The sequence below is a fragment of the Silene latifolia genome, chromosome 8 (genome assembly GCF_048544455.1).
Source record: "Silene latifolia isolate original U9 population chromosome 8, ASM4854445v1, whole genome shotgun sequence".
In the NCBI taxonomy this organism is placed as follows: Eukaryota; Viridiplantae; Streptophyta; class Magnoliopsida; order Caryophyllales; family Caryophyllaceae; genus Silene; species Silene latifolia.
The window spans coordinates 112,272,874-112,544,848 of record NC_133533.1 but is presented as its reverse complement, the minus strand read 5'-3'; the positions used below and the strand labels follow the sequence as shown (position 1 = coordinate 112,544,848).

The 271,975-nt window shown below is 36.8% G+C and overlaps 20 protein-coding genes, 2 long non-coding RNA genes and 2 other non-coding genes across 41 annotated transcripts; 9 read left to right on the top strand and 15 right to left on the bottom strand.

Moving 5' to 3' along the window:
• Nucleotides 1-17,643: 17,643 nt before the first annotated feature.
• LOC141595785 (uncharacterized) lies at nucleotides 17,644-20,036 on the bottom strand. The gene is made up of 3 exons (XM_074415751.1): nucleotides 18,225-20,036; nucleotides 17,968-18,140; nucleotides 17,644-17,866 (listed from the first exon to the last, which is right to left on the bottom strand). The coding sequence occupies exons 1-3, from the start codon at nucleotides 20,034-20,036 to the stop codon at nucleotides 17,644-17,646; spliced, it is 2,208 nt and encodes a 735-aa protein (XP_074271852.1).
• Nucleotides 20,037-42,373: 22,337 nt separating this feature from the next.
• Nucleotides 42,374-45,008, top strand: LOC141597411 (uncharacterized). The gene is made up of 2 exons (XM_074417870.1): nucleotides 42,374-42,513; nucleotides 42,873-45,008. The coding sequence occupies exon 2, from the start codon at nucleotides 42,887-42,889 to the stop codon at nucleotides 44,738-44,740; it is 1,854 nt and encodes a 617-aa protein (XP_074273971.1). The 5' UTR covers nucleotides 42,374-42,513; nucleotides 42,873-42,886; the 3' UTR covers nucleotides 44,741-45,008.
• Nucleotides 45,009-50,878: 5,870 nt separating this feature from the next.
• LOC141597405 (uncharacterized) lies at nucleotides 50,879-57,641 on the bottom strand. 5 transcript variants are annotated; one of them, XR_012522773.1, is made up of 5 exons: nucleotides 57,355-57,641; nucleotides 55,483-56,750; nucleotides 54,616-54,830; nucleotides 53,585-53,736; nucleotides 50,879-51,947 (listed from the first exon to the last, which is right to left on the bottom strand). XR_012522773.1 is itself a non-coding variant. In XM_074417861.1 (2 exons), the coding sequence occupies exons 1-2, from the start codon at nucleotides 53,171-53,173 to the stop codon at nucleotides 51,120-51,122; spliced, it is 861 nt and encodes a 286-aa protein (XP_074273962.1). In that variant the 5' UTR covers nucleotides 53,174-53,576; the 3' UTR covers nucleotides 50,879-51,119. The 5 variants fall into 5 exon arrangements, 1 of the variants encoding a protein (XP_074273962.1); XR_012522772.1 differs by lacking the exon at nucleotides 54,616-54,830; XR_012522775.1 differs by lacking the exons at nucleotides 54,616-54,830; nucleotides 55,483-56,750; nucleotides 57,355-57,641 and adding an exon at nucleotides 55,434-55,447.
• Nucleotides 57,642-63,836: 6,195 nt separating this feature from the next.
• On the top strand, nucleotides 63,837-64,633 carry LOC141595784 (uncharacterized). Its single transcript, XM_074415749.1, has 2 exons — nucleotides 63,837-63,988; nucleotides 64,480-64,633. The coding sequence occupies exons 1-2, from the start codon at nucleotides 63,837-63,839 to the stop codon at nucleotides 64,631-64,633; spliced, it is 306 nt and encodes a 101-aa protein (XP_074271850.1).
• Nucleotides 64,634-68,347: 3,714 nt separating this feature from the next.
• On the bottom strand, nucleotides 68,348-69,004 carry LOC141595783 (uncharacterized). The gene is made up of 2 exons (XM_074415748.1): nucleotides 68,878-69,004; nucleotides 68,348-68,565 (listed from the first exon to the last, which is right to left on the bottom strand). The coding sequence occupies exons 1-2, from the start codon at nucleotides 69,002-69,004 to the stop codon at nucleotides 68,348-68,350; spliced, it is 345 nt and encodes a 114-aa protein (XP_074271849.1).
• Nucleotides 69,005-80,215: 11,211 nt separating this feature from the next.
• Nucleotides 80,216-84,222, bottom strand: LOC141595882 (benzyl alcohol O-benzoyltransferase-like). The gene is made up of 3 exons (XM_074415830.1): nucleotides 83,770-84,222; nucleotides 80,951-81,375; nucleotides 80,216-80,657 (listed from the first exon to the last, which is right to left on the bottom strand). The coding sequence occupies exons 1-3, from the start codon at nucleotides 84,220-84,222 to the stop codon at nucleotides 80,216-80,218; spliced, it is 1,320 nt and encodes a 439-aa protein (XP_074271931.1).
• A 2,728-nt stretch (nucleotides 84,223-86,950) lies between these two features.
• LOC141597403 (phospholipase D alpha 1-like) lies at nucleotides 86,951-91,062 on the bottom strand. 2 transcript variants are annotated; one of them, XM_074417857.1, is made up of 4 exons: nucleotides 90,845-91,062; nucleotides 90,526-90,628; nucleotides 87,738-89,631; nucleotides 86,951-87,588 (listed from the first exon to the last, which is right to left on the bottom strand). In XM_074417857.1, the coding sequence occupies exons 2-4, from the start codon at nucleotides 90,616-90,618 to the stop codon at nucleotides 87,152-87,154; spliced, it is 2,424 nt and encodes an 807-aa protein (XP_074273958.1). In that variant the 5' UTR covers nucleotides 90,619-90,628; nucleotides 90,845-91,062; the 3' UTR covers nucleotides 86,951-87,151. The 2 variants fall into 2 exon arrangements, with proteins under 2 accessions (XP_074273958.1, XP_074273959.1); XM_074417858.1 differs by having other exon boundaries at nucleotides 90,526-90,623; nucleotides 90,845-90,982.
• A 2,454-nt stretch (nucleotides 91,063-93,516) lies between these two features.
• Nucleotides 93,517-101,983, bottom strand: LOC141597404 (uncharacterized). Of its 2 annotated transcripts, XM_074417860.1 has the most exons (10): nucleotides 101,641-101,983; nucleotides 101,082-101,174; nucleotides 99,955-100,067; nucleotides 99,700-99,856; nucleotides 95,889-95,987; nucleotides 95,641-95,769; nucleotides 94,939-95,121; nucleotides 94,304-94,420; nucleotides 94,071-94,199; nucleotides 93,517-93,659 (listed from the first exon to the last, which is right to left on the bottom strand). In XM_074417860.1, exons 6-10 carry the CDS (start codon nucleotides 95,761-95,763, stop codon nucleotides 93,618-93,620), a joined length of 594 nt encoding a protein of 197 aa, XP_074273961.1. In that variant the 5' UTR covers nucleotides 95,764-95,769; nucleotides 95,889-95,987; nucleotides 99,700-99,856; nucleotides 99,955-100,067; nucleotides 101,082-101,174; nucleotides 101,641-101,983; the 3' UTR covers nucleotides 93,517-93,617. The 2 variants fall into 2 exon arrangements, with proteins under 2 accessions (XP_074273961.1, XP_074273960.1); XM_074417859.1 differs by lacking the exon at nucleotides 93,517-93,659 and having other exon boundaries at nucleotides 93,831-94,199.
• A 27,449-nt stretch (nucleotides 101,984-129,432) lies between these two features.
• Nucleotides 129,433-134,174, bottom strand: LOC141597401 (uncharacterized). Of its 11 annotated transcripts, XR_012522771.1 has the most exons (13): nucleotides 133,932-134,174; nucleotides 133,370-133,444; nucleotides 133,191-133,253; nucleotides 133,059-133,085; nucleotides 132,821-132,860; nucleotides 132,482-132,520; nucleotides 132,247-132,334; nucleotides 131,919-131,987; nucleotides 131,669-131,766; nucleotides 131,427-131,567; nucleotides 131,148-131,310; nucleotides 130,541-130,647; nucleotides 129,433-129,665 (listed from the first exon to the last, which is right to left on the bottom strand). It is a non-coding gene; the product is annotated as an uncharacterized LOC141597401 (long non-coding RNA). The 11 variants fall into 11 exon arrangements; XR_012522770.1 differs by having other exon boundaries at nucleotides 133,059-133,253; XR_012522767.1 differs by having other exon boundaries at nucleotides 132,482-132,914.
• A 109-nt stretch (nucleotides 134,175-134,283) lies between these two features.
• LOC141595881 (auxin-binding protein ABP19a-like) lies at nucleotides 134,284-134,940 on the top strand. The gene has a single exon (XM_074415829.1). The coding sequence runs from the start codon at nucleotides 134,299-134,301 to the stop codon at nucleotides 134,938-134,940; it is 642 nt and encodes a 213-aa protein (XP_074271930.1). The 5' UTR covers nucleotides 134,284-134,298.
• Nucleotides 134,941-142,185: 7,245 nt separating this feature from the next.
• Nucleotides 142,186-144,012, top strand: LOC141595880 (uncharacterized). Its single transcript, XR_012522330.1, has 2 exons — nucleotides 142,186-142,319; nucleotides 143,192-144,012. It is a non-coding gene; the product is annotated as an uncharacterized LOC141595880 (long non-coding RNA).
• A 16,509-nt stretch (nucleotides 144,013-160,521) lies between these two features.
• LOC141597400 (SPX domain-containing protein 1) lies at nucleotides 160,522-163,821 on the top strand. The gene is made up of 3 exons (XM_074417855.1): nucleotides 160,522-160,978; nucleotides 161,986-162,115; nucleotides 163,181-163,821. The coding sequence occupies exons 1-3, from the start codon at nucleotides 160,652-160,654 to the stop codon at nucleotides 163,618-163,620; spliced, it is 897 nt and encodes a 298-aa protein (XP_074273956.1). The 5' UTR covers nucleotides 160,522-160,651; the 3' UTR covers nucleotides 163,621-163,821.
• A 1,215-nt stretch (nucleotides 163,822-165,036) lies between these two features.
• LOC141597398 (embryo-specific protein ATS3A-like) lies at nucleotides 165,037-167,138 on the top strand. 2 transcript variants are annotated; one of them, XM_074417854.1, is made up of 3 exons: nucleotides 165,037-165,298; nucleotides 166,322-166,429; nucleotides 166,668-167,138. In XM_074417854.1, exons 1-3 carry the CDS (start codon nucleotides 165,143-165,145, stop codon nucleotides 166,932-166,934), a joined length of 531 nt encoding a protein of 176 aa, XP_074273955.1. In that variant the 5' UTR covers nucleotides 165,037-165,142; the 3' UTR covers nucleotides 166,935-167,138. The 2 variants fall into 2 exon arrangements, with proteins under 2 accessions (XP_074273955.1, XP_074273954.1); XM_074417853.1 differs by lacking the exon at nucleotides 165,037-165,298 and adding an exon at nucleotides 165,785-166,104.
• Nucleotides 167,139-167,616: 478 nt separating this feature from the next.
• Nucleotides 167,617-167,689, bottom strand: TRNAR-CCU (transfer RNA arginine (anticodon CCU)). Its single transcript has one exon. It is a non-coding gene; the product is annotated as a tRNA-Arg (tRNA).
• A 331-nt stretch (nucleotides 167,690-168,020) lies between these two features.
• Nucleotides 168,021-169,898, bottom strand: LOC141597397 (uncharacterized). The gene is made up of 2 exons (XM_074417852.1): nucleotides 169,141-169,898; nucleotides 168,021-168,679 (listed from the first exon to the last, which is right to left on the bottom strand). Exons 1-2 carry the CDS (start codon nucleotides 169,762-169,764, stop codon nucleotides 168,323-168,325), a joined length of 981 nt encoding a protein of 326 aa, XP_074273953.1. The 5' UTR covers nucleotides 169,765-169,898; the 3' UTR covers nucleotides 168,021-168,322.
• Nucleotides 169,899-173,275: 3,377 nt separating this feature from the next.
• LOC141595782 (uncharacterized) lies at nucleotides 173,276-174,775 on the bottom strand. The gene has a single exon (XM_074415747.1). It carries the CDS (start codon nucleotides 174,773-174,775, stop codon nucleotides 173,276-173,278), a length of 1,500 nt encoding a protein of 499 aa, XP_074271848.1.
• A 19,678-nt stretch (nucleotides 174,776-194,453) lies between these two features.
• LOC141597393 (putative sugar phosphate/phosphate translocator At2g25520) lies at nucleotides 194,454-196,148 on the top strand. The gene has a single exon (XM_074417848.1). It carries the CDS (start codon nucleotides 194,710-194,712, stop codon nucleotides 195,754-195,756), a length of 1,047 nt encoding a protein of 348 aa, XP_074273949.1. The 5' UTR covers nucleotides 194,454-194,709; the 3' UTR covers nucleotides 195,757-196,148.
• A 1,707-nt stretch (nucleotides 196,149-197,855) lies between these two features.
• LOC141597392 (protein NRT1/ PTR FAMILY 6.2) lies at nucleotides 197,856-202,651 on the bottom strand. Its single transcript, XM_074417847.1, has 5 exons — nucleotides 202,307-202,651; nucleotides 201,281-201,498; nucleotides 200,176-200,723; nucleotides 199,418-199,767; nucleotides 197,856-198,551 (listed from the first exon to the last, which is right to left on the bottom strand). The coding sequence occupies exons 1-5, from the start codon at nucleotides 202,419-202,421 to the stop codon at nucleotides 197,998-198,000; spliced, it is 1,785 nt and encodes a 594-aa protein (XP_074273948.1). The 5' UTR covers nucleotides 202,422-202,651; the 3' UTR covers nucleotides 197,856-197,997.
• A 24,278-nt stretch (nucleotides 202,652-226,929) lies between these two features.
• Nucleotides 226,930-227,011, bottom strand: TRNAS-AGA (transfer RNA serine (anticodon AGA)). The gene has a single exon. It is a non-coding gene; the product is annotated as a tRNA-Ser (tRNA).
• A 2,344-nt stretch (nucleotides 227,012-229,355) lies between these two features.
• LOC141597396 (13 kDa ribonucleoprotein-associated protein-like) lies at nucleotides 229,356-232,156 on the bottom strand. The gene is made up of 5 exons (XM_074417851.1): nucleotides 232,067-232,156; nucleotides 230,994-231,114; nucleotides 230,749-230,852; nucleotides 229,787-229,918; nucleotides 229,356-229,689 (listed from the first exon to the last, which is right to left on the bottom strand). The coding sequence occupies exons 1-5, from the start codon at nucleotides 232,067-232,069 to the stop codon at nucleotides 229,663-229,665; spliced, it is 387 nt and encodes a 128-aa protein (XP_074273952.1). The 5' UTR covers nucleotides 232,070-232,156; the 3' UTR covers nucleotides 229,356-229,662.
• A 141-nt stretch (nucleotides 232,157-232,297) lies between these two features.
• On the top strand, nucleotides 232,298-237,028 carry LOC141597395 (ribosome biogenesis regulatory protein homolog). The gene is made up of 8 exons (XM_074417850.1): nucleotides 232,298-232,467; nucleotides 233,255-233,405; nucleotides 234,317-234,368; nucleotides 234,462-234,590; nucleotides 234,719-234,836; nucleotides 235,582-235,765; nucleotides 235,865-235,978; nucleotides 236,603-237,028. The coding sequence occupies exons 1-8, from the start codon at nucleotides 232,370-232,372 to the stop codon at nucleotides 236,801-236,803; spliced, it is 1,047 nt and encodes a 348-aa protein (XP_074273951.1). The 5' UTR covers nucleotides 232,298-232,369; the 3' UTR covers nucleotides 236,804-237,028.
• A 3,376-nt stretch (nucleotides 237,029-240,404) lies between these two features.
• LOC141597391 (uncharacterized protein At2g34160) lies at nucleotides 240,405-242,926 on the bottom strand. The gene is made up of 5 exons (XM_074417845.1): nucleotides 242,549-242,926; nucleotides 242,399-242,447; nucleotides 241,248-241,310; nucleotides 240,823-240,887; nucleotides 240,405-240,686 (listed from the first exon to the last, which is right to left on the bottom strand). The coding sequence occupies exons 1-5, from the start codon at nucleotides 242,675-242,677 to the stop codon at nucleotides 240,588-240,590; spliced, it is 405 nt and encodes a 134-aa protein (XP_074273946.1). The 5' UTR covers nucleotides 242,678-242,926; the 3' UTR covers nucleotides 240,405-240,587.
• A 7,064-nt stretch (nucleotides 242,927-249,990) lies between these two features.
• LOC141597394 (F-box/kelch-repeat protein At1g55270-like) lies at nucleotides 249,991-253,625 on the bottom strand. Its single transcript, XM_074417849.1, has 3 exons — nucleotides 253,255-253,625; nucleotides 252,466-252,543; nucleotides 249,991-251,660 (listed from the first exon to the last, which is right to left on the bottom strand). The coding sequence occupies exons 2-3, from the start codon at nucleotides 252,490-252,492 to the stop codon at nucleotides 250,404-250,406; spliced, it is 1,284 nt and encodes a 427-aa protein (XP_074273950.1). The 5' UTR covers nucleotides 252,493-252,543; nucleotides 253,255-253,625; the 3' UTR covers nucleotides 249,991-250,403.
• Nucleotides 253,626-267,429: 13,804 nt separating this feature from the next.
• LOC141597390 (uncharacterized) lies at nucleotides 267,430-271,415 on the top strand. Its single transcript, XM_074417844.1, has 2 exons — nucleotides 267,430-268,325; nucleotides 271,020-271,415. Exons 1-2 carry the CDS (start codon nucleotides 267,654-267,656, stop codon nucleotides 271,176-271,178), a joined length of 831 nt encoding a protein of 276 aa, XP_074273945.1. The 5' UTR covers nucleotides 267,430-267,653; the 3' UTR covers nucleotides 271,179-271,415.
• The last annotated feature ends 560 nt before the right edge of the window (nucleotides 271,416-271,975 follow it).

The following is a 271,975-nucleotide window of genomic DNA, read 5'->3' as shown; positions in this document are numbered from 1 at the left end:
ACTGACGGAATTTCCGTCAGTGGGCCAATAATTATGACGTGTACAGTCACTTAAATTATTGTCTGCTAAAGTGGATATCTGACGGATTTCCCGTCAGTAAAATAGAAATCCTGACGGAAATTCCGTCAGGATTTCTATTTTACTGACGGGAAATCCGTCAGATATCCCTATAAACTGAAACACGCGAACTCTTTCCCCTCACTTTACCAAATTTCCCCCAAATCAATTAAAAATCGTCAACCCTAACCTCCTTAAAACCCGACACCACCACCACCCTCCTCCACTTCCGGCGCCACCACCACCACCACCGACACCACCACGCCGTCGCCGTCACTATAAGGTAATTAACTTTATCTTTTTTCCTCTCTCCTTTATCTTTTTCCTTCTCCTTAATCTTTTTCCTTCTTTTATTATTTTTAATTTTTTTTTGTCCATAGTCGCCGCCGCCACCGACCCCCTGCCGCCGACTGCCGACCCCCTGCCGCCGACCCCCTGCCGCCGACTGCCCCTTCTTTTTCATTTTTTTCCTTTGTCAAGTTAATTAGGTATTTCTCCTTTTAATTTTTTTTAATTAGTTTAATTAATTTAGATTATTAGTTATTGTTTTAATTGTTGTTGAAAAAGGGTTGGTGTTGATGCATGTTGACTTAGGATAGAAGCCAATGTTGTGACGGATGTATGTTGTTAATGTATGTTGTTAATTTAGATTATTAGTTATTTTGTTTTTAATGTATGCATGTTGACTTAAGATAGATATGTAATTTTATTCTTAAAAATTAGATTATTGTTAATTGTTAGTTAGAATAGATATGAATTAGACTAGATATGTAAAATAAAAATTAAATCATGTTAGTTTATGTTAATTGAAAAAATAGTCATTGTTGTATGTTTTGTTTTTAATATTGTTAAAATTATTGTTTATATTGATCTAGTACCCGTTCAAAAATTACTCACTAGGAGTAATTTTTGAATAGTCCCCGTTTTGGGATTGTCTTTGTACGTTTTAAGTCACTTAGGTAGTAAACATGTGCTTGTGATTTGTTAATGAGAAAAGAGTTTGGTGACAATTCCTTTAATGTTCTCTAAATGCATATGTAGAGTAATTATTTATTCTACATTGTGTATTTGGAGAACGGATGGGAATTGCTGCCGAATTTTTTTCCTCATTAATAAATCACAAGTACATGTTTGCTAGTGACTTAAAACGTACATTGATGGGTTTAGGTTGGAGTGATAAGGACCCAATTCAAAGAAATACAATATTTATATTGGTTAAAATGTTAAATTATTGTGTATTACGCTTGATTTTGATTGTTGTTAGGTTATTATCCTTTTTAATGACATATATAAATGTGTAGATACATAATAACATGAAAAGATTAGAACGGCAGTGGATGTATGAAAGATTAGACAAAAAAAAAGAAACCCAAGAAAGCATTTGCAGAGGGGGTGAAAGAGTTCATTAAATTCGCGGAAGGAAGTAATGAGTACACGAATTTAGGTGAAATGAGGTGTCCGTGTAAGAAATGCAAAAACCTAGGTTTTAAAAGGAAAGCAGATGTTCAAATTCATCTTTGGTCGTATGGTTTCGCCGATAATTATTATGTATGGACATATCACGGTGAGAAACTACCTAGTACAAATGCTAGTGAGAATCCTTACCGTGAGTTCGTGGAAAATGCATTGCGTAATACTGTTGACCAAATTTTAGAGGAACGACTTAATCCCGATGACCATAACGATGAAGAAGTGCGTTATGAAACCCCGAACCCCCAAGTTTCTTCGTTCTTTAAAATGTTAGAGCAAGCCGAACAGCCGGTGTTTGAGGGAAGTGATATGAGTTTGTTGCAAGCAGCTGCTAGGTTGTTATCACTCAAATGTGAGAACAACATATCTCTTAGATGCGCTAATGGTTTTGTGTCGTTCGTTGGTGACATAATTCCAAAAGAAAATCAAATGGCGCGCAATTTTAATGAGATTAAAAAAGTTCTGAAGGGACTCCAACTTCCCCATGAAAAGATTAATGCATGTCTCAATGGATGCATGCTTTTCTGGGAGGAAAATTCTAATCTTTAAGAATGTACAAAGTGTCGTGCATCTCGGTATAAAGGTAAAAAGAATTCAAGTGGGAGGCGAATTCCATGTAAACCAATAACTTATTTCCCGCTTGCGCCAAGGTTACAACGACTATATGCAACCAAGCACATAGCAGGTGAGATGAGTTAGCACAACAAAAACTCTCGTTTAAGATAAAGGGGAACAATGGCACATCCAAGTGATTGAGAAGCGTGGAAGCATTTTGATAGAGAGCATCCAGATTTTGCAAGTGAACCCCGGAATGTTAGGCTAGGTTTGTGTACGGATGGATTTCAACCTTTTGGGCAATTTGGGACGAAATACTTTTGTTGGCCCGTGATTGTGACTCCGTACAACTTACCTCCTTGGTTATGCATGAAGAGACAATTTATGTTCTTATCTGTACTAGTTCCCGGTCCTAAGAACCCTAAGTCAAATTTAGATGTTTTCCTCCAACCGTTGATCAAAGAGTTGAAACAACTTTGGGAAACCGGCGTGGACACCTACGATGTCTCTAAGAAACAAAATTTTCAATTAAAGGCTGCATTAATGTGGACGATCAACGATTTCCCGGCATATGGCATGCTTTCTGGTTGGTCAACAAGTGGATATCGTGCCTGTCTTTATTGTCCAGAAAATGATCATAGATCTTTTTGGCTTAAAAATAGCAAAAAAGGTTTGTTGGTTTGATTGTCACCGTGAGTTCTTAAGACCTGATCATCCTTTCCGCGACAATTGTAAGCATTTTCTTAAAAACAGAAAAACTGAGAATCGCATAGCCGCATCGAAACTAACGGGTGATGAAGTGTGGGAATCCGTAAAAGACTTGCCTAAAATAGTTGATGCTTCTGATCAAGAATTGAAAAGATTGAAAGATCAGAATGAAGGTTGGTGGAAACAAAGCATATTCGGGAACTTCCCTCACCGGAAAACGTTTCTGATTCGACACAACTTGGATGTTATGCACATTGAGAAAAATTTTTTTGAACAACTTATCAACACCATCATGGATGTACCAGGTAAAACTAAATTTGACCCTAAGGGTAAAGAAGACTTTAATGAACTTTGCTATAAACGGGCCACATCATCTAGGTTTGTTTTATCAACCGCGGAGAAAAAGGCTCTATGTGACTGGGTTGCTAATTTAAAATTCCCGGATGGTTATGCTTCAGATTTGAGTCGGTGTGTTGACCATAAAAAGATGGTGTTACATTCCATGAAAAGTCATGATTGTCAGGTCTTTATGGAACGACTACTCCCCGTTGCCTTGAAAGAGTTTCTCCCGACAGGTCCTTGGAATGCAATAACTGAGATAAGCCAATTTTTTAGAGACCTGTGTACTTCTACGATTAGAGTTGATTCTATGGAACGTCTGGAGTCAAACATTGCGGAGATAATATGCAAGTTAGAGAAGATATTTCCCCCGTCTTTTTTCAATTCCATGGAGCATTTGCCTCTTCACCTACCTTATGAAGCGAAAGTTGGAGGACCTGTTCAATATCGATGGATGTATCCATTTGAGAGATTTCTTAATCATTTAAAAAAAAGATTGGCAACAAAGCTCGGGTGGAGGGTTCAATATGCAACGCTTTTTTGTTAGAGGAAATTTCAAATTTCTGTTCTTTTTATTTCGAAGATCACATTGACACAAAAGCAAAAGACTTAGATGTTGATGTAAATTCCGATGACCAGTTGAAATTTAAGTTATCTGAGTTATTCAATGATGACATGGGAACTACAACCGGAAAATGTATACAGAGGTACTTAACTGAGAAAGAGTATGAAGAAGCTCATTTTTATGTGCTAAGGAACTGTGGAGATTTTTTAGATACTTATGAAAAGTAAGTTAATACTTCATCATTACTCAATTGTTTGTTAATTATCAAATTAGATCGAATTTATAGGTAATTAATACATAACTAAAACATGTTTCCCTACTTATAGGGAATTTGAGGCAAATATCAAAATCAATTTTCCTGATGTCACATCCTCTGATGATGTTTGGGCATCACATGACAAAAGTTTTCCGAAATGGTTCCGAAATCAAGTAAGTGATGATACATTTTCTTTGAAATTGAACTATACATTTAGATTTCTTATTAGAAATTGAAAAAAATATAACAACTTAATTAACATTTTTTTATTCATAGGTTCATAGATTGAAGGATCGTCTAATAATAGCTTTAGCATTGAGTCCTAGTAACATGGTGAAGTCTTGGAGACGGTATTCCATCAACAGCTATAAGTTTCGAGCTTTTAAGAAGGGAGTTGATGTTTCGAAGTCTACGTTAAGAAATGGGGTTTCTGTGAATTCAATTGAAGGGTTGGACTACTATGGAACCCTAAATGAAGTAATTGAGCTTTCTTATTTTGCCGAGCAAAGGGTTTATAGGGTTATATTGTTTAAATGTGATTGGCTTGATAATTCCCCACAAGGACTTAGTATCCATAAGGTTTATGGACTTGTAGATGTAAACGAGAAAAAGAAACTTCGTGGACATAACCCATTTGTGGCAGCTTTTCAAGTCGATCAAGTTTGTTATGCTACTTATCCAACCATTAAGAAAGGTAATCAAGGTATTCAGTGGTCCGCGGTTTTTAAAACCAAGGCAAGATCACAAGTTGATGCTCCTATTGAAGAAAGTGTCTTTCAAGAAGATGTGGTTGTGAATGATCACTCAATTTCACCGATTTTGTTGGAAGATATAAAGGATGAAGATGTATACGAAGTGACAGTGGAAAGAGGTCAAGGGGAATATGACAGAGACGTCGGAGAAGAAGGAAATGAAGATGAAGTTGAAGAACTTATTAGATACGAAAATGAGGAACCAGAGGAAGAAGTAAGAGTGCTTTTTTCAGAAGATGAACCTGTTTTGATTTGTAGTAGTGATAGTGATAGTGAGGAGGACTAGTTGTAATTGTACAATTATTAAACATTCAATAAAATTTGCCCTCCGTTTTTTATTACTTGTCGTTCTAGCCTATTTGGTTTTTTGTTTTATACATGTCGTTTTAGCTTAACATCAATAGTGTGTTTCAATTTCCAAGGTTTGGTTATAAGAACCTCTCAATTCAGCCAATAAAATGCATTAAAGAAGAGGCAAGTGGTAATTAGTTCACAGTTTTCCATAGTTAGTGTTTGTTTCAATTGTTTATATATACCCTGAAGAAATGGTTGTTTTGAACTAACGATTTTTTCTTTGAACTAACAATTTGAATTGTTTTCATGCAGTGATTATGCCGAACATTTTTCGCCGTTATTTTGGGAGCAATAGTAATGCATCTCAACATAATCGGGAGGATGAGGTGGTTGAGGATGAGGTGGATCCTGAGCCTCCATCACAGAGACAGGAGGAGATGCAGGTGACTCTCTCGTCGGCCCGTGCTCGGCATGATCATTATTGGTAAGTTTATGTTAATTTTTTTTATTTTTAAAACTGAACATTTAGAGTTTTAATTTCAAATATTTATGTGTTTTTCAGGTGGGATGACGAACCAATCAAGAAATATGTTACTTGGTCGTTCACCCGTAACACAGGAGATGAGTACTTCACTAGGTGGGGTGAAGCGAGTAACGCACAGCGTCAGAAGATGTGGAATTACTTTGCGGTAATTATGTTTTTCAATAATAATTTTCTTAAGTTTATAAGAATTTTCATAAGTTTTATATAACTAATTTCACACTTGTTTTTCAAACAGAGTCATGTAAGATCCATCGATCCTGAGTATGATCCTGTGCCTGAGTGGCAGTCGAGGGTAACGAGGCGGATTACCACTTTTATTAATGGACTAAAATATAACAAGAAACCGCCAAAGTGGGTGCCTGTTACTTAGTTGGAGAACCTTAGGAATAGGCCAAATGATCCTACTTTTGCCAAACATTCGAAAATCAACACGGCAAATAGGAAGTCGGGTGGGAAAGATGGGAAAGCATTGGGCACCCACACTCTTGGTCGGAAGAGTTGTTCCGATGCTTTCAAGGAATTGGTAAGTATTGTTTATATTGCTTTTAAAAAGTGGTTAATATATATGATTGACAAATATATACTTGATTTTATTTGTTTCCATACTAATTTCAGGGTCAAGAGGCCACCCCCCACAAGTTGTTCACGAAGACGAAGAAAACTAAGAAGGGCGAGTGGGTTAACCCTCGAGCGGCTGACCTTGAGGTAAGTTTTTGTATTAAATTTAATATTTATTTTTATTACAAAGAACGATAATATCTTTCTTATAAAGATAGGTATATATATATATATATATATATATAACATTTCTGACGATTTTCTCTTTTTTCAGCGTGATTTCCAAGCGGAGATGAGTCAACCATTGCCACCTGGACAGTCTCCCGACGAGATTCAAACGTACTACAAGGTTGTAGGAGGCTTTGACGAGAAGAACCGGATGTTTAGGACCGGAGATAAAGGGGCCGAAATATGGTATGATCTTCCTTCTAACAAAGCTGACCGACGGTCTTTCTCTTATGCTCCTAGCATGATTTCACAGCTTTCCACCCAAATGAATGCTGAGCGAGCCGCTCGAATTGCTCTTGAAACACAAGTTCGTGAACAGGCTGAACAAATGGCGGCAATGCAAAAGGCTTGGGCTAATATGCAAGCATCTCAACCCCCAAACACGTGTTCACAATTTCCTCCACATAGACGGAATGACTTTGGGGGTGGTGATGACGGGTTTAGAGGTAGTGGTAGTTTTATTGAGCCTATAATAAGTTAGAGCCTTTAGGTTAGAACCTTTAATTTGGTTTGTATTGTCGTTTAGTAGTGAGTATGAAAAACATGGTAAGACAATTCTCTTTCGTGTTTAATTTGTAAGACAATGTACGAATTTGACTATCTTTTTATGTAAAACATTTTGCGTTCAATTCTCTTCTGTTGTCTATTGATTCTCGCATTAGCGGTCGACGTGAAAATGGATTCCCGCTTGGCGGTCGACGATTGTATGTGTTTTGCAGGTTTTGGTTATATTTGAAACGATGCAAAAAATGCATCGTGGCTGTATTTAAAACGATGCAAAAAATGCATCGTGGCTGGACAGCAGGCTGTTGTTTCCAGGCCTGGTTTATATTAAAACCGACGGAATTTCCGTCAGTATTTTAAAAAAACTGACGGATTTTCCATCACTAACTATTTTCCCCATTTTTCCAGAAATCACAGAAATAGGCCACGTGTTAGAAAAAACCGACGGAATTTACGTCAGTAATGGTAAAAACTGACGGATTTTTCGTCAGTTATATTCTTTTAATGTGATTTCAGAAAAACACATGGAATGCCACGTGTCAAGTTATACCGACGGAATTTCCGTCAGTAATGGTAAAAACTGACGGATTTTCCGTCACTTTCTAGCTAGTAATAAAGACGGATTTCCCGTCAGTGATCCGTCAGTGTTTTGAAATACCGACGGAAATTGCGTCAGGACAGGTTTTTTACTGACGAAATAAGCTGACCCTGATTCCTGACGGAATTTCCGTCAGGAAAATAAAATACCGACGGAAAAGCCGTCAGTATGGCTTTAATTTTTCCGTCGGTTTCCCGCGTTTTCGTTGTAGTGATTTGTCGATCAAAATCTGATAGACTGGCTCTGGAACAATGGCATTCACCTCACCACAGCAGAGTGAGTTTTGTTCATCAAAGGAGTAGCAGCAATGTCTATTGCCCAAGAACAGGGACTTTCCTGGAACTGGGTCTCATTGAAGATTCACATGCCAAGGGGTGAGCCAAAGACGACTTATTTGTTATCTGTTTGGTAGATGAAAGTCAAATGTTTAGTTTGTTGGTGAAATGGACTCCATCTATTATTGTCATTTGTTGCAGATGTGTAACTTCGGCTTACGACACCTGTAGCATTCACCGTAGCAGTTTTATATAATAATAATAATCTTACTTCGTAGTAAAGAGGGGGTTGAGATGAAGATGATATAGGTAATTATATATGGTTTTCGATTCGAATGATGCCTTCCGCACTCCATTGCCTTCAACGTATCCATAAAGGCGTCAAAGATCCGACCTTTCCTGTTTTTGAGGCTAATCTCCCAGCAATTAGTTATGCCTCTCTGCATGCACTGTTAATACTGCTACTTTTTGCTTTTATTGTTTGATTAGTTTTTCAATTCTTTAGGTCAATTTTTGCCCATCTTAAGTAGCTATATTGTTCTGGTATATTAATCCAAGTTTCTTCATGTCATTCTGTTCCGCGTTAGCCTCTAGCAACCAATCATTGATTGAATGATTAGTTTCTTTCCCATTTGTCTGGTTCACTGTTACACTCTGAAATTCTCAAGCTCTTCTTAAGTGTGTATACTGTGCATTTGTTTCATATGTAGGATTTACTAAGAGACACTCAGAAAACATCATCTCGCCTTCTTCCCGTGGGTATTATAAGCAATACTTGTTTGAAGTCCACGCCATGTTAAATCATCTTCCCTCAAAAGTGCTTAGAATATGCTAGTGGATCTTTAAACGCCATTATTTCTCGCATTGTACAATCAAGTGCTTCAAAAGAAAATTTGTGGTCCATGACTGCCTCATCCCGTATAATTAACGGCGTCTCTCTAAGAAGTAATGCAGATCTGTTGGAACTGTCCTTCCCATGCATTGTCTCACACATATTTTGTCGGTAATTGTACGTATGGAAGAACTCTTGCCGCTGGATGATGAATATGTCGTCAGCTTGTTCTCTTTTCAAGTGGAAGATGGAATTGCTGCAATTAATTCTCCAGAAGTTCGTATGAAATACGGAGTATATGGAATAGAACAGTGTGAGAAATCGGAGATACAAATACCTATATATTTATAGTACACTGCTTATTGCATTATGTCTAGGAGACTACAACCTTGAATCTTATTTATTTGTTTGTGTAGAACACTACAATGTATAATATATTTTATCTTAAAATAAAATTCTAGCTACTAATTAAGAGTAGCTGGAGCATGCACAAATACGGTTATTATAAAACTCAATCTTTTTGTAATTTACTATCTCTTATTATTTTATTAGCTCAAAAATAATTATCTTCAACTAAGTTAATTATTAAAAATAAAAATCGTGTTTTAGAAAAGTTAGAGTCTCTAAAAATGCCTGAAAAAAGTCTCTTTTATATATATATATACTAGATTTAATGCCCGTGTGATGCACGGGCCTCTGGTAATATTTTGTGTATGAAACGCTGGTAGGTACAACGTTATACTTGTAAATTACTACATGTTCCAAATCCCAACTCTGCTCTATTCAAACTCCTTCCATGCAAATTGACTTTAACTACGCCTCATAATATATTTTTTGGTGTGGGGTCTTGAATTATTTTGATTGATTATACCCGTTAATAGTGGGTACAACAGTTCCAATGACACTAATTAGGTATATAATTGGAATTCGCAATAAGGTACACTTCCACTATGTTTACGACTCTTAAACATATTGATAGATAAATCAGTATTATAACTGATCTCAAATTTACTTCGTTATAAACATGTCGATGTGGACAGAAAATCAAACTCACTTGCAAAGTTAAAGTTACAAAAACTTCAGAGAGACGGTATCTCAATAGCGTTATTGAGATACCTCTCACATGATGAGAGTGGGAGTTATTTAAAATCTTATTTCTATGTAATCTCTCCCACTAAATTAACTAAATTAGTGAAAGACGGTCTCTAAAAGACTTATACGAGTATGAAGTTAGAACATGCTAACTAAGTCAATTTTAAATGAGTCCCAAGTATATCTGTTTATGGATACTAATAAATACGGGAGAACTATAGTTTTTTGATCAGTTAGAGATCGATGTAATTGGTCCAAGATCACCCCCTTCCTAACCTTTACCCAAATAGTTGGCCCCCTCCCCCGCGTAATTTGTCCAAGATCAATGTCGACGCGGCTTTCTGCCCCTCCTCCTCCTCCCTTGCTAGCCTTGCGTGTGTGTCCCGTTGTTCTTTGGGTTTGTGGATTAGAGGTTGGTCTTCGAGAGTCTTAACCCATAACCCTTTTATTTCCGAACTACTCGCGATTAGGGAAGGTCTTCTCTATGCGGTTAATAGTCTTGGGAACTTTATCATTAGCTCGGATTGTTTTCTTGCCGTCAAAGCTATTTTGAGTGACTCGGCTCCTTGTGGGCCTTACACTAACATCATTTTGGAGTGCAGGGATCGATTAAAAGTCTCACATTCCGTGAAAATCATCTTTGAGAAGAGGTCCACAAATCGTGTTGCGGATGCCATCTCCAAGTTCTCTTTAAAAGATTCAAGTATTAGTAGTGGCTTGTTTGTATGGAACTCTGTACCATCTTTTGTCTCGGCTGTATACTCGTCGGACTTGTCACACGTTTGTACTCCCCTTTCACCAGACCCCCCCTTCCCTGATTTGTACTCTGGAACTCTTGAACTGTGTTCTTAATTTAATGTTCCTTCCTGCCAAAAAAAAAAGAGATCGAGGTAATTTTATATTGTCTCCGTACCTTATAGGATTAACCAATTGATTTCACGTAAGAATGATAAGGTTTCAAAATTCGAACTCTAAGGTAGGGCTTTGAACATGGAGTCTATTTTTAGTTTAGACACCTTTTATGGTGGTATACTCCGAAAAATATCATAGTAGAATTTGGCACATGAGATATTTCGAAATAGAACCCTAACTGAGGTAGAGCTTTGTTAATACTTCCTTTGTCCGAGTCATTTGTTTACCTATTTTCATTCATTTGTTGACATTTCTATATGAGAACATTTTTTAAGGGTAATTTGATCTTCCACAATCCACATAATTACAAAGGTAAACAAATAACCGGAATAAAGAAAAGAGTACATCTTTTCATAAGTGTCTAGTGTGCATAAATTTACTTTTAATAGTTTTACACATGTATAAACTCATTATAGTAGATAATATATGAATATATAACTATATAAGTATTATGTACTCCCATGTTGGCTTTGCAATTTTTTTTAAATTGGTTGCTTTTATGACATCTTGTATTTCAAGTACACAAGATAACCAATACAAAATTATATTTACGTTTAAAAAATTTAAGTAATCACCTTTCATTGCTTATCAAATATGAAGTATCCTAACTAATTAAATAAGTGGATAAAATAGCTAGTCTTGAAATTCTACTCCAACTCTACCACTAATATCATCTTTGGTAAACTTTACTTCACGAGAGTGTAGGGTATGCAAAAAATTACAAAGAAAAACCAACAATGAACAACTTTCTAAATTCTAACAATAGTGCGACAAATAAAATCATTCATCAACTTTTTCTATCAGGAAAGTCTAACATGGTTAAGGTAATTTAAAACTTTACCTCTAACTAAATTTTCTTTTAACTCTAAATTCATAAAAGATAATGGACGGATTCCGTTCAAAAGTTAATCTATCTGATAAAGTTTGGAAAAATAAAATCAACACGAAAATTATAAAACTTTTCCTGCAAAGTAATTGATCAAGAAAAGAATCATCATAAACACATTTAGATTATATGAATAAACATTGATAATTATGGAAATCGATATACCCCTTGTTTTAAATATGTATTGAACATCAATTTACGGAGTATGTCGGTAAAACGCAGTAGTAATCGCGTCTCTGAACGATTATATGGTTGAAAGTTTTGATTTCTTACCTCGAGAACTGTGCATCTAAGAAAGGAATCCATAACATAAAAGGTGCACAAAATAAACAAATATTTAGTACACATAAAAAACCGCTACAATTGCAACAAATAAACTCCGTATGTACATCAAATCATGAGTTAAGGTCGATAAGGCTTACAACGCCAAATTGTTTTATCAAATTTCCAAAATTGCTTTTGTCATGAACGGACTATGATGAACTAATAATAATAATAATAATAATAATAATAATAATAATAATTAGCATAAACGGTTAACCATTAAAATATACAACCTAAACGTAAATTATTCCATTTCCTATGCATAAAATGAGTAAAAAAAAGGATGTAATACCATTAAAGCCAAGAGTAACACAAATTCTCTTTAATGATCTTGATACAGTACAATTTCCTGCATTAAAAAAATGAAGTATTAGCATAATGATAATGATCTTAATACAATATACAACTTTTTATGCATAAAATAAGAAGAAGAAAAATCTACAAACTACACACAAGAAAATCTCAGAAACCATATATTCTATATATATACACATGCAGAGAAGTTGAGTTATATTCTACTCCTAGTTTCCTGTTACGTATCTACCATTAAACTATTAAAAATTTAAAACCAAGAGTAACACAACTGATGCAATTTAATACTCTGTAGGACTTCGAGTATATACACATGATGATCTTCTAATATATTTATTATTTATTTATTAGTCGAAAGAATTTCATAAAAGTTGGACTCTCTATAATCGCTCAAAAAAAGCTTCCTTTAATAATATAGATAGATAGATAGATATTGATTAATGTGTAACCATATGGCACAAGTTAGCAAATCTTTTACGTACTAGTTTTAGAACTCGTGCACTACACTGGTGGTAGCGAAAAATAATATTGAAAGTCAAAATTTAGGTATAATTTGGATTTAGTAAATAAAAAAATTTTAGAAAATTTTATGTTGTCTACTCATACACTTTTGATAAGTTTATGTTGCTTAATTTTATTCGACGTACTCCGCTTTTTTTTCCCGACTTTTTAACTTATGAGAGATGAAATTGGAAAAGTAGATATAAAGTTATTGTATATTTCCTAACTTGTTTATTAAGCAATATGCATTCGAATTTTACACATTGTTGTACGCTTTTATTATATTACCCCTTTTGTTTGTTCTCCCCTCAATTCTCTACATTCTCTCTCATTTCATCTCCCACCCACCATCGTCTGGACGGCTGGAAGCAGCGTTCACCATCACTAACTGACTACCTTGAGACCCACGAATAGACCCTCCACTGCAGTGGTGATCGCATCTTACACCTCATACCACGACGTCCATCTCAACCCCTATCTCAGCAGCCCCACACAATTAACCACTACCCTTCAATCCATATCCTACGTCCTTCAACATCCTTAAGTCCCTACCTGTCCTTGTCTCCACAATCTCCTAACGTCTCGTACCTCCATTATAACCAATATCCCGGCTCGACCCCATGTGTGACTCCTAACCCTTCTCGTAACCTTATGCGAACACCGTCGTGCATGACCTACTTTCACATACATCAGGTCCACGACGCTTCTACTTCCCCGTGTCTAGCCTACTAGTCTTCAGGTCCACCACCGCAGCTCTGTCTGACCTACTCAATATTATAATACTCAATGTCGATTATCAAGACGACAACCGCAGCTGCGCCTGGCTCACTTATTATTATTTTTCATTTCTCGCCCGTAGCCTTTTCAATATCACAATTTCCTCTCAGACCGCGGTCATAATTCATAATTCATAGTGTAAATTGATTATTACTCCCTTATATAGTTCACTTTTGGAAACTTACTCCCTTATTAATTTTTTTCAAAACTTACTCCCATAAAATATAACTCTTTTCAAATATTGCTCCCATTTAGTGATTTCGGTCAAACAAAAGAGAAATATTTCTCTCCAAAACTTGAAATTTGGTACTTATTTTACTTACATATGACTATATTACCCTTAGTCATATTATATGTTTAATTTAAATCAACACTTCCTCCCAAATTTGTTAAATATCTTTCTCTCTCTCGGTTCAATTGGAGTCTTCAATATAATAAGGCTAAAGACAATATAGTCATAAACACCAAAATTAAAGTTAGTACCAAATTTCAAATTTTGAATGGAATATTTTCATTTTGTTGACTGAAGTCGTTAAATGGGAGCAATATTTGATAACTATGACATTTTATGAGAGTAATTTTCCAAAAAAATTATATAAGAGGGTAAATTTCAAAAAGTGAATTATATAAGGGAGTAGTAATCAATTTACTCTATATAATTCATTGCAACATTCACAATATCAGTTTCAGCCAATAATTCACAATATAAGCTGAGCATAAGGCCGTGGCAATATAATACCATAAGCAAATATTCAGTACAAAGTTCGTCGCAACAACATTAATATAATTCTTTCACCACAATAACGCAATTAAATATTCTCTCTCATCCAAATCAAAGGTAACACTTGCTTTTTGGCACTATTTATAATTGTAGAGAATCTTTGATATTATTCCTAATCTATAAGACGAAATATAGTCATGTGAGATCTTATTTGATTTATCGTCATGAATGATATAAGAATATCAAATTTTTATAATTTTTAATAATGTGTAACTAAAGATAGTCACGTTGCAAAACGTGTCTCGGCAAGTGTGATAAAACAAGTGTTACATTTGGTTTGAATGTGAGGGAGTACTTAGCAAATGTTGGGTAGGTAAAACGCAGGGGCGGCCCGTTACTTTCGGTGGCCCTGTTCAAAATGTAAGACGGAGGCCCCAAGAGGCCAAGACTTATAAATATAATATAAAAAATTCATATTCTCTTATAAAACCAATATAAAATTATTGTTTTTTGGCAAAACATTAAATATAAAATGCAACACTTTGTCATAAGTTACAAAAATGGACAATAAAATAATATCCGACGACATTATTAATCTCGCTTGAATATTGGCCTCCTTGCGTTCTGAGAAGCAAACACATTAACTATATCTTTATATTCCAATTGCTCTAACATGTCATTCTCGATCGCTATCAACGCCAAACCATTGAGCCTTTCTTGTGACATTGTAGTTCGCAAATAAGATTTCAACAATTTGAGTTTCGAAAAACTTCTTTCCGCACTTGCAACAGTTACTGGAATAGTCAACATGACTCTATATGAAATAATCACATTAGGAAAACAACTAAAATTCTTCAAATAGTTTAACACCTCAACCGCTCCCAATTTCTCCTAGGCAAGACCCCCCTCAAAAACTTTAACTCCATGTATAAATCATTTCCATTAATGTCGGGTTGTTCATCTTTCTTAAGGGCATCTTCGAGACCAATGCAACATAATTTTAAGCGCTTGTCTTCCATTGAGAGAAGTCTTTCAGAAGTAAATAAGAAACCAAAGACATTCTCAAACTCTTGATATTTTTCAAACCTCTATTTTAGTGAAGAAATGGCTTGATCAACAATGAATAAAAAATAATGAACCCTAAATGATTCTTCAGCACATTGATTATTAACCATCGATGGGTTATCTTGATTTTCATCAAATTGCCTCTTTCTTCGAATTACTCGTCTTTGAGGAAATACGGGGTTGATATTTATTTCAAGAGCAATCTTTTTAGCTTCTTCAATAGCATTCTCAAGACCAGTTTCTCGGAATTCCTCAAAGAAAGTAACTAAACCCTTCATCTCTTTAATTGCAACATCTATAAACATATCCTTCGATTGCAAACTCTTGCTCACCAAATTAACATGGTACAACATTTCATACCAAATGATTATTGCCACTAAAAACTCAAAATCACCAAGTTCATTCAAAGCAAGAGATTTTGCTTCACTTCTTATTTTGGAATCATTATCTTTTTCGGCTACATCAAGCAAAGCTTCTCGTAGGTCCCCGATTTGGAATCTTATAGCCTTTATACTTTCAATACGACTCTCCCAACGAGTGACTGATAATGGTTTAAGAGTTAACTTTTTACATTATCTGTAAAATTTTCCATCTTTTATTTGAATTCGCAAATATCGTGTAGATGCGTTGAATAATTCCAAAAAAGTCTCTAGCTTTACCACAGGTTTCAGCCATATCACACAATATTAAATTAAGACTATGACAACCACAAGGCATATAATAAGCTCGGGGATTTATATCTATCAATTTCTTTTGAACTCCTTGGTGCTTTCCTTTCATATTTGACCCATTGTCATAACCTTGCCCTCTTACATCATCTATGTCAAGGCCCATATTTTTTAGTTCAACTTGTAGAACATCGAAAAGCCCCTGGCCTGTTGTATCATTGACATTCAAAAAACCCACAAAGGATTCTTCGATGGTAAAAGATTTTGAAGAGGCATCAACATATCTTAATATCATAGTCATTTGTTCTTGATGGCTGCTATCAGGAGTACAATCAAGTATCACGGAGAAATATTTTGCTTGTTTTACTTTTCTTACGGTTTTAGATTTTATTCGAGAGGAAAGCAGAAGTATTAATTCATTTTGAATTCTGTGACCAAGGTAATGAATATGAGTCTCATGACTTGTGATCCTTCGAACATGCTCTTGAATAATAGGATCAAACTCAGCTAACATTTCTATTAGACCCAAAAAGTTCCCATTATTTCCCTCGTACAACCGCTCCTTGTGACCTCGAAATGCTAAATTATGCTTAGCAAGAAACTTCACAATTGAAATTATTCTCAACAAAACTTGATACCAATGCTCCTTTTCTTTTTTAATCTGAGATTGATTTATACTATCAATTGTTTGATTATTCCGAAGTCTCAAACGCAAATCATACCATGTGGTCATATTTTGAATATGCTCTGAACTTGATTCATGTTCTTTAAGCCTACTACTAAGATGTACCCAACTATTGTAACCATTGGTTGCTAATCCACCTCTTCTTGCAGAACCTTTACTAAACACTTTACAACAAAAACAAAAGACTCGATCAAGTTCTTTTGAATAAACAAGCCAATCTCTGTCGCATTTTTCTCCATTTGGTAAAATTCTAGTATAAAAAGTGGATGAGAAATATCTATTGAGGCTATCTCTCGGACCTTGATAAATAGTCATATCTCTTTTAAGGCCCTCCTCGACAACAACATCAACCATCTTAGAATCTAAAGCATCCCAATTTCTAGGATCAAATATATCAAATCCAAATTTTTCCTTATAATCAATATCTTTGTGAGTTTCACTATCACTTAGAATATGATTATTATTGTTACCACTATTGCTTTGAACATTGTTATTTTCAGAATTTTCGTTTAAATCTTCCTCAACAAAGGGTGTCGGATTATCAAAATTTTCATCACAATCCATTGTCTCATTTGTAGGGTTACTATGAGATGGTTTTAAAAAAAAAATTATCAAGATCCCCCTTTTGAGATTGATTCAATTCTTCAATTCTTTTTCTTTTTTTTTTCGCTTTTCATACCCGGATTCGTGTTTTCTAAAACCAGAAGGCATGATTGTATTGAAGATTAACAAATACCAAAATTCTAAAGGCCAAAACAGGCAATCAAATAAGAATTAAGAAACTCTTCAAAGAAGGCAAGATTTATTCACCAGAAATTGAGAAATATCTTGAGGCACAATCACACACCTTCAATCTTCAATAAGTTTAACCTGTAATTAAATCAGTGAAGATAAACAATTATTAATTAAAAAAAAAAACAAGTATTTACAATTAAAAGAGAAAGAAAACAGTACCCAGGGGCGGCCCGTTACTTTCGGTGGCCCTGTTCAAAATGTAAGACGGAGGCCCCAAGAGGCCAAGACTTATAAATATAATATAAAAAATTCATATTCTCTTATAAAACCAATATAAAATTATTGTTTTTTGGCAAAACATTAAATATAAAATGCAACACTTTGTCATAAGTTACAAAAATGGACAATAAAATAATATCCGACGACATTATTAATCTCGCTTGAATATTGGCCTCCTTGCGTTCTGAGAAGCAAACACATTAACTATATCTTTATATTCCAATTGCTCTAACATGTCATTCTCGATCGCTATCAACGCCAAACCATTGAGCCTTTCTTGTGACATTGTAGTTCGCAAATAAGATTTCAACAATTTGAGTTTCGAAAAACTTCTTTCCGCACTTGCAACAGTTACTGGAATAGTCAACATGACTCTATATGAAATAATCACATTAGGAAAACAACTAAAATTCTTCAAATAGTTTAACACCTCAACCGCTCCCAATTTCTCCTAGGCAAGACCCCCCTCAAAAACTTTAACTCCATGTATAAATCATTTCCATTAATGTCGGGTTGTTCATCTTTCTTAAGGGCATCTTCGAGACCAATGCAACATAATTTTAAGCGCTTGTCTTCCATTGAGAGAAGTCTTTCAGAAGTAAATAAGAAACCAAAGACATTCTCAAACTCTTGATATTTTTCAAACCTCTATTTTAGTGAAGAAATGGCTTGATCAACAATGAATAAAAAATAATGAACCCTAAATGATTCTTCAGCACATTGATTATTAACCATCGATGGGTTATCTTGATTTTCATCAAATTGCCTCTTTCTTCGAATTACTCGTCTTTGAGGAAATACGGGGTTGATATTTATTTCAAGAGCAATCTTTTTAGCTTCTTCAATAGCATTCTCAAGACCAGTTTCTCGGAATTCCTCAAAGAAAGTAACTAAACCCTTCATCTCTTTAATTGCAACATCTATAAACATATCCTTCGATTGCAAACTCTTGCTCACCAAATTAACATGGTACAACATTTCATACCAAATGATTATTGCCACTAAAAACTCAAAATCACCAAGTTCATTCAAAGCAAGAGATTTTGCTTCACTTCTTATTTTGGAATCATTATCTTTTTCGGCTACATCAAGCAAAGCTTCTCGTAGGTCCCCGATTTGGAATCTTATAGCCTTTATACTTTCAATACGACTCTCCCAACGAGTGACTGATAATGGTTTAAGAGTTAACTTTTTTACATTATCCTGTAAAATTTTCCATCTTTTATTTGAATTCGCAAATATCGTGTAGATGCGTTGAATAATTCCAAAAAAGTCTCTAGCTTTACCACAGGTTTCAGCCATATCACACAATATTAAATTAAGACTATGACAACCACAAGGCATATAATAAGCTCGGGGATTTATATCTATCAATTTCTTTTGAACTCCTTGGTGCTTTCCTTTCATATTTGACCCATTGTCATAACCTTGCCCTCTTACATCATCTATGTCAAGGCCCATATTTTTTAGTTCAACTTGTAGAACATCGAAAAGCCCCTGGCCTGTTGTATCATTGACATTCAAAAAACCCACAAAGGATTCTTCGATGGTAAAAGATTTTGAAGAGGCATCAACATATCTTAATATCATAGTCATTTGTTCTTGATGGCTGCTATCAGGAGTACAATCAAGTATCACGGAGAAATATTTTGCTTGTTTTACTTTTCTTACGGTTTTAGATTTTATTCGAGAGGAAAGCAGAAGTATTAATTCATTTTGAATTCTGTGACCAAGGTAATGAATATGAGTCTCATGACTTGTGATCCTTCGAACATGCTCTTGAATAATAGGATCAAACTCAGCTAACATTTCTATTAGACCCAAAAAGTTCCCATTATTTCCCTCGTACAACCGCTCCTTGTGACCTCGAAATGCTAAATTATGCTTAGCAAGAAACTTCACAATTGAAATTATTCTCAACAAAACTTGATACCAATGCTCCTTTTCTTTTTTAATCTGAGATTGATTTATACTATCAATTGTTTGATTATTCCGAAGTCTCAAACGCAAATCATACCATGTGGTCATATTTTGAATATGCTCTGAACTTGATTCATGTTCTTTAAGCCTACTACTAAGATGTACCCAACTATTGTAACCATTGGTTGCTAATCCACCTCTTCTTGCAGAACCTTTACTAAACACTTTACAACAAAAACAAAAGACTCGATCAAGTTCTTTTGAATAAACAAGCCAATCTCTGTCGCATTTTTCTCCATTTGGTAAAATTCTAGTATAAAAAGTGGATGAGAAATATCTATTGAGGCTATCTCTCGGACCTTGATAAATAGTCATATCTCTTTTAAGGCCCTCCTCGACAACAACATCAACCATCTTAGAATCTAAAGCATCCCAATTTCTAGGATCAAATATATCAAATCCAAATTTTTCCTTATAATCAATATCTTTGTGAGTTTCACTATCACTTAGAATATGATTATTATTGTTACCACTATTGCTTTGAACATTGTTATTTTCAGAATTTTCGTTTAAATCTTCCTCAACAAAGGGTGTCGGATTATCAAAATTTTCATCACAATCCATTGTCTCATTTGTAGGGTTACTATGAGATGGTTTTAAAAAAAAATTATCAAGATCCCCCTTTTGAGATTGATTCAATTCTTCAATTCTTTTTCTTTTTTTTTCGCTTTTCATACCCGGATTCGTGTTTTCTAAAACCAGAAGGCATGATTGTATTGAAGATTAACAAATACCAAAATTCTAAAGGCCAAAACAGGCAATCAAATAAGAATTAAGAAACTCTTCAAAGAAGGCAAGATTTATTCACCAGAAATTGAGAAATATCTTGAGGCACAATCACACACCTTCAATCTTCAATAAGTTTAACCTGTAATTAAATCAGTGAAGATAAACAATTATTAATTAAAAAAAAAACAAGTATTTACAATTAAAAGAGAAAGAAAACAGTACCGCACTTGAGAATTGAGAAACAAAAAAAAATTTGATTAAAAAAGAACTTACTATGATGATTAGAGGATGTGATGATGTCGACTTTAGACAATGAAGAATTAATTACTTAATTAGCAAATAAAGCTTGATTTTTATTAGGGTTAATTTTTAATTTCAAGTAAGGAATTTGGGAAGAGAAGTGTCGTAGTGGAGAGTATGGAGTATCAGCCATAGGTTTGCCTTTTTCATTTTCTATTCTTTTTTTTTTTTAATGTGTAAAAAAATTACAAGGCTGGACAAAATTTGAGGCCCTTCCACTCTTGGGCCCCTATGCAAAGAACCGCATGGAACTATCATTGGGCCGCCCCTGACAGTACCGCACTTGAGAATTGAGAAACAAAAAAAAATTTGATTAAAAAAGAACTTACTATGATGATCAGAGGATGTGATGATGTCGACTTCAGACAATGAAGAATTAATTACTTAATTAGCAAATAAAGCTTGATTTTTATTAGGGTTAATTTTTAATTTCAGGTAAGGAATTTGGGAAGAGAAGTGTCGTAGTGGAGAGTATGGAGTATCAGCCAAAGGTTTGCCTTTTTCATTTTCTATTCTTTTTTTTTTTTAATGTGTAAAAAAATTACAAGGCTGGACAAAATTTGAGGCCCTTCCACTCTTGGGCCCCTGTGCAAAGAACGCATGGAACTACCATTGGGCCGCCCCTGGTAAAACGTACCTCAACAATAGACCATCTCAGCAAATTCCACAATACAACAATAAAGTTCCGTTACCCAAATTCCGTTCCTGGTTTAACAAATTACGCATAAAACAAATATCGTCGCATACAATATATTATCCATCACGTACGCTACAACGGGATGAGGCTGAAACCCGACTCGGTCCTATGTCGTGGCCCTCGCTGCACCCGAGCCACCCCCAACTTCTATTTTTGTGTAGGGATAATATGATAGATGAACTATATATCTCAACCAAAACCTTAAGGTGATGGTTGTTATTCAACAATTATATTTATTTCCTGTTATAATATTGGATGTTCAATATTTTTCTTTATTATTAAATTTAGAAGACTATAAATAAATGGGGTGGAAGTCTGGAAGATGTCATAAGTACAGAAGACCGTCTTATGGTTATGTTTTGATCCGTTTTACACTATATTTGTGTAGAACTGTGCAAAACCGTTTTATTATCTTGTTTATTTGTTTTCTTCAATTGTTTCAGGTTTTCGGTAATTAATGTCATTATCCATTCAAACTGAATTGATAACAAACTAAACTAAGAGCATGTTTGGTCTAACTTATTGAAAATGAGTTTTTGTTTTTTTCAAAAGCAGAAGCAACAAATTGCTGCTTCTATTTCTATGGGCAAAAGGATGGTTTTTTGGCTTTTAAGAAATTTTGTTTAGCTTTTTAGATAATGATGTGTTTGGCCAAAAAAGTGTTTTTAACTCCAAAAACACTTTTAAAAGCTGGGCCAAACACACACTAACACTAAATGGTCTAGTCTCTTAATAGTTCAAGTTCTCTGTAAACACGCATTCCAAGTCGAGTAATGTAGATTCGTACTCTCAAACTAACCCAACCTAATTTAATTGCGATTCGTTAATCATGTCGGGTTTATATTAATAAACCTCAGCCCCAACTTACCCGGTTAACCCTACTACTTTTGTCTCAGGTTCTTTTTGATCCCCCTGAGCTAAATGAGTCCCAACTCCTAAACTCCTAAGTCCTAACCGTCACTCACACTCGTTAATTTCGGATCGGACTTACGTCGTTTTATTTTATAATTTTATAATAAAGTTGGGAAAAGGGACGAGCACATCTCAAAAGTCAAAACACTACTTAAAAAATTCGAAACCCTAACTTGCCGAATCTAACATATTTCAAAGCGTATTGCTTGTGACGGGCTAATCTCATCACAAGCTGAAGACCTCTTACAAAAAGGGAGAGAGGACAAGGTGGGGCATCCCCCATGTGCTTCCCCACTTGCCTCTCATGGGTATTTTGTGAGAGAAAATGATATCCGTCTTCATGTGACGAATATCGCCGTCTTCAATGAGATTTTGTGAACATATTTTTATTTTTATTTATAATAATTGGAATTGGGGGGAAAATCTTTGCTTTGAGTTCGCGATTTCAAGGTATTTCTTCTGGAATTACTCATTACTATTAATCAATTAATTCTGGATGATTCCTGTAGTTTTGATTGTGCTTTTCAATACTATATTAAAATTATTGTGATGCTTACAATTTAGAGTATCATCAATGATTTTGTGGGTTGAATCCCTAAAGGTAATTTAATTGTTTGTAATAATAATCTCGAATCTGGATCTGTTAGCACCAACCATTGCTTCTAAATTGATTTTCAATACAATTAGCAAAGGTAATTAGTATAAACCCTAATGATTTATTGCTTTAATGTGCGTCTTGTTAATTGAGATGGTTTTAGTGCCTCAAAATCATCATTAATGATAGGAGTTTTATGCTATTATAATGTTCCAATTTTCTGGGTTTGATAAAAATTCAATCTTTTCATAGAAAAATCTGAATACTTGATTATATTGTGCTAGAAAATTCTTAATTGTGTTACCGCAGTTGATATTAATGTGTTTTTCAGTACTCGATTCATTCTGTCGATTTTTTTAATGTGTTTTTCAGTACTCCCGCTGAATTTAAAACTTTAAACCGTCGATTGAAGAATGAGTCAGTATCGGCGTATGTGGGCTATATATATGTTGAATGTGATGCATGTTGATAGATTTTGTTGTTGTTTAGGTTTATTTGATACCATGCGCTTATTCAGCAGTCGAGCAGACCAAAGTCAAACTGCACCTGAGACATATTACGATCATATTCTATGTAACCCTCTCGTTGATGTGCTCTCCATCAGCATAGGTAACCGTCTTGACAATGTGGGCAAGTCAACATTGTGTGAGATATATGGCAAAATTCGTGTTCTCGACACTCATCATGGTTGTGATAATGAACTCTTTAGTTTTTTCAACAAAGATGAAGATAACCCGGAATATGTACATTTTGATGAGCCGTTGTTGCTAACCATCCCGTCCCCAACTCCTGTTATTGGACCATCAAAGGACATTTGCTTGGATGTCCATCTTTTCGACATGAGAGCTAACAACATGGTTGTTGCTTGTGAAAAGATTATTTTGGATAAAAGCAGTGACGAATGCGAAGAATTCCATGACATTGAAATTGAGAGCCAGGAGGATAACATGATCTTTGCTCGCGTACATTATACCATAATCCAGTATGTTGTTGCTGCAACCATTGACGTATTATTCTTTCGTAAAGACACTACTACAAATCCAAGCAACTACAACGCCCCTTTAACAACGTTTATGCACGAAAATCACAATAGACGTTGTAGAATGTATGGCGCGATTTTTACTAAACTTAATTACAACGGGTATGGTTATATAACCGTTGTTATACGTTTTAACAACGGGTTAAATTTGCACAACCGTTGTTAATAATTTGGCGCAAAGTTAGTGTAAAGTAATCACAACGGGTATTTTTAAACCCGTTGTTAAAACTTATTTAACAACGGTTGTTATTTTACAACCTTTGTTAAAACTTATTTAACAACGGTTGTTATTGAACAACCTTGTCAATACTTTCAATACTATAAACCACACAAACACAGATCTGCTACAGCCACAAAACATATACATAACCTAACACAAACACAAACACAGACAAACACAAACACAAACACAGCAAACACACTTTCTCATCGTCTCTTTCTCTCCTTCTCTCTTTCTCATCGTCTCTTACTTTCTCTAATTATCAGGTAAATCTCGCCGTCACTGTTGGTTTCATCGTCTTTCATCGTCATTGTTTTCTTTTTTTAATTATTTCATTTAATTTGCATGTATATATGATGGGTTTTTATCGATCATTATTATGTTATTATTCGCTTAATTAGCTCGTAAAACAAATTAAATAAAATAAAACAAAGAAGAAGCAAAATGATAGAGAGGAATGCATGATAAACTTAATTAATAATTCATTAATATATATATATATATATATATATATATATATATATAAATACATAAATTAAAAAAAGAATTACATTTCTAAAAATGCAATTCTTATATTTTCATAGAGAGTCTTATTCTCTTCTATGATATCCCTCCTCTCCTCCTTAGCTATTTGGAGGTTTCGTTCAAAGAATTGCTATATCGTCATATAGCCGCAACAAAACTTCTCTGTCAAACCATTTCTTTTGGCGTCCTTGAGTGCGGCTTGAGCATCCACAAGATAGCTCCTAAAACTGTCCTCGATGTGGAGCAACCGGCGGATGAAGCTGTTGTTGTGCTCGGTCATAGTAAGAGTTTTAAGGATGTAATCGTTCATTTTGTTGATGAACTTTGGAGTTGTTAGTTTGAAAGATTAATTAGGAGTTGGAGATTGTTTTAGCAGTTAGGGTTTGAAGATAGTGAGATAATGGAATGGTGGTTGAGATAATGTATGTATTTATACTAAGTAATGTGTCCTTTGAGTTGTTTTTTAATTAATATAATATATGCATGTTTAGGAAGTTGTGCCATAATCATCATATCTCTCTGCTTCAAATCTAATGTAAACCCTTCTCATTCCATATATTGTCCATTCATATGCACAGTACAGGAGGGATGGCAGTAATAATGCATGCATCAGAATTATAACGGGCCCCGTAATTATGCATGCATCTAGTAATATTTAATTTAATTTTTTTTTATTTTGTAAAAACAAACAACAACGGTTATGTAGAAACAACCCGTTGTCTTTAGTTATAACAACGGTTCTTTGTAAAGTAACCGTTGTTATAACTTTCCCACCAAAATTGAGTCACACTTTCCACAACGGGTTTTTATACTTAAAACCGTTGTTAATAGTTTTAACAACGGGTTACTTAAGAAAACCAACCGTTGTTAAAACCTTTTACAACGGACGCTTTAACAACGTCCGCTTTTTTATATAACAACGGTTTTTAACCGTTGTTATAGCCTGTATCTGTAGTAGTGAGATGACAAGTTTGATCTCTTTAGTAATGATGTCGATCCTAAAGATAAAGCTAATGCTAATGCTACACACATAGGAGTGTCATATGATAAGCTTGATTGTGTCGATTACGACCAGAGGGATTATGGAGGCGGCGTTGTTGCTAATGTTTTTGGAACTGTTAGAGGTCATAGCGATCTCAAAGCTGCGAATGGTGAAGATTGGCATCCGATTTTACTGTTTAAGAAGTCAGCCTCACAAGGTGTGGAGGTTAAATCAGGTGGTTTCATTCAACTGTCGAGATCGGTTGTGATTCGACCAGGTTACTCTTCATCTTTAGTCATTGAGGTGAACTTGTTTCACTGCGAAGGTGACATCCTGGAATCATTTGCTAGCAACAACTTAGAGTTCAAGCTCCGAAGCGAGGACTGTTTTAAGAAAGACCTTGTTGGAACACATGGGGGGCGCGTTCGGGTTCGAGTGACTTGGAATCAATCATATGTTGAAGAGACTAAGAAAGCAATGGAAGAGAGGCAAGAACCCCCTATACCGAGAGGAATACGTCCAGTTCATTGGCTGGAAATGTTTTCAGTGGTCCTTCATAGGAAGGATTTCAAGCCTTTTAGTTTTTATGGGGACATCAGCGCGTTCGGCGCCTGGAATAGGAATTGGACCTTTTCCAAAGATAAGAACCATCCCCAAATTTGTCCTGAATCTGGTGCACTGCTAAAACTTCAAGACCCCTCTTTTCATGATTTCAATCTAGATGGCTGTTACCTGGCAATTGTGGATATCAGAGATGCTGAAACTGGGGATACAATTAGCATGGGTACTGTGCAATGGGACAGTAAAGTGATTAAGCCATGGCTTGACAAGCGTTTATGCTCTATTGTACGTGGTGAACAGGGTTTTGTTGTGGTGCACTACACGGCTTTCTTTGATGGAATACGTGCTGCTTTGAAAATGGAACTTGGTGGTAAACATTTACCAGGCTATGTTTATGGCAAAATTGTGGCTCGCTATACCACATATGAGTATTCGACCTCATATGATAAGAAGTACTATCAAATTACATTGTTTGACAATGATTCTGAGGATTGTGAGTCACAACAGTCGGCCCTAACATCTGGCTCTTGTTTGCCATTGTTGAAACCTGTTGTGTGTTTGGCCAGAGGTTCCTCCTTGATCGTCGAAGAAAATTTGAGGGTTTCTTCTAAGAGACCTTTTGATGGCGAGTGTCCCCAAGGCGCTAAATTATTACAGGCTAGTGTGGAATTGATTCCTGATAGTGGATCTCATAAACGACTCGGCTCTGAATCGTGTTTCATTGATATCCATGTCGACTGGTATTTATGATGAGAAGACTGCCATTGAGTATTTCGTATCGGACATAGCTTATGTTATTTCGGATCGGACATAGTTTATGCCCCACTATAACAATAAAACCAGAATATTACTAATCGAAAGAGCAAGGAGCACTCTAAATCCAATGCACTCGAGCAACCTATTCAAGAAAATAAATTAACATTCTCAGTGCCAATCTTTACCATTCTCAGTTTTGAGATTACGATGACCTGATAACATCCTTAGCATTAGAGTGCCGCTGTAACGAATTCAAGTCTTGTACTACGATAGAATGATGAATACGAGGAACCCATTAGGCCAATCAGCTAACATAATATGTCGAATCTAAATCTAAATAAGATAATATGTCGGGATTCCTAGAATCTATATCAAAATAAGATAACATGTCGGTATCCCTAAGGCGATTCAAACACGTAATTGAAACAGAATGAGAAACATAAAAGTGAGAAATTATACATTGCTTTAAAAGGAGCTGCAGGAGTAACAACTACAGATGAAGGCCTTGCAATAACACTCATAGGAGGCTGGTTTCTAAACTGGTCTCCAAAACTGTTGTCTAAGGTTAGGGCCTGGTTTTGGAATTGGTCCTGAAACCTGTTCTTTTTACACATATCCTTAGTATGCCCAATCTCTTACAAGTACCACAAATGGTAGGCTTCCATTCATTCCTTTTTTATCCTTAAAATACTAGTTGTTGCACTGCGCCCTATCGGGCGCAGTGCCCCAATTTGGTGAAATGGTCAGCGGGAGTAAGACTAATGCATAGTTTCAAAATAGGATAAGGGAAATCACGCTACCATGATCCACCATTTAAACATTTCATGGGTATAGCATTTACGAATTTTCAACAGCAAAAGGTTAAAAGTAAGACATTCTGTAGTTATTACTATGACAATAATTGGCGGAAAATGCCTCTGAAAATGCAACATACAAAATCAAAACTAAAAGGTTTCTTAAAAAACTTCGTACTATATTCAATTGCTCTTTTTTTTTGGGCGTTTTTGGTAGTATGATACCCAAATAAGACTAAATATCCCATATGAACGGCCATTCCTTTGTCTAAATTCATAGTCATCAGCTCAATATTTGTGACTTTAGACACCTTATGATCGTTGGTTCGAAACATATTACCCGCTTGTCTACCGCAATGAACATGGTACGCTTCCTGTTCAGTCACGCCATTCCTTTCCTGTTGGAAGCCAGTTAGTACAAGTTAATATGTTGTAATTGTTGCCGTGTAATATTTAAAATTCACAGAGGAATTCTAGTGTGTGAAATGCAATTTTGGTTATAAATAAAATTTCATAAACTGATAAAGTAAATAAATAAACTAACATAATTCATCATTTATTTACTGTCTTAGACCATTGCTTAGGGTAAATTAGTACTATCATGTTTAGGAAAAGAGTCAATAAACAATACAATGTCTCTTTAAAAAAAATAATTGTTCTGGAAACATTTAATTTTAAATTAGTATCTACTTGTGGAACATAACCTTATCTATTATTATCTTTACCTTATCCAACCTCATCTCTATGCTTATCTCTTACACAGAATCTAGGTCTATCATCAACATCAAATAATTTAGATGTCAATCAAGTGACCTATACAAAGAGGAAAAAAGAATATAAATAGAAAAAAACTTTAATACATGCCACCATTTCCCATATCCTCACATTTCTAGTGTAGTTATCATGTCAAACAATATTCAGAAAATAAAGGCAATGCAACATGCAATTGATAATATTGTAAAAGAAATTCAAGAGTTGTTTGTTCGACTAAGAATAGTCTTGACTGAAAGCATTATATGGGAGAAACTTAACCAAAACTCAAATTGTGTTATGCTTGTTCAAATTCTTTGTGGAAATACACCAAGTGAACAACTTGACCCAGGCTACGAAGTGCTGCAAAATGTAACTCGCACTGAGTTCTATTCTAGAAAAGGATATCTGGAAGCCTTAAAACAAGAAGTAGTGGATTTTCTATTTAAGCTTGAAAGTGTTATGATATCAAGTGCATTGTGGGATTTGTGTTATGGGGGGGGGGGGGGCACTTCATTTAGGTTCCCAGAAAGTGAACGGTCAAAATTTGAGTTGATAACTATATATTCAGATTACTTAAGGGATCAACATTTTGCATATGAGATGGAGAGAGATATAGATAGGGCGTTGCCTTCATCTTCAGTCGACAGCTGCAACCGAGAGATACGGTAGTTTCCACTTAAAATCAAGGTGTGTAAGTTGCTTTGGTTTCATTTAGAAACATTGGCAGTTTTGAATGCTTTAACTTTGTATTAGTTGATAGTTTATTTTCATATGTAACTGATGTCTTTTAACAATGCATGAAAAGTAGCAAGGGATGAATATTTCCTAGCCTAGGAAGGGGCTTACTGATGTTACCTAACAGTGCATGTAAACTTTTATTTTGCACTATTTTATATAAAAAAAAATTTAAAAACTGGTTGTTTGGCAGACAGTACCAATCTTGTCAGACTATGCTTCAGGTGTCGACTAAACATAATGAATCATCATTTTAGGGAAAATATATGAGACGCAAAAAAAAGTTATATATGATACTTTTGACTCATACCTATCTCATACTTAAAATTGAGCTGTATTAAATAGTAATGTAACAAGAGATGAGTGATAACAAATGCATCTTACCTGGCTTGTTTTGGCGTCAATATTTGAAGAAAGACAAAGCTAGGTAGAGTATAAGTGGGATACAGAGACTGTGAGATACGGAGAATGAATGTTGATTTTCTCACAGAAACCACATACTCGAGCGAATGTTGCTTGATTCTTTGGATAACCAGAGACAGTGATGTTGCCATCAATATAGCTACTTGTTTTTCTCTGAGTCAACACATCCATCGGAGTTGTTTTTCCAACTCTTGTTACACCCACAAGTGCCGTTAATATCCCAGGCCTAAATGCTCCACTCACATCTTGCAGTAACTGTAAGCGATCTTCCCCATAGCCTAGACTTTTTATCTCCTGGTATAATGTCAACAAGTTTATTAGCTGTATCTTCCACAAGCCATATTTTAGAGGAAACCACGCAGATTTAACATTTCTACTTCTACTAAAAGGGAAAACCTGTTTACGATGTGTCTTAGGGAAATTTCTCGTGGTCGAAATACCGACCGTCACTCACCTGATCCTATGGTTGTTCCTCTTACTTGAACGTGGGTTATTTTTATTATTTACCATCCGGAACAAACAAACAACCTAACTGACCATTTGTGGTTTGTTCACTATTGTTGATATTAGTATCATTTTTTTTAAAACTACTCAACAAGTAACAGAAATCAACACAAATAGTAACTGGCCGGAATACATGATTCGCCACGTTAGCATTGGTTCAAATAAATGCGAATCAGATTTATTGTGTTTCCTAAATAACAACTCACAAACAATAAACTTCAGCTGCTCACACATTTCACCTGTCTCACTTTTTTCAGAATCACTTCAATTGTAAAACGTAACTCAAATGGTATAAATTTACAATCATCTGAAGCATTTGTCACTCAGCAAGGGACTCTCATTATCACCATTGCTCAATGATATGGATGGTTGTATAGCAAGGGTGTGGATCAGAATATCAGTTAAATAATGCCGGTGAAATATACATATATTTTGCATTTGTAATTCTCATAGTAAAACAGTTTAGCTATAGTTGAGTGACTCACAGAAGGCGTATCCACGTAGTAATTGATGTGATTGAATGCTAGAGAAAGAGGCTGAAAAAGTAGTTCCATTCCCTTTTGAGGCATTTTGGTATCTACACTTGAATCTTCTTTCTCACTTGGAGTCTCAATATTTACGTTATTAAGTTCTTCAGATGAGGCATTTTTGTTTTGTTTTGGATAAACCATCAAGATCTTGCACTGTGCCTTTTGCATCAATGGAAGCTGTAAAAACAAACATAATTGATCATTTTACTATATAGACTCACATTATTTATGATCCTTAGAAGAAAAGGGACAACATAAAATGAGATGGTATACTATTTAAGTTAGTCAATGAAGCGATATATAAAAGGTTGAAGAAAAAAGAAAAGCCAAGGAGTGTCCCAATGCTTATCCAGAACCAATATTGATGTTCAAAAAAGTCTCGTGACGCAAGTACAACTTTGCCAACGGTTGGTCCTTTGATCCGTAAGTCTGTATTTGGCTGCATTAACACCAAGCAATTAATTTTTAAAAAAATACAGACCGGAAACTGACAATGCATACTAAAGTAAAATAATAATAGATATTCATGCAATAAGACACATGGACAACATCCCAAAATGTTTAGTTTAAATATATTTATTTCTAGTAAGAATGTGATGATTGTCTCCGTAGTGTCAAATGTGCTGCATCATCTAACAGTTACCACATATGCAACTAAACATTCGACTAAAAGATATAACCTTGATGCCATTTTGAATGCTCTACTCAATGCCTAATATGTAACAGAATACTCAAATTCCCTTAATACAATCTGGAATGGGGTATGGTGAATGTTTCACCCATCATGACCTAAAACAGTGCCGATATTTAACAGCATAAAGTAATTGTTCAATGGACTTTTGTTGAAGTGTGTGAAGTACACCATCTTGCTTAGTAGTTCTTTGTTCAAGGGGAAAACAGACAAGTTAAACGTTGATAAAAGTCCATCAACTTAAACATACATGTATGCTTAATATTGTTGGTAAAAAATAAAGGAGCGGCAACACGTTAACCTAGAAGTATAATTTAAAAGTACTACACATAAGCCTTAAACATAATAATAATAATAATAATTTAAACATATCAATAGAGCCGGTTTCAAAAAGACAAAGATCGAGTTTGCAGGGCACTATAATTATATTGGCATCAACCTAGCAGTCAGAATCATAGTAACCCTCGCTGTCAGAGTTGTCTTCAGGCCACATAGTGAAATCTTCTGAAACTGGGTTTGCTTTTTCTAGGCGATGATGACATTCGTATTTCTCTCTTGTAGTCGTATAGTTCTTGCATACACAATACATCTTCACCACCTTTTGGCCCCTTTGAGCCGTGATCAAACCACGTACATTTTCTGTAACTAATTGATTATTATAATCAACAAGTACTTTTGATGTTTCAGTTCCCACAAGGAATAATTCTGCCCACCATTTGCAAACTTCGGCTACACTCCTCTTATCAGCTTTTGAGAGCCTATTAAATACATTAGAGAGCACAACCTCTAAACTAAATGTATGATGGTGCTGTGTATCGCCATCTTGTGGTATAGCCTTCAATACATTCGCTTTAACAAATATCTCTTTGTAGTTGAAGCGACCTTTCTTCCAGTCCTCGTATTTCTCTATAAACTTTTCTCTGTCACCCTCATCTTGGAAGAAAGGGTGTGTGCATGTGAAGGTATTCATGTTAGGGAGGTAGTGTATTTGTGGGTAAATAATATTGTAAGTTTTTTGTATAAAGGCAGGATGATGATGACAGGGTAATTGTAATACACTATATTACCTTTATAGAGGAGAGGAGGGGGCAATATGACGTTTTAACTTACTTGACCTAAAAAATATAAATGAATATTGATGTCTAGTGAACTGCCCTTTCATATATTTATGTCAATAATTTCAGACATTTAAATAGTTGCATCTATGAGAGCATTAATTACAGGCTCTTTATATCTTTAAACGTTTTTAGGGGTTTTGTTTTAGGGATTTTGAATGCAAATTTGTGGTTTGCGGTTTTTTTTTTTAAATTTGAGAAATTTAGCAGTATGGTTACCCGGTTTCGATACAATTAAAGTTTTCTTTATCTCGTACCTTTATACATATCATGTTTGACCATGTTTTTTTTTTTTAAACTCTACAATTTTTTTTGGTTAAAATAGAGCCCAATGCCTAGTATATCCTAAGTGGTCCATCTAGCAGGTAAATTACATGATATTACATATTTCTGAAATCAACTATTTTTAATTTTCAAACAAAGCCCAATGCCTAGTACATAACAAGAAGGTAGTTTTACGGTATCAGGATGCTAAATAATTTCCTTAATTAGAAGCAGATTATCGTTGGAACAATGGCACATGTGCAAGATATGGATCTAATTATCCTAGCAGCTTAGGAAATTTATGCAAACAATACCTGCTATATAATGAAAACTACAACATTTCAAGCTTGAATTATTGATCAATTTATGTTATGAGTTTAGATCAATCATATATAAAAAAAGATGGTAGTTTTACGCTTTCAGGATGCTAAGTAATTACCTTAATTAGAAGCGGATTATCGACGGAACAACGTGACATGTGCAAGATAGGGATCTAATCATCCTTGCAGCTGAGCAAATTTATGCAAACAATACCTGCTATATAATGAAAATCACAACATTTAAAGTTTGATTAAAAATCAATTTTAAAAGTTGTTATAGTATTATTTCTTGTGTAAATGAAAACAACTATTGTTGAAAAGAGTTTTACTGGTGTTGTCACAATATATAATACTCAGGAATCGCTCGTACAAATATACTCCTTACAAAGAATTTCAATACTAATTCATGACTTCGTCACTCGAAAAAAAAAAAACTTCAGTTAAACTATTCACCAATTGATCATTAACAGCAACTTACAAGTTCATACACCAAAAAAACAATCGCTATCAGGACTTCCCAAACCAAGACCTACTTACTATATTACTCCCTCCGCACAAAAGATTTTTTTCTCATTTCTCTAATATATGTGAGAAATAATATACCATCATAATTTATGATATATGGAGTATAATTTTTGACCAAATAATAATCTTACATAAATATATTCTAATAATATATTTAATTGATAATATACCATATCGAATAAAAGTAAAAAGGTTACAGGGAGGTTGAAGAAGAAGAGGGTTAGCAGCAGCAAGCGCAAATGTTTGTGAGTTAAGAACAAATGTTATTCCTGCTTTAGCCATTTAGATTGTTTGTTTTCCGTATCCTCATGAATAGAAACTCTGGACCAACTGACTGACATCTTAGCATTTAAAGGCAAGTTTGAAAAGGAACATTATCAAATCCATGTCAAAGTTCTCTCTTTGACAAACCTGTCTTTGGTTTTCATCTTGTCAAAATCATCGATGGAGAAAACACAACCATCCTGTCAGGACCATTGCACCTCATTAGAGCCCCGTTTGCACAAGCATAATCGAACATATCGGGGAAACCGTAAATCAGAAGATGTTATTATTTTAAATACTTCAGCATAGTTTATCAAAGATACATATTTTGACTGTTGAAACTTATTGTGCCACTGTCTCTCTAATCACCAGCAGCTGAACAACCTTTACCCGAAGTGTACATGGCGACATGAGCGATTTTCTCTGCAAATTTTAGAAATTTGATTTACAAAAATGGAAGCATATCATCACGGCTGCAGGAATAGAATTGCTGACCCATAAAGAGTATAAAAAGATGACAGAAATTAACCTGTGACTTGGCAGTAGAAGGCTCGCCCAAAAGCAGGACGTTGATTTCAACTCTTAATCTAACACCATTGGGTAAAGGCTGCAACCACAAAAAAGCAGATATGACACCAAAGCAGTTAGTGCTATGAAATGAACTACATTGCAGCAATAGCAAAATATTGACCTATGAGATTGCAATATCAAAGTTGTATGACAGTTAGTGTTGTGAATGTTATTCTTAGTTACAGACTTATGGACTGGCTCTTCCGTAGTCTAAATCCTGACTTTAGGGCTGGTTTGTCCTATAAACCTCTTTAATTCTTTTTAAGGAGTATTTAGAAACAGATGGAAAGTGCGTGTCTAAAATGAAAGAAAAATCTTTTTACTTGGTTTTTGGAGCAAGAAAGCTACTGCGAGTGTCTCTGGCTTTACTTCACAAGCTAAAATGTTGTTTCAAAAAAATATTTGCACCAACCATGCCCCCTTATTTTAGATCGTTGAAGACAACATTGAGTAGATGATGCCTACATCTAAATGGGGTTTACAATGGTGGCCTTGGGGAAGAGTCTTGAATATACTTAACCTCAGTAGTGTTAAAAATGACACAAAGTCTAAAGAACTACCAAAGGATAACAAATTCTGATTGTACCTTGAATTCTTAATATATTGACCACCACTCCTAAACTTTATAGCTAGTGAAATAAATCCGGGTAATCAATCCATCCGCTAGCTTGACGACAAGGGGGAACCATTTTCTGTATCCCTCGAACAATTGCTCAAACTATTAAACATGTGTGTGTTATGTCCTTATCATAAAAGAGTCGTAAATTTTTGAAAAAGGTGCTTCTTAAAATAAAGGCCTTAATGTATACACTGAAATCAAACTCAACAAATTAGATCATAATGTATAATATACCAAAGCCCTTATTTATATATTTCAAAATTTCAGCTACAATTGTTCTCGAAGTAATCAGTATCATAGTTTTCACCGCAATGGTGTACAGTTATAAACTCATTACAATGTATAAGGTGTTAATTTACTTTTTAACTCATAAGGAGATGATTATCCAACTTGAAAGGAACCATCGTAATTTAGATTTGAGAAGAAAAATGCACAATCATAACAGAACAGTCTATAAAGTATAAACTCATAGGTGAGAGATTCACCTGCCAAAGGATCAACACCAGCCACCTTGTATTTTTTTCTAGCACAGGAAACAATAATATCCATCAACAATGAGTTCCCGAACAATAATTGTTAGTAACATGTTCTAATGTCTCAATTGTCTTCCCTTAAGAGGCGTGGGCAGTCTTCATAAGGATAGGAGATTTGACGGTATCTAGAAGAGGAGTCGGCAGTCTCTGCAAGTAAGACTCCACAGTCCACACTTTCGACCAGTGATGCCTAACCCCATTTTGCCTACTTTTCACCTGAAACCGATCAACAAAATAACATTGAAATGTATCGAATGACAACTATTTAAAAATAAGAAAAACTTATAAATATTGAATGAAAATAGTAAAATACAAAGTTGGTTTAGATGGCAATCACAATCAGACTACTAAATCTTAATCGTTGTACCCTTTGATGAGCACAACGCCACTTTAACTTAATAGAAAAACTCATAGCAAAAAGGAGATTATGGATTCATTACATGTATATAATTAGCTACTCCCACTTCTCCAATGGATTCATTACGTTTTCTATTTCGGATAATTTAACGGATTCTATTCATCTGCTCTTGATAATAGTAATATGGTATTAACCATCCAAATTGAACCTCTCTTACACCACACTTGCTTTAACTTCTAAGAAATTTATCCAAAAACAAGTATAACATTATAATGAGCAGCTAGACCTTAGGACATTTAACTACTTTCCTAATGCTTTTCCCATGATATTATAAGAAATAACAGGAAAAAAAATTTGCATTTTGAACTTATGATGAAATAATTGCATTTTGGTTGAGAGCAACAGATAGGGACAATACTCGCCTCTAATTTACCGTCAGCATATGTCATCAGACAGTGGGAGCAAAACTTGTGTGAGCAGCATAATGTTAGCATCATCCATGATGGCTTATCATCATAACACATTCTAGATTAATAAGAGATTATCCCCATACAGAGAAAAGGATGTTAAAAGTATCGCTAATAGACAGTTCTTTTTACCTTCAGCCCTGCACAGACGACTCTCCCACTCTCCCTGTAACAACACAAACGGCATCTCGATGGCGTGCAACCTGAAGTCACTACAAGTCTTCTATGAGAAAATGTAGAGCATAAAATTATTTTAATGTACTCTTCATCTGGTAATAGGATTAACGGATTAGTTTCATATAAAATTATAGAAAACCGTTGCCAAAAAATTCTGTGGACTACCATTACCTTGACACCACCTTCTCCCGAAAAAATTTACAGCTTGTAGTCAGCATCAGCAAGAGCCTCTCTGAGTTCACCAACTAAAGACTCATTTCTGATAGCAACTAATTCAGGTTTAAATCTCTTGACCTGAGCATTAAGAAGAGTACTGAACGAAAGTAATTAAGATATAAGCATGAGCATTATTAGCTAGAAAGAGGAAATAATAACATGTGATGATATCATGATAGTCTATATGTTAATAGGCAGATACCTGATCTACTAGAAAAGTAACATTTGAACCAGCAGCAAGAGCCACAGATAGCTGGATATCAAAGTAAAAAAGTGCACACGGGGGCAGCGATTATTTTGAAACAAATATAATACAATAGTTCTGCTCACTCTCCATGACAACTTAACATAAACCAAATTATGAGAAGGAATTTGGCGCACTCACGTGAATCATCTTAGTTATATAAGCAATGCACTGCTATAATATACCCAACTCAATTGCGATAGTATCAACTACTCTAGCAGTGCTATTTGTTAATATTACAAACCAATGTACAAAAGGTAACTGTGAGCATCAGTACAACATCAAAACAAAGAGAGTAAGTAGGTTGATACTATCGCAAACAAACGACACCAACAAGATAAGCACTAAAAGCATTATGAATCATCGCAACTATCAAATAACGGACATAAAACGCAGCACCTCACACCATTCAATCCAAGACATTCATAATTTGAACTATACTACCTCTGTTTCTTTGTAATTGCCTCACTTTCTAAGATTTATGAGGACTATTTTAACTAAATGAGCACTCCCTAAGAAATGGAAAGACTATATTTGATGCTTCATTGATCAAGTTGTATCTACAAAAGCAAACAAAAAAAAACAATCTTAAAAATCAAATCCTGAACCAACAAAATAAGGACTAAATTCCTAAAAACAAGCACCAATAAAACTCACAAATCCACTAAATCATTAAAATAAAAAGAAAAAAGAAAAAACATACACTCGAAGGAGTTCTTGTTTCCGAAGAAATGGCCAAAGTATGAAGTATACTATCCTAAACCAAGGGAAATGTTGTCACCAAAAACACAAATAAACTTAGTACATGGAATGTATAGACTGAAATCGTATACTATTTCCGTCTCAATCATTTGTTTTATCTTTTATATTCACTCCGGGGGGGAATTTTGATCATAGGTGAACAAATGATAGGAACTCAGGAATTAACTATATAAGTGTAGATAACCAAGCTATTCAATGCAGTATCACAAAGCAGTAAGACAAGGTTAACTGTGTCCATGTTTATAATAAAATGGCCACATGATTAACATAGTTACATTAGATTTTATCTTACATGTATTTGCGTAGGCAAAACGCATTGTCGTCCTAATTCATCATCGAAAGTAGCACCTGAAATTTCTTCCACATTCAAAGCTGCCTGACTCTTCTGCAAAAGCTAGCGTTCACTATCCTACGCAACAAAATAATACAAAAATTGCATTCTATTAAAAATACAATCGCAGAAATACTTGAAACGAAAAAAGAACTGATAAAATTAAACGAAAGAAAAATAAGAAAAATTTATCAGCACATAGGTATTGGATTAGGCGAGCAACAGCACAACGTTCACAAAATTGAAGGGTGACAATAAAGCCGTTTAACAATTGTTAAATGAACATTACCATCTATCACAAACATACAAATCAAGAACTAAAGCTACCACTACATCAATTAATAATCTAACATCAAGAACTAGAGCACTTACCGTCACTGAATTGATGCCTGGAATAAGCCGAATACAAACGCCATTAATAAAATCAGAAATTGATACCTGGAATATGCCTAATTCAATACCATTGTGTTGATAAAAACAATCACACATAACCAGTGTTAATGAAGGGAAAAGTACTCCTGCAAAGAGTCTTACCACATTGGAGGCGGTACCTCCAGTAAAACATGCTAGTAAGTCCATCCCCATTGATCATTATTACTACATTAAATTCGCATCAAATTAAAATCTTCAAATTGCACAATAAACAACCTGCAAATGGCAGTCAATTAGTTACAATTTTTTCAACAAAATAGGAAAATTAAATTTTACCCAAATCAAATAACCCAGGAATTAAAATCGCCCCCAATTATCACATGCAATCAATTTAAACCTGAAAAGAAGGCCCAAATCAGTGCATGCAGTCAATTAAAGTAAATTATTCATTTAATTGAAAATCAATAATCCACCATATACAGGAAGTAAATCACAAGGATCAACATGGCAACTTACCTAATGTCACGATTTCTTTGCGGATCGAAAAGCAAATAAATGAAGAAAAAGTTGAAGGGAACTCACCATACAAGAGGATGAAGACGCAGCAAGAGTAATAGAGAGATGCATGGCTGAGAAGAGCTAATTTGGTGACGGGTTAGAGGGAGGGTTAATCTCAGAAAGTCAGATATGAGATTGTACTGACTGAAGTAGCATGCAAATGGCGTAAAAATGCAGAAATGAAATCGCATGAGAGAGAGAGAGAGAGAGAGAGAGAGAGAGAGAGAGAGAGAGAGAGAGAGAGAGAGAAAATGCAGAAGAAAGAAGGGGAAAGCAACGACAATTGTAGAATAAAGTAGAGTCAGGGGCAAAATGGGCATAAACACCAAATTCTACTGTGCTGGGAACAGTAACCACACTTTAGGCTTTTTAAAGGAGTATGGAAATGGGCGCCCATAAATATACGGGGTGAACTCCCTCGCACATTGGATTTATGTACAATCTGACACTTTTGCCCTTTAATTTCAAAACAGCCATGTGTGTGTAACATTCAGTGTACTTGCAGGGCCCACACATCACTTTTGTCAAAATGTGACTTTTGCTAAAATAATGACCACTTTGAAATACTCTATTTTTTTGTCATAAAAAATGGTCAATATTTATCCAACACAAATTCTTGTTTGTGACGGCACATATCCGTCACTCTTGAGTGACGGATACCATTTTACCTCACAAAGTACCCACTTTTTCTCTCTCTGCAACACTATTCATGTGGTCCCCTTTCTCCACTAACCCATTTTGTTACCATTTTAACTCACAAAATATCCGCCACAAATGGTAACCCGTCACAAGGGAGACCAATTGTTTATCCAAAGTAGTCACATTTTTCTCGTCGCATATAAAACGATCTTACAATGGAATTTGCGTACTATAATTTGAGAGTTAGTCTATACAAACGATTAAGAGTTTTACACTAAGGGGGCGTTTGGTTGAGGGTCTATAAGAAAGGGAAAGGGAAACAAAGCTGTTCATTCCCTTTGTTGGTGTTTGTTTGACACAAACAAAGAGAATGCAATTCCCTTCCTTACCTCTCAATCCATCTAATTCCTTACCCCCCAACCCCCCAAGGTATGAGATTTCATTACCCTTCAACCATCTTATTTACCTACCACCACACTTACGACTCCCACCACACCCGTCACCAACAAAACGCCATTGCTACCACCACCACCAAAACTACCACCACAGCCACCCCACATAAACCACCACGACAACACCGCCGCCACAAACCACCATGACCCCACCACCACTATCAAAACCACCACAGCCACCTCACTACCACCACCACGACGCAACCGCCACCACCACCATCACCACAGCCACCATACCTAAACCACCACCAAAAACCACCACCACAACCACCCCCACATACACCACCACCGCAACACCACCTCCATATCCACCATGACACCACCATCACCACAACCACCCCACTGCCATGGCCACGGCCACCACCACCACCACCACCCCGCCTAAACCACCACATGTACACCAAAACAAATCACAAACCATCACACTTCATTTTCTTGATATAACCAAACAACTAGTTAAGTTTTAGGTAATCTGTTACCTTTTCCTCTTACCCTTTCTAATTTCTTTTCCCTTTCCCTTTCTCTAACCAAACGCCCCCTAATATAGTAGTAAAACGGATTTAAACACAAAGCTATTAATGGGTAAAAATGGTTAAAAAAAATCATGTTTTACAATAAATCCCGTTTTACACTTATTTACTTTTCTTTAACACATAACGTTATTGATAGTGCGGGTTATATTTTAATAAGATCTCTAAAGTATACAACAATATTATCGTTTATTCTTTAATTATATATTGGTATGCTATATTTACGGGTTATAAAATTTAACAATTTGACTAATTGGCTTAAATAACTATGACTGAAATTTTCATTTTGTCTCATTAATTAACAATCTGCACTTAATGAAAAAATGGGTCAAATCGAGTCGGGTATGGATCGGGTCAGTTTGGGTGGGATATTTTGGGTTTGTCATACATCCCGGATCGGGTCATTTCGGGTTGGGTCACTTTCGAGTTAATGATTAAAACACTTTAGTTAGTACGACTACTATTTTATAAATTTAACTATGCATTAGTAGACGAGAAAAATGTAACTATTTTGGATAAATATTGACCATTTTTTATAACAAAAAATTAAAGAGTATTTTAAAGTGGTCATTATTTTAGCAAAAATGTACGAATTATACGGGGTACCAAGTTATAATATGGTAAAACTGAACATATTTTTTTTTTTTGAAGTAAACAGATGATAACATAATTGGAAAACGAGAGAATTAGGAAATTGGAATGGGAAATGAAATAAAAACAAAAGTGACGTGTGGGGCCTGCAAGTCTGCAAGTAAACTAAGGTGTTGTTTGACCTTATTTGTGCAAAATAGTTTTTCCATTTTAAAAGGAGTTTATTATAAGTTACTTTTTGAAAAAGTTTTAGTTGTTTGGCCCTGTAAAAGCAGTTTCTTATAGAATTTATATATTTGGCCTAACTATTTCAGCCAGCTTTTTTTTTTTCTTGACTCTTTATGTGAAAAGTAGAAGTAGCAAATACCTACTTTTACTTTTGAGGGCAAATAATTAGTTTTTATCTTTTCAAAAGTAGTTTTAAAACACCATAATCTATAGTGTTTGGCCAAGCTATTGCTTTTTCAGTTAGAAAAACACTTTTAAAATTTGGCCAAATAGCACCTGAATGTTACACGCACATGGCTGTATGGAAATTAAAGTGCAAAAGTGTCAGACTGTGGAGTTCACCCTATGTATTTAAGGGCGCCCTAAAAATTTATCAGGGAATTCCTGGCCCATTTCAACTTCAACACATTAGAAAAAAGATCAAACCAACTCACCGTAGCCATAGCATGATCCAGCTGCCACTGTCTATTTGCATCTCCTCCCTGCCCATTGTCAAAAGTAAACTTATACATTTCAAAGGCCAAATCGCGCAAACCACATTCATCCGTTGTATCACGGAAATTATTCACTTGCCATTGCGGACGTGCCCACCCTTCATCTCTTTAGAATACAAAATCTCATTGAAATCTTCTAAACATAACCATGGACTATCATCTTCCGTTGCAAGTAAACGTAATTGACGCCACGATAAATGTCGATCTTGCACCGCCAACCATCCATAAAACCCAATAAGGCCCGCCATACTCGCCCTCCCACAGTTGCATTGATATCTATATAGTGAACTGTAGCTGAGCACAATGAACAACTAAATCAGAACTCCACAAAATAGCTAAACCACCCGACCGCCCAACACTATCCACAGCAAACCCATCATAGCCATCCAGTCTCCGGTTAAACCACCCCTTATCTAGATGAGTCGTAAACTCGTTACCACAACTCAAATTTGTTAATTTTGGGCCGGACTCTCGTCTTTTTATTGGGCCGTGACAATCTTTGCGAAATCGAGTTGATACGCGGTTTTAAATAAAGTTTAGAAAATGGTCGAGCACATCTCAAAACGCAACTTGAAATTCAAAACCCTAATTTGCCGAATTTATTATTTATAATCATTAGAATAGAATTGGGGGAAAACCTTTGCTTGGCGGTCGCGATTTTTCCAGGTATTACTCTGTACTCTTTTCTATTAATTCTGGATGATTCCTGTTATTTTTATTTATGACTTTGATTGATTGTATTCTATTTTATTTTCAATATAATTGATTTGGTTGTTGTATTAATACCAAAATTAATTTTCAATACAATTATCAAAGGTAAGCTATTCAAACCCTAATGATTAATTGCGTCTTGTTAAGTAAGTGACTAGGTTTTAGTGAATATCGTAACTTTCCAATTTTCTGGGTTTGATAAAAATTCAATCTTTGTTGATAGAAGAATCTCAATTCCTGATTAAAGCTGCACCTGAGATGATTTAGGTTTATTCAATACGATGGCCTGTTGATAGACTTTTTTTGTTGTTTAGGTTTATTCAATACGATGGGCTTATTCAGCACTCGAGAAGACCAAAGTAAAACTACACCTGAGACGATTTACCCTCAAATTCAATGCACCCCTCTCGTTGATGTGCTCTTCATCAGCATAGGTAACCGTCTTGACAATGTGGACAGGTCAACATCGTGTGAAATATATGGCAAAGTTCGTGTTCTCGACACTCGGCATGGTTGTGAGAATGAACTCTTTAGTTTTTTCAACAAAGATGAAGATAACCCGGAATGTGTACATTTTGATGAGCCGTTGTTGCTAACTACCCCGTCCCCAACTCCTGTTATTGGACCATCAAAGGACATTTGCTTGGATGTCCATCTTTTCGACAGGAGAGCTAACAACATGGTTGTTGCTTGTGAAAAGATTATTTTGGATAAAAGAGGTGATGAATGCGAAGAATTCCATGACATTGAAATTGAGAGCCAGGAGGATAACATGATCTTTGCTCGCGTACATTATACCATAATCCAGTATGCTGTTGCTGCAACCATTGACGTATTAATTTTTAGTAAAGATGACAAGTTTGATCTCTTTAGTAATGATGCTGATGCTGTTGCTGTTACTAAAGCTAATGCTACACACATTGAAGAGCCGTCTGATAAGGAGGACTGGGTCAATTATGACGAGAATGATTATGGAGGCGGCGTTGTTGCTAATGTTTTTGGAACTGTTAGAGGTCATAGCGATCTCAAAGCTGCGGATGGTGAAGATTGGCGTCCGATTTTACTGTTTAATAAGTCAGCCTCACAAGGTGTGGAGGTTAAATCAGGTGGTTTCATTCAACTGTCGAGATCGGTTGTGATTCTACCAGCTTACTCTTCATCTTTAGTCATTGAGGTGGACTTGTTTCACTGCGAAGGTGACATCCTGGAATCATTTGCTAGCAACAACTTAGAGTTCAAGCTCCGAAGCCAGGGCTGTTTTAAAAAGGACATTGTTGGAGAACATGGGGGGCGAGTTCGGGTTCGAGTGACTTGGAATAAATCATATATTGAAGAGATTGTGAATGCAATGTTCGATAGGCAATCCGCTAAACCGAGACGAAGAGGTCCAGAACACTGGCTGGAAATGTTTTCAGTGGTGGTTCATAGGAAGGATTTCAAGCCTTTGAGTTTTTATGGGAAGATCAGTGTGCTCGACTGGAAATGGGATTGTATCTTTGACAATGATAAGAAGCACCCTCAAATTTGTCCTGAATCTGGTGCACTGCTAACTCTTAAAGGCACCCATTCTCGTAGTTTCGAAATATTGGGCTACTTCCTGACAGTTGTGGATCTCAGAGATACTGAAACTGGGGATACAATTAGCATGGGTACTGTGCAATGGGACGATATCGTGATTCAGCGATGGCTTGATCAGCGTTTGTGTTCTATTGTGCGTGGTGAAAAGGGTTTTGCTGCAGTGCACTACACGACTTTCTATGATGGAATAATTGCTAATTTGGATATGAAACTTGGTGGTAAACATTTACCAGGCTATGTATATGGCAAAATTGTGGCTCGCTATACCACATATGAGTATTCGACCACATATGATAAGTACTATCAAATTACAGTGTTTGACAGTGATTCTGAGGAATATGAGTCACAACAGTCGGCCCTAACATCTGGGTCCAATTTGCCATTGTTGAAACCTGATGTGTGTTTGGCCAGAGGTTCCTCCTTGATTGTCGAAGCAAATCTGAGGGTTTCTTCTAAACGGCCTTTTGATGGCGATTCTCAACAAGGCACTAAATTCTTGCAGGCCACTGTGGAATTGAATCCTAAATTGAATCCTGACAGTGGATCTCCTAAACGACTCGGATGTGAACAGTGTTTCATTGATGTCCATGTCCGCTGGGATTGAGTAGTATTTTGATGCATCTCAAGTCATAACGAGTCATTTGGATCGGGTTTAGGTTATATGTCATTTTGATTAGTTAACGTTTGGTCATTATGGGTTGCGGTTGTATTGATCTGGTTAATATGTGATTTTCAAGTCATTAATTAAAATAGTAAGGTTTATTTAAGTGGGACTATTACTTGTTAGATGCAACGTCTGTTTCTCTTTGATGTACCATGTATCATATATGAATATATGATATCTAACAAAGTTTGATGCCTTCCATTTTTTATGCCTTCCATTTTTTATGCTAATGAGTTGCAGTGAAATTGAGATTTTCCTTTTGTTAAGGGGTCTGAGTGTCTGACACGTATTTCCGAGCAAGTTTGGACACAAACTCGTTATATCATAGTAGTGTCTGTGCTTCCTAATTTATGAGTAAAGCGTCTTGCTTGTGACGGGCTAATCCCGTCACAAGCTGAAGACCTCTCACCATGTGCTTTCCACTCACCTCTCAATGAGTATTTTGTGAGAAGAAATGATATCCGTCACAAGCTTGTGACGGATATCGCCCGTCTTCAATGAGATTTTGTGATTTATGAGTATGAGCCTTCCGCGTTAGGGAACCAAACAAATTGTTTAATTGTCCAAGTACACTGAAATGTTACAATAGACCATCAATCGTCCTCCCACGTGTCCTACCTGCTCTCCCACTTGTACTTTGTGAAAGGTAACAAACTTGTGACGAAATATTGCTGTCACAAATGAGAATTTGTGGAAAATGTTAAGACAACAGTTTCTCACTTTATGTATCATTTTTTGTAATCTTCTCGTTTTCCACTGTTGTCACGAACCTGTGGTATTTCTAACCGGACAGAGTTACAGCCTCGTCTTGCTTCTTTGCCTCGTGATTCACAAGACGAGAAACAAACAATGCCGGGATGCTTTCCCTCGACATTTGGCTTGTTGCCTAATTATGATACTCCCTCTATTCAACTCCACTTTGCAAGTATTCTTTTTTCGTCCATTCAATTCCACTTTACATGCTTCCTTATTTGGCTAAGAAAATGATCATTTTATCCTTATTGGAAATCTATATTTACAAAGAAATGATATCCATACTCCACACTAATCTCCCCATAAAACTCAATCTTTATATTCTTTTAAGTAATATTTTTAACCTCTACATTCTTTTTTCTTATGTAATTTTAATAGTTTTTTTAATTCGCTCATTAATACCCCGTGCAAAAAGCAAAGGTGCAAAGTAGAGTTGATTGGAGGGAGCATTAGTTTCGTTTTGTTAAGCTTGATTCAAATTGTCATTAGTTATTTGGCTCAAATGCTCACTCTCAAATCTCGGTACCCCCTTTTTGCACTAGTTTGACTATTTCTAGTTCTCTTTAATTAAAAGACGTCCATATTATTATAAAAATAGACCTAAAATATTTCGAGCCCGAAAGAAGTACCATTATGTTAGGCTCTATTTGGCAGTACAAATCAGGTACTTTTTTTCATCAAAGTAACTTTTTTGCAAAAAGTTTCAGGTAGCTTATTTATTTGGAAGCGTTTGGCAAGTAGTATTTTTTAGCAAATAAGCTACCTGAAATGAAATACTACCTAATATAACATTTGACATTTTAGGTACCTGATTATATTTTACATACCATTTTTACCCCTTAACATAAATGATAATAATATTAAACCATGTCCTGTTACGTCTTTGACCACATATCAGCTACCTTTTCAGTTAGTTTGTCAAACAGTTTTAATAAAAATCAGTTACCTTATCAGTTCTTAAATTTCAGCTACATTTTCAGCTATCTTTTCGAGTTTGGGTATCATTTCATTTTTAATCTTTTCGGTTTAGTTTTTCGGTCACAAATGCGCCTTAAACTATTTGACAATAATTCTGAAGAAAGTGATGTGATGTCAAAGCCAGAGATGCCGAAAAACCCAACTCTGCACGATGGTAATATTCGGTACTATACAATTTTATATCACATAAAATTTTATTCCCTAATTATTATATCCGTCACAAGCTTGTGATGAATACCATTTCCTCTCACAAAATACTCATGAGAGGTGAGTGGGGAAGCACATAGAGGTGCCCCACTTTGTCCTCTCTCCCTTTTTGTGAGAGGTCACAAGCTTGTGACAAGATTAGCCCGTCACAAGCAAGACGTTTTGTTATTATATTATAATTAATCTAATTATTTAAACTAAAGGGCATAAACAAAATGAAAATTCGCAAGAAATTAGATTACCTTATAAATAATTGATTCTTAGGCCCTGTTCTTTTGGACTTAAAGTCACTTAATTTAAGTTCGCTTCAGATCCTATAAGTTCAGTTCAGATCCTATAAGTTCAGTTCAGATCCAATAAGTTCAGTTCAGTTCAGATCTTATAAGTTCAGTTCAGTTCAGATTCTATAAGTTCAGTTCAGATGCTATAAGTTCAGTTCAGATCCTACAAGTTCAGTTCAGTTCAGATCCTATAAGTTCAGTTCAGATCATATAAGTTCAGATCCTATAAATTTAGTTCATAAAAGTTATACACGGAGTATTATTTTTAAAAACCGATGCAAAAAAACATTTGATATTAATTATTCGATACATATATACATTATTATTTTTAAAACAAAATTATCACTCCTCTCATTATTTTTTATCGTAATGAATCGTAGTGTAATATATGAACAAACCAATATATATAAAGCGGAAAAATGTTATCATCTTACCTTGTGCTTTAAACTATATTTTCTTATCAATGTTCTCTCTTGACTGCCAACTAATTTCTTGTAAAAAAATTAATTGATTTCAATAAAAATTTACGTTTTTATAATATAACAATAACAACAACAACAACAACAACAATAATAATAATAATAATAATAACTAAGTTAAGTTAAATTAAGTTAATTTAAATTCGGATCCTATAAATTCAGTTTAGTTTAGATTCTATAAGTTCAGTTCAGATCTTATAAGTTCAGTTCAGATCCTATAAGTTCAGTTCAGTTCAGATCCTATAAGTTCAGTTCAGATCCTATAAGTTCAGTTCAGATCCTATAAGTTCAATTCAGTTCAGATCCAATAAGTTCGATTCGATTCGGATCCTATAAGTTCGATTCGAGATCCTATAAGTTGATTCGATTCGATTCGAGATCCTATAAGTTGATTCGATTCAAATCAAACCGTTTGATCAAAAAACAGAGCCTGCGATTGGAAGTAATGCGACCTTGATGGCTTGATCAATACCTCTATGGGTAAACTTGAATAATCGGACTTGGCTAGAGTGGCCCGACTTAAATTTGCCTAATATATATGTGACCTGAAACTCAAATTTACCTTATTAGACCTGGCTCAGATCCGTCTAACCCGTCTTTAATATGGTTGCCCACCATATTACATGTGAACGGTTAATTTGAATTATCTACTTAAACACATTTTAAAATAAAACGCTTAGTGTGATTTCAAAAAAGATGATAAAAAATAAAACGTCCATTGCTTATAGAATTCTTTATATGCAAGTAAATTTCTACAATCCTTATTTGTCAACTTTGTCAATTATTATTAGTACCAGTGTATGCTTTATAAGTTATAACAACTAATGTGATTCAAAGCGTCCCATAACCAAGAAGTGACCCGACCTTAGAAGAGTCGATGCAAAGTGACTTGTTTCATACATTCGACTTGTTATAACGGAAGTAAGAAAGAACAAATAAATAACAATAAAAGTCAAAACGTACATATTTACGTGGTTTACTAACGGTGCGTTAGCTACGTTTACAAGGCAGAAGTGAGGGAGTTTTATTAATATGTAAGGAGTTTTCAGATTAAAGAGTTTATATACTCCCTCCGTCCCGGTCATTTGTTGTACTTTGATTTTTGCACAAAGATCAAGGAAATGAGAGAGGACCAATTACTAAATGACAAGTGGAATGAATTGAGTGTGAATGATCAAATTACTCATTAAATTCATTCTTAAAATAAAAAGGACAACAAATGACTGAGACACCAAAAAATGGAAAAGGACAACAAATGACCGAGACAGAGGGAGTAATACTCTTCAAGTCCTAATACAAAATGGCTTAACAAGACCCAAAATAAATCCTAGCCCAATAACATATTACAGATACATGGCACAAACCCCCGCATAGACGTTTGAGGTGGTAACTAAAAGATTCAAGGCACAAACTCAACACGACTCGTTTTGTCTCATTAACCACTTCTAGTCGTCGTAAATTCCAAATTAAAGGATTGTTCATGAGAAGTCTCGGCCGCTTGAACATAATTCCTCGAAAATAAGTTATCATTGATGGCTTCTTGAAAACTATTTGCTACTTTGATTTCCTTGATATCATTTGATACAAGATATTTTATTGTAATTCAATTAAAAATATAATTCGAGTTGTTTTGTGACCCGTACAATTTTTTGAAGGTATAAAATTCCTATAATACCCTTTATTAATTAATTATTTTAAAATTAATTTTAACTAAAGAAATGAAAATGTTAATGAATTTGGTATTACTCAAATTAAATACAAAAATTTTTCAAATTGAATCTCCACCCTTGAATTCAACACTCTTTGCGAAGGAAGAAAAAACACCACCAGAAAAGAATGCAAGCTCTCTTGAAGGCTACCCATGAAGCTCTCTTGGTGTAGACGAAAACCACTCAAAAATTTGACGACGAATTTCAGTCCTGATTATAATATAACTCTTTAATGACAACAATATTGGATTACTAAAAGACTCCATGGGGTGACAAATTCTTAAAATATATGTAAAGACAAAACTATTAAACTACGTTTAGTTTAGTTTTACTAAAACGGATGTAATGCAGTTTGAAAAATAGCAGCATTCTTCCTCTATTTAACTAACGAACGAAACATTGAAAAGTAACTCGGTAAGAAGTAACTTGGGTCTTTTGCTAAACTAACCATTCTAACAAAACTATTTATCAAATTAGCTATTTTTTAAAACTATTTTCTAAACTAACCATGGCTGCCAATTAAATGTGTTTCCCCTTCATCTACCTCCACAAATCCACACTCAGCAACCTTGTATGACACTCTCGTAAGTCATTACTCATGACACTCATTAAATTGATGCCCGCTCGTACTATATTAGTCTGTTAACGTATAATCGACTGGTAACCTTTAAACGCCAATCAATATCGCCAGAATACGGAATATTTGATAATTTTTGTTGTCAGGAATTACCAGCCAACCTCGGTTATAGGCTAGAAGTTTAAAACTTTCGCAATCCTAATTTTTGAGAGTGGGATGCCGATTGTAAATGAGTATATTTCGGTTGGTAAATATACCTTTCTAGTTTCTAACCATTTTACCTTTCTTACCACACGTTTATCAGTACATGTGGTTTACTACTACTTCCGAGTTCCGAGTGAAATCTATATACCGCACAACACAAATCCAAAGCTATAGCCAAATTTATTCATAATTTTTTTTCTTTTGATCCCTATTCATTAGACACAACTAAATAGAAAAAGGAATCCAAAAATTTGAAGTTAATTTTTCGTGTAGGAATAGAAAGAGTAATATACTGAAGATGTATATATAGGATTAATGGGTCTGGTAAGAATAGGTTGCAGGGAACTTTTCATTTATTTTGCTTTAAAATAGGATATTGTTATTTTTGTAAATAGTTTGGTAATTAATTTTGACAAAATGATTATTTTGACAAAAGACCCAAGTAACTTAGCAAGTTCACTAAAATAAGCTCATGAATCCTTCGGAAGCAGCATCGAGACAGCTCCACAATCAATTTCTACAATTTCACAAAATGTAAGGAATTTCTACAAAATTTAAACCTCCTATATGAAAGGAGTCCTGCAATAAACACTCTTGTACACAAAAGCAATTCACTTCAATCAGTTTCATATGACATGAAACAGGGATCTCGAGTACAACTGGTCCGAAACAATCAATAATGCTAAAAATCGCTAACCAATTAGTTAAATCGAGTAAAATAAATGTATACTTGGTTGATGCTAACCCATTTTCACAGTAGAAGTATTGAATATTTATCTCCATCACAATTCACCATAAGCAAAATTGTTGATGAAAAAAAAAGTGACAATGTTAAACACAGCTCAACGTAAACTAGTGCAAAAACAAATACTCATTCGTACGCGCATCAATGAAAATAGGAAATATGATGAAGGCGATTTCAACACCAACTACTCAGCCAGTCTCATTCCTTCAAAAAAAGAACTTAAATTCCAATTCTAATACTGCAATCCATTTCAAGTTCAATAGAAATCTGCCACCCAGTTTCAAGACTAAGTTAGTGACAAACATATGTTTCTAGGAATTAGGATGCTTATACTACCTTATAATTACATAGTGGTAAACAGATCTTCTCCTCATCAACATGCCCCATCAACCATCAGTGCCACACTTGACCATACCCAACAGTTTATGCACATTTTCATTCGTGATCTGAGTAAAAGTCTCGTATCGTAATCCTCCATCATCCAAATAGACTTGTACCGTAATCTCATCAATTTTCATTACGAATTTTTTATTCTTATCTGATTGACACTCAATCACATGTTTGCTCACTTTCTTCCAGAGATTTAAAAGTGCAGCGAGACTTGGAGATAAGAATATATGACGAAAGGGAAACTCAGATATCTCACGGCCAAGGATAGGATACCTCGGTGGCTCAAACAAGTTAACACAAACAGTAAAGAAATCGGATTTAGATTTTGTTTCTTCTCTGAATAAGTTTATCAGAGCCCACATGAGAGCCTCAAATCCAAACTTCATTTCTCCACTTTGCAAGCCCGATGATGAAAACTCCGCATATGTCCCATCAAACCCAAGTAAATCTGAACCTTCAATGAGTTTTTTACTAGTCCCATCATGTTTACCGAGCTCATGCCACTTTTCTTTGCCTTGAAGAGCGGTCAAATAGTTAGAGTTTTTAACCCCCATGAGCCTATCATTGTTGAACTTAATCCCTATATACTCTCCTTGCATTTCGATGACGTAAACATCTTTACTAGTAGTCACTGTGTTACTAGTAGTAGTAACTGGTATCTCGTAGATATTCTGTGGTGCCTGAGTTGTTTTCTTACCCGTGCAAGCAACAACAATCTTATCTAAAACAGTGAAGAAATTTTTTGTGGGATTCTCTGGATCAACCACAAAAATGATGAGGTTGTCCCCCTCTAATCCAGCTAGATCAGAAGGCGTAATCAGCCCCTATCACAACATTAACAAGGCTATTTGTCAAAAAAAAACATTAACAAGGTTTTTGGTTATATGTGGTAAGAAACAAAATGATGAAATCAGAAAACAACAATACATCAAAAACTGCACTAGAGTATTCCTTTGAAAAAGCGCAAACAGATTTACACAGCTAAGTAATCAATAAAATTGAAATAAAAGTCAAATACGGTAACATGGCCAAATGTAAAATCATAATCACAAACAGGTGAAGAAAACAATCATTACAATAACACCAAAGCTCTTATCTTAGCATCTTTTGAAACCAAAGTTGCATCACTAAGAAGGCTGAACATCCTTTTTTTTTATAAATATTGTGGGAGAAGTTCTTGTTACCCATTTTTATATTGCAAAATCAGTCTTGAGTCTCTCGACACATCAATGATTTCTCTTATAATTATTATCTCGAAAACAATCATTACAATAACACCAAATCACTTTTGCAAGTTTAAATGGGTGGAGACCTTACTTAAAGCTAAGGTCACGGTTGTCTCACAGGTTAGAGTGGCGTTGTAACAAACTCAAGTTTGGGTGGCCGTAATTAACATAGAAAATGGTGGAAGTGAGGAAATGACTGAAGAGTTAGCTACCCCACTAGAAAATTGAGTTGCAATTAGTGACACCCCTTCTTCAAACGCAGGAAAAAAATGACTTGCGGTTTATGATAAAAAGGTCTTAGAGTCCGGAGTTGAATACTAATGCTAAGTCAGGGAGGGGATGGGACCAAATGCAAGTTCCCCCATATCCATATACCATAAATCAAAAGTTATATCCATACCCTCTGATAAGGAGATCTTTTCAACTCTCCTTTAATTCACTATCTCTTCAGCGATCCTCCATTAACCCCAATTCTTACTCAGTTTTCCAACACAGCCATACATAATATGTCGAATCAAAATCTAAATAAGATAACAATGTACGGATTCCTAGAATCTAAATCAAAATTAGATAACAAGTCGGTATCCCTAAGACGTCTTAAACACACAATTGAAACAGAACGAGAAACATAAAAGTGAGAAATTATAAATTGCTCAAAGTTATCATCAATACCAGTCCAAGGAAGAACCTTTACTTTCAGCTATTTACCCAAAACTCGCAAACTGTTGAAATTTTGTAGCTTTCGGTATGGTAGAACATAACAAGAAGAGAGAGAAAAGAGTTAATATTACCTTAGAAGAAGACCCTTTGGAGGAAGACGCCATAGTAGAGTTCAATTTTTTATGGGTTCAATTTAGGGTTTTTATGGGTGTCATTTGGGGGTTTTTATGGGTGTCATTTGGGGGTTTTTCAGGGTGTCATTTGGGGGTTTTTCTGGGGTTCACAAATGACTCAGCTAGAAAGGTCCTGAAATGTTACTATGACATTTTGACCCAGTTATCTAAACAAGTTACGGTAAACACAAATGGGTGCGGTTAGTTGCATAAACGCTATTGTACTACGATGAATACGAGTTAACGCATTGGTTCAAAAACACCAATTAGAAAACATAACATGTCACTCTAGTTAACATAGCTAGTCGGATCCAAAATGACGTCTCAAACAAACAAACAATTGAAACGCAAGGTGAAATATAGGAGAGAAAACATTAAGAGCTAAAAGTTATAATAATATACCGTGTTTTGCTAAATCAATAAAGCCACTTTCCCCATCCTCTTCACCCAAGACAGCCAAACAATAAAGATTTCGTAGCATAAATCATGAGGAAGCCAATGATCCACTTTTTTTTGCTGGAACTAGCGTCAATTCCATACATGATAAATCACCACTGAAGAACAGGAAAAACAAAAAAATGAATACATTATTCAATAAAAAAAAACGACAAGTCAGACAACTCATTTCACAACCAAAGCTTCAGAATCAATGGATTGACCACAAATACAAAGGAATCAAAACTAGATAATGATGTTATCGTTGAAATCCCCCAAATAAATTATGGAACACCGATAATATGTTTTAAAGTTGTGCATAAAGTTCCATGTAAAGTACTTGTAACTAGACTGGGAAGAACGACAGATACCCACTACCATTCTCCATACATCCTCTCCACAACTACGAATTTTAGCCGCACATTGGTGATCGCTCTAAGTAATACTCCGTAAGATTTATATCGACAATCTCCCGCCAAAAACCCATGCCCCCCGAAAGTCCATTACATAAGCAAATTTAATGCATGGCAAATTTAGTGATGAGAGGAATCCCCCCTATACCATTCATGAAGGGCAACGATTGTTTAGGAGTTGAACATTGCCAGCCGCTACTACTTGAATAAAAGGAGTTGAATATCATTACAGTACAATGAGCTTCATTTTCTTTAAATGGTCAATGTTATTCCCGTTCCCAACTAAGACGATTCTTCTTCCTATATAGTATCCTTCTCGTACAAGTTTCTCCCATATAATATCCAAGTGCAAAAAATTGTGTACCAACTTCAAGTACGGCACTAAAAACTTTCTTCGTGACCCCCTTCAATCCATCACTAGCCCCGATCTTCTCTTAAAGACCACTGTTAGACCTTTGTTATAGCTATGTCTGAATATTGTTCTGAATAATTTGCTGTGCTCGAGTGTGCACCCCATGTTAACCCCATGTTCGATTTGGGCTATTTATAGTCTCAGTAAATTTCGCTCCTCCAACTTGCTCTTACCTTCTCTAGTTTCTAATATCGAGCCAATGCACAATATTTCCACCATAGTTTCTGCGCTATCAACTAGCTGTTCACTGTAGGATGTTCATTGTAGGACTGCACAGAAGCATGTGTTTTGATGGCATCACGATTAATGATTTTCCAGCGATAGCATGCTCTATTTCAGTCATTCTCCAACACAACTATCATCAAAAGTCCCAACCTCCCACAAACACCTAGGTGACCATCAAACCAGCAACCATGTCAGCCACCAAATCACCCTAATCGGCCGACAACCTACAGCTACAAGATATAGATTAAGAGAAAATAGTCGTACATAAAGCTCTTGTACTATGATATAATATGTCGGGATATGGTTGATCAGTTTGACGAATTTAATTTTTCATTCCAAATCTAATTACATAAAGCTCTTGTACTATGAGTCTATGATAGAATGATAGAATGATGAATACGAGGAACCCATTAGGCCAATAAGACCAATCAGCTAACTTAATATGTCGATTGTCGAATCTAAATCTAAATAAGATAACATGCCGGGATTCCTAGAATCTAAATCTAAATAAGATAACATGTCGGGATTCCTAAGACGGCTCAAACACACAATTGAAACAAAACAAGAAACATAAAAGTGAGAAATTATACATTGCTCAACGTTATCATCAGTGGAAGCATCTAAGCTACAATCAAAATTAGACGGATCCAAATCTAATACAATCAAACAAGTCAATTAAAGAATCAAAAACTAAAAGCAGAACAAGAAGAGAGAAAGGATCCAATCCAGATGATGTAAATTTGACTTACCCTTGCTTGTACATTACCTGTGCATGTTTCAATTCAGATTAAAAAATACGGAGTATAAATTATTACCTGTGCATGTTTCAGTGAGCAGTATCTACCTCCGTGGAACTACATTGCATTTTCACCAACCATAGCTGAAGTAGGTACTAATTTCAAAATCACGCCTTTATTAGATGGATCCTCTCCCCCACCCCCTCAATGTGTTTGTTGACCCCTTTTTTAGTTGCATCATCGAGATTGTAGCAAAAAGCTCAGCCATAGTATCCCTCCATATTAAGTGTTCCCTTATCGTCATCATAGTAAAAATGCTTACAGCATGAGCAAAATCTATAAGATAAGAATCAACGATAACTTGCCGACACACATCAATCACACTCTCCCTTCCAGGTGGGCCTCGTCTCTTTCCGCAGCACTTGTTGAAATTCCCCCAAACATATTACGTATTCCGTACTTTTTACTAGACTCGGACCCAATGCTATCACCAGCATATTCTCCTCACTACTCCGAATTTCAGCCGCACACATTACTAATCGCGCTAAACAATAAGATTTAAAGGTCCATTGCTTCATTTGGTGTGGACCTTTCAAAATCTTTAGCCATGATCAACGATTCTGTCGAGACAACATTGTTAGAGCAATCCCTCCTATACCATTCATTAAAGGGGCCATGGAATGCACATCCGCTCGCAGTTCCAGTAAAGCTTTTTATTACTCATCACAGGGTGACGAAATACCCGCTATTACTCACTAATACCTCTTCTTCCCTCCTATACTCTGTTCTGAATCACAGTATGATTTTCAACTGATTTCAGGCTCTGTTTCAGTATCTGTAGATCCTCCTGTTGTTTGTATCCTCTTTCATCTCGGGAATCCTTCACAACATATAGCGGAAAAGCGGTGATCTTTCATATTTAACCATCAAATTTCTCAGTACTCCCAGGTATTTACATACTAATATGCTGCATCAACAAACGAGGGTCTGACATCATACATCACCCTGTTCGCAGAGACATCTCTATCCATGGGATTCTAGACCAATCCATCCATACCTGCTGCGTTAATGTCTAATCTATTTCAAAAACGTTCCGCATTCTTGAATAAGCCTTCATCACAGGTATCTCCAGAAAAATTGTGATATTTCATATATAACAATAAAATAAAATGTCTATAGAAATGTTATGCTTGCCTTCATCCCTCACATTAGTAAATCGAGAAGCAAACCACTGTCAACACACTGATCATCTCAATCACTATTTCCCTCCCAATTCAGTATTTACCCGTTTCCGTCATTTGTTTCTCTTTCCTCAAAACCATTGTCTTATGCATGGTAAATCGCCACTGAAAAATCAACGGAACACGGGAAAAAACAGATTAGTATCCCAATTAATAAAAACAACATTTCATTTTATCATAAAAAGACATGAACATGATTCAACTAGCACGATTACTCGAACAAAAAGCTTAAAAACCAAAATAAAACAGCTAAACTCCATAGATTTAGCTCAATTAGCACGACAAATAGCTTAAAAATCAAAATCAAAACGCAAAAACAAAAATAAATCAGCTAAACTCCATAGATTTAGCTCAATTAGCACGATTACTCAAACAGATCTTCATATAAAAATCAAATGGAGCTAATCGAGCAAAATCGAGTAGTATTTCCGCAAAAAAAGCTTGAAAAACAATACTCAACAAAAAAAACAAAGGAATCAATGATTTAAAACAAAAATAAAGGGATCTAAATTCGATTAATCCGTTCACATATAATCTACCATCATTTCAAACTCAGACAAATTTCATCGCCATTTTCAGCGATATATCGAATACGATAAATCATCAATTAATCGCTTTGCATAAAAAATTTACAGTTCTAATTAATGACTTTCAGAAGAAGAAGAATCAATAGAGATGAAAGAGAGGTATCCAGGGAGAGAGATTTTACCTTGGAGTTTACCAGATTAATTGGCCGGAGTTTCGCGAAGAAGAAACGAGTAATAACGGTTTTTTAGGATGTACGGAGTATTGTATTGTGTGTACAGTTTTACCGCTTTTGAATTATTAGGGTTAATATTTTGATGTTATTGTCAATTATGGAAAAATAACTGCGTATTATAAAATAAAACTAATAAAGTACACTGCGCGTAAAGTACGGGGGAAATACTCCTAATCTATGAAATACTCCAAAATCTGAGAAATACTCCTAATCGGCAAATTATATCCTACTCCCATGAGTAGGGAGTAAGATACACCCATGGTAGTTATGGGCAAAAAAATAAAAAATAATAATAAAAAATAAAAATAAACTACCCACTTTATCTCTCACAGTACCTTTTTTTTTCTTTTCTAAATTACTCAATTTATCAAATTTAAAATCCTATTGACTTTATTAAATTCGTAGTTTTCTTTCATCTATTTGTATTCGAGTTTTATCAAATTTACAGTTCATAATCATCAAATTAGACCGATATTCGCTAAACTCAAAGTGAATATAACAGTGTCATAAAATGAATATCACATTACATAACACACGTTCATCAAATTACACTATCATATTCATTTAACTCAACGTGAATATAATAGTATCATAAGATGAATATCACACTAAATACTACATATTCATCAAATTATATTATCATATTCACTAAAATCAAAATGAATATAATAATAACTTATGAATATCACACTTGATAAGACATATTCATCAAAATAAATTATCATATTCACTAAATTCTGAGTGAATATGATAGTGCCATATGATGAATATCACACTCGAAACCACAAATTTAATCATAAATAATGAGAGATAAAACATAAAAACTCGCCAATTTAATTTACGGTATTATACAACTTTTAGGGTTTAATGTAATTTCAACACAAACCCGATAAATTAGAATTTAATTAATCAAAACACGAAGTAATTTTAACACATACCTGATAAGTTAGAATTTAATTAATCAAAACTCGAATCAAGATTACAAAACCACTGTGTTGGATGGAAAATTAAATTTCATGGACGATTTTTTTTTATAGAAGCGGAAGACGTAGTTTGAAACAAGAGAAGAAAGAGTTTATAGAAAGTGATAACTGTTAAGAAGTGGGGACTTCTGTTATTTTTTTTTTTTTTTTTTTTTTTTTTTTTTTTATTTTGGGAGTAGGAAGTACCATACACCTGGGTGTATGGTATAAGAATTGCTCCTAATCTGTTTTTTTAGTAAAAAATCAACTGTTTTTCTGACTTGATATAATTATTATAATTATAATTATAATAATTATTAGGCTAATTTGATAACTTATACCTTGAATAATCCATTTTTTCAAATCTTATACCTAAGATAACTTTTTTTAATATCTTATACCTAAAATCCTAATTTCTTCAATACTTAATACCAAATCTCAAAAAAAACATAAATTGACTATCTTACCCTTTTTAATTCACTAATCACCACACTTTGGCCACCACATTAACCCATCCCCACCATATTAACCCACTAAAACCCCCCACACCCACCACCCACATCACCTCACCAGCCTACCACGCACCACCTACCCCCTCCTGCCACCACCTACCTCACACACCATACCCCATCAGAAATGCCACCGCCTATACCCCACGCACCATTACTCCCCACGGCCACCTCCCTCCACCCGGCAACACCAACACCACTCACCTCATACTGAAAAACGACCCACCGCCTCATACTCTCTCCTCTTTTCTTACACTCCAGCCACCATTACCCACCATCGCGGACCACCACCACCCCTCATCTCTCTTTCTCGCTGCCGCCCTGCCTCCACCACTACCAGGTCTACTACCACAACTCATGCACCATACCACCACAGCCTCTCCTCCCTTGCCGACCACCTTACCCGACACACCTCCTTCTCCTCCCTCTCGAGCCAACCAAACTAGACACCTCCTCACCATACAAACACCAAACTAAAAAAAAACACAAAAAGGCTAGATCTGGGTGAAAGGAGAGAGAAATAGGCGAGAAAGGAGAGAGAAGCGGTGGTTGTCGTTGGTGGCTCGTGGTGGTACCGGCGATGAGAGAAGGTGACTGGAGGTGGTGGTGATGAGGTGATGTGGGGGGTTAGTGGGTTAATATGGTGTGGGGATGGGTTAATGTGGTGGCCAAAGGGTGGTGATGGGTAATAGTAAGGGTAAGATAGTCAATTAATGTTTTTATTTGAGATTTGGTATTAAGTATTGAAAAAATTAAGATTTTAGGTATAAGATATTAAAGAAAGTTATATTAGGTATAAGATTTGAAAAAATGGATTATTCGAGGTATAAGTTATCAAATTAGCCTAATTATTATTATAATTATTTATTGATGCGCGCAGGTTTCATTAAAAGAAAAATAAAAGTTTATATGAAATTGGTGGGGAGCCGAGAGACAATCTGGGCTCCCACACCCTTAGCAATAGAAAAGCTAAGTCTAGGGTAATTTTTTTTCTAAAAATCTTGTTTCAGACGGTTTATTTTAAACTAAAACAATAAGACGGGATTATGTGTCAATTTTATAGTTTAATGTAACCACAATGGTTTAACTAATGCTACCGCTTATTGATAACTTTTTCCCAAAAGTGGTCACATTTAGCTTTAAGATGGTTTCAAAAGCTCGTCTTATTGTTTTAGACTAAAATAGGTCGTCTCAAGTGAGACTTAGGCCATGTTCTTTTGGACTTAAAGTCACTTAATTTAAGTTAACTTCAGATCGTATAAATTCAGTTCACTTCAGTTCAGATCCTATAAGTTCAGTTCAGTTTAGATCCTATAATTTCGATTCGATTCGAGATCCTATAAGTTGATTCGATTCGATTCGAGATCCTATAAGTTCGATTCGAGATCCTATACGTCACTTAATTTAAATTCAATTCGAGATCCTATAAGTTCGATTTAGTTGATTCGAGATCCTATAAGTTCGATTCGAGATCCTATAAGTTCAGTTAAGATCAGATCCTATAAGTTCAGTTTAGTTCAGATCCTATAAGTTCAGTTCAGTTCAGATCTTATAAGTTCAGTTCAGTTCAGATCCTATAAGTTTCAGTCCAAAAGAACAGGGTCTTACTCTTGTCAAGTCTAACTTTACTAAAAATCAAAATATGTGCTAATCTGTTCCAAGACTTCCTCTCACCTGGGTTTTAGACGGTGTTATGGAGCGTGATTATGTTTTTTTTGTTCGAATGATTACCTAGTCCGTCTAATATGCTAAATCTAATTACTAATTCGTGACAAATTAACGAAATTAATGAAATTTATGCAGTAATTATAGGTTTATTTGTTGTTATTGATGCTGGATTTGAAGTTTAAGTGAATTTGAAAACACTTTTTTATGATTTTGGTTTTCAATCTTAGATAACGAAAGAAAAGGGTTGTTGTCTAGTGTTTGGAGTTTACTTAGACTGAAAACGTTAAAAGGATTAGAGGAAAATTTTCATAGTTTACTTTCACTTGTCCACGATCTTTAACGATTAAGCCTACTATTCCAGAGTAATTAGCTTAACCTAAACGTGATCATGAGTCAGACCGGGTCGGGCTTGAGCATCAAAATATGGTCCAATATGAGAGTCAGATTAGGCCGAGCCAAATGGATGGGCCTATTTAACGACTTGAAGCCCAACCCAAGTGGGATTTGTCGGACCATTACAGACGTTTGAGAATCTGTCATTCTCGTAATTGTTGTAGCTCAATTTGTATTTACAAGTACGTTTATTTAAGAGTCAATTATCAATTACTCCCACCAATATTCTACTTTTTTTTCAATTACTCCCACATCATTTTTTTTAACATTACACCCATATTATTTGCTCAGGTCAAAATATGAACCAAAAATCACTTCCAGGTGAAGAAAATTTATAAAGTGATTATTTTACCCCTGTGTGGCTGTGTTTATAACCATGAGTCTTATGTGACTTTCATTTACTTACCCTATTTCATCCTTTAACTCTATTTCCCTAAATTATTCCCTAAATGATTCCTCAATTTTTTTTTTCCTAAATATTCCCCATAATTTCCCGAAAAGGCTACAGTTACACTGATTGTATAGAATCTTCTATACACAGCGAGTAACATTACGCCATGTGGCAATAATGATTGAATATGAGATAGAATATTTTGAAGTTGGATTTTGTACAAATTTGGGAGCCAAAATTCAAAAAATCAACTTTAAAACTTTTCCTAAATTACTATATACCATAATTATTTAGATTGTTTAAGATAATATTTTTTATTAAGCTATATTATTTCTTCCAATGTTGGTTTATCTTCTTCATTGAATTCTTCCTGATACTCTTGATTTAAATCGAAATCATTGTGATTAAAAGTTGACATTATGAAGTTCGAGCACAAAACACACATTACTAGAAAAAAAATCAAGGACTTTTTTTATATGAAAACCCACTTATGAATTTTGGTTTCTTTTGTTTTTTTTTTTTAACGAAAGATAACGTATAATTGTTTGGGTGGAAATTTTTAGAGATATGGTAGATATTTTGTTAAGATTTAATATTATATTTTATTATTTATTATTATAGTAATATAATTATTAATTATGATGCCATTATTAATAAAGATACTAAAATTTTCCTTCTCATCTTTCCCTCAACACAATGATGAATTTTTTTTCCCACCAAACCTCTTCATTTTTTATTTTTTTGGTAAAGATCAAACCTCTTCATAATTCCCTTCATAAATACAAAAAGATTTATATATGTCATATTTCATAATTCCCTTCATAAATACCTAGTGTATAGCACCTTCTGGTCAACAACTAGGTGAATCTATTTTGAGAATAAAGTCTGAAAATCTGGAATGTTGGATTTAATCTTGGATAAAATATTGGAATTATTTTGATAATAAGGTGTTAATTTAGATTATTACCATCAAATAAACCTTTTTTTTTAATATCAAAGAATATTAAAAACTTAAATCACAATTATCAACCTCGATTGCTTAACCGGTTGCAAAATACGTAAACTATTGAACGAGTCGACTAGTCGAGCTCCCGAGCCCAACTAAATACAGTATTAACAGTCCATTACATAACATCGTATGATTCGTATCATTCTTTAGTTACTCTCAAGTCTCAATCGAAAAACCCTAAACCCCCAATTTCACATTTCTGGATCCGAATTTCTCTCAATTAATCAGGTAATCTCTCAATTTTCGTCAATAGTAAATCATTCGAGTACCTATATTTAATTCCATTGTTACTCTGATCAAATTTGCACCCTCTAATTTGTTTGATAGATTGTTTTTTTATTGCTTTTGCGAATTATAATGGTGAATTTGCTGAACATGATCTTTACTAAAATGTGGATAATTGTACTGTGATAATACGTTTAAGAATGTATTAATTGTGAAATAAGTTTATGTGAACTGTATATAGTCCTTGATTCTTGCTTAAAAGATCATTGCTTTCATTATTTGAAGGATTGTATTAATGCATAGTATGATTGGTTTAAGCCGGGTTATCAAATTCGCTCAACTTTCAGCAAACTGTGAATTGTTTGGAGCCTATTATACTAAGGCGTGTAATTAAATACTTCCTCCGATTCTTTGAAATTACCCATTTGATTAAAATATTACTCACAAATCTTAAAAAGTGGGGGCAATTCCAAAGAATCGGATGGAGTATCTATGTTAGCATCATATCCCGAATTGGATGATACGTATACATATTGAGTTAGGTAACCATGGACCATGGTTAATAGGCGAGGGAGTGACTTGCATTAATCAGTTTACTTCAGCTTAAAAGCTGTACTCGCGCTGCCCTAATCATTTGCTGACCTTTATCATTCTTGGTGACGGGCATTTTGATTAAGGTAAACAAATGATTTGGACTGATGAAGTATCGTATTACCCTAAAGAAAATTTTTCGGTATGAGGAAGCTTTTTTTCTTTCCTGTCTTTTGCGATTTAGCAGTTTACTAGAGGATGCAGTAGATACTCGGTTCCTCCTTAGGTTCCTGGTAGTTCCTCTTAGGATGCATTTGCTACTAGAGGATGCTATGTATTTATAGATCGAATTAGGCAAACCTGTGATGGAAGTTGATGTCTAAGCTGAATTTCATTTAATCAGGTAGCTTGAGCTCAGTAGCTGTATACTCTTTTACTAATCTTGTTCAATTTGTGGAAAGCTCGTTTTTGTGTGATTTATCGCTTTACTCCATGATGCAATTGTTCTTCCTAGGGTCATACTAGTTTTCCATTTCCACGTGTTCTTCTCTATTGTAAATTTGTAACTGAACAATTATGTCTTCTTCCCATCCTCTGAACTCTGCTTTTTTAAGGGTCTCTTCTTATTCCCTTTTTGAGGTAGCATACTTGATAAGTTTGTCTATATGACCTGTCATTGTTCCGGCCTGGAGTGGGTTGCCTTGTGAAACCTGATATGTACCTTGCAATGAGATGCAGTTACCATGAAGGTTCGTTCGTCAGTGAAGAAGATGTGTGAGTACTGCAAGACTGTCAAACGCCGCGGCCGTGTCTACATTACTTGCACTGCTAATAAAAAGCACAAGCAGCGACAAGGTTACTCAACATTTGCCTATGATGGCCCCTTAATCAATAGGTATGGAAATCTTGTCTCGTATTTCTCTACAGCACAAATTTAGGTAGTGTAGTGATATGGAAACTCGGGTTTGTTGTGTCGGACATGAGCTCACATATATGTGACTATGTGTCAAACTCAAAATGACTCAATTTTGTAGGATATACTCATTATCAAAACAAAAGAAAGTTGTTGCTTTGAAATATTTGGTGTTCGTGAAAGTAAAATAGAGAAATGTTTGAGAAATAACGCTTTACAGTACAAAACCTCTAGGCTCTACCTCTAATTTTATCCCACAAGCCTCCTTTTTGGCCTCTATAGGAAAACTCTTGAGAGGTAAGGGTGGTGTTCGGATACTTAACCCCTGTCTTTGAATATCATATCAGACATGCTACACTCCCATAACCATGTCAAAATAACATATGAAAAACTGATGATGTGTGTTCAAATAGAACTCGGCACCTGTTTTATGTGATACTAATGAGTAATGACTTGTTTATTGACACAATCAGGCCTATTGATATGATGTCAAGGCCAGAGATGGTGAAAACCCCAACCGTGCACGATGGTTTTATGTCTCTCGTGCCCAAAGTACAACCACCACCTGCGATATTTGGTTTTTGGAAGAACTCTATCTTCTCGCTTTTATTCAAGAAGGGTAATTAGCATCTCGCGCTAGAGAACCAAGGTTTAATTGTCTATGTACACTGAAATGCTTGGACAACAGTAATAGATTTCTGATAACGACACTTTATATGTTATCATTTTTTTTTTTGTAATTTTCTTGTTTTCCTCTGCTGCTAAGGACCTGTGGTGTTCTACCCTGATCGAGTTACAGCCTCGTCTTGCATTCTTGCTCCATTGTTGACTGCAGCACCATGTTGCCTCATAAGACGAGCATCAAATAATGCTTTGATTTTTTAGTCCCATGACTAATTATGATAGTAATGGTACAATTCATTGTTAGTTTTGTTTGGTTAAGCTTGATTCAAATTGTTATTGGTTAAAAAAGCCAAAGAGGAAACAGATCTGCGTATGATTATTTTTGAAGTAGAATTTGAAGGATGCATAAAGTTGCAATCTTTGGCATGGTGTACTAGAAAACCAGTGACTATATGTTTAGGATTTATCCAAACTTTGCGACTCAGGAGTCACGACTATGTTACATTGACTTGGCTACAAGTGTCGGCGGTGAGACACTAGCAAAAACTGCAATCTTGTCAGTTTATAGACTATACATCTGAGGTAGTATCTCTTATTGTTTATTTTCTGAGTTTTATTTTAAAGTTTTTGAGTTCTGATTTAGTATAAAGTTTTTGAGCACATTTACTAAAACATTACACTAAAAAAATATAATATTGCTCAAAAACTATATTTATAAATGGTCATATGCTCAGAAAAAATGTGTATATACTCAAAAACTACAAGGTCTGAGGTACTACCTCAGACGCGTAATCATTTTTCTCCAATCTTGTGCATAAGTTGCAACAAGCTATGTTTTTTTTTTTTTTTTTTTTTTTGCTATGTTTGGTGCTTTGCAAATTCCACATTTTTTTCTTCAAATTCTTTTATTCCATCCTTCCCTTGTTCCGGAGTTTGGCAGTAAACTCCGGAACTTGCCAGTTGCCACCACTGGCTAGGAGCAGTTGTGAGAGTAACTTGTCCTAAGAGAGGAACCAAATTTTTTTTATGGCCAATCAAAATTTACGGATACCTGATATTGAGAGTAAGTCTCCCCTAAGATGAGTTAGTTTCGTTTGAAACAATAAAACAAAGATTTTGAGACCACCTTAGTACCTTACAGCCAAATGTGACCCACTTTCGGAAAAAAATAGTCCTGAAAATACTAGTTGGACCGTTATGGTCACATTTGAATATAAAACGGTCTCAACCCCGTCATACTTTTTCAACAAAAGCGACCCGTTTGAAACAAGAATTTGCAATCAGCATAAATTTACTCTTTATTTTTCCAGTCATTATATTATTAGCAAAAACATTAGGGTCCACTTTGATTTAATTCAGAATATACAGAGTAACATATTTACTTATGTCCATTTTTTTTTTTTTTTTTGTTTGTAAGATGTCTACTTTAGTTCGTAAAGGTTACTAGTTTGATGCAACGTAATCCGGGGAAATGGCAAATAAGCCCCATACGTTTGACACTATGTGCAAATTAGCCCCACAACTTTCGGCAGGTGCAAATTCACTCCATACGTTATACAACATGTGCAATTACGCCTGCTTTTAGAAACTCAGGCCATTTATTCACCGGAAAATATTGACATAGCGCCGGAATGATGACTAGGACTATGACTAAGACTAAATTATATAATTTTAAAGAAAAAAAAAAACTCACTTTCCCCGAATTTGTAATTTGGACGAGCTAATCTCACTTTCCCTAAAATCTTCGCCTCACTTCATCAATGGAGGAACAAATTCAAGCTACAGAAGCTTCTCAATCAATAATCAACTGAAGTGCACTTAATAGTTTCAAGCTACGCAAATTGATTCAAGCTGCTTTAAGCATACCGTGGTTTTACGCTTGAATCACTCAATTGAAATGAGCATATTTGAGCTGTTTGAATCAATTAATCAAACTTCTCGATTAATCACTTCAGTTAATTGAAATGAGCATATTTGAATCAATTGAGAAGTTTGAATCACTTCAGTTTTACGCTTGACTGCTTGAGATGGTCTTATACGAGATTTTATGTTTTCAATCAATTAGTTGATTAATTGCTTGCATTGTTTGTTTTATTGATCTGCAGGAACATCTAATGAAGCGTCAATCAACGAATTTTTCAATCTTCTTATAATCATGAAGTAATTAGATTGAATTAGGTAGTGGTAAATTGGGTTTTTTCGTATTTTTATTTTTTTTAATTATATAATTCAGTCTTAGTCATAGGTCTAATCATCATTCCGGCGCCATTTCGACTCCATGTCAATATTTTCCGGTGAGTAAATAGCCTGAATTTCTAAAAGTGGGCTTAATTGCACATGTTGTACAACGTATGGGGTAAATTTGCACCTGTCGAAAGTTGTGGGGCTAATTTGCACATAGTACCAATTGTGAAATTAATTTATGGTAGTATACTCTTAATATATATATATCTTGCTCGTAGTTGCGGAGTTTGGACTTGTTATTAAAAGAGTGAAAAATTTCATTGTGCGTGAACGAGTAATACCAAAAGAAAAAGTTCAAAAATTCTCGTAAATTTAACCTCTCCAGCGGGGGCGGGGGCGGGCACCCTTGCTAGCCACAAAGTGAAATAGACGAGCTAATGACCAGGATATAGGGAGTACAATATAATTCAATCAGATTCTAGTTTATAAGTCGGGAATCATAACTCAATTTGATTTGACTTTTAACATAAAAAATTATCTAGATATAAATAATTTTTTTATTGAAATTTTACATATAAGATTCATATTAAGTTCTTGCATTTTTGTTATACCAAACCACCAATAGATGAACCATGGATCATAATATTGACCAGATGGTTAGCAAATATTTGTATATACCACGCGGCCCACGGTGATTGACCAAATGATGCGACGAAACAAGAGAAATAAAAAAAAAATGCGAAAATTTGTCGCAAACTAGAATGGTCAATTGTGCATCAAATACAAGAATAGAACAACGAAAATGAAGTTTTTTTACTCATGACGTGATTAACAAAGAGCAATGGGCTTGGTCACGGTCATAATAGTTAATAGGCCAATGACTAAAGAGTTCGGTTCTCAATTCTTTTGAGTCATACGTTTCTGAAATGAATTGAACTGCACTGAATATATCTATACTACTTAATAAAATGAATTGAACAAAACACATATGATATGAATTAGACAAACGTATAAGATATGCATTGATATGAATTAATTTGAAATTAAGTCCGAAAAAACAAAGCTAAATTATACAAAATAATTCACAGCAATTCTCATTGTAATTGGATCCGCCAAAAATGACATTTACCATCCAATAATTCAATGTAGAGAATTTGCTCAAAATCCATCAAATATTCATAAAAATACTTATAAACATCAAATTTCTAATGAGAATTAGCCATACACTTAAATTTTTTCGATATTAACTAATCACAAATCCACGGTAAATAACACTATACAACTGATTGTATATTCTAGTTACTGCAAATCCACCGCAAACACTTTCTTTCTAGTAGTACAAATTATGACACGTAATATAATTCTTCATATATTACCCACCAAACTCAACCAAACAAAAAAGTCAAAACTTTGTACAAAAAATTCACAATCACCAAACATGTTTGATCAAATTAGTTAATCACTTTCCTCACATAATTAATTACCTAATTTCTTTCTTAAAATGTTACAAAATCAAACCAATATGATCATGAATCAATAAGAGTATCCCATACGTTGAATCACACGATCTTTGAGTATCCCTTTGTACAAAGCAACTCTATTTGCTGGCATTTCATTTCGTTGACTTTCTCCACTATTTTTCCTTGACTTGCTATTCAATTGTCTCCTGAACACTTCATTATTTCCTCTTGGATCCACCACATCTTCTGCAAATCTCACCTTTTTCTTCTTCTTTTCTCCCTTTTTTTCACCTACCATAGGTAAAAAAAAATGGAATTAAGAAAAAAAAAACAATTTATCCCATAAAACAGATTAAAACAAGTCAAATAGCACCCTGCGTGGATAAATGAGACAAGTCATTTACTAAAGCCTATGCATTATGATTTTGTCTCAACTGTCATATAAATTAAAGTCGTGTTTAAACATATTTCAAATACTTCCTCTGACTAAACAGATTTTGTAATACAACGTACAAAATCTGTCGAGTCAGAGGGAATAAGTAATTTGTAAAATGATGTATTAATGAGACTGTCTTACACGAGAATTTGTGAAAAGTAACGTACCTGAAGAAAGGCAAGGGCGAAGAGCGGGAATAGGGTTGATTTGAAAGTGGGTGTTTGAAGGAGGAAGACATGAAGGTTTTTGATGTTTAAATGCTAAGAGAATTACGGTACCAGAAAAGGCAGCCATGGCAGTAGCCAAGAAGACACCTTGGGAGCTTAGAAGAGAGGACATTGGAAATTTTGTAGAGAGAGAAGTTAGAGAGGGAAAGTAGAAAGGTGTGTATGTGTGTAGTATGTAGGAACTTGGAAACCTCCAACTAATTCCAGAAGGCAAGAAAAAAAGGGGCAACCCCTATGGAAAAAAATAAAGAGGATAGAGGCCCTTTATTGATTTATAAAACAATATATAAAGATGTATCATGCATGGAGAGGCATTTGAATTGTTTAATCTTACTTTGAATTAGTTAATCTTACGTAAAATGAGCGATGGAGTCAGGATTTAAATTAGAAGAGAACGTTATATGTTATAACTTATATGTATATAGTAGAACACTTTTTTTGGAAAAATATCAAAGAATTCTTAAAACAAATTTTATAATTTTTTACCATTTAAGGGCGGTAAATAACACCAACTATATTCTACTAATCGAGTAGTCTCCCCGCGCTATAAAATGCTTAGGCGTCTTCTATACGTAAACCAAGTCATAAAAGTACTATAAAATAAATTAGATTGTACAAAGTAATTAGAAATGCTACTCCCTTCATTCCGGTCATTGATTGTTCTTTGGTTTTGGCACAAAGACCAAGAAAAGGGGAGAGAGTCAATTACTAAATGACACGTGGACCAAATTTTGTGTGAATGACCAAATTGTTCGTCAAATGCATTTCTAAAATAGAAAGGACAACAAATAACTGAGACACCCAAAATAGAGAAGGACAATAAATGATCGAAACGGAAGGAGAGTACTTTATAATAATAATAATAATAATCCATGTTTTTTTTTTACGGAATTATCTTTAAACCCCCGGCCCTTTTCCATCCTTACATAGTAGAAGTTCTTCTGTTTTGTGTTCAGTAATTCCTTCATCTCGAACATTTATTTACCGTGTCTTTGATCAGTCGAGATCCTCTGTCCCATTATCGTGTCCCATCTTGTATCCCACTATCTCTTCATTCTGTTGGAAATAGAGGCTTTGAGAGCCTTTTTCTTAGTTTCCATTTGTCCCACATTGGTGAGGAAGTGGGTGTTTTATGGGTTTATATAACACCCCTTCCCTTACCTTATCACTAGTGGTCATGGGGAGTCTTTTGTAGAGACTTTGCGAGGTGCTTAATTCAGCTCGCACACGTATGTGCGATGCCGAGCCCGGCCGGATTTGGGATTTGGGATTTGGCAATCGCTGCGGCGGCCGTGCCTATCTTTTTGGGCCGTATCTCGAGTTTTGTTTTTTTGTGTTGTTGAGTTGAATCAGTCAGTCCAACTGACTGTCGACATGAGGGTCATGCTCCACGTTTGTAGCCCTTGACTGCAACATCTTAGGAGTCGGTTTTGCTGCTTCTGTTGCTTCGGTTTGGCTATAAATAAGAGCCCGACTTCTCTATCAAAACACACAGAAAACATAAACTCTCTTCTCTCGTCTTCTCTACTCTCTCATAAATTTCTGGGTATTGCTAATTGATATCGTTCCAGGTCTTACATTCTTGAGTGGGCGAGTTTGTAAGGCGCGATAGTGTAAACCTTGGGGACTACCGGTCGTCTTGCGATCGCCACCACGGTCGCACCGGAGAAATAGTTTTTAAGGCGGCGGTTTCGTCGTGTCACTACCTTTCCTCTGTCGGTAGATATCCGATCTACGGCATTTATTTCGTTACTGCATTCTTATTCCTTTCGTAATTCTTTTCTGCTTCAGAATTTACGAACAACAATTTAAAAACTATTTAATTAAGTGCAGTAGCCATGTCTGTGATTTCGAAAATTGTACGATATTTGAAAATTGAGCAATTAGATGGTCGAATTATAAGCGTTGGTCCCTAAAGCTGTTGATGTTTTTGAGCGGTTGGAAATTGATTATGTTTTGTTTAATGACCCGCCAAAACCTATTGTTCCGTCCGATCTGAGACTACCCCTCCTGCGGCTAAGGCAGTTAAGTCAAATGAAGATGATATTGCTAAATTTGTTAAAGACAACAAAACTGCTAGGTGTCACATACTTAATAACATGATTAACCCGTTGTTCGATTTATTTGCTGATAATAAATCGGCTAAAGTCATTTGGGAGTCCTTATCGAAAAAATATGGGGGTGATGACGCCTGGGAAAAAGAAATATGTTGTGGGTAAGTGGTGCAATTTAAGATAGTGGATGGGAAGTCTATTATGGAACAGGTTCATGTCTATGAAAATTTGTGTGCTGATATTGTTAGCGAGGGCATGAAATTAGACGACCTTTTTGTTGCTAATGTGTTGTTGGAAAACTTCCTTCCCTCCTGGTCTGAGTATAGAAATCAGCTAAAACACAAAAAGAAAGACATGTCCCTTATGGAACTTATCAGTCATATGAGGACCGAAGAGGCAAATCGCCTCAAAGACAACCCTATTCATTTACCGGTCTGTGAATGCATCTATTCTTTGTTGTCAAAGCTAATTTGGTTGAGTCCGGTGGTCCGTCAAATCGCTTTGAAAAGTTCAAGGGTAAGGGTAAGGCCAAGGTTGGTCGGGGTAAGGGTAAAGGAAAGAAGATCGACCTGGGAAGTACACCAAGCCGGTTGCAAAGATTCGAAGCCTAAGGGTCCTTTGGTTTGCTATGTTTGTGGGAAACAAGGGTCACAAAGTCTACCAGGTGCAATCGATAAGAAGACTGCTGAAAGTGAAGCCAATCTTTGTGATTGATGATGTCATTCTTCTTTGTGGTTGTTGAAGCTAATCGGTGGGTAATCTTCTTGAATGGGTCTTGATATCTGGCGCTTCAGGACACCTCTGTCTTTGATAAGGGGTTATTTCTTGAGTTCGAGGAGATAGGCGATGGGGAATGCGTCTACATGGGTAATTCTTCACTGCAAAGATCACGAGCAAAGGCAAGATCTTTCTCAAACTCACCTCGGGAAAACACTTGCCCTTAATAATGTTTTATTTGTACCTACATTGCGTCGAAACCTCGTGTCGGGTGCCTTGTTAAACAAAGGCGGCATGAAACTTGTTTTTGAGGTTGACAAGGTTGTAATGTCGCGCAATGGGGAATTTGTGGGCAAGGGTTATCTGTCTGGGGGTCTTTTTTATCGAACACCGATTCTGTTTTTAATAATATTGCATCTATACGCTTATATCGCCGAGTCTATTGATGTTGGCATGGTAGATTAGGTCATGTGAATATCGACTACATTAAAAAGCTTAGAACCTTGAGTTTAATTCCAAGTTTGTCGAGTCAAGAATCCTCTAAATGTGGTAGCTGTGTTGAGGCTAAATTCACAAAGAAACCTAGTAAACCTGTGACAACTAGGACTACGAGTCTTCTTGAGTTAATTCACACCGACCTAGCTGACTTCAAAAATGTTGCAAGTAGAGGTGGCAAGAATTATTATGTGACTTTTATAGACGACTGTTCGAGGTACACCCGAGTTTATTTGCTTAAGACTAAAGATGAAGCAGAACAATCGTTTATAAACTTTAAAAATGAGGTCGAAAATCAACTCGACGGGGAAGATTAAAAGGGTAAGGTCTGATAGAGGTGGTGAGTATAAATCCAGTTATTTAGCGGACTTTTGTGCTGCAAACGGTTTAATACATGAGACTAGTCCACCCTACTTACCCCAATCCAATGGTGTAGCTGAACGTAAAAATAGAACTTTAAAAGAGATGATGAATGCTATGCTTTTAAGTTCTGGCCTGTCTGACGATATGTGGGGGGAAGCAATACTTTCTGCTTGTCACATTCTTAACCGTGTACCTCATAAGAAAATTGACAAGACACCCTACGAGATTTGGAAGGGCTATCCTCCTAACCTGAGTTATCTTAGAGTGTGGGGGTGTTTGGCTAAAGTGGGTTTACCTGACTTTAGGAGACCTACCGTTGGACCTAAGACCTATGATTGTGTTTTTATAGGTTATGCTCAAAATAGCTCTGCCTATAGATTTATGTCTTTGAGTGACCGTTCTATATCTGAGGCTAGAGATGCCGAATTTTTTGAGCATGTTTTCCCTTTTCAGAAAAATGTTGTTTCATCTACTTCATTACCTGTTGCATCTATTGATATGTCTTCACATGCTAGTTGTAGTAGCACTCCTATTGATCATGCTGTTGAACCTAGGAGAAGTAAAAGACCTAGATGTCCAAAGGATTATAGTGATTATGTTACAACACATTTATCTGAATATGGATCCTCTGTTTGTGCAAGTGATGAGTTTGTTTCAGCGTTTTTAATAGAGGATGACCCAAAAACCTATAGTGAGGCAATGAAATCCATTGATGCTAATTTTTGGAAAGATGCTATTAAAAGTGAACTTGATTCTATTGTTTCTAATCAGACTTGGGAGTTGACTGATTTACCTAAAGGTAGTAAACCCATTACGAGAAAATGGATCTTTAAAAAGAAAATGAGACTTGACGGTACAATAGAAAGGTTCAAAGCTAGATTTGTAGTTAGAGGCTTTACACAAAAGAAGGGCATTGATTACTTTGATACCTATTCTCCTGTGACCAAAATTTCGACTATAAGAACTCTTGTCGCTTTAGCTGCTATTCATAACCTTATTATACATCAGATGGATGTTAAAACTGCTTTCTTGAATGGTGAGCTAAAGGAAGAGATCTATATGTCGCAACCTGAAGGGTTTGTGATTAAGGGTCAAGAGAATAAAGTGTGTAAACTTAACAAGTCACTTTATGGTCTGAAACAAGCACCTAAACAGTGGTATGAGAAATTCAACACTACTTTGATGAGTAATGGCTTTATGATTAACAATTCTGATTCATGTGTTTATTCCAAAGTGATAGAATCTGATTGTGTTATTATATGCCTATATGTGGATGACATGCTTATTTTTGGTAATAATTTAGATGTGATAATTAAAACCAAAGAATTTCTGTCATCACACTTTGAGATGAAGGACTTAGGAGAAGCTGATGTTATCCTAGGGGTTAAGGTTATCCGAAACTCCAATGGAATTTCTTTGAGTCAATCTCATTATGTTGAAAAGGTGTTGAAAAAGTTTAACTGTTTTGATGTTGTGCCTGCTAGAACACCCTATGATTCTAGTGTACATTTGAGTAAAAACTTGGGTAATAGTGTTTCCCAGGAAGAGTATGCTAAGATTCTAGGGAGTGTGATGTTTCTTATGAACTGTACTCGACCAGATATTGCATATGTGGTTAGTAGACTGAGTCGTTATACACATAACCCTGGTAATGAACATTGGAATGCTCTTCGTCGTTTGCTAAAATACCTAAGAGGAACAGTTGATCTGTGTTTGCATTATGGTAAATTTCTCTTTGTGTTAGAAGGATATTGTGATGCAAATTGGGTTGCAGGTAACGATGAGATTTGTTCTACTAGTGGTTATGTCTTCACCATGGGTGGAGGTGCGATATCGTGGAAGTCTTCTAAACAGACTTGTATTGCACGCTCTACCATGGAGTCGGAGTTCATAGCTCTTGAGTTGGCGGGACAAGAAGCGATTGGTGAAAAACCTATTGGCGATGTACCAAAGTATGGGGAGGACGGGCGACACCGGTCTCCATCTTTGTGTGACTCGAAAAGTGCTATTGGCGTTGCAAAGAATAGTGTCTCCAATTCGAAAAAGAGACACATGCGAATAAGGCACGCTGCAGTTAAACAACTCCTTGAGAATGGAGTATTCTTGTGGACTATGTGAAGTCCGAAAGTAATCTTGCGATCCCCTTACTAAGGGTTTGACTAAGAGATTAGTCGTTAATACGTCGAGGGGAATGGGGCTTAGGTCCTTGAGTCAAGGTTGAGATTGACTTGGTCCAAAGTTTTCATTCCTATGGCGTAGTATGATTCATAGCCTTTATGGTGGTGCTTTTGAGACGCACTTGATGAATTATACTCTAGGTTGGACTTATGTCCTTAATGGCTCGTGTGAGAAGTCGATGAGAAGCACTTGAGCCACCTACGTAGGTGTAATGATCCTAAGACTATGAGAAGTCTTGTGGTCACACCTATCAGTACCAAGGTAACGCATAAGCTCTAAAAGAGCGCGTTGCACTCTGAAATCGCGGGACGATCTTAATTTGAAGGTATGATATGTGTAGTGGGGGGTATCGACCGAAGTTTAGCTAGGAATTCAAATCGCAAGATATTCTCTAGTTGTAAGTAAGTTGTTTCCTCATTTCACTAAAGTGTCAATTCAAATCGAAAGATATTGATACCTAATTATCCACCCTTCCTTTACCCAGGAATTCTTCTTTCTCTGGCTCTGGCGCCTCTAGTGGGGGATTGTTGGAAATAGAGGCTTTGAGAGCCTTTTTCTTAGTTTCCATTTGTCCCACATTGGTGAGGAAGTGGGTGTTTTATGGGTTTATATAACACCCCTTCCCTTACCTTATCACTAGTGGTCATGGGGGGTCTTTTGTAGAGACTTTGCGAGGTGCTTAATTCAGCTCGCACACGCGCGCGCGCGTGCCCGTGCCCGAGCCCGGCCCGGCCCGGATCCGGATTCGGGATTCGGGAATCGGCGGGCTGTGCCTATCTTTTTGGGAGTCGGTTTTGCTGCTTCTGTTGCTTCGGTTTGGCTATAAATAAGAGTCCGACTTCTCTATCAAAACACACCGAAAACATAAACTCTCTTCTCTCGTCTTCTCTGCTCTCTCATAAATTTCTGGGTATTGCTAATTGATATCGTTCCAGGTCTTACATTCTTGAGTGGGCGAGTTTGTAAGGCGGCAGTAGTGTAAACCTTGGGGACTACCGGTCAGTGGTGATCGCCACCACGGTCGCATCGGAGAAATAGTTTTTAAGGCAGCGGTTTCGTACCGTGTCACTACCTTTCCTCTGTCGGTATATCTGATCTCTGGCATTTATTTCGTTACTGCATTCTTATTCCTTTCGTAATTCTTTTCTGCTTCAGAATTTACGAACAACACATTCGACACATAGCAATAAATATTAAAAATAAGTATATAGATATTATCTAAGGATGAGGTGTCAGAATATTAAGGCAATGAGACACAAGATGGGACACGATAATGGGACAGAGGATCCGAACAGGTCTTTGATCTAAGACAATTTTATGAATTTTACGGTGTGAACTTTGATTAGTCAAAATCACCTACTCCATATTAGTCTAGTAGCTAGTTTCCTCGTGCTATGGGTGATGATAAGGAATATTCTGTGTACATTTGTATTAAAATCAGGAGATAAACTAACAATACGAAAAGGACATACAAAAAAAAAAGGCGTGGTACGAAGGATTAACGTGAATTAGCATTGGACCAGGGTTGGTGATGAAAGGTTAGTCTACTTAATTAATTATATTTATTCATGTTGGACTAGTGTTTATTTTGTCCTTTATATTAGCTTAGTCTACTTAATTAATTATATTTATTTATGAGAATAGTTTTATTACCCCAATAGTCCTACCGAACTAAAATTCAGATTAAATCGGATAATATACCCCGAAAAAGACTAATGAATAACACAAATTCTTATTTGTGACGGAGGATATCCGTCACAAACAAGAGACGGGTACCATATTGTCTCACAAAAAACCCATAGGGGTGAGAGAAGAGCACATGGGGTGGATGCCCACCTTGTCCCCTCTGCCCATTTCCACTCACAAAATACCCGTCGCAATATCCGACCCGTTACAAGCAAGACTTATTGAAAGAATAATTACGTTTTGTCAAGGATAAAACAATCTTGTAGCTTGAAGGGAAAAAGTTGAGCAAAATGACGTCTGATCAGTAAAAAGTACAAGTACTTCACTTACTTGAGTATAAGGTGTCCAAATTACATTTGATGGGAGATCAAATCGCTTAAAGGTAGATTTTGAGGGATAATCTAATCCCACCCAATAAAAGATAACAAATTTGTTACAACATTTTCCCATTTTTCTTTTTGATTTGCGAGTGCCGGTATAAGATTAGTATAATACGAAGTTTAAATGAAAGACGAAGGGATAATTTGAATATAATTTGCATTGCTTATTATTCATATATAACATCGATCTTAATAATAACCTAGTCCCGATATAAATTGAACGTTGTATTGACTTTTTCAAACTATTTTAGATATTATTCTATGGTATGTTTGACCTAATTTATTAAAATATTTTATTGTTAATCAAGTTTAATTTTTAGAAGTTAGAAACACCAAATTGGTGCTTATACTTAAGGGGTAAAATAATGGTTGTTTAGCGATTTGTTGGTTTTAAAGGATCAAAATACCTTTACGATCAACCGTGGAGGTAAAAGCTGGTCAGAGTATTTTTTTACATAATAAACCGTTTCACAATATAAAACCGTCTTATTCTTGACTTGGATTTATGATTACCCAAATTTAAGTATAGAGAACATTATCTAACTGGCAATAAGTATAAAGTGAGAAGGCAATCTGGCAATGTGACTTTAAAGGCAAGGACATGCGCTTAGTTTTCCATTGTACTCTAAATAATGATGTCTTACTTTGTTAGTCGCACATGTCCCAGATAGATCACCAAAGGTCATGCCATATGTGCCCTTCACTTGTTCACTTTATTCCTCTTTGAATATATTGCACCATTAGTTAATAATACACAGAGAATATTCTTTAGACTGATAATATCTGTTTTAAATTTAAAATAAATCAAACATGATAGATGAAACAACATAAATGCTTAAAGACTAACAGAAAATGATGTTTGTCCCATTTACTCCCATAGTCTCATATATGTAAGTATGTAACTGTGTAAATGCTAGTATATTTAATCTGTTTTTGTCTTAGAACAAATACAACCGTAAAAGATTTAGGACAATGCTAGGGCGACACCGGGTGTTACCGAATTCGGTAACACCCTAATTAAAAAAATAAAAAAAAAATCTAATTAAAATAAATATAACTTTTGATTTGCGCCAATTATAAAGGGTAAAATTGTCATTCACACTTTTTCATCTCGCCTACCAAAATCACACTGAGTGTATTGTTTTTTCACCGATGCACTCCACTGAAATTCGAAGTTTCATATACTCGAAGCCCTAGTTGAAGATCAGAACTCATGGTGCAAAAGTTTGTAATTTGCATTTTCTGAAAACTGTGATGTATAATTGGTTAAGAAGGAAATTGATATGCAAAACATGCCATACATTTTCCTCTCTTTCCTCCAGAAACTATACAAGTACTCCGTATATAACAGACCCACACATGTTAAGAGTTTGACTCCAAGTTCAATAACTTATGTGCCGAACTAATTCGGGAAGGGAACAAAATTGATGTGTTTTTTTTGTTTATTTTATGCAATATTAAGTTCCCATAATACCCTTTTTAAATTTATCAATTTAAAATTTGAGAGTTTGAGGATCAAAGTAAAAATGACAACGAATTTACAATTATGTCCTCGGTGTTACTCAAACTCGGTAACACCCGGTGTCGCCATCTCATTTTCCAAAGATTTATCTTACATTATATTACGTATTATACTTTTTTCGGAGAGAAATATGAATTTATATATCACATATTATAATTAATAATTAATCGGTTTGATTTGTTCGTATGCATACAATCTCGCTGTCGTTAGTGTATTGATTAATTTCTTACCTCTTGCTCAATCTACAAACAAGATTAAGAAAAACAACAATCTGATTTACACAACACAATAATAGTACTACTAATTTCCTATTTTACCTAATCCACAAAGATGTACCTATATTTATAGTAACAGTTTTACACCTCACTCTATAATTTAATTATGCAAAATTACAATTTGTTATAAGACGGTTATGAGTTGAACGATGTCATGAGATTGCTCTAATAAGTGATGTCATTTCTCACTAGAGCCTCCCCATTACAACCACAAGTCCACAACACATGTCGAATCTGATCGTTGACTCATCATATTTCATCAATGGCCATGAATAATCGCAAATTAAGTAATGATTCTCATCGATTTCCCAATCACAATATCCATAAGACCGCCTCAGACTGTGAGACAGTTAATTTATATTTTATTGAGTGATTTTTAATTTTTTATACTAATTAGACCACTTTATGGTCAGATTGTCTTAAACAATAATTACTCCCTCCTATTTCCTTATATCTTCCCCTTTCTTTAGGGCACAAAAATTAAGAAAGGGAAAGTATTGTAAGTTGTGAAATTTATAGGTGAGAGAAAATAATAAAGAATGAATGATGAATAAAGAATAAATAAAGTAATGAGAGTTGTTGATTTTTTAGGAGAGAGAAATTAATAAAAAAATGAATGAAACTTACCAAAAAAGGAAAGAGGGAAGATAATAGAAAATTGGAGAGAGTATTATTTTTTCATTTGTTCCGGTGAATAATTTACATTTTCTTTATTGTGAGGGGAATAAAGTAAATGTAAATTATTGACTAGATGGAGATCATGCTGCATTATTCTGAGCCTTTCCTTGCAAGGCAATGACCAAATCTATAGAAGTTTTGATTTTGGGTGGTTGGTCAAGTCTAGACTTTGGAGTATTATATTCATATAACTCCCTAAAATATTGTTTTCTTATTATTATAAAGGAATATTGGCCGATTAGGATGTAAAAAACGTACTTAAGCTAATCGATTAGTCTTGTAAAAAATCGTTTCATGTACAAAATAATTATTACTCTCCAATCAATTAGTCTTGTAAAAGAGCGTTATATTGTATAGAATATAAGTATCACAATAGTATGTTAGTATGAAATATTATTTGTATTATCAGTAATGTGGAGACCATCTTAAGATTCAAGTTAAGATTGATATAGTATTATTTATATGACCCTTTGGACTCGTAATTGATCCGTTTGACAATAAAACGGGTTATTAAGTCTTACAACGATGCATGCTTACATGAAATAAAAAGTAACTTAGCTTGCTCTTGGAGTGAACAACTACACTTTCACCAGTTAGTAGACTATACGTCTGTACATCCGATGTTTTACAATTGGCGATGTAGTTTCTGAGCATTATAATAAAATTTTCGGGTTTTATTTTAAAGAATATGAATTTTACTATAAAAATTCTAAATCTGTTCACTTAAACATTAACCTCAAAAAATTACAATAAAACTCAAAAACATTGCATATAAACTTAGAATAAACTTGAGTTTAGACGTTAAAAAAAACTAAAATGCAACTTATAAACATTATAAAACTCGGAAAAATACACATAAACTCAATTATATATTAGGTCTGATGTACTACATTCGATATATCTTCCTATTTTCCCACTTTCACAGCTAAATTAAACTTGAAGCAACCCTTCCAACTCCTTAGTAAAAACTTCCATTTCCTTAGGAGGAAGTGAAATAGTCACCATTATTACACGCTCCCCTTCCTTATTGTTATAAGAGATGAAGAAGCTAGCATCGGGTACCGGTCCATTACTAGCCGGACCGCCATAAACGGGTTTTCCCCACCCAAAATCAACGTCAGCAAACCCTAGATGCCTCAAATCGGACACATCATAGGTCCGATACATAATATAATGTGGCCTATCTTTTGTCACCATAAAGTCCATAACCGACCTCATATATTCCTCATTAATTTCCTCTTTTGTCTTCCTTATAAGCTCCATAACAAACCCAATTTGGTTGTCACATATATCACCAACCTTTGCGCATACTGTCGGGAATGCGCAAGCGTTCCCATAGTACCCCTTTGCTAGTGGAGGATCAAACTTATTCCTGGCATTAGAGAATATCTTTAGCTACACATTATTAAAAAAATTATAAAAAATTGATATTTTTATAACATTCATGATGATAAATTAAACAAGATCTCACATGTCTATATTTTGTCTTATAAATTAAGAATAATATCGAAGATTCCCTACGACCATAAATAGTGCCATTTTGGTCAATGTTACCTTTGGATTGGTATGGAGGGAGTATTAGTCATGAGCTCTGATACCATGCATGTTAAATTTATGCAAACGTGTCTGAGCCACACCTAAATAGAGGAAAGAGATCTCTAATACCTGGCATTTACGGAGAAGAGCAAGCGAACTTCATCGTCAGGTTTGAGTCCAAGAGATTTGGTACGACACCGCCACAGAGTTGCACTAAGGAGGTCAAAAGTGGAATATTTCTGAATGTGTGAAGGGACATGGGATCTAAGGGCCGTGAGCTGAACTGAGCCGAACATGAAGCATTGTTGGACTAGGCCAATGTAGTTGTTGACATTGTCATGTTGGTCGTCGTACTCACGATGGTTGAAGGTGACGCGAGGAGGATCTCTCGCGAATAGACGCTCCCTTTCCCACACTGGGAGGGTAGTTGGGCTCGTAAAACCTCTTCCCATTTCGCCCATAACATTCATGAGTTGCATTATACCTGCACCATCGGCTATGGTGTGGTTGTGTCGTACAGCTACTATGAATCCACCACATTTAAGCCGAGTTACCTATCACATGGTGATCAAATATAGTAATTAGTAAATGATAAGTTCTCTTAAACTATTCGTATAATTGAATTCAAGAATTGATGAGTAAATTACATTTGAAAGAAGGGTATATTTTAATATATATATATATATATATATATATATATATAACACCTTCATAAATAGACCTTAGGGGTGTTTGTTTCATACAATATAGCCATAGAGCCATAGAGGTATCATGAGTAAACATGTCAAACGGGTAAGGAAGGTGGGTTACGAGTTCGATCATTTTGAGTTCTTGTAAAATACGAGTTGTGTGTATTTCAAACCTGGAGAATACGGGATTGCACAGGTTTGGGTTATACGAGTTTGTACGGATCCGGGGTTAATAAGGGTTTTAGTTCGGCTTGGAGTTAAAATACAAGTCGTATTAGCACATTTTTACAAATGTTTATTTCCTTTATCTTTAATTATAAATAAATAATTAATATGTTAATTATCAAAGAAATCATGTGTCAAAATTATGCTTAAAAATAAATATAAATACATTATATCTCAAAATTTCTTAACTCAATACATATAGTAATACATATTATTGTGTCTTTCTATGAATATTGTGACTAGATTTAACGTGTCAAACTGCTCTGGATTAGGTATCAACCCGTTTTTACAATTATTTGTATTTATCAGGTTCGGGTAAAAAAAATAATAGGTTATTTCGAATGATTTTAAAGTCGGTTTTTAGATCGGGTCAACCTTTAACCGGTCTAAGTACATGTGAGGTATGCGTACAATTAAGAATGTGTCAAACTCATTCCATGTGTTTATTTGCTAAAAATGTAGGTTTCATACCCGTATGGCCGTATTTATGGATGACATTACAATGGATCACGGATCGTGTCTAGATCCTGGGATCCACATCCAATGAGTCGGATCGATATCACAATATTTTGGATCCACTAGATATGAATATGGATCCGATTCATATGTGTAGAAACGAATCGAGTATGGGTCATATAATCGAGAACAGAATCTAGATTCTACTTTTTGATCCATTTTAATTTTAATTTTTAAAGAAAAATAAAAATTAAGTTAAAGAAATATTTAACTATGTCATTTTTCTAAGTTTTTTTTTTTTTTAAATTAAGCTATGTTTTTTTTTTCTCATTCACACTTTTCTACTAAAAGAAGATTATGTTATCATTATTGTAATTTTATAAGAATTTATTTCGATATTGACATTTTAGCTTCAATATTTGTTTTCTATAGAAGAATAGTATGTTAAGTCACAATAAAACTCGAAAAAAAAATGTTTTAATACTTAAAAAGTGTTTTTTTTTTAATTATCATAAGGATATGGGATAGATCTAGAAACTGTAAAAATCTTGCGGATAATAACTACTCCCTCCGTCCTGATCATTTTTTTACCTTTACTTTTGACATAACGATTAAGGAGACAGGTTATGGGTTCAATCATTTTGAGGTGGGTTGGGTGTATTTAGGGTTTTGACAGGTTTTGGGACGAGTCAAGGTAATAATATGGGTCAGATTAACGTATTTTTACAAGGAACCTTTTTACAAATGATTATTTAATTTAATTTTAATTATAAACGTATAATTATCCTTATTTTTCATAATTATCTAGTTTAATATTGATATTAGTAAATAGTTTTTATTTAATATAGTTACTATCATAGTATACGAAGTATTGATCAGTGTTAAACATAAATGACAAGCAATGACTATATTTATTTGGTAATCATTCGAGTAATCATGTGGCCTGGTGAACTATTTTTAAAAACGGATATAAACATATTTATCATAAAATTTTAAAAGTCAATACATATTGCATACCGTGTATCAATAATATCGATAATTTAATCTATTTTATTGCTTATAATCCTTTTAAAATAGTCGTTAAGTTTATATTATTTTTATATTAATTTTATGTGCTTAAATTACAAAGTTTCAATAAATTTCACTATTTATGGGTCGGGCCGGTCTCAACTCTAAATATGAAGGAAATTATTGACTCAGGTCATGGTCAAGTCCAGGTTGAAAAGAACGGATTATTTTTGGACAGATTTGGGCAAGTTTTTCGGGTCGGGTCAACTTTTTACAAGTCTAGCTAAGTGTATATTCTTTTTAAGAGTTAAGACACATATATGTTAGAAAGGACAAAAATCATATGTCTAGGAAATAACAAGATATTTTTTGTCTTATTTATACAAGTGATGATATACGAGTATATTATTTCACCCGTTTGGAATTTAAGACGGATACCCGTCTTAAGAGAGAATTATTGCTAGAATGCTAGGTGTAAGGGTTTATATGCTAGTTGTTGCATGGTAGTTTATAATAAACAAATAAAGGGATAGTTACTCGTAAGTACCCAAGTTCCCTTTCAAATATTACCTGCAATATGAGCAAAGGAGTGCCAATCATTTCACTAGTACCAGGAATATCATACAACAAATCCTCTAGAGAAAATGGAGGATGAATTTCATCGCCGAAATCCTCTAGACTTGCATTAGCCTCGGCCTCAATGAAAGGCACGCCTTCACCGGTGCAATCGACAACAAGTTTACGGTTTGTGCCTTCCACAAGCCGGCCAGCAAATGGGTAGTATAGCACAAGGGCCTTTGCTAGGGCATCTTTAACCACTTTCACCGTGTCTACTCCGTCCATTGACGGATGGCCCCGGTAAAACATTATGCCTGGCATTTGGAAACGAAGCCCCTCTTGGTCGTCTATGTCTGAGAGCATTTTTAGCCCTCTGGGTGTAGGCTGAGCCGGACATACCATGACTGGCTCAGCTCGTGTTACCTTGAGGACAAGGGGGCTCATTTTTTGTTCCTTTAGAGCCATATCTTTTTAGGAAGTATATATCTTAGATGGTAGGTTTTCATGTTACAAGCTTAGCTTATATATATATATATATACACACGCGCGTGCGAGCGCGTTGATGTATGTGGTGGTGCTGGTGCTGGTGGTGATAAGGGATATACTATGTACTTTCTCTATTAAATCAGAAGATAAACTAACAACATGAAAAGGACTTGCAAATACAAATCAGCAAGTCTCCCTCGCTCGTCACGAGTTTGCGACGGGTCAGTCTCCCTCGTTACGAGTTTGTGACAAGTCAAGTACTATTCATATGGGCAGATAAGACAAAACAGCTTGCTAATCCCTAAGTAATCTGCTTTTGTTTTATCTACTCACATGAGTAGTATTTGACCCATTATAAACCTGCGACGGATATAACCGTCAGGTCCGTCACAAATGAGAATTTGTGAATATAAAAAATGCGTGGTACGAAGGATTAAGGTGAATTAACATTGAACCAGGGTTGGTGGCGGTGGCTTTGTCTACTTAATTAATTATACTTATGTTGAATAGTCTTTATTTGTTTTATTTACGTACGTAATTAAGTATTATTCATGTGGGCCTATGGACAGATAAGACAAAATAGATTAATAGTTCCTCCATTCAACTCCACTCTACCACTATCCTTTTTCACGTTTACCAACGCATATTTTACGCGCTAAATCGCTAAATATCGTTAGCTACGTATTTGCAAAAATTATAAAAGTTAGATATTTTTAATGTACTCGTAAAGACGAATCAAACAAGATCCCACGTGAATATATTTTCACTTCCGTATCGAGAGAAAATCGAAATTGAATACACAATTGTGAATAGTGTACAAAAGTGAAATAGGTAGAGTGGAGTTGAATGGAGGAACTACTTCCTAAATAATCCGCTTTTGTTTTATTTACTCACGTGAGTATTATTTGACTTGTCGCAAATCTGCGACGGATGTGTGTTACAAATGAGAATTTGTGAATAAAAGGTGTGGTACGAAGGATTAAGGTGAATTAACATTGAACTAGGGTTGGTGGTGGTAGCTTAGTCTACTTAATTAATTATATTTATTTATGTTGGCCTAGTCTTTATTTGTCCATTTATATTACTTCGAGGTTAATTCTAACATGGATTACGTAAAATACTCCTAATTGACTAATGAATATACTCGTGGATATATATTTAGATTAACTAATAAGTGGTGGATATATATGAAGGGTATACGACAATGTTGAAAAACGTAGCAAGATAATCAAACAAAAAATAAATTATATATGCGGGATATATTGTAGAATTATGTACAAAATATTTTTCTTTCAAGAATTATTCAATCCATTACATACTCCGGGTTTCACGAATACTCTTGTGAGATACGACTCATAAGAGTACAATCACAAATTTTTATTTCAGACCGCCATATCCGTCTGAAATGGTCAGACGGATACCATTTTCTCTCACAAAAAAACCATTTAGGGTGTGAGTGGGAAAACACATGGGGTGTCCCACCACCCATGTGCTTCTCACTTGTGAGAGGTCTTATTGCGGTCTGAAATAAGGCGATTTGAAGCAAGACGGACTGGAGTACAATTGCTCTCTCCTGTTGGCACCAAAGGAAGAGACTACAAATGGAATACTCGTATTAGTGTACAATCACTGACTTTCAAAGATGATGGAATTCATTAATGGACGGAGTCTTATTGAAATTCTTATAAAATGATCAATTTTGATTTTGTAATGAAAAGTTATGTAAAAGTTATGATCAATCTTAATCAATGACATTCACGTAAGTAATTTCTTATTTGCGGTTTAGTAAAATGATCAAGTCTCATTATTTGGTAGTTATTTCGTTTCTCTTGGTTCATTCCCTTGTTTGTCAAGTTGTTTATTTGCTCAAATAAGCTACCTGAAATGAAATGTTACCTGGAGTAACATTTGAGATTTTAGATACCTTATCCGAATTTATTTCCCTTTTTTACCCTTTCAATTTATAACATTAAATAATTATTATATTCTTTTACGTCATTTTACCAAAATAAGCTACCATTTCAGTTAATTTGCCAAACATTTTTTTTTATATAATCACTTACCTTATTAGCTCCAAATTTCAGTTACCTTTTCAGATTTCAATTAATTTTTCAGTTTTCAGATATCTTTTCAGCTTTCAGCTACCATTTTAACTAGTTTTATCAAACAGAGCTTTAACTGGAGAATATTAATCAAACTCTTACCCTTTATTCCGAATTCCAAAGATCGGATCATATTACATTATCCCCCATGTCCTCCATAGAACATACCCTTGACCAAAACATACCCTTGATACATAATATAATGGGCCTATCTTTGGTCACCATAAGGTCCATACTCCATAATTGACCTCATAGACTCCTCCTCATCACTTTCCTCTTTTGTCTTCCTTATAAGCTCCAAAACATACCCAATTTGTTTTTTTTTTCTTTTTTCTTTTTGTGTTTTAGGAATATTGAAATCAATTAGGTTGAACAAAATGTCTAAATAATCAATTTGTCGTGCGTAAAGCCGTTACCCGATTATATGATACTCTGTACAACTTATTTGTTTAAATACATCTTATTTCTCCCTGGAATTTCACATATTTTTAAAAACGTATATTCCTATTTCCTGTATTCTACTACGAGTATATCGTAAAATGATGTTGCATGACTTTCGTGAATCAGTCAAAATAATTAAGAAATGATGATATCACACACAATAATTTACGGAGTACAATACAATAATCATCAAACAGAAAATCACAAGTTTTACAGAAGCAACTACTACACAGTACACGTTTTGGTGAATACTAGTAAAAAACCGAGCAACTCGGAAGTCACAAATTCGAATCCCCCTCTCATGGTTTTATTTATTATTATTATACTAATCTTGTGCCTCGTCTCACACACATAAAAACTCCCTCTTAGGTAGTGAGAATAGGAGGAAGAGTATCCGATTTCTTACCAAGAATTCTAGCCTTAGTATCAGGGAAAAACTCGGTACCAGGAAGCGCAACAACGTCTCCCTCCTCAGTGATCGAGATTGGATAAGTAAGCAAATGACTAGGAAGATCATGCTCTAAGGTTTCAGAAGAATATAATTCCCAATTCCTTTGAGCAATTTGATTAATTTTCTTAGAACATTCCTCACTTTCCGGGTTAAGGAACGTGTTATCGAGTAATCCCATATGTTCATACCATAATGACATCCTAAACCCATGGATTTGACCTCTTGCTGGTTGATTTAAGTGATTTATTTGGTTTGGTTGGTATGCTCCCATGGCTATTTCCGAGTCTCTTGCTCCGTTCATTGATCTTTCATTTATGTTGGCCGATCCTATGATTATGTACTCATCATCAACTGAAACATGTCCAACAAAATAGTTAGTCTAAAGTACGATGTAGTTACTTTCTGTGCATTTGACCAAATGAGTCAAATGTCATCTGTATAAAAACTTTTATTTTACAGCTGCCAAAAAAAAAAGTAAAAAAAAAAGTAATGAGGTATACCTATCATCAACTTAGCATGGACATAGATCATGAATCTCCGAGCAGCTTGAGCAAGACTATAAGCCGAACCAGGTTCAGGGTGCTCTGTCGGCTCATACTCTCCACTTTTCTTGACCTCACGGTTACCTATACAAAAGAACGACAAGTACTCTTTGGGACTAGCATCAATCCCCTTGGCTCGAAGAGCCAGGGTTATATCAGAGTACATCATTTCCATGGTTCGCCTTTGCCAGTCCAAAATAGCTTGAACTGAACCACTATCAGGAAACCCTTCAGGCCACATTGGGACCACAACATAAACCGTAAACCTCTCACCCTTTTCGATCTTACTAATAATTTTTAATGAGAGCTCCTTAGGTATAAGATGCAGGGCTTCAATATCAGCTGGAATTATACCATCTGGTTTCCAAGCAAATGCGCTACCGAGGAAGTACTGATTTTCAATGTAGATGAACCTCTTGGCCCGTCTTATTGCGTTGATGTACCCATCTTGGATACTTCGGTCAATGATGTTGTCCTTCCCACTTACCAACCCAAATCTAGCGGCCTCTTCTGGGGCATCGGGGAACCCAAAGGCAGCCCCAGCATCAATCGACCTAAAAACTTGCACATTCCAAGTTTCGTCATCATTAGGGAATGTAACAGGAGATGGAGGAATGAATATAGCTTTCATTTCTCTGAGGTTAAGAAGAAGATCCTTCCCACCTTGCTTCCTCCACCTTTGTTCAAAGTTTTGAAGCACGTCCCAAGCAACCGGGCCTTCTAGCCTAGAGTGGATGTCGTGCCATGGCTCTCTCGGTCCACCTTTCTGAATCGAGGTACCCTGGAAGTTAGGTTGATGGAAATCATCATGATTAACAGTATCAAGAGTCCTGAAAAGGGAGTGGTTTTGTGAGTCATATCGCCCGTCACAAAGATCTATACCTCCGATAAAACTCACAATCCTCCTCAAATCGGGCCTTTTATTAGGCAATTCACTATCAACAACCACAATCTTTTGATGGTGGGTGAACATAGTCCCGATTTCAATATCTTGAATGATGCTCCTTCCACTGTCAGGATTCCGGGGACAAAGGACACAATGCACTTCACTGCCACGGAAGTAGCTCTCCGTCTCTTGATCGTGGGTCCCCATTAGTCCGTCCTCCTTGAACCCTTTTATAGAAGTCCTATCATCCCAAACAAGCATCAAAACTCGAACACCTTCCATGGCTTTCTTCTTAAGGAGCTCACCTAAAGTCATATCTCCACCAGGCCTTGGCCTCCTCGGGTCCCTGATAAGGGTAATCTCGGTATAAACAGACCAACCAGTGATGTAAATCAAGTGTCTCGCGTTAGTGATAGCATCAAAAATGTCCTCCCAACAACGATGTTGCTCGTAGAACTTGCCACCAGCAAGCGGGATCTTAGGAGCAAAGCTGTCGAGCACGTGAGTGTCCTGATACAAGGTAACCTTACAGAGGTTCCTCTGAGGGAAGAAAGTGTAGGGTACCCCAGGAAACTTGGGTGTTTTAATTCCTTTATCCCAAGTCATATCTCTTGTGACATCAAAGAATTGGACTTTAACATGGACTTTAGACCCTTTATGTATAGGCTTCCGCTCCTTGTCTAGGATATCGAGCCAAGTGTCAATTTCTTCCCCACTTATGACTTGGTTAACGGGAAGGTAGGCTCGTCCTAGGAGAGTGGCTCCAATGGCATTGTCCTGTTTCAAAGTGAAGACCACATCTGAGGCCATATGAGCACAGTAGACATGGAACTGCTCGTACCATCTCGGGTTTGAGTCCTTGTGAGCGAGGAGCCTGGTTCGACCAACTCTAGCTCCCTCAATGTCTACTGTCGCGTAGAGTTTCCCAGCGCCATCCCCTACTAGGCTTTCTACTCCCTCTCTCATCTGAAACGAAATCATTATAACAATGGAATTAATAATCGGTAATTAACTCATAATCGACTACAATATAGTCCATTTAATTGTAGAGCATACGTCTGAATCATGTACTCGGTTTAATTATGTTAAGTTAATCACTCGATTTATATACTATTCAAATCTCTACTCCCTCTGTCCCGATCAACTGTTATCAACAATCATTCTACATCAATATTGCTAACTTTTGCTTGTAAAGTTAAAATGAACAAATATAACTGAAGACTAAGACTAAAGACTTATACTAGATGAAGTATATTAATCAACTAACTAAATTTCAATTATTGGATATATTAGCAAAATATATCGATCATTGACGAGTTGATCACGGGAACTAAATGATCATAAGATTATGAGCAAAACTTGCACAATTGGTTTGCTAGACAAACAACTACTTCATATTCTGTAGGTATCATCTAAAGTCTAAATCCTAGATCTCTATTCAACTTTTTAAGAATGATACATATATAATTTCAATTATTGGATACGACCATCTTACTATCAAATCATTGTCACAACGAACATATACAAATTCTTGTATCAGACCGTCTAACTGAAAACCTGTTCTTAATCATTCACTAATAACATGAGAAACATTAATCAGTAGTTGTGAATTGTGATCATCTTACACTAAGAAGATCTCAAACTGATTATAATATTTAGTTTTAAGATCTTTTTTTTTTTTTTTTTTAAAAAAAAAAAAAAAATAGTAGTTCAACTGTCCACCAACCATAGACTAAAAAAGTTGACATCAAAGTCTAATGACCCCAACTAACTATGAAGAACAGGGAACTTTGCAGCTCAAAAATAAATTATGATAATTAAAAACTTAATGACAATTTAATTAAGGGTACACATATATACCTTGTGGAAGAGGTCGCGGCCGCCACCGCCGAAGAGCCTTTCAGCCTCATATATGGTGACATGAAGAGTTCCATGAAGTAGTATTTTTGCCATATAGACTTATCTTCAACAAAAAAAAAAACAAAGAGATAATGTTAAGAATTTCCAAATAATTTTTTGAAACAAAAAATATAACACATACTCCAGTCTGATCCGTCTCAATCCTTTGTTTACGTTTGATTAATACTGTAACCTCACGGTTAATAAAATAACTGAGACGGAAAGAGTATGTAACGTGATCTAAACTTGTGACAAAGCATGAAAATCTTATGTTAATTACCTGAAACAAAGTGATAAAGTTTTGAAATTGGTTTTTTTCTTCACTTGTTGCAAGTGAAGAGAAGCAAAGATGGATGAACTATGGAATGATATGAAATCACCTTTAAAAAGTGATCTAGAAGATTATAATGAAGTCCAAGTTGCATGAAAAGTATGCATTTATATTTATACAAGCATGAAAGATTAGTTTAGCTGAATGTGGGGACTAACAAAGGAAATGAAGAATATTAATGCTAATAGAGTTGTCTTAAAAGTCTATTTCAAGTTAGTGGTACGTCTACAATTTAATTTAATTTACGGAAAATGACTTAACTTTTATTTGCGTTATAATAAAATTATGTGAATTATTTTTTGGATAACTCTTGACATTGATCTTGAAATTTAAGTACGTCTTAAGTTAAGGCTCAAATTCAAAACAGCGTCAAGATTAGTGCAAGTCTAGTTAATCATCTTATTTTGAAAACTAAACATCGATGATGTGAGAAATATCTTATTAGATCTTTTTAATACTAAAAAATCAACCATATAATAAAATTTATTGTTTTAGAGTAGTATTAGTCTCAAAATATTCTATAACGGACTATTTCAGATAATTTTTATGTAAGACGGTCTTATCAGGATTTGAATAGTAGTAAGAGACAATACACATCATCTTAAGAAGTAGAGAGAGATGCAGTGGATCGGATGGGTAACGAGAGAAACGTGAATCGTGGTTGGTCCAAAATAATGCAGATATTTAGATATGGCAGCAATTAAGTGGACATAAATTAGTATGGCCCACTTTATCACATTACATTATCATTGGTCCACGTGGACTAATCATAACAGTCCAACTATATGTCGGTATGTAAGTGCGTAAGCCTGAATTCTAGATGTATTATTGTTATTTGTCATGTACTAGTATGTCATTGACTGTATGTCTGTATGTACACGAGTTTACTGCCAATCAACTTTTTTGTGCAAAACATATCAGTGTAGGATCATGATTCATGAGTCTAAGATTATTCGTATTCCGTCTCCCTTAAAATGCAATTAGTCTTGCTGAAGACGGGTCGGAGCAAGTGACGGATAATGTCACTCACAAAACGGATAGGGGACAAGGTGGGGGCATCCCCATGTGCTTCCCTCTCTCCTCTAATTGGGTCATTTGTAAGGGAAAATGGTATCCGTCACTCCAAAGTGACGGATACGTGCCGTCACAAATGAGATTTTGTGCTTAAAATGAATATATTCGCTTTAATATTAAGAACTTTAATAATCTATTTATCATAATCCATTTATTTAAATATAAGAAACAAACTTTTTGTTACTCTTTAAGTATATTGTTACTCTTTTCATTCCATTCATTTATTTACATTTTATATTCTTTGTGAAAGGTATTTTATGAGTCTACCCGTACATACCTATCTTAAATAAGAATTTGTGATTTGTTTATCATATAACGAACTTCTTACACGTAATATGATTGATTAACTCAATTATTTTTTTGCATTTGATTAAAATACTCTTTATAACAAAAAAAAAAAAACAAATAATTGAGACAAAGAGAGTAGAGCCACGGACTTGATACTTTGAGCTAGAGTCAAGTTATCTATGAGAATCAAGAAGGTAAGTGCTTCAGTGTAGGTGAGAAATCATGAATGTTTCGTGGTTAGATATTAAAAATGGTTATTATTACTTGGTGATGCATTAAAGTATCTAAAGTAGACGTATTATCATAATAGGCCCCGTTTTTCCAGTAATTTCACCTCATTTTAATATAATTTAACTTTATTTAGTTAGTCAATTAGTCTTGCTGAAGACGGGTTGGAGTAAGTGACGGATAATGCCACTCACAAAACGGATAGGGGGACAAGGTGGGGGCACCCCCATGTGCTTCCCTCTCTCCTCTATTTGGGTCATTTGTGAGGGAAAATGGTATCCGTCACTCCAAAGTGACGGATACGTGCCGTCACAAATGAGATTTTGTGTTAGTTCAGTTCGGTTTAGTTTTAATTAGTTTTGTTCAACCCATCTCTTCACAAAATTAACTCTTACTTCAACTTCATTCACTTCAGCTCAGCTCCATTCAGTTTACTTCAATTCAACTCAACTCAATTCAATTAAACTCCGCTCGTTTCAGCCGAAAAGAACAGTTGTAAAACTTTTTAATCCATTGTACCAAAAAAAAAAAAAAAAAATTATTCGAAATATACACCATAGCCTATTTGTCTTGCTTTATTAAAATAATTAGATTCGATTTAAATTTAAAATATTTAAACCAGTTTAGTAGTTTGGATTAAGGAGCTTGAATAAAGTTGGTGAGGTCCTTAAATCTTAACTTTTTGCTGTCAAAAAAAAAAAATCATTAAGGCTTTAGTGCTTTGAGTCTTCCTAGTATGATTAATTCCAAGAAAGCCTCCACTAACAAAACAAAAAGAGAAAAAAAGTGAAATCACAACAAATTAGCAGCCACGCAAAGTATGCATACATGACATGAGGAACCCCATAAAAAAGTCCGTAACGTCTCACACCCAATTTAAATAATATTAAGAAGGAAAATGGGATGTAAAAGGTCACAAGATTGTTAGTTGTCACAAGCAAAACTTAAACTCATCTACTATTGATGAATAGTTTTCAAACTTCTAAGAGAGATTCGACCTTGGCAAAAATTATGTCCACGAGTGCATGACGGACTGATATTTGATAACATAAACGTCACATACTGTTTAGAATATCATTTTGTTTTATTCCATCGCATTTCAAAGTAAAAAGTAGGGAGTAGAACTTACTCTTTATATACAAGACGAAGACGCGCACCTGAAATGCTGAATAACCTATCATAGATTCATAGTAATGGAAGGCGGTAATATAACAATCGTCTATCAATGTTACTTCGACTCTTCATATCAACTCGCATACCCAATTTCACGACTCGTGACTTGACACGTGGATGCCACATTGAATGGGTAGCATAGATGACGACTATTAACAGCTAACATGAGAAATGATGGAAGAGAAAAGTGAAATGTGTCAAATGACAGTTCAGAAGTTGATCACTTTTGTTTAGTACTTTAGTTTTATACATGTTGATCATGATTTAGGCTCTTATTCAATATTCATCAGTTTTGATTAGTTTACTACAAACTTTAACAGGGTTTAAGACTATTAAGGTACTCAGGAACAGGGAAATGATCCTAAAGCGACAAACGAAATGTAGAAGAATCGGGATTGATATCGCGGGCTACCTGGAGAAGGTGTTCAATGTCAACTTGAGGATAATGCTGTAAGAGATACAAGTTGGCTGCAAAATCTCCCTCGAGTAGTCTTCTCTTTATGCATAGTAGCATTGCACAACAAACCCGTAGAAGCATGTCCTGTAAAATAAAGTATGAATCAATGAATTCATACATTGTAATACAGAACAAATACTGCGTTGAGATTTTCTTAACAAGTAATAAGAACAATATAAAATACAGACCTGAACACCAGAAGGACAGCTCAAAAGTGAATCCCATATTCTCAATACAGTATTGAATGGAAATTCTTGAGTGAGTAGTAATGTAATCCATCTGAATGCATAGAATTGAGGATTAACCTGTTACATATAGTCGCCAACGTACGTTAGGTTCACTCCAACATGAATGCATATAAATAACCAATCATAGCATCCATTACATCTCTCCGTTAAAGGTACAGAACCAATGTATTAAACTGCAGTACGATCATGAATCACGGTAGGTGTTTAATGACGAGGTCTATTGCAGCTTGTTTTTGAGAAGTATATTTCAAAAATGCCCGTATCCTCATTTTCTTAAAGACCGTCGTCCAAAATTCGAGTCAAGCCGAGTCAAAATTTTGGATATTTACCGATGTCCAACATCACCAAATCTCAGTAATTAGCATGTCATGAATCAGTCTTTTCATACAAGATAAATATTCCCTATATCGGTTATTCATATAAGCCTTATTTTTTTCCAGCCCTTAACATATCGGACAATATAGGTGCATTAATTAACATAAAAATCCTCCACGCAAGTAACGCATGCAACTGCTCATACCCCGTGTAACGCATATGTTTAATATCATGCCTTAAAGAGTTTCAGGAAGAGTTACCTTGCTATGAAATTCAAGATGCCACCATAGCTCCTCATCGTTGGCTTTTAACATCTCATGGAGCCTAGAGAGTGTAGAATGGATTCCGACAGAGCTATGATTGTCCAACTCTTGGCAAAATTGATCAACAGAATCACTCAAGAGTCGAACAAAACATCCAAAACTGTCTGCTTCTGCACTGACCTGCATTATATAATGCGCAATATGAAAAAGGTGACTAACTAAAAGCCGCTGACTATATTAAAATTACTATATATTAACAAATTCTCGTAAGAGATCGTCTCATCACAGAGACTGATCCATATTAGGAGGCAATCATGTGTTAGTTCCATTTTTTAGTCGGTTGAGAAGATGAGTATATAGACCCGGTAACTACTTGAATTAGATTGGTCTCTACAATATTTATATGAGACGATCTCACAAACGACTAATTGATATATCTATGGGGTCACTTAATTTTCATCAAGTGGTCATATACTCATGACCGTCTTATAATGAGCCCATCTCACTGGAGAAATTGTATCGTATCTCAGTTCATTAGCAATGGTCAGGCTGGAAATCTGACGAGCTGCTATATGAAGCAAATTGAGTAATAATCAGGATGAAGGATAAAAGAGCTTCTTGTTAGTAAAACAGAACTTGAAAGCCAAACAAAGAGAAAGAAAAAGACAAAAGCAGCTGAAAGGAAAGAAGTTTTCTTACAGCATTTTCCTCATCAGTGTCAGTACTAAATACATAGTATATTGGTGCCAGAACCTCATTCATCCCTTGCACGTAACGAGTCGTAGGATTGAGCTTCGCAAACAGAAGAAGTATGTTTCTCATTGATTCCTGATTATGTCATACAATCAAGATTTAATTTCAATGCATAGTTGCATACTGACAACATTGTCAATAAGAATAAAAGGATATAAAATGGCAATGTATAAGAGTGCACAAAATTCAGATACCTTATTTTTGTTGCTCAATGAGGAGTCCCCAGAAAAGAACCTCAATTCTGGGTGTGTACGCTGCAGGTCTCGATCAATTTGCTCTTCAACCTGAGTGTACTGTAAGCATATGCACTGTCACGGATTAGCAAACATATACAGAACTTGGAGCATGTCTTGTCTACAATGGTCTTACATGAATAAACAACCTGAACTATGTATTTCCCATTTAGTTATAGGGTTGATGGACCACGGATAAGGGTTGATCTAGCTTAACTACAGGTCCCGCGTTTAATTTCTTAGGAACTTTAGGGGCGTTAAAACTCAGGAGGAAACTTTTCCGATTCAACTTCTCTAATATTCTCACTCCCACTTATTAAGTCATTCTCAAAAAATATATTCCACAACCCTGGTGCTATGAAACGGACAATAGAACCTATAACCTTTGGACTTTTCTGCATATCCAATGAAATACCCACTAAAAATCTTTTTTGTGGGTTGTAAATTCTCACCTCAGATGGGCCTCCCCAAATGCGTATATGTTGAAAACTCAATTCCCAACCTTTGAATAACTCCAAACAGCCTTGGAAGGAACCCGGTTTAATATATATGCAGCCTTTTTTAGAGCGCCAAGCCACAAAAATGATGGAAGTTTAACATTACTTCTCATATTATGCAAGATATCAATTAATGTCCGATTCCTTCTTTCTGCTACACCTACACCATTTTAGTCTGGAAACCACGCATAGTGTATTGGGCAACAATCCCATGCTCTAGAAGAAATTTAACAAATATACCAAGTGCTTGTCCATCTCTAGTGTATCTACCATAATACTTAATACTCACCCCTATCTAGTGTATCTACCATAATACTCAGTACTCACCCATATCTCTCACGATCTTGATGTGCTTATCACATTGTTTCTCTACTCTCGCCTTAAACAATTGAACGAAGTAATTACAGATGCATATATCATGAAAAATAGATGCATATATCATGAAAAATCATTAATAAAGGTGTTAAAGTATTTCGCGTCATTAGCGTTCATGTCCGGACAACAAATACTTATGCGTATCTCTGAACTCCTCTTAGCGCCTTTCTTAGATTTGTTAATTTGCTTTCACTTAATGCAACTAACATAAGTATCAGAACCGAAAGTCTGGAGTACCAAGTACCCCTTCCATTACTAATCTCTTAACCCTCCCAATGGAGATGTGCCAACATAGAGGAATCCTTATTCATAATACATCTTTTCAACCAAGTATTAACTATAGCACTTTGAGTGGTATCATCTTTCAAACAAAGACGATTTAAGTTATCTAACCATTACCAATAACCTCAAAATTTCTCAAAATGCTAAAACTAGAGTATAAAAAATTAAAGGAACACTCAAAAGGTACAAGTCTAGAAATTGAAACCAAATTCCTTATAAAATTCGGAACATAAAGAGTCTTTTCTAAACACAAACTAAAACCACTACTAAGAATTAAATTGCATGTCCTAACAGCCTCCACATGTCAACCTATTTGGTTGCCTAAATACATAGTACTTTCACTACACAAGTTTCCGCAGGTTTGTCATATCTTAAAAGTATTCGAAACATGGATTCTAATACCACTCAATTCACCATGTATTATGATTAACATTAACCATATTAGATTCATGGCAAACAAACGCAAGAAAATTACCTTTCTTCTTAAGCCTTGAACTTAACATAATCTTTCTACATGTGTTCCTTCTTTTTGCAAAAGAAACACGAAGGTTCCTTCTTAATGACTTGCTCGGCTGAAATCTTTCCTTTTACCTTATCTTTAGTATGATCCTTATACTTCTTTATACTAGATGATTCTTTATTAGTACTAGTAGTGAGGTTCACCTTTTCACCCTCTTCCATCAACAATCTCCCCTCCTCCTGAACACACGTGGTCATAAGCTATTGAGCGACCACTTATCTTTATGTGCGTTGTAGGAGATCTTAAAAGGGGCATATTTTTGTGGAAGAAGAACGAACAAAATGAAATGTATGAGGAAATAGTCAGATATGGTGACTTCCAAAACCTTAAGTGGGGATTCACTGTCCCTTTAAGATCTCTTATAATACACATAAAGATAAATGGTTATTTAATGAGTTTATGACCATGTGTGTTCAAGAGGAGGGGAGATTGTTGATGGAAGAGGGTGAAAAGGTACACCTAACAACTAGTACTAATAAAGAATCATCTAGTACAAAGAAGTATAAGGGTCACACTAAAGATAAAGGAAAGGGAAAGATTCCGCTAGGCAAGTCATTAAGGAGTCTTCATGTTTCTTTTGTAAAAAGATGGGACACATGAAGAAAGACTATGTTAAGTTTAAGGCTTGGCTTAAGAAAGAAAGGTAATTTTCTTGCGTCAATTGGCTATGAAATATGGTTAATGTTAAGCATAATACATGGTGAATTGACTGGTATTACAATCCATGTTTCGAATACCTTAGGGTATGACAAAACTGTGGAAACTAGTGGGGAGTGAAAGTTCTATCTATTCAGGCAACCAGATAGGTTCACATGTTGAGGCCGTTGGGACGTACAATTTAATTCTTAGTAATTGTTTTACTTTGTATTTAGAAAAGACTTTTTGTGTCCCGAATTTTATAAAGAATTTGATTTCAATTTCTAGACTTTTACCTTTTGGATATTCCTTTAATATTTTCATACTCTGATTTTAGCATTTTCAAAAATTCTGAAGTTATTCGTAATGGCTAGATAATTTATATCGCCCTTGTTTGCAAGATGATACCACTCAAAGCATTGTACACGTTAATACTGGTTTGATAAGATGTATTATGAATGAGGATTCCTCCATGTTATGGCACCGAAGATTGGGACACATCTCCATTGAGAGGGTTAAGAGAGGTAAGGGAAGGGGTACTTCTAAGAAAAGTGCTAAGAGGAGTTCTGACCTATTAGAGATCATACACATAGATATAGGTTGTCCGGACATGAACGCTAATGATCTGAAATACTTTATTACCTTTATTGATGATTATTCACGATATATGTATATCTACTTACTTCGTTCCAAAGACCAAGCCTTTGATGCCTTTAAATTGTTTAAGACTAAAGTACGAAAACAATGTGGTAAACACATTAATATGTCTTGACCTAGAGTAAACATATGGTTTATTCATTAAGTTAAGTGTCAGTGGTGAGGGACTAATTATATCGTAATACATGGAAGATGAATTCTCGCCCTATAGAATTCGTCCTATGATTCGTATATGAAGTCTCTCTTTCTTAAATGGGCCAAGTGGGAGAATGTTGGATTTTCAAAATTAATTAAGTAAATATTATTAACAATAAAATTAATTTAGTTTAGGAAAATCTTATTTTTGTGGCCCATTTGTTTTGGCAGTCAATCCATGGACTAATAAGTAATAACTACCCATTTTTCTCTACCCATTATCAGGTAAACCACTAATCACACTTCGAAGCACTTTGAAAACGTTTACTGCTCTTTGATGAATATAAGAAAACATAACTTCATTGATAAAAGCGAAATTAGAAATATACCATCTAAACAGTGAGTGTGAGAGTTCGGAACCGAAATCAGATAAGGAGACGGGTATAGGGAAACGGGTTTAACATTTGGATTTTGGTAAAAGTTATTCAGGAATCCAATAAGCAAGCAATGGCTGGAGATTTTAATTCTCGCTCTAGTTTTAATTCTCATAGCCTATGTAGTTTTATTTACTGAAAACAAAATCTAGAGTTAATGAGCTGCTTTTGTGACTGTACCGTATAAAAATTGAGCGGAACTTGAGTAAAAAAAATCTCAAACATCGTCTGTGTACCTCAAAGAACTTGTTCCAAACACTAGCTTCCCCAAGGCAAAGTGGATGATCTTCATTAGATACATCATATCTTCTGAGTGAGCCATCGTAAAGGTCATCAGACTCACCATACTCAGCAGAGATTGAAGCCTCTTTAGAACTTGAATGTTGTGACTGCCTATGAAAGAAAAAACTCATTCAACAGAAACTCAAGGCAGAAAGAGCACTCGTAAATAGGCTCGGATTTTCCAATGAACTTGAAAAGTTAAATCTTACAGGAGAAAGAAGAAACTCTTCTTTTAGCTTCGGCGCTTCGCATATTTCAAACGGTTCTCACTCAATGATTTCTGCCAAGTGTCTTTCGAAGGAGGTATATACCCTAAGAGAAGCTGCAAGAATGTAATAGATCAAATCAGGAACCCTGCTGAAATCATTAATATATCAAACACAATAACTGTCATCAGAAAGTCAAAGAAAGAGGAGTTTCAAAAGCTGTGCTGCAGAACATCAACTATTACAGTACATTTAAACAACAAGAACCGAAAAAAGTTTACCAATATAGTCGTACAAATCCAACCAAATTAAAAGCTTCAAACTATTAAAACAGGGAGAAAAAAATATCACAAAAATGCTGGGTTAAAAGGGTCGGATGTATGCGGTCATACCCAGTGATCACTATGTTAATATATAACACAAAGAGACTGTTTCTTAATATGAAAATTATGTCTGGAATCACATTGAATGATTGCTACTTCACAATAAAAAGAGGTACAACAAGTTTAGCGAGTCATGTTTCTTATTTCATCATAATCAAAATACAAAAAAAATAGCGAACTTTTGGCTCCATTGGAAATGGGGACATACTACAGCAGGAAGAAAGTTTGAAAAACATCAACCTGAAAAAGTTGTCGTCACAACAAATTGAAAATAGAATGTTTTCCATGCTTCAAAATTGTCTCATTTAACCACCGAGAACATTAATTCAATCCATTGACTGATCCCATCATCAAACTAAGGCAACCAGTTAATCGATAACTGAGGCAACCAGCTAGCTGTCTAACAATTTGCCAAGAGTTTGAAGCTAAAGCAACACACATTGACTGATCCCATCATCAAACTAAGGCTTCATATATGTATGCACCATCGCACTGACACATGGTCAAATAGAGAAAAATGTGTCCAAATAATCGATACTCGAATGACAGAATGTTACAGCAAACAACATATGCACATAACCTATCAAACTCACTAATCCCATAGATCCTAGCACAACGCACTATAAGCACTACAATTAAGCTAAATCAGACTATAAAATTATCGAACCCCATTTGCATTTAACAAGGACTAATAACATAGATTCAAAGTGTCATCATAAGATCGAAAATCAACGTATTATGACCTACCTTCCATGTAGTTGCTCGGAGGCTCCCTCCACCAGGTAATCCAGTACTAGCTATTCTTTGCAACTTCTCCAAATTTATCTCATTTTGAGCCAACTATCCATCACAATACAAACAACCATACAAAACCCTTGATTAATTAATCAATCTAAAATCTCAAAACACACATTTTACCTAATGTTTCAAGATAACTGATGCACCAGCTTTGGCAAACAAAGCTTAATGACCGTCATCAAACAATCACATAAAACCCTCAATTAATCATCTTTCATTCAAAATAATTGTAAACAATTGCTCCATATCACCTCAGATTCAACCTTTCTAACTCTGATCAAAATTTTCATTTGGGTCATTCCAAAACAAGGCCAACAAGGGTAAAACTACGTATATCCGACCCCCCTAACCCTGCAATTTGAGGGAGCCCTAAATTAAATCCGCATAATGATCACCCAACATAATATATATTGAATTGATTATAGGATTAATAATATCAAAGCAATTGAAACAAAAACTTGAATTAAAAGAATCCAATTTTTACCCTAAAAAGTAAAGAAATTTTCACCTCAAACTCAAGATCAGAACTTTTTTCATCTTCATCAATTAAATTCATCAAATTGGAACCAAACCCATCTCTTGAATGTTTGATTGAGATCATATTATCAGGCGAACCGAACCCGTGTGGGTCGATTACTTCAAGCTCCTTGCCCGACTCGAATCCGGACTCGGATTGTTTAGCCAATGGGTTCACTGGGGACTTAAGCTTTTCCTTAGGCATGGCTTTAGGGAATCGGTAGATGACTCAGTAATGGAGGAAAAAGGAAGAGTTTGAGTTCCATGAAACATGATTGTATAGTTGAGTTTCCCTCCATTTTTGAATGGTAGGTAGGGTTTTACTTGGCCAAATTAACCTTGAACCTAATTTCGGCTTCTAATAATTAAATCATCTAATCAAAATTAATTATCGGGTCAGGTACGGCTCGGGTTGTTCATGGTCGAGTTAATTTTACCAAACTAGCAGGTCTGATTACAAGTCGATTTTACATTATAATTACTAATTCCACCTACATAAAACATATAAGCTACAAAAGTCAAAAGTAGATCTAACAAAATCAACCCGATTTGATTGATTTGATTTGAAAAGGCTAATTGGTGTGGACAGCGGGCCGCCCACGGGGGCGCTTGGTGAGAAACGAAACAAGCGTTTGCATTTTGTATGGAGTCGCCACCAATTTTTATGGGAAATTGGAACCGTTCGAATACCTCGTGTCATGTCAAGACACAAAGTAGTGACATGAACACTAAGCAATCGTTACCCTTAGCATTCTATGTCTAGAATGACTCTCGTGGATGCCAATGAACACGTGTGCTCACGGAGATCTGGAGTAAGGGGTGAGGGTACGTATTAGGAAGCTCTTTTGATCGAACACCTAATCCCGCCCGCCTCGATAGCGGCCTCTACTAATGATTAGGGAAGTTATTCGTACTTGATATATCGTCGGTTATATGCATGCAATGCAACATCCAAGTTTTAATCCTAACATGTGAGAATTAGGCTAAGTCGGTGAACAATTAGTTTAGGCATACAATTATGTCAAAGTAGGATTTAATGCTCATTTACATGTGAAAGCATACAAAACAATAAAGATTACAATGATAGAAAATTACAATAATGAAAATTACAATAATTACATTGAAATAGGCGATTTATGTCGAAAATACCTTTAAAACGGATGATTTGAGAAAAAAGGAAAAAAGAATGAATAAACGAACAAAAACTAGCGATATTACGGATATTAGTTAGTTAATACGTAGTCTAATTAAACTATGTCAAAGCGTAAACGGAGTTCGGGTGACGTAACTCGGCCCAGAACAAGCGCAGCAGAGCTGCGTCCCTTTGAATAGCGCGCAGACGCGCGTCTGTTCCTTGGCTCGACCGTCGTGAAGCCGAATCGCAAGCCGTTAATGTTAATTGGTGATTTTAATGATGGATTAAATTATTTACTCGGATGAAAGTGATTAACAAGTTATTTAACATATGAATGGGTCATAAAAACAAGAAACATGAACGAGACGGAATTAAGACGGATTAATTACATGATGAACGATTAATTAGTGAAAAATATTAATGAGTCCTCTATTGAAATCAATTAACTAGTCTAAACATGATGATATATGACGAATATGCGATAAACATGCGAATAAACAGATGAAAGCTATATCAAAGACGAATTTCAGAAACCCAATATGAACGAATTGAATCTCTACAACCCGGAATTGAATTTAATGACGAAAACCCGCAAATATTGATTATTTGGGATTTAAGTCGGATTTATAATGATTAAAACATATTAATGAATGATTAACAAAGATACATATGATTATTAAACTATTGTACCGAAGAATCAAAGAAAACAAGTGAAAACAAATAATCAAAGACGAATTACAGAGGACGAAGGAAGAAGAAAAGAAGCGAGAATCGCGGCCCTCACGAAGAGGCGCAGCAGAATCGCGCTCCTTCAAGAGGCGCAGTTAGATTCTTTGCGTCTTTTCTCGATCGTCGATCTTCTGGAAATTCGTAAAAAGAGGTTTTAAGGACGGTTTTAGAAATCGGTTTTAATGGTATTTTCGACGTAAACCTTACAATTGTGATACGATAATTAAAAATACAATAAATAAATAAGGATTATACACCCTCAGACTTACATGTTGACGAAACGAGAAGAACTAAGATATCGATTAGTGATGCTCGACGCGAATGCAAAGAGAGTGCCCTCGTAAGAGGAAAACGATTGATTAATTAAGTTGATTATTGGTGTAGTTGGTCAAATTGGTCGGTCATGCAACGGAGAGGCTGGTACTCGGAAGGATCCGAGCTTACGTGGTCGAATGTTCAAGCACGTAGGCGCCAATAAGTAAGAACAAAGTCTAGAATGCAAAGGGAGAAGAGAAGGGCGGACACTCGCGTGAGAAATATGAGGAACGAAGGCTCCTATTTATACTAATCACGTGAAGGAATTATGGTAAGAGTTGGATACGGAAGGAAATATCCGGAAATAACCGACTTAGGTTAAAACACGGAAACTTGGACAAAAAGAAAGCCCTGGGAAAAGGCGCGCAGCAGCAGATGCGTTCCGTTCCTTGGAAGAGGCGCAGCACTTGCTGCGTCCTTTCCCGGGTAGGTTCCTCTGCGCGAGAAAGCGCGTTTGACAGCCTGTCGTATTTTAGGCATAACTTTCTCTACAAGACTCGGAATAAGGTGATTTCGGTGGCGTTGGAAAGCTAAAAGAAAGATCTAGAACTTTCTGTGAAATAGGCCTGACCCAAAAAAGTCGTTATCACCTCGTAAAGCGGGCCTAAAGGTCGGGTTATCATTTTAACTAAATGAAATGCACATTTCGTAATGTAAACTTTTAGTTTAGCCTAATGAAGTGACATGAGACTCAAAATGAGATATAATCTCAACATTTTATGACATCCTAACCTTAGGTAGACAAGCACATTGCTTTGACTCGGGATTTGACGGTTTTAGGAAATGAAGACGGTTTTTGACCCGGACCGAATGTACTCTAATTATCGCCAAAACGACCGTATCGGGACGTAGATGACAACTAAGAGGTCGACATTAATATTTGAGCAATCACCTGACGATAATCTTACGAACTGTCACAAATCGTTCCGCGTATCAAACATGCGGCCCAATCATCACCGGGTGGTTTTCGGGAGGTGTAGAAACGAGGTGTCTACAGAGCCCCCACTTTGACCGAGGCTTGGACAAGGCGAAAGTCAAAGTATAGCCATCAGGTCAATCGAAGATTACAACCTGACGACTATAGCGACGCGAGGCGCTCAAGGGGTCTCGAACCAAGGACTGTCGTCGGGAACATTTTAGAGTCCGTCGACTATCGGGGAGGGTCGTTTAAAGTCCATTAGACTATGTAAGGAAGCTCGCCAACCATAAGAAGAAACCATACCCGAGATACCCCGGGTGAAACGGGATCAAGACGCTTCGGCGAAACTCTTTGGTCTGAAGATAACTTGGTGTCTCAAGGCATTAGGGGTCACAGGGATACTGAAGAAACTTCTTAATACTTCTGAAGGCTAAACTCTGAAGGCTACCTTTCACTAAAGGGAAGGCTGAAGGATAATTCTCTCCAAAGGGAAGGCTGAAGGATACTTCTCTCTAAAGGACTGAAAGGGGTTATCTGAAGGTTACTGAAAGGATTATTCTGAAGTGTCTGAAGAAATAAAGGATTGTCTGAAGGGTTGTCTGAAAGATTAAGGTAAGTTTCTGAAAGATCTGAAGGGATTATCCTGAAAAGGGTTACCTAAAAGATATGAAGGTTTATCCTGAAAAGGGTGGTATGAAGGTTCGCCTGGGGGTATCTGCCTGTCTCTGTCCTCAAGCAAACTCTCACTGGGGAATAAAACGATGATTTTGGGGAATCGCTGTCTCTCGTCCTCAAGCAAACTCTCACCGGGGAATAAAGCGATGACTTTGGGGAATCGCTGTCTCGTCCTCAAGCAAACTCTCGTTGGGTGATTATATTGACGACTAGGAACATCTTGATCGTCATGGGAGAAATCTTGAGTGAGCAATACCGCAAAATACTGTTGTTATTTGGATATAAGGATTTGAGCAATATCGCAAAATATCGTCGTACGGGTATAAGGATTTGAGCAATATCGCAAAATACTATCTGCTACTTATTTGGATATAAGGATTTGAGCAATCGCAAAATACTACGCATTTGGATATAAGGATTTGAGCAATCGCAAAATATCTTGTCTGCTATTTGGATATAAGGATTTGAGCAATACTTTGCAAAATATCTGCTACTGGATATAAGGATTTGAGCAATATGCAAAATATCTTTGCTACTGGGAAAATGAATAGGGGTGTGTCGAAACATCGTCAGATAAAATCCGCTCGTTGTTGAAAGCGAAGTCTTGATAAAGTACTGCTTCTGATACTTACCTGCATGGTTAGTAGCCACACAAGAATCTAATATGTGCACGTAAACAATTATCACATGGACCTCGAGTGAGGAAACACATAGGTTTTGCAAAAGTCGTTTCTTTTTAAAAGTTGTTTAAAGAAATTTATCGCTTGTAATGCGTTATGCATATTCAAACGGGCTCTAGACACGTGACTGACGCGACGTAGACTTTATACGGACGTGACGCGAAATGTGGACTTAGGTTTGACCGACGCGGCGCTAACTTAGATTTGACGTGACACAGGGATGACTTTGACAGACTTTGCTTAAGTATGCGCAACCCCTAGACAAGTGTGGGTGACAATGCGTATCAGTTCCAAAGGTAGAAGAATCGCAAGAAATATGGGGGCATATAAAAGCAAGGCATGAGCCATGGACCATCTGTCTACTAAGACTTCTTTCACCACCGTTTGCTGTAAAAGAGGTCCCTCTTGAGGCACGATGACTTGGAGAATTGATCTAAGATCTTTGTTATTGTCCGGACCGAGTACTAGCTAGACTTAGATGAATAAAGGAAGGGTGACATCTTGGAAGAGAAGCCCCCAGGATGAGAAGATGACTCTGGAATTTGGTAAAAAGAGGCTGGGCGACAATAAGGAGCCCCCAGTATAGAGGTGTTGGTTGTGGAAGGGATGTTAATTGAGGTTGGAAGGTTGAAACAGAGGTCGAAAGTTGATGGTTGAGGTGGTTGATAATTGAGATTGAAAGTTGGAAGTGGGGATGGTTGTGTCCTTAAGGACTGCCTACGTATTCACGTGAAGTGAAATCAAACCAGATCGTAGTTCTGAGGTTTTGGTTAATTTTGTTTGGGTGTTGTGGTTGTATCCTTCTTGTGTAAGAAAGGACTGCCTACGTATCCACCTGAAGAGGTGAAATCAAACCATGCTCGTAGTTCAAGTGTGTTCCTAAGCTATGCTGTTAGGACCTTAAAGTGCATGGGTCAGGAAGGTAGTATTCCTTTGGTGACTCGAAGAATCGATTTGAGATAACTCCCTCTGATCATAGACCAAAGAGGTATAATTAAATTGTAAAAATTTCCTTGTCGTGTGAGCACACATAGTGGACCCTAAGGATGATATGGGTATGTCCCGTTCTAGGTAGCAAAGTATTTGAAGACTCCGTGTATGGGTCAAGGTGAAACTGGATTGGATGTTTGGAATGTGGAGCTCGGTAATAAGAGGCTTTGATGAGCAATTCTCTGGAGCTTGATTTTTGTGGAGTTAAGGCTTTATGGGGTTTTGGCTTGTAATGTGGCTTGGAAATGGAGTCTCTAGCTTGATGTAGCCTGAGCACATAAAGGTAGGTTAAAATGACGTGGGTTCAAGTTTCCATGTCTTGGCCCTAAAGGATAGGTATACTTGACGAGCTTGAGAGGATTCTCAAAATTCCTAACTACCTCCCTGGTAACGGTCTCGAGAAGGACTTAGGGTGTTTTATGTGAAAGGCTAAGTGAGGGTGCTAGCTGACCATCTTCATCGATGTCATGATTCTATATAGATTTCAGCAGTATTCCGTTTAGCATTTGATTTCAGGCTTGTTCTTGATTCAGACTCAGATTCTTGGTCTAGAGTATATCTCGGCTTTTTGCTCAGATTCTTGATTCAGGTTTTGAAGATAACTTTAACTTTTGATATTGACTTGCTTGATTGAGCCTTCTTCTTTTGACTCTTTTGTCTTGGATTACGCACATAAATGCGGCCTTGGATATTGACACCAGTTTCTCTTGATTGAGCCTTTGGTCTTTGATTATGGCTCGTATCGTTTTGGATTTTCTTGCATCCACGGATTTGGGTCAGACTAGCACCTTTTAGTGTGAAACGGGTTGGTCTTTAGTAACACGGGTTGTTTATTGTGGGGAATGGGCTTGCCTTCCGTCATGGATCGTCAACAAGGGAGACGGTCTGGATTCGTCCTAGAATCTCTTGAGATAGGCTCGTCCTAGACTAGGGTTATATTGTGGTTTCTATTGCCGGACATGGAATAGGTAAAGAAAAGAACACGGAGTTTCAGGTCCTCTACAACTTGGAATGGAACATCGTCTAAGTGCACTCATATCGACTATCATGCGTTGTTGTTGTTCGTTTTTAAAAAATGTCTCAAACCAATTCTTGTTGTCACAGGAAAAGGGTAGAGGAAGAGATATGATAGAATATGTGGATTGAAAATTGTATTTTTATTGAAATGAATAATGAAAGTATTTAGCATAGACTTGAGAAGACATGTGACTCGTGGGACAGCCCCCAGGTTGTCACTAGGAATGAAAATGGACACGAAGAAAGTTACTAGAACAAATATGAGATAGAAAACCTAAGACTCGGGCTCGGACTTTGACTCGATCCTAGAACTAGACTCGTAATCATCGACCCATGCTTGAACATTTTCCCTTCCAGCAACTGGCTTCGGCATTTGGCTTTGAGCATTCACCCATTTGAGCACCCCGTCCTCATTATTGGGAACACTGGAAGGGTAATAGTCAAGAAAAGTTTCTTGATAAGTGGTATATCCATGAGGATTGCCTAAGCTACCTCGTGGGTTAAAGGTTGAGAGGAACAACTTCCCGTTTTCGATCATATCCTGAATGACATGTTTTAATTTGTAACATTTCTCTGTATCATGCCCTTTGCCTCTATGGTATTTGCAGTAGGCGTTCTCATCCCAGAACTTGGATTTTGATCGATGCCATTTGGTGTTCACAATTAAGCATATGTGGTCGTTGGTCAATGGTCGATACAAAACACAATTTATACTTCACAAACAACTCTACAATTAGTAAAGGGGCAAGTAAAGGTCGGATCCCAAGGGACGGGTATTGAAAACGAAGATTTCTATTGCTACTAGGGGTGTCTAGGGGTGTCACAAGTTGGGTTGATGTAGAAGGTTACTAAACTAAAATAGCAATGAAAATAAGCTAACAAGGTAAATGAAATAAGGGTGTAAACAATTGATTAAAAGCACTAGGGTGTCATGGGTTCATAGGGGATTCATGGGATATGATCATACAAACATGTTCTCAAATTATAAGCAAGCAATTATTGTTGTGATGGATCGAGTTGGGTTATATCTTACGATCCTAGGAAAGTTTGGGTCCCGGAGCCGAATCACATAGATTGTACAACACCTACAAGTCGACTTAATCTTTCCTACTCAATGCATGCATGGTCTAACAAGACTCGAGTTGGGTTATGTCTTACAAGTCAAGTTGAAGAGATAGTAGATGATAATAAATGCAAGGATTCATAGGCTTAGCATTTCATCAAACATAACATGTGCATGTATTAAGATCAAAACAAGCAAGCAAATAAGATATGAAAGCATATTGATTTAAGCATGAATCATCCCCATGTTGGTTTCCCCTAATCACCCATTAAACCCTAGCTAAGAGACTACTCACTCATTATCATATTGATCATGCTAGAAAGGTTGTCAATCATACTAACATAATGAAACATGATGAATAAATGAAAGTAATTAGCAATAATTAAAAAGGGATTAAGAGATTATACCTACTAATGATTCCAATAATAAAGCAAGAATAATAGAAGTACTTGAATCCTAGATTGAGAGGTTGTCAATCTCCCAATAATAACCCAAATAATCTTCAATTACCCAAAATAAAGTAAGAACAAGAGAGAGATTAAGGAACTAAAACTTGGATTAAAACTTGATTAATATTTGATTACAATATTGAAGAGAGATTTGATTGATATTAACTACACTAATTATTGATAAGAAGAACATGCTCCTCTAATTAGACTAATGGGGTATTTATAGTGAAAATTAGGAAGGATGCATTAGGGTTAACTAAGGGTTAAACTAGTAATTACACTTTTTAAGTTGAGCAAGGAGACTCCGGTATTCAATGAGAGAAGGGCGTCTCCATTTTGTAACTTGAAGGACGAAACCATGTCAGATCGTGATCCGAGCGGATGGAGGTCGAGACGGACGGATGGGGCATGGACGATCCGAGCGGATCGAGGCGTAAGACGCTCGGATTGGGCCTGGGGATCCGAGCGGATCTGGGTAAGGACGCCGGATTGAGTGGCGGACGGACGGATCATGGATGATCCGTTCGGATTCTTCTACAGCGTCATTCCTTCTTCTTTTCTTCCCTTTTCTTCATAGAATCCTTGGGGATTTCCTTGGGGACTCAAGGATCCTTTCTCAACATTGATCTTCTACTTAGCTATGTACAAAGGCCTTCTAGTCTTGTCTCTCCTTGATGCTTGGTCATTGAATACGATCCATTTAGCCTCGTTTTGCCATGAAAATGCAAGATTCTTACTCCTTTCCTACCAAGGGATCAAAATCTCAAAGAATATGCAAAACAAAGATCTAAAGATAAGAAATGACCCAAATAGGCACTAAAAAGCATAGAAACAATGGTAATTCTGGGGCTAAATATGCGCCAATTATGGTCGCATCAAATATCCCCAAACCGAACCTTTGCTCGTCCCGAGTAAAGAGGTGACAAAGACTAGGACCAATACTAACCTAACCTAATAATAATAGCCGATATGAGACAATTAGCGGGTCTCACTCCGCCCCTTCAACTCACAACAAGACAACCATGAGGTAGGATGCCTTCTTGCAAGGCAAGGTGGGTCTTGCCAAAATGGCGACACATCCAAACATTAAAGCACACAAAATCAAGTAATGGATGCATCTACAAAAGAATAGCCACTTTCCTCATCTAAGTGGCGGAAATTATCTACAAGGGAAACAATTCAAGGGTACACAATCCTTCATAGATGCAATTTGTTCAAACTACTAAGCCTAGAAGGATACCAATAAATCACCTCCAAAATGTGTCAAGCTAGGGTACCTTTGTCCTCAATCGCTAAATGCTTTTGTCAAGAGTAGACTCCCTATGGTGTTAGAAACACGGAGGATCGCATGAATTCCCCCTCTTGCCTAGACAAGAAGAAGGGTCGTCCCCTCTCTACCATGCACAAAAATGGATACGATGGATAAAGGGATCAATAGATATTTGAGTTTCATTTTGGGAGTTTGCTTTTGTTTTTGTTTTTCCCCCCAATTTCATTGGCATTTGACATTTGAGAACACTTTCTTTTTGCCATTTCTTTTTGATTTTTGGCATTTCAATACTTGACAACTTTTTTGCATTTTCTTTTGAACATTTTCAAAGTCACCCCAATTAGTAACGAGGGTGCCTTGTATTTGAAGCTTTAGGAGTTCTATTTTTGCTCCTCTTTTCACTTGATGCATTTTGCAAACTTTCTTTCATTTTTCATTTCATTGAACTCAAATTGATTTCTTTTTGTGCCCATTCCCTTTTGTTGACAAAAATGTGGTAGAACATGGATGAATGATAGAAGTATGCATGGTTTCAAGGGTCACCTTGGAATAAACGGTAGCCAAGGAGTTATCACACCACAAGGTACTCTTGACTAGGCCTTAATCCATGGGTCAAAGGATACTAGCATGACACATCCTAGGGTGTTTTACAAGTATTCTAACAAGCAAAGTCTTAAGAAGAAAAAGCATCTACTAGGGCCTAAATACACTTGTCAAGCTTCCCAAATAGACGGTTTCGCAAAATTTTCTAACATGCAACTACATGCCATGATGCAACTAACATTTATACATCCTAATGCAAATGATTCTACCAACTAATATGACAAATAAACTAAATGCAAGTCCTAAGTTCACATTGTTTTACCGCATCAATCAAAATAAAGCCACATAGTCATTAACATAAAGAGGAAAAAGGAGATTGGAAAGATCATACCATGCGGTCTTCAATATCCTCATGTCTCGGATGTGGCGTAGTCAATCAAAGTGAACAAGGATGAAACAAACACAATATACACAAGACAATATATACAAGGGAAATGAACTTGTTTTTGGATTTTTCAATTTTTAAATTTTTACGGTTTTTGAAATTTTTCAATTTTTTATGGTTTTTGAATAGAAGTTAAGTGTTAGAATTCCCATCCCCACACTAATATGGGCATTGTCCTCAATGGCCAAAATGATGGAAATTATGCAAAGATGATGCATGATTTCTATGCTAAATGCAATTCTACACTAAACTATTCTATATGATGCATGGTTTTTGTTATGACGGAGAGGATAATTTAAATTACCTCCCGTTGCGTATGCATTAACTTCCCCAAACCAAGTAAGACACTATTGCTAATGTCGAGACATGGGGGAGTTCATGCACATGCTATGCTATGCATGAGACTAGATTGTCATTTTGGATTTTCAAAAATGGGAACAATAAAGAACACCTCAATGGAACCGAGGTGTGAGTCCTTTGATGTTGCTAGGACTAAACTAACCAATGAGTCAAAGTTAAATAAAATACAAACAAACAAGATGCAAAGTTCTTTTCATGAAAAATAAAGATAAAGAGGAGAGATGAGAAAACTTCACTTGAACTAAAGTGGGTGCCTCTTGCCCGCTCCACCTAGTGATGAAGTAATCTCCTAGATATCGGCATCATCTCCTTCAATATCGGTATCCCAAATATCTCTTGAAGCATCACTTAAACTTGGATCCATGAATTCATCTTCTTCTTCACTCTCAATCTTCACCGTATCACCTCCACAAGAGTCACCACTTTCTTCCCCTTTGCGACCATTTGCCCCTTCATTAGCCTTCTCCGAATTTGGAAAAAGTAACTCCATTTGAGCCCACGATGGGAAAGCTCCTTCTTCACTTATCCGTCCCTTTTGAACCATGTCGTGGTATTGGGGGTAAAGAGCATAATAGTTGTCCACCTTGGTTTCATATTGACGGTAGTGCATGTCTTGCAAGATTCCCGTGACAAAGTCGTCACGGGGGAGGATGAAGGGATTAGGATGGTTGTAGGGTTGGTAGGGAAAGGGGTAGGGAGGCACCTTTATCTTTTCACCTTGGGTTTGTTGTTCTTGTTGTTGCGGTGGGGGAGCTTGCGGGGGTGGAGCTTGCCTTTCTTGACTTTGAATGAGGTAGGAAGGTATTGGGGACAAGCGTCCTCTCCTTGGGGAAATTCGAGGTAGGTCGGCCATCGGAAGGTAGATAGGATCACTTCCTTTTGTCAACCATTTGATCCTTTTGTCAACCCCCTCGAGGGTTATCCAATGGTGTTGGACAACAAGGAGGTCTTCATTGATTCTCATTCCTCCCGGGAGCGGAGTGTACTCATTGTTCTCGTTAAACCTAGGATTAAAGTGCTTTGCAAGCTTTGTTATGAGTCCACCATTCACTATATGCTTCTTCCCATCATCATCTCCATTCCGAAATTTCGCCCACTTCTCTAGCAAGACTAAGGGTGCATTGAGATGATACCCTTCTTTTCCTTGGATGTTTAGATAAGATTCCATGAACATGAGATCCATTTGATTCACTATAGCCGGATCGCGGCGGGCGAAGAGGGTACCCGAAAGGAATCGGTAAGTGAGTCGTAGGATCGGGTTTTGGATGTGAAAAGCAAGGCACTCCTTAGTAAGAATGAAGTCTCGGCCCGTCATGGCTCTCCATAAGGGTGCAACACTATAATTCTTGGGTCTTGATGTTCGGGTAGGCGAAACATCAAGCCCGAACACATTCGCAAATTCCACAAGTGTCATTGTTCTAGAGACATTTTCCAACCTAAACTCTATCGAAATCACTTTGTTTGAAGTTGTAATCTTTAAGCAACTCAAGAATTCGAGTACAAGAGACCGATAGGTGGGTTCAAACATGCGAAAGAGTGTTGAAAGACCAAAAACCTCAAATAAAGCCTCTACTTGGTGGAAAATTCCAAGCTTTCTCAAAGTAGAATGACACAAAAATTTAGTAGGAAGGATATTCTTACTTAAGAGGCGATGAAAGACCAATCGCTGCACATCATCAAGGAACTCCACATTCGAGAAATCATCGAGTCTTGCGAGGTCTATAATTTCTACATGTTCTCTTCTAATGGTGTTGAGATGAGAAGTAGAGGAACTCCCCATCATCCTTGGTCTTCTTGTGCTTCTAAAAGAGGATCTTCTAGGTGCCATTTTTGAGTTCTTTTGATTTGTGAAAGAGTAAGGTTGCTTCTTATTGATTGAGTGATGAAACCCTAAAAAATTTGGGGGTTTTTAATTTTGTGGGTTAAGAGAGTGATTTGGATATGTATGGGAGTCATGAGGAGGTGAGTTTTATAGGGTGAGTGGAAGGAGTAGTGATGTGTCATTATATGGGTGGTGGGGTGTAATTTAATTGAGAAAAAGTCGGGCTGGAAAAACGGGCAGGGAGACGAGCGGATTCACACTCGAGACGCTCGGATTCATCGAAAATGGGACGGGCGGATTCGGACAGACGCTCGGATTCTTCGACGAGTAAAAATTCCAAAAATCTTCCTCGCCTTAAGACGTGCGTCCCGAGTACAAGACGCTCGGATTCTTCGGGGTTGAGACAGGCGTCTTCTTAGGAAATCCGGACGGATTCTCATCCGCAGATTTTTCTTGTTTTTCTTCACTTCAAGACGGGCGGATTTTACCGAGACGGACGGATCCGGGAGACGGGCGTCTTTCCGTAAATCCGCTCGGATTCCTTAACGATCAGAATTCTTCAATTTTATAACAAAGCAGTCGTGCGTCTTTTCCCCTGACGTCCGGATTCTTTCAGGACGGTCGGATTCCAGAGAATCCGCACGGATTCCGGACACGAACTTTTGGCTTATTAGTTCTTCTTTCTTTCAATGCGTCCCCACACCTAGGAATTTGTTCCTTCCTTCATTCAAAAACTTATTAGTAACCCTCCCTCACTTGCGCTCATGAAAAGAATTTATGCTTATTAAACAAATGCAAGTAAATGATAAATACAAGTTAGAGGGTTAGTATATTTACAAATGGCGGTTTAGGGAGGACTCCACCAAACTCTCATTCTTGATGAGATGTCAAGGAGGAGGAGGACCGAGGTAGATGGCCTCGACCTCTCCAACGAATGCTCCTTCATAATATGGCTTCAACCTTTGACCATTCACTTTGAATTTGCTTCCATCTTCCGCCTTGAGTTCGAAATCTCCATATTTCCCAACTTCGGTTATCACATAGGGACCCATCCATCTAGAGTTCAATTTTCCCGGAAAGAGTCGGTAGCGGGAATTGAATAGAAGGACTTTGTCTCCCTTGTGCAAGGCCTTTTGTCGAATTCTCTTATCATGAAGCAATTTTGTTCTTTCTTTGTAAATCTTTGCATTCTCATAAGATTGTAGTCGGAATTCTTCCAACTCTTGGATTTGAATCATCCTCTTTTGACCGCTCAATTTGAGATCAAGATTGAGCGCTCGGATTGCCCAATAAGCTTTGTACTCCAATTCGATTGGCAAATGACATGCTTTTCCATAGACAAGCTTGTAGGGGAGGCTCCTATGGGAGTCTTATAGGCCGTCCTATAAGCCCAAAGAGCGTCATCAAGCTTTGTGCTCCAATCTTTCCGAGTCTTGTTCACAACTTTTTCAAGAATTTGCTTGATCTCTCGATTTGAAATTTCCACTTGACCGCTTGTTTGAGGATGATATCCCAAGCCGGTTCGATGTTGAACACCATATTTGGTCAAAAGGGATGCAAGCTTCTTCTCATGGAAATGTGTTCCTCCATCACTAATGATAGCCCTAGGAACTCCAAATCGTGGAAAAATTATCTTCTTGAAGAGCTTGGTGACCGTTTTTGCATCATCATTTGGGGTAGCAATTGCCTCTACCCACTTTGAAACGTAATCTACGGCCACAAGGATATACTTATTCCCATTGGATGTCACAAAGGGTCCTTGGTAGTCGATTCCCCAAACATCGAAAATCTCTACCTCTAGGATGCCCCTTTGCGGCATTTCGTTCCTCCAAGATATATTGCCCGTTCTTTGACAAGCATCACAATGAATGATAAATTCTCTTGTATCTTGAAACATTGTGGGCCAATAGAAACCCGATTGGAGAATTTTTGCAACGGTTCTTCTTGCTCCATGGTGCCCACCGTAAGGTGATGAATGACATCCTTCCAAGATTCCTTGGATTTCCCATTGAGGGATGCATCTCCGGTAGAGCCCATCACTACACTCCTTGTAGAGGTTTGGATCATCCCAAAAGTACCTCTTTACTTCGAATAGGAATCTCTTCCTTTGGTTGAGGTTTAAGTTTGGAGGGAGAACCTTTCCAACAATATAATTTGCATAATCGGCAAACCATGGGGTGATGTGTCTTTCAAGTTGAGTTTGTATAGCCATCAAGATATCGTCGGGGAATGAGTCATTGATTGGTGTTTCTCCATTCTCATCATGAAACCGGATCCTTGACAAATGATCCGCTACTACATTCTCGGCTCCTTTCTTGTCCCTTATTTCTAAGTCAAATTCTTGAAGTAGCAGAATCCATCTTAACAACCTTGGTTTTGCCTCCTTCTTTATCAAGAGATGTCGAAGAGCACGGTGATCCGAAAATACAATCACCTTGGATCCAAGCAAGTAGGACCGGAATTTATCCAAAGCGTATACAATGGCAAGAAGCTCCTTTTCGGTCGTGTCATAATTCACTTGAGAAGGGTCGAGGGTTTTGCTTATGTAATAGATGGCATGAAGAGCTCTCCTTACCCGTTGGCCAAGTACCGCTCCAACGGCGTAGTTGCTAGCGTCGCACATAATCTCAAAAGGTAACTCCCAATTTGGGGGTTGGATGATTGGTGCCGAGATCAATGCCTCTTTGATTCTATTAAAAGCTTCAACACACTCGTCAAGAATTGAATTGGGCATCTTTAAGCAAAAGTTGAGTGAGGGGTTTTGCTATTTTCGAAAAATCTTTTATGAAACGACGATAAAAACCCGCGTGACCGAGAAAACTTCTCACCCCTCTAACATTCACGGGAGGTGGGAGTTTTTCTATCACCTCAACTTTGGCTTTATCTACCTCGATGCCTTTTTCCGAAATCAAGTGACCCAAAACAATTCCTTCATTAACCATGAAATGACACTTTTCCCAATTTAAAACAAGACTAACATCTTCACATTTTTGCAACACAAGGGAAAGATTATGCAAGCATGAGTCAAAGTCCTTTCCATAAACACTAAAATCATCCATAAAAACTTCCATTATGGTTTCTAGATAATCGGAGAAGACACTCATCATGCATCTTTGGAAAGTAGCGGGGGCGTTACATAATCCAAAAGGCATTCTTCTATATGCAAAAGTGCCATAGGGGCATGTGAAGGTGGTCTTATGTTGGTCATCCGGGTGTATAGGGATTTGGAAGAATCCCGAATACCCGTCAAGGTAACAAAAGAATTTGTTAGAGGCTAACCTCTCAAGCATTTGGTCAATGAATGGTAAGGGGAAGTGATCTTTCCTTGTTGCGGAGTTTAATTTCCGGTAGTCAATGCACATACGCCAACCGGTGATCATTCTTGTGGGTATTAATTCATTCTTTTCATTTGTCACTACCGTAGTACCTCCTTTCTTAGGTACCACTTGGACGGGGCTAACCCACAAAGAATCCGATATGGGATATATGATTCCGCATCAAGTAATTTCATGACCTCTCCTTTGACAACTTCTTGCATGTGGGGGTTCAATCTTCTTTGGGGTCGAATGGTAGGTCTATGGTCGTCCTCTAGATGAATCCTATGCATGCAAAAGTTGGGACTAATTCCCTTTAGGTCATCTAGACTATAACCTATAGCCTTCTCATGTTGTTTCAACACATTAAGCAATTTACCTAATTGGTCATCATCAAGTCTATCATTAACAATCACGGGTTTGGTCTTTGACTCATCAAGGTAAGCATATTTCAAATTTGGGGGAAGGGGTTTCAAAGTAGGAGTTTGTACCTCCCTTTCCTCCTTTGGAGTTTCATTGAGAATTTGCTCCATCTCCATTAAACATTCCATTCTCATGACGTATTCTTCTTCACTTTCATTAACCTCATCATATTCAAATTCCATGATGGGTTCCTCTTGCTCTTGAGTTTGTAGAATATCTTCTAGGATAGATTGCTCATCCTCTATGGGTTGGCATGCTTCTACTAGAATATTATGCACCAACTCGGATTGTGCATGAGTGAGTTCTTTGTTAGCTAGAGCGGCCTCAAAGAGATCCACCTCCAATTCCCAATACATGCTCTTAGCCTTACTTGCTTCTAAGGCCTCTAATGCTTGCATAGGATCCTTGAAGTAAGGGATACTCAAGTGGTCCTCTACAAAACAATCAATGAAATCCATTCTTGCAAAATATCAAACAACTAGAAAACGATTAGAACAAACCTTGAGGAGTTTTACTTCCCCAAGGTGAAAAAGACACAACTAAAAATAACAAAAGAAATCTAAAATCAATTAAACACCGTCCCCGGCAACGGCGCCATTTTTGATCGATGCCATTTGGTGTTCACAATTAAGCATATGTGGTCGTTGGTCAATGGTCGATACAAAACACAATTTATACTTCACAAACAACTCTACAATTAGTAAAGGGGCAAGTAAAGGTCGGATCCCAAGGGACGGGTATTGAAAACGAAGATTTCTATTGCTACTAGGGGTGTCTAGGGGTGTCACAAGTTGGGTTGATGTAGAAGGTTACTAAACTAAAATAGCAATGAAAATAAGCTAACAAGGTAAATGAAATAAGGGTGTAAACAATTGATTAAAAGCACTAGGGTGTCATGGGTTCATAGGGGATTCATGGGATATGATCATACAAACATGTTCTCAAATTATAAGCAAGCAATTATTGTTGTGATGGATCGAGTTGGGTTATATCTTACGATCCTAGGAAAGTTTGGGTCCCTGAGTCGAATCACATAGATTGTACAACACCTACAAGTCGACTTAATCTTTCCTACTCAATGCATGCATGGTCTAACAAGACTCGAGTTGGGTTATGTCTTACAAGTCAAGTTGAAGAGATAGTAGATGATAATAAATGCAAGGATTCATAGGCTTAGCATTTCATCAAACATAACATGTGCATGTATTAAGATCAAAACAAGCAAGCAAATAAGATATGAAAGCATATTGATTTAAGCATGAATCATCCCCATGTTGGTTTCCCCTAATCACCCATTAAACCCTAGCTAAGAGACTACTCACTCATTATCATATTGATCATGCTAGAAAGGTTGTCAATCATACTAACATAATGAAACATGATGAATAAATGAAAGTAATTAGCAATAATTAAAAAGGGATTAAGAGATTATACCTACTAATGATTCCAATAATAAAGCAAGAATAATAGAAGTACTTGAATCCTAGATTGAGAGGTTGTCAATCTCCCAATAATAACCCAAATAATCTTCAATTACCCAAAATAAAGTAAGAACAAGAGAGAGATTAAGGAACTAAAACTTGGATTAAAACTTGATTAATATTTGATTACAATATTGAAGAGAGATTTGATTGATATTAACTACACTAATTATTGATAAGAAGAACATGCTCCTCTAATTAGACTAATGGGGTATTTATAGTGAAAATTAGGGAGGATGCATTAGGGTTAACTAAGGGTTAAACTAGTAATTACACTTTTTAAGTTGAGCAAGGAGACTCCGGTATTCAATGAGAGAAGGGCGTCTCCATTTTGTAACTTGAAGGACGAAACCATGCTGTACTGTGATCCGAGCGGATCGAGGCAGAAGACGCTCGGATTGGGCCTGGGGGATCCGAGCGGATCCTGGGTAAGGACGCTCGGATTGAGCTGGGCGGACGGACGGATCATGGATGATCCGTTCGGATTCTTCTACAGCGTCATTCCTTCTTCTTTTCTTCCCTTTTCTTCATAGAATCCTTGGGGATTTCCTTGGGGACTCAAGGATCCTTTCTCAACATTGATCTTCTACTTAGCTATGTACAAAGGCCTTCTAGTCTTGTCTCTCCTTGATGCTTGGTCATTGAATACGATCCATTTAGCCTCGTTTTGCCATGAAAATGCAAGATTCTTACTCCTTTCCTACCAAGGGATCAAAATCTCAAAGAATATGCAAAACAAAGATCTAAAGATAAGAAATGACCCAAATAGGCACTAAAAAGCATAGAAACAATGGTAATTCGGGGGCTAAATATGCGCCAATTATGGTCGCATCAGATTTCCTTTTTGGTTCGGGGGTAGGTCCTATAGGCTTCAACATTCGTTGTTCCATGAGTCTTTGAAAGGCATCGGCGTATGTAATACCAATGTTGGTAAATTCCCTAGGAGGTGTATCCTTCTTGTCAAAAGCCTTTGTGAATGACCCTGGAGAATTGCTAGGTTTCTTTGACGAAGGATCCATGAGGATGCCTTTATTGATTTTGATTCCCGGATAAGAAGAACTAAGAATAGATTGTCTACTTATTGCTTTCTCCTTAGGACTGTCAAGTTGAGGGTTTGTCTGGACATTCTTCATCTTGAAAGATTGGGTCTCAAGCTTCCTATCCATTTCAGTAAATTGATTCCCCATGTGGGAAAGCCGAGAGTTTAGAGTATCAATGGCTCCCTCTATCTTGGAAAGTATGAGCATTCCACTTTGGACATCCTCCTGCTTTGGTGCTTTGATTTCTTTGTCATCACGAGGATTGAGAAGATGAGAAATGTCTAGGGACGATCCTTCATCGTATTTAGTGCTATTAGACCCAAGAGGGTCGGTCCCATCGAATTGCTCCACAAATGGTGGCGTTGGAAGCTTGCCATCCTCGATCATATCCTGAATGGTGTGTTTCAAGAGAAAACACTCTTCAATACCATGGCCTCTACCTTGGTGATATAAGCAGTATTTGTTTCCCTTCCAGAGGTTCACTTGTTTCTCTAAAGGTGGATCCGGAGTCGGACCTATTGGATATAGCTTACCTTGGGCGGAAAGTCTCTTCAAAGCATCGGCATAAGACATGCCTAAATCAGTAAGCACCCTTTGATGCCTCCCAGGTTTCCTTTCAGCTATTTTTGGCTTTCTAGGACGATGGTTATTGCAAGAGGTAAGCTTTGGACGACCTAGACTAGAGGTTTCTCTAGGTGGGATGTTCTTTTCCACCATTCCATTTTCAAGGGTGAGGACGCGAATGCTCAAATCTTCCATTGCAGCTTGAACTCGTAGGACCATGGCATAAACGTCCTGGAAAGACATGGTGATTGTGGCTTGAACCGCTTCGTGACCTTGCTGATTGACGGAACTTGTTGGATTCCTACTCGACAGAAATGACGCGCATTACAACTTGATTTGACATGGGATCACGCATACTAAGGCAAACAACAAAGGAAGGGATAAGATGAAAAATCTAGACTTGACTTGTGAATTCGTGAAATGTCGTGAGCGACTTCTCGTGTTTGGATTCACGGTGTTTGACCTTGACCTTTGGACTCGAGTGTTGACTTTGACAGAGTGACCCTTATATGATTGACCTTATTGCCGGGATTGATGACACATGTTGATTCTGGACTCGAGGTTTGCTTATATGTGTTAAGAAGACTCTTGTAGTTTAGACTCAAATATGAGGCCCATTGAGACTCGTGTGTTGAGCCTCGGAACGTGTGACTCGAGTGTTTAGATCCTAACTGAATTGGGGTAGGGGGTCCAAAATGACGGCGTGACGCCTTAGGACTTGACTTGAATTTTGAAAAGACCCAAAATATAAAGGAAGACGGGTTTATGACTCGAGAGAGTTCCGACTAGGACATAGTCAGCTTGAACTCCGACTCTAACTTAGCCCAATTGAATTTACATATTTACATTTACATGGTTGGAAAATATTTTGATTAAAACATTCTTTTTTGGTTTTTTTTTTTGGACTTTTTGTTTTTCTTTTGGATTTTTTTGTTTTTTGTTGTTGTTGTTGTTTTGTATTTAGTTTTGAAATGGGTTTTAGGCCCGAAGTTTGACTCGATATTTGGACAGAACTTCGACTCGGTTTTGCGCTAATCATGGGCCTTTTTCGAAATTTTTGATTTAAGAAAAGGGTTTTTGATCTTTGAAAAATGGTCATGGTTTAGAAATGGTGATCACGTAAGGTATACACATTTATACAAGCATTATAACGGGATGCTGAATGAATTTAAAAGGGTTTTGGTTTAAAGGGTGGGTTGCCATACCGAACCATCAAACCCGAAGTCTGTGGAGAGGCTCGTACCAAACAAGAGTAAAGCCGATTCCTAGTCCATTTCCTCAAGTAGTGAAGGTCCTTGATACAAACAAGAGTAAGCATCATGGTATGGATGACGTCAATCGCTATTCATCCTTAGGCCCAAATAAGAATTATGACCGTTTAGACGGGACGATTGGTCGAACGGGTTGGGTTGGGCCTAGGAAGGCCGAATAAACGATCTAGGAAGACCGAGTTATGAAAACCGACAATTGTCTTGTACAAACTATTCCCTAACCTTGTTCAAGTTTCACCCTTAGCTACACGTAAGTGTATTATCCCCAGCGGAGTCGCCAAATTGTGGACAGCGGGCCGCCCACGGGGGCGCTTGGTGAGAAACGAAACAAGCGTTTGCATTTTGTATGGAGTCGCCACCAATTTTTATGGGAAATTGGAACCGTTCGAATACCTCGTGTCATGTCAAGACACAAAGTAGTGACATGAACACTAAGCAATCGTTACCCTTAGCATTCTATGTCTAGAATGACTCTCGTGGATGCCAATGAACACGTGTGCTCACGGAGATCTGGAGTAAGGGGTGAGGGTACGTATTAGGAAGCTCTTTTGATCGAACACCTAATCCCGCCCGCCTCGATAGCGGCCTCTACTAATGATTAGGGAAGTTATTCGTACTTGATATATCGTCGGTTATATGCATGCAATGCAACATCCAAGTTTTAATCCTAACATGTGAGAATTAGGCTAAGTCGGTGAACAATTAGTTTAGGCATACAATTATGTCAAAGTAGGATTTAATGCTCATTTACATGTGAAAGCATACAAAACAATAAAGATTACAATGATAGAAAATTACAATAATGAAAATTACAATAATTACATTGGAATAGGCGATTTATGTCGAAAATACCTTTAAAACGGATGATTTGAGAAAAAAGGAAAAAAGAATGAATAAACGAACAAAAACTAGCGATATTACGGATATTAGTTAGTTAATACGTAGTCTAATTAAACTATGTCAAAGCAGAAACGGAGTTCAGGGACAGAACTCAGCCAGGAACAGGCGCAGCAGAGCTGCGTCCCTTTGAATAGGCGCAGCAGACGCCATTCTGTTCCTTTCGATCCGCCCGTCGTGAAGCCGTAATTGCAAGCCGTTAATGTTAATTGGTGATTTTAATGATGGATTAAATTATTTACTCGGATGAAAGTGATTAACAGGTTATTTAACATGTGAATGGGTCATAAAAACAGTAAAACATGAACGAGACGGAATTAAGACGGATTAATTACATGATGAACGATTAATTAGTGAAAAATATTAATGAGTCCTCTATTGAAATCAATTAACTAGTCTAAACATGATGATATATGACGAATATGCGATAAACATGAGAATAAACAGATGAAAGCTATATCAAAGACGAATTTCAGAAACCCAATATGAACGAATTGAATCTCTACAACCCGGAATTGAATTTAATGACGAAAACCCGCAAATATTGATTATTTGGGATTTAAGTCGGATTTATAATGATTAAAACATATTAATGAATGATTAACAGTATACATATGATTATTAAACTATTGTACCGAAGAATCAAAGAAAACAAGTGAAAACAAATAATCAAAGACGAATTACAGAGGACGAAGGAAGAAGAAAAGAAGCAGGAACTGCGGCAGCCTCACGAAGAGGCGCAGCAGGAACTGCGCTCCTTCGAAGAGGCGCAGCAGTTGCTGCGTCTTTTCTCGACTGTCAGTCTTCTGAAAATTCGTAAAAAGAGGTTTTAAGGACGGTTTTAGAAATCGGTTTTAATGGTATTTTCGACGTAAACCTTACAATTGTGATACGATAATTAAAAATACAATAAATAAATAAGGATTATACACCCTCAGACTTACATGTTGACGAAACGAGAAGAACTAAGATATCGATTAGTGATGCTCGACGCGAATGCAAAGAGAGTGCCCTCGTAAGAGGAAAACGATTGATTAATTAAGTTGATTATTGGTGTAGTTGGTCAAATTGGTCGGTCATGCAACGGAGAGGCTGGTACTCGGAAGGATCCGAGCTTACGTGGTCGAATGTTCAAGCACGTAGGCGCCAATAAGTAAGAACAAAGTCTAGAATGCAAAGGGAGAAGAGAAGGGCGGACACTCGCGTGAGAAATATGAGGAACGAAGGCTCCTATTTATACTAATCACGTGAAGGAATTATGGTAAGAGTTGGATACGGAAGGAAATATCCGGAAATAACCGACTTAGGTTAAAACACGGAAACTTGGACAAAAAGAAAGCCCTGGGAAAAGGCGCAGCAGGCACTGCGTTCCTTGGAAGAGGCGCAGCACTTGCTGCGTCCTTTCCCGGGTAGGTTCCTCTGCGCGAGAAAGCGCGTTTGACAGCCTGTCGTATTTTAGGCATAACTTTCTCTACAAGACTCGGAATAAGGTGATTTCGGTGGCGTTGGAAAGCTAAAAGAAAGATCTAGAACTTTCTGTGAAATAGGCCTGACCCAAAAAAGTCGTTATCACCTCGTAAAGCGGGCCTAAAGGTCGGGTTATCATTTTAACTAAATGAAATGCACATTTCGTAATGTAAACTTTTAGTTTAGCCTAATGAAGTGACATGAGACTCAAAATGAGATATAATCTCAACATTTTATGACATCCTAACCTTAGGTAGACAAGCACATTGCTTTGACTCGGGATTTGACGGTTATAGGAAATGAAGACGGTTTTTGACCCGGACTCCGAATGTACTCTAATTACTGCCAAAACGACCGTATCGGGACGTAGATGACAACTAAGAGGTCGACATTAATATTTGAGCAATCACCTGACGATAATCTTACGAACTGTCACAAATCGTTCCGCGTATCAAACATGCGGCCCAATCATCACCGGGTGGTTTTCGGGAGGTGCAGAAACGAGGTGTCTACAATTGGCAACTCGAAATTCACCTGAAATGCATAACATGAATATGATCCAAACCCAATTGAGCGAATCCAACCCGAAATTGACCCGAATTTTATTGAATCGTAATTGAGTTGACCTGGAATGACTTAATCTTAAACCACCCGACACAAAAATAACCCGATGGCAAATTAATAACTCAAATTGGCTCAAAATGACTAATTTGGATTTGAATCACACTTGGTATTAACTACATACGTTGAATATTATTGATGGGGCATATTCTGCACCCGCTGACCAAGTCAACATATTGACCAAGGTCAGAGCTAAAAGACAACAAGTCAAGAGAAAAACGGCCTAACCGACAAAGCCTGTCGGCCTGTCACTTGGGTCTCGGCTCGGCAACTAGCCGGCCGAGAGGCATATCCGTGTACTCACATCCAGTCCCCTCGGCATGGAGTCAACCAGGCCTGCCGGCCTGTCATGGGTCCCTCGGCCGAGGGTAAGACAGTCTTTCCACCTGCTACGCCACTTGGCCACTACGTGACAAAAGGTAAAAGTCTATAAATACTCCACATCTCTTATTGAGAAACCAACTGAAAAATCTGGTATAAAACTCCCTTATCTCTCTACAATATACTTTGCCAAGTTAAACATACAACTTATCTCTCTAAGTTTACTGACTTGAGCGTCGGAGTGAGTACGCTCGGCCCCAAGCCGAGCCCTCAGTTTGTTCATCTTTACAGGAAAGAGTGAAAGGAAGAGACGAGCAACGACATCATTCTACAAGCTCAAGTGGTCACAATCCTGCTCCGGAATTACACCCGGAACAATTATTATTGATGACAATAGTCGCTTATATAACAATTACTAGTGGATAATAATTGAAAACATAATCTAACTATAAGGTATTCAATTCTAACCTAATCTCCACTCTCTAAGTACTTTCTCTCGCCACAATACTCGGACTAAAGTAACTCATCACGACGGACCTGGTGGTCGGCTTAGTGTTCTTGAGGGAGTCTGACTTAGGCATTGGAAGGGCTTTCCTCGCAACCCTCGGAGGCGAGGTTTGTTCTTACTAATTGCAGCTACATGCCGAGAGAGGAGGCACACTCTGCGGACCACACGCCCAAGGAATCAACGTTAGACCAAGCTTAGCATTATTTTACTACCTAAATCTTGTATATATTAAGTCTCGTGTGTATTTGTAATCAACATTAAGTACATTTATACACGAAATGCTAATAATATACTCCCTCCGTCTCGGTCAATTGTTGTCCTCTGGTTTTGGCACAAAGACCAAGGAAAGAGGAGGGGGTCAATTACTAAATGACAAGTAGACCAAATTGAGTGCGAGTGATCAAATTGCTCTTCAATTCATTCCCAAAATAGAAATGACAACAATTGACTGAGACACCCAAAAATGGAAAAAGACAACAAATGACCGGGACAGAGGGAGTAATAGTTTTATATTCCTTATACGTCCCCGCAAGATGGATAATTGAAGGAGAAAGACAATCTTGAGAGCTGAATTGAACTAAAATGAGTTGAAATTAAGCCACAAAAGTCAGTTTAGCTCCATTCAGTTCAGTTAAGTTCAGGTCCATTCAATTCATTCAACAAGGCTCTTTTCAGCCAAAAAGACAGAGTCTATGAGTTAATTTGTAAAGAGATAAGCTAAAGTGAATTGAAATGAGCCGAAATTAAGTTTAAATGAACATAGCCTTAATATTCTTATTCTTGTTCTGATTTTCTTCTTCTTCTTCTTCTTCTTCTTCTTCTTCTTCTTCTTCTTCTTATTATTATTATTATTATAAAAACCGCAAACTTTTATTAATCAATCAAAAGTTTACAAGAAATTAGTGGACAACCGAGATACAATTTGGGCCCCCACTCCCTTAGCAATAACAAAGCTAAGCTAAGTAAAAATGTAAGCAGCCGCGCGAGCCTCTGCGTCCTGAGAAACAAAGAATTTCTGGATCCGCTTGAGCAAAGCCACAACATCCGTATCCAGCTCTCCTAGTGAAGAAAAGGAGAAGGGTAGGAAGTCATAACCCGCCGTCATACACAAATCCCGATACTTGGCACATTTTCGCTGAGCAGCATCAGCAACAACCCGATCCGGCACAAAATCAGACAACCCGGCACATTATTATTATTATTATTATTACTTTTTTTTTTTGAAGGAAGTATTATATTATTATTTGTATTACTAATAATAATAATATTATTATTATTGGTATTATTATCATATATTATTATATTATATTTATTATGATTATTTTATTAAATAGTAGTTTTTATTAATATTATATTTATATTTATCATGTTTTTTAATATTATTATTATGATTAATACTCCGTATATTTATTGTTGTTGTTGTTGTTCATCATCATCATTATTATTGTTGTCATTATTATTTCAGTTTAGTTTAAGTTCAGTTTACACAGTTTCAATCTAAAAGAAAAAAGACTTTAATATTATAAAATATAGATATTCATATAATATTATACTCAGTACAATAATATTACATACCATGCTTCTGTTTATAAAAGATAAAAATAGTCAACTGTTTCAGAGCACCTTGTTTTCAATTGCTTCCTACGGAGTACTTCGTATTTCCTAATAGGCAATAATAGCTATTTCCAGTCAAAAGTTTGAAGTCCACCATCTCACTATTTCTTTTTAGTTATGACCTAATGCCTTACGCACACTACAAAAACATTTCAATTTTCTTCTTTCTACTCTCTTAGCTTTTCCCTCAAGCTAACAGCAAATGAAAATATACGTTGAAATCATATTTTACAACAATATATGAAGAATCGAATAAAAGGATAACACTTACATGATCATCAACTAGATGAAACTAGCTAGTACTAGCTAATGTAGATGAAATTAGTAAGCATATTGTCGAGCTATGTGACTCTGAGCGTTTGATGAGGACCAACTATATTAAATGCTACATATATACGTAGGGGTGTTCACTCGGTAATTTGGACCAGACCATTTGATCACGACTAAGTCTTACTGTATTTTATTTGGTCTGGTCCAACCATTTACTTTGTTGTGGTCTTCGATCCGGTTCTGGACCAAACCGAGTGGAACCGCGAAACAGACCATACACCAAATTTATATAACAAAAGAATATTTAAAATTGTAAGCGTATTGATTTTATTTCTTACGTTGTTTACATGTATTATATGATTTTTTTTATTGTCGAAAAAAAAAATATAGTAAGAAAATCATGGTACTTATTTTGATCGTTACGAACTTCTTGATTTCGAATTTTTAGGTTCAAGGGTGGACCTTACTGACTCCAAGGCGAGGGCAGACCATTGGCCTTTTGAGGACCTAAAATAGTATTTACATATCGCCTACCAATAGAAATAAATTTTAACTCTATGAAAATTAAACCAGTAAGAGGATTATACATCTGATGTACTACCTCCAATTCTATAGTTTCTGAGCATTATAATTAACTTTTTGAGTTTTGTTTTAAAGTTTCTGAGTTTCAATATAAAGTTTATGAGCTTATTCACTTAAACATTAAGCTCTAAAAAATTACAATAAAACTCAAAAACATTACATATAAGTTTAGTTAAATTTGAGTTTTGACGGAAAAAATATTAAAATCTAACTTATAAACTTTATTATGCTCAAAAAAATACACATATGCTCAAAAATAAATAAAGTTTGAGGTAATAAGCTCAAAAAAAATACATATATGCTCAAAAAACAAAAAAGTTGGATGTAATACATCCATTATATGTTCTTTTTTCTCAAATTAAACCTTTGGCTTCAAAATCATAAAATAAAGGCACTTTATAATTAGGGTCAACCCTTATTAATCGTTTTAACATTATTAAAACGGTTGCAAATATGGTCTTAATTTGCTCATGTAAACTTCCCGAGGCTTTCCACTTTCCATCGATTTGGAGGAAGTCGTCCTTCACGGCTGCCCATTATTATATACTAGTTGTTGCTCCGCGCCCTCCCGGGCGCGGAACCCCAATTTGGTTAATCGTTTATAAAACCTCTGTAAAAGGCATTGAAATAGAAACGGAAATTGTCACATTGGTATTAATGATTGTAGAACATAGTAGTTAGTATACATGCAAGACAAGCACGTAAAAGAAAGACACTCACAATTTGGAATAACACATATTGGTGTTTAATTGAATAAAGATCGAAGGTAGAAAATAGAAAACGAGGTTGAGAATTAAAAGTGGCTAACAAAGAGATGGAACACTTCTTCGTGAAATAGGTATAACATTGTTTAGGCTAGTAAATAATGAAACCCTTCATACATCTGATAATTATACAAATCAAATACGGAGTAAAAGATAAAATAACTTGGATTTCCGAAGTGGGGCATAAAATATAAACACTTGTACAAACAAGAGAGGAAATGACGCAACTATTGCTATTAAATTTTTAACATAAGATCTACATCAATTCATGCCACTTATTACACTCGCTATGTATCATTATCTATTTCTATTAGAATAAAAAATGTGTACATCTCAATTAAGCATTTTGCCCAACAAGCCAACAACACACAAATGACTAAATAAGGAGATATTAGCCATAGCATCAAAACCGTCGTTGGCTGCGCTCTCTTCCAGTGGGATGAGTGACATGTTATGGTTACCTTGTTTCTGCAAAATCAACATTGTATTAGGTCGTAACTAAGCTAAGAATTGGACATTCAGGGGTTCAACAACATACTAATTTCGTTAAAGAGCATATTGAAATTATGGGCAGACTTGGTACATGTAACCCATTTTGGCACAGTTCTCACCTTCCTGAGCAAAAACATTAAGTGATAAAGCCAGGCCTTTTATAAGGAGGAATTATCCATTATGCACATACTAACAAAGCATAGTTACTCTAACTGCAATTACGCTAAATTCACAACAGAATGTCAACTGACTACCATCTGAACTATATTTTCCGGTTGGCTTCTCGCCATCTAATCCCACCTTCTCTCCCACTGGTCATTTTCCAGTGACCTGATAAGTATACAGTTAGTTTAGTTAGTCTCATATGAGTAAGAATCAATGAAACCAAGCACACATGTTATCCCACCTATTCTTCCACTCCCCCACTCTCCATCTCCCTCCCTTTCAAACAGACCCAAACAGAACTAAACAATTTGATTCCCTCCTATCCCCTTCTCCCTCTACATCTCTTTCTCAAAATAAGCAAAACCAAGAACAATCTCCTCCCTCCCTGCCTTTCCCCCTCCCTTGTGATTGTCTGATGATATGATAAGTATGCATCTAGTACTCTATAAGCAAGAATGCAGCACCCCAATTTGACTAATCGTCTACCAAACCTCATTAGTAGGCATTGAAGTAGAAGCGTAAACTGCCTTACAACTGGTCAGAAACGTCTGTGTAACAAAGTAGCGTAAAAAATATATCTATGTACTACAATACATCAAGTAATATGTTCTGGTACAATGCATCAGGGAGTTGAGCTAATATCATAATATTTGCCATTTAAAACCTAAATAAGGTACCGCACATACTCGTTCGGCAAATATTGATGATATTCATGCTCTGAAACCCAAGTGTAAAATAAACGACTTGACCCTCCCGTTTATGGATGTCCGTCGAAACCTCCTGCATAAAAAAACTGAAAACATTTTTTAGTCCAAGTTCATTTGCGTAATTGTCCTCATGAAAACTGTAATGGTCCCGATATAAAGGACCTGCTTTACTTGATCTAACTACAAGTCCATAATAATAACTATGAAGTGGTAATTCTAACTCATAAATACAAAATTCACCAAAAATCGCACTCCTTGCCTCTCCTCTCCGATTCTACTCCAATAAAACTATTGGCTGACCCCTATAATTCCTAAGACAAGCAGTTACGCAAATAAAAAATATTCATCTATTTTGAACCTCTACCACCAACCCGTACTCACGACCATTAAATCATTCACCAAACTCACTATGAATATACAAGATGAACATTGACGATACCGTTTTTTAAGGGAGAACAGGTTTAACACCTATCAGCATACTGTTATTATCGAATCGAAATCGTAATCTTTCCACCTCGATTCTATCACGTGAACACCAAAACCACATGAAAATAATACCAAAAAACTGGATTTTGGGATCAAGTACCTTAACTCGATTTGAATAGGACCCGCTACTCGAAACTAATGACTTCTTGTCACCACCCTCATCAACTCACACATCTAGCATCCGCTTCTCCGCCGCGAGTCACCCTCAACACCGCCATCTTCAGTTGCGCTGCCGCAACCAGCCTCGCACTCTTGAAGGCTGCCTGCAGCAAAAAAATGTCAAGAGGAAGCCTTTAAAAACCCCGAAAATAAGGATAAGCTATTATTAACAATGAAAGGAGAATGATTACGCCGTTAGGGCTTCGGAATTAGGAGTAACCTTAATACAGGAAGATATACTGCTTTACAAAGCTTATTGGCTCCTGGAAGGAATGTTGCGACTGATTGTTTGACTGGTTCAAGATCTAAGTCCGGATTCTTTTTATAAAAACTATATGTGAATATGGTATTAGAATCATCTCTGCATAGGAAGATATTCTGTTACTCATCTCTGCATAGGAAGATATTCATCACTATATGTGAATATGGTAATTAGAATCATATGGGGAAAGGCTATCTTACCAGTGCTGAACCACTATGAGCCAAGTGGTATAGCTTTAGCACGTCGTGTTCAACCAGAACTCATATTAAATGGCCTTGGAGCATACAACAATGAAATCCTAGCAGCAAGAGTGTCAGTGTATAGTGTGTCAATGAGCAGTGATTGATGCAAAAAACACCACCGAACCAAACTCAGACTAAAACAAATGATAAGACGTAAAACCGCAAAGTAATTTTGTAGAACACTATTAATTAGGGTTAGAATCAATACCTTGTCTTCTAAGGGCACGCTCCCACTCCGCAGCACGAGGCAATTGCAACCGCAACAATGGCAATGTACCTATAAAAAAGCCACAAAAGGAAGCCCACAGCTTCGTTTAGGAGTCAAAAAACCCAGGAATGCAGTAAGAAGGAAGATAACGATAATGGAAATACAAATAAACAAACGAACAACTTTAATGGAGAGTCAATTCATGCAAGGGCAATGTTAAACAGGCCTGAAAAGCAACAACAACTGGGCCGCAAAACATAATAAGAGCTGGTAAAAGAACATGGACTTTAAAGTGACGCGGGAATCAACACAGCAAGTAGCAACAAACCTGAAGCTGCTGTTAGTGGAGAAAGTGGTAGAGCACCGACGTAGAGGGTTGGCCGCGAGTTTGAGCTCTTACTCCGCAATGTAAACAACTGTAACCACAACAATCTACATATAAATAAAAGAAGTGGAAAGAGGCAACAAAGCCGTAATACCTAAGACCAACACTCATAAAATAAAAGACAAATGAAAAAGAGCTGTGTAACAAAATCCGCGAGATACAATAATAAACACTATACCTAAATTATAAAGTCAGCTAAAGCGTCCGCTCTACAGCACTGCAAACACAACACGGACAAGCTAACAAATATATAAAAGAGAAAGAAATAAAAGGAAGACAGACTACTGCAAGCAGCGAGCTAAAACCCCTAGGAATACAATAATATGAGGCGTCCACTACCACTGCCACGGCCAACAGACCTACAATCACAGCATTGTCAATCTAAAAAGCTGAAAATATCAAAAAGCTATAAAAGGAAGATAAGACCTACAAAACTGCAGCCACCTCCTGGACCACTTCGAGAACTGAAAATCCATAAAAGCAGTAAAAGGAAGACAACAGCTATAAAATGGCTCACCTATTCTAGGGGAAGGGGTCACCCCAAAACTCCAGTCAGCCTAGAGGCGTCAAAAAACAACAGTTAGGTGTTTCCCAGGAAATGAAAAACAACCCTGCATATGAACTTCAACAAACTGTAAGCAACCAAGCTAGAAAACCAACCACAAAACAGTAAACGATAAGACGGGAACACGCAATATGAATGACGCTTAAAAAACTCTAAAACCCAAACAATTAAAAAGGGATGCAACCAATACCTCCTCTTATAAGGTAAATCTCTAACTCTGTAGCCGAGACAATTTTAAAAATGACGTCAGCAAATCCAGCTCTGATTTAAAACAAAAAAACCCAGGAACACATCAATAATTAAGTAGGGTTAGAACCAATACCTCCTGTTAAGAGCTCAACCTCTAACTCCATGCCGAGACAACTTAAACCACAACGACAACAACCTAGTTATCAAAGCCAACCCCGATAAGCAACACAAAACCCCAAGATACAACAATAATAGAAATAAAAAGGAATTAAAAAAGGAATATAGTAATTAATTAGGGTATGGATTTAATACCTCTCATTCGAGACGGGAATAAAACCTGTAGCTGAAGTGTGATGACGAGCCCGAGCCGAAATGCGATGTTGTTGCCTACATACCCAAAACGAAACCATTGATAAGTGCCTCTTAACACATACGAAGTATCTAAATAATCTGTGAACAGAAATCACAAGTGAATAGGACAAATATGCAATGTTGTCATTGGTGGATATATTTTTTTTAAGTACTTGTGAACCTCAAAACTCAAGTCCACTATAAGTGGTTGAATGCTTCATTAAACGTTTCTATTTCATAAAAGTTGATCATCATGTAACGAAATCAAACTGATAAACAACAAAAAAATCCCTAAAACTAACAAAATCATACTGAATAAACAACAAAAATTCAAAAAAATCAGTATAATACTCTATGAATAACAAAATTAAACTGATAAACAACAAAAAAACCCCTAAAACTAACAAAATCAAACTGAATAAACAACCAAAATTGAAAAAAATCAGTATAATACTCTAAGAATAACGAAATCAAACTGATCAAGAACAAAAAATGGAATTCTAATCGCAAAAAGAGAACAAACCTTTGAATTTTTGAGGAGTGAGGAGTGCCTGTGAGTAGAGGAGATTTTAGATTGTATTTTTAGTTGAGATTTTGTCGAATGGATGAGAGTTAGTAGAGAAAAGCATAAAGGAGTGGCTGTGAATGAAAGAGAAATGGAGGGAGGAGATCTAAAGGTGGGAAATCAACGGTGGAAAAGGAGACTTGGCTGTGCACTATTCATTGCTACAGTGCAGCCAAGTTCTCTCTTTTAAAGAGGTAAGGATTCACGTAAGCAATCAACCAATCAAGCATGGTAGCACATACCTTGACATCCTATATATAGTTCCCCCACATTACCCTAAATTATTATCACTAAACACTCTTATATCATCATACATTTTGTAAACATGGAATCACCAAAAATTACCTTATTTTTATTATCATTTCTACTTTTTTCAACATTGTCATCCGCTACAAGTGTTGTCGATTTCTGCGTAGCAGACTTCGACTATCCAGTAGGGCCAGCCGGATATCCATGTAAGAATCCAGCAAATTTAACTGTCGATGATTTCGTATTCTCTGGCTTAGGTGTCCCAGGGAATACGTCTAACATATTCAAACTCGCTACGACTTTTGCAATCGACACAACATTTCCTGCTTTAAATGGATTAGGCCTTTCAATGCTCCGACTTGACATCGGTGTGGGTGGAGTTGTCCCGATCCACTCCCATCGAGTTTCGGAATTAATTTTGGTAATTGATGGCCCAATTATAGCCGGGTTTATTTCCGAAGATGATACTGTCTACTATAAAAAGTTATACAAAGGTGACATCATGATATTTCCACAAAGTTTGTTACATTTTCAAGTAAATGTTGGTGACGAACCTGCTCTTGCGTTTGTTAGTTTAAATAGCGCAAGCCCCGGCTTCCAAACTACGACCCCGTCTTTGTTCGGAAACGATTTGCCAACGAATGTGATCGAGAAGATCACTTTGTTGGATGGTGCCCAAGTCAAGAAGTTGAAGGAACTCTTTGGTGGCACTAACTAATTTATTTTTACAGTACGATAATTCATGAAGATATCACGTCATTTATTTTGTGTGAAATAAAAGAATTTGTTTGGATGGTATTTGCCAATGTGGTTATTCAATTACCGAGATAGTTATATTTAATAAAAGGGTTGTGATTTTTCACATACACATTTTATCACCGCATATTATTATAAATGAATCCACTTAATGTTAAGCTAACAAGAAACAAATAAATCCTATTTAAGTGAGCCAAACAAGTAGTGGAACTGTGGAAGTGTGGAAGTTAGGAACCACCCAGGGGTCTTTTGCCAAAATGACCATTTTAATAAAACTAATTACCAAAGTAACCATTCTCTAAAACTATTTTCCAAATTAACCAAACTAGCGTGAATTCTTTCAAAAATATTTAATCATTAATCTTCTTTTAACCTTAGTAATCATGATAAATAATACTAAGCATAAATCTTATTGCAAATTTGGTGACTCATGAATAAGCAATTATAAATTCACAGTCTTAATACTGATTTAGGATTGAATGTTCGTTATCAGAATAAACCCATTGAATAAGGGGGCTCAACTACCATATCCGTAGAAATGGCCTGGAGATATCAATATAGAGGTAGAAGGAAAGTGAGAAGGAGATCAGATTGTTTATTGTCTAAGAGACGAGAACACAAAAACATAAGCAAGACTCGTTCTAATTTTCAATCAAAGTTATCAAAGACTCATTCTAACTTTGATTTTAGTCAATTAGGGGAGTAGTTTATTAAAATGGTTATTTTGGAAAATAATTTTAGAAAATGGTCATTTTGGTAATTACTTTTATTAGAATGGTCATTTTGGCAAAAACCACCGGCAAAAACCACCCACCAAATGATGCATAAATAATAGAGACCTATGAACACACACATTTAGTACACATTTAGTACTCCCTCCATACAATTTCTAAACATGGAATAACTTTCATTTACCTTATTTTTGTTCAGCAAGTCTCTCTTGTGACGGACATATCCGTTGCAAGCTGGGTCAAGTAATACTTATGTGGTTAAATAAGACAAAACAGATTTTTACTCCCTAGGCATTCTGCTTTTGTTTTATCTATTCCACATGGGTAATACTTGACCCGTCGCAAGCTTGCGACGGATATGACCGACACAAATGAGAATTTGTGATTTTTATTACTCCCCCCAATCCGCTATTTTCTTCCCATTTGATGTGGGCACAATGATTAAGGATGAGAGTATTATATTGATAAATAACATAAGTGAGGTTGGGTGATAAGAGAGAAGTATGGATAATTAGGAGTTAAATAATGAATTGTGGGCCACAAATATCAAAGTAAGGAATTAAATAGGAGTAAAAGTGTTGGGTAGGGTTTGCTGATATGAGAGAATGATGAATAAAATAAGAGTAAAAGTTTACCAAAAATAGAGAAAGGAAGAAAACCTGAATAATCCGTTTTTGAAAATAGGGAAGAATATAGAGAATTGGAGGGAGTAGCATTTATAATCCTTTCAACAACGTCATCTGCTACAAGAGTTGTTGATTTCTGCATAGCAGAGTTGAACTATCTAGTAGGGCCGGCTGGATTTCCATGTAAGAATCCGGCAAATTTAACCGTCGATGACTTTGTATTTTCTTCCTTAGATGTCCCAGGAAACATGTCTAACGTATTTAAATTCGAAATCATGTTTGCAATCGACAGAACATTTCCTGCTTTAAACGGCCTTTCAATGCTCCGACTTGACATCGGTGTGAGTGGAGCTATCCCGATCCACTCCCATCGAGTTTCGAAACTAATTATGGTAATTGATGGCCCGATCCTAGCCGGGTTTATTTCAGGAGATAATACAGTTTTACACTATAAAAATTTATACAAGGGTGACATAATGATATTCCCTCAAAATATGTTGCATTTTCAAGTAAATGTAGGCGACGAACCCGCCCTTGCGTTTGTTAGTTTAAATAGCCCGAGTTCGGGTTTCCTAACTACAACCACATCTTTGTGAATTTTTTGGTTAATTGGGGTTAATTAGCGAAATAATTAGGGATTTGGGGTTGGTTTTAAACTATTTTGGCCCAATGGGTCTACGTCATCACTTTTTATTTTTTTTTCCAGTTTTTCTACAAAGCCGCTAAAAAACATGGCGGCTTTTCCAGTTTTTCAACTTCCTAATTCCCAATAACGGAGGGGGTTTAGCAAAAATGGGGAAGAGGTAAAGCCGCTAGGGAAGCTGGCGGCTTTATCTGTTGTATTAAGTTCAATTTTAGGCTAGCTACTGGATTGAGGGGATTAACAATTTTCATTGGAAAAAATGGGAAAACCGCTGCGAAAGTTGGCGGCTTTTCCAGTTTGCAATATAAAAAAAACAGAAAGGGGAGAAGCCTCTGTGAAAGGTAGCGGATATGTCTGCTATATATAAAAAACGTTGAACATTCATCACTCTCCTCTCATACCCGATAAAATCAAAAAAATCCCAAATTGAAAGACAAACCCTAAGTGCCCGAAAAACCCAATTTCTCACTCAATTTCGACGAAATTTCTTTCAATCAATTACTCTCCATCAATCTAATTCATCTAAAGGTACTAATTATTCTATTTTGATTTAGCATTGTTATTGTTTAATTTGAGTTGATGTTGTGCTTAATTTATTAATTTTTTTTAGCTTAGTTTAGAACTTTACTTGTTCAAATTAATAGTTTACTATTAATTCCTTACAATGGAGATAAATAATCCGCTATCTACGTACTAATAGAATAGGTGACCTCTCTCAATATTTCCCTCCAAAAAGCATTTTCTAAATAAGGAAGCCAACTATAATTAAGTGTATTCATTAAATAAGGAAACTAATAATCATAATTTATTTCATTAAATTATTATCTTTTCATTAAAATTAATCTTTTCATCAAATTATATTATTTTCACTAAACTCTAAACTATAATATCTTATTATCTTAATTAAAATATAAATAAAATTTATATAAAACTATAAATTGCTAAATCTTTTAGTGATGATATTATTTGAGAATGACTTGACCCATATACTACTACGTATAAAACAAAACTTTAAATCGCATATTAAGAGAATTTTAAAATTAAAATCATTAGCTTTGGGATATAATTTTTTTTAATAATACATTTGAGCACATTGCTTGATTTTTTTGATTAATTGTCAGTTATAACCTTTTTTTCTCAAAGCAAAATATTACGACGAGAAATATGAACAATTGATGAGATACCACTTATATATAAGTAATTTATTATAAATAAAATAAACTCTAAATACCGTACATTTATTGCACGGGGTCTAAACTGGTTACCCATTAACTTGGTGGAATGGTGAAATAGTGGTAAATGGTGAAGATATTAGTTATAAGGGTGGTTGTGAAAGCTTTGTTATTGTTAATAGTAATATTAGTCTTAATGAGCCCAAGAGTGTGAAATATATGAGTTTTTTGAAGTAGATAAAACAAAATATGAGCTTAATATCAAAATAAAATTCCCAAGTGTAAGAGGTTACAAAGTACTATCCTTGAGTAATGATCGTAGTTTGAAAGCTATGTGGGCAAGTGTGTATCAATCGAAAGCCGCATCGATGGATTTGTTTATTGAGTTGATGCCTCTTGAACAAGCTCTTGAAATAACTCAAACAACTTTACAACCCTCTAATTTGTCATTCACAAATATGCTTAGTCCAGTTGAGGATCCAAATTGGTATGAGTCTTTGTCAACTAATAATGTTGATGAAGCGCCCATTGATGGTAATATTTTTGGAGATGAGATTGACGAGGAGGTTGCAATGTTGTTTGTGAGTGATGACGATGATGATGCTATGGTGGACCTTGTTTCTCAAACATGTCTTAGAGCATCCGCAAAGGTGGAAAAATAGCTCCCCATATGCACCCTCTCTCCTCATATAGGTAACCTCACTAATGCACTAACCTTCCCATAATTTGAGGCTCCACCATTTTTAGAGGAACTTCCCAACAAAAAGTAAGGGTAAATTGCGTTCCCTTTGGGGAGGTTCCCAAAATTTTATGTGTAAATGGGAAACCTCATTATTGGATAAATGTAGTTATAAATTGGGGAGGGTAGATGGGAAAATTAGTGGGGAAATGAGGTGAACGAATAAGAAAAAGAGAGATAAAATATGGAGAACCCCATTATTGCGGATGCTCTTAATACCCAATTTGCTAAGGTTAATGCTATAGATGTTGATAATGTAAATACTTGGTATAAATCAAGTGGGGTTTCATTTAAGAATGGTGGTGAGTTTAGAATTTGCAAGCAAAGGGAAATAGAGAAAATTGTTAATCCCCTCAATCCAGTAGCTAGCCTAAAATTGAACTTAATACAACAGATAAAGTCGCCAGCTTCCCTAGCGGCTTTACCCCTTCCCCATTTTTGCTAAACTCCCTCATTTATTGGGAATTAAGAAGTTGAAAAACTGGAAAAGCCGCTATGTCTGTTAGCGGCTTTGTAGAAAAACTGGAAAAAAATAAAAAGTGATGACGTGGATCTATTAGACTTGACCTATGATCACCTCTAGTTCATCTCCACCAAAATAGCAAATCTTTGGAACACCACGCGAATTTTAGTTCCAATAATTTATCTTTAAGACTAAATTATTATTACCACCTCTATTTGTATCGACAACATAATGTGAGCTATCGAAGGCATTACTTTTAAAGTTTAGGCTTGTACAAAATGAATAAAGACAGATTGCGACTATTGGTTTACAAAGATTAATGAGGATATGACATTTGAGCAATTCTCATGTGCACAAATTCACATTTGTGACGTACATATTCGTCGCAAGCTTGCGACGAGTCAAATACTACCCACATGGGGAGATAAGACAAAAACAAAGTGTCTAGGGAGTAGCATTATGTTTTGTCTTATCTACCCATGTAGGTAATATTTGACCCGTCACAAGCTTATGACGGATATGCTCGTCACAAGGGAGAATTGTTGTTTCATGTGTGACCGTCTATTTTGTATTTTTTTTTTTCAAAAATGACCATTTTTCGAGAAATAATGACCACTTTATGCTTTAAAATAGTCATTTTTAGTCATAAAAAAGAATCACTATTTACTCAAAAGTAATCACTCACTATCTTATATCTTATATATATATATATATAACTGGGTTGAAACGCTGTGGATGCGCCATATGTCAATTCAGCCTTAAATACACGTATTAATTACAGCTGAAATTAAATACAAACATAATAAATGATGTATAAATCTCAGCAAAACATTAATTATAGTTTATTAAATTTTATTATAAAATTATATTAAATAATTACGGTGATTTGATTCTAATTTACTAAAAAATTATTTTGATAAAAATTCTAAAATGTATATAATTACGTTCATTGTGAAAAATGCTTTCAATTGAGTATAATTTTCATTATATTTATTGAAATATTTATTTTGATATGTAGAGATGATTAAAGTGAGTGTCTCACAATGTTTTACATTTACGTAAAAAAACATTTTGAGAAAGTTATAAAACTTAGACTATTAAATCCATTAAGAAAAATATATATATTTGGAAGAGTTATTGTATATATATTAAAAACACAACTATAAAAAAAACTACTAAAAGATAAGTTTTTATAGTCTGGGAATGAAAAAAATTATATTGGACAAATTGAATACATATGAGATTTTGATAGGTTTCAATAGGCGATAACGAGTATGTGTACGAGTGTGTATGTACATAGTGATCGCGAGTGCATTTGAATAATCAAAACAAAAGTAATGATTATTAAGTAATATTGTATTATAAACGACATGAAAAAGTATAAAACACGTTACGTTTTTCTTTAATATCTTTAATTTAATTAAATATGTATAAGTCACATATAAAATATTGATTATGACTAACCAAATACTCTGTATTACTTTTAGTTAAATATTTTATATGTTATATTTTTAATACTTTGAAGTTAAACATCAAAAAATAATATTTGAGAAAGTTCAACCTATTATATTTACAGGTAATAAACTCTTAAACATCATTATATATAATTGTTAAAAAAAAATAAAAGGTGCAAATTTCTCATACATATGTTTGACACATATCACATGCAAGACACAATCAAAACATTTGAATAAGTTGAGTTTGAACTCTATATGTTTGATAGATAAATGTCACATGTTATACATAAAAAAATTAAAAATTACATAAAATTATGTTCACATCATTTTGAATAAATATTAGGAGTAATTGATTTGAGACATAAAATATCGTGAAATGATATATTTTGAGAACTTATTATTGATTGTTGTATTATTCGAATAAATTTTATTTTGATTAATATGGTATTTCACCAATCACAAATTTATTTATAAAAAGTTGATCATGCATAATTAATTATCACTTATTAGTTTTAATTAAAACTCTCATCGCACCTATAACTCTCTTATAGTAATAGAATTTGTGGACATTTAGAGGACCATAATCAATGTGTGACGTACTTTGTACTACCTTGGAAACTTAATACACAAATATTAATGTACTCCGTATCAATTTAATAAACTGTTTTACCCAAAAGAGTGCAAAAAAGCATGTGTTCTCTTAACCAATTAAATTCACTTCTTTAATTGGTTTGTAGGGCAATCCCCTCTTGCTACTTTGTTACCTCCACAATTCTAGGCTTGTGGTCCGATGTTAGATGATCATATTTGTATAGTATGATCAATAGTTATCTATTGATTTGTGATACAAAGACTAATTAAATTCAATATTATAAAAGAAAAGAGTGATTTTAATAGTTTACAAAAATGCATTATTTTTTCGGCAATTTAAAATTTTAAGTATGTATTATTACAATGAAACAATAATTTATCGAGTACCTAGGAGATTGAAAATATACTTTATTGCGCTATCTATAAGGCTTTGTTTTTTTAGACTTAATTTCAGCTCATTTCAGTTTCGTTCAGCTCTATTCAATTTAGTTCGGCTTCATTCAGTTCAGCTCAGCTCATTTCTTCATAAATTAACTAATACAGTTCAGTTCAGATTCATTCAATTTAATTCGGTTCAGCTCAACTCCACTGAATTTATTTAAGTTCAGCTCTTTTCAGCAGAAAAGAACGTACATGACATTATTTCAGCTCCATTAATTAAATTAAGATCGAATCAATTGAGCTCTTTTCACGAAAAGAACAGGGCCAGTGGACCAGAACAGACCCGGCCCCGCCTACGTTGGTCATGCCCTATATATGTAGCAAAGAAAAAGATTGACAAATTAATAGGAGTATCTCCTTGTATCATCAAGTCAACGAAGACAAAGAAAAAAAAAAGGATGGTACAATCAAAGAAGTTTAGAGGCGTAAGGCAACGACATTGGGGATCTTGGGTATCTGAGATTCGCCATCCTTTACTGTAAGTCCTGCATGCCTAACATTCTACGTACATTCTTCCATGCTCTTTATTTTACTTTATTTTATTTACACCCTTAGTTAATATATTGTATACTTGTATAGTAAATCCGTAACATATAAGGAGTATATATTGTGGAATGTGGACGGTATGGTCATTATACTGAGATAGAGGGAGTAGTATTGTATAACTTGTATATATTGTTTTTTCTAGACGATAAATGTTTTGACGATTTAATTATCATAAAGTATAATTTATAGACACAGTGTCAAAGTTAGGAATTAAATTCAGCGAGGTGAATGAGTATCGTATAAGAAAATTAAAAACTCAAAAATGTTCGAAAATCTTAACTAAAAAGTTGAGATTTTAGTCCTCTAGCGGGGGTCATGACGACTCATGAGCGCCCCTGCTGTTGCCCCTAGTTCCTCTAGTTCTGTCAATGTATAGACGGAGTATGTATTACATTCTCAAGTGCTCAACTACAATTTGGACTAAATTGTTAATGCTGCATGTAACCAAACAACCTACCCATTTTGCAATTCACGTGAATTAAAGTTCTTGTACTCGTATAATTTAGTGGATAACTAAACGATCCCTTAGACTAGGTAACTTTGGTTGTTGATGTAAATTACGGAGTATTATAATCTCTATGTAATCATACAAAAATACATTTCAAAAGTCCTATACGGAGTATAATCTAGTGAGACGTAAATGTCAAGCATATGAATATTAGTGGCGGATTTAGGGGAATAGCAGCCCACGGGAAATTAAAATAAAAATATCCAAATTTTTAGTTAAAAGTTTCGATTTCTTTTGAAGTTTATCGTATGACATTACTTATTCATCATTTCATCCCTGCATGCATTTACATTTAGGAAGAAGAGGGTGTGGTTGGGCACATTCGACACAGCCGAAGCAGCCGCAGAAGCATATGATAAAGCTGCGATTATTATGTGTGGACGTAATGCCAAGACCAACTTTCCTATATCTCAAGCTTCTCATGAACTAGAACAGCTTAATTATAATTCCATAAAAAATAATACTAATAATAAGCTTCATTATAAAGTTAATTACTCCAAAAATGAAACCCTATCCCAAGTTATCCATGCAAAGCTTCGAAAATCGAATAAAACTCCTTTTCATTCTCTTACCTGTCTTAGGCTTGACAATGAAAGTTCTCACATTGGTGTTTGGCAAAGACGACCCGGTTCAAAACCCGACTCGAAATGGGTCATGAATGTTAATCTTGACAAGGGTAATTATAAGGGCGATGATAATATTGTTATTGATGAAGGTAATAACAAGCTAGTACAAGAAATGACATCTTCTCCTTTTATTGGTGAAATAATTAATGAAGTTGATCATCAACATTGTAATTTGTTGATGAATGGAGAAGAAGAGGAAAAAATTGCCTTGCAAATGATAGAGGAGCTTCTTAATTAATAGAAATGGATCAAGTCCTAATTAGGTCAACAAAAATAAAAAATGCGTATGTATATGTATTTATTAAAGTATCTTGATTTTAAGAGAATCGAACTCTCTATATACGAGATTATTATTATTAAACATCGTAAATCAAATCTCCTTACCTCGCAATATACGTTAATCATATGCGCTCTAGCTAAGGACAGAGCAAGGGTCTAGTAGAAGTGGTCACCCCTTCTAGTAATGAAAATTCTATAAAGTTTGGTTAAAATTTCCCATTCCTATTTTCTGATTTATTTTAATATAATACTCGTTTGCTCCCAAACTACTGAACCTGAATTCGCCACTGTTTCTAGGCATAAACCTTTTGAGAAACGAAATGAAGTAAAAATAAGCTTAATTCATACTCCGTATTTGTTCATAAAATTAAAAACTTTATTATATACTTAAATATTATGGTACACTTGATAAATTAAAAAAAGGTATAACGTTACTCCGAAAATTACTAATGTCACTTATGAATGTGAGACGGTGAATAATAACATGCTCTTAAATTTAGTTTGTATTGTTTTGTTTAGACATTATAATAAAAACATGGTCGCATTATCATTTCCCTAGATTACTAAGCATGTGCATTTAGAAAAATAAATGCAAACCAGAAATTGTATGTTCACCAATTCTTATTTCAGACCAAGGTATCCGTCTTATTAATAAGACGGATACCATATTCTCTCACAAAATACCCATTTAGGGTGAGTGGAGAGCACATGGGATGTCCCACCTTTGTCCCCTCTACCCATTTCCTCTCACACAACAACCCGTCTTAAAATCCAACCCGTTTTAAGCAAGACTTACTCTTGTATGTTTTATTATTAATGGAACACAATTATGAATTATGATAGGTCATTATCAATTTGCTAAACGAGTATAAAACATAGTGTGCGTACATCTTTACATTTACGTACTACGGTGCGATTGTCATTAGAGTTCATGTCTGTTGTTGGAGAAATACTTATAAGTTATGAAAATCACATGTCATTTAAATGATTTTTAGAAGTCATGTATTTTCTCTCCGTCTCAATCAATAGTTTACACTTATTTTATTTCATCTTACAAAATAAAATAAGTGTAAACTATTTGTTCCGGGTGTAATTCCAGAGCAAGTATCGTTACCACCCGTGGCCTGTAGAATGATGTCTTGAGTTGAGTCCCTCTTGTCTTTATCGCTCCTCTCGGCCTCTCCTGCAACAATGAACGAACTAAGGGCTTGGCTTTGTGCCAAGCGTACTCACTCCGACGCTCAAGTCAGTAAACTTAGTGGGATAAGTTGTTACTTGGCTAAATGCGTATTTTAGGGAGATAAGGGAGATATTATCAGATGAATAGTAATTCTTAGGTTAGAATGTGGATCCTTTCCTCAATGAAGGTTGAGGAGTATTTATAGGCTTTCACCTTTTGTCACGTAGTGGCCAAGTGGCTAGTAGGTGAAAAGACCGTTCTACCCTCGGCCGATGGACCCATGGCAGGCCGGCCGAGGGTCTTGGATATGAGTACGCGGATATGTGTCTCGGCTGACTGGTTGCCAGGCCGAGACCCCAGGTGACAGGCCGATGGGTTGCATCGGCTAGTCTGTCTAAGTCGTTGACTTTGCTGTGGATATCCTTGACCTTGCTCAATATGTTGATTTGGTCAGCGGTGCAGAATATGCCCCATCAATTTGCCCCAGCGTAGTCCGTGCCGTGGTATGGGCTCGGATGTATCCGAGCGTATGTTCTGCGCGTAAGTAATTTCGAAACTTTTCAGATCGGCTTCTTCTATCTCGGCTGGTTCTTATTAGGCCGTACCATATATATCCCCCCTCCGCATGGATGTATAAAGGGCATCCGATGTGGAAGAGAAAGTGACGTTGGCCGAGACCAGGGATGAGAGTGCCGGTTGTTTTTGATTGCCCCCGGCCGGTGCTACTTAGCTTGGTTGATCATGTGGCCGGCGGAGAGCAGATACGAAGAATTTGTTGAGGAAGATGAATAGGCAGAGAGATATGAAGGGGCGTGTTGAAGACGCTTGGTCACTGTTGCATTGATTGACGTTTGACTGTTGCGACGATTGACTTTCCATGGTTGCATGTCTGACACGTGTCTGTTTGCTGATTGGCTGGCGCTTCATGGGCTGTTCTCTGATTGGTCCTTCTACATGGGCTTTTCCTATAAATAGGGCAGTTATTCCGTGAAATTGGCCACCAATTTCATTCTCTCCAAAATTTTCCTCTAAACTTTCAAGGGCTTCTTTGTCTTCTAATTTTTAGAGTTGTTGCTCCGGCGAGTGTTTTTCCTCAAGGTAAACAAACAAATTTCCTAACTTTCTTATTTTGTTAAGTAACCATTGCTATCATGTCTTCTGCTGACGCCGGGACTAGCACTTCTGGCCGGGGGGTTCCCCGTCGCGTCTTGATGGGGAAGGGATACTAGATGCCATCCCGATAAGGTTTGGGGGCCCTAGGTCTCCTTCTCCCGAAGTTGATCCTCAAGTTTTGGAGGAATGGGAGGATGACGATGATGTCGATCATGACGCAGACGATTTCGGTGGTGATGCTGAAAGGGCTCGTCCTAATGAGGGGAGGCAGTACGTTATGGATCACGGCGACGCCTGTAAGGTCCGCCTTGACCGTGCTTGGACCCATAAGTTCGCCAGTTGTTCCGGCGAGACATTTTTCGAGGGCCATTTTTTCTTTGGAAGGGGATACACAATTGTTATCCCTGAGGAGGGTCAGGCGGTCTGTTGCCCTCCCCCGGGTCACATCGGCGTATACATGCGGCACCTGGAGTACGGGCTCCGGTTTCATTGAATGAGTACGTTATGGCCATCATTAGGGCCATGAACGTTCTTTGTTGCCCAACCGCATCCGTTGGCCGTGAGGACCATAGTCGGCTTTGTCGGCTTTGTCTCTTCAAGGGAGAGGCCCCAACGGTGAATTTATTCCGCCGGCTTCATCATCTCCGCCGTCAACCTCCGGGTCGCGTCGGATGGTACAAAGTGTGCAAATGGAGCGGGGTTATGTCTCTGTTGACAAACTTACTTCTTGCAAAGGATTTGGAAAGATCGGTGGGTGTACGTTAAGGTGCCGGATGACTATCCGCTGCCCCGCTTCTTTCAGCACCAAGTTAATCTGCGGTGTGAGACTAAGGCGGAGCACGACAGATGGGTCACCCGGAAAAAGCTCAAGATGGATGCCAGCAAGGTCCCTCTTAAGGAGGATGAGAGGCTGGCGATGAGGCTCTTTGAGGCGGACAAGAGTGGAGTGCCGAAAAGATGGATTCCCCCAACGCAGATCATCCTCCAGGATGAGCCGCTCTACCATGTCGGCCTCATACCGGCCCTAACACAGGGTGAGTGGGGTCGGTGTGAGGCCCATCACCGCTCTCAATGTTCCTGTTTCTCGAACTTCGATTCATTTCTTCTACTTAACTCTTGCTTTGTTTCCTTCGCAGACCACTTTGGACCGGACCTGTCTGAGGATATCCTTCGGAGGATGGGGCTGCACAAAGATAAAACCGTTGCTAACTTGCATCCCAAGGCTCTAACCCATGACCGCAGGACGTCGCCGAATGATCTCATGGATCAGCAGCTGAGGAGCTTGAATGTGGTGGAGGCCCAGGCGAAGGTTGTTAGTAACATGCCGCGCCACACGCGAAAAACAAAGTCTTCGGCGGCGATGACGTCGACATCAGTTCCACCTCCCATTCCCCCTATTCAGAAGGCAACGGTGGAGATCGTTGATATCACCAATGGGGAGGACTCTGATGAGGAGGGGTCTCCCCTTGTCCATAAGAGAAAGGAGACAACCTCTACCGCCGGCGAGGAAACGCGTCCTTCGGCCAAGAAGGCCAAGCATGGTACTGATCTATTCTGTGGCTCAGATTTAGCCGGTTTATTAGGCGCTGCTGATGACGGGCTCTCTGGCATGTCTATGCATGTTGATACTGATGCTTTCGTTAAATTTTGCGAGATCGCCCATTGTCGGCCGTCGCTCTTAATGAGCGCAAGTGGAGGAGAAACCCGCGCAGGCTGGTGTTTATAACGTCACCATTAACTCTTCATCCCAGAAGGCTTCCCCCTCCCGGCTGCAGGCTGGTGATCATAACGTCACCATTGACCCTTCATCCCAGAAGGCTTCCCCTTCCCAGCTTGTAGCGGAGAGCGCGAGGTTGATCGAGGAGCTGGCGAGATGGAACGAGCTGACCGGTGCTCGTATTACGAGCGGGGAGAAGGCCGTGGCTCGATCCGCTCTTAAGCTTGATGCCACTAAGAAGGTGGCCGCGAAGGCGAAGCTGGATCTCCTCCATGAGCGGGGGCTTAGGGAGATCGAGAAAGCGCTCTTGGCCGAGAGAAAACTCGGGAGGACGCCGAAAAGGAGGTCCTTCCGAGAGAGCCAAGACCGAGGCCGCTGCGGCCGAAGTTGCAAAGCTGCTTTGGAGAAGTGTGACCTTGTTCAGAGGCACGCCGACCTTTATCTCCAGCAGAGGAATGAATTTAGGGGCAGATTTCAGATCCAGGGGAAGGTGATTCGGAGCAAGGAGGCCATTATTAGACAAAAGGAGGAGGACATTGAGACGCTCCAAACCGTCATGCTCCCTAACATGTGCACCGAATTCCGGGATCTGGCCGAAGAAGCTGCCAGGGAAGTGATTGAGGAGCTCTTCCCTCTTGCTGGTTCCTTTCCGTGGGGCAAATTTGACGAGCTGTTTGACGATAAGCTCGAAGCTAAGGAGAAAGCCGTGGAGGAGAAGGCCAAGGAGGCGGTGAGGGTGAAGATAGAGAAAGAGGCGGCCGCGGAGAGTGCAGCCCTTGCTGAGAAGACTAAGGCGGCCAAGGAGGAAGCCGAGAGGGCAAGGGCGGCTGAGGCTGCCGAGGCTAAAGCTGATGCTGCTGAAACTGAGGCTGCTAAGAACGCTGCTGGGTTGCCCATCGAAGAAGATGCTGCTACCGCTGCTGATGGGAAGCAGCAACAGGCATAGGGAGACTGGCGGTCGTCACCAGGCTCACCCGGTGTCTCGGATAGCCACTGTTCGGGAGCCAATTATTAAGCCTTCCCTCCCCGCCATTTTTTTGGCGCTTCAAATGATACCTGTAATCTTTTGTTTTTCTTTTCCTTGTATTTTGTATAACTTTGGTAGGTTGCGTTTTGGCTTATCCTTATGGGGACGGTCGTCGTCTGTATTTTCCTCACTCGTAACTTATCATTTTTAATAAGAGTTCGTTTCTTTTGTCTTCGGCTTGGCCGAGGTCTTTACCTCACTTTGAGTTTCCTTGCGCTAATAGTTGAGCGTATCAACTGTACTTAGCGTCTTCACTTTGCCTCTGGCTTGGCCGAGATCTTTTTTCGTCTTCGTCTGAGTTGCCTTCTTGTTTCCGCCTCGGCCTGGCCAAGGCAGTCTAGAGTGCGCATCTCAACTGTGTTTAAACGCTTTTAAGGCGTTTTGATCGTTCTCGCGAGTATCAATGTCTTTGGCCGAATTCTTTCGCATGGCGTACGCTACGAGGGTGATTGCCGCTCTTGTCGGTGTGTGAGTGTGAGCCGGCGTCGCTTATTGGTAATGACGGCCGCTCTTGTCGGTGTGTGAGTGTGAGTGGCGTCCTATTTCTTGATGACGGCCGTGGCGTCTACCACTTGGAGTGATCTGCGACGGCGTTTACCTCTTGGGGTGGCTAGTGGCGTCTACTACTTGGGGTGACTGCGACGGTGTCTGCTTCTTGATGGAGACTGCCGCTCTTGTCGATGTGACAGTGTGAGCTGGCGTCTATTTCTTGATGACGGCCGTGGCGTCTACCACTTGGAGTGACTGCGACGGCGTCTACCTCTTGGGGTGACTGTCGTGGCGTCTACTACTTGGGGTGACTGTCGTGGCGTCTACTACTTGGGGTGACTGCGACGGTGCCTGCTTCTTGATGAAGACTGCCGCTCTTGTCGATGTGACAGTGTGAGCTGGCGTCTATTTCTTGATGACGGCCGTGGCGTCTACCACTTGGGATCTGCGACGGCGTCTACCTCTTGGGGTGATCGCTAGTGGCGTCTACTACTTGGGGTGGCTGCGACGGTGCACTGCTTCTTGATGGAGGCGCCGCTCTTGTCGATGTGACAGTGTGAGCTGGCGTCTATTTCTTGATGACGGCCGTGGCGTCTACCACTTGGAGTGACTGCGACGGCGTCTACCTCTTGGGGTGACTGCCGTGGCGTCTACTACTTGGGGTGACTGCGACGGTGCCTGCTTCTTGATGGAGACTGCCGCTCTTGTCGATGTGACAGTGTGAGCTGACGTCTATTTCCTGTCAATGACTGATGGGGGAAAATTGACACTTTGATGGAAGACTTGGACGATTTTTCATTAGGTATAAACGTGCGTTGGGGTGCCCACAACTATCTTGGACACCTCCGTCGCTATACAAAGTTTTTCCCGAGATTACCAGCGTCCTAGTGGCTCATCAAAGGTACATCTTCCCCGTCAGCCGCTAGTTGCGTCCATGAGGTCGCCCTCCTGCTGTAAGGACGGACTTTTTCCTTTCTCTGACTTCTTTGCCGCTTTGAGGGACTGCATGTTGCATCCTCTGGCAGCTATCTGGACGTTGACCACCTCGTCCTTCTCGTCCTTGGAGACGAGCTTATGCGCTTCCCCCCGGTCCGAGACATACATCAGTGTTAGGGCCCGGATGGACATTACTGGGTCGGCCTCGCACAGAGTGACTCGGCCTATGAGGACGTTGTAGGCGGACGAGCCGTCAATGACCACGAACTCAGCTAAGACATTCTTAGCCGCATTCCCTTCGCCGAACATCATCGGTAGTCTGATTGACCCCAGTGGTACCAGGCCGGCCCCAGAGAAGCTGTACAGTGGATTGCTGCAGGGGTTTAAGTCCTTGGCTTTCAGACCGAGGCTGAGGAAGCACTCCCTGTACATGATGTTCGTATAGGCGCCTGTGTCAATCAGACACTTCTTGACCAGGTGGTTAGATATGTCCAAATTGACTACAAGTGGGTCGCTGTGAGGAGCGATGACTCCCTCGTAGTCCTTCCTTCCAATAGTCATATCGGGGATGTTGGAAGCGGGGATCGCTGTGTTGGGCACAAAGTTGATGGCCTGATATAGCTCGTTCAGGTGCCGTTTGTGCCCATGAGCGGACCCTCCGTTCTCGTTGCCCCCGATGACAACATGGATCACTCCTATCCGTTCGAAGACGGATTTCTTATCTGAACTGCCGGCGTCAGTCTTTTGACCTTTGGCAACGTACTTGCCGAGGCTCCCCTTCCGGATCAGTTCTTCAATGGCATTCTTCGGATGCGGCGTAGTTGTCGATAAGGTGACCGGTGTGGCCGTGGTACTTACAGTACTGGCTCGTGTCACCGTCTCCCTTCGGCTTGGGGGGCCTTTCCCACTTCTGGCCCTCGTGCTTGCTCAGGGCGAAGACCTCGGCGGCCGATACGACGAGGGGGGTTTTATCATTATACCGCCTCTGGTGGTACGATCCCGAACTCCACCCAGCGCCCGTCGAGTCCCTGTTTCTGGCGGTTTTTATCGACCGTGACCTGTTATTGTCACGACGTCTTTCACCAGACCGTGACCGATCATTGCCACGGCGTCCTTCATCCGGGTTGTCCTCCCGGCGCCTCTTCTTTTCTGAGGGTTTGGTCTCGCTAGGGCCTACCCAGGTTTTGTGATAGTCCTCCACTTTAATGGCTCGATCAGCCAATTGTCTGGCGGCGTCAAAGGTCAGGCCGCCGCATTTGATGAGCTCGTTTTTTAGGTCTCCCCTTGGGAGGCATTTCATCCGAAGAAGTCGCCGTTCATTGTTCACTCACGAATTCTTGAACCTTGGCGTCGAACCTCTTCACATAACTTCGGAGAGACTCGCCTCCCTCCTGTCTGATAGTCAGGAGGTCCGACGTCTCCACGTCCCTCCTCTTGTTGCAGGAATACTGGGCTAGGAACGCGTCCTTTAGGTCGGCGTAACAGTATACCGACCCGTCGGGTAGCCCCTTGTACCAACTCTGTGCCATCCCATGCAGTGTCGTTGGAAAGATTCGGCACCAAACCTCATCGGGTTGCTCCCATACTGACATGTGAGACTCGTAAGCCTCGACGTGGTCGGTTGGGTCGCCTTCTCCTTTGTATGCTATAAGTGGTAACTTCAGCTTAGTTGGCACCGGGGCTTCTAGGACGTAGGCGCGAGGGGTCGCTCGACCACGTGTCGAACGACACGGGCGATCGGCTCCTCGCATTCCTCGTCCGGCTCCTCCCCTCGTAGCGGGAAGGACTTCTTCTCCGACTATGGTAAGTCGGGCTTCTTCTCCGACTCTGGCGAGTCGGGCTTCTTTCACTCCTCTGGGGGGTGCCTCGTCGGTGCCGCGGCGACGCTGTCTTCTCACGAGTGCGAGAAGGACTTAGGTTCACCACGACCACTTTGGGCTCCTCCGGTGTCTTGACAGGGTCAGCTTCTCCTAATGCTCCGTTCAAGTTTCTTGGGGTCACATTTTGGGCCCTAGTCTCCTGGACGGTTTCCGTCGCTCTTGTCGGCGTGACAGTGTGAGCCGGCGTACTCCCATTAGGTCCGGGAGCATCTTCGGTTTGCTACGTCAACCACATGTCCCATGATGGTGACTGGTCAGGCGGCGGAGTGTCCGGTATTATTGGCATCCGTACTCCGGTTGAGTCACTTGACCGGCGGAGGGTTGCACAACTCCAGATTTGTGGACGGTATCGTCTTGGTAGAATTCGGTTTCGTCAGCCACGAATGCCTCTTCTGGTTGTTTCGACATCTTCTTAGCTTTTGGGGGTGGGTTTTTTTTTGTTTTTATATTTTTGTTTGGGAATGAATGTGACTAGCTTCTAGTGTCTTTCCCCCACAGACGGCGCCAATTGTTCCGGGTGTAATTCCAGAGCAAGTATCGTTACCACCCGTGGCCTGTAGAATGATGTCTTGAGTTGAGTCCCTCTTGTCTTTATCGCTCCTCTCGGCCTCCGCAACAATGAAGGCGAGGGCTTGGCTTTGTGCCAAGCGTACTCACTCCGACGCTCAAGTCAGTAAACTTAGAGGGATAAGTTGTTACTTGGCTAAATGCGTATTTTAGGGAGATAAGGGAGATATTATCAGATGAATAGTAATTCTTAGGTTAGAATGTGGATCCTTTCCTCAATGAAGGTTGAGGAGTATTTATAGGCTTTCACCTTTTGTCACGTAGTGGCCAAGTGGCTAGCAGGTGAAAAGACCGTTCTACCCTCGGCCGATGGACCCATGGCAGGCCGGCCGAGGGTCTTGGATATGAGTACGCGGATATGTGTCTCTACCGTGGTTGCGGGCCGAGACCCAGGTGACAGCCGATGGGTTGCATCGGCTAGTCATCTAAGTCGTTGACTTTCTTTGTGGATATCCTCGACCTCGCTTCGATATGTTGACAGTGGTTGATACGAATACGAATATCCCATCACTATTCAATAGTTATAGAGGGAGTAGATAATTAGTGCATGCATGTTGCAACTGTTGGACGTCTAATTATGAAAATAAAATCCCACTTTTAATTTATGTTGTCATAATGTTTTGCTATACACCAAATCGTAAAGGTATCCGTTTTTTAATGATCCATGATGTATTTTCAGACTATTTTTACGATACAAAGGGTCTTAAGATTTTATATGTTTTTGTAGTCTTACCGTATAGAGTATAAGCGACAAGCGTGTATATAATTATACCGATTTTCACTATGTAAGACCCGCTATTATTTTCGCGCATAGTTCTTGAATTTACATTATGCCCTAGTGCTTAAAATTTTCCATCATTTGCCGGCCAATTTTTTTTACATTCTCAAACATGCTCATAATTTTGGTTGAAAAAACTAACAAAATCTTTAGGCATAAGAAACTGAAATAAAATCAAAAGAAAAGTTAAATTTAACTTGAATCTTAGACAATGGAGGGTTGTTGCATAATCAAACTCACGTATACCCACCCCACTAACATCCCTAACATCCCTAGTCATAATGCATAGTGAGAGTGATTTAAATTTTTCCTTCACTAAATCTTTTTTATCGGGCTAAGTCCCTGTTCTTTTCGGCTTAATTTCAGCTTTCATTCACCTCAAGTTAGCTCAATTCATTCAGCTCAGCTCACTTTAGTTCAGTTTATTTCAGCTCTATTCATCTCAACAAATTTCTATTCAGTTCGGCTTCATTCAACTCACTATAACCCAATTCAGCTTAGTTTAGCTCACTTTCGCTCAATTTAGTTCAGTTCATCAGCTTCATTCAGTCAAAAAGAACACGGCTTAATAAATATGGAATAAGTTGGAGTTCAGTCATTTTTCTTGGGCCAATCTCGACATCTCTTGCTAATGGGTAGATTTGTCGAAACTTGAAGGCCTTTTGGTAAAAAACTAATGATTAGTGTAAAGCCCATTTAAACAATCTAGCCCGCAACATTAGATTACAGAAGCCCATCATCACCGCCTGTTTGCGAAATGAAATGGTCTATCCTAACGAAATAGGTCTAAACTCTAAAATAAGGAACGCAAATTCTTAGTTGTGTGTTTGTAACGTCTTACAACCGATTTAAATAATTTTGAAAAGAAAAGGGATAGCGAGACGTCACAAGGTTATAACTGTCACAAGCAAGACTAGCTAATAAGGAAAAGCTTAAAAGATCAATATTCTGATAAGATGTGTAATATTAGATGGAAATTAACAGGAGCGAACCTATAAATAAAATTTTTGGGTAGCTAATTTTCCTAATATTGTTTTAAGGTTATGTTAAGGTTCATATATAAGAATTTCTTTTTTTTTTTTTGATGACGAGGGGGTTGAGTCCCCCCGGGCCCATGCATTCCCGCACCACCACATGGACCATGTAAGCCACCCCCTTCGGGGGCTGCAGTGGCCAAGTGATCATCGCTCCAGCTGGTAGTCGAACCTGGGACCTCTCAACTCCTGAATTTCTGCAAGCTTCAAGGTTTAACCCAGCTACCACTGGACTAACACCACTTATATAAGAATTTCGGAGTAGCAAAAATCGATAATTTTAATCATGTCCTGGATATTTGGGGTAGTGAGTGTTACCCTTTGCTACTATACTAGCTAGGTTCCCCCTAAATGGAATGAGGGGGAGTATTATATGATTATTATCAGATTATGTCCGATATATTTTTATCTAACCATTTAGGTATTACTTGACCCGTTTTTAGCTTATGATGTATATGTCCGTTTTCAGTGAGAATTTGTGATCTTGTTATATGCTTGAGTATCTACGAGGACCCTTTCAAATTGCATAGAGCCGTTTATTAGAAGCAAATACAAAGTAGCTCTTTATGTCAACTTTAGTCTCTATGGATATAAAATTATGTTTAACTTGACATTAAGTCTACTTTTTTTATGGATTTATTATAACTTATGTACGCATAAGTTAAGAATATACGTTAATATAAAGACTTGCACTTTATACTGGACAAACTCTTACCAAATTATTGAGAGACTGACTCTATTATTTGTATTATTTGAAAATTTATTATACATAACTAATGTACTCATTTTATTGTCAATTATTACCAATTTTATAGTAAATCAATTTATATATACATATCTAGTTTGTTATCGTTTAGGAGACGAACTAGTAAGTTAAATGGATATTATGATATAGTATATATTCATTGGACGTGTAGCTCATAACAACGAGTAACTAAGGACCAATAACTGGAAAGATATCATTTGATCCTCTAATTAGGACATATCTATAATCTATAATTAATTGTAACTTCATTACTAGATATACTCCGTAAAACAAATCCAAAATTTCGATATCTATGTCGACATGTTTATAAAGAAGAACTCGAATTAATTGAATAAATTTTTTTGGTCTAAATCATCCGGTAATTCAAACCACATTGGACCGACTAATCCGGATTTCGGAGCATGTCCAAGGATAACGGTATTTAAACCCCTCCCAATCGCAGTTGTGGGGATCGATCCGCAGACCTCCCTACCTGGCGCAGCCCCATGCTACCACTGCGCCAACCAACGATTGGTAATTAATTGAATAAAATGAACAAGTTGTTGAAGTTAATTTGATCTACTTGGAAGTTTTATAAACATAACGAGAACAGTTGACTTAATGCATGATTGTATACATGTCATATACTTATGATATAACCTAGAGATGAAGGGGATAGACTCTAACGGGGGGTGACATAATTAACTTCAATTAATTGTTACTTTCAATATGAATATAAATATAAATAGGCAAAAAAAGGCATAATTCATAAAGTGGGAGGTGAATAAGATCTTGTTTGAGAGTAATTCTACATAATAATACCCATATATAAGGTGGCAAATACGAATAACACTTAAAATTTATATCGAAAATTCATGTAGTTAATGAGTTTTCGTTGGTATTATAGTAGAAGATTCATGTCGAACATCAGAAATAGCAGATAATATCAATAAATGAAACCATTTAATATAAGATAAGTATTCGATCAAACATATTGATAAGCAGATCAGCTATGAAAAGTCTGAACTAAGTCACAAGTCAACACTAGTCTACATATCACCGTACTATGTATATCAACCTCGTTACATAGGAATAACATATGCATGGCTAACCAATAGAACATGCTCTATAATATGCCCTAGTATAGCCAATCATATTGGTCTTACTATTACTAGCACTTTTAATACAGTCAACCTTCAGTAATAATAATATTTTTTATAGCTGCTCATAAACTCAGTTATTAATATAAAATATTAAATATCTTTTTAACATTTAAATTAGTCTAGATAAGCAGATCATTATGAGAAAATCAAAGATTTAGCTTGAAAAACATATTAAAAAATGAGACAAAAAATGCAAGTACGAGCATTATTAATCACGTTCAATTGTTCATGTTAGTTTATGAAGAGAATATGCCATGCAAAGATCCGGATTTGCACGGGTACGGGTCCCTTTCCAGCTAGGCTAGGCCCGCGTACTGCATATGCCTCTTTTTTTTTTTTTTTTTTTTTTTTTTTTTAAATGCAGTCGTATAAATATGCATATGCCTCTTTATTTCTCTTTATTTCCCTTTTTTTTCTTTCGTTTGAATATGTCACAAAAAAATTGTACGATAATATAAATTAAAGATTATTCTTACTAGTCAGCATATTCTTGGTCACTTAAGAATTATACCATCTTTATTCAATGCGCCAATTGCTCAGCTTGGCTAGCTCCGTCTCGGGTCGAGTGTTGATTACATTCTATATTCATTAACGATGTGTTAGCTATATCCACAGAGCAGAAGGGAGAAAGTTTATTGATATGTGAAGAGTTTTCAGATTACATATTCAGACGGTATGACTGCTAGGTAGATGCTTAGAGAGTTTATATAATACTCTCTAAGACCTAATACAGAATGACCTAATAAAGGCCAAAACAGACCTAGCCCTATAACAGATACGGCGACTAACAGAATCAAGGCACAAACCCAACAAGATTATTCACGGAAAATTATAAGTAGACAGTCTTTTACCAACATTTTTAAATATTACTCTTTCTTATCTATTTATGTATTTTCTACCGATCATAATCTAAGTTTAAGTTTGGATTATTAAGATTTGTTTTTGTGTATACCATCCGCTTTAATTTGAATTTGAGTTAGGTAATACCACTAAAGGTAGTAAATTTCTCTTTCATGAATTTTAACATTATTGCAAACTTAAAACCTTTAATTAAGTTATAACAACCTTTTATTAGTTGACCTAAGTTTTTTTATGGGTGATTTTACGTTGATTTAAGCTTAATTAACTAATTTCAAGTTATCATATACAGAGTTGAGAGTACAAGTACTCACCCCGTTCTGATCAATTGTTATTCTTTGGTTTTAGCACAAAGACCAAGGAAAGAGAAGTGGACCAATTACTAGATGACAAGTGGAATAAATTGAGTGTGAATGATCAAATTACTCATCAATTTCATTTTTAAAATAAAAAGGACAACAATTGATTGAGACGCCCCAAAATGAAAAAGGACAACAAATGACCGGAACAGAGGGAGTATATCTTAATTTCTACCAACTAATTCTCATTTGTGACGGCACTATTCTGTCACAAGTTTGTGACAGAATGAGAATGAGTAAGTGGGAAGGGAAGGCAAATGGGATGGGGGGGGGGGTGTGAGAGGTCACAAGTTTATGACTGTCGACGGTTAAATTTCTACCTATGCTTATCAAAGATAGTGATTATAGATTTCATCATTAATAAAATGTATGTTTAAGTGGTAAGAGTCTTTGGTCACAGTGGCGGCTCTAGGAATTGAACAGAGGGGGTGCGGAAATTTTACAAAATTAAAAGACTTTTAGTACGTGGCGGCGAAATCAATATTAATATAATAAAATTTCATACATTTCTTTCTTAAAGGATGTGTTTTTTTAAAGGATTTTTTTAATACGAGGCTATCAAACTGACGCAAAATTAGAATACGGAAAAAACATTGATTATATACCAAACAAATTATTCTTTTTGGTAAATTTTTTTAATAATGATGGACGTATTTATCAAGAATTTTATAATTAGAATACTAAAACTACTTGTTATATTAGGGAGAGAGTACTTAATAATTATAAAAAAACACAAAAATTGTTGGTTGTAGTAATCGAACCCATGATCTCTAGGTTAGAATTAATGCTTCTTACCACTGAACCAAACAAATAACACTGAAATATACTCCCTCCTATTCAGGGTTTTCTTCCCTATTTTCATATTCGATTATTCGGGTTTTCTTCCCTATTTCCTTTTTTGGGTTGATTTGTGTGGTCCAAATTCAATGACATGTGGGGTAGTGTGTTTTGTGTGGTGCAAATTGATTTCCTTATTTTTTGGGTAAAAATTAAAGGGGAAGAATATATGGAATAGGAGGGAGTATTGCACAATAATTTATTTATTTCTAACTTTGAGGGGGTGCGGCTGCGCCCCCTGCACCCCCTCCAAAACCGCCCCTGTTTGGTCATCGTACACACATGCCCTAGAATATCCTATATTCCAATAATTATGCCTTTATTTTCTCATGGGACTTGCTTATAGAAAATATCCTAACAACTATCTTTAAACAAGGCATGCGACACACAAAGAATGCCTTTCTATGCATGCCAATTCGTGTGTTTTTTTTAAACAAAAAAAAAAAGAAAAAGAGAGAAAAAAAAGTCCCTACAACACCAATTTAGACATTTTTTTAAGTAAAAGAGTAATACTTTTATAACTTAAATACGAAGTATATACTATTTAAAAGAGAGAAATGTGAGTATATGCTAAATTTAAAAGTGTACAATTAATATTTAATTAATATATCACATTACTTTTTAGAAAGATATCTTCTCCAATACATTGGAACGTTCAAAAATACTATTGACTTAAAAAAGTCGACACCGTAGAATAGACCACTCTATCTTGACTACCTTTGTCTAAGATTTGACGACAACAACCCCAATCATGCAATTAACAAATTAACACTCTACATTAGCTAACTAATTAAACCATTCTTTTACATAGAGTAATATCCAAAGGATATTCCTTTATATTACGCTTGCACAACCTCATATGAATGAATACCAACTCATACATCATACATACAAGTACATTATACATTTATTATACATGTATGTATACTAGAGTTGTTCATAGACAGCACAATTCATTAGACATAACTCGTCCAACCTACTAACAAGATTGGCAATAATGTAATTTTTCCAAAAATATATACAAGTCAGGACTACATATAAACCAATCCAAAACCCGCTAATATGTGGACCAAAATAAAGATCATATCAACCGATCCTAATCCAAATTTGATCACCTATAAATCTAATCCGGAATATTATATACCTACCTACCATCTCAACTAGCTAAACTAACACCCCTAAACCAAGCCACCACCTTAAGGCTTAACTGCTTAAGCCACCTCACATTAAGAAATAAGAAGAGTAATATCCAAAAGAATATTCCTCTATATTCACCAATTCTTATTTCAGACCAAGGTATCCGTCTTATTAATAAGACGGATACCATATTCTCTCACAAAATACCCATTTAGGGTGAGTGGAGAAGCACATGGGAGGTCCCACCTTTGTTCCCTCTACCCATTTCCTCTCACACAACAACCCGTCTTAAAATCCGACCCGTTTTAAGCAAGACTTACTCCTCTATATTATACTCTACATTCCTAAATGAAAACCAAGTTAACCAACCATGTGCCAAAAGTAACTCATGTAAACAAGAGAATGACTCATTAGATCTAATAATTAGTCCAGTATATCGACAAAACTGTTTAAACAATGTATTTTTCAAAATTTACAAAAATCTAATCTACAAAACAATCAAAACCCATAAACCACAAAAGTTCGGCTCACGAACCATTGTAAAACCGGTTAACCCGCTAATACAAAACCCGAATTTAATCACCTATAAAATCTAGAATATTAAATACCCACCCTCTCAACTAACTAAACTAACACTCTTAAACCAAGCCACCACCTCAAGCCACCTCACAAAAGCCACTCTAAGGAGTAGTATTTTTTATAGGAAAAAAATGGGCATATCTTTTTATCTTTAAAGCATATCTTTAGCTTACAAAGAATAAAACCTTGAAATAAACTCTTTTGCAATTTGCATACCCAATTAAATTAAGGATATTCGTACGCAACAATTTCGAATATTCTTGTCACTATTCCTCTTAAAAATATCTTTATTTATTTCCTCAATTTACCATTTAAGCATCTTCTTTTCTTCACTTGTAAACTAAATTAAACACAATTTTTTCATACCCAATCGCACAATAATCATTCTAATCACAAAATTTAAATACCCAATTAATAAAGTTTGAATCTTTGATAAAATTAATTGATTTACAATGAAGTTTGGGAAGAGTTTGAGCAACCAAATTGAAGAAACATTACCAGAATGGAGAGACAAGTTTTTATCATACAAAGATTTGAAGAAAAAATTGAAACTTATTGTTCCAAAAAACAATGTTAATAATAATAATAATAATATAAATATAAACAATGATAATATTGAAGATAATGTTAATGATCGTCCAATAAAAAGGCAGAGAATTGATTGTGAAGAAGGGATGACAAAAGAAGAGGTTAATTTTTTAAGATTGTTGGAAGATGAACTTGAGAAATTCAATACCTTTTTTGTTGAGCAAGAAGAAGAATATATCATAAGATTGAAGGTAATTTTATTAATAAAGATTTCATTTTTATGTATTATTTGATGTTTTATGAAGTGGGTATTGAGGTAAATTTTAGATTAATTTGTGGGTTGATCTTAGTTTCTTGGTATAATTTTTTGTTGCCATTGTTTGGGTATAGTTTACTCTGCTTTAGCTAGGTTTATGGTGGTTGTTGTTTAGAAATCTGAAGCATTATGACCAGTGACGGAGTCGGGATTTGAAGTAAGATGTTTTGGTGTTGTGTTAGTTATAGTTTACTATTTGATGTTTTGTTAAATGGCTATTGAGCTAAATTTAGATTAATTCATGGGTTGATCTTAGTTTCTTGGTATATTGTTAATTTGTTAGTTATAATTGATTGTGTATAGTTTGCTCTGCTTTTTTGGTAATTCTTTGCGAATTGTGATTAGTGATGGAGCTAGGATTGAAATTACACGAGCCTACGAGTCTAAAATTATACTTCCTCCATTCAACTCCACTCTACCTATTTCTATTTTCTACACTATTCATAAATGCATATTCAATTTCGATTTTCTCTCAATACATAAGTGAAAATACATTTATGTGGGATCTTGTTCGATTCGTCTTTACAAGTATATTAAAAATATCTAATTTTAATAATTTTTGCAAGTACGTAGCTAACGATATTTACCGCGCAAAACACGCATTGGCAAACGTGAAAAAGCAAAATGGTAGAGTGGAGTTGAATGGAGGAAGTAATTTAGACAATTTGCAGAAGTCATTGAGACACTGGTATAATATTGTTGTCCTCGTATTATGGGGTGACCGGTCCTGCTAGTCCTATCTCTAGGTTGTACTTGTGTTTACTAGAGGTGGGATTCATGGCTTTTTTTAGTGTGGTAGGACTACTATAGGAGTAATTAGTATGGATATGGTATTGTAGTTTGATCAAGTCTACATTTTTACCTGTAAGACCGTTTTATAGTAGACTTACGGTTGAAATTGACACTTACGTAATTTTTTTTGTTATTTTTGGTGGAGTTTAGGAATTGCAAGATAGAGTGGCAAAGGCAAAGAGATCCAATTATGATGAAATGCTCAAAATTAGAAAGGAGATTGTTGATTTTCATGGTGAAATGGTGTTGTTGGAAAATTACAGTGCACTCAACTATACAGGTACTACCTTTTACCATCCTTCATTAAGTCATAATTATGGTAACTTTAATGCAAGAAAATGAAATTCTAATACTGTTGTCTAGAAGTACTTCTAGAGTGTCAGTTGATCTTGCTTAAAACCGTCTTTAACATCAGACCTCTCCCCACTTCCTTTTATTTCCACCTCTATTTTAGTCGGATGTGAGAATCGTGATGGGAATAGTGTTTACACTGTTTAGGAAGTTGCAATTTTGATGCTATGTGTTTGGAAGTTCCTTCTTTTGAGTAGTTGCCAAATGAGGACTTCAAATGTTATTTCAGCTGTCCCATTCTTTGATGGATATTCCTTTAGCATATGCCATATGGCATTTTACCAAAGAATATGCTTATGCTATGTGCTTGTATTTGACAAAAGATGACCACATATTATCATTTTGTCAAATTGTGTCATTATGTTTCCATGATATCAATAATAGTACTCCAACTAGGGAGTATATTATTCAAGAAAGTGATGGTGATTGTAGGGTGAGGTTTTGTCTTAAGATAGTAATTGGGTGTTGTAGAAAAGTCATGAGAGATCTACCAAGTCTTCGTAATGATGTGATGTGCTGGTTTGACTGTCTAATGAGTCGTAAGTTGTATTATACGTTATAGAAAAGAACTTGATCATACTATGTTTTTTTATTGGCTTGAAATCTTTTTTTATAATGGAGTACAAGATTTATGTCAAATATTCTCTCTCAAGACATTTTGAATTAATCCTAAGTTTTCTACCCTTATACTCCGTATTTGCTTATTTTAGAAACATTATTTCTGAAACGTCCTTGCTTATTTAGCCGCTGATCGTTTTTGAGTTTTAACATTGTGGCATTTCCAATAATAAAGGTTAAATCTCTACTTAGATCACCCTTTATTAGTTGATCCGAGTGCTCGAGGTACTACTGTACTAGGGTAGTTGTAGGTGCGCATTGCATGCATACTCGATGTTGTACCTCTCGGCCACTACTTGAACTCAACAGAGGACTGACCGAAGTTTGAAATTAACATTCTTCTAAAACTTTTAACATTGACCTTTCATATTTTCAGGACTCGTAAAGATCCTCAAGAAATACGACAAGAGGACAGGTGCCCTAATCCGACTCCCTTTCATTCAAAGAGTCTTACAACAACCCTTCTTCACCACAGACTTGATTTACAAGCTTGTCAAACAATGTGAACGAATACTCGACCTTCTCTTCCCCACTGATGACTGCACAATAGCTACTACCGCCCCCACTGCCCCCACAAGTGATGGTTGCGAGACTACTACCGCCCCTGCCAATCTAATCAAGTGTCCCAAGGAACTTGCTGAGATAGAGTACATGGAGAGTCTTTACATGAAGAGTACTATTTCGGCTTTACGAGCATTGAAAGAGATTAGAAGCAAAAGCTCTACTGTTAGTATGTTTTCATTGCCTCCTTTACAATTAGGCGGCCTCGAGGAGACTTGGAACAAGATTCCTGTTCTTGAACAACTAGCAAAGTAGTTAATTCAACCTTTTACCTATTTACTGGATGTAATTTTTTTTGCTGTAATTTTTTCCACGGCCCTATTAGATACTAACACGGATGTAATACTCGTAAAATTCTATTCAAGTGACATTATCAGGTAGTACCAAGCATAAGTTAGATACGATGTATGATTAAATGTTTGAATCTTTGGATTAATGCAATATATGGTTGGCTCATATGATGGTTCTGGTGTGTGGATTTTGATGGGAAAATTTCCGTGTTGCCGTTGGGCGGGTGTTACTAATCTGCTAGTACCTAACTGTACCCAGATACCCTTCTTCACCTGATATTGAACAGAATGATCTAGTACCCATATGGCGAAATTTTTGCTTTGATGCTCTAGGTGTAGAAGTAATCCTACCTTACAGACACACCATGACACACGAGTGCTGGCGTTGTCCCTGCGGGTATCCCTAGTGCTGCACTGACCTTGTGCCATTGATCCCGCGGTGTGGATATTGATGAATAAATTTCCAATTCGGTTTCCAAGGTGAGTTACTTGTTCGGTTCCAAAGGTGAGTTACTGACATAATATTCGTGCCTAACAATGACCTGACTGGTCCAATCCGACCCAATAATAACACACTAAACAAATGTATGGTTTTGCTGCAGACTCAAGGGCTGGACCTGAGGCGGATCAGTTTGTTGGACCTGGCTTGCTGTTTTTTGTCTTATGTTTCAGCCCAGTTAATGTAAGACGTGATCCGTGTCTGTGTTAAATAATCGTTTCTCTTACAGCAACCATATCCGATAAGACATGACTCGTGTCCGTGTTAAATAATTGTGTGTCTTCGACTCTTTAAGAGTCATACATTAAGAGACACTGAACTTAATGTGGCAGATGAATGTTTTTGCTGTGCTGCAGGGTCGAGAGTTCTACTCCTACTGACTTCATTGATCCTAGTACTCGAGCCAGGCCTGAGGCGGATCAGTTTGTTGGGCGCGGCCTGCTGTATTTTCACTCCATTTCATAACTCGCTTGTAAGTTGTAACCGCTCCCCTTTAATCTTGAATTCCATCAACTACTTCATTGAGCATTTGACACCAGGACTCAAGAGTCGGGTCGGAAGCAGATCAGTTTGTTGGGCTGGACCTCCTGTATTTTTCTTATGTTTCAGTACAGTTAAGGTATTGGACTATTGGATCATACCATCAAATAACAACCTCCCAAAAATCTAAACAAAACAAGAAAGGAACACAAATGGTGTTGAACTGGATTAGCACAAGTCTGTCAGTCTGTGTAAGGACCAGCACATGAACATGTATACTTTCTCCGTCGTACTCCATTTTTATTCTTTGTCAGCGGTATTTTAATCAAAGATAAGCAAATAATTGAGACGGAGGGAATATTACTTTAATAACAGGTGGTTGGCAATCACTAGACTCACTAGTCACAAGTCACTACTGTCTACACCATCCTCCATATATTCTGATATTTCAATTCAAATAATTTCAAATAATTGTTTTAGAGATTGTTTTTATCATAAACACATCAAAATGGTCAAAAATATTGCATTCTCTTTTGTCCTTGCTTTGATTTCTCTAATCATTTTCCAAGCTTCATCATCATCACCATCTGATGAACAAGATTCCTACATTTTCCCTTCTGCAGTCCCACTTCCTCTGCCTAATCACAGGATTAAGCCTACTGTGGTACTTTATTATGCTTAATCAACTTTTTAATCATAACCCTTTTAGCCATATAAAGTGTGTTACTAATTTTTAAGTCCATATTAAAAATGAACCTTTTGTGCTTTTTTTATTTGTGTAAGACCGTCTTACAGTGTGACACGGTCTAATTCTGCAATCTGTGTATTTTTTTCTATAATTTTTTCCACTCCCCCTTGTGCCATTGATCTTGCTGTATGGAAATAAAAGGGAAAATTTCGGCTTCAGTGTCCGAGATAAGTTCCTTTCATTTCTCTTTGGTTCCGGATTATGATGGAATAAAACAAAATGACTGCGCTTCTTTCTATTGTGAAGTACCAGTAATTCAATGTAGTCCTAAGAGCCTGGGACTCAAGAGCCAGGCCTGAGTCGGATCCGTTTGTTGGGCTGGACCTTCTGTCATATGGGTCAGTCCAGTTAATGTCTTGGATCATATCATGAAATAACAACCTTCCAAAAATCTAAACAAACAAAGAAGGAAATTAGTGTGTAGGAAACAGCACATGAAAATGTAGTACTCCGTATAATATTATAATCAGGTGGTTGGCTGTCACTACTAAACCAGCTCCATATATTCAATTCAATCTTCTCAAATTAATTGTTTTGGAGATTGTTTTCTCACTAATCATATCAAAATGGTCAAATATATTGCCTTCTCCTTTCTCTTTGCTTTGATCTCTTTAATCATTTTCCAAGCTTCATCATTGTCGTCTGAAGACGACGATGATTCCTACATTTTTGCTTCTGCAGACCCACTTCCTCTCCTTTCTCACAGGATTAAGCCTAATCTGGTACTTAATCTTGCTTAATCAACTTTTTAATGATAACCCTTTTTAGTCATAAAGTGTGTTAGCTTTTAAGTCCATTAAATAAATGAACTTTTTGCGCTTTATTTTTGTGTAAAACCGTTTTACAGTGTGAGACGGTCTAATTCTGTAATCTGTGTTTTTCTGCGATTCAACATTGACAGTTTGAATTTCTGATAAATGCTGTAATTGTGATTTGCAGACTGGGTCAAGCTGTCCTTACACTGTTAAGATTGTTACTAGCTGCTCTTCCACAAAACGCCCTAAAGATCAAGTTAGTCTGTCTTTTGGTGATAAAAGAGGCAATCAGGTATACTAATTACAGTATCATTATGATCTTGATTTTTTTATTCTGGTTTGAAAATTGTCAATAAATTATGGATTTTGAGCTGTTCTTGATTGTAAAGTCAAACTTTGGGTTAATGGGTATTTCTTGGAAGAATGCACCTTGCTGAATAGCCTAGACGGTTTCAGATGATGATTCATGTCAACGGACCCCAAATCATGTAGTATCCCGTAATTAAATCTGTAGTATCTTGTAATTACAGGTATATGTGCCAAAGATAGATGATCCTAGATCAGGTACATTTGAGGCATGCTCCACAGACACATTTGACATTTCAGGACCATGTACTTACGATGTATGCTATGTCTATCTAAATCGGAGGGGTCGTGATGGCATCAAGATCGAAAGTGTGAAAATTTCTGGGAAAAGCACAAGGACAGTGACCTTCAACTTCAAAAGCTGGCTCCCAAACAATGTCTGGTTTGGATTTAACTACTGCAATGGCGTATCTGCCTCTCCGAATCTGTAGAACAAGCCGAGATGAGTAAATTATGAGAGGTTATGAATTTATTATATCTGAATAAGAGGAAAATCGTATGATTTGTGTGGCAATTTGATGATGATGTGTTGATTTTGGATTTTAATGTGTTGGTGTGTTTCGCCAGAGTGCTGTAATTTTCCCTGTATAAGTACATTGCACTTTGATCAGTCAAGATATTGTCGGTTTGAAGAATTGAGTGTAGTATCTCCGATGTATGTTTACAGCGACTATCACAGATGTTTCGGTTGGAAATATGTTAGAACTTCGCCCACAGACCATAACCCATCAACTCTAGCATTATCGACATTTCAGATTCAACTGATATCATTTGGTTGACAGTCATTGAGTATCAAATTTAATAAATGACGGTCCGTTAACCCGTCTCAACACCTGCTGATCCGCTTATCCGAGGCACAAAATTTAACGTGAACCTGGCCCCCGTGTCTGGCACACCAGGCCACTTTTAATCGCAATGTGGTGTGTGTCACCTTCATTCATAATTAAGGACCAAATGAAGCCATGCTTAATTTCAAGTCGACTACCATGAAACTTTCCAAAAAAGGAAAGAGGGAAGAAAATCCGAATACCATGAAAAAGGAAAGAGGGAATAAATGCGCGACTAGGAGGGCGTATGTTTTTAAAATCATTGTTCAAAAAAAAGATACAAATACGCGTCAGGTAGGGGTCGAACCTACGACCTTCTGCTTAGGAAACAGACGCTCTATCCACTGAGCTACAGACGCTGATTACATTAATTGTAAAATATTATTACTCTAGTATTAGATCAGTAACAGTAACCCAAAAAAAAAACTACCCTTAAATATTAATGTTGTTATGGCCTATGTTTATGCAAACATGCTACATGCTGTTCCCTCTCAAGAAATGTGCTCTTTATAAATGAAATTAATGGAATTTTTGGAGTGAAATTAGACTATTGAGATAGAATTTTTGTGTTGTAAGATAAACTAGTAAGAACTATCGATAATCATAATAATGAATTGAGAATATAAATCAATATTCAAGAGATAAAAATATGGAGTAAAAAGTGTTAACAAAATATTACTCCGTAATTCATTTGCTTCAATTGCTTGACCGAAGATCAGGAAATGAATTTGCATATATAGTTGGCACTTTAAAGCCTCATGTCACATTGTCACCCGAACGTTGTTAGAGACGAGTGTTAATCAGTGATATTCGTGACCTGGACTCAAACCCCAAAAACTAATTACATAAGTAACGTAACTCTTATTATTACAGCAAAAATAACAACAGTAGTCGAGCCTTAGTCCCACAATCACTTAAAATCGTCTAACATGAATCATCATCTGAAATCGTCAATGACCATTGACACGGCAAAACAATCAAAGTATCCTCTATCAATTCTTGGTACAATGAGCATCATTGCCATGGTCCTCGCAATCATATCCAACACTCTGGAGGAAGTCGCGAATTTCTGTAGCCGTGGTGTTACTAGCTTTCAACAATCGTTCGTCCTCCTCGTAGATTATATAAGGGGCCTTGGATCCCTTTCTTGACAATAACTTCTTGGCACCCTTTAGTACATGATATTCCCAACCTTGGACATCGATTTTAAGTAGTAGTACGGGTTGTGACTCTGGGATAACGTCATCAAGTGGTATGGTCGTTACTTGAACGGCTATCTCCTCACTCGATTTGAATGACATTTTGGCACCGGCAGCAGACACCGCACTATTATCAAGTCGGCCTACTAACTGTGAACAAAAGACGGTTTTATAATAACTTACTTGGAAACCACCTCGCAATTGAAACTAAAAATGGTCCTTAGTTCCTTACGTTATCAATCATTATTTCGAGTCGTTTTTGTGTCAATAATTACAATGTTAGTCAATCAGACTCGTTATAAGAGATTTTTATTATATCTCAAATGTCCAATTATAGATCCAACAACTTTCATGCCAAGTTTTTCATGGGTCGTATTAATTTGGGTCTCGACTCATAATTATCAGATCGGGTCAGTTTTACCATATTTAGCTAACATAATGGCAGTTGACTTTTTTCTTCCTCAATAATAATAAGTCAAATGAAAGTTATCCCAGTTCAGGCTGCAATCCAGCAGCATATTAATCTTAAACTTAAAACGAATCACATAAATAGATGAGACAAAAGCGTAATGCCTAAGAACCGTGACGGAATTAAGAAGCAATAATAATACCTTGTGAAATGTAATATTCCCAAAATGATCAGAAACAGCAGCATTAAAAACAGTAACCAAATCACTAACCCTATTAAAATAAATCCCATCACAAACCCTTTGCAAATTCTCAAAAACAGGTTCAAAACCCACAACTGGAACACCCATTGCAGCTGCAGCAAATGTAGCCATGCCTACATTAACACCCACATCAACTAAAATACCCTTTTTACCCTCGGCTCGAAACCGGCCTAAAACTTCCTGTATAGGACCAGAAATATCAGGTCTTCTAAAGGGTTTGTTATTCAAAATTCTTTGAAAAAAATGATTTGGTCTTTCAGGTAAGTAACCAAGATCAGCTAAGGAAAAGATAAAAGGGTATTTTAGTCCTTCAGTAATTGTTGCAATTATTGGGTGTGATTGTGGGGAATTCTTGCAGTCAAATGGTTTGATCTTTTGGGAATTGAATGTGTATTTTAGGTGGGAATTAGGGGTATTTTGGGAATTATTGTTGATGAGTTTTGTGGGATTTGAGGTGAAGAAAAAAATTAATAGGAGAAAAAATGATATTGAAAAAAGTAAGAGAAGAGAATTTGATGATAGTAGTTTGAGAGTTCTAGTATCTCTTCTCCATGCATTCGCCATGTTTTTTTTTGGTACGATAGAAGGATAAAATCTCGAAAATAATAAAATTAACTAGAAATTACGCGAGAATGAGAAACTCTGATAGCATCCTCCCGAAGAATGGATGTGGAATGATAAATTTGAATGAAGTTTTTGAGAAAGGAAGATTATGTTATGTAGAGGGTTTAAAATGGATTAAGAAATTAATTTGAAGAATTGAGAAAAAATTAAAGGTCAACGATTATGAAATAATTGTGATCTAAAATGAAATGGTACGAGAGTATTGTTATTTAGTACGGCCGGTACAAATGTTCATTATCCTCTTTGCATGGTCATAGCTTTAAGTGCCACGAAATTTTACGACCATACTAATTTATTCGTCTCGTCATTTATTTACCAATACTTCCTGAAGGTAAACTAATAATTAGAAGGGAAGGAGAATAATGATACATAGGCTTTGTTAGGAGACGACTCAAGTATGAAACCGACAATCAACCAAATAAAAGTAAAAATACAAAATTTATACATTAGTATTTAGTAGTAGTTTGTTTTATTTTATTTTATCTAGAAACACTTTAGTACGTCATTTAGTGATACATCGATAGAGTTATTAGTAAGATTTCTAATGGTGATATATTGATAGTGATCATTTTGGGATAATCGTCTACTCGTATTATTTATCATCTTATCATTATTTTTTTTATTTGGTTTGGCGACTTTTACCTTATACTCCGTATTTGATTGGTGTACAACTTATATTTTGGAGTAACCCGGCCTTTTCACTTTCGAGTGCAAAATCATCTCATAATACTAATTTCGTAAATCCATAAATGATGATACTCAAGATATCGTATGAATTTCAACATCATACATACCTACCGACTCTTTAAGCCCGCCCCATACTTATTCTCTCTAATAAATTAATTTTATATATCAATCTCACCTATTTAGGTTAACATAGGCAATGATAAAAGGAAAGTGGTTAGCATGGATAAGATTACATCTATTAGGTACAATTTACCTTTTTTCTATGATTTTTCGCCCTCTAAGGCCCTGTTCTTTTGGGTTGAATGAAATTAAAAATTGAACTGAGTGATCGAACTAAATTGAATTGAAATTTGCTGAAAAGAATATAGCTGAAATAACCTGAATTAAACTAGCTAAGCTAAACTGAACTAAGGTGAATTCAACCGAGCTCAATTTAAACAGAAAGAAACAAGGCTTACTTATAAATCTTTATTTTATCACACTGAATGCCGGAATAAAAATTGACAAATAGCGCAAATAATAATTAGAAGAGAAAGTCAGCACTAGCAGTTGAAGACTAATTCCTCTTGATCCAAATTTTTTTTTGAAATATTTATAAGGTGACTTTTGTTTCTTGTGTCACATTATCACCAATGGGCAATGGCCATCTTAGGACAAAGACAACTTAATATTTGTGCTGATTACAACGAGCCAACGAGCATCACTGTATGTATCACCACGACGAGCAAATCGTGAGGAACGTGGAAGGTGGTGTTATTCCAAAGAAAAAATTTATGGGGTTATTTACTACTCCTTTCGTTTCGATCATTTGTTTATCTTTGATTTTGGTGCAAAGATCAAGAAAAGAGGAGAAAGTTAATTATTAGATGACATGTGAACCAAATTGAGAGTTGAAAATCAAATTACTCACGAAAGACATATATAAAATAAAAAGGTAAACAATTGGGTGAGATACCCTAAAATGGAAATAAAATAGGTAAATATAAAGGCGTATTTATTTTTTTCTTAAAAATAACATTTAAAAACTTGTAAAAAATTATACCCAACAAATAAGTATGTTCATATGTACAATATATAGTCGTCGTAGTGGACGTGTAGGATGTACACCTTTTTTTTTTGGACGAACATGAACATATATATTAAAAAGTGGAAGAGACGGGTTCAGTTACATCACGAGGGGGATCGGGGTTAAGGGCGTGCAAGCCACCAAGAAGTCAAGTGTACATAAATTCGTTACAAAAGAGGGGCATGATCCCAAATAAAACATCCATTACAAAGGCTTGCATCCTTGGCGGAGAACTTCGCAAGTGCGTCCACTACTTTGTTGGCCGATCTCTTCTCAAACACGAGGTTTAAAGATTCCGTGCATAGCTCGAGTGGTCATTGTGTGAGCTCAGAATGAGGTAGGGGGTGGGTCAGGGGAGTGTTGGGACGATGGCTGGGATAAGTTGCGGGGTTGAGGGGAGGTAGTCGAGGGAGGATGTGAGGAGGCAGGCGTGGCAGGTGTGGTTTGGGCTGATGTGGGGGTCGTGGCAGGTGGGGTTTGGGTTTGTAATACTATTGTTTTATGAGTCTTTGGGTACACTATCGAGTGGGGCTTACTCTGTCGAGTAAGTAGTTTTTGACGCAAAACAGTAGTCTGCCTGTAGGGTACTCGATCGAGTAAGTGCCTTACTCGATCGAGTAAGTGAGTTTACGGGCTGAGTTTTGACGGGTTTTGTTAATGATGCGATATTGGTATATAAAGACGTCCGTCACTTTTCTTAAATTTTTTTATCATTCTAAAAACCTAAATTGAGAGAAGGAAGTTACGTAAGTTGATTCATCGCATTATTAGCAAATCCCCAAGGCTAGGAGTGTCGGATCATCTTGTTCTTTACGCCGTTGTGATCCTTGTGTCGAGGGTAAACTTTTTATATAATTTTTATGACGTTTTGTTAAAGTTGGTTGAAACCCTAATTGGGTAATTTGGGGGTTTTGGGGAGTATTGTTGATGTTAGATTGTGATTGTATGATTGTATGTTTGATAGGAAGTAATTTCAGTGAAGGACGATATTGATTAGCTGATTGTGACGATCTTGGTGATTGTTGTTCCAGGTAGGGTTTTCCCTACTCAGTATTAATTACATAAGTGTGGTTGGTGATTACTGTTGTTGTTGTATATCGTATTGACATTGGATTCTGATTTGGTGGTGGTTGATAGTGTAGTATAATGATTGTTGTGTATAATTGTCTGTGATCTTCGAGGAGCGTCCCTGGCTGAGTGGAGTCACTTGCGGGAGTGACTTCACGCCCTTGGTTCGCCCTCTTTATAACCCGCCACAGGAGGGGATGTGCACATTAAGGAAACTTGGGTTTATCGCTCACTGGTGATGAGTGGGGATTTGGTGGGTACGGCCGCGGTCCCCCACTGGCTGATGGGTACTCTGGCAGGACTACATACGTTTTGATGGGCCGATTGAACTGTGTAGTGACATAATTGCGAAATTTAAGAAATTTGGAGAAGGTTTCCTACTTGAATTTTAAGTGGTATACCCAAACAAATTGAGTGTAGTTGTCAATCAAAATAAGATAATATTTATAACCTGCGGTACTTTTGATTGGCGAAATCCACAAATCGCTATGAATGATGTCAAACGGTGCAAGAGTAGTTGAAAGAGAATCGGAAAATGACAATCGTTTGTGTTTGCTTATTTGACATGAATGACATAAAGAATTTTTTGCTTTGCTAGTACAATGAATAAGCGAATGAGACTTGACAAAATTAAAAATAGAAGTTCCCGGGTGTCCTAGACGGGAGTGCCAAACATCGGAAGAGAAAGCAAGGAGATCGAGTTGGACTCGACTCGGAGGTTGACGCAGGGGACACGGCTGACACGGGGTAAAGATCGCCATCACTATTGCTCCTAAGAATCAGATTCCCATTCGCTAAATCCTTCACAGAAAAACCACAGGGATCAAATTCGACAGAGACATTGTTGTCTTTAGTAAATTGTCTTACAGATATAAGGTTTTTAATTATTTTCGGTGTATATAAGACATTATGAAGGTGAAGGGAGCGGGTGGGTGTGTTAAGTGCGGTGTGACCAGACCCGTATACTGGAATACTAGCGCCATTCCCGACATAAATAGAGCGAATCGTACTAGAATTAAGAGGGGAATTAAACATACCCGCGTCCGCGGATAGATGTGACGAAGCTCCTGTGTCCATATAAAATGGACTGTACGGTTGGAGGGTGAGAGCATTGAAGGCTTGACCAATATCCGTCGCTTGAGAGCCTTTGTCTGTGGCGGCTACGTGAGCCTGACCATAACCCGTACCAGCAGCAGTTTGCCGTGTGCTACTGGAGCTGTTTCGAGAGGAAGTGTGATGGGCAGATGGTGGTGTCATGGGCCAAGGCTGCCATGGCTGGGTCCACCCGGGGAAGGTGGGGTATGGGCAAGGTGGATGAGTCCACTGGGATGGCCACGCCGGTATGGGACCCCACATGGGAGTAGGCATGGCGGAATTGGTGGCCTGTTTTGACTGGCTGCGTTGTCCCCCTCCCTTATTAGTTCCGCGTTTTCCACCACTGTGGCGGTTGTGGCGAGATTGGCCGGTCTTGGGTGCTTCTTCCTGAGAGTCAGCAGAGGGGGCTGTATGGGTCACCAGAGCCGCGGGTTCGTCACGGCTATCATGGCGATGGTTCTCAAGCTCGATCATACTCCGCGCCGTCTCAAAATTAGGGAGCGTTTGGTTAATATAGGCCGCGACCGTGTCATATTCCTTCGGAAGGCCGCTGACCAATTGAAGCACCAAACGCTGCTCATTAATTGCAACGCCGACATCCAATAAGACCACTGACAAATCTTTGAGTCGTTGACAGTAGGCATCGAAATTAGGGAACTTACCGAGTTTGAGATTGTTGAATTCGTGCTCGAGGCTAGCAGCACGCGCACCCTTGTTGTTGAGGAAGATGTTCTCAACTCGAGTCCAGGCCTGCCGAGCGGTCGAGTCGCGCTTGAGAACACGAGGTAGCAAGTCGTCTGACATGGTGCCATATATCCATTGTAAAACAATGGCATCGACTTCTGACCATGCGTCATACAACGGGTCCGTCTTCGCCGGAGGGTCGGTGCCGTCGATATGATGCAAAACCTTATAGCCACGAGCATGAAGAGTGAAGAGGTCGACCCATAGGGAATAAGAGACCTTGAGGCCGTCTAGGACACGAAATTTGTGAAGAGAGGGTTTGGTAGAATCAGATTTGTCTTCGCCGACCATCTTGGCGTGAGGCTAGGTGCGGTGAAGAAGAGGATGCCGGTTAGATTTGTGTTGCCATGAGCATAAAAACACAAGAAATGAACCTAGACACTGATACCATGTAAATAATATGAATCCCTAACTTGGGATGTGAGTATTATTAGATATATATAGTTACATGACTTGTATGAGAAGATTACAATCGCTAAATACAAGGAAACCGTATAACAAATTAAATGCAATTAAGAAATATATACAGAATATTTACTAATACTAACAATGAATATTGGGATGAAAAATCACTATTAAAAGGAGGGTGCGTTGCCGTATAAATAAGAAGAGTCAATGAAATGGAAATTGAGTAATTATAGATAGAAAGAAGTGAGAGCAAATAAAATATAAATAAGGTAATTTTTTAAAACTTTCTAAACTAATGGTAAATAGTTAATTATGGGTGGAAACCAGATGGATAAGGGATTATTAACGTGTGCCTTCAGGGCACGCGTTAGAAAAACCGATATATATATATATATATATATATATATATATATATATATAGATTTAGGATCCGGTGAGAACGGTCACTCGGTGAGAACGGTGAGAACATGCTCTCAAGGGAGTCTCACCTCATAAACAACTCACGGTTTCACGCGCATAAAAATCCAAACTCAATTTTGACTTTTCTCTCACTTAATTACCCTTATATCCTTTTATCTTTTCCCCTGCTTCATTAAATCCCCCATAACCAATTATCACCTACTGTCACCAACTATCACTTGTCGTCGTCCGGCGACGATCACCAACAACGCCGGCGCCGTAAATTGCTTCTTCTCTTCTCCATCTCCACTTCGACCACCATCCTTATCAGCCTTTCACCGGCGAGATCCTCAGCCGGCGCAGTGGCATTTCACCGGCATCAACATCTTCGTCAACCACTTAACCGACACTCAACGACGTCCGAGCACGTCGCAGTACTGAATAACGCCTCCTCATCGTCACCTGTGTTTTCTCCTTCCAACCATTACCATTGTCGAATCTAAGAAAATTAATGTAACTGGTTTATTTATTGACGTATCTCAATCCAATTTTAATGTACCTAATAACTAATTTTGTGTATCTATGTTAGATACAATAAAATAGTGACTAGATACATTAAAACAGTGGCTAGATACGCAACAAATTAGATCGAAAACTCGTAGCTCTTATGGGGAGAAGGGGTCGGTTGTGACAGTCGTTGGTGGTGTGCTGTCATTGTCGAAACTCGCCGGTGGCGGCAGCCAGTATGAGTGACTGGTGAGGGTATGGAGATGATAAATAGGAAAGTTGAGGTAGGATAAATGGTCTAGTTGATCGCTGGAGTTGCACCGACATCGGCAACTGTCACAAGATCTTCGTCGCCATTCGCCAACCAGCAGGAGCATTGATCGTGCAGTGGTAGTCGCGGTCGATTTAGGTGGTAATTGTCGGTTTAATACGTGAAAAAGGAAAGAATGATGAAGGTCGATTAAAATATTAAATTGGTGGTCGGCTTTGATTGACGGTGGTATAGCCAGTGACATCGACATCAGAGTGAAATAATGTTGATGAAAAATGTAGTTGATGATAATGTAGTGGCACTAGTGGGCCAATCAAATATAGGAATAACGAAGGGATGGCCCGTAAAATGCTGAATGAACTATGACTTGGCCACATATTTTGTTTCTAATATAGACCGTTGATTGTTTTAATCCTATGACTAAAGATCGTTCTCACCGTTCTCACCGAGTGATCGTTCTCACCGGATCCCACCTCTATATATATATATATATATATATATATATATATATATATATATAGTGAAAAGATCAAATGAGTCCTCCTCTTACATTTGAGTCCATAAGTCCCATTATGGACCATTGGATCTTGGAAATGGAGGGCTAAGATGAGAACCCAAAAATTAAGGTTAATGCTCTAATTTTGTCATATTCCTCTAATTTTCTCATTAACTACATTAATCCTCCTCATCTTTCATTCACCAACTCATTATCACATCTTCTCATTCTCTCTCTATATCTCACTTCTCCATATTCTCTCCAAAAAAACCAAGAAAAAAAAAAACCCAAAAAACCAAACAAATAAAAAACCCAAAAAATCCAAATAAATCATTTACTCATTCACCATCCACCTACCACCACCCACCGGACACCACCACCGCTGCCGCCGCTGCCGCCGCCGCCACCACCGCCGCCGTCGCCGCCCGACGTCAAATTTTTTTTTTTTTTTTTTTTTTTTTTTTTTTTTTTAACTTGATGTTTGAGTGTTCTTTTTATTTAGTTTTGTTGTTTTGTTTTCTCCTTATATCGTCTTGCTATATAATATTGTTTTAATTTTGTGAGTTTTTTTAATTTTAATTTTAGATCTACTAAAATAGATAAATTTTCATTGACCCGTTTTTTTTCCATTTCCGTTTTTTTTTTTCAATTTTGATGTTTTGGTATTTTTTTTCCGGTTATTGACAATCTTACAAATTATAGTGTGATTTTAGTACTAAATCTATTAGTTATGAAATCTCATTTTTTACTTTTTTTCTTGTTGATATCACGTTGTTAATATCCGTCTTGTTATATATATTTGCCAAATTTCGTATTTAAAATTTTGTCTTGGTATTGTGTGATTTAGGATCTATTAAACTTACTTGTTCGGTTAAAATTACACTTTTTTGGTTAAAATTACACTTTTGTCCGTTAAAATTACACTTTTTTCCGTTAAAATTACACTTTTTTCGGTTAAAATCACAGTTTTTTCCTTGTTAAAAATACATTTTTTTCCGTTAAAATTACAATTTTTTGTGTTAAAATTACACTTTTTTTTTCCGGTTAAAATTATAGTACTAAATCTATTAGTTATGAAATCTCATTTTTTACTTTTTTCTTGTTGATATCACTTTGTTAATATTCATCTTGTTATATATATTTGCCAAATTTCGTATTTAAAATTTTCTTTTGGTATTGTGTTATTTAGGATCTATTAAAATTACTTTATCGGTTAAAATTACACTTTTTTCCGTTAAAATTACACTTTTTTCCGTTAAAATTACACTTTTTTTTAGTTAAAATTACACTTTTTTCCGTTAAAATTACACTTTTTTCCGTTAAAATCACAGTTTTTTCCTTGTTAAAATTACACTTTTTTCCTTGTTACAATTACACTTTTTTCTGATAAAATTACACTTTTTTCCTTTAAAATTACACTTGTCGTCATTAAAGTTACATTTATCTCTACTAAAGTTATCTTCTCAATGACTAAAGTTACGCTTTTGGACTAAAGTTAGAACAATTTGGACTGAAATTACAGATATTTGGACTAAAATTACACAAATTTGGACAAAAATTACACAATTTGGACTAAAATTACACGATTTGGACTAAAGATACACAAATTTGGACTATAGTCATACATTTGGATTAAAATTACACTTTTATGGACTAAAATTACACTTTCGTGGACTAAAATTACACTTTTGTAGACTAAATTTATACATTTGTGGATTAAAGTTACACATTTGTAGACTAAAATTACACTTTTGTGGACTAAAATTACACTTTTGTGGACTAAAATTACACTCATAAAATGATAAAAGATACACACACTATCAATTTACTAAGTTACACTTTAGTGGACAATGATTGGAATTGCACAATCTAAATGACTCAAAATGAATTCTCAATGAATTGCACTATAAATGAATTGTGGACTAAAATAAATGATTGGAATTGCACAATCTAAATGACTCAAATTTAGTTGTAAATATTGTATTCAATTTAGTCGTAAACTCCATTAGTTCGTCCAAATAGTGCAAATAGTCCAAATTAGTTAGTCCATATTGTCCAAAATGTCCAAATTAGTTAGTCCATATTGTCCAAATTAGTTAGTCCAAATTGTCCAAATTAGTTAGTCCATATTGTCCAAATTGTCCAAATTAGTCTGTCTAACTTTAGTCCAAGAGTGTAACTTTAGTCATTAATAGAAATAAGTGTAATTTTAACAGGAAAAAGTGTAATTTTAACCGAAAAAAGTATAATTTTAAAGTAGAAAGGTGTAATTTTAAAGGAAAAAAATGTAATTTCAACAAGGAAAAGTGTAATTTTAACAGGAAAAAGTGTAATTGTAACAGAATTGAGTGTAATTTTAACATAAAAAGTGTAATTGTAACAAAAAGTGTAATTGTAAGAAGAAAAAGTGTAATTGTGACAGAAAAAGTGTAATTGTAACAAGAAAAAGTGTAATTCCAACAAGAAAAAGTGTAATTTTAATACGAAAAAGTGTAATTGTAACAGAATTGAGTGTAATTTTAACATAAAAAGTGTAATTGTAACAAAAAAAAGTGTAATTATAAGAACAAAAAGTGTAATTGTGACAAGAGAAAGTGTAATTCCAACAAGAAAAAGTGTAATTTTAATAGGAAAAGGTGTAATTGTAACAAGAAAATGTGTAATTCCAACAAGTAAAAGTGTAATTGTAATAAAAAAAAAGTGTAATTATAACAGAAATAAGGGTAATTTTAACCAAAAAAAAGTGTAATTTTAACCAAAAAAAGTGTAATTTTAACCAAAAAAAGTGTAATTGTAACAAAAAAAAATGAAATTTTAACTAATATTAACAAGGCGAGATTTGTAAAAAACCAAGCACCAACAATATTAGATCTAAAATAAAAAATGATGTAAAACGAAAATAAAAAATAAAAAACGATGTAAAACACCAACAATATTTAAACACCAAGATAAACACCAACAATATTAGATCTAAAATAAAAAAACGATGTAAAACACCAACTAATTAAATAGAACCGTTTACAAAATGGAATCTATACCTTAAAAAAAGGAATCCGACACAAGTAAACACGGAATTCAAATTAAAACCGAATCTGAAATTAAAAAAAAAAAAGAAAAAAAACCAAAATAAAAACCAAAATAAAAACCAAGAATACTAGATCTAAAAAAAAAAAAATCGAAACAAGAACAAAACAAAAATCAAATGAATGGTAGATAATTAAAAACCGAAATCAAAACCAAATCTAAGAAAACGAAAACAAAATCTCAAAAAACGAGATCCAAAATTAAAAAAAAAGCTTGTGATGTCGACGACCAAAAACAAACAAAAAACAAAACAAAAGAATAAAAAACCGAAAAAAAAAAAAATTGAAAACAGCAGAGGACGGCGTTTGGTGGACGGCAGGGGAGGAGAGAGGAGTCGGGGGTTGTGGTCGGCCGTGGTTGTAGGGGGTGTGGTTGTGGGGGTGAGTCGGTGTGGAGGTGAGTGGTTCGTGGCGGTGGGCTGGTGGTGTTGGGTAGGCGGGTTCGTGGGGTGGGGGGTGGTGGTGGTGGTAGCGGTGGTGGGTGATAGTGGAAGGAAGGTGATGCGGGTTGGTGGGTGATAGTGGTGGTTTCCGGCGGCGTGGTCGGGTGTGGTGGTTGCCGTGGTGTGGTCGGGTGTGGTGGTTGCCGTGCTGTTTCAGGGGACGGGCGGGAAGGAGGGAGGTTCAATTTTTTTGTTTCTCAGATTTCTTTTGAATTGTTTTGATTTTGGGTTTTTTTTTTGGTTTTTTTTGGTTTGTTGATGAGAGGAAGAGAGGATGAGAGATAAAGTTTTGTTTTTTTGAAAGAATGAAAGAGAGATGAGTGAATGAATGATAAGAATAAGATTAGAATAAGGAAGAGATTAGGAATGATTAGGGAGGAAGATTAGCTAGATTCATTTCTAGCCCTTCATTGAGATGTAATCTCCTCCCTCCATCCCCTTCATCCTAAGGCCCTTAGAAAGACTTAGGGACTCAATTGATGGAAGGGACTTAGGAGAACTTCACACTATATATATATATATATATATATATATATATATATATATATATATATATATATATATATATATATATATATATATATAGGATTAGTTTGTTAATCTAAGATAGTAACTTTAGTCTCTGTGGATTCGACCCTACTTAGCTTTTCGATTAGTTAGAGTTAGCAAGTGAATATTGCGGAAACGACATGCATCAACAACCTTGCTGATTACACGCGATAACTTCTGCTCGAAAAATTCCCTGCCTCCCAACCTATGAATTTTTAGTTCAATCCTAGTCCACTTGTGGTATGTGGCTAACATAGAGTTTTCTCGAAATATGTTCATTTCAATAATTAGCACTGGCTATAAGGCAAATCAGTGAAAACCAACGAGTCAATTCCACATTAATGAGAATCTAAAGCTCAAAATCTATAGACACGAATTTCCACTTGTTGAGTTTATGGATTCAAGTACCTAAGAGGGGGAAGGGGTCAATTAGGTACTATTTAAAAAATTTAACTAAACTTAATTGATTTAAGTTAGTCAAATGAAATGATATCTCAAGTATCTAACAAACACCCCTTTTAAATGAAAGTTAAAAGGCGTATTGTTGACCTGACTAGAGGAACAGTGAGACAGACTGTTACTAGTTGGCTTTGCAAATGTTGTAAGCAACAGACCAAACCGACAGTATCGCAGACTGTTGTGTTTAAGAACAATGAATGAATTTAACTAAAAATTTCAACTTAATCTTTATTGTTTTAAAGTAAGTTGATTGACAATATGAATGTTAAATGGATACATCAAATAAATTGAATGATTAAGAGTGTATCACGATTCCCAAAGTAAGTTGTTTAAGTCAGGAAGCGACAGTTGTTCTGACTGTTACTTGTTTGTCTTAGCAAGTGAAGTAAAGCTACAGACCAGAAGTAACAGTATTCAGGACTGTTTCTAACTAAAACGTGAATGAAGAACAAATAAGATAAATTGCAGCGGAATTAAAAGCAAAGTGAGACCAACACAATGATTTTTGAATTGGTTCGGCAAGAACTCAAGTGCCTACATCCAATCTACTTTTTATTGATTGATTTAGTGATCTACTCCGACTACTAAAAACCCGTACAATAAAAAGAACTCGCAACCTACTCCGGTTGCCACATAAGTTCAAGGACTACTCCGTCCTAGAACTCAACAACTCACAACCTACTCAAGTTGCCACAAGAGTTAGAGGACTACTCCGTCCTAGAACTCAACAACTCACAACCTACTCCGGTTGCCACAAGAGTTAGAGGACTACTCCGTCCTAGAACTCAACAACTCACAACCTACTCCGGTTGCCACAAGAGTTAAAGGACTACTCCGTCCTAGAACTCAACACTCTAACTTAGAACGTTTACAAGGATCAAGTTTCCACGGACTGATTCTTTAACAAGAATTGATATGGACAACTTACAAGATTAAACGGTTCATAAGTGAGAGATTTTAATATTTAAAGCAACAGTTGTTATGACTGTAACACTTGAAAACTTTGAAAGCTTTGCAAAATATCAAAACGATTTGAAAACTTGAAACAATTTTGCAAACTCTACACTCTAACTAGAATGTTTTCAAACCAAGTTTCCTTAGACTGATTCTTAAAAAGAATTGAGAAGGACAACTTGTTGGTACAAACGATTTCTAGATGAGAGGGTAGAGCACTGTGAAGTAACAGTGATTTCGACTGACTCACTTGAAGACTTAGAAGATTTTTTGCAAAGAAAATTTCGAGTTCTTAAAAACTGATTTTGCAAAAATACTTTTGATTTCTCTGAAAAGTCTTACTTTCAAAGTGAAGAGAAGGGTTCCTTTTATAGAGGAGGCACACAAGAGGAGGCAATCTAGGGTTTGTGAGTCAAAGGTCTTCACATGTGATGAAGACCAACTCTTTCCCAAACTTACACAAAAGAGAGCACTCTTTTAAAAGGCAAAAGAAGAAAAGAAGGTTTGTAATTATCCAAAAGAAGCCTTTGATTTTTCAGAAAACAAAGGGTGGGAAATTAGTCACAAGGTGTCAAGTTTTCACCAAAATGGCAAAAAAGCATTTCTTCTTTTGCAAAAGACCAAGAAGTCAAATTGGCACAAAGAGGAAACAATTTGAATTGATAATTAGCTAAACTTCTTTTCTAGAAACCCAACTCTTAAAAAGAAATCTGAAAGTTATCATTTAAATCCAAGCTATTTAAAGTGATAAAAAGGATTTTCGAAAAGTGAAACCGAGTTTCAAGTGTTACGGACCATGGTAACAGTCCAGGCTATTGTTACTTGCAAGAGTAACAGTAGTCTTGACTGTTGTTGCGTTTAAATACTCTACTCCCTAACTTGTACATTAGATGACACAATTGACTCTAAATCTTGGGTAGCAAATTATCAACCATTCTTGACTTTGACATTGATTAATTCTTGCTTGAGGAGGTTGCATTATTCCTGAAATGGTACACGTAGAAACACGATTAAATTGGGCAAGTCATCATCAACAAATATGTCCTAACACCACTGTTTATTTGTTCTTCTTCTCTTATGCTGAGAGATATTGTTACTTGGGTTTTCGACATGAACGAAATAGCAGTTTTGTGATTTAGATGTGTCGACGATTTCGGTGTTTTCGGGGTTCGTCATACTGAGAATTCGAAAACAAGAGAAGAGACGGCAGAGGTAGGGATAGCGTGTTTAGGTTTATGAAATTAATAACCTAGTTGATACCATATTATAAGATGAGATGTATATTATTGTTGTAATCGATCGTATTATTGTGTCTTACAGAGATATATAACCTAACTATATATATACATCATATATGCAATATTTACGGAAGTTAAATATTTACTAACAGCTAGTGAATAACCTTATAAGGGTAAGGAAGATAACTCCCCTAAATAGAGAGGAAGGAGCCGTTGGGTGGAGACGGTGATGGGCTGGACTCGTATTATCTTCTTCTCTAATACTCTGGTAACTTGTAAAACTATGTATATGATCATAATAACTAATTTCTACTCGGTATAATTCTCTTGTATCCTTTGTGCAAAACCAATCAAATCTCTCATCTGGCTTCAACATCTGTAATGGTAATCCCATTAATGCTTGTGTGGGGAGAACGCAATGGTGATTCTCCAATACTATTGGTCGGAGTATTTGGCTTCTTTGGCGGTGGAATTATGATCGTCTGACCATCCAAGATCACAACAGTTGTGTGCGTCGAGGGTCGATCATCGACCTTCTTTTGGATACATGCCAACGCAAGATGCATACACAGTTTCACTTCACTAACCAAGCATTCCCCTGCTATTGTTGGCTTGTTGCATCCACAAATTCCAATGTTTTGTCTTCATTCCATAAACTCCATGCCTACATTTACATATTTGATTTTTAAATTTGGTCCTTGACACCAAAAATTGTTATATTGATGATGCTTTAAACATTTTTTCATAGTTTTATCTAATGATTGTTATATTGATGATGCTTACTTATATTCACTATATATTTGTTAAGATGCACCAAAAATTGAGCGCACTGATTTTTTCTTGAATCGTACCTACTCATGAAATTCTGCAAAACTAGAGGATATAGGGGGGGGGGGGGGGGGGGCTCAAATATAAATAATGAAATATACGGTTAAACTGGCATGAGTTTTATCTTACCATTTATGTTACAAACAATAGCTACAATTATGAAAAAGTTTATTACATAATATAAATTCATAAAAATCTTAAATAAATTTTTTTTTATCATAAATATAATATAAATTTGTTAAATATGGAGTATTAATATATGTGAATATTACTAATATATTACTAATATATTACTTATTAAAATTTAAAAATAAATAAAGCATTTAAGAGAGTATATTAATGGAATAATGTTTTTACAATATATTCTTGTGGGGTGGCTTACCTAGTATACATGGTTTGCAGGCTATCACGTACACCCAAGGGCTTACCCAGTGCGCACCGAAGGTAACGGCTGCGAGTTTCCTCATCACCAATATATATAATTATGGAGCAACATAGAGAATAGGTGGGAGTATGTGTTTCTATATAAGTTTAGTATAAAAATTACATTAAATACATTAATAGCTAGTAAATAGAGTTGTGCAATGAAATAATAGTAATACTCATTAGTGTGATTACTACCCTAATCAATACTCATTATTACTAATTACTAAAACCTAATATGAAAAATGGCTGTAATTATTGTGTGAGATGATATCACATTGTGAGAGACAGTCTCATTTTGGTAAAAAGACACCCCATTAGTTAACGGTAAATAAATAGCTTTTTCACCAAAAAAAATGATCATCTTGTGAGACCGCCCTATTTTATAATTTGTTCATTTATTATCAATGTTAAACCCTAACCACCCCATTTCACTACATTTTTATACTTCGTAGAAAATAAAGAAAAACAGTAAAACTAATTACCTGTTATTAGTAGGCAGCCTTGATTTGAGTAGTGATGACGGGCAAAATGTGACCTTGTAGTCGCAGACGAATTTAGTATGACAAGACATTGTGTGGTTGTCGCTGGAACCGTCGAGGCATGATGCACGTGCTTGTGGACAAGACGAAATGAAGGCGCTAGTCGTTTCTTTAAACGACTTTACCCTAGCTTCATTAACCCTACTACAACAGTACGGGTTGTGTTTTTTTAACCCCCCGCCCCACACACACACACAAATCCCGTTACAACCTACGATAGTATTATTCCTATCGAGGTTTTGGCTCAAGACCGGGCACTTAGATAGGTCGAAAGAGCAGCCAGTTCGGTAACATTTCAGGAATGACTCTACTGATTTCGGTGTGATTTCTATAGGTACATTGTACCCGTAAAACAACGAAATTTCATAGTAATCAAAGTTACCTACAGAAAAACTAAATGTCGCAATTGTTGCGGGATTTGAAATAAAGCCATTTTGAGGTGAGGTAACGCTTCCCGTCTGGCCCTGGACTTGACCTTCCCATGCTTGGTCAACCTCGACTATCTGTCTTTGGCCTTCTTGTAATTTAACGTTAGTAGAACGGGGTAGATCACCATTGTAGGTAATGATGATCAGACTTAGGACTTACCATATAATGTTAAAGAATTATTCCCTACGTACAGTCCTTATTTATTTTTATATTTCAATAGATTATAAATAAATATTATTCACATATAATTTTATTCCGTATATTATACTAAATTTAAATTACATTCTCTTTTAAATTACATTTATGGCAAAAAACTTTAAACATTTTTTCATAGTTTTATCTAATGATTGTTAAATTGATGATGTTTATTTATATTCACTATATATTTGTTAAGATGCACCAAAAAGTGAGCGCACTGATTTTTCCTTGAAGCGTACCTACTCTAAAAATTCTGCAAAAATAGAGGATATAGGGGGGGGGGGGATTCAAATATAAATAATATGAAATATACGGTTAAACTGACATGAGTTTTATCTTGCCATTTATGTTACAAACAATAGCTACAATTATGAAAAAGTTTATTACATAATATAAATTCATAAAAATCTTAAATAAAATATTTTTTTTATCATAAATATAATATAAATTTATTAAAAATGGAGTATTAATATATGTGAATATTACTAATATATTACTTATTAAAATTTAAAAATAAATAAAGCATTTAAGAGAGTATATTAAGGGAATAATGTTTTTACAATATATTATACAAGGAATTCCAAATTGTTTTTTATTTATTACATGCCTCTTGCTTTGGATTATCCAATCCTACATCAATTATATGGTGGGAATTAATTTTAAAACAACCATATATAGAGAATGCATTACTAGTTTTAATTCGTGCAAATTGCATGGGACTACATAAACATTGTGATCATCAAAAGTTCACAAATTCTCATTATAGACGGACACTATCCGTCTATACGTATAGACGGATACCACTTCCCCTCACAAAATACCCATTTGCCATCAAGTGGGAAGCACATGGGGGTGCCCCACCTTGTCCCCCCTACCCATTTTATTAGAGGTCTTTACCCGTCTGTTCGCCCCACCCATCTATACCAAGACCTATTGTCAAAAGTTTTATATATTTAAAATTTTTATTATATAATATTGAATAACTTGATTTATAAATATATTTTGAACTAAAAGTGTATCAAAAATATATTTGAGCAAAGTTGTCATGTATAAATATAAAAACAACATAATGTAATTATCAAATTGTCAATACAATAAGAAAAAAGAATTATGTAAAAAAAATTGCAGTACGTTAATTATTCAACAAAATAAGAATTTTTTTTCTACGCAACAAAAATATTTCACAGATAAGAGAATACTAATATATTTAACGTACTTATGTTAGTTTGTTTTCGTGTAAACCTAGTTAGCCTATCTAAACGATTTGATAGCCTATTGCTTTCATAAAAAAAAAAAAAAAAAAAAGAAAAATAAGAAGAAGCGGGGGCCTACACCCATAGAAACTGTCTATCTGAGACTCTCCCTTAGCCCGTTTTTTTAAAAATGTTTAGACCTAATGAATAAATAAACTGCATATTAAAAACCTATCTTTACATTTTTTAGGTTTACTGATTAAATTTTATTAACACTTGAAATTCTTTTTAAATTAAAATCTAATAATACGTCTCATTTAACAATGCTTTTATAATGTTTCTATTTAAGTTTAGTATCGCTTATACCCTCTCCTATTCTCTAACATCTTCCACATTTCCTAAAACGACAAATTTACAAAGATCTTCCACTTTTCTTATTTATCTATCTTTTGTGGCTATAATATCTATGACCCCACATTTTCTCTCTTATTTTCATTTACTTCCACATATCTTCCTCATACTAAGTTCTACCCAAATGATGTATACATAATGGAACCAAGTCTCATTCTCACTACATGATCCTTGAAAGTCTTAGTTGATAGGCCTTTAGTCAAGGGATCTGCAATCACCAACTCTGTGCTAATGTGTTCAATGATTACTTTCTTTTCCTGAACACGCTCTTTTATGGCTAGATACTTTATGTCGATTTGTTTAGTTCAACTTCCACTCTTATTATTCTTAGCCATAAACAAAGCAGCTAAGTTATCACAATACGAAAAATTCTTATGTCCTCCGGGAGGACCATTAATATGTCCTCCCTAACTAATAAGAAGTCTTCATGCTCATTTAAAAGCTATAAATATAAAGGTAAATATAAGAAAAAATTATCATGAAAGCTTCTTATTGGTTAGGGAGGACACATTAATGATCCTCCTAGAGGACCTAAGAATTTTTTTTTTCACAATACATTCTTGTGGGGTGGCTTACCTAGTATACATGGTTTGCAGGCTATCACGTACACCCAAGGGCTTACCCAGTGCGCACCGAAGGTAACGACTACGGGTTCCCTCGTCACCAATATATATATAATTATGGAGCAACATAGAGAATAGGTGGGAGTATGTGTTTCTATATAAGTTTAGTATAAAAATTACATTAAATACATTAATAACTAATAAATAGAGTTGTGCAATGAAATAATAGTAATACTCATTAGTGTGATTACTACCCTAATCAATACTCATTATTACTAATTACTAAAACCTAATATGAAAAATGGCTGTAATTATTGTGTGAGATGATATCACATTGTGAGAGACAGTCTCATTTTGGTAAAAAGACACCCCATTAGTTAACGGTAAATAAATAGCTTTTTCACCAAAAAAAATGATCATCTTGTGAGACCGCCCTATTTTATAATTTGTTCATTTATTATCAATGTTAATAACTTATTTACTACTATACTTATTATTATTATTTGCATATATTTTTGAAATAATAAGATTAGATGATTACAAATGGGTTTGATGACTTTAGAAGTACTACCACACTTAAAACCCTAGTGATCTTAATAAATAATATTGATCATAAGCTCAAGTAATAAATCGAAATTAGTCACCATCATTGCTCATTCATGGATGAGTTTTACTTAATTATGGACTTTTTACCATAATTTTTCCACACATTGCTCTAAATTTAAAAATTAAGAAACAAATTCTCTCTTTTACGCTTCCTCTCAAAATTAATCAAATCTCAATGAATTGCTTAATTAATTATTTTATTTATCATATTAACAAGAATTCTAACATCATTAGTTTTGCTAATTTTTTTGTATCAAATTAAGTTGAACAAATTAAATTAGGTTTAATAAAATTGGGGGCTATGCTATATTAAATTAGGGTTTGAAAAAATTATAAAATGATCAAACTATGTAATACGCTTGGTCGCTGACTTCTACTTTCGAGTACTTTTATATGGTTTCTGCTTGGGGAGGGTACGTGTATATCATTAATTTGATCCCCTTGTATGCGTTTATCATCAATTTGCCTATAATTGTATGCATGTGCTTTGAATGTTGTTGGCCATACGAAGTCGGTTTGTTGGATTTCAACATGTTCAGTGGTGAACAAACGCCTGCTATGGGTGTTTTTTCTTGATTCGAATAGTGCTTTTTTCTCGTATAATACTATGTTTTTAGGTGGTTCACGGGGTGGCCTGGGTGGTGCGACACTGGGGTGGTGGTGGTCAGGCGAAATGAGATTTATTGATTATGAAACAATAAGAAAAATGAGGGTGTAGAGGGGGAAAATTAAAAATTGGGAAGTTGAAATAAAATGTATAAAATGGTCATTTTCGTACATGAAAGAGTAAAATCCGTACATAAATGAACACCACCCAGTCACTACTTGAACCCAATTCAAAGATGTTTTTGGGCATGGGCCTTTTATTCACGTAAATCCTGATTCCTGACCAAACAAACATAAATCATTCCAATCGGATTCACGGCCCAATTATTGGAAAATCTGGGCATTGCCCTTTATTCAAATAAATCCTGACCAAAACAAACATAAATCCTCTCAACTATATAATACTCGGGTCACATGAATTAATCTTTGTCGGCAAAGCCGTAAGTATGCAAAAGATGGATTAAAGGTGCAACACGTTATTGTTGACATGACCTTAGTTCTTAAATGGGTACAAGACTACAACTGTATTTTTTGTTTGTAGTTTGATTTCATTTAGACTTGAATCACTACTTTTCAATATTATATTCTTTTGGGTATAAAGAGAGTATTAGGGTGATTTTGATATAGACGAGTTTGAATTCAGATTGTGAGTATCCCTTCATGACTTTAACAACTAAGCTAGTTGATATCTGTTGTTTTTCAATATCAATGATATACGTTATTTCAGGGGAGAAATTAGGCCCGTATTTCGTAATTATTTCATGCACGTTTATTTTTTCATATACATTTATATGGTTTTCAAACACTATCCTTCTTCTTAACCAAATAACCTGAATTCCGTTCTTCTTTTCCCTTCCTCCTAAACATAATTATGTTCCTCCAAAAATCTTACTTTCTTTTTTTTTTTTTTTTTTTTTTGACAGCAGGTGAATAACTTACATTATTGTACCCACTACAAAGTAAGCTACTCGACTAGGTAGCACCAGACACTTCATAACTAGATCTAGCACTACAAAGCCATACATAGAGTTTACATAACCTTTATTCAAAAGTAAATCTACAACATTAAGATAAGCAGGAAAAACGATGGTAGAAAGGCAGAAGACGGCAGCTTGGTTGTGAACGTTGATGTCAGCATCATTAACACGAAAGACCTCCAAAAACAGTCTATTCATACAGCCGACGGAGTGACAATGACGAGGTGCACTTACGCTCTTGCGAAAAGAACGTAGAAAGAAAAGATGAGAAGCAAGACGGAGTCTGCCCTCGACGGAGATAAATCTCCTACACCTAAGACAACGCATCCATTGATCATAGAACAGACGGTCCGAGAAGGCCAACGAACAATGAGTAACACGAACCCTCAAAGACACAAACACCGCAACACTAACACCATTAAGAGGACAAGGCTTACCACTAAAGTTTATTAAAGGATAAAGAAAATACAAGAAAAGCAAAATTAACACCATTCCAAGACGAGAAGACCACCGCCTCAGACCCAACCAACTCCATCCCCGGAAACCCAAATCCACCCTACCCAACACGCCTCAAACAGGAAAACGAACCCCAACAAACTTGATCAAACCCCAACAAAGAACAGCCGGACGCGACCAGCCAACCACGAAGACACGGTCCAACCAACAACCACCAGACACTGAGACTCCAAATTCTAAAACGAACCCCCCCAGGACCATCGGCACACGTGCAGCTCAACTAACCTAAAAACACAACAGGCCGAGAAAAACCACCAGGAACATGGACCAATCTGGTGGAGGGGAGGGGGCGAGGGGAAGGGGAAACACCAGATCGTCCCAAAAACAACACCCTTAACAGAAGAGACCACCCAGATGAGCTATGCTCATCGACCAGACACAACGACGACCGACAACTTCGCGACAACAGGACTTATCAGGGGTGGGGAAAGGGGCGAGGGATAGGGGAAACACCCCTGGAGTGCACGCGATACTTCAATGACAGGACAGGGGAACGCCGAACGGATCGACCTCAGCAACAACCACAGCAAAACCATTCAAGCCCACCGGACGAGCAGGACTGAACCACGAACCGACGAAAGAGAGGGGGGAGATCAATCCATAAAAGGCCGCCACAAAGAAGATTCGTGATTAATCACCGGAGATGTGTCAAGGAGTGACCCCATCTCCGGCGATGGGTAGGGGGAGAAGGAGGGGAAGAGATTGGTAAGGGGGAGGCGACGGGTCAGAAGGGGGAAATTAGGGTTTTTTTTTTTTAGAGAGAAGGGGGAGGTTATAGAGAGAGAAGGTGATTTCACAAAATCTTTAATATTAATTAATACATCGAAAATCTTACTTTCGATAACGAATAAGTAACTAATTTTTTTCATCAACAAATTTCATGAACTTTTGTTAGATGAATTGATTTATCATTTTTATCTTTCGTTATGGTTTAAAAATTTTAATTAGGTATGTGGACACTCCACATTGACTTAGCTTACCACGACATTTGAGTGCTTTTTCGACTCGAGGTAAAGGTAACAAATCGGATTAAGACAAAATGGTATCGCACCAAATTTATACAAGTGTCAAGACAGATACATGTATCTACAATAGGCCTTTGATTAGGGAGGAGGTGGTGATAGGGAAGGTGCACGGTGGTGGCGGCAACGAGGGAGCGACGACACGAGAGGGACCGATGGGGATGAGCTTTTCAGAGACGATTGTTAGGGTTATACGAGGTGGGGAAGAGATGTGGTGACAAGGTCGTAAGGGTGGGGGATGAGAATTTTGGTGAGGGAGGCATTGACATTATGACCACAAAGGTGGAGGAAGGTGGCTGAAGGGCTGCAGATAAAAGCTGAGGGGCAGTGGTAGACCGGTGGAGTTATGGGGCTAGCTGGGGTGCTCGTCTCCTATGACAGATGGAAAATTTGAAATTTTTAGTTAAAATTTTCCATTGTTTTCCGACCTCCCGTTAAACCATTGCTTGTTCTCCCCTGCTAAAAGTTTTCACCCTGGTAGGTTCAATTCCTGGCTCCGTCATTGATTATGACCTTATGGGTCAAGGTGGAGCTAGAGCAAAGATAGGGTTGAGGTTTGATGAAGGTGGAAGCACGGTAAGGCATAGGGCAAATGGTGATGTTGGGGGTGGGGGTGGGAATGGCGTATTGGGGAAAAATGAGGTGGAGCAGGTGGTATAATGGTGTGATGGAGGTTGAAGCAAGGCGGGACGCGGTGGTAGAGTTAGTCGTTCCTAGATAGCTGAGCCTGCAGCTCGGTGGCGATGGAGGTTAGGTTAGGGTGGGTGATGGTAGTATGTACGTGGTAGATTTTTTGTTTTTAATTAATGAATTGTGGAAGACTGAAATGAGTAAAAATATATTAAAAATTTAGCGGGATAAAATTAAAAATACGTATATATAAAAGAGTAAATTATATAAACAATGGAGCTATGAACATTAGATTCCACTCCTCCTTAATTTGCTTCGTATGTGAGTGTGTAAGGGTGGGCAATTACATTAAATACATTTACTCATACACCATTAACACCAACACCATGTTTATAGTAATGTCTTAACTCCTTGTCTAATTAAGGTAATCCATCCATCATATAATAATCGTAATCTTGGCATTTAACAATGAAACAGCTCGCATAAATTGGAAATTACCACTTCATAAATAGTGAATAGTCATAATAATTGTCATTAAATGCAATCGTAGGAACAAATTAAACTAATAATTGCTCATTTAACCACTCCCACTCACCTAGACATTGGCTTATTCCAAACTACAACAAAACCCGATACACTCAACCGACACACCCCATTCCTCACCCAATTGGTCTCCCTTGTGACGGGTTACCATTTGTGACGGATATTTTGTGAGATAAAATGGTAACAAAATGGGTTAGTGGAGAAAGGGGACCACATGAATAGTGTTGCAGAAAGAGAAAAAGTGGGTACATTGTGAGGTAAAATGGTATCCGTCTTCAGCTTGTGACGGATATGTCATGTCTTCAATGAGAATTTGTGTTCCTCACCTTACATTGCCTAAAAGTCTATAATCAAGGAATGAAGAAAAGTGTCAAATTTCATTTAGAATAATTGGAAGTTATAGTAGGAATAATATGAGTGCAATGATTTTAGAGGGCATCTTTGAGCCCAAATATTACCACATTAGTTTCATATATAACATAAAAACTAAACGAGAGCTTTTTTAGATAATGAATCATGTTAACCGACTATGAATCATATTACAACTAAGATTTTGCTTTTGTTGATATGGGTGTCCATAAAATGGCTCGGACCGACAAAATAGGGTAAACGGTACGGTTCAGTGGGGGCTGAATACATTCCGATATGGTCTTCGGACCCACAAATTTGTGGTGACCGGTCCACTTCAACCTCGGAAACAATCCTCAAATCACCATTATTAGTCGAACTGATCCAGTCCAAGTTCGGAAACGACCGCACATAAAGAGTTTCGATATGAGTCCCAACCTCACCGATCCAATCTTCGATTTTGGGGTAAAAGGCTGTCTATTGACTCTAGTCTCCACGTTCAACCAATCACGGGTCTGGTACCAGACCAGTGAATACCCCTACTTGACGTTACTATTGTGACTAGTATTAATCCCGCGTATGCATGCGCGGTATTTATACATCCTTTAGTTTGTATTGTATTATTTATAGATTTTAAGTTGACACATCATTATTTTTTCATATTTTAATACGAGGATAAAACATTAAAATGGAAAACTAATCAAAGAAATGAGTAAAGTCATGAAATGTGTATTTTAATAACTTTTCTTACTACAAATCTAATAATTTCAGTTTGTAAATTTTCTTAAATAAATTTAATGACTTTCTTCTTGTCACAAAATTAATAATATCAGTTCATAATTTTTTTTTACACAAATTAAGTACGTGGTTCGTTTTTTTTTTATACGAGACTAACAATATAAGCTTATAGGTCTTCAATATAGAATTTTTTAGATTTAAACCAGTTTTTTTAATTAAAAGAATATAATTTGGCTAAAAAAATATTATATCTTAATTAAAAGATAATAGTTTAATAACAATAAAATCGATAATCATTTAATAAAAATAAAGTTTTGTTTATTTATTTAACCAGATAACTTTTGAAGGAAAAACTATCGAGAATTTGTATTATTGAGTACAAAGGAGATCCTTATTTAACCAGATTCCATATGAAAGTAAAACTACTAATAATTTATATGGTCGGAGATTATATTAATCTAGAATTACCTAAAATATCATATTAAATCATAATGTAATTCCCCTACAAATAAATCCAAAATAGGAAAATAATTAATTATACAATTTCAAAGACAAAATCCCAAAAGAACTCAAATAAGAGAGAGTATACATACAACAAAGACGGTAGGGAGCGTCCATAAAACAGATTACAGTTCACAACATTCACATCACTCTTCCCAGTTTTCCTGTTCTTCTTCTACCTCTTCACTCTTCAATCTCTTTCAGATCCCTAAATTTCTCTCACTTTTTCCCCAAATCTCATCTACCCTTTTCACAAATCACCCTAATCAACCCACCAAACCCATCAAAATCCAATCTTTCACACTAAATCCCCCCCAAAAATCATCAAAAACCCAGAAAAAATCATGTCTTCAGGTGTTGGATCTTTAAGCGATGGTGTGATTAAGAAAATAATCTTATCATACACATACGTAGCAATCTGGATCTTCCTAAGTTTCACTGTAATTGTTTACAATAAATACATCTTAGATCGTAAGATGTACAATTGGCCATTCCCAATTTCCCTTACAATGATTCACATGAGTTTTTGTTCTTCACTTGCTTTTCTTCTAGTTAAAGTATTTAAATTTGTCGAACCGGTTTCGATGTCAAAAGAAGTTTATCTATCTTCTGTGGTACCCATTGGTGCATTATATGCATTCTCACTTTGGTTATCAAATTCTGCATACATTTATCTATCTGTTTCCTTTATTCAAATGCTGAAAGCCCTAATGCCTGTTGCTGTTTATTCTATTGGTGTTATGTTTAAAAAGGAGAATTTTAAAGGTCAAACTATGGCTAATATGTTGTCAATTTCTTTTGGTGTCGCCATTGCTGCGTATGGTGAAGCTAAGTTTGATGCTTGGGGGGTAACCTTACAGCTTGGTGCAGTCGCTTTCGAGGCGACTAGATTGGTTATGATTCAAATTCTGTTAACTTCGAAGGGAATTAGTTTTAATCCAATAACATCATTGTTTTATGTTGCACCTTGTTGTTTGGTGTTTCTGTCAGTCCCTTGGATCTTGGTTGAGTACCCAATTTTAAGGGATAGTTCAAGTTTTCATTTTGATTGGTTTATTTTCGGGACGAATTCGCTTTGTGCATTTGCATTGAACCTTGCTGTGTTTTTGCTGGTTGGGAAGACTTCTGCTTTGACTATGAATGTTGCTGGTGTTGTTAAGGATTGGCTGTTGATTGCGTTCTCGTGGTCGGTTATTAAGGATACTGTGACTCCTATTAACTTGTTTGGGTATGGATTGGCGTTTTTGGGTGTTGGGTTTTATAATCATTCTAAGTTGCAAGCACTTAAGGCGAAAGAAGCTCAGAAGAAGGCTGCTCAAGCTGATGATGAGCAAGGTCGGTTGCTCGAGAATAGGGATGGTGATGGCAAGAAGAATGAGAACCAATCTTAGGGTTTGGATTTCGGTTCGAAGGAGTTTGAGGGATTTGAGCTGGATGGGTTTTATGATGATGATTAACTTAGAGGGGTTTTAGGGTACTAGTATATCTGGATAATTGCGATTTCTAGGAATCGCAGTATGGTAGTTGTTATCAGTAGTAGTGATAAAACTATTGGCATTAGTAGTTCTTATGTTATTGTACTCTTATATTATATTGTCCACAGGGAAGGCAATGGTGGCTTGTGGTTCATTTCGGCGTTTGTCGATTGTTCATGGTGGTGCTTAAGTTGTTAGAGAAATGCTTTGAGCCACATTGCCATTCTCATATTTTTGTTACTTTGTTCTTGTTTCAGTTGTTAAGTACTATTGTTATTTTAAATTATTAATGGAGGAACTTTTATTTATTTTTGTCTATTTACATTCTTATGAAGCATGTTTCTTTTGCAAAGCTTGTTTCAAATGCAATTCGATTGATTTAGCACGTCTGCTATTTGACCTGTTTTAATCTTAGACGGATATAAAAAGGTTTAGAAAAGATCTGGCTGTATGAGAAGTGTGAAGTTGTTTATTTGATGTAATCATCAGTGAGTGAAGTTGATTAGTGTCATGGAAATCATGCTGAACTAAGATGAGTGGCATTGGTAGAAATTGCAGATCTGGTACTGAGTATCATGCTGATGACAGTGCTTGCAGTTTAGGCATTGCCAATAATGTGATGCTAATACTGACATGCTTTACCTGTGTGCATTTACTAGCTCCTACTATCTTGTTCAGCTCTGTACCCTTTTTATGGAGTACTTATTATTGGGGGATTGAACTGTACATGGGTCATGGGTGATGACTAATACCATTATACAAATGTTCTACACCTGGCAAAGGAGTCAATCGGGTAGGGCCAGTTCGGGTCTTTCATTGATTCCGGGTTCATTCAAGACGGATTGATTCATTTCAGGTTTCGGGTTTGTTGGTCGCGTCTGTTTCAGGTCAAGCGGGTCGGGTTATTTTGGGTCAGGACATTTCCGGGTCAATGAATGGAGAGAAAAAGCCATTTTAAGTATTTTCGCCTTAATTAGAGTTATGTTTTGTCGGGTCATTTCCGGGTTAGGTGGTTTCAATTTGGGTCATTTCGGGTCGGGTCAGTTATAGGTCAAGAAAGCTTGGTTATGTTCGGGCCGGGTCGGGTTAATCGGATTTCAGGTCACATTCGGATGATGTAGCTCGGGTCTCGGGTTAACCTTTTCGGGTCGGGTTGCTTTTGCTAGAACTAAAATGTTCACAAAGTTATAGAATATGACGGACTTATTGTATTACACGGTATTTTTCTTGGTTAAACATTCATTTAGTACGAGATCAGCTGATCTTCTGATTAGTACTATGCCATTTCTTATGACTTTATGAGACTGGTTGCATTAGTGTCCGAATTCCGAAAGAAGATGTAATTGTTTTATGTTTGTTAAGATCTTACTCTTTGGAAAGAATAAACACCATGGAACATTATACAATATACTCCTATGATTATCATTCTCATACAATGATGTAGTCTTGAATATCTCATTGAAATCCTTTGTCTTTGGTTTGGTTAGGTGACCAAATTGTGGTACCTTATTTATTGGTGTGAGGATTAAATACTTTTATGAGCTTAATTAGCTATGGGTCAACATCTAGTACCTTTTAATTACCATTATGTTTGGGCATCAAATAGGGTGCTAATAAAGTGCTTGTGTTCTTCTTCCACCTCATGAGTCAACATCAAGCATCCTCTTGTTTAGAATCGCCATTACTTAAGATGACTCTCACACCTGATTAAAATAGAGGTGGAAATAAAAGAAGGTTGTGAGAGGTCTTAACTTAAGACGGTTTTAAGCAAGACCAACTGATTTTCTCTTATGCTTTGTTTGTTTCCGACTATTTTCCTCCTTGTGTACTATCCTTTGGTAGTACCTTGGCTTACTTAACTTGATAAACATATGGAGAAAATCGTTGCTTTTCCGTGTTGTCCTAGTCCGATGGGTCGTATTTTAACAACACAACTCGAGTGCTTGTAAGGAAATTGCGCTTGCATTGTGAAAATTCGATGAAAAGACGAAAATGGTTACAAAAAGGTACATCCAATCCAAGCTCACAACTTTGATTTAATTTGAAGGTATACATTGGGAATATATTAAGTAAATGCAACTAAATACAACACATCATAAACACTCCCAACATTTTTCATAGCAGAAAGGGGTAAAAAAAACTCCTGCAGGTAATTTCTCAGCATTTCTCCTCACCATGTCCAACATATGAGCCATTACCATTACCATTAATCATCTTAAGAGGCTTAGATGATTCCGGCTTCCTTTTAGGTTTGTACCAAATCGCGCAAACCATAAACACCGCGAAATTAACTAAACTTAACAAAGCTAACAAAGCATAGAAACAATCAAGTCTCCCATAGTTAATGTTATCAGCAAGCCAACCCTGGCTGTCCTTGGAAGCTGTAATACTCGTCACGATAGATACGAGAAAGCTACTTAGGAAGAACCCGAGTGATAAGGTGGTTAGGAAGAGACCGGTGCTCATAGTTTTCATCGATTTAGGGGATTGAGTGATGAAGAAATCGAGTTGTCCTGTGTAGATGAAGGCTTCCCCTGCTCCAACTAGGAAAAACTGTGGGATTAAGTAGTAGACTGAAATTGGGAGGTTTTGTGTGTTCCTTCCTACTGATTCCGCCACTGAGAGTCTCTTCCGTTCTGCTAAGGCTGCGACTGCCATCCCGAATATTGACATCACTAGTCCTATTGATATTCTTTGCAAGTTTGTAAACCCTGAAATCACAAGTTTATGCATAAGTACTTTTTTGTGAACGGTAAAAAGATGTAATTACATAATATTACGACCTGATCTCAATTATCGTTAGCGACATGTGGTAGATATAATGTGAGCTGGTGAAGCACATTTTGTTGAGGATCTTAGCAATTTAGCATCTTGTTATTGCATCACAATTATATAAAATTAAAAGTTCAATGTCACAACATGTGACATTGCATGTGCATAAGTGGATCATACAATCATATAAAACATAGTATTCCAAAATCTTACTAAAATTATTATTCCAAAAATCTTAGTTACCAAACCCATGTCTTCTTGTATAATTATGTTTTATATATCCACTCAAAACATTCTATGAATGTTTTATATTCTCATCCAATAATTTGCAGTCCACATTATTTGTATTTCAAATTAAATGTTTAATAGTATTAATATTATTCCAAGTAAATAATTATTTTATTGTCTTTTTTTCAAGTTTGTCCCAACTTATATGCACTTTGTTTCTTTACACCCTTGCATGCTCATAAAAACATTAGTGATATGTCCATTCTTGGACCACCATTTACCCAAAACATAGATAATGGCCAGTGACGGATCCAGGAATTAAATTTTACGAGCTCCTAAGAGGAAGCCGATATTTAATACCATGAAGCTAAGTTCAAATTCTGCCTAGGGCCGAAATATCAATTTTACCTATGTTTCTAATCATAATTAGTTTTTTGAATAAAAAGTTATTGCGTGGAGTATATTATTTTTTTTCTCTTGAAAACCTCGCCGGGGCCATTGCCTGGTCAATCTGTGTTTAGCTTCGTACCAGCTTATAAACTACGAGTCGATTAAAATGAAAGGCTTAATTAATTACCTGGTTTGCCCTTCCAACTCTTCCAAAGAGGCACAATAAGACGATCATAAACAGCCAAAGAAAGAAGAATTGCAGCAACAAAGAAGACAGTTAGAGAACCAGCAGGAATTTTAAAGCTTCCTAAAGATCTTTCCATTGTAGAAGCTTGTTCTACTGAAAATGTTATCATTTGAGCATATGTTGTCCAAAATATTATAGTTGTAGCCCAAACTGGTAGTAACCCTGCCATCATCTTCACCTCCTCGATCCTCGTAACCGAGCATAACTTCCATGGGTTTGCTGTCATGGACCCGTCACTGCCGTTCCTCTCGAAATCGTCTTCGGTTACTATGGCTGCCTTGTCTAAGCACCTGTTTTTGCATTATTAGATAGATTAACTAAGTATTCATCTAACAAATCTAAAAGGGCCTAATTTAAATGTCAAGTTGAAGCCCAAATTAGTTTTTTTTTTTTTTTTCTTTTTCGGTGTGAAGTGAGCCACATAGGCAATTTTAATGCTGACCAGATTTGAACTCAGGTCATCATGAACATCACCTGTCATGACTTTACCAATTAAACTAGTTGATATCAACAGTTGAGGCCCAAATTATATAACATGCGAATTTTGGACCCGTTATAGTTATTTAATTCATCCAGACTGATCAATATTATTTAATTCTGGGCTACGATGAATAAAGCAGAATGACACATTAAATGGTTTACAACTATACAAGGCACGTAGGTAATGTTGTTATTCGAGTTTTGATTAAGAAACTTACCCAAACTGATCAGTATGTTGAATTCTTGAAGAATCAGGGCAATCTTCATACAACATACTAACATCATAAGGCATTTGCAACTTAGCTTTCCGAATAGCACAAGCAATAACTTGAAGAATATGAACAACAGGACTTCCGGCACTCTTCTTGTATCGATATTTCTTCGTACCTCCAAGAAATATAGCAATGGCAATCCCCATTGAAACAGAGCAAATCCCATATGCCCAACTTCTTCCTACCTCATCTTGTACCCAAACGAGGACGGTTACCGCCATTAAAGTCCCTAAGCTTATGAAAAAGAAGAATCTGCTGAAAAATGCGGTCATTTGTGCCTTTTCCTTCTCATCTTTCTCGTCAAATTGATCACTTCCGAATCCTGATACACTTGACTTTAATCCCCCTGTCCCTAGTGCGATGAGGTACAAGGCTAAGTATAATATACCCATTTGGAAGTCGCTTGCTTTTTGGCATGTTTCGCTTTTGTTCATGTCGCATGGTGGTGGTCGGAATTCTGGTAGTTTGGTTGAGAGTGCTAGCATTCCGGTCCCCTGAATCGTAAATCATTGTATTAGACAATAAGCCCGCAAAAAGTCAAGCAAATTAAGAGCATGTTTGACCTCGATTCTCAAAAATGAGTTTTTGTTTTTCAAGCTTAATTTTTCAAAAGTGTTTTTCAAAAGAAGAAACTATAAATAGCTGCTTCTATTTCTATGGGGCAAAAATATGGATTTTTAGCTTTTGAGATTTTTTTTTTTAACTTTTAGAAAATGACGTGTATGGACAAAAAGTGTGTTGAGTCCAAAAACACTTTTACAAACTAGGCCAAACACACACTAAAATAACTCACTAATCAAGAGTCGTTCGAGATAATTCTCCACAGAACACAACTCTAGGCGGTAAAGTCAACTAGCAGATGTCAAATAACTTAGTTGGTAAAGTCAACTAGCAGATGTCAACTAGCATAGTTGGTAAAGTCAACTACCAGATGTCAACTAGCTTAGTTGCCATAAATAGTTCACTAGGGCATCCATAAAAGGAATACGTAAAGAATTGAGTAGGACAGACAATATAAGAAAAAACAGAAGAAATATGTAGTAGTACGTACCAATAATTGGACAACCGCGAAAATGGCAATGGTCTTAAATCGACCAAGGAAGGCATCAGCAAGAAAGCCACCAAGCAAGCAAAGGAGGAAAGAAGTCCCCATGAAATCGGTGACGACGTTGGCCGAGGTTGAACTAGGGAGATGCATTGTTCCTATGAGGTATGTCACAAGGTTCACTGCTATCCCCATTGTTGAAAGTCTTTCACACATTTCAATTCCTGTTTATTATTGTTATAAGAAGCATAATTAAGTTTGATTAGTGATTAAATTTTGAATTATAATCAAGGGTGAAATGATAAAATAATAGTTTGTTATTAAAAGTATTGTATATTGATAATGTTAGAGATCTTTGTAGGAAGAATTGTTGAGTTTCTTTCATTAATTATACAAATTAATATCTTCTATTTAAATTAAAGGTAAAAGATAAGTTAGCTACCATTCTTATAGGGTGAAAATTTGGTAGAAATAGAATAAGCTACCATTTTTAAAGGAATTGCCTAGAGGCAGTACCAGAAGCATATCGGTGTTTTTAAAGTGTGCCCTAATAAGAACACGCATTATTAAAAACCATATTCTCATGATTCTCTAATTAAACTAGTAACAATGATTTCATCTTTAAATTCCTCATAAGAGAATTGTGAGAATATTTCCTCATTTGAATTCTTAATACGTGCCATTAGGATCGACGTTAGAAAATCCGTAAAAGCTAGATTAAATAAAAGCAATCTTTGACGATGAAAAAGTTAATGTTAGTAATGGAATGTTTGCTAGGGAGTAGGGAGAGAATTGCATTTAGTTTTGTTCTAAGTGGAAGTTAAGCATGAACTTAATTAGTTAAGTAAGACTTTTATTAGTTTGAATATTCTAACGAACTTTTGCATGATTCACCAACTTGATGCCATACTTTTTGAAGTTCGTTCACTTACGTGATCAAGCTACTTTGTACTCGTAACATGAACATGCATGTGTCAACACTAACATAAAATATTATTCATAAAAAATGAGTTATGAAGAATTGAGGTAAACCTAAGATTAAAGCCGCGGGCACCCAACCGCCGGTCTTAGACCGGTCAGCTGGGGCGCCCTTGTAGTCCTGGGCATCAGCCACAACCCAACTTAACTTTCCTTCCTGATGAGCCATGATGAAAATATGACGAAATTAGTCGCTTCTCGAAATTTGTTACAAAACAAAAGTTACAATGCTTTAATAATTTTAGTAATATCTATGAGAATGTTGGTTTTATGTTTGTTATTTTTTTGTGGAGAAATATTAGACACTTGTATGTGTTGTGTATGCTTAAGACTCACAATGGAATTAGACTTGGGAAGGTTGTCTTATATAGGGAAAGAATGTAGGTAACTTTTGTTGTTAGAGATTTCAATGAAGAAAATTAATTAAATAATTAAAAAAGGAAAGTGGCCTACCATTAGTGATTGTTTTAGACAGATAGAACAGCTAGTTCTTGGCAGAATGGGAGGGATGGATCAAGCTTATCCCATTTAGAAAGTTCTAGCTTAGGGCACTATAAATGTGTTCTATTTAGCACTAGATATTTAATTGTTTATTTATTTTGTTGAAATTTAATTTATTTGTGTATGGTTTTATAAAATTGAATAGGGTTTACAAAAGTTGATATTGTTGTGGTTGGTACAAGAGCTAGGAAGTTATATTTTGCATGAAAATATGAGTATGCATTATTATTGTTTATTACGCTCCGTTCTTTTCGGCTGAAAAGAGCTGAACTGAACTAAATGAAGTTGAACTAAATTGAACTTTGATGGGGCATATTCTGCACCGTTGACCAAGTCAACATATTGAGCAAAGTCAAGGGTATCCACAGCAAAGTCAACGACTTAGACAGCCTAGCCGACGGAGCCCATCGGCCTGTCACTTGGGTCTCGGCCTGGCAACCAGCTAGCCGGGGCACATATCCGCGTACTCATATCCAAGACCCTCGGCGAGCCTGCCACAGGTCCATCGGCCGAGGGTACAACGGTCTTTCCACCTGATAGCCACTTGGCCACTTGGCCACTACGTGACAAAAGGTGAATGCCTATAAATACTCCTCAACCTTCATTGAGGAAAGGATCCACAAATTGACCTAATAACCACTATTCATCTGGTAATATCTTCCTTATCTCTCTACAATACACTCTTAGCCAAGTCACAACGACTTCTCTCTAAGTTTACTGACTTGAGCGTCGGAGTGAGTACGCTCGGCCAAAGCCGAGCCCTCAGTTTGTTCATCGTTTCAGGAGACCGCAAGGAGGATTCAAGCAAAGACATCATTCCACGGGCTACGAGTGGTAACAAATATCGCCCGGAATTACACCAGGAACAATTGGCGCCGTCGTGGGAAAGAAAACTAGAAGCTAGTCACATTCATTCCCAAACAACAAAAACAAAAACACAAAAACCCACCCAAAAAGCTACGAAGATGTCAAAACAACAAGAGGTATGCGAGAATGACGAAACCACATTCCACCAAGATGATACCTTTCACAGTCTCGAGTCGTGCGGCCCTCCACCGCGGAGTAATCCAACCGGAATTCGGAATGCCGATAATACCAGACACGCCGCTGACCGCCAACCAAGTCACCATCATGGGACAGGTGGTTGACGTAGCGAAACTGAAGACACTCCTGGACCTAATTGGGAGTATACCAGCTCACACAGGCACGCCGACACGAGCGGCGGAAACCAGGGCCCAGAGCGTGACTCCAAGAAACTTGAACGGAGCACTGGCAGAAGCAGACCCTATCAAGACGCCGGAGGAGCCCAAGGTGCTCGTGGTAAACATAAGTCCTTCTCGCACTCGAGAGAGGACATCGCCGCCGCAACACCGACGAGGCACACCCCGGGGGAACGGCTGGGCCCGACTCGGGAGAGTCGGAGAAGAAGCCAAGCCGGAGAAGGAGTCCTTCCCGCTACGAGGAGAGAAGCCGGACTAGGAATGCGAGGAGTCGGTCGCCACGTATCATCCGACACGTGGTCAAGACCCCTCGGTGATTATGTCCTCGACATCGCCGTGCCACCTAAGTCGAAGTTGCCGGCGTTCACGTACAAGGAGACGGTGACCCAACCGACCACGTCGAGGCCTTTGAGTCTTACATGTCGGTGTGGGAGCAGCCCGATGAGGTCAGTGCGGGTCTTCCCGACGACTGCATGGGTTGGCTCGAGTTGGTACAAGGGGCTTCCGACGGTTCGGTATACTGCTTCGCCGACCTAAAGGACGCCTTCTTGGCCCAGTACTCTTGCAATAAGAGGAAGGCCGTGGAGACATCGGACCTCCTAACTATCAAACAGGAGGAGGGCGAGTCTCTACGAAGCTATGTGAAAAGGTTCGACGGCAGGGTACAGCAGATTCGGAGATCAACCCCGGCGGCGGCTTCGCACTAATGAAGGGCCTCCCAAAGGGAAGCTTAAAAGACGAGCTCATCAAGCACGGGGGCCTGGGCCTAGACGCCGCGAGGAAGATGGCCGACCAGGCCATCAAGGTGGAAGATTACCACAAGACCTGGGTAGGCCCCAGCGAGGCCGAGCCCTCAGAGAAGAAAAGCCGCCGGGATGGCAGCCCGGATGAGAGACGCCGTGACAATAATAGGTCACGGTCCGATGAGAAACGCCGTGACAATAACAGGTCACGGTCTGATAGATCCGCCAAGAAACAGGACTCGACGGGCGCCGGGGGGAGTTCGGGAATGTTTTACCAAAGGCATTACCATGACAAAACCCCTCTGGTCGCATCGGCCGCCGAGGTCTTCGCCCTGAGCAGAAGCGAGGGCCAGAAATGGGAACGGCCTCCCAAGCCAAAAGGAGACGATGACTCAAGCCAGTACTGCGAGTACCACGGTAGCACCGGCCACCTCACTGACAACTGCAGGCATCTGAAGAATGCCATTGAAGAGCTAATCCGGAAGGGAAGCCTCGACAAGTATGTGGCCAAAGGCCAGAAGACTGACGCCAGCGACTCGGATAAGAAATCCGTTTTTCAACGGATAGGAGTCATCCATGTAGTCATCGGAGGAAACGAGAACGGGGGGTCGGCTCACGGGCACAAACGGCACCTGAACGAGCTGTATCAGGCCATCAACTTTGTGCCCAACACGGCGACCCCCGCCTCCAGCATTCCCGATATGACTATTGGAGGGAAGGACTACGAGGGAGTCATCGCCCCTCACAGCGACCCACTGGTGGTCAACTTGGACATATCCAACCACCTGGTAAAGAGGTGCCTGATTGACACAGGCGCCTACACAAACATCATGTTCAGGGAGTGCTTTCACAGCCTCGGCCTAAGAATGAAGGACTTGAGCCCCTGCACCAATCCACTATACAGTTTCTCCGGGGCTGGCCTGGTACCCCTGGGTTCAATCAGATTGCCGGTGATGTTCGGCGAGGGGAATGCGGCTAAGAATGTCTTAGCCGAGTTCGTAGTCATTGACGGCTCGTCCGCCTACAACGTTCTCATAGGCCGAGTCACTCTGAGCGATGCCGACGCGGTGATGTCCATCCGGGCCCTCACACTGGTGTACGTCTCGGACCGGGGGGAAGCGCATAAGCTCGTCTCCAAAGACGAGAAGGACGAGGTGGTCAACGTCCAGATATCTGCCAGAGGATGCAACATGCAATCCCTCAAAGTGGCAAAGCAATCGGAAAAGGGGAAGAGCTCGTCTTCAAAGCGGGAGGGCGACCTCATGGATGCGACCGACGGCTGACGGGGGAGGAGTGCCTCTAATGAGGCATTAGGAAACTGGTAGACCTTGTATCGCGGCGGAGGTGTCCAAAACAGTTGTGGGCACCCCGACGCATGTTTATATCTAATGTAAAGTCGACCAAGTCTTCCATAAAGATGTCCATTTTCCCCATAAGTCACTAGCATGAAGAAAGACACCGACGCCGACTCACACTGTCGACTGGACAAGAGCGGCGGTCGTTATGAAGAAACCGACGCCGACTCATACTGTCGATTGGACAAGAGCGGCGGTCATTGAGAAGAAACCGACGCCGACTCATACTGTCGATCGACAAGAGCAAGAGCGGTCGTTATGAAGAAACCGACGCCGACCACTCATCTTGTCGATTGGACAAGAGCGGCGGTCATTGAGAAGAAACCGACGCCGACTCATACTGTCGATTGGACAAGAGCGGCGGTCGTTATGAAGAAACCGACGCCGACTCATACTGTCGATTGGACAAGAGCGGCGGTCGTTGAGAAGAAACCGACGCCGACTCATACTGTCGATTGGACAAGAGCGGCGGTCGTTATGAAGAAACCAACGCCGACTCATACTGTCGATTGGACAAGAGCGGCGGTCATTATGAAGAAACCGACGCCGACTCACACTGTCGATTGGACAAGAGCGGCGGTCGTTGTAAAGAAACCGACGCCGACTCATAAGCCGATTGGACAAGAGCGCGGTCGTTGTGAAGAAACCGACGCCGACTCATACTGCGCCGATTGGACAAGAGCGGCGGTCGAAGAAGAAACCGACGCCGACTCATACTCGCCGATTGGACAAGAGCGGTCGTTGTAAAGAAACCGACGCCGACTCATACTGTCGATTGGACAAGAGCGGCGGTCGTTGTGAAGAAACCGACGCCGACTCATACTGTCGATTGGACAAGAGCGGCGGTCGTTGTCAAGAAACCGACGCCGACTCACACTGTCGATTGGACAAGAGCGGCGGTCGTTGAGAAGAAACCGACGCCGACTCATACTGTCAATTGGACAAGAGCGGTGGTCCCCATGAAGAAATGTAGCGCTGTAGCAGTCACCCCAAATAGTAGACGCTTCGGCAGTCACTTAAAGTGGTAGACGCCGCGTAACACGCTATCCAGACGCACTCACCTTGTCATAGACAAGAGCGGTGGTCTCCATGAAGAAATGTAGTCTTTGTGGCGGTCACCCCAAATAGTAGACGCTTGGCGATCACTTAAAGTGGTAGACGCCGCGTAACACGCTATCCAGACGCTGACTCACCTTTGTCATAGACAAGAGCGGTGGTCTCCATGAAGAAATGTAGTGTTGTGGCAGTCACCCCAAATAGTAGACGCTTCGGCAGTCACTTAAAGTGGTAGACGCCGCGTAACACGCTATCCAGACGCCGACTCATACTGTCGTACCGACAAGAGCGGCGATCTCCATCAGAAAGCAGATGCCGCGACAGTCGCGGCCAGCACGATTGATAAACAAATCAAAATGCCTTAAAAGCGTTAACAGTTGAGATGCACACTCTAAACTGCCTCGGCCAAGCCAAGGCTGAAATAAAAAGAGACTCAATTAATAACGTGAGGGGACGACTCAGAAAAAAAAAAAAAAAAAAAAAAAAAAAAGGAGGTAAAGACCTCGGCCATGCCGAAAGCAAAAGAAACGAACTCTTATTAATAATAACAGTTTACAGGCAAAAAGAACGCAAACGACGGCCGTCCCCATTGGGGTAAGCCAAAACACAACCTACCAAAGTTGTACAAAATACAAGGAAAGAAAAGCAAAAATTACAAATATCATTTGAAGCACCAAAAGATGGCAGGGAGGAAGGCCTAAGTAATTGGCCCCCGAACAGCCGAAACAGATCTGCTGTAAACTTGTTCTCATCAAGCAACACATGGTAGTGTATGAGGAGCTGAAGCAGATCTGCTGTAAACTTGTTCTCATCAAGCAGCCCATGGTATTAGTGAGGAGCTGAAGCTATCAGAGACGCCGGGTGAGCCTGGTGACGACCGCCCGCCTCCCTATGCCTGTCGCTGCTCACCATCGGCAGCGGTAGCCGCATCCTCTTCAATGGGCAACCCAGCAGCTTTTTTGGCAGCCTCCGCTTTGGCCTCGGCGTCATCAGCCGCCCTCATTCTCTCGGCTTCCTCTTTGGCCGCTTTAGCCTTCTCAGCAAGAGCTGCTTTCTCCACGGCCGCCTCCTTCTCCATCTTCGCCCTCGCCGCCTCCTTGGCCTTCTCCACCACGGCTTTCTCCTTAGCCTCGAGCTTGTCCTCAAGCAGCTCGTCATATTTGCCCCACGGGAAGGAACCATCAAGAGGGAAAAGCTCCCCGATCGCTTCCCTAGCAGCTCCTTCGGCCAAGTCCCGGAATTCAGCGCACAGGTTGGGGGAGCATGACGGCTTGAAGCATTTCAATGTCCTCCTCCTTTTGCTTGATGATGGCCTCTTTGCTCCGGACCACCTCCGCCTGGGCCTTAAACAAGCCCCTGAACTCGTTCTTCTGCTGGAGATAGAGGTCGGCATGCCCCTGAACAAAGTTACATTTCACCAGAACTTTGCGGCGGCTGCCGCGCATGACCTCGGCCTTGGCTCTCTCAAAGCAAGGACCTCATTTTCAGCGTCCTCCCGAGTTTTCTCTCGCCCAAGAGCGCCTTCTCAACATCTCCCTAAGCTTCCGCTCATTAAGGAGATCCAGCCTCGCCGACACAGCCACCTGCTTAGTGACATTACGCTCATGAACAGCGCGAGCCACGGCCTTCTCCTGCTCCTTAAGACGAGCACCGGTAGCCACGTTCCACCTTGCCAACTCCCTAATCAGCTTCGTGCCTTCCTCTATAAGCTGGGAGACGGAAGCCTTCTGGGATGAAGGGACGGTGGTAACAATTTGATCACTGACTGGGCCGGGAGGGGGAAGCCTTTTGGGATGAAGGGTTGACGGTGACGCCTTGATCACCAACCTGCGCAGAGGACCCCTCCACCTGCTGCCCAACGAGAGCAAAACCCGACTGCGGTTGGTCTGCAAAAGTTTAATAAAGACATCAGTATCAACGTGTATCGACATATCAGAAAGCTTGGCTAGATTTGAGTCACGGGATAGATAGGTACCATGCTTGGCCTTCTTGGCCGGAGGAGGCACCTCCTCGCCAGCGGTAGAGGCTGTCTTCTTCCTCTTACGGATGAGGGGAGATCCCTCCGCATCAGAATCCCCCTCATCAGGAATGTCAACAATCTCCACCTTCTTGGGGGGGGGGGGGGAATAGGAGGTAGAACCGGGGTCGATGCCGTTTTCCGCGTCCGACGCACTACACCGCTAACGACCCTCGCCTGAGCCTCCTCCACGCTCAAGCCCTTCACCCGTTGTTCCAAAAGATCACTCGGCGACTTCCTGCGGTCGTGGGCTAAAGCCTTGGGATGTAAGTTAGCAACGGTTCCATCTTTGTGCAGCCCCATTCTCCGGAGAATATCCTCAGACAAGTCCTTTCCAAAGTGATCTGCGAAAGAAACAAAGCAAGAGTTAAGGTAGGGGAAATAAATCGAAATTCGAGGAACAAGAGCGTTAAGAACGGCGATGGGCCTCACACCGACCCCACTCACCCTGTGCTAGGGCCGGTATGAGGCCGACATGGCAGAGCGGCTCATCCTGAAGGATGATCTGCGTCGGGGGAATCCATCTTTTCGGCACCCCACTCTTGTCCACCTCAAAGAGCCTCAGCGCCAGCCTCTCATCCTCCTTGAGATAAACGCTGCTGGCATCCATTTTGAGCTTCTTCCGGGAAACCCATCTATCGTGCTCCGCCTGAGTCTCACACCGCAAGTTAACTCGGTGCTGGAAGGAGCAGGGCAGCGGATAGTCGTCCGACACCTTAACATACACCCACCGGCCTTGCCAGTCCTTGCAAGAAGGACGTTTGTCAACGGAGACATAACTCGGCTCCATTTGCACACTGTGCCATCCGACGCGGCCAGAGAATGGTTTGAGACAGTGAAGCCGGCGGAATAAATTCACCGTTGGGGCCTCTCCCTTGAAGAGACAGAGCCAGACAAAGCCAATTATGGTCCTCATAGCCAACGGGTGCAGTTGGGCAACGGCAACGTTCATGGCTCTAATAATGGCCATGACATACCCATTCAGCGGAAACCGAAGCCCATACTCCAAATGCCGCATATACACGCCGGTGTGGCCCGGTGGAGGGCAACAAACGGCCTGACCCTCCTCAGGGATAACAATTTTGTATCCCCTACCGAAGAAAAAATGGCCCTCGAAAAATTTGTCGCCTGAACAACTGGCGAGCTTATGAGTCCAGGCACGGTCAAGATGGACCTTACAAGCGTCGCCGTGATCCAGGACGTACTGCCTCCCTTCATTAGGACGAGGCCTTTCCACTTCATCACCGAAATCATCACCAAAATCACCATAGGAATCAGAGTCCTCCCATTCCTCAAGAATTTGAGGATCAACTTGAGAGAGGAGACCTAGGGCCCCGACGCGGGTTTACTAGGTCCAAAGCATCAACAGAAGACATGTTCGCAACAATTACTAACGAAATAAAAGAAAATTTGTTTGATTACCTTGAAGAAATACACTCTAGGATCAAAAACTCAAGATTAGGAGAAATGGAAACCCTTGAGAGTTTAGAGAGATGAAGATTTTGGGAGAAAATTTTAGAAAATTTGAAGAAATGAAAGTAATGGCCAAAATCACGGAAGAAGCGCCTATTTATAGGGAAAAGCCCATGAAGAAGGACCAATCAGGGCTGACCCATGAAGAGTCAACCAATCAATGACAAGTAACAGACACGTGTCGGACATGCAACCACGGAATGTCAATCGTTGCAACAGTTAAATGTCAATCAATGCTACGATTACCAAGCGTATTCAACACGCCCATTCACATCTCTTCGCCTATTCATCTCCCCAAAGAAATTCCTAGGTACTGCTATATCCGCCGCCACATGATCGACCAAACCGGGAAGCACGGCCGGGGCAATCAAAAATAACCAAGCACTCTCGGCCACTGGTCTCGGCCGGCGTCACATTCTTTCCCACATCGGATACCCTTTACGCATCCATGTGGAGGGGGATATGGTACGGCCTAACAAGAACCACGCCGATGCATCGGAAGAAGCCGATACTGTAAATTTTGCAAAAATACTTGCGCAGAATATACGCTCAACACACATCGGAGCCCATACCACGGCATAGACTACGCTGGGGGCAAATTGATGGGGCATATTCCGCACACGACCAAGTCAACATATTGAGCAAAGTCAAGGGTATCCACAAAGACAAAGTCAACGACTTAGACGACCCTAGCCGACGGAGCCCATCGGCTGTCACTTGGGTCTCGGCCGGCAACCACTAAGCGGGGCACATATCCGCGTACTCATATCCAAGACCCTCGGCGAGCTCGCCACAGTCCATCGGCCGAGGGTACAATCTGTCTTTCCACCGATAGCCACTTGGCCACTTGGCCACTACGTGACAAAAGGTGAATGCCTATAAATACTCCTCAACCTTCATTGAGGAAAGGATCCACAAATTGACCTAATAACCACTATTCATCTGGTAATATCTTCCTTATCTCTCTACAATACACTCTTAGCCAAGTCACAACGACTTCTCTCTAAGTTTACTGACTTGAGCGTCAGAGTGAGTACGCTCGGCCAAAGCCGAGCCCTCAGTTTGTTCATCGTTTCAGGAGACCGCAAGGAGGATTCAAGCAAATACATCATTCCACGGGCTACGAGTGGTAACAAATATCTGCTCTGGAATTACACCCGGAACAAACTTAATGGAATTGAATTGAACTAAACTGAACTGAAATAAGAGAAAATTTGTTAAGAGATAAGCTGAACTGAATTGAACTTAATAGAGTTGCACTGAACTTAACTGAAATTAAGTTCAAAACATCAAACAGGGCCTTAGTATTTCTACTTTTACTTAATAGTATAGTCAAATTTTCATTTTCTATTTTCATTGTTCACGTCGTTTCCATTTCTAATGAAGTTAAAGACTTGGTCTTTGATACTGGATTGTAATGAAATAAAGTATAATGACTCACTACTGCTGCACTTTTTTCTATTGAAGTAGCAGTCATTCATTGTAGTTCTCGAACCATTTTTCATCTTAGGCCATTTCAAAAATAAAGTATTGTGTTGCTTGCATAGGGTAAAGTTGAATATATCCACAACCCTCTTATCTCGCAATTTACGGAGCCCATTAAGATACTGGAGTAATATTGTTGAACGGTTCACCTAAAATGTGGTCTAGGGGTACCTAGTAATGAAAATCGGTTTCATCTAGTAACTTCCTATAATTATGATTCTTTCCTAATTTAGGGATAAATTAAAAATTTAAATTATAGTAGTTTTTTTAGAAAAAAAAAAGAATAATTATTCTTAGGGTGAATATGCCAACAACATTGATCTGAATATGGGCATATCAAATTATATTGGGGGGTGGTGGTGATGGTGAAGGTGGAAGATAGGTACAATATAAGAAGATTGTGAAGTCCCCAGTACATATTTTGCTTCTCTTGTTAAAATTAAATCTCTTAAAGTGCTTTAGATACCCCACAATATAAAGGTGAAATATGTGTATTGAATTCTCCTGATTTTATGTTCATCTTTTGTTTTCTTTTTTATTGTTGTTATATTAAGAGGGATGGGAAGATAAGAAGAAAAACTTTGGAGATAATGATATAAAGTTACTCCTTTTTTTGGACTGAAAAATTTGTAGATTTAATTTCAATCACATGTTGAGAGTTTTAGTCTATGATGATGATGAAGTTATGTTAGATTTCCTTTCTTTGAAAGTATAACTAATATTGGGTGTAAGTTTTGGAATATTCAAATTTGTGTATGTGTACGAAATATGAGGAGGTAGACTTCGAGCATGTCACTCTTGAGTCTCGACTGACTTACCTAGTATATGTGGTTTGCAGGTTATCTATCATGTATATCCGGTGGTTTAATTATCGAGTGTGTACCAAAAATAGCGGCTGTGAAAATCCCCCCTTCACCAAAGAAAATGTGAGGATGATATGGCCGCCTTTGGTTTCATTGTTAATTTGTAATGGTGTTTTGTGGCTGCAATGTTAAATGTAGGTTAAATATTCTACTAGTTTGAAAGAGTGATTGTTATGAAGTTGATTTCCTTAGGAAGAAAATTATAAGTAGTATCATATGTTCTTTCTATGTATACCTTTCGCGTTCTTGGCCTTTTGAATAAGGTCAACTTCTTATTAATTAGTTTAGTGTTCTTTTTAGTACGGAGTAATTAATATTAACTCTGATGTAAATTAGATTAAAGTAAGTTACAGGTGTATAAACATGTAAAGATACACTTACTAAAAAATATATTTATTTTGTAATTCATAGGTAAAAATTGAGGATATGGTTAAATAGGGATGTTAATGGAGCGTTTATAAATATTACTGCACCGCGCATGTCCTAATTTAAGAGGGCAGTGGGACAGTAATAATACTCCATATTGAATGGAGGTATGATACAAATGTATAATGGTATTTAGTGTTATAGAATAAGAAATGGAGAAGAAATGATAGAGAGAAAACAAGCAAATAGATTGAAAGAGGGAAGAGGGTTTTATTGTTATTCATCTGATATGGGGTATATATAGTACATAGATGATGGGTTTATCAACACCCTAATTACATGTATAATGGGTACAAGCCCAATGGACATCCATCTAACTATTGTTTCATAACACTCCCCCTTGGATGTACATTACTGAGGAACATGTTTCGTTAAAACCTTACCAGAAAAACCCTGTGGGAAAAATACTAGTAAGGAAAAGAGTACAATATTCCTCTAGCACGCAAACAAATAAGCTGCCTCGTTAAAACCTTTCTATGGAAAACCCAATGGGACAAAACCATAGATAAGGAAAAAGAGTACAGCGCGTGCACACTCCCCCTGATGGTTGCATCACTTGTAAAACATTAATGCAACTCATGATGTGACAAAGTTCTTGATCTTGGAAATAACTGTCGTCGTGCTTGATCAGCTTAATAGATGTCTTCAATTTAACAAGAATCATTGATCGCTTCAAACTTCATAATATGACGTCAGTCATTCATAACGATTTTGCAGCTTCACTCCAAATGATCTTGTCACTTTTGTAGTTTGAATCACTTGAACTTTTCTTTGCAAAACATATTATAACAATGTGCATTCATATGATATATGACTAATTTCTAAACTATATGACATGAAAGAATATAATGATGTGATATGAAACTAATTCAAAGATGATATACTTAGTCTCTATATGCATATAATGATGATGACTCGATAATGCAAACTGTACAGTATTATTTTAAAAATATCCATGATTTGGATGGATTTCAGGTTTATGAGCTCGTTAATAACCATAAACATGCCGATGGTTAAACGGACTTATAAAGTCCTAATCCAATTGGCAATTGAATATTGCGCGCAAATGTGTATCCGTTTCATATGGATATACTTTTATGATCATATTAGAAATGTCAAGAATCGTCATTCTTCATATATTACACTGTAAGTGTAATTTAATATGATAAAACTTCTTTCGTTTTGCCAACTTTTCACTTACTTTCTCCCCCTAAGGTGGTAAAAACTATATTCAAAATAAATTGCAATCATTCACTTGACCACCTTATAACGCGATTCTCTCATGTTAAATGAGATTTCATGAATGGGCATTATTGATTATTATAGGGAGTAATGTATAATGCAATTGATTATCAATTTGCTGAATAAATGCCCAATTAAGAAGATCAACTTGTTCACATAATAATGATCAAACTGTGAATTTTAATAGCACAAAGTACTCATAATTGTGTTATGTGGCTTTCAAGCCACTGAAGACAATATCAATTCGTACAATTGAACTTACAAGGTCTTTTCAACCTTGAGTACTTTTGTGCAACTTCATTATTTAGATCTTCTAATATCAATCACACACAATTTTAATGTTGGTACTTGCGTGTAATAAATAAAATGTATATGCTATACTCGAAAGAGTGTCAGCACATTACTGTTTAAGTAGACCCAAGGCTTATAAGAAAACGGGTATAGTAGGGATCCCGATGGCCTCAATTTTACATCATAATTCTTTTACTCGTACTTTGAAGCAGTGGTGTTCATATATTTTCAATCATCATTTTATGCCAAATTTGATATTTATTTGCATTTAATTGCAATTCACTGCGAAGTTGACTATGTCTCAATATATGTGCAATTGTGCACTTAAATGCCAAACTCATTGAATGATAAAATTATGATTAGCTATTTAATATCATATGTGCTCAATATATGATTTGATATAGCCATATAGATAGGACACCCTTAGTGTCTCGTATAAATTGGCAAGATTAATCATGTATTAATATCCCTTTTGGAAATAGGACGATATTATTCTATTGAGTAACCATTGTCATCTTAATGGTATTAACCATTACTGCATATGACGAATAATTTAAGATATAAGAAAATGAAGAATTTGATCCAAATAAATAAACAATATGGGTAAGATTACTCCATAAATAAACTAGTCTCTCATTCAAATATTGAAGACTAGCTCAAGTGATAAAAGACTGTCTCGCACTTAATTGTTAGGAGGCCGTCTCACATTAAATTGATAGGAGATGGATTAAATTGATAATGGACTGTTCTCACAATATTATATTGATAGACGATTGTCTTAAATTATAATGACGATCATGTCATGTTAAATGGATATGAGATCGTCTGAAATTAATTAGATAGGAACTCGTCTGAATTAAATAGATATGAGATCGTCTTAAATTATAATGACTGATAAGGGATCGTCTCATGTTAAATAGATACGAGATGTCTCACATGAAATAGATAGGAGCTCGTCTCAATTAAATAAACATGAGATCGTCTTGAATTAAATAGATAGAAGATCGTAAATTATGATGACAGGAGACTGCCCCACATTAAATAGATAGGAGGCCGTCTCGCACTGAACTGACCGAAGATTATGTCAGATAGGAGAATGTCTCGTATTATGTTGTTAGAAGATCGTCTTAACTTAAAATGACGATCGTTTCATCTTAAATAGATATGAGTTCGTCTCAATTAAATAGATATGAGACCGTCTCACTTAAATAGATATAAAATCATCTTAAATTATGATGATATGAGACTGACTCATATTAAATAGATAGGAAACTACCGTTTCACATTAAATTATTTGAGATTATCTCACATTACTAGAAGATTGCATTCAATAAATTGTGAAAAACGCTAACAAATTTTTCTGTAGGGGTGTAAACGAGCCGAGCTGAGCTCGAGCTCGGGTTGGCTCGGGCTCGGCTCGAATTTTTTTGCTCGAGCTCGGGATCGGCTCGAAACTCGCCGAGCCTAAAAAATTGAGGCTCGAGCTCGGCTCGGGAAAAGCTCGAGCTCGGCTCGAGTTCGAATCGAGCTCGTTTTGTCATTATATAGTTTCACTTTCTCACTTTTAAGTCTAATCAAATATAAATATTTTTGAAAAACAACTAAATTATAAAAAACTAAAAAATATTATATCATAATATACTTATATAAATGGCTAAATAACAGATAATTTGAAATAACATAATACTACAACTTAAAGATTATACAAAAAAAAAAAAGTTATAAACGAGCCCAAACGAGCTTCCGAGCCGAGCCTTGCTGAGCTCAGGCTCGGCTCGTATTTATGCAAGCTCGTCTCGAGCTCGAGCCCGAGCTCTTTTTGACTGAGCACGAGCCGAGCTTTGACCGAGCCGATTCCGAGGGCTCAACGAGCCGGCTCATATTATTGACAGCCCTATTTTTCTGTATAGTCATACATGTCCAGCAGTCCAGTTTAAAATATCCGATATCTGCATTATGCTATGGCTAAAATACCAAGAGAATATACGAATTATCATGGGTTAGTCTATACATTAATAAATGTTCTGTATTAAGCACACAAGCATGACATTATTAAGAAGGGTATGGCGGCAATTCGTTATTATTAAGCTTGTTCACATGTCACTACTCATTAAAATCAAGAATTAAGAAATAATGATGCTATTAGAAACAGAAAGATTACTTATGATGACAAATTTGGTTAACATAGATTACCAAAATAATATGCAAGTGCTTTTCATATGAAATTTAATAATTCATGGAAGCAGTAATATAAGAAGAATGAAAAATATAAGGACATGATAACAGAAAAGTAATGACATGGTAGACGTTTGAATGCAGAAGACGTATGAAAATCATTTTGATGGAAACTCAATTGGTTAGGGTTTACCGTATGCTCATTCGGCTAGATTTCGTGCTGATAACGTGTTATAGAATAAGAAATGGAGAAGAAATGATAGAGAGAAAACAAGCAAATAGATTGAAAGAGGGAAGAGGGTTTTATTGTTATTCATCTGATATGGGGTATATATAGTACATAGATGATGGGTTTATCAACACCCTAATTACATGTATAATGGGTACAAGCCCAATGGACATCCATCTAACTATTGTTTCATAACATTTAGGACATATATGGCTTATTAATTTTGATCTCCAATGTCATAACTTGTACGAGCATAATTTTGGGATCGGAACTTCCAACAACTATTGATAAATGATTCTTTAATTTAATATACCGTCTCACTTGAATGTCCTTCGGCCTTGAAAGTTGGAGATGTACATGTCCACCCATATATCTACTTGTGAGATTTGAGGTCTCTCAAGCTTTGAAACTAGGTTCTTGGTGTTGTTAGCCTCTAATATCAATTGAAATAATTGTCTCAACCGCACGTACGCAAGAAACGTTTAATATAATGGTTAACATATTCAATTATTTGATATTTTATTTATTTATCTTAACATATATGGATGCGGGGAAACCTATATCGACCACTTTCTCAGGGCCCATCTTACCGGAGAGTATGCATATTCAAAGCTATTAGGTACTACCCCGTATTATACTGATTTTGTTAGCGGTCTTTTAAATGTATTTTTTATGTACTCCGTATATATATTTATACTACAGGAGTACATGGTCCTCCTAAATATCTAATTACCTATACCTACCGTGTATCAACTGTATGAAGTATGAACCACCCTATGTATGCCTACCATTCTACCAACCATAAATTGTCAGGTGACAGAGCCTTAGACCTACAAGATTTTAAATTATGCCTCATTTCCGTTTGCTTTGACCTAGGGCATGCCCAGTTTAACATTAGTTAGTGGGCATAGTCACTTAGTCAGGATTTATAATTAGGTCAGAGTGTAAAATTATAGTGAGGGCGAACATTGAACACCCTCTCTCCCTCTTCTATCCCTCAATTTGCGGGAGTCATTGAGGCACTGAGGTAATGTTTTTGTTGTTGTTAAACTAAATTTCTACTAAATTTTTTGAAATTTTCATTTATGTAATTCATACCGTGATCGATTACTGTCCAGTGTCCATATAATAACTAGGTGTTTAATTTGTAGGTAACTTTTGTATTGAAAGGTACGTAAACGGACATGCACAATAATATAAACATGCAATACACTTGGTCGACGACCCTGGAGGCTGGAGATTGTTATTTAGGTTAATTAGGTACACAAGTTGCATTGAATTGATCAAGTCAACGCAATAACAGCGGTGATGAACAGTCCCTACTTAAGAAGTGATAAGTTGATAACCGCCCTCCTACTATGGAAATGGAATAAAGAGAATCATTATATGTTACATGTCAAGGAATCATGGGGCTACCTATGATCTAATTTTGGGTAGGCAAGATTTCATTTCATATAAGCCATACATTTAGTCCATCTATGGACTCGTGGTTTCAACTTAATGACAAGAAATATAAATATAAATAATGAAATTATAGAAGTTAGATATATATTCTCCACAAATTTGAAATCATTACTTAAGCTTCATATAGTTGAAGTGTTGATGTATAGATTGTTGGATCTGTGTCTTGAATTTGTTGTCTATATTGTGCTAGGGTTCTGTCTTAGGCCTTCTAAGTTATTCTTTATTAGGACTTAGAGAGTACTATATAACCTCTTTAAGCGTCACCCTTGCAGTTATGCATATCATACCGTTCTAAAATCTGTAATCTGTAAAACTCCTTACATTAATAAAACTCTCATTCTTTCTGCCCTGTGGACGTAGCTAAAACCACGTAAATATGTGTGTGGCAATATACCAACCCTAACATTCAATAAATTTCCTCGGCCAAGGGGGCGAGCTCTCCTGCTTAGTATCCTTTAAATCGTGGATAACAATACACCCAAAAATGTCCCGACCTTACCTAATTGGACCCGAATTTTTGCAAATCCAAAAATTACCCTGCTCGAACTAGCCCAACCAGAACTGACCCGTTTAACTCATTTGTCAGGTCTAGGCGTACGTTCCGTTAATATAAAATGAATATAAATTAAAATGTATGTGGCAATATACCCACCCTAAACATATAAAGGAGTATAAGACATATCATCTCATATAGACAAGAAACATCTTCAAAAAAGAATTTGGTAACACAACCATTGATTCTCATGTTAATTTCTTGGATCAAATGATGAATATCCTTAGTTGAACCCTACTATTCGTTAAGAAAGTTGATTAATATAGAGTAAGAGCCAAATTCGACATCATTTCGACAAGTAAAATAGTAAATGAAACTACCTAGCTATATAGCCTACTAATAACGTCTATGGAATATAATACTTGGAATCAAAAAAGACCAGTCGAATGAACTTGATTAACCAAAATTTTCATTTAAGACGAATATATTGTTTTAAAGTTAAGACGAGTCAAATAGTATGAATAAAACAAAAACAAAACAAAATGAATCGGGTAAAGCAACAAATTTGTCTTATATGAATAAGTGAAATGACACTACTTGATCCATTTTTATGTTAAGACGGATATATGAGTCTTAAGTAAGACTTATTGATTAATTAAAGCAGCCACACGCCCACACGTACAATAATAGGAAATCATCTACATATATACACAGGAGCCCTACTCTACTCTATTATTCCTGCCAGAATTTAGAATCTAAAGTAAGAAAAGATGTTGATTCTATTTATGTCAACTTATTCATGTAATTTCCACCATTCATATTATAGGTTAAAAACTAAAAATGTTGACTTACTATTGTTTCATAGATAAATGTGTTAGAGTATAAAATCGATCTTGGGACTTCAACCATCAGCTTAAACTTTTAGTTAAGATGGTTTCTTGACAAAATGTACCTAATGTTCCACCTTAGATATTGCTCACCAGCGGACAATTCGATACTCCAGGCATTTAGCAAATGCAAATGATGTTGGAACTTGCTATGCAGAATTTACTTGGTAAACATATCAGTTGGGTTATTAGGAGTACCTGCTTTGTTTACCCTAATCTTCTGCTCACTTCTTAAAAAATAATATCTGACATCAATAAATTTAGTTCTCTCATTTGAACTTGATCCTTATAATAGTAATAGTTGGGCATCAGTCATCACCTTAAGATTTTGGTTGAGTTGATTCATCTATCATGGTATCAGAGATTAGCCTAAATCTCAAGGTGATGGTTGTGGCTCAACTATTATTATTACCTTAGCGGCTTAGCCTAATAGATTGCACTAGCTTGAACCAATCTCTTTAACTAGATTACCAGTTTTGTTGCACGGTCTATGCCACATAGATAATTTTTGTAGTAGATAACGTAAATGTATGTAGGCTGCAAAATAGCCTTCCAGCTAAAAATCGAACCCCCAGACTAAGAGTGAAAACATAACCGGTCATATAGAGTAATTCTTTCATTGTCCACCTCCACAACATAATCATGCCAATGCTACTTACCCAGGTCACCCATAAACTGATTAACCACACCGACAGACTGTTTTAGATCAGGTCTATCTAGAACATACGTACAATGACATAAATCAAATTTCCTCATGCACTAATAACATAAGGAACCTCAGACATATATGCCTTTTCTTTAACAGACTTAGATGCGAAAGCAACAGATAGATGTGCATTAGGAACATTTATCATTTATGATCTTAGCTACAGACATGTCACACTTTGACAATACCTTCTGAATATAGTTTTTCTATGATAAGAACAACTTCTTCTTGAAATTAAAGAGGATGCATGTTGATGTAGGTTTAGGCATCACACTAATTAAAAGGACTGAAATTAAAACAAAGTAAAACAACGAAAGGAGAAGAAACATTATACGGCGAACAGGAACTAAGAAGAAAGATGCGTGGAACTTGGATTGATTAAGAAGCTACAATCCAAAATTACAAAGCAAGATTCAAACTACAACTATTACTCCGTATTAAAAGGGTAATTAGGAAAATTAAGGTTTAATTAGAGAATGATGAAGGCAAATAGATGGGATTTCTAGATCCAGGTCTCGTGTCTATATAATCTCCTTTTCTAATACAAATGAGTTTTTGACCATTATCCAAATTCCAAATATAACCATATAATACAAATGAATTATTTTTGACTTGATTAATTATATGAAAACATTGTCTCAAATTTTGGAGTATAAAGAAAGAACAACACAAGATTAATAAAGTGTTTTCTTGATCATTTGCCTAGATCAAGAGGGTGTTCAATTGTTTTATCCTACAAGAGACATCATGTAACCCGATGCGGTTAATCTAGTAATATATATAACTGGTTGTATATACAACTTATTCAATATAGTTGAGTTATGTTATAAAGTTATCGAGTTCTACTAACAAAATTATTGAGCTATGATACAAAGTTATTGAGCTTAACAGAATAATTATTAAGTTCAATAACTTCATAAAATAGCTCAATAACTTGTAAAACAGTTCAACAACTTTGTGTAAAAGGTCAATAACTTTGAGGCGGTTGTACAATGTTACTATACATCTGATTATAGGATAGTATTTGTGAACCCGATGCAACTATGCAAGGATAATCTTAATTATGGAAATCGAGTTTACCATGATTTGATTGATATCAAAGCTTACACTATCTTTACATTTCCATCACATTTTCTACAACATATAGTATATTCAATTTTTGGCTTCAACTTCATGCATTAAAGTAATTGCGTAAAAAGGACAATATTCGGTTGTGATTAATTCAAAACGAACAGAATAATGTATTATTCTAGTCTTAATAATATCATTAATTTCGTGTTCTTATTATACGACCAAGATTAGACCACAACGATATGCATTATTAAGTTGTTTTAGCACACATTATTGAAAACTAAAAATCCCTACATGAAATAGGTTCCTCCACTCAACCAAAACCCTACAAGCCACATACATAATAAACCTCATGTCACGTTTGTTGTTAGACACTCAAATTTGAGCAAATTGCAAAAAGATCTATCTACATAAAAAAACTTTGGACATTATAAAGTGGAGCCCATGCATCAATGCATGATAAGAAGAATGTCATGATTTTAGATGAGATTCGGAGATTAGACGAAGATGAGGTTCGGAGTATAGTAACATAGATTAAGGAAATTTGAAAGGGATTTGTGATCAACCAAAAGTCATGATAGGTCAAATTAGTGTATGTGCAATTGTGCATGGTAGGGTCTTAATTAATAAGTCTAATGCATGTCAATAAATCAATAATAGCATGAATTTGAGAGTTGGGGTAGTTGACATATGGAGTAGAATGATAGGTGTAGCCCACTTCTATTGTTTCATTTCATGTTTCCATCTCCTTTTTTACTCACTAAAACAATAATTCAATTTTGATGGAAATTTAATGGAGGTACTTATCATATTATCTACAATTTTTCAATTTTCTTGACAATAATTGATGTTTAATTTCACATTTCTTTACAATATACATTATATATATATCGATAATTATTTATTTATATAGTTAATAATAATATGTAAACAATTCGCATAATGAAGTACGTTAAATAAATTTTATATTATACACTCTTAATCGTATTATAAGAATTGATCATATATATCATATACATAGTATATGTTGTCTAAATATTTGAGTTTTATGCTACAGTTTGTTTTAGAATATTTTTATACTTGTATAAACTATAAATGATATGATGAATTATATGTATGTACTACTCCGTATTTTAAAACTACTTGTCAGACTGAAGTCATTGACAATTTTTTTCAATGATAAAGTATTTCTTAAATAAACTGGGAGCATATAGTTGAGGTTATTTTAGCTTTCGTTAAACGAAAATAGTTGAGAATGATAGAAAATCTCAAGATCTGGGTAGAATAATACAGAGTACCAACATATGTAACAAAATTGAAAAAAATATTCTACAGGCTTGGAAACAGTATAGATTATTGATCGACTTGTTATATTAAAATATTGTACAATCTTAACTTTTTCAATCACTTTACGACAAAAACATCTCCTGCAATTAACAAGTTTATAAAGGTAGATAAACATGTGATTTAACTACAATATTTGGATAAGTATTAAGGTGTAAGAACCATTGATTCAGGTTCACTGCTTCAACGATCATCAGTTTAAATTTTTATTTGAGATGATCTTCGTAGTTGTGTCAGAACCTAAACATTTTGAGGTTCCAAGTTCAAATCTTTAAAGTCTCTAAAATTTCGCTAATGAAATTACACCACGTGCATAGTTGAGAAATCTGTGCATAATCCACTCTTCAGGACAAAAAGTAAAGTATCAAAATTATACTAAATTTTAGAAATCACGTTAATCAAACTTTAACCATCAATTTAAGCATTGAATCTCACACATATGTCGACGAGCTTTTTAAGCTGGCATAAATTTATTTGTCCATCTCAGCTAGGACAAATGTGAGTTGTATTAATTAATTAGAATTGGAATGTGAATTATTTCGTCCCAAATTAATGGGAAAGTGCCCTTATACAAAAGTCAAAACAGTAGAGACACAGTTCAACGCATTACAAATTGTTGGGAATATTCGACTTTTCCATATCATAAAGATAAGATTGATTGAATTATTATTTAGAGTTGCTACTTGATCAATCATCATGCATGTAGAATGTTAGATGTGGAAAAATTTAATTTAATTAATCCACCGAAGAAATTAACTTTGATGGTTGACAAATCATGAGAAAAATGTATCAATCTCCATTTTTATTAAGACATTCCTATATCTTCTCCCATTTTGGTATGACTAACTTATTAAGATAATTGAAACCTAAAAAGGTATAGAAAATTGAAAAGCTAGGTGAAAACTATGAATGAATAAGGTGGTTGAAAATTAGGAATTTATAAGGAAACTGATTATATAAAAAAAATTTTTTGTCAAACTAACTGAAAATATAGTTTATTTTAGTGAAATGACGTATAAAGATATATAATTATTTAATTATTTAATATTATAAAGAGAAGAAGGTAAAAAAAAGAAATGTAAACTAGGATCAGTTACTTGAAATCTCAAAAATGCTACCCTAGTTAGGTAGCTTCATTTCTGATAGCTTATTTGCGCAAATAAGCTCCTTGTCAAACATTTGAAAAAAAATATATAGTTATCTGCAATTTTTGTCAAATAAGCTATTTCAGTAAAAAAAAATACCTAAAATATGTTACCAAACAGAGCTTAACATGTAGCGCAACTTTTTAAACTCAAGATAGAGATTTAATTTTTTTTTCCTAATATAGTCAACGATAATTTGAACTTGATCTAAATTGAAACCCGCAATTAGAAAGATTCAGTCTAAAGTTCAAAAAAATGAGTGACACAAATTATTATGTTTGATATTATTGACTATCACTCTCTCCATTTCATCCATTCCACTTTTATATTTAACATTAAACAATGAAATCAAATTGATTTTTCAGATTCAATTTATCAAAAAATAGATTATAAAAATGTTAGAATGAAAAAAGTGGTTAAGAATGATTGGAGTTTGCCACTGAGATTTGATGAGGAAGCTAGCAAAATCCGAACAACAATATATTGGCTGTGCACCGGCCATGCATGCTAATAAGAGTATAAGGAAACACTCCACATGATCAAAGTGCTCCACTCAAACTTAATCCATCGTATAAAATCAATCAATGCATAAATATTTGGATAATTTTGAGAATAACAGTTAGCTCAGATGGTAAGAATTTTCTTATTTCAATTATAAAGTTTAGGGTTTGATTCTCACGCATAACGTAGTGCGCTCATTTGAACCAAAAATTAATATTTGAATAATTTTCAATTTAGTGTCCACAAATTTACATGCATTTCTTGATGCTACCTTTGATCAATCCAGGCATAAATTAGCGGTCTTGAACAAGACGGAAAACGGAACATCAAAAAATGAGGAAGGACGATTGAACCCTAAATGAATGTGATATAACCCGATTCACCACCATCGTAATACACCCCTCTTAAAGATGGGATGCCTAGAAGGCCCATTTTGTCCACATTTAAGTCCAATATTACAAGGTCATCGTGTTACTAATGTGGTAGGTAGAATAACTTAGAAACATATCATAAACTACTTAATTTTCCGATTGATGAAAAACACACGATCGCAAGGTTGTTCTGATACCATTTATAACAATCCGGTCCAGCACCCACCATTGTAACACACTGCACTAGAAGATGGGATGTCCACCTTTAGACCCATTTTATCCTCAATTAAGCCGAAAGCACAAAGATTTATTACTAATATGGAGGATAGAATCACTTATAAGTTATAATCTATCATAAACGTCCGTGCATTCTATGAATCTATCTCCTCGGCCTGAGACTACACTTGTTCAACCCTACTAATAATAATCCGTATCTTACAATAAGTTATTAAAGCACCGTGTTACAGTATTTTTATATCTGATTTTTGTAAAATATGTATATACAACACAAATTCTCATTTGTGACGAACACTTTTCGTCACAAGCTTATAACCTTTCACTAAATATAAGTGGGAGATCAAGTGAGATTGCTAGTTGGAGAAGAGTTGTAAGACGTCACAAGCTTGTGACGGTCAGTTAGTTTGAGACATTCTGTATTATACAATAATAATTGAGAAAGATGAGTAGGCATGAAAAAGAAATGGGAGGCATCACACTACGCAGCGGGTCGAGATCGCATAAAAATGATCTTGTGGTGGCCGACTCCCATGTATTATTAAGGTGAAGCTCTAAGCTAGGACCTTGTGAATAGTTGTGATTGATTAATTTAACAGGAGTATTTTGTTACACACTATTTAAAGTTTCATTTTTTTTGTTAAACGCTATTTAAAGTTTAAATTTTTTTTTTTTTTTTTGTGTCAAGCACTGCTAAAGTTATTATTTTAAGCATGAAAATGTGAAAATAAGCGATTTTAACTACTTGGCGATATCATAGCCTTGAGTTTATTTTTGCTAAACTATACATACTAATATAATGCTTAACCTACGTTAGTAAGTTTCATTATATTTTCGCAAAATTACTCTAATTAAGTGATTTAAACTTGTCGTTACACACTAATTATCGTCACTTTCATCATTTATAAATCATAATTATCTTCATCTAGTGATACGAGCCTATATTTTTAGAGAAGAGGTTAACTATTAATACGGTTTAGCAAAATAAACTGCAAAGCTATTATAACCACAAGTTTAAATCGCTTGTTTTCACCTTTTCATGCGTGACTAATAATTTTGGTAGTGTGTGATAAAAAAAAAATCTAAATTTTAGGTAGTTCCTCACAAAGCTACTTAAATTGTAGGTAGTGTTTTTAACAAAAAAGCTCATTGAACAATTTTTAGAAGGACGACTATGATTCTTCGTTACTATTTAATTTAAATAATCCATAATCATCCATACTAGAAAAGTAAACAGAGAATCAAAGGTGAGTTAGAAACTTGATTGTTATGATGGATATTTGATGGAGTTAAAAGAATTGCACACAATCTTGGCTCAACGAGGAGATCCCGATCAATTGACTGATATTTGTAGGCTTGTAGTTTGCAAAAAAAAATTAAAAAAACGTGGACGGCAGGATTCGAACCTGCGCGGGCAAAGCCCACATGATTTCTAGTCATGCCCGATAACCACTCCGGCACGTCCACTTTGATGCTTCATATTCGTTTCGTTATCTATATATCAGCAATTCAAAAATTCGTTGATTTATTGGATATCCCAAAGGGGACTAATTCGTTGATTCATTAGGGGAGAAAAAAATGAAAGAACCGAGTCTTTGTTTTACTGTTAAAAAAATACAAATCAATTCAAGAGGTTAATTAGTCTGCGTTATAGGTGCTTTACTCCTGCCCGAGTCTGGCACGATTCTACACTTTTTGAGTGGTGAATTTGTTAAAGTTTTCCCAGTTCAACACATCTACCAACAGAATATTAACCCACCGCATCTGAAATGGTCATAGGTGCTTTACTCCCGCCCGAGTCTGGGCACGATTCAAGAGGTTAATTAGTCTGCGCCATAGGTACTTTACTCCCGCCCGACTCTGGCACGATTCGACACTTTTTGAGTGATGAATTTGATTAAAGTTTCACAAATTCTCATTTGTGACGGCACAGATCCGTCACTCTTGAGTGACGGATACCATTTTACCTCACAAAGTACCCACTTTTTCTCTCTCTGCAATACTATTCATGTGGTCCCCTTTCTCCACTAACCCATTTTGTTACCATTTTATCTCACAAAATATCCGTCACAAATGGTAACCCGTCACAAGGGAGACCAATTGTTAAAGTTTCCCCAGTACAATACACTTTTTGAGAACCAAAAAAACATTAGTTCTTCTTTTGAAGTATCTTTTCCAACAGAATATTAATCCACCGCATCTGAAATGGAGAAAACATATTCCGATAAAAATATCCATAAACCTTTAGAATTAAAAGTCATCAACTTATGTTTCAACCTAAATGATGAGAAACACCCACCAAAACTTTTGAATCATTTTTCTAAAATATTGTTAAGAAAATTTCTTGGTTGGTCCGGATTTAAACTTACAAGTTAAAATAAGGTTCACGCAGGGTCGATAAATCTTAAACAGAGACACTGAGCAGACATGTTATTCATTGTGGCATGTCCACAAAAAATTTCCAAGAATTAAAAAAATCTATAAATATAACTAAAAGACAATCCAAATAACCTACTTAAACATGTAACATTTTACTTAGGGCATTAGCAATAGATGAACCCATTTTGAGATTTGTCAAGTGTCAAATCATCAAAAATACAAACCTTTCTACAACAAACCTCTTGTGAACAATAAGCAAGCTTACTAAAGGTTTATGCAAGAGACCCACTTTCTCCCTTATCTCTCTCCACAAACCATTTGCATATATTAGAAGCGATCAGTCTTGCTTGACCATGCCTTATTTCGCATGATAAGCACTCTCTCACAAATGAGTGAAGACATGGGTGGTGGGACACCCCCATGTGCTTTCCCACTCACACCCTAAATGGGTTTTTTGTGAGAAGAAATGGTATCCGTCTGATCATTTCAGACGGATATGGCGGTCTGAAATAAGAATCACTCTATTAGAAGTATTAGCATCGACAAACCGGTTCATCTTTTTGCAACAATAGAGAGGTTTGTGCATAAACCACCAAAAAGTACACAAAGCTTTGTTGACACAATAAGAATTTGTGTTGTTGACAAACCTCTATTGTGTCATGTGTCGTAATAAATAAAACCATAATAAACCAATGACAACTGAAATTGTCATCTATGTTCGTTTCAAGATATTAGAAAATAACTACCTAATATATGAGAGGTCTCACGATCAGCTTATTATGAGACTGTTTCATATCAAAATGAATGATCAAGGATTAAGGTTGTTATTAAGATTTTGCGATTGCTCTGACAAAAAAAAAAAAAAAAAGATTTTGCGATTGTGAATAGAATCCTTGATCAAACCTCCTGTGAAAAATAAAGACAAGACGGTTAGGACTTCATACTTCAGAAGGTTAGACCAATGACAAAACCATAATAAACCAATGACAACAGAGATTTGGCTAGAAATCGAGCAAGATCTCTAAAAGAGAAAAACTAGGGTGAGTTAAACATATTCCCTCCGTCCCAATTATATAATGGCCTGATGGGAATGGAAGGAGAACATAAGACCGATGGGGAGTTGGGGACGAAGTTGAGTTATTGAGGTTGGTCGCATGGTTACAACGATGGATAGATCAGAGCTTTGCTCCATCTGTTCATATGTGATGGTTGTTGAATGGTAGATTATTAAGTGGATAATACTGATCGAGTCAAGCGAGTATGGTTTGAAGGAGCTAGCATGGAGCTGCCAAGAATTTCCGATGGGCTTGATTTGTTAGTAGCTGTGAGTCGGGCAGTTCCGAGCTCCAAAGGGCAGAGGGTTGGTGCGATTGTGTCTAGACCTAATAACCCGTTTGCAAAATCCACAATCACAACCAAATAGAAGTTCCGAAACCAAAAACAAACAGGATATGTATATCCCAATAGCACAAACTTGTAACTCGAGTCACAAAGTTTATCAAGGTAAACAACAATCGACACACTATAAATTTAGTTCACATCACAGTTCTCCGCAAATACCACTCTCAACAACATCCGACTACCTACCAAAGTTTCGAGAAGAGAAAACAAAAAAGAAAAACAAAAGAAAGACGAGTATCCCTAGTGGCACAACAAGATCAGTCAAAGCCTCCAAGGAGCCAACGTTTACAATCCAAGAGGCCTATCACTCCGAACAGGCTTCTGAAAACCTCCCTCCCTTAGATCAAGAGTTTCTCAATTGCATCCTGCATTTGTGTTTGCAAAGAGAGATTAGTATCTGAAATCGAGTCTATGAAAATCAAGAAGAGGAAATTACGTGTAAGAAAAATGGATTATATTCACCTTGAGTTGTTGAATTTGAGATTTCAACTGGCTTCCTTCGTTAGATGTCACTGAACAAGAAATCACGGGCCTGGAAACACCACATGCTCGGCCGAGCTGTTCTTTTGAGGGAACAAATACGTACGGAACATTCTGCAGAAGAGGGGGAAAAAAAGGCAGATTTAAGTATCCAGAATTTGATGTCGAGAAAATATTTAAGAGATAACTTTGATTCATCGAAGAAAAGTCAAACAACATCATCAAAACCAGAACCTATTACTTCTACAGCACTAGATCCTCCCAACTATCCAAGTTCATGTTATTATTATCAGTTTATTGCATAAAAGTTAAGCTAGATAACTTCATGCTACTAGCTATCACCGACGACTTCTGTTTCATTTGATTGTATACGTCGTTAAAATTGTGAGGAGGATTTTGAAGAACGTCAACAATCAAATGGAACAAAGAAAGTAAAAAGCACCTATTTAACAAAAAAGCAGGAAACACCTGTCTACCATCATAGAAAGGAATGGCAGGTGTAGATGATTGTTTACGGGAACAGAACGACAGTTTCTTGTTCCCATGGAAGTGACTATGGCCTAGTTCTAATTTGATGGTAATGGTGGAAAAAGAAATGGCGATATTGAGTCATTACTGAAAAAAGAAGAGGAAACATATGCATGATAAAAAAACAAATGTTCAACATCATGTTTCTCAAGGTTTAATTTGGTTTACAACATCGTGTTCCCTATTCGTCATACCTAAAGAACTACTCGTACGAATTTAAACTTCAAGAAGTAAAGCATACAACACATTCTGTGAAACAGTGTAAGAAAAACATAGCATCATTCAGTTCAATTTAAACCCCACACATTCTGTGAAATAACAACATATCCAAGAAAACCCAAAAATTCCATCCGAAAGCACATCAACCAACGGAAATCATTACAACTTTCATTGTAATAAGACGAATCGAAATATACCTTATCCTCGGCAAGCAAGGGAAGGTGAAGAAGAATCTCCAAAGGCTCAGTATCAGCCGCCATGACCACAAACTCAGCAATACCTCTGTTCAAAGTCTTAGTAGCTGCATCATAAAAAAAACGCATAATTCAGCCTCTTTTTAGTCAGATACAGCAACCCATCCAAAACTTTAGGAACAAACATTTATTGAAAGTTGAACACAAAGATTAATCAGTTAAATGAGTAGAAAAGAGACGTTAACTACCTTCATTAGCACCCTTTTTGAGTTGCTTGAAATGGGAAGCTTGTTGAACAAGATCCATGATTGTTATTGTCAATTGAGAATCTGCTAAAGGGTATGCTTTCGGGTTTACTGCTTCTCCAGTCTATTAAATTCAATAAACAACTAAAGTTAATCCTCATAACAAACATAACAAGATCATAATTTATCGTCTCCATCTCAACTGATTCTTGAAGTTCTATAAAAAGATTTCACCCAAACGAAAGAAACATGAAGAACCAAGACAAAGGGAGATGGATTTTTAACCTAATCTATGTCAAATCGTTAACATTCAGATACAAACCTTGAAGAAATTACGAACATTTGGATGAGATAACTACAGTAACATTGACTCAAATAACTATAACTAATCTAATCTATTTTAAAACATTTATCATTGAAACAAAGAACGAAAACCCAATAAAGCTACAAACTTTGAAGAAAAATTCCGTAACATTCACTCATACACCATCCGCCCCAATCATTTATTTACCGTTTTTATTCTTTGTGGGGGATCAAAGGAAAACAAATGACTGGGGGCGGGGAGAGTATAATTAAGCTAATCTATTTAAAAACATTAATCATTCAAATAAGGAACTAAAACACAATAAAGATACTAACTTTGAAGAGAAATTCAGTAACATTTACTCATCCTCTGATTTTATTTTAATCGAAGGTAAACAAATGATTGGGGGACGGAGTATAATTAAGCTAATCTATTTCACAAAATTGATCATTCAAATTAAGAGCAAAAACCCAATAAAGACACAAACTTCAACGAAATTATACAGTAGAAACAGAGAAATTACTAACATTCATTCACATAATCAAGCTAATCTAATCTAATTAACAACATTAAACATTCTAATTCAAATCAAATAAAGAGCTAAAACCCAATAAAGATTCAAACTTTGAAGAGGTTATAAACAGAATTCCAGCTACATTTCCTCACATAATTAAGCTAATCTACTCACAAAATTAAATCATTTCAATAAACTAACTAAAACCCAATAAAGATACAAACTTTGAAAAATTAAATTAAAAAATTGAGTAAATACCATGGTGATTGAATGATTGATGAACTGAAGAGAGGGAAAAAAGGGGGGCTAGGGTTTTGAGCAATTAAGGGTTTTAGAGAAACGGCAAATGCTAAAGATTAGTTTTAATTTATAGCAAGTGTCAACCTTTGACTTGGTGGGCTTTAAAACGACATATTTTAAACCACCTTTTACCCAAAACGACGCCGTTCCAGGGGATTATTACTTGGTTTTTTAGGGCAAAAAAAATAAAACCCTCGCATTTTTTTCAGTTCAGCAAAAAACACAATAACAAAAGAGGGGTTTTTTTAGAGAGAGAAAGTAATGGCCGAGATGGAAATTGAGAGAGAAATTCAAATTGATGGGGGTAATCTTTTGGCTTACAACCCTAATCATCATTTCAAATCTATTCCATCTAATAGGTATAAAAAGTTTGATTCTTTGTAATTTTTGTTGGTTTTTTTTCTGCTTAAAGTTCGATTTTTTGAGTCCGTCTCAATTATTTGTTTACATTTTATATTCTTTGTGATGGGTAGTTTAATTAAAGGTAAACAAATGACTGAGACGGAGTTAGTATTGAGTTTTCTTGTAATATTAATGTATTCCTGTGATTTTGTCAATTGCGTTGTTGTAGAAATCACATACATCTTTATGAATCAATTTTGTTGGTAATTAGGTATTTTTTTACTGTTTGTGTTAAGTTTTTATAGTTTTTAGTATAAAGTTTTCTTCTTTATGATATTTATAATTATGTAAAAAAAATTTGTGAGTTGATTACTATGTTTGTATTCTTATGGCGAAATTCGTGGATCATAGTCGATTGGGTTGCTGTAGAAATCCCATTAGTCTGATCTAATTTTGTTGGTAATTAGGTTTTCTCACTGCCCATGTTAAGGTTGTCAGTATAAAGTTTGCTTCTTTATGATTTTTGAACATTCACTGTATTATTTTTACGGAGTTGATGACTTTGTATGTATGCCCATGGCAAGATTTATGTGATTCATGAATCATAGTCGATTGGATTGCTGTAGAAATCACTCCAATCTGATCTAGTTTTATTGGTAACTTGGTTGAGTTTACGGCCTTTGTGAAGATTTTCGGGAGTGACATTAATAACTATAAAGTTTGGTTACATTATGCTTGAAATTTGGAAGATGATTGAGGGATTAATGGTGTGTGCGTTTTTTTGTGTCCTGTGACAAAATGAAGGGAAGAGCTGGTAAAGTCATGCTTGCAAATTGGAACTGAAGCTGCACAAAGAATTGTTGATTTCCTTTTCAACTTGCCTGCAAATGAAGATGTGGACGGACCCATTATATCATTGCCGGCACCAACCACCAGACTTCCTAGACAGAAGCATGTAAGGGTTTTTTGTCGATTTTTCCAAAAAAGGATTGTGCTAAGTTTTGTGCAATATTTCGATTGTCATGGCCTTGATAACCTATTAACCCATTGTTTGGCTTGCAATCACGATTAAAAGCAATTGGAGGAATCAAATTTACCTCGTACATACCATATGAAAATCCTTCTAACACATGAAATATTTGGTAGTATAACTACATTACTCCATTCCTGATGCTCCTCCCTCCCTTCCCGCTTTTTTCCTTCTGTTGTTGTATCCAAACAAGCGCTGTAGGTGCAATATTTTACTAATAGAACAGTGATTTTATTGTTGTTCGTTCTTTTGTCATAGAATAGAGAAGTTTTATGCTCCACTATTATTGTTGTCACTTGTCATATCTTTGGTTTTTTGGTTTCTTGTTCACATCTGCATTCGGGCATAGTACATTGTAGCTCGTCTGTTATGTTGGAGTGCTTTGGTTTCTCCGCTCTAGTTTGGTTGCATGAGTACTGACTAGCAGTTATATGACGAACATGAGAGCCATTTTTTATACGTTGATTGCTTTTTTTTCTTTCGTGAGAAATGTTCTGTATATTTAGAAAACCTGAATGATAGCCTTAGTAATGCCGTACATGGCTCTGTATCTCAAATTTTTATCTTGTTTTTCTTTTTTCCATCATAGTAAGACCACTGAAAACCAGGAAAGGGCTTGGTTTCAGAAATATTCAAACTTGACTCTTGGATTGGATCGTGTCTTGAGAAACCTTTTTATAGTACATGGCCATTCAATTGTTTTAATGTTAAGTAGTTTTAATCGTATGAATCTTTTTCTGTTTAATTGTGTGTATACATATTATTGTTTGCAGCTTAAAATTAGTATTTCTGTTTCACTGCTTAAGCTAATGTGTCCATTTATCTTCTATCCTCAGCTGCCGAGGCCAAAGCCAAAAACAAAGTGGGAACTATTTGCTGAGAGCAAGGGTGAGCATGGGCTTCCCTACTACTTGAACACTTGGCTTTATTTTTGCAATCGACATTAGTTAAATTTGCTTGGTTCCTGTGATCTTTCTGTAGGCATAAAAAACCGTAAGAAAGACAAGATTGCATATGATGAGAAGAGTGGCACATGGAAGCGCACTTACGGGTATGATCGTGCTAATGATGAAAACGATGATCCAATTATTGAAGCCAAGCCTAGTGATGGTAAGAACATGGCAATCTGAGCATTTATTTTCTTGTCGATTTCTCATCTTGCCGTCACCCTTAGTCATGGATTCACTAGGCTCAGGGAAGCAAGTACTTATTTAGTCATGTCGTGTCTTTACTTGCAGTGCCTGGTGAGGATCCTTTTGCAAAGAGAAAAAAGGGTAGGAAAGAAAGAGCAGATAAACACGAGAAGAATCGCCTGAATAATCTCAAGGAAGCTGCTAAAGTCGGAGCCCTGCCAAGGTATCATTTTTACTATGGAATGTTGCAGTCAAATTTTTTACCAACCACTTTCTTATATGTTTTACTTGGTTTACTTTTAAGGCATTCCGGATCCTTAATTCTAATTCGGTTTTCAAAATCGTTTTAATCTTCTCTCGATTTAAATTTTAAGTTTTTATAAAAGAAATCCGGAATTCGATTTTAAAACCTCTTAAGTTTACCTTGACTTTCCATTACATTTTCGCTCTCCCTTTTGTTTTCCATTTTCCCTTTTCTATTCGCATTTTGAGGTGTGCGTTCACCCATGGACGGTTCTAAAGGATGATTCATGTCAGCCGACCCCAAATCATTTTGGGATTAAGGCTCTGATGTTGTTGTTGTTGTTGAATGTTGCAGTCAAATTTTTATTTGTCTATTAGAATTAAGTTCATGAAGCGTAAGCATAACGGATTTAAATTATACCAGCGTACAAAATCTTGAAGGCTCTATCTCCAAGATAATCTTTTTTTTTTTTATGTGTTTAAGCATTAGTTTATCCATAGCCATATGGTTCATTGGTTCCCCTGTTAAACACCTGTACCGGCAAGGATATTGCAACGTTGGTCAACTGATTTTTTGCTCAAAGCACTTTTGATGGTTGTAAGTGGACACATATATTGACAATAAAGTCTTTGGAATATGAACTCCACTAACAAATTCCGTTATATCATCGAATTATCATGATTTATAGTTGAGAAATTTCTTCTAAACTGAGTTATTTCGCCAGCCACGTCCAACTAGCTGCCCGAGCACTACCCATTACCGGTAGTCAGACTGCTCAGCAAAAACTTGGTAAACGTGAGCTAGAGCAAGTTGCTGGTCATGCAGCAACATCTACAGCAAGTATTGGAAAGTTTGACAAAAAGTTAGATGGAGAGAAGAAACCAAAGGCCGATGGGAAACATCGAAAGGTTTGGATCTTTGTATTCTATTTGACTGGTAGTTGTGTTTGATTTTGTGGTCGACCGTCGACATCACATCTTACACACTTCTTTAACTGTGACTTGTAGTTCCTGCCGGTTGTCCAAGGAAGAGGAATGAGTTCAGACGAGAAAGTGCAAACTGATGCGATTTTGAACAAACTCCTCTCCAAGCATTCCAATGGTGTGCTTAATATTGACAAGGTATGAATGCTCACATAATTGATACAGGATTGCTCACGTTAGCTTGCTTAATTGATAATGTCATTGATCGGTAATACCCTCAGAACTAACCCCACTCGAATTGACCGATCCACACCTGAATAGAAAAATCTTAAACCTGAACTGACCTAATCCTATATATATCCGTCACAAGTTTACGACGGGTCAAGTACTACCCATGTGGGTAGATAAGACAAAACAGAATGCTACTCCCTAGGCACTCTGCTTTTGTCTTATCTACCCATATGGGTCGTATTTGACCCGTTGCAGCTTGCGATGGATATGCCCGTCACAAATGAGAATTTGTGATAAATTTTACTTACCCCTAACTAACGGCCCTGTTAACCTAATAGCCCCAAAGATGTAACATTCCCGAACGAACCTCCAATGACAGCGCCAAACTCTAATGCAAACATACCGACTGAAATAACCTATTTGCCTCTGTATTGAGAGGTAACACTTGTATCTTGAGTTTGAAACCTGACAGTGTAACATATTTTCCCCGACTCCATTTCCTTAATAAAGAATTGATGAAACTGAAATTACACACACATTGTTCTCTTTTCCTGTGCAAATATGCTCATGGCTTTTCGTTGTATTATGAAGGCTGTGAGAAAGATTAATGTGCAAAAAGAGAAGAGCCAAAGCAGCAAAAAGGGCAAGATGTCAACGGACTCTGGCAAGCTAAAAACAAAACCAAAGTCTTTTAAGAAATCAGGAGGTAAAGCACCGTCCCAGAAGACATCATCGAGCAAAGGAACATTCCACAAAGGATCACATAAGTCGAAATCATCCAAGTCCAAGTGATTTAAGTGTCCGTAACGTGTAGGCTATGTTTGTTACTTGTTCTAAGCACCTTTTCCTGAGGTTTATAGGAGATATTATGTTTTGGTCACTACTGCATTTGGAACTTCATTTCCTGTTTAGTTCTAGTTTCTTTACCAATCACTGCGACGACTTCTGTAACATTTTCAGAAATTTGATACTGCTGTTATGCGTAATGATGGAGAATATAGTATACTGTTATGCTAAGCCTCTACTATTCAGTTTCTAGATCTTTATCCTTGACAATTGACCGCATGATACCTTCCTCTCCGGGACAGTCTGCTACTATGGCAGTTTTATTTCACATTATCAAGTAGTCTGCGAAGCCGTGCTCAGCGCATCCAACCTTCCTTTGAGGGAAAGAATACTGTGTTATCTAAAACTCGAAATGTGTCAAGGCTTTGCCATGGGCTAACCTAATTGTATGACTACCCTGTTCAACCTAGATTTCGATAAAGCAAATTGCAAATTGTTGTGTAAGACCATTTTACTCATAAGACTAGTCTATTAGAGCATCTACAATGTTAAGCTAGTTGCTACTAGCTTACCTTTGTCACATAAGATTTTCAAGCTATAATATTTTTAAGCTACAAACTACCTTCCACAACACCATTTTAATTAATACATTTACTTATTTTAACTAGAAAATAAAAATTAAAAATATTCAAGTGTTGTTTTAATTGGTAGATTTTTTCTTGTAGGCCCATTTGAGCTACTAGCTCCAGCCTCCATGGAGCTACTAGCTCAATTTAAGCTAGTATATGTAAAGTGCAAGTAGCTTAAAAACTTTTTTATTTGCAAGCAAGTCCTTTTGCTTAACCATTGGAGATGCTCTTAATCAAAAGCCTAAATAGATTACTTAGTAAATTTGTATAAAAATATTTTATTTTAATAACCTTGAATTTTAGATTGATAACATGTATATTTAAATGTGTTAGTTTTCATCATAAAATGTCGAGTTGTTAAAATAAAATTAAAATGTAAATGAAATTAAATTAAATTAAATTTTATAATTGGGTTTCTCTCCTTTTGGGTCAGTCCTATGCTATAGGACGGTCTTATAGGAGAGTTGTTTCGATAAATATGGATCTAAAGTGCCCAAAATCCTCATATTGGGCCGAAATTTTGGGTAGACGGGTCCTAAACCTATATCAAGCTGCTTCGAAAAGTTACAAACAGCAAACCATTTTAAGCAGTTCTATTGGTCCGGTTTCATAATTGAAACTTTCGATTTTGACATTGAAACAAGAAAGCTTTTTTTTTTTTTTTTTTTTTTTTTTTTTGGCAGCTGGATAGAAAGGTTCCTAATGCATGTTCATAGCTTGTTTAGCCAAGCCATGAGCCCTACCGTTCCGAATCCTGCATACATAGCTAAAACAAAGACAATGAAAAGAGGAAGAGATAGATGCAACGTCATTCATGATTCCTTTGACCTGATGATGAGTGTCTTCCGTTCCCATCCATTGCGACAAAAGTTGGAGGCAGTCAGAGGAAATCTCCAGATGGAGGATGCCCGCACGATTGGCCCACGTAATAGCATGCTTGAGGCCCAGAGCTTCCGCTTGAAGAGGTGATTCAGCTCTATCGCACTCACAACCCTCAAATCTAATCTCCCCTCCAGGGTCATAGACAACCCACCTAAAGCCGGCAAGTCTAGAATCCTTCCAGCTGGCGTCCACACAGATTCTCACCAAAGGACAAGAGGAAAAAGATCCAATAGTATAGAAAGGCTGCCCCGCTTTAAGCGCGTGGAGGTCAAAAGAGATACCCTGATCACTCCCCCAAAACCTGGGGGCCCCAATGCATCTTTTGTATTCATCAACTTTGATTAACGGACATACTCAGTTAAACAGCGAGCTTTTAAGAAGAAAAGATTAGGGTTGAAGCTTTCCCTCCTAAAGATAATGTTATTCCTCAGGTTCCAAATGCTAACCAAAACTCCAATAAAGTGAATAACGTGGACAAGCCCGTCTTCCAGTTTTATCAAGTAAAGGATCCAATTTACAATACAGTCCCTGACATCGACACTCACAGCCTGACTCGTATTAATACCTAGCACAGATCCCGCCCAGATCCTAGAACTTATATCACAGTCTCTGAAAAGATGATCAAGAGTTTCCAGAGAAGAAACCCCCTCTTTACCACAGAGTGCACAAGATGGATCCCAAGCCATATTCCTTTTCATGAATTCACTGCCCACGGGGAACGAACAAGTGATAATCTTCCAAAGAAGAATTTTCCAAATTTGGGGGCCTGGAATACGCCATAGTCTTTGTTTACAAAAAGACTTCCATTTGGAATTAACCCGACACTTGTCTTTTCTAGACCCATGCTCCTCGAAGAAGTTATTGAAGATGATACCGTAACCGCTTTTAACAGTGTAGGAGCCACTGTTTGTGAAAGGCCAGAAAACCTCATCATGTGTTTGAGTTTGGCTGAGGGGAATAGCGAGAATTTGATTCGCACATTCCTCCTCAAAGAGGAGTTTGACGAGCCCTCGTTCCACCCTCCATTATTAAGGCAGATGTCTTTGACACGAAGATCTTTCAGGAAAGTAAAACTAGTGTCAAGGAGACTATCCTTAGGTTCCGGGACATACCCATTGACCCACCTTTTGTCCCACACATTCAAGTTAGACTCAATACCTGGTTTCCAGCCAATGTGGTCCTTAACGAACTTTAAGCCCTGGATAATGCTCCTGGCCTCCCAAGAAAAAGCACCTTTTCGACAAATCCATCTACAATTTCCAATTCCCAGCTTGCCCATGATCTTCTCCCGAAAAATAGAGCAGAACAACGACTCTTCATTCGACATGAGCCTTCACGCATGTTTTGCAAGGAGAGCTTGATTAAGACAATCCACATTACGAAAACCAAGTCCCCCCTCCCGTTTTGGGAGACTTGTGAAAGTTCTGCTACACCAGTGGAGACTCCTACTTGATTTGCATCCCGCCCACCAAAAATGTGACAAAAGCGAGCCAATCTTTTTTGTCACACTTACCGGCATTTTGATATCATATTGTTTTTATGTTTATTTTATTTTTACAAATTATACAAATTAAAAACAAAAATATATGATATCATATTGTTTCTATGTTTATTTTATTTTTCTCTTGGGTTTTAGTAAAAGCGGTTTGTTGGATTAAACCTTTTTCAATTGATCAAAGCCCACTTCGAAACATTTGGGTACCAAAGGTCACGTTTCGATACATCGGACCTCTAACAAAATGGTTCTGTTAACCAAACCTTTAAAAAAACACACTTTCAATTTCTTACAATTTGCCAATTTGGTTATTTTTATGCCCTCTCGCATTAGAAATAGTTTCATGTTCCAACTACGCAAGTGATACGAGGCAAACACACAAAAGTTTGTCACTATTTAGCGGATGGCTGTGAATACCAAATCTATCATTGGCTCATAAAGGGTATAGACCAACTCAATTCCATAAGAATCCAGAATTTTATATCCAAAATCCGCGAGTTAGTTTCATGTATTCTGAATTTCTGATTCACTGCGCTCCCTATGCTCATCATACTATACCAATGCTAAAAAAACATCTATTGTAAATCTAAACGAATACATCTTAGAAACCAAATCCAAGAACTTTCAACATAGACAGCGAAGTTCAGCATTCGACTTTCAAACTACAACAGGAACAAAAAAAAACTAGAAGTTCATCTAGAAATAGTATCCTTGATCAGAAGGAAAGAGTAGGACGCATTGACAAACAAACAAATAAGTTTTGGAACAAAGAGAAGCCTTAGGTTTAGTTCTGTTCTTCATGATCTCCCATATCTCCCTCTTCTGCTGCAGCAGCTGCCATCAATTTGTCAAAGTTTTCTGTCTTGCCCAGCATTATCTCGATCTGTGAAAGACCGACACCAAATGTCAGCGAATATCAAACTATATTCTTCAACAAATAGAAACTTCCAAGTATATTTATGAACAAGAAGTGTGAGGAAGAGTAGATATTATGATGCATGCAGATTTAGGTTCTTTACCTTGGCCTTCTGCACCGGTCGCCCTCTTGAATCATCCTTGATATCAACAGTTGATGTCGTGATTTCTGCAAAAATCACTCAAACAGGTCATTGTTATATACTTATATTACTCTCTAAATTCCGTATCTATCGACCCCGTTTGACTCAAATTGTCAAGTGATGTCAATTTTGGACATTACATACTCCAAATATAAGATACACAATGTTAAATACTAGTTAAATTTTTCTCGTCTCAAACAACTAGTATTATATTTATGTTGTCACTTCTAGAAATTTGTAAACAAGTGTATTCAGAGAAAATATCTATCAAAGTTCACATTGTTTGAAGATCAAACTCAAAAGAGAACAATAAGAAAGAGAGGAAGGGTATATCTTATAATAAGTTCCCGTTGGCATTATGAAAATTAGCAAGCTTGGAAACATACTCTTCTCAACAGCCAGCCCATTGTTTTTAAGAATTTCCGCGATAGTCACCACTGTGGCAATTGCTGCAGAAATTAATCAAGACCAGCCAAAGCAGAAAACAGTTAGTTTTCTAAAACAGAAAAAAGACGTGGAAAAATTACACACCAAACACATACTACGGATTTCATTAAGATATCACATGCTATACAATCCCAAGGTCCAATGACAATATGCAAGCTTCTAGTAGGAAAAAAAGTGAATAGATTCCGAAGTACATATATAATATGGTGGTGGTAATTGAAGATTTAAATTTTAATGGCAGTCATCGCTAAGTTTTGGTAAACTGGTAACTTCAATTACCACCACCATATTCTCAAGTATATGGTGTATATAATATGGTGGCGATAATATTCTCAAGTTTCGACTGAAATATTCTCAAGTATATATGTGTATATAATATGGTGGCGATAATTCTCAAGTTTCGACTGGCATGTTCTCAAGTTTTAGTGGCAGTCAAAACTATGTTTTAAAAGGCGTGAGGCACACCAAAGCAGCGCAAGTGCTGATTTGACCATCCAAAAACCGCCTAGTTCAACGTCACACAGTAGTGCAAAAATGGCACAAAATTTGGGACAAGATATTCAGTGTCCGCCTCATAGGCATTGCTAAGAAACTATCATATCAATAACATTAATTCTAAACTTCGACCTCTAAGAGGTCAAAATTCCAATTAGACTACACTACTATACAAAACACACAAAGTTTGAAGAAGTGGACAACTTCAGGGGATTGCGAGATTGTCAGACTTTCTACAGCTAAATTAAGGTCGACACTAATTCACTGGAAAACATGCTACAAATTCCAACATCTAATACTCCCTGCGTACCAATCCATTGTTTACAATTTTCATTCTTTGGGAGCGTATTTAAATCAAAGGTAAACAAATGACTAGGACGGAGGAGGTAGTACGACAACACCAGTATACCACTGTCTAACAGCTCAAGCATCAACTACAACAACATTATCCTAGTGCTTCTGCAAATTACATGAGAAGTCGGATGTACACCGTCTTATCCTTCCAATAAATTAACATACACAAAACAAATAACATCAAACATAACAAAATCAACAATAAATCACTAATCAAATTTTAAAAGAGAAAGAAAAATACCCATTCCAAGTGCAGAAAGCTCAACCTCGTTATGTTGTTGCATATACCTCTACAAAAATCGCCGAATTATTCAATTAATTACACAATAAAACCAATAAATTAACAAAAACTCAAATTAAATCAATAAAATTAATTAAATTAATTTTCTACCTTAGCGAGATTAACGTAGAAGAAGAGAGGCTTCTTAGTATGAGAAACTTGAATTCGATTCTTCTTTCCTTGATCAACGATGTTCAAATTGGTAACTCCTTCGGTAATTTGTTCGACTGCGGCAGCCATTGATGATTGATTTAATGAACGAAAACCTAATTCGTGATTTAATTGAAGGAAAAGGACGAATTTGTGAAGGTTTTTTGGACTGTAATTGATGAATTAGTGGTGTTGCGATAATTAGGGTTTTGAAGTGATAAAATTGATTTTGGAAGATTGAGTTTTAGGGTAAAGATGAAGGGAGAAAGGGGGTTTTGCGATAGATTCGGGAAACGGGTACTCTGGGCTTGGGTTTAATAGATCTTATTATAAGGAAGTGAATTGGGCTAAACAATCCTATCATTTATAAACCTGGTAAAACTGACACGACTTGATAACCCGACCCGAGCCCAACGCACACCTGAATTGAGGACCTGAACATGAAGCAAACTTATTCAAGCTGACCCGAATGTTTATTATCGGAAACTGAATGTTATCCGCAAATAACTCGAAAACAACCTACCCCGAAAATGGCGCGAACCCGACCTGTCCGGAATTCTTGCAAACCTGAACAACTCAAACCTGGATTGACCTGATCCAACCCGATTAACCCGTTTGCCAAACTTTTTATAAGATGTCTACTATGTAATACGACATACCCCCTCGTCGTAGTAGTTTCTCTATTTACTTTTTAATGGTTGAGGTTCAACAACTTTGACCGTTATTGTACTAAAAGTTATTATTATCTATCTATATTATTAAAGGAAGCTTTTTTCGAGTGATTACAGAGAGTCCAAGTTTTACAAAATACCTATAACAAAGGATATACAATAACAAATTATTTAAATTTAAACAAATTCAAATCAAACTAAAAGATAAAGTTTGTAATACAATCGTCACAACGATAGAACTCAAAGATTATTAAAAGATAAAATTTGTAACACAATCATCAAAACAATAGGGGACTCGAATTATTGCGCTTAAGAAGTACCATATTTGTACCAATTACGAAACAACAAGAAGTCTAATATGACTCAACTATATAACACATGAATCCAGTTATATATATACTCAATGCTCTTGCTTCACCGCAGACCATTTGATGATTTCTTTCTATTGTTCTTCTATGCTATTTTTTTTATTTGTTCATAATATTATATTGATTGATGATTAATGATTTCTTTCTTTGTTTTTGTTTTTTTGCAGCACGATTACGAGTTCATACAATAATACTAATTACATTATGTATGAGTATTTTTTTGGTGCGAACATTACGTATGAGTATTGTCATGGTCTTGTGATATGATATGAATTATGTTTATTTATCTTCAAACACTATACTACTTCAATATACTCTTTTATTTTATTTGATTATGAGATGTATGCATATTAAATAATCAACGACGGTATTGCAGGACATAATATGAATATTCAAATACGAGGTTCAGTTTTAGGAGCTTATATAAGTATGCTTTTTTCATTGAGATTATATTGTTTAAGCTTTAATTCAAAGTTTAATCTGTCGTCATTGGTATTCTTATCGCAGGAAATTTGTACGTCTTTTACTTATGTGTTTATATTTTAACCGTGGCTATTATATTAATGATGGACTATGATTTTCTACAACATCCCATTATCTAAATTTCTAAAAAAAAATATCCTTCTTAAATTGCTGAGAGCTTAAGAGTTACCCTAACTCTAATGTTAATCATAGCACAGCCATGGGACTCAAATTAACGAACGATGGGACATATATGTCATATGAATTAGTGCCTTTTACTATAAAAATCTTGCTAAAAGAGGTACGGAGTAATAATGAAAGTACATTATAACCTTAATTATGGAATTTGTATTGTATTGGAATTAGAAAGAATAATTTATGTTGTATAGAGGAGATTCTTATATGTTTAATTAATGTGGACAAAACTTCTAAACCATAATAGTTTAGAGTCTCCAATGTTTGTTAAACTACTCAATCCCTGTAAGATATTCAAGCACTACAATGAGTGCTCAAGATTCAAGTTTACGACAATGACTCAATAAGTGCTCAAGCAATGTAATGGCCTTGAGTTAAAGATGCGGAATAAAACACTAATATAAAATATCGATTTTTGAATTCTTATTTCTACTGTAGAATAAAATTATTTCTTCAATTTAAACAATACTAATAATTCTCCAATATTTGTGTAAGAATCGTTATATTTCGGTGTATAGTAAGGTACTTAGGTTATTTATACAATATTGTTACTCCTTCAATCTTAAGCATTTATTTATCTTTGATTTTGATACAAAGATAAGAAAATAGGAGGGAACCATGTTCTTAATATCAAAAGGTAAACAAATTCTTTAGACGTTTTAAAATAGAATATGTAAAGAAATAATGGGACGGTGGGAGTATATTCTTAGGTCAATTTATCCAAAACAAATGATAAATTAAACTAATCGGGCTTGATGAGTTGCATATAATAAAATAATTTATTAAATGAGAGATATAATTTTCAAAAGTTATCATAGGATTAAAATTATTATTGGTATGAAGTAGCATATAGTTAAGATTAGTTACCTCAATATTTTTATTTACTACGTTATACATGATAGAACACTACAAATAGGCCCGTGCATCGCACGGGCATTAAATCTAGTAATATAATATGATGATGATTTTGAATATTTATATTCGTTTATGGAATTGTATTGTATCCAAATTATATTTTTATCAAAAAAACTAATATAGAGAAATAAATATTGATGGTCAAAGAGTTCGTAATAAAGCAAACGAGAAAATATCATGAAGAAGAGGGAATAATGAGTATATATAACTTGTAAACCAGACATATTTAGACAAGTCTTTCTTTTTACAGCTAGTCTTGCTATAAACGGATATATATATATATATATATATATATATATATATATATATATATATATATACAGCAGAGATCCGGTGAGTCCAGGGTTTTAAATGAGTCCGTCCTACTTTTCTGAACCGTAGGATCTAAGATGATCAGCGACTATGATTTAATGAAAAAAGGGACACGTGAGCTACGCTGGGTTGATAACCAGCCTTTCATATTTCATCGGAAAAGAAAAAAACACTCTTCCACTCTCTCTCTCACCTCTTGATCCTTCCAGTCATTCCACTATTTTAACTTAACAACCTACAAAAATCAAAACAAATATGACTTAGATCAAGGATAATATAATCTAGTCTATATCCAGATAACGTCGGCGCATTTCATCATCGAATTCCATGGAAATATGTGTTAGGTATTGTATCTTTCTTTTTCGAATTTTTAATTGATCAGGATATCTTTAAGAAATGATTTAGGTATGTTCATAGAAGTGCATTTTGTTTAGCTGTTCATTCTCTCCGTTATCGCAGTGCCTAATTTCATGGTTTTTCGCTTCAAAATCAATAACTAATCTTCAAACCCTAGAAATCCGTGAGATTTAATTTTTATCGTATAATTTTTGTATATGTATCAGAGACTTGATTAACTAATTTCATGATTTTTTATTAGCAGAGATACTAAGACTTGAGAATTTCATCTTTTGATTTTAATCACACTCCGATTGAATCATTTAATGAATGATGCTTATATATTTTGATGTTGAAAGGTTGCTAATGTAACATATACTTGGTGTTATTATAACATGTATAGGGTTATTACTTCAATATACCTGGAGTACTTGTTATTAAATCGCATATTAAGTTATCGTAACACATTCATGGTGTTATGGTAACATTTTCTACAAGTTACAATAACAAATATCCGTGGTTATTTTTTTAGAGTCACACTCGTTACAAATGTTGTCTGTAATAATTTTGTTGGTGTTGAACTATGAGCGATGCTTATGTTGGTTCAGAAATACGCAGGAAATGGACAATTATAGATGTGGAATAGATAAGGAATGCTTATGCCATCATGATATACTCTATAACAGTTTGCACCAAAAAAAAAATATACTCTATAACTGAACCATCGTAAGATAAGTGTGTAAGACTTGGTTATACTAAGAAAGTAAGAATTGCCTATTCGTGTTCCTTTGATCTGAAATTTATGTCTAGTTCTTGTGTTTAGATGGAATATATTTGATGAATGCTTACCTTGATTGTACAGTCTCTTTTAGATGGAATATATTTGATGAAAGCTATTATGTGCGGGATAAGTTCTATACAGATTGCAAAGAGTTGGTTGAACATTTCTTTCGTATGGTAGGATGTAAATTACGAGTGGTTAGTTTTAATTGGTTTTGAAAGCCAAGTAGCTCAAATGGTAGAGCATTGTGCAATGCACAAGATGCGAACCAATGTTGGCCATTGAATAGAAGTGATACATGAAAGACTAACTTGTGTTACGTTAAGAACAAACTAGTGTTACATTAAACACTAACTTGTGTTACTTTAAGGACATTATACTGTTACATTAAAAACTAACTAGAGTTACTTGCCTTGGCTTTATGGAATTCATGTGCATCAGTTTCTTATCTCAACTAGAGCTTGGCTTTATGAAATTCACGTTTTCATCAATTTGTGTGACTTAATTGATTGTAAAATTTGAACCTTTGTTAGTCTTGTAAGAAGAGACTAACAAAATGTGACATTTCATATAATTTTGTTTTCGATGTTAAGATCTGCTATTACCTCATAGTTTTACTTTCACGTGATTCTTATATGACACCGTCTCCTATATGTGGGTATTTGACCAATTCAAATTTGTATGAATCTTTGGACAGGTGATGTTGAACTTCTTGAAGGACTTTGAGGCCAAGTTTGGGATCAAAATTACTTTGTTAGAAATAACTGGGATTTACTAATGTTACAATAAAGACTAACTTATGTTACTTTAAGGACAAATTAGTGTTACAATAAAGACCAACTTATGTTACTTTAAGGACAAATTAGTGTTACATTAGAGACTAGCTAGTGTTACTTGGCTAACTAGTTTAGAATGTCGATATTGTTTTGTCTTGATCACTAAGAATGATGCTCCTCTTTTTAACCCATCAACCTGCAAATAATAATGACTTGATAATCACACACTTGAATCTAAAATGGCACAACTCGGTCGATCTAATTCACCTAAATGCCACTTGATTCATTGTCAGTTCTCTACCTTTTGAACGCATATTAACATAATCACATTTACTCGTCTATGTAGGACTTGAACCCACATCTTGTGCAATGGCACAATGCTCTACCTTTTGAGCTAATAGACGTTGATTTGCCGCAATTGACTAGTACACAACTAGTGTCACTTTAGTAATTACCTAGTGCAACACTGAATTTGACGACCTTATTTTTGCACAAAAAAAAAACAGAGGAACTCCTAATGTTGTACAAGTAAAGCAGCAACATTATGAACTTGTGCAAAACAATGCAAATTCTATGCTACAATAACATCTCATATATGTTACAATAACAATTATTCTATATTTCAATAACGATTATTATTCTGTGTTACAATAACAGCTCATATATGTTACAATAACAATTATTCTATGTTACAATAACAGTTATTCTATGTTACAATAAAAGCTCATATATGGTCAATAACAGTTATTCTGAAATTCAAGGCGTATTCTGAATATTTGAATTACCAAATCACCTAACTTAAACTACCAGCAAATCTTCACAAACTAGTAAACAATGTTAAGAAGATTAAAGTAACACCACTCTACAATCATTGTAACACGGTTACACTATTAGTGTAACACAATTATACCATTAAAGTAACAAAGTTAAAAAGCACTCGTGCAAATGCACCCAAGAATGCATCGATTTCGATAATGGAACAAGTAGTCAAGCAAACTCGTGTAGCTATTATACTCTTGTATAGTCCTTGTTCGATCGTTGTACTAAAACTAGTACATATCCTTAAATTGCTCGATCGTTGTACTGAAACGATGAACAAAATTAAAGAAATATAATCTACATTCAACAAGATGAAACGAGTTGTAAATTTTTGTTCTACTGAACAAGCAATAATTATGTCCTTCATTCAGTGAAAATAAAGAGACGGTTACTGATTTTAGAATATGCAGGTTAAGGAATATAAGCAGATTAAACACACGTCAATTAATAATCAACTAGAACGAAGAATAATATCAAATACTTCGAAATGAGGTAAAATTGCCTTCGAAAAACAGATTCGATTTAAAAACTCGCTCACAAAGATAACGAACTCCGAAACGCTGAATTTCGGGTTTAATATTTAGGCGGATAGACTTAACACAAATTGAAATACAAAAATATTGTAGTACCTGTACAGCGGCTGTACGCACACTATTCTCGCTTTCTTCTTACTCAATTACGCCATCACTCTGGATCACTGTCCAGTTGAAATTAATTAAAAGTATACATCATTATCTATTACAAATCAATGCCATTAAGGTAGATCTTAGCCTAATTGTAGCGATATACCACTCATCTTGCCACAATAATTAAAAAATCATCAAATCAAAGATAGCGGTACTCGAAATCCTCATCAAATAAACAAAACAAATTTGGCAAAATAGAAATAAAAAAAAATGACACACCTAAAATCTTGACTCTGAACATTGATAATAGCACCACAAACATTGCGGAAATACCGATGACGATCAATTACAAGTAGCGAACATTTATTGTTGATGGCCATAGAACGCACAAAGTAGTGGAGATTAGGATAAGGAAAAATTGAAGAGAGAGAAAGGAAGAGAGAGAGAGGGAGTGAGTTGAGAGATCGTAAAAATAACAGGAACAAACTTGGGATAATTAAGTTATATACACGGTGTTGAAATTACATAATTACCCCTTATTAACACGCACTATATCCATACCGTATGATCTCATTCATCTAACTACCCAGATTAGTAGGACGGATTTCCCCAAAAAATTTCAGACTCACGATCCTAACTCTATATATATATATATATATATATATATATAATGACATTATTACTCGAAAATGAATAATATCACCTGATATCACGTATTTTAAACAAAACAATAGTAACAAGCAAAGATTTTTCACCCATTCTTTTTTGCACAATTATTTTGGAGAGCACAAATTCTCGTTTACAACCGTTATAAATGAGAATAATTTACAACGAGAGTTTAAAACCATCCAATCCAATACTCTAGTTGAACTAAACTAAATCACGGTGGAATGAACGGTGCTAAAGCTAATGTTTACTCTTATTGAATGAATACGTTTCTTGAAAGCAGCAATTTTCAAGAGCACGAGTCTCTTCTTCAATATTTATACCGAACCGAGAGGCTGATGTTCGCGAGCTTCTTGCTCCATACTGCGAAATCCAGATGTATAAGCATCTGTATGGACAAAACAGTGGAAGTGTAGAACATAGTTCCTTCCTGTACCCAGTCAACAGTTATTATATGCTCTCTTTACAGAAAAGAGTAATGAAAACGAGTTTTGCATAATCGCGTTGGAATTAGACAACGGCTGTGAACAATCTCATACAACTAAATTCGACAGAGCTACACCAAAGACAGCACAGATTCATACATACGGAACAATGTTACTTCACTTGCAGAATCTCATACAACTAAGTCAGTCATGTTTTCAAAGACTGGTAGATCAACCAAGACGACAACAAACAGGAAATAGTTCTATTTCACGACAGCATAAACTTAGGGCAAAACCCGTCAACATTAGAAGTTTCCAAAAGGCTCACTTTACACCGAAACAAAAACAACTCTATGAAGCATTACGCCATTCAACCATAAATAACTCAGCGACCAAGTGTAACAGCCAAAAAATGGCGAGCTGCCATAAGCATCTGTTTTCAGTTTGTGAAGGGTATCTGAGTTTCAAGCTTGAAGTACCTGACAATGGACTATATGACTCTTTAAGCGTTTCCTACCGGCAATACTTGACCAAATATTTGACATCATCGTCTTGAATTGACCCCGTGCACTGATTGTTTCCCAGAGGTGCTCAGTACTTGATGACGTGTTCTCAGATTTCGAGACATCAACCATAGAAATGCTCATATTATTCCTGACAATACACAGTTTCCCATTAACAGGAACGAGGGCAGCTGCCTCCAATGCCTTGGAATTCCCCAGATGAACTCTACTATCGATATGCTTGCTCCATGAATCACTCCTCTCGTCGTAAACCCTAAGTTTACAACCGTCTTTGCAATCCAAAGCATAAAGCTTCCCATCCAAACAAGCACTGGGATTTCTCCATCCTGCGACCATTCCGTCATAAACCGGATACCAGCTATCCGACTCGGGATGATACACCTCGCTTAGAACCTGACGATGGGTCCCGAGACCTTTCAAGAACCACTTACCCTCATAAACAACACCGATGAATGGTACCATAGCTGTGCTCATGTCCGAAATTATGGACCACCTGTTCTTATTTGGGTCGTAAACTTCAGCCGATCTCAGGGATCGATGTACTCCTTCGTTCTCCCCGCCTGCTACATATAAGCAGTTGTTAATGACACATGCACCAAAGAAATGTCTCCGTCTTAACATGTCCGGTGCCCGATGCCATTTATTTGTTCTAGCACTGTAAAATACGACTCGTCTCATCGAGCCCTTAAGTGGGTGTTTGCCTCCAAACAAGTACAAATGACAGCCGCTAAGCACAGCGCATCCAAACCCAAGGGCTTCCGAGTATTCCTTGGGTACAGGTGGCAAAGGTTGCCAAATTTGGTAAGTTGGATCGTATGCATGCCATGATATCTTATCATCTCCGTCTCTCTTAATGACATACACCCATTCCTCTGCAATGCCTATAGTTTTCCTCAAGGAATAAAAGAAGTTTCCAGCCAAAAGACGATACCACCTTTTGCAAACAAGCCGCAGGTTTCTGTGTTCTACTCTTGGAACCCGGATTAAGCAAGCGATAGCCAGGTCATCAGGTAAACCAGGAAGAAGTGGAGATTGACTGTGACTTCTATCTCCCCGAGAAGGCTTTTGCCTGGTAGGATGAATTGAAGGTTTGATGTCAGGTCGAATACACAATTTTGTTCCGGGGACATATCTTTTGGCTCCAGCAACGGTTTTCAGACCAACATCTACTCTACATAAGCATGCTGTTGTATCAACCTGTAAAGTTAAAATATCGTCTTGAATAACTGACAGAAAAACACTATCTAATTTACTTAGGCTGTACTCCGTAGTAGTTAGATGGACAATTGAACTGCAATGCATTTTATTTAGTCCATATGGAAAAGTGGCTCCAGAAATATATTGTTCATCTGTTTATAGTGCAGAAGTCTTATGAAACTGTGGAATCTATTTTCATTAACATATGGGTTAGAATGCACACATCGGAGCTCTGACCACTTTACTTTGACAGTCGGACACCTTAAAGCACTGTGGGTAATATTGCTGTAATCTAGAAAGCGTTTGAAGAAAATATGACACTAGAAAGTAGAAGGGGCAGAGAAAGAGTTCTTATAGATGGACATTTAATCATCTCCTTAACATCTATTAGCGTTGTTATTAGACCCGTTAGCTTGTTCGTGAACATATAATTCATGTTAGGCTGTGCCTGCAACTGGCCTTAGCCTGCTCTATATCAGACATAACTAATACACATTCATACATTACTCCTTTAGAAGGAGAACAATTACATCGGAAATACCAGCAGAAATTCAAACTCCTAAGCATGTTCAATGCTGCAATTCGAAGTTGAATTAATCTAATTCCTGACGGTCTAATCTAAATATCTGATCCAATATATACATAAATTAACATATCCCCAAGAAACGACATCAGATGTTCATAATTCGAAGTTCATCAAAAATTGCAACACAAAAATCTCGAGAAACATAAAACATAACCAACATAAATGGCAATGGAAACACTTATTATCAGCACGAAATCGACTCCAGGAAATGCAACTTACCAGAGGAGGCTGTATCAGTTTATCCATATCTCATTCATCAGAGAAACAAAAATTCATAATCTTCAAAACTTACAGTCCCTGCATACCAAAACACATACATACTTTTAAAATGTGACTAAATAAAATCAATTACATCCTCCGTTCCTCACAGAGAGGAAAAAGGAAAACAAATGATTGAGACGGAGGGAGTATAAACATATAGAAACAATTTAGCTAAGAAATCAGTGAAATCCAACATTGAGATTATAACTTTAATTAAGTAAATTGATAATGCTTCATTATTTAAATCAATTATAAGCCAAAATTCCACAAGAAAAATCCTGAAAATCACAATAGTTTAGACCTTTATGAGCTAAAATTCATTATATCTAAGACGAAAAAAAGGATAACAAATGATTGAGACGGAGGGAGTATACATACACAAACCATTATAGCTAAGAAATCAGTGAAAACTGAAAACCAACATTGAGATTATTACTTAAATCAAGTAAAATTGACATTGTTTTATTAATTAACACAATTTTAAGCCAAATTTCCACAAGAAAAACCCTGAAAAACACAAAAGTTTAGAACTTTATCTAAAGAGAAACACAAATTCTTGTTTAAGACGACAATATCCGTCTTAAATACTGAAAGAGAAAATGCAGCATACAAAGGCATTCATCTCAGAAACCCATCTCAGAAACAAAACCAACATCACAAAAAAATACCAAAAACATAAAAAAAGATTTCATCTTTGAAATAAAAACAACAAAACATAAGATTTCAGCAAATATAGCAAAACCTTACCATATAATTCAATCCAAAGATCAAGAAAAACAAGCTTAAATCTGCAAAAAAAAGCACTAAGTACCAAGAGAAAGAGTGTTAATAGAGAAGAGAACATAAAAGGTGATGAAATGAAGGCATCTAACCCAAACCATTAAACCTAAACCACTATTAAACTATGAAGGTGATGTTGTTCTTGTTGTATGGTGCCAAATTTTTTAGGTGGTGAGTTTACCATAGAGGAAAAATGTAAGAAAATATAATAAAATAATCAAGGTTAAGAATTTGAGTTTGGAAGTTTGTTGTTGTCTTAGAATTGAGGGGAAAGAGTAAAAAAAATGAAGGTCAAACGGGGGGTGAGATTTTAGAGAGTGACACTCTTTTTGGGTTTTGCACCCAAAATAAAAAGAAAGAAGTATCTTTGAAATAATAAGTCTTGTTTAAGATGGAGTGTTAGTCTTAAATGTTATAACGGGTCAACGGGATAAATATTATCATATGTTGATAATAAAGAAAATTTTGACATGCAACTTGACATGTGATTTGTTATGTACTTGATCCTTCTAAGCGGTGTCGTCTTAATTGAGAATTTGTGTATTTGAAAACGGTTATTCTTCCTTTAGACGATTTTAATTTATGACGTGAAAATGTCATCATTTTATAATGAAAAAGTGACCATATGCTCATAAAAAATGTTTTAAAATTGTAGTTCTAAACAATAATTAGATGACAACTTTTAATATGAAATATTTACATTTTATCCGTCTTAACTGCTGATAGATAACACTCGCTGAAATGTGAATTTGCAATTTGAAATAGAAAAGCAGAAAGAAAAAGTAAATAGAGAAAGAGTTTTAATGGTAAAAAGGTGGTAAATTGGACCTACATGAGTTCAAATCCAACAAGATGATTTTAATGACTTGTTGGTCCCCATGAGATCATAAAATTGACATGCCTACACCATTAATGCCTTTAATGGGGATGATTGTCATTTAGGTATAGAAATCAAGTAATGAAATTGAATTCTTTTGAAATAATAATCTTTGAGAAGAAAAGAAATTAACAAAGTGTGGTTAGGGTGAGATTATCAGTAGACTCACCAAAGTCTTAAGACTTTGACACCTCAGCTTTTCACTAACTTTTATTATTTTTATATTGCTCAGACTCATTTCAGACTCACCTTAAATTCTATACATTATCAGTCAGACTCACCTCAAACTCTACTCATTCATTTAACTTCTTTTTACAAACTTAAAAAAAAAAAGAACAAAAAGAAATGACACATGTGATCCACTCATTGGATGATTTCTTTTGAAAGTGGGGTCAAGACTCACCCAAAGTTTTAAGTTGGGTCTTGGATTTCCAAGACTCAACTTAAGACTTTGTTAAGACTTAGATAGATTATTGGTAGTCTTGAATGAGTTTTGTCTTAAGACTTACCAAAGTCTTCTCTCAAGACTACCATTAATCTTACCCTTAGATAAACTTTAGCGAAATAAGGTTTGTTTAGGTTTGGATTTTCAAAATTTTAGCATACCCCAAACTAAGTGATGTTTTATAGAGGTAGATTGTCGTGAGGTCGTCTAGTTTAGGGGCGTTCACCGGTTCAGAAGAACTCGTGGATTGAATAACTACTTACCCCAAGACCGAAGACCGGACCTGCTAAGAGAGGACCAGAATTGGAACCCTTTAAATTCGTTTATTTCCGAGTTTGAACCAAGCCGCTTTCAATTTTATTCTTTTGTGAGGAGTATTATGATCATGTAAACAATCATCTGTTAGTTTAGATTGAGTAATTAAATAAAATTGTCGTTTTCATTAGTTTATCAAGATCAATTGCCAAAACTAAGTACATTTTTTTTTTCTGACTTGGTTTTTGTTATTCTATATGTCCATTTGTACGAAATTCTTTTCCAATCAAATGGGACAAGACGTCTAGAATGAAGCAAATACATAAGACAATTTATGTGAAATACAAAAATGAGAATTTGTGTTGTTTTATATGAGGTTGGTTTAATTTGGTGTCGTTTAATGACTTAATAGGTACAATGTCGTCACAATCAAAACCAAGGGTGATTTGAAATAATGACAAAATGTTCACATGGTCTTTATCTATATTTTTTGTTGGATGAAGTGGGAATTCAGAAACACTGAATCACTTGATATATTTTGAGTAAATCTTCTTGAAAACGGTCTCATAATAAGTTTATTAAGAGATTATTTTATAATTTTAAGAAAAAATGGTTAAATTTGAGTTAATCTCCTGAGAAACGGTCTCATAATAATAAGTTTATTAAGAGACTATTTTACAATTTTAAGAAAAAATGGTTAAAGGTAATAAAATATGTACAAATCAATGAGTAGATTATAAAACCTGTTGTATGCAGTTGTATGATGTAGAATCCGAGCTGTATACTAAAGTTTTCGAGTTTTGTTTAAAAGAATCTGAGCTATGCTGTAAAGTTTTTGAATTCACACACTTAAGCATAAAAAAAATAAACTCTTACAAAACTCAGAAAAATTACACATAAGCTCGGATTAATGTACAAGGTTGTACAATGCTCATTATACAACTTAGCTTGTTGTATAGTAGTATTTGTGTGTACAAATCATGATTAAAGATAAAATAAAATAGGTACATTTATTATGTAAATAGGTAAGTGATGGGGCATATTCTGCACCGCTGACCAAGTCAACATATTGAGCAAGGTCAAGGGTATCCACAGCAAAGTCAACGACTTAGACAGTCTAGCCGATACAATCCATCGTTTTTGTCACACTGGTCTCGGCGGACAACTAACTAGCTAGGGACACATATTCGCGTACTCATATCCAAGACCCCTCGGCCAGCCTGCCATAGGTCCATCGGCCGAGGGTAGAACGGTCTTTCCACCAGCTAGCCACTTGGCCACTACGTGACAAAAGGTAAAAGCCTATAAATACTCCTCAACCTTCATTGAGGAAAGGATCCACAAAATTGACCTGATAACCACTATTCATCTGGTAATATCTTCCTTATCTCTCTACATTATACTCTTAGCCAAGTAACAACAACTTACCTCTCTAAGTTAACTGACTTGGGCGTCGGAGTGAGTACGCTCGGCCAAAGCCGAGCCCTCAGTTTGTTCATCCTTTCAGGAGACCGCTAGGAGGATTCAAGCAAAGACATCATTCTACGAGCTACGAGTGGTAACAAATATCTCGCTCTCCGAAATTACACCCGAACAATTGGCGCCGGTCTGTGGGGAAAGACACTAGAAGCTAGTCACATTCATTCCCAAACAACAAAAAAAAAATAACACAAAAAACCCACCCAAAAAGCTAAGAAGATGTCGAAACAACAAGAGGTAGTAGTGACCGACGAAACCGCACTCTGCCAAGATGATACTTTCCACCATTCTGGAGTTGTGCAGCCCTCCACCGGTGGAGTAATCCAACCGGAATTCGGTATGCCGATGATACTGACACGCGCCTTGACCAGGTCACCATCATGGGACATGTGGTTGACGTAGCAAAACCGAAGATGCTCCCGGACTGGTGGGAGTACGCCAGCTAACACTGTCACGCCGACGAGAGCGGCGGAAACCGTCCAGGAGACCAGGGCCCAAAACGTAACTCCAAGAAATTTGAACGGAGTGCTGGGAGAAGCCGACCCTACCAAAACGCCGGAGGAGCCCAAAGTGGTCGTGGTAAACCTAAGTCCTTCTCGTACTCGCGAGAGGACAGCGTCGCCGCAGCACCGACGAGGCACACCCCGGAGGGACCAGAGAAGCCCGACTCAGCAGAGTCGGAGAAGAAGCCTGAGTCGAAGGAGGAGTCCTTCCCGCTACGAGGAGAGGAGCCGGACTAGGAATGCGAGGAGCCGATCGCCGCGTGTCATTCGACACGTGGTCAGACAGCCCCTCAGTGATTATGTCCTTGACACCGCCGTGCCAACTAAGCTGAAGTTGCGGCGTTCACGTACAAAGGAGACAGTGACCCAACCGACCACGCCGAGGCCTTCGAGTCTTACATGTCGGTATGGGAGCAGCCCGATGAGGTCTGGTGCCGAGTCTTCCCAACGACTCTGCATGGGATGGCTCAAAATTGGTACAAGGGGTTTCCCGACGGCTCGGTATACTGCTTCGCCGACCTAAGAGACGCCTTCGTAGCCCAGTACTCTTGCAACAAGAGGAGAGCCGTGGAGACGTCGGACCTCCTAACTATCAAACAGGAGGAGGGCGAGTCTCTACGAAGCTATGTGAAGAGGTTCGATGGCAAGGTTCAGCAGATTCGGAGATCAACCCCGGGCGGCGGCCAGATCGATGAAAGGCCTCCCGAGGGGAGACTTAAAAAACGAGCTCATCAAGTACGGAGGTTTGGGCCTAGACGCCGCTAGGAAGATGGCCGACCAGGCCATCAAGGTGGAAGATTATCACAAGACCTGAGTAGGCCCCAGCGAGGCCGAGCCCTCAGAAAAGAAAAGCCGCCGGGATGACAACCCGGATGAGAGACGCCGTAACAATAACGGGTCACGGTCCGATGAGAAACGCCGTGACAATAACAGGTCACGGTCTGATAGATCTGCCAGGAAACAGGACTCGACGGGCGCCGGGGGGAGTTCGGGAACGTTTTACCAAAGGCATTACCATGATAAAACCCCTCTGGTCGCATCGGCCGCCGAGGTCTTCGCCCTGAGCAGAAACGAGGGCCAGAAGTGGGAACGGCCTCCCAAGCCGAAAGGAGACGGTGACACGAGCCAGTACTGCGAGTACCACGGTTGCACCGGCCACCTCATCGACAATCCGCAGCATCAAGAATGCCATTGAAGAGCTAATCCGGAAGGGAAGCCTCGACAAGTATGTGGCCAAAGGCCAAAAGACTGACGCCAGCGGTTCAGATAAGAAATCCGTCTTTCAACGGATAGGAGTGATCCATGTGGTCATCGGGGGAAACGAGAACGGCGGGTCGGCTCATGGGCACAAACGGCACCTAAACGAGCTGTATCAGGCCATCAACTTTGTGCCCAACACAGCGATCGCCCCTGACATTCCCGATATGACTATTGGGAGGAAGGACTACGAGGGAGTCATCGCCCCTCACAGCGACCCGCTTGTAGCCAACTTGGACATATCCAACCACCTGGTGAAGAGGTGCCTGATCGACACGGGCGCCTACACAAACATCATGTTCGGGGAGTGCTTCCTTAGCCTCTACCGAAAGTCAAGGACTTAAGCCCCCGCACCAATCCACCGTACGCCTTCTCCGGGGCCGGCTCGGTGCCCCGGGTTCAATCGGGGATCGCCAGTGATGCTCGGCGAGGGGAATGCGGCTAAGAATGTCCTAGCTGAGTTCGTCGTCATTGACGGCTCATCCGCCTACAACGTCCTCATAGGCCGAGTCACTCTGAGCGAGGCCGACGCGGTAATGTCCATCCGAGCCCTGACACTGATGTACGTCTCGGACCGGGGGGAAGCGCATAAACTCGTCTCCAAGGACGAGAAGGACGAGGTGGTCAACATTCAGATATCCGCCAGAGGATGCAACATGCAATCCCTCAAAGTGGCAAAGCAATCAGAGAGGGGAAAAAGCTCATCCCTGCAACAGGAGGGCGACCTCATGGACGTGACTGACGGCTGACAGGGAAGGAGCGCCTCTAAAAAGGCATTAGGGAACTAGTAGACCCTGTAACAGCGGCGGAGGTGTCCGAAATGGCTGTGGACACCCCGACGCATTTTTATATCTAATGTAAAATCGACCAAGTCTCCCAACAAAACGTTCTTTTTACCCATAGTCACTAGTTATGAAGAAACAGACGCCGGCTCACACTGTCCTCCCGACAAGAGCGGCAGTCTCTACCAAGAAGCCGACGCCGGCTCACACTGTCATACCGACAAGAGCGGCGGTCGTTATGAAGAAACAGACGCCGGCTCACACTGTCCTCCCGACAAGAGCGGCAGTCTCTACCAAGAAACCGACGCCGGCTCACACTGTCATACCGACAAGAGCGGCGGTCGTTATGAAGAAACAGACGCCGGCTCACACTGTCCTCCCGACAAGAGCGGCAGTCTCCATCAAGAAATGTAGCGCTGTGGCAGTCACCCCAAGTAGTAGACGTTACGGCTAGTCACCCCTGCAGGTGTGGCGCCGTCGCAGTCACTCCAAGTGGTAGACGCCGCGTAACACGCTATCCTGGAACAGACGCCGGCTCACACTGTCCTCCCGACAAGAGCAGCAGTCTCCATCAAGAAATGTAGCGCTGTGGCAGTCACCCCAAGTAGTAGACGTTACGGCAGTCACCCCCAGAGGTGTGGCGCCGTCGCAGTCACTCCAAGTGGTAGACGCCGCGTAACACGCTATCCTGGAACAGACGCCGGCTCACACTGTCATAGACAAGAGCGGTGGTCTCTATCAAGAAATGTAGCGTTGTGGCAGTCACCCCAAGTAGTAGACGTTACGGCAGTCACCCCCAGAGGTGTGGCGCCGTCGCAGTCACTCCAAGTGGTAGACGCCGCGTAACACGCTATCCAGAAACAGACGCCGACTCATACTGTCGTACCGACAAGAGCGGCAGTCTCCATCAGAAAGCAGACACCGCGACAGTCGCGGCCAGCGCAGTTGATAAACAATCAAAATACCTTAGAAGCGTTAAACACAGTTGAGATACACACTCTAAACTGCCTCGGCCAAGCCGAAGCGGAAACGAAAAAGGGACGCTCAATTAATAACGTAAGAGGGCAACTCAGACAAAAACGAGAGAAGACCTCGGCCAAGCCGGAGGCAAAGTGGAAACGCTAAATACAGTTGAGACGCTCAACTTTTAAAAGCGCAAGTAAAAGAAATAAGGTAAAGACCTCGGCCATGCCGAAGGCAAAAGAAACGAACTCTTATTAATAATAACAGGTTACAGGTGAAAAGAATGCAGACGACGGCCGTCCCCATTGGGATAAGCCAAAACACAACCTACCAAAGTTGTACAAAATACAAGGAAAGAAAAGCAAAAATTACAAATATGTCATTTGAAGCGCCAAAAGATGGCAGGGAGGAAGGGCTTAATAATTGGCTCCCGAACAGCTGAAGCAGATCTGCTGTAAACTTGTTCTCATCAAGCAGCACATGGTAGTGTGAGAGGAGCTGAAGCTATCCGAGACGCCGGGTGAGTCTGGTGACAACCGCCCGTCTCCCTATGCCCGTTCTTTGCTTGCCATCAGCGTGTAGCCGCATCTTCTTCAATAGGCAACCCAAACAGACTTTCCTAGCGGCCTCGGCAGCCAAGACCTCGGCCTTGGCCTCGGCGGCTAAATGTGATAAAATGATCACGAAAAACGAACAAATGGGTATGAAAGATTGGTCTCTCAAAAACTTAGTGAGAGGCCGCATCTCTTAAGTTTTGGTGATATATTTTATAGTGTACTTGAATAACGTGATAGCTTATAAACCACGTGTATTAAAATTAATTATTTTTTCACTAAATTAACAGACTTTAACTTAACAAGATATAATCTCAATTTAAATGGATTGCCCTTCTACAGCTACAAGGCAAAATGTTTTCCCTATAACAAAGGAAAGATTTGGAGGAAAATCGCATTTTCGTCCCTTCCGTTTCTTACAAGGTCTAAGCAATAATATAGGATAATTAAGCATTTCATTGATGAAAATGTTAAATTCAGCAAGGATTTACGTAGCTCTCTAAGATAATAATGAATTCATGGTATATTTTCAAGTGTTATCGATTACATTACTGTCACGATGATCAATTTTATAACGGAGATTTAATTCGGTGCTTCCAAGTTCCAAATCATCCAAGGCAACATCAACAACAATACAGACAGTGGTGGAGCGAGGGAGGCTAGCAAGGACGCTCTTCTTCACTGGCATTTGAAAATGGATAGTGATAGGGCGTCACCGGGTGACGCCCAAATTGGGTGCCACTCTCTCACAAGCATTCTTTATTGAAGGGGCCCGCACTCACCTCATGTGAGAGGGTGGCGCCCAAATTGGATGTCACCCGGTGACGCCCTTTCATTTTCCTTTGAAAATTCTGATATCTTTAGTTAAAATTTTAGAATTATTTCGAGGATAGCTTACATATTACCCCTTCAGCCTCATTGAAAGTTTTTACCCCTCTAACTTCAAATCTTAACTCCGTCATTGATTATGGGCAAAACCTATCACCATGTCCAATTACAAGTCCACAACTCTACGACTCTAGGAGTAACTTCTTAGCAAGAGCCTAAAATGTAAATTATCATCCGATAAATTGCCCAAATGTAATTTGGGCTATATTTGGGCTCAAAATTAGCTCCCTTAGGCCCATTTAGGTTGGGGTACCGTCCATAAATTAGATTGGGCTAGGGCCCTTGTGTCGTGAACTCTTCAATTCTTTATTTTTGAATACTCCCTCCACAAACCTATTTTCACCCCATTTGCTTTATTGCGATCTCCAAGACGACACTTTGACCGTGTTTTCCGATATATATATTTTTTTTTCTTGAATTTTTTTTCGTGAAATATGTCATGAAAATACGTGTAAATGTTTTTTGTTTTATAATCTAATAATTTTTATTCTGCAATTTATTTACGGTTAAAGTTCGGAAACTTTGACCTCCCAAAAGCAAATAAAGTGAAAATAGGTTTGTGGGGAGTAATAAATAGACTAGTCTTGGCAACAAATTTCATGCATGCATAGAGATTAGAGTATTAGGGAAAAACGAGAAACCAAAGTGTTGCCTTACCTCAATACTTCAATTCAAACTTCTCATTTTCAATCGAATAATTGAAAGGAAAAAGTTAATAAAAATAGGAGCTCCCTTCAGTCCAAAGACACTAATATGCCATAAGCATACATGCTTCAGACTGAAAGGAGCCCCTATTTTTACAATTTTTGTATTAACTACGGTTAGCTCGCCCCCAAAGAAATCGCAAACTTTTGCATCGGTCATTGTAAAAAAAACTTGTCGATTAAGATGATGATTGCCTTTTATTAGATTTCTTATTAATGTAATGAATGAATTTAGTAGTACCATAGTAGTTTTAGTAGTTAGATGCCTAAATGGTGTTAATTTATACTAGTAGAACTAACTTGCCTTGTTACTATAGTGTTTTTTAGATGTGAAACTTAGCTCGTCTTTACCATTTTTGAAGAAGTGGATGTAGTATAACTTTCATTCTTAGCTTTTTGTGTGAGTAAAGGTCTTTAGATGCATAATATAGTTGAGTAAATTGTCTTGTATATACTCTTATAAAATGTATAGCACTCTAAAAAAAACTTATTTGGGAAAATGAAGTAAAAAAATATAATAATCATTTAATATTATAGATTGAAGAGTAAAACAGAAAAATAAAATCAGTTTCATTTACGGTAGCTTATAAGCTACTTGTCAAACACTTGCAGAAACAAAAAAGCTGACATTTTGGTCAAATAAGATACCTGAAATAACTTGTTAAAAAAAGCCTTACCTTTTGTTAATTTGTAAGAAATACAAAGCTATAAAAATGAATTACGGAGTATAAGATAATTTGTAAAAATTGCAATATTCTATTACTTTTTTTTTTTAATAAGAAATACAATTTTTTTTAAAAAATTTTTCTTAACATGTACCGTACCTAGTGGACATAAGTTAGAAAAACCGTTCTTACAATGATTCTAAAGAATGCCTACTTCTTTCTCCTTATGAGAAAACAATGGAATACACTTGTCCAAGTGACAAATTAAAATCATTATCTAGTAATTATAACCTCTCTTGTTCTCATAACCTACTACATACGAGTAGAAAACTTTCATTTTCCTACGGCAATGTAAAATAACTAAAGTACACCAAATCTTAGTTAATTATAAGAGTTTTGAATAAACAAGAAATTGAGTATATAGTGGTCCTTAATGTTATCAAGATAACCTTTTCAAGAATAAATCATGGACGAACCTAGAAGTAAAATTTTAGGATAGCGAAATTTCCTAATGTTGTTTGTACATAGGTTAAGGAAGATGGGAAAGTCAAGCTCTAAATGGATAATAAGAACGCCTTTGGTTTAGCTAGCTTCCTACTTAATCAACTTCCACAATCAGCAAAGTGAAAAGTTAGCTATTTGGTTTTAAGTAATGCGTGCCATGATTTTAGCCCTACATTAAGCCTAAACAATAAAATAATTTTTTTTTTTTTTTTTTTTTTTTTTTGGTCTTACGAAGCGCGCACATAGTCGCATTACAATAGAGGGGAGGGGGGATTCGAACCTGGGACCTATTGTCCACAATACCTCCGTCTTAACCACTAGACTAAGACATCTTCGGTACAATAAAATAAATTTAGAACACTACCAAAAACTCTTTATCTATTTACTCTTAACTTTTTTTACAAGTTATTCTTTTTTCGGAATAAATTCTCTGTTCCATTTTGTATTTATCTCGTGTCTCATTATTTTCCTTCTGCCACTTCATCATTTTAATAAAAATAACTCATTTTTTTGTTAATTCAGGGATGATGTGTCATAAGAAAAAAAAAGCAATGAAATAGAAAATGGGACATATATAGAATAATCTCAACTCTTAATTTTCTAGCTTGAAAAATGGAGATGATTTATGTTCGTTTAAAATAACAAAAAGGCCGAGGTTTCTACGCAAATTGTTTCATGACGCTTACCCATCATAATCCAATTCAACATCAATATTATTGATAATTCACTATTACATATTTAATCTTTGTCCTTTGATCTATCATGACTCTTGAGTATGTGGATGGAAAAAAATGTTTTGCAATCAAATAATTATGAATTATTCTTGTACTCTACGTTATGTGGCAATCCTTGTTTAGAATGTCGAGGCCAAATAAATAATTGAGATCATTAATCATATATAGGCCAAGCTAAGCATAGTGATGTGCAATGGTGGAGTTAATTAGGGGAAGACTAGTAGAAACGCTCGTCTTAAGTGAAGGATGAAAATTTCAAAATTTCAGATAAGATTTTTGATTATTTCTTAATTAGTTCACCTTCTAATAATACCGTTCTTCATCGATGAAATTTTTCACCCCTCTTAATGCCTCACTACCATTGGTGATGTTCGTGGATATTAAGGTTATATATATCTAAGACATAATTGACCAAGTACATAACATACCCAATCCTTGACCTTATATGTTAAGACTTTTAGGTTAAAAAATCGTTTGAGTTCTAGGGTAAAAAAAAAACGTTTATTACGAAGTATGAATGTGTCCTTGCCGTGTAGAAAATTGCATAGTCTCTTGTGCTAAAGTTGAGCGTGTCCTTGTCAAGGGAGATATGGTTGAGGACTTGAGGTACTTGCCTTGCTAATATCCCTATATATAAAGAAATACCCTAATTTGTTAAAAAAAAAAAAATCTATTTTAGTAGTCTAATAGACGTTTGGAATAATGATTAGTGGCACGGTAAACGGGCGACTAGAAATGTCGTCACTAAGGATATTATCTTAAAGCGGTTGATCCTGATTCACCAAATTGCTGAATTAGAATTAACAATGATGACATTTGTAAACGAGCGCTGGGGTAGAGCCGTAGAGGGTCGAATTTGGGGAATCAAGACCGATCAATAGTGTCTGGTGCGATAAAACATAGTCCGTATATTGTATTACTAACTTATTTACAAAGATTTTCAATTTATGTTTTAACACACCAGACATTTTGTTGATCATAATTCACCAAATTATCAATGGAAAAACAATATTGTACCTTCAAAATGAGAAATAAAAGCGTGAAAATTAAATTTAACCCCCTTTACTTTACTATAAGCCGAAGTTTTAACTTAACTCAGATAACATAAGTACGAGCAGTTGTTAAATTTATGATGAGTGGGTACGAGAGCCGTGTGTAGGGACGATCAAGGTGCGGTCATGTGGGGTTTGTCTATTGCTTGAGAATTGTCTTGGGAGCTCTGTATGGCGGAGGCGATTGCGGTTTTGGATGGTCTCCAGGAAGCGTTGACGAGAGGACATCGACTTGTGGTTGTGGAAAGCGATTGTTTGCAGGTTGTTAATGCGCTGAATGGAAAGAGGAAGGGATGAAATATCTTTTCGGTGATTATTGATGCATTTTTGTGCTTTGTAATGAGTTTCGGTCTGTTATTTGATCGCATACAAGTCGTGTAAACAGTTATGTAGCTCATGCTGTGCTAGGGTAGATGGTAAGGTTTTGTAGTCAGATGAGCTACCACTGTCTGTGAACTCTGCTGTTTTGTTCGATTTATCTTTAATGAAGTAAATGCCATTCAGGACTTCTTCCCTAAAAAAATAAAATATAAATTTAATCAATTTTAGTAGCTTCAAGAATTGTCCTATATTTTGTAATTCCTCAAACACTATCACACTATCAATATCAATTGGGTCCTGAAATTGAGAGGCCACCAATTATACCCAAATAAATCTTCTTCTTGTGATGATTTGTTTGGCTATTTGGTAGGTCAATTTAGAGAAACTCCCAAAGGAGTCTTTATTAGTCATCAAGGAAGAGTGGGAGACCCTCCCCTCCTTTAAACTCTATACCTTGTCTATTTATTGGTGTATTGTCAATTGTCATTACTCTCTATCTATTTCTGAGTTCACTCCAAAAGTTAAGAAATTAAATCCATTCACTAGCTACAAATTTATGGGCCCTTTATGTTCTGTGTTTAGTTCACTTGATTAGCAGCGTTTATCTACCGCTAATCAATACGTCTACAACGTTATTCTGGTGCCTTAATATTATGTCGATGGAAGGAAATAAGTTGGACATGCATTTCTCATTATTAAGTTGGCTTCACCGGTCAGTTGTGGATATAGGGAGCTACCGGGGGCGCTCTCATTGAAAGTTTTAGTCAAATTCGAACAATTTGTCTCATGAACGCTATCACATGTTTCTCCAATAAATTTTTTTGTCTCGCTCGCTGTAAATCCTGACTTTGCTATTATCACTCATGATATGGTATAAAATAATAAGACGGGATTTTGAGACCATTTTAAAGCCAAAAATGAGCACTTTCAGAAAACAAGTTACCATAAGCGGTAAAACTAATTGGACCATTATGATTACATATAACCCTAATTACAAAATTCCGTTTTTATGAAAATACAGAAATGGTCTGCCTAAAACAATAATTTGTGTAAATGAAAACAATGAGAAAGAATGATATATATGGCTTACTTTGACCACAATTGCTGTACCGAAAGTAGTAGGCCACGTTTGGTTGTTCCAAAACATAGGCAATTTGGTGACAAATATACTCTCGATGAGACCCTTTGTATTATAATCATACGATTATCTTTTTGCAATTGAAGCAACATTAGACACAAACAAAAAAAAAAAAATCAAATCATTACTCCATGATTGACATTACCAAACCATAACTCTATAAGTCATTGCTAAATACGCGTATTTTTTAACCTAATTAATTAAGTTTTGAGACAGACAAGTTTATAAAGTATTTATTAAATTTCTGTTCCAATTATTTGTTTTTTTTTTGTTTTTGTTTTTGTGTGAATAGTATTTTAATCATAGGTACGTGAATAAATGAATGAAATGGAACCAAAAAAGTATATCGTATATTCGTATTAAAGAAGTACATGTTTGATGGAGTATGATTGTAAATGGAGGTAAATAGGCTATAAATCTTAAATCTATAATAGAGCTGAAAATGGGCCTAAAGAGAATTTCATTGTCTACAAACAATACAACTAGGCCAAGGTTTTTTTTTTTTTTTTTTTTTTTTTTTTTGACAGTGAACTAGGCCAATGGGGTTGGAACCAATTATTGTAACAATACAAAAAGGCCTAAAGAGAAGTAAGTAAATCAATAAGTCTCTATATGACGGACCATATCCATCTTAGAATGAAAATGAGTCAAATATGCTTCCACTTACATATAGAGTATAACAAACTTTTTGTTAGTTTTTAAACATCCTACTTTTATCTCATCTACCATAACAAGGGACTTCCTCAATAACAATTTGGTTTTTGTGTAAAGCAAAGTAGTAAGTCTCTTGTAGTACGACAATATCCTTATGTACAATGAAAATGAGTCAAGTATACTTCTACAGTTCTCTACTTACATATACGGAGTATAACCCAAATCTTTTATTACTTGTTAGACATTTTGCTTTTATCTTAACCACTATATACTTAACTTGTTTTAATTTATAATAGATATTGTAGTTTTAAATGAAAATTTGTCAAGCAAACTAGTTTTGTACAAGAATTAACTCCTGCACTTGAGTAGTTCAGTCAGAAGCTCGCAACAAGTGACCCACTTTATAACCCTTGATCATTGGCAAGACCACATGGTCTGCTACATTTAATATAATCTCATCAACCACAATTCCTATATCATTCATAACCCCTCTTCATTTTGCTATTAATATTTCATTTTGCTAATTTCTTTTTAATCTCATAATTCCCCAACAATTTCCCAAAAAAATACATTTGTAACACAAAAAATATCATGAATGCAAAATCACTTGATAACAATAAACATAAAAAAGCTAATTTATACGTTTATAATCTCGACTCCGCCACCGGTAGCAAGACGCCGGAATATCAACCTCCGTCGGCCGCCGCCGTCACCAAAAGGATCATTTCATCAACTGTTTGGGGGCTCAGGAAATCCAAACCCAAACCAAAAACGACTCAGGACCTAATTCCTGGTCCAGGTCAGGGTCAGAATACAGGTCACGGGAAATTGGAAAGGAAGTCAATTTCCCATAGTGTGAGTGAAGGAAAGGGAAAGGAATTCCCAAATGAATTCCAAGAAGAAAGTAAAAATAATAAGGTAAAAATTAAGGAAACAAGGAAATCAGTTTCCTATGTAGAAAATAGGAGTAACAACTATGTAGGTAAGTTTGTGGAGAAAGCAAGAAAATCAACAGGGGCAAAATTGGAAAGTAATAATGTAGGATCAACACTTGCATTGGTAAATGTTGAGAAATCAAGGAAATCAACAGGGGCAAAATTGGAAAATAATAATGTTGGATCAGCAATTGCATTATTACAAGTTAAGGTTTTGGTGACTGATATGCCTGACTTCATGCAAATTCATGCATTTCAATGTGCTAGAAATACTTATGATAGTTTGGAGAAATTCAGTGCTAAGCATTTGGCTTCCAATTTAAAAAAGGTACGTAATAATTTCGGGATTAATTTACGTCTTTTTATCGTCTCTGTGTTTAACGTTGACATTCTTTATATTATCGAGTGAGAAACTGTGTTTTTATACAACATATCGGTTTTTTTGTCTAGCAGTTAAGATCGAAGCCTCTATCTCTAGCTATTAAAGACCGCTAATATATTACTTATTAGAGTGTTGTTTATTTTCAATCGGATAATTAAATTCAAATTATTTATGCATGAAAGCATTAGTGAAAGTGAAGTATAATAACAATGTCACTTTCATATTTATTCTTATGTCACTCTTTATACCAAGTATTATCGAGTGAGAGAATATGTTTTAATACAACATTATCATTTTTTTTGTCTATCAGTTAAGATCGAAGTCTCTGTCTCTAGGTATTAAAGACTGCTAATATATTAGAGTGTTTATTTTCACCCGGGTGGCTGGGTATAATTAAATTAGAATTATTATGCATGAAAGCATTAGTGAAAGTAAAGTATAATAGCAATGCCATTTTCATATTTATTCTTATTATGACGTTCTTTATACCGAGAATTATCGAGTGAGAGGCTATGTCTTTAAACAATATATCGTCTTAGTCTAGCAGTTAAGATTGAAGTCACAGCTATTAAAAACCGCTAATATTTTAGAGTGTTCATTTCACCCGGGCTAGTATAATTAAATTAGAATTATTATATGCATGCATGAAAGCATTAGTGAAAAATAACAATGTCATTTTCATATTTATTCTTATATGACAAAATACCCATCACTGAAAATAGCCGAAGCACATGGTACCACTCAATTTCTTCATAATTTCTGCAACCTACATACATTAAATAAGTACCCATAGTATAGGGTATACTTTTTAAATTAGGAAAGGTCTATTTAATTATGGATCAGTTTCATGGCTAAATTTACTCTTACGTAATGCTTTACTATACATTAGTTGGAATACCACGTCAACTTGCATATAATCCTAACTTCCTAAGTGCTAGTGTCACAACTCACAAGTCACAACAACTCATGTATAAGTTGTTTACCAATACTAGTAAAGTGACTATGTAAGACTAATCCGGCTTAGAAACAACCCGACTTATAGATTTGACAAAATTCGAAAATTCAATAGAAAATATCTGAATCGATAAGGGATTAAAGACCCGATATGACTAACCTGAATAGTGTCGAACCTGAATAGTTTCTGAAAAGTGACTATTTAAGACAAATCCAACCTAGAAACAACTCAACTTATAGACATGGCAAAACCAGAAAACTCGATATGTTTGATCTGAATAGTAATGCCGAGCCAGGATAATATCTAAAAAGTGACTATGTAAGACTAATCCGACCTAGAAACAAACCGACTTATAGACCTGGTAAAATAAAACCGAACCAAAAACCCGATTAAAAATATCTGAATTGATACTTGATCGAATACCTGATATGATTAATCTGAATAGCACCCGAAACCCAATTTCTACCAAAATCTTATGCAAATTTCAATCAAATTTTCGTCTTCCTACCGGTAAATTCTGGTTCCGTTACTAGTCTTATGCCTCAAATTTCAACATTATGGGATGGCAAGATCCCATCAAAAGCATAATATCACGAGCATAATTGGTCAAATGACTAAACATGTGAGTAGAGTACAAAGATCACGACTTATTTTTATTAAATTTATAATTTTATTGAATAATAATATAGACCCTAGAAAAATGGTCCCAAGGTGATAATTGATCTTGTAGTTAGGAGGTAGGTAATGCATGCGCAAAATTGATAGTTGATGTCTCTACTACTTCTATTTGTTAACAAACCAAGGGGGAACGATCCAACACCCCATGTGTTTGCATCAAGGGTAACATCTTCTTATAATTACTCTATTTTGTCCTTATTTGTATTATTTTTTGGGTACATTTTATGTTCTATCTTGCTCATCCATGTGCTTTTCCTAGGTTAATCCCTTTTCTAATTGATTATTACTAGGGTAAAAAAGTTTGTGCAAGATAATTTTGTATGTGGATTATTCTACTTGACTTTTGCATGTAGGATTGTAAGGTGCTAAGAGTAGTTATCATTCTGACTGGTTGAATTTAGGTTATGAATATCACTTTTAAATACACGAAGTATATAAGCTATCGTAGGTAATCAACATATGCTAAGATAATGTCACATTTCACATGAGAATTTAGGGGCGTTCTAAGAAAATTGAACAAGTGTACTATATTTGGATTGAATCCCATCAATAAAGCTTAGCTTGAAATTTTATCACGAAAACCGAAGGCCAGATGCACAGTTGCATACGCTCAGGACTGAACAAGGCCTTAGCTGCCATTGGAAAAGAATCGTCAATATATTTTTGCATAATTGAAATGGCAAGATTAGCTTTTGATATCGACGTGTTTCTAACCCATGTCATAAGTACAACCTTAATAACTAGATAGTTTAGCAAGTATTTCTATCGATGTATGTAGGTTTCAGGACCACGGTTTTCAATAATACTCTATCTGTCTCGTTTGGTTCTTTACTTTGTTATATTTATTCGTGAGGAGTATATTAATTAAACGTAAAGAATTGGTTGACGAAATAGTTGGAAATAGCTACTTAGCTAGTAGAGTCCAAAACTATTAGCCGGCTGGGTGTGTTATGTTGGTTGAATGTTTCTCATATTTCTGACTGGAATATTTGGTGGGCCAATTTCAGGAGTTTGACAAAGTATATGGGCCGGCCTGGCACTGTATAGTGGGCTCAAGTTTTGGGTCATTTGTGACCCATGCAACTGGCTGCTTTCTTTACTTTTCTATGGAGAAATTATGCATTTTACTCTTTAGAACCAAGGTTAAGAGAGCTCTACAACAGTAACAACTGGATTATTACTACACCGATCAAAGGATATATACATCATTTATACACTTAGGTTTTTTATTAATTTCTTCTTCTTTTTACTATTTTTTTTATCTTCTTAATTTTGTTTATTTAGTTCACAAGTTGTAAATGGTGAGAATGAATTGTGAATATATATTAGTTCATTTTCATTGTAACAACATTACTCAAATATCCTCCGTTGCTACTCAAATTTTGTGTGACTGTTTTACCTGATACGAGAATACTTCGGATTGATTTACTGAGAATTTTGTTCCGGGACTCTGAAATCCCGAAAATCGCGTATTAATACTTCAATTTGAGCCGTTCGGGAGGTCGTACCAGTCACGTTTCTTTTTTTCCCCGGTTTTTCTACCACGTGTCCGAGATCATTTTAGGAGTTAACCTATTAGATTTGAGGCCCAAATAACGAGTATTAATCCACTTTTCACGATTATCTGAGGTTTGACGAATGCTTGTTTATCGCATAGCGGCACCCGCAAATTTTCTCCGTTATTCCTCAAATTTCGTGTGGCCGCTTTATCTGATCCGAGTAACCTTCTGTGTGATTTCCAGAGAATTTTATTCCAGGACCATGTAATCCCGAAAATCGTGTATTTATACACTTCAATTTGAGCCGTTCGGGAGGCCGTACCGGCCACGTTTCTTTTTCCCCTCCCCCCGGTTTTTATACCATGTGTCCGAGGTCATTTAGGAGTTAACCTATTTGATTTGAGGTCTAAATACTGAGTATTAATCCATTTTACAAGACTATCCGAGGTTTGACGAATGCTTGT

Bases quoted from the DNA above. Each gene is read 5' to 3' on its own strand.
- LOC141595785 (XM_074415751.1), bottom strand. From the start codon at position 20,036: ATGGATTGTGATGAAAATTTTGATAATCCGACACCCTTTGTTGAGGAA. The intron at 18,141-18,224 runs GTTAATAATCAA...TCACTAAAATAG, and splicing joins ATCAAGATAACCCATCGATG to AGGTTTGAAAAATATCAAGA. The intron at 17,867-17,967 runs GTTTTTGAGGGG...TATTTCATATAG, and splicing joins GATTTATACATGGAGTTAAA to AGTCATGTTGACTATTCCAG.
- LOC141597411 (XM_074417870.1), top strand. From the start codon at position 42,887: ATGGGCTTATTCAGCACTCGAGAAGACCAAAGTAAAACTACACCTGAG.
- LOC141597405 (XM_074417861.1), bottom strand. From the start codon at position 53,173: ATGGCGTCTTCCTCCAAAGGGTCTTCTTCTAAG. The intron at 51,948-53,140 runs GTAATATTAACT...ATGTTGTGATAG, and splicing joins CCAAAGGGTCTTCTTCTAAG to GGGCTGATTACGCCTTCTGA.
- LOC141595784 (XM_074415749.1), top strand. From the start codon at position 63,837: ATGAAGGTTCGTTCGTCAGTGAAGAAGATGTGTGAGTACTGCAAGACT. The intron at 63,989-64,479 runs GTATGGAAATCT...TGACACAATCAG, and splicing joins GATGGCCCCTTAATCAATAG to GCCTATTGATATGATGTCAA.
- LOC141595783 (XM_074415748.1), bottom strand. From the start codon at position 69,004: ATGGCTGCCTTTTCTGGTACCGTAATTCTCTTAGCATTTAAACATCAA. The intron at 68,566-68,877 runs GTACGTTACTTT...TACCTATGGTAG, and splicing joins TCGCCCTTGCCTTTCTTCAG to GTGAAAAAAAGGGAGAAAAG.
- LOC141595882 (XM_074415830.1), bottom strand. From the start codon at position 84,222: ATGGCTCTAAAGGAACAAAAAATGAGCCCCCTTGTCCTCAAGGTAACA. The intron at 81,376-83,769 runs GTAATATTTGAA...ACCATGTGATAG, and splicing joins CTCCTTTGCTCATATTGCAG to GTAACTCGGCTTAAATGTGG. The intron at 80,658-80,950 runs GTATTAGAGATC...CTCTAATGCCAG, and splicing joins CTCTTCTCCGTAAATGCCAG to GAATAAGTTTGATCCTCCAC.
- LOC141597403 (XM_074417857.1), bottom strand. From the start codon at position 90,618: ATGGCAAAAATACTACTTCATGGAACTCTTCATGTCACCATATATGAG. The intron at 89,632-90,525 runs GTATATATGTGT...ATTTCGTTTCAG, and splicing joins GCCGCGACCTCTTCCACAAG to ATGAGAGAGGGAGTAGAAAG. The intron at 87,589-87,737 runs GTATACCTCATT...GACATGTTTCAG, and splicing joins CCATGCTAAGTTGATGATAG to TTGATGATGAGTACATAATC.
- LOC141597404 (XM_074417859.1), bottom strand. From the start codon at position 95,763: ATGAGAAACATACTTCTTCTGTTTGCGAAGCTCAATCCTACGACTCGT. The intron at 95,122-95,640 runs GTAAGAAAACTT...TATATAATGCAG, and splicing joins ACACTGATGAGGAAAATGCT to GTCAGTGCAGAAGCAGACAG. The intron at 94,200-94,303 runs GTCTGTATTTTA...TTTATTTTACAG, and splicing joins GCTGTCCTTCTGGTGTTCAG to GACATGCTTCTACGGGTTTG.
- LOC141595881 (XM_074415829.1), top strand. From the start codon at position 134,299: ATGGAATCACCAAAAATTACCTTATTTTTATTATCATTTCTACTTTTT.
- LOC141597400 (XM_074417855.1), top strand. From the start codon at position 160,652: ATGAAGTTTGGGAAGAGTTTGAGCAACCAAATTGAAGAAACATTACCA. The intron at 160,979-161,985 runs GTAATTTTATTA...GGTGGAGTTTAG, and splicing joins AATATATCATAAGATTGAAG to GAATTGCAAGATAGAGTGGC. The intron at 162,116-163,180 runs GTACTACCTTTT...TCATATTTTCAG, and splicing joins CAGTGCACTCAACTATACAG to GACTCGTAAAGATCCTCAAG.
- LOC141597398 (XM_074417854.1), top strand. From the start codon at position 165,143: ATGGTCAAAAATATTGCATTCTCTTTTGTCCTTGCTTTGATTTCTCTA. The intron at 165,299-166,321 runs GTACTTTATTAT...TGTGATTTGCAG, and splicing joins ACAGGATTAAGCCTACTGTG to ACTGGGTCAAGCTGTCCTTA. The intron at 166,430-166,667 runs GTATACTAATTA...TTGTAATTACAG, and splicing joins GTGATAAAAGAGGCAATCAG to GTATATGTGCCAAAGATAGA.
- LOC141597397 (XM_074417852.1), bottom strand. From the start codon at position 169,764: ATGGCGAATGCATGGAGAAGAGATACTAGAACTCTCAAACTACTATCA. The intron at 168,680-169,140 runs GTATTATTATTG...TTTTGTTCACAG, and splicing joins GGAATATTACATTTCACAAG to TTAGTAGGCCGACTTGATAA.
- LOC141595782 (XM_074415747.1), bottom strand. From the start codon at position 174,775: ATGGTCGGCGAAGACAAATCTGATTCTACCAAACCCTCTCTTCACAAA.
- LOC141597393 (XM_074417848.1), top strand. From the start codon at position 194,710: ATGTCTTCAGGTGTTGGATCTTTAAGCGATGGTGTGATTAAGAAAATA.
- LOC141597392 (XM_074417847.1), bottom strand. From the start codon at position 202,421: ATGGCTCATCAGGAAGGAAAGTTAAGTTGGGTTGTGGCTGATGCCCAG. The intron at 201,499-202,306 runs GTTTACCTCAAT...AATAATAAACAG, and splicing joins GCCCGCGGCTTTAATCTTAG to GAATTGAAATGTGTGAAAGA. The intron at 198,552-199,417 runs GTAATTAATTAA...TTGTGATTTCAG, and splicing joins GAGTTGGAAGGGCAAACCAG to GGTTTACAAACTTGCAAAGA.
- LOC141597396 (XM_074417851.1), bottom strand. The intron at 230,853-230,993 runs GTAGTTAACGTC...TTTATGATGCAG, and splicing joins CAAAAAGGGTGCTAATGAAG to CTACTAAGACTTTGAACAGA. The intron at 229,919-230,748 runs GTATATTTCGAT...CCTCTTCTGCAG, and splicing joins CCTTGCTTGCCGAGGATAAG to AATGTTCCGTACGTATTTGT.
- LOC141597395 (XM_074417850.1), top strand. From the start codon at position 232,370: ATGGCCGAGATGGAAATTGAGAGAGAAATTCAAATTGATGGGGGTAAT. The intron at 233,406-234,316 runs GTAAGGGTTTTT...TTCTATCCTCAG, and splicing joins GACTTCCTAGACAGAAGCAT to CTGCCGAGGCCAAAGCCAAA. The intron at 235,766-235,864 runs GTTTGGATCTTT...TGTGACTTGTAG, and splicing joins CCGATGGGAAACATCGAAAG to TTCCTGCCGGTTGTCCAAGG.
- LOC141597391 (XM_074417845.1), bottom strand. From the start codon at position 242,677: ATGGCTGCCGCAGTCGAACAAATTACCGAAGGAGTTACCAATTTGAAC. The intron at 242,448-242,548 runs GTAGAAAATTAA...CGATTTTTGTAG, and splicing joins TCTACGTTAATCTCGCTAAG to AGGTATATGCAACAACATAA. The intron at 240,888-241,247 runs GTATGTTTCCAA...TGATTTTTGCAG, and splicing joins TGGGCTGGCTGTTGAGAAGA to AAATCACGACATCAACTGTT.
- LOC141597394 (XM_074417849.1), bottom strand. From the start codon at position 252,492: ATGGATAAACTGATACAGCCTCCTCTG. The intron at 251,661-252,465 runs GTAAGTTGCATT...TTAACTTTACAG, and splicing joins AACTGATACAGCCTCCTCTG to GTTGATACAACAGCATGCTT.
- LOC141597390 (XM_074417844.1), top strand. From the start codon at position 267,654: ATGAATGCAAAATCACTTGATAACAATAAACATAAAAAAGCTAATTTA. The intron at 268,326-271,019 runs GTACGTAATAAT...GGCCAATTTCAG, and splicing joins TGGCTTCCAATTTAAAAAAG to GAGTTTGACAAAGTATATGG.